Here is a 288,358-nt window from a genome sequence, read left to right on the forward strand (position 1 = left end):
TGTGTTGTTCCGTATGGGCGGATCTAAAATATTTTTGTAATATAACATAAAAAAAGGTGAAGAACCCCTGAACAAATGAAAACATATTTAGGTAGGAAAAAATATTCCTTGTGTACCTTGCGATCCCTGTGTACCTCGCGATCCCTGGGTACCTTGCGATGCATGTGCACCTTGCGATCCTTGTGTATGTCGCAATTCTTGTGTACCTTACGATCCTTGTATACCTTGTGATCTTTGTGTACCTTGCGATCCTTGTGTACCTTGCGATCCTTGTGTATGTTGCAATCCTTGTGTACCTTACAATCAATGTATACCTTGCGATATTTGTGTACATTGCGACCCTTGTGTACTTTGCGATCCTTGTGTATACCTTGAGATCTTGTGTATCTTGCGAACCTTGTGTACCTTGCGATCCTTGTGCACCTTGAAATCCTTGTATACTTTGTAATCCTTGTGTACCTTGCAATATTGGTGTACCTTGCGATTCTTATGTACTTTGCAATGCTTGTGTTACCTTGTGTACCTTGCGATCTTTGTGTCCTTGTGTGCCTTGCGATCCTTGTTTCCCTTGATCTCCTGGTGTATCTTGAGATCCTTATGTATCTTATGATCATTGTGTACCTGCGATCCTTGTGTAACTTGCGATCCTTGTTTATCTTGAGATCCGTATATACCTTGCGATCCTTGGGTAAACTGCGATCCTTCTGTAACTTGCGATCCTTCTGTAACTTGCGAGACTTATGTACCTTGCGATCCTTGTGTACCTTGTGTACCTTGCAATCCTTGTTATCCTGCGATCCTTGTGTACCTTACGATCCGCGTGTATCTTGCGAACCTTATGTAAGTTGCGATCCTTGTGTAATTTGCGAAACTTAAGTACCTTGCGATCCTTGGGGACTGTGCGATTCTTGTGTATCTTGCGATCATTGTGTACCTTGCGATCCTGTATATTTTGATTCACTCGGTTCGTACTATTCGCTGGAACTTGGGGTTGCATCCTGTTCTTGCAACTACTTTAACCTCAAGAATAGTTATAGATAGTTTGGTTTTAACGAATGTGATAGTTAAAAGAAGCTGTTGTCAGCAAGTCCTGCAGTGAAAGAACGGGACTCCAGCCATAAGACCGAGATAAGAACAACACCAACGTCAGAATAAAACACAATTCGGAATAAGGCTAAAATAGGACTAATACCTAATGGTATTAGTACCGTTTAAATCGGAATAAGTTCTGGATCCGTTGATAAGACCTAAAAGGTCAGAATCAGGCCTAACCAACACTTTAGCTAACCCCAAACCCCATCCCTAAGTACATCACTAACTCCCCTAATAATATCAACACTAAACCATTTTTTGACCCCACCCATTACCCACCAATAAACCCAAACAAGACCAAAAATCCGGTACCAAAACAGCGGCACCCTGACGACGCCGGTCAGACTCGGGAGTCCAAAAGTACGGTAGTCAACAAAACGGCCGATGCCAGACCGATAGCCCCCGATCGTCCCATACTCTCTACCACCAGGTTCGGGCGTTATTTTGGCCCTTTAGGCCTTCTTCGGACAAATTTAGGTCTTATTCCGATTAATTTAGGACTTATTTCGATAAATTTAGGCCTTATTCCGATGAATTTAGGACTTATTCCGACGAATTTAGGCGGTTTAGGCCTTATTCAGATGAATTTAGGACTAGTTCCGATGAATTTAGGCCTTATTCCGATGAATTTAGGCCTTAATTATTTCGACAGATTTAGGTCTTATTTAGACGATTTTGATCTTATATGCTGTCATGCTGTACTGGATATTACTACGTATTTGATTGTATTATGTCCTTGGTCTTAACACTATTGTATTCTGCTTTAGGTTTATTGTTGCTTTTTAGGTCTTGTTGTGTGTTCCCGAGGGAACGTGTTCCTACAAAAACTAATTTTTACCATTAGTTGTTAGGATCATTGCGCTATTGGATTACGTTTTTTACAGACAATCCTAAAATAAAAAGACGATGAAATATACTAAATTTGGCCGTTTCAGCCACCACATATTCCTGACAAATTTATGTAGGCCTACTCACTGTGTTTGTTTGTTTGTTTGTCACTGTATCTGTTTATCTTGGTGTTGCACTGCCTTCTATTTATCTTCGTAAAACGAAGTTCCGCCGTAGGCTATATGTAAAAAATAATCAGTTTATTTGCCGAAAACATCTAATCGATTTCGAACAATTTTAGGTTCCCTGCTTATGCCTTGCGCAAAGTAGCCGCTTACCTGATTTTTGGCCACAGGATGTTACACACTGGCTCGCATCAATCGAAGCCATTTTTGAAAACCATCTAACTTTTTGAGAACTTGAATGTTTCAATTTTACAACTTTTTTATTAAAACCGGCTCAAAAAACTAAAATCGGGCATGCGGTCTTGAATTGTTCATCAAAAAACACCCTTCATTTTACTTAAACAAGCTCTCCTAAAACAATATGAAGATATTAACATACACGTCCACTAGACAAACTTTTACATGAGACACAACTCGAAAGCTGATATCCTTTTGAATTAATGAATAAAATGAAGCAATTATTAGTTGATAGTGGCAAAGATAATTCAACAACAGAAAGACTAGAGCGCATGCCAGAAAATATTCGCATTGTCCTCGCTGCTGATTACGATCTTGATTTAGACGCCTTAGCTTAGCAGATAAAGCTGACAAAATTATGAAGTTCGGACGATCGGCATACGGATTTTAACCCAGCATTCAAACGCAAACAAGAATTCACAAACTTTAATAAACAACAATTTTCAGTTCCAATTAAGCAAGACAGCTAAAGACTATCTTGCTTAATTGCACCGAAAATTACCAACACGTTCACCATATTCGACTACACTAACAGGTTATCTTTCCTCGTTGATTCGGAAAGTTTTGGGAGTTTAATTCCCAAATAGATGGTAATCGAATATTACCATTCTAAGGCAGTTGTAAAAATGCACGTTTGGCAACAATTTTAAGTCTTATGGCGAAGTTTTTCTTAATCTTTGACGTTGGTTCGTTTAATTAAACGATAATTTTTAGTTTGTAATGAAGAGGATTGCATGCAATCAATTGCTTGTGTTACATAGTTCAAGCATTACTTGATAACCAACTAGGGTCGCATGGAAATGCTGATTTCAGTTTATTTGAATTGGGGTCTTTGTAATAAAGAGGTTGGAGACAACTGCTCTCAATATTCACATTTAATAGGCTGAAAAAAACATTCATTAAAGGGCAAAAATTACATTTGAATAGATTATGTTCGAGGTTCTCAAATTATGCGTCGCGACGCCCATAAGTGAAATAAATCTTATTGCTGGTTGTGTCGCCGCCAAAAGTCCATCAAGTATTCCAAAGGTATCGCAAGAAAAAGTTTTTATGTCTCCAATTTTGAATTAAAGGGTTTTATTTTAAACCTCAGTTTTTACAGATTTTCAAATAAACGGTTTATAGTTATACGATTAATTATTATACAACTTGTAGACATCTTCTCGAGGCTGTAGCGGTTTGGACTGTGATACTATGACCCCGTCAACTCTGTCTATTCGGTGAACAGCTTGCCGACTGAATCGCTTATGCAGTCATTTTAACTTCCCGCCGCGTGTTGTAATTTCGTTCGTCGAATGGCAAATTTACTAAGTCGTGTTATGTGTCATGTTTCCTGACGAATTAGTAATTACTAACATCAGGCCGATAAAGGCTATATAAGAAATATTTTAAATCGTTAAATCAACAGTCTCACTGTTCACTTCTGGAGTCACATCGCGTACGTTACGGAGGTATATTATTGTACGTATGTAAGTACCTTTATCGTTTGTTTATTTGCAATAAATATTATTTTATTGTGGTTCGCACCCACAAGACCAAGCAATATTATAAATTTTCTGGCATTTTAAAACACGTCTTTAGACGTTTTAAAGACCTCATGCTCAGCCCGAAGACGTCATTTCCTGTTGTACACCAAAATAATGTCCAAGTCTCTCACACGTTCCTTGTAGGTATCTGACTCCAACGAACAGGCCGCTAAAATACCGGTAGGCCTACCTGCCCTTAACTTATTGAACTCTAGACAGAGTCACTTCATGAATTGATATTGCTCGTTGAGTGTATATTCACAAATCTCAGTACAAACGATAACGTAGCAAGGTGATTCAAGCCGCTAGCCTATCAGACGTATACAGTAAAATCGCATAAAGTAGAATGAGTCGCGAAACGCCGATAAAGGTCTATTTGGGTCTTGGTCACACCTCTGTGGACACCGGTCACGTGCTTAGTGACGTCAAGTTAGGCAACATGAGACTGAAATAAGATAGAGAAATAACGGACTCCAGCCATAAGGCCGAGATAAGAACAACATGAACGTCGGAATAAAACACAGTTTGGAATAAGAGCGTAGTAGCGCTAACACCTAATAGTCGTAGTACCTTCTAAATCGGAATAAGACTAAATGGTCAGAATCAGGCCTAAACAACACTTTACCTAACCCCACCCCTGTACTTTACTAACACCCCCATTTTTCAACCCCAAACAGAGGACACATCCGGGCGCTGGTCTAGAATCCTACCACAGTTAGGCGCTGGTCTAGAATCCTACCACAACGTTGAAATGATTATTAAGCAATGCATAATATGTGGGTTAGGGTGTCGGTTAGTGTTTGGGTGTGGGTAGGTCAAGTAATATTGTTTAACACTATTACTGGACTCACCCAAACCCAAACGCTAACCGGCACCCTAACCCAAATAATGTTCGTTGTGGTAGGATTCTAGACGAGCGCCCACAGTTATCAAACCAACGCACAATATTTGGGTTAGGGTTTGAGTTAGCGTTTGGTTATTATATTTATTATTGAATAATATTGCATGACCCACCCTGACCCTAACCCAAATAATGTGCATTGTGGTAGGATTTTAGACCAGCGCCAATTTGTGTTAATTAAATAGGTAATTTAACCATATGAATTAAGCCAGAACTCCAGTCGGCATAAATGGGAACACCCAGCAAAGCTTATAGAAATACCATAGCATTGAGATCAACAACATATTGACGCCAAATGCAAATATGTACAGTGGAAAAAGTCAAAAAATCTTCAGAATAAGACCTAATTTCGTATCGGAATGAGTTCTAAATTCATCAAAATAAAACTTCTATATCACCTAAAATGGTCTGAAGAATGTATAGGATGCTAGGGACCATCGTCAGTCAGACATCAAGCTTTGTGGTATTGACATTTAGTCGCCCTAGTTTGAAAGGCACAACTGTTACAGCCATCAGTGAAGAGCGTTTTTTAACACCCCGGATTTCTTGCAGGGCGTCTAAACGCCCTAAAAACCAAGTAATATCGGTATAATCAAAAAAATCCGCGCTTATTTTGCTCGCTCCACCTGCATGTATGTTGTGACGGATAACAGGTTATGAAACACTGCTCAAAAGTATATTGGTGTTGACCTTTGCCCTTCGTCATTTTAATACCAGACCAAGCACCCATTACCTTTGAACACAATTTGATCCGACAAAATTACACGACAAATGCATTGTTTTAAAGCTGATATATAAAATTGCAAAATCATTTTGCGAGACCTGCTGTACATGTTTTGTTGGTAATAAATATACATTAGTTCAAAAAACGCACTGGGATTTTGAAAGTTCGGTGCCTATGTTTAGGCACCTGACTGTTTGCATCCTGTTTGGGGTAAGGGGTGGGCAATGTACAGAAAAAAAATTGGGTTAGGGTTGAATTTTTTTGGGAGTCCGTGATAAAGTTAGAGGTGGGTTTGTGATTGGTGATGAAGTAGAACTTTATAAGTGGGTTTGTCCTAATTCTGGGTGTTTATGTCAAATTTGGCCGATTTAAGTCATATTCTTATTTAGACCTATTTCCTAATATTATATATTGGTCCTATTTCAAACTGTGTTTTATTCCAGTTTTAACGTTATTTTAATTTGATCTTATTGCTGGAGTTTTTTCTCTAGGAAGAGAGAAATAAATCATGAGAAAAGTACAAACATTGGAATATTATATTTAATAACATAAATCCAGATATTATCTGATCTCAAACGTATGCCAATGGGATACAACTAACCTGTTATCTAATACAAATATTGCCCTGTATTTACAAAAATCTATATATGCTAAATAAAAACATGAAATCAGCAAAGCGCTATTTGGTTAAAGTTATTTCAAACCCAGTTTCAAACTTTGAAATTTGCACTACTTAACATGGATTTGCCAAATTATAATACGATTTATTGCTAAAGCCTTGGACAGTTTTATTTCTAAAGCCGTGGATATTTGTGTTTGTTGCTGGCCACATATAAAAGACTATAAAATCACCCAATGTTTTTACTAATTATTGGTGTATGTTTAAACACATTTGCTCTTTTGTTAGGTTTTGTCTACCAATGTGTTCCCAAACTTCTGAACTATCTTGCGTTTGATTTCAGTCTCTTCATAACGGAAAAGGTGCTTTTGCAAATATTGGTGCTTCCAAACATGTAAAAAAAAAATAAGTCCAGCAAAATCCTTTAAAATTTAAAAAATTATCTTCCTTGACAAGCTTCTAAAATAGTTGTTTCTCTCATTATTCTTGGATAAAAGAAAAGTATCTGATTTCAAATGCATAAATCAAACAGTTATTTGCTAAATATCATTTGAACTGCCAAAACAGAAAACTATACTGTTTCCCATCTTTAAGTAATATTTGATATCATGGAAAATGAGTACCTTCTTTGTAACTTGCCTATAAATAACTTCAGCTTCTAGCGAAAAGGTTTAACATGTCCAAAAAGTTGGTAAGTATTTTCATCTTTTTGTTGCATTTTGTTGTTCAAACCGTTCAGATGACTGGTAAAATCTGTTATAAATGCCAGTGATGCGTTGAGTTTTTAATTGCCGGAAATAATCTTAAATTTTCCATTTCCTGAAATTCTTCACGTAGCTAACACTTAACCACCAATGTTTGAGTAGAGTTTTTTTATTTGACTGAACCTGTAAACATACAAGGCCTTGTGTCTTTTTCTTGGTCCAACAAACACATGCTTTTCCTTCTATAGTGAGTTAAAAAATCTGTTTTGTTCAACTTTCTTTTGACTATTTTCATAAACTAGTGCAGAAATAGCAGTGTAATGCTGTGTATGATTTAAACCTAAGGTTCCCTACTGACAAAATAAGCACTATTGTATGTATCCAGGTTTAAAGCGTTTATGATGCAACACACACATTGTTAGCAATAGTAATCTAGTCAACCCAGTGCACTGCTCACCAAAATGGGGTTGGAGGCATCGCAAGGGGTAGTTTTATCAGCAAAAAATGTTCCACGAGCGATATCAGCCTTTGACCACAAGTTAGCGGTGACTTCTTATTATTAGTCGTGCAAAAGCCCTAAAGCAGTTTTGCTTCTTGATTACAAAACATTTACCAAAAATTATCTCGCTTACTCAGTTCCAGTGCAAAACAACTGAAAATGTCTAGCATCTATTGTTTGGAATACACTATGCTTGATTCTATTGGCATGTTAGTGATAAATTTATAATATTTTTTGTTAAAGCCTGAAGGTTGGCTACACCAAATTTGTGTGTTTTTTTCTTGTGAAACAGCAGAGCTGATTGAGTAAACTACAAGAAGATTAAATAGCCCCCAACAGAAGAACTTACACTAGGGATATATATTTGAAGTCACTTTTAAGCTGTGAATATTTTTTATTATCACCTTTTTTTCGATACTTGTGATTAAATTACAATACATGGGCAATGTGAGGTTACCATGTAACAAACCAAACCTTAAAAAAAAATCGAAGTTTTTTTAAATTGTTTATAATGCACAAAAACTAACCTGATTTTCCACATCAACGGCCAGCGCATCTAAAAAATATTTAGCAGAGAATGGTGTTATGTGTTCTAATTAATAAAATACCTTGACAGTTTTTTCAGCATGCTTTGATACTGATTTCACATCTACAAAACCAAATATTTCATTGGTTCAATTTTGCTTCTTTAATCAGTTCCTAGTTGGAGATACTTTACCTGGTGGTTAATATGTTGATTATACCAGACATTCCTTTTCCCTTGACTAAAGCAGGTGTATACCAGATCCATTGCTCATAAAATATGTTATGCTTTTAAAGGTAATAATGTAACCAAGCCTGTTTATTGTCAATAATGTGTTTCAATGTATAATGTCTATCAAAAAACCAACAATGATTGTTGGAAATGTGGGTCCAGAAAAAAGAACTAAAGAAGACTACTGCACTAACAGCATGGATGTAGGGTGAGAATTATTGTACCAGTAGTCTATTGTAGTTTTTTTAAACATTCTGTAAGTTTATTATAACAACAAATTAATAGTTAAACTACAATCAAAAATTGTTTCTTGCATGTTAAAAGCGAGCCACCTCTCATACTCCAAATTGGCAATTTTAGAAAAATAGTTTGTTCAAAAAAAACAGAAGAATGGGCTAAAAGTGACATGCTTGCAAAGTGTAGCACTCTATTTTGAAGTATTTATTAATTGATCAATTTGAAACACACAACAAAACATTTTTTTTTGTTAAAATGTTTTATTCGTTACAATAATCTTTTTTATATTTATTACACAAGACTTAAGTGTACGCTGACATGGTACGGCATATTATGCAATATATACTTTGGTATTAGGAGCCTTTAGCTTAATAGATTCTTGCATTTTGGTCAAGCCTGTGCCACGGTGTAATCTGTCTACTAATTAAAGTAACTGACACAAGTACTTTGACAGTTTTTGACTTTTTTAAATATTTTAAACTTTATTTAAACCTATCTTGGCCTACATTTAAGTGCAAAAGTTCTAATTTTGAAATATTATTTTAAAGCGAATTCAACTACCAGACATCATCCCATCCAAACAATGTAGCAGTGGTTAGCAACCTTTCAAAAAGGAATCACTAAGACATTATTCATGCCTTCTTTTTTCAGTTATGCGTACCAATTAGTCGAAGCGTTAAGCATCTACAATACACAAAATGTTTTGTTTTTCTTGAAGCCCTCCCCACATTCCCCTACTTTATTGGTTTGGTGATGGTGTGTTAGTAGCCACCACGGCTTCCTGTTTTCCATTTTTATAAAAATCCTGGCGCTCTCTTAACACTATAGTTACTGGTTAAACAGCAAATAATGACTAAATAATTGTACGACTTATAGTTGGTTGTATTAATTTTCCAAGGGCGTCCGCAATGGTTTCGATTCGTATCTAAACATACAATAATTGCGATATATAAATAATTTACCGGCAGTTATATTTTAAACTTTGGCTTGGTTGACCGCTGTAAACTTTAAGAGATCGCAACAATATACTTACATAGACTAATTGCTAATTCTCAGCTATAGTTTCGCAAGTAGACAGTATTTCAAAATACTCTAGTGTTCAGTTAGCCTTTTCGGTGCCTCTAAACATCGTAAAAAAACACTACTTACAAATATTATTAGAACTTTTGGTTACCAAAAACTGCAGCTATTGGTGATAATTTTTTTATACAAACAATTCAATAAATGCAGTAAAGTTAAATTCTTACTGCTGGATACACCACAAGTCCAATAAACTTTTCGAAAGGCGTCAACGATCGGGTTAAACATTTAAAAATTAACAACGTTTAAGTTAAACAATAAACCTCATAACTGTTTATAACTATTTACCAGTCGCCACTGCAGCAATGATGTCTTCGATTGTTTGACGATGAACGAATTTTTAAAACAGGACAAAGAGTCTTTATTACGAGCTTCGAACGTGACTTAGATTAACCTTTTATTTGTGTAGTGTTGAATGTGTTTGCATCTTAGTGTATAAGGAAATAACTGCTGCTAAGTGATATTTCGCTTAGTAGTGGTGCTTAACACATATTTTTTTACACAACTAATTAAATTCCCCGCCGAAGGGCACTCGCCAGTCGGGGAGTGGGTGTCAATCAGCACTTGCCCGGAGCGGTTTGCACTCGCATTGGCGAGCGGGCGAGTGCTTAAGCCCAACCCTGTGTCACAAACTGTGGTTTATGCAACTGACTATAAATCCATGCGAAAGGCAGAACATTTTGTACTAATTTGGTGTTAGGCGACTAAAACTTTTACCTTATAGAAGGAGACTTGACTGATTGGCTACATGAAACGATTAGCAATATTGACACCCCAACTTCATGGCTGCCCCGAACCACTGTAAAAAATCTCACTAAGCGCAAAATTATCTTTTTTATTTATCTTGCTTGAAAATAAGGTTGCACAGGTGCTGCAGTGGCCATGTTGTACAAACCTTATAAATTTGTGAAAACAGCTATCAACAGCATTAACTAGGCAATTTGACATAACTTGCACTTGTAGCGAGTTCACACAACGGCAGATGAGTCCAGACCCCTCCTTTTTGTAACTGAGATATGTTTTTGTGTTCGATTTTATAAGGGTTTAACTCACCGTCTGAAGCGGCAATGTTTTTAGGTGATGCGTCTTAAGCTAATGCGAAACTAAAATCAAACGCAAAACACCTTTTTTTTTCATCTCTTGTTTGGTCGACCGTAAACGTAGAAGATTTTTTTTCTTTGGCCTTTCGTTATTTGTTTAGGTTGGCTGTTTACAAGTCTGTATTTGGGCGCATTTAGTGTTACTCGCTGTTTGATGTCAACGGTAATATGTGATGTTTGTGTACCAACAGCACTTTTCGACTGAGGCAGATTCTCTGAAAAGGTGGTGTGAATGTGACTGCCGTGCACATTTTAAAGTTGTCATTTTTATGTAATGATAGTTACCGCAAAATTATTTTCTATAAGCATATTCGAAGACCACTTGTTTAGTGTGTAACTGACACAAATTTCTCAACCACAGCTTGTATTTTAGCTGACTTGGCACACTGCTCGGCGTAGATGTTGCGCTAATCGTGGCACAATATCACCCGGGAAAAACTATCTTTGCTTAGTATTGCAGGTGGTTCTGGATACGCCCCTGCCTGTAGCGGAGGCAAAACATTTACTGTGATTACTTAGAGTGTAACAAAGTAGTGCGGCGTCAGTATTTTGTCGGGCGACCAATTACTTCACGCCCCGCATTAACCTTCGCTGTATATTTAAGTGTCAATTGAGTGTTATTGGGTGAGCGACTAACATGTAATGTCATGTACAAAGCTTGCAATTTCCCTAATTGCCTTAACTTGCTTAAGTCACACCCATTATTTTAATGCACATCACATTTGTAGTGAAGTAAAACTGACACACAGCAATGTTTTATATAATGGGACTGAATTGCTGAAGAATTGTAAGATATTAAGTTTTGGCAACAACCTGGTATTTATTTTATCTTTTATTTTTGTTTTGTTTTTAATAAAGCTATAAGATATAGTTTCTGTATCTGCTTCAGATGGCAGTTGTTTAGAATGGTCATTTGGGTGAATATTTTTTATAACAATGTATAAAAACATGTTAGCAAATGATGTACGATTAATTGCAGTCACTGTAGGGTATAATACGACTAATCTCTCCCCAAAACAGAATGTTAAACAATAAATAAAAAATATACTAAGATTCGATATTCTGGATTTGTTGTTCTAGATTCAAAACCTAACATTGTAGAATCCCTTGGATTATACCTTAAACATCCCTAATGATTACCTTATTTAATTATACCAAGTCTTAGTAAAATTTATATTTTTTTAGAATCCCTCTGCCACTTCCTGAAGGTAGTCCTGACATTCATGTTTCATATTTACAACAAGGTATTTCTGCCTACCTGGATGCCATACAGGTAAATTGTCAATAACATTTCTTACTACTTACATGTGGCACTCCAACAAAACTGCACCTTAATGGTGAGAATAAGCTAAAAAGTGCTGCAATCTGTGATTTTGTAAACACATGAAAAAAGGAATCAATGACAGATCAATAAACCATAGACTGCTATACAAAGTGTTCCATAAATTAGTTTTACTGGAGCTACGTGCTATAAATGTGACCAAATTACTATATACATTATACAATCATTTTTGTGTGTAGGTAGTTTTATTGTCTCGACAATGTAAATTAACTACCGCTGCAATAAACGCAGTTATTTATCGACTTTACTGAAAAAATGTAATTAATTTTTTCGTCTTTGAAACTAAAATTCATTTAAAATTTTGCATTATATATTAAAAATCTTGTTGCGTAACATGATTAAACTATTTAATATATATCGATCAGGAATCACTAACAGATGTAAAACTTTGAAAATATGGTCCCTGTGGTAGCAGCAATTGTTCAACTTGTGTGATATTTAGTTAAACACATTAATGGGCCTTAGAGCTGAATAGATTTGCTTAGCACAGTAAAAAACATAGTAAAAACTCGTGAAAGTAGACAAAAAATATAGTTTAAGGCAAATTGCTCAGAGGGCCAAATGAGGACGTGTAAAATGCTTAAAGGCCGCAATTCACCATGAAATGTCAACTGACAAGAACACATAATAAGAACACAATAAAAGATAAACACAAGTAGGGTGTAGGCTGATGATTTATGCTAGTTATTTTTGTTCTGGCTACTTAACTGGCAGCGTTTTTCATGGACAAGGACCTTGATATTGTCCTTCAACTTGTCAGCCGAAACCAAAAAAATTTAAAAACACACTTATTACCTTTAAACGTACTTATTACCCTTTTAAAATGTAAAAATATGTTGGATTGGAATCACTGATTCTCAAAGTTTGTGTTATTTTCCTAACTAGTTTTTTGAGACCATAAATAGTTATTACAACATGATGGAAAATATGACTGCCCCTAATTTCTTTCAAATTCTTATTGATTTTGGTTCTGTTTTACATCCTGCTCTTTGGTTCTCTTCTACATTGCCAAATTTTGATTGATTGATTTATTTATTTATTTTTATAGTCCGTTTGCAAATATGGATCATGGATTTCTGAGGCAATTTTTATAATGCTGGATGGAACAAATTGTAAAGAAAGTGCCCAAAGCGTTCGAAAAAGGTTTAAAGAAATTTGCAAACAATCTGTTACCTTGCATTCCAATGTAAAGTATTTGGTATTATGTATCTTTTTTTTAATTAGAACCATGTTAAAGTATTAGTATACAATATTTAATGTATTTTTAAGATTTTGACTATGCTTTGTGCGCTCTTATCAACGTAGAATCAGTAAAGCGAAACATAATTAAGCAAAGAATTGTAAAGTGAGCATTGGTTATTGCCAAAATTTTATTCATATATATGTGAAATTTCCTATTAAATTACCTTGCATTCCAATGTAATGTATTAAGTATTATGTATCTTTTTTAATTATATGGGCCACGAAATTTATTTCCGGGTCAAATCTTGTTTTTCCTGAATTCTTTCATGGTTTGTTTTTTTGGGGGGTGGGGAGTTATTTAAGGCGTTTTTGTCCAGAGTTTTACAGTAAAACTTTAAATCAAACAGACTTCAAACATCCAAACACAAAGTAGATGTCAAAAATGTGACGTCATCTCAAAATTTATTTAAGCTTTGTTCTTCTATCTAGCGGTAACATCATCTCCTAAGAAGAAACTGGCTCAAATGACACCGATAATACAGGCTGTCTCGTGTTAATACATGACAAAGGGGCACTGTAAAAGGAATTATGAAAACTGCCAAATATGGTTTTATAAACCTTTAGATTTGTGTATTTTAATTTTTATTATTAATGTATTAGGCCAACCACAGTATAACCAATTATTTTAAATGTATCACGTCACTCTGAATCAGTGTTCGCGGTCTAATTTTATGTCAAAATTGACAAACACATACTACAGAAGCCAGTATGCCAACAAATACAGACAAAACTTAAATGTCTCGCTAGCCATCGGATGTTATATGTAATTATAAAAACTGTTTAAAATGTTTCCATAAGCCTTTAGATTTTGCAGTATATGTGCTTGATCTAATTTGAAGTCTGAATAAATAAACACGGAATATGTCAAGAAACAGTGTAATGAGTTCTAGACTCAAATCTCACAGTTTCAACAAGAAAATCTAGTAACATAAACTCCACAAAATATTTTGACAATTCTGGTGAAAGCAATCATCTATTTATACAACGAAGGTGATCAAATGATTTAATGATGATGATTATTATCACAAGTAAAAAAACAAAATCTGTGATGTAATACTATTTCCTATAGGGTTACCATAGTTTTTACATATTCTCTGACAAACAGGAATATGGTTTAATGGACATAAAAAGAGTTCAAAGACGTCATAACGTTTTTAAATTTTTAAGAAACTTGCTGTTGTCACGCGAAGCAGTGCACAAACAAGCAGCTTCAGTTAAGTGTTTTTGGGCAAAGCGCGAAAACTTTTTTTTAAATGTTTATACAATGTTCATTGTTTGTATTTACAAGATGGATTTTGTCAATTGTGCCTAAAAAAATATTTCACGAAAAATATTTGCATTAATGCATTTGGTGCTCATAAAGTTAAACTTTAAAACTTTGCCGCTTTTTTGTCAGGGGTTTTTGAAAACTGCCCAAAGCGGCAATGTTTTTAATGTAATTGAGTCACGCATCTAGGGATGCTCAAAGTAGAATATTGAATCCTTGGATTCGAATCCAGATGGGATTCGAATCCAATTCTGCCATTTATTTCGGGTAATTGGAACCGATATAATTTAATATTTTACCGCGGATTATTGCGCCTAATTGCACAAACGCGTGTGGTAAGTTGCCTGTCGCCGTGGCGACCAATTTATAGTGCTTGTTTTAAATGTAACCTCGTAGTGCAGTGTCAGCGTTTTTTGGGGCGACCAATTACCGCGTCTCGCGATTACGTTTGTCTAATAATTACGTGTCAATCAAGCGTTATTGGGCGAGCGGCTAACGTGTAATGTCTGGTGTGGAGTTCGCAATTTCCCTAAATGCATTAAGTTGCAAAAGTAACATAGCGTTGCAAAACGTGCTGGCTGTCCACAAAATGCGCTATGGGGTTACTTAAGGTCAACTTTAGGCCAATATTCAGGGAAGTTATGCAGTTATGCACAACGTAATTGTCAAGAATTCGTTATGCCAGTAATAACTTTGTATTCTTTGCAGTACATCATTTGACTGCATAACAGATCATGTTGGTCAAAAAAGAAGCAATAAGATTAACAATGCTTTCAAAATCAGGACCGAATTGCTCAAGACTTCTGTGTGCAGTGTTGCATTTTCTCACTATTGGCAAAAATATAAGTTTTGGACACAACCTGGACAGTTGACATATTACAGTTTACACAACTGCTTCAAATGACAGTTGTTAAGAATGTTAAACATATGAGAGAGTTTTTTTATTATAATGTAAACTACACATGTTAGAAAATTGTTTGGGCGATTTATTGCTGTGATTGTGGGCCCTGTAGGGTAGGTTAAGATTAATCACTTCCCCAAAGAAAATCGAGGATAAAAATATATACTAGGATTCGCTATTCTGGATTTGTTATTCTCGATTCGAAACCTATTATTCTAGAATACCTTGGGATTCTACTTTGAACATCCCTACATGCATCTTAAGCTAATGCGAAACCAAAACTTTTATGTGTATCAAAGATTGAATTGTGATAATGTTTAACCCTTTAAATTTTTTTAGCTTTTAAACTAACACCTATTATTCTGCTAGGCTAAAAGTGAATTTGCCAACATTTTAATGGACCTTACAATACCAAACCACAACAACAACAATCACACTCAAGTTTGTAAATGGAAGTACCAAAATGCAAAGGTAATTATGATATTTATGTACTTATCAGTACATATTTTTAAATTTTATACAAATTAGTTATGTATGGGTAAAAAATATTTATTTATTTAACTACACTACATCCTGTTGCTCATGAAATCTTACTCCGTTACCCTAAAGTTTGATAATTCCTGCATTTTTAAAGTAAAACAATGCTAATGTAAAAATAATTTTCGAATTGTTTTTTTCTGTGTAATCACCTAACATTTAAGAAAGTTTTAAAACTATGTAAAAAAGAAGTTTGAATTTGGTAAATGATATTTGGGGGAATTAAAAAGACAACAAAAAATGAACTACAAATTAGGTAATGTGGTGAAGTGTTGTCAAATAATTTAAAATTAATTTTTGGATGTTGGACAAAGGGGGGATTAAGGCTCTATTTTCAGCCAACAGCTTTTTTTTAGATAAAAATAACAAAATTCCCAAAGAAAATATAAATCTCTGCAAGATGAGTGTACTTTATGATTACATTGCGATTTGTCTAAATTGTTGAATATCGCTGCTTTAGGTTTTGGAGAAGTGCATTTTATTTTTGGAGAGTGTGCAGCAAACCATCTTCAAAACTTTTTTGTATGACAACAATCCAAATATTATGGAAACTGAAAAGGTATTTAAAATATATATTTGTAAAAGTTTTTCTGTATCTTTGTCTCTTTGTTAAAGTAAGGACCTATCAACCTAAGTTTCTTCCCTAGGGAGTAAATCTATCAGAGCATTGTTCTGAGATTATCTTGCGTGCTAGAACACATTAAAACTTCTTTCAGAAAGCTTTTAGACCAGGGGTGGGCAACGCGTGGCCCGCGTTTTTCATTTTTTGTGCGGCCCTTCACCTTCTTCCAGCTATTTTTCCCTAAATGCGGCTATTTCAATCTTCATTCATGAAGTTTACTTGTGTCACATTGTTATGATAAAGAATTGTTTTTTAAAACAGCAGCTGCCAAGTCCTTCATTACCAATGTGTTTTGATGGTAAAAGAGCTGCATTTTCTTTGTGGTTCATTCAACAGGCTGTTTTCTTCTTTTTGTTTAGGGATTTCCACTTTTCTTAGTGGTGGTCAAAGTCAAGCCCAAAAAGATGCTGTAATGGATATAACTGTATTTTTCAGATAAATCATGTTTTAAGAATTTTAATAAATAACAGTTTATTAGGGGCACCCCTAGGATTATTTTGCAATTAAAAGTAGGTCTGATTACTATTAAAAAAGGTGGTAAAGCGTTCCACTAAACAAAAAAATTAACACTAAAGATGAAGATAAAATCGCTAAAGTCAATGTAGTTTCAGCAATTGTAGGTCGCAATAAAAAAATTATGTTAAGAGTCTATATAGATGGCACAGGGGTAATGATTGGCAAGTGTGCTGGGTTCGTTGCAAAGCCAAAGGAACATATAAATTAATAAGAACTTAGACACATTGCATGATCCACAGGTTGATATTGTTCTTTGTGACGCTGTTAAAATAATCAACTTTATAAAAAGCAATGCTCTTAACACCTGATTGTTTTTAAATCTTTGCAATTATGATTATAATTATACAAGATTACTTATTATATGCGGAAATTATATCGCTACTAGTTGTGCATAGACTATACCCATCAAGGGGTCGCACATATTTTTTTTTTCTCAAAATGGACTCACAGAGCAAAAAGTTTAAAATGCCCTGCTTTTCGTTTAACTTCTACTTTTTTTGTGTGGGGGGGGGGGGGGGGTTATTCATAATATGGCCTCAGGGTCTACAGAAGGGGTTGCCAACGGGGCTACTCATTCCCCTTGGGGTTACGAGATTGAACATGAACATCAGTGTTGCCTTGCGTACAATCAAACCATCCTTTGAGAAAATTTTATCAATTCAGCAGTACAAATATCTCACTAAGAAGTGAGAAACAAAATAACTGACATTTAATTTCTTTCCAATTTTTGTATTATTTGGTAAAATACTGGTTTAGCTTTTAATAAGGCTATAAAAGCAATGTAATTTAGCACTATATATCTTAAAAAGTCCATCAGAATGTTTTTTGAGGTACGAAGAACGCTTTGACTTAACAAAAGGGCACCAGCAGCAAAAAAGGTTGGCAACCCCTGGTCTACAGTGACAGCAATAATCGCAAAACACGTTGTTTACATGTGTTTGTTTTAATATATATGTCATTTATGATATTGCAAACTCTGCACCTACATTGTGCATTTTTTTGCTCACCAAATAACCAACACCTAATTATTAGGCGAAGGACGCAAATAAACGCAAATTAATCAGTCGACGCTGCACTGCATAGCTTAATGTAAATAAGGCCTTTATCTGAACTTGCAACTAGGGTTGTTTAAAGTTAAAATATTGAATCCTTGGATTCGAATCCAAATGGGATCCGTATCCAATTCTTTTGTTTATTTTGGTTAATATCAACAAGAGAATTTCAATGTTTTACCGTCCATGGTGGACTGTGGCGACACATTTATAGTGTTTGCTTGAAATGTAGCCTTGTAGTGCAGTGTCAGCGTTTTTCATGCGAACAATTACCTCGCGTCTCGCGATAACCTTTGCCGAATAATTTAGTGTCAAATGAAGCGCATTGAGCGAGCAACTAACAGGTAATGCCAGGCACAGAGTTCGCAATTTCCTTGAGTACGTTGAATTGCAAAAAGGAACATTCCTTCATAAAACATGCGGGCCTTGGATAAAATGCCCTACCGGGTTACTTATGTTCAACTCATTATTTGACAGCATAACAAATTGTGTATTTAAAAAAAAAATGACAAACAACAATATTTTAAAAAACAGAACTGAATTGCTGAAAAGTTATTGTGAACTGTTGCATTGCACTCACTATATTGGCAAAATATAAGGTATTGAACATGTATTACAGATTTACAAAACTGCTTTAAATGACAGTCGTTAAAAATGTTAAACATTTGGAAAATTATTTTTTTATTAAAACATAGACATGTTAGCAAACTATTTGGCGATTGATTGCTGTGACTGTGGGCTCCGTAGGGTATATTTAGATTAATCCCTCCCCCAAACAAAATCAAGGTTGAATAACTTAAAAAAATATATACTAAGATTCGACTTTGAAACAACCCTACTTGCAACTCCTGTTTGTACAAATAGGCGCAGCTAAATGAAGAAATTATATCAGTTCAAATTACCCAAAATAAACCACAGAATTAAATACAAATCCAATTTAGATTTGAATGGATTTAATCTTCTACTTTGAACACCTCTAGTTTGGACTGAAGTAACAGTTGCAGAGAAATAGATTCAACAGAAAGTAAAATTAACTTCCCTTTTTTTTCTGATTTGCTTGGATTGTTTTTTTAAAGAAATTTCTAAATGTAATACCTTAAACATCATATATGAATCGTGCTAGATATTTCAATTAAAAAAATTGACATGCAAACAAAAAAAAACATCTTGCTTTTATGAAACTTACTATTTTTTATACCCAGGCATGATTTTTTTGTGACATCTTTATATTGCCAGTTGCCACAGTTAGTACATGCACCATAAGTTGCCTTCGCTAGGTTTTGTCATATCAATTTTTTGTGCTATTCTTAAAAAATTATATGCAATATCTGTAGTTGCAAATTGCTTCTTTTGTATTCCTGGGTCAATTTTGCACAACAGCCGAAAGACAAACGAAGTATTATGCGGAAGAATTTTTTTTGGGGTCTTCACTGTCTTTCAGTCTGCCTATGTAAAATCTGTCGATTCGCTTTAAAGTGATGTGACAGACCACGTAATCACTGCTTTCAATATAACATTTATTTTGTCTTTGCTTTTGAGGTGAGTATTAGTCATGAGTATTGTTGGAATTTACCTAACTTATAAATTTTATAAAAGTTTGGGAAACTTTGGTTTTATTAAATCTCTAATTTAATCTTTAAATATATTTGCCTTGGTTTGTCCGCCAGAGAGATTTTTTTTTTGGAAGTGACCTACAGAGCAATGTTAGTGGTAGAGCGCCCTTCTCAAGATAGCGGGGTTGGATACCGTATTTTACAGCCATAAAGTACACCCGATTATAAGGCCCACTGTCAATAAATTTCTTTGATTAGTTTTTTGTTAATACAAGGCGCACCGGGCTATAGAACGCAACGTATTATAAGAAGTATGGGTTACCGTATAAAGCTCATTAACATGTTCGCTGCAATTCCAAATTTTCGTTGTTTTCTTGCGTTGCGATTACCTTTAACTTTCTGTACCACTAGCTGCCGCCCGCCAAGTTTTGTTGACGTGTTTTCTTCTGTCTCGTCACTGTCAGAGTCTGCCTCATCGCTATTATCAGTATTTAATTGTTCAGTGATTATCCCAGCTTTCCTAAATGATGGCATGATAGTGGATATTGATATTTTTGCCCACGCATCTACGATCCATTGGCATATAATTGCAGAATTTGCTTGTTGTTGTCTCCCTGTCTTAGTACTGTGTGTTCGCCGTCTATCATCCAATGCTGCCATGCAACTCATAATTTACCCTTAAATGGTCTGTTGATACCAATATCTAGCGGCTGAAGTTCTTTGGTTAACCCACCCGGAATAACGGCAAGCTCTGAATTTGTTTTCTTAACTTTAGCTTTAACTGCATTGGTACATTAGGCGCACCGGATTATAAGGCGCGCAATCAATTTGTGAGGAAAAAATAGGATTTAAATTGCGCCTTATGGTCCATAAAATACGGTACTATAATCTTAATGACCACAATTGAGTATTTTTTTAAATAATAAACAATCTATTTGCCTGTAGCACTGCCACCTCCCCCACTAAACAATGTGCTTCACACTACCGTTTTTTTTTTAGAATGGCACAACAAAACCGATTCCCGCTAATTGTAGTGCAGAATTTTAAAAATATATGAGATTAAATACCACAAGGGTTTTTTTTGGAAAAGGATCTTTCCAAAAAATTTTTTTCTTTGTATTCGTTGCAAATTAAATACTTTCAAGCACCAATTGTTTTGTTTTTTTGGCTAATTCTTCGGCCAACATGGCATCAAGTTGGTAGCATTTGCAGTACTGTAGCTGTATATCAGGGGTGTCCAACAAGCGGCACGCATGCCAACTGCGGCACGCGACCTAATAAAAAATGGCACGCAGGCCCTCCCCCAAAAATACTAAAATTGTTATTTAGCCAATTGCCAAAATAGCTCAATTTGTTATTCAGCCAATTGTCAGAAAATACTGAGATTGTTATACAGCCAATTGCCATTGTTTGTTCACAATACAAAACAATCGCAGCAATCACGACAACCAACAATTACTTTTGATATAGTAACATTATACTGTGTGGAGGCTAGCATTCACATAATATTATATAGCTTGGTGAGAAGAAATTTCTACTAAATTTTTTTTTCAAGTTTAAATAAACATTCTTTTTTCTGGTAAAAAAGTGCTTTTATGATTAAAAAGAATTGGTTCGGTTACGAAACTTTGGCACGGGAGGAGATTATAAGATAAAAATTGGTACGCCGACATGTTTGAGTTGGACGCCCCTGCTGTATATTTAAAAAAAATAGGAGTGGTTTGTTCATTTTCATTTTAGCATTGATTAAAAGCAAAACTCATTCTTACATTCGCGGTCCCCATGAAACTGCTTGAGGGGCCCCAACCACTGATTTAGAACAACCTAATAATTTTATATTCAGAACATTTTAGAAACTCAGGCAAAGCACAACTTAAATATATTGGACCTAAAATGTAAACAAACGTCCATTACACAAAAAAAACTTACATTTCAACAATTCAAATCTTTCAGCATACTCTTCTAAAGTTTGAGCTTGTGTTACAATCATATTGGTTTATTTTTATGTTATCTAATATTAAACAACAGGACCACTCTCCCTGTGACATCTTTATTGTACTCTCTTTCATTGTTACATGTTGCACAGATATATAATACTTTTAAATCTGGATAAAATTGATGACAGTTTTGTACTAAGTTGCAGGTTTCTACATACATAAAAATAATAAAACATATCCTATTTTATATTAATTTTTACTTAATAGGTAACTTTGTCCAGAAGTGTTGAACTTTCCCCACATTGTAGGCATTGCTTGAAAGAATGGAATAGCTTATGTGATGTTAGGCAATGCTGTAGATCTTGGATCATTTCAAGACAGGTTTGTATTTTTGTTACAAAGGGAATATTTGATAACTTATGTTGGATTTTTTGTTTGCTAGAAAACTGAAAGTCTTCGAAAATCACCAGGTCTTACTGAATATGAAATACAGAATTTATTGAAAAGTTCGCCTGTTTCAGAAAGTTATTTAAAGAAGCTAAACATGAAGATATCATCATCTCTAAAGGTAATGTAGGTACCTTCATTTAATAAAAAAATGTAAATACCCGAGGATATTTTTACAGACTATGTTGTCATATTAGTATAGAGTTAGCATTTTTAATTTTACAAGTGTGCATGAAGTTTTTGATTGTTGTATCATAAGTGCACGATAAATTTTTATTGAGATTAAAAAGGTGTAATGCAACAAATGGAGACTTATGCCACTTTGGCATAAATATGGTCATTTTTGTTGAATTTAGAAACAATCAGTCTGGAAAGTTGAACGTTTTGCCAATTTAATGTCATTCTAATTAACTCTGGTTTGTATGTATATCATACTTGGATGGTTGTGTAAGTTAAAAAGGTGCGGAACCACTGCTTTCTAGTGACTTACAAACTGATACATAAGTAAATGCCTGAACATTCATTGCACAAACATTGAGTTTAAATGAAATGTAAACAGAAGAGTAAGTCCCATGACATCTTATTGGAAACACAGTAAACAAAATCTTAAACAGCCAGTTCTTGACAGTGGGGTGCCTTCAAAGCGACAAGCCTGTTTAACAATAAAATTTGGGACCCCTGAAAATGGTTGGGAAGCACTGGTTTAAGGGTTCTATGTTTTCCTATCTCTCCTGTGGTTTAGTTCTTGTGTTGGGCTTATGTGGTTTTAATCTTGCTTGGTCCTTCACGTTTTGTTTGTACTTCAAGCAGTAAGGGGCTCTAGCCTTTGTACTTTAGTTGCAGTTTCTTACAATGCTAATATTTTTATTGTTATGATATATACTTGTTTTGTATTAATTCAACCGAAGTTGCACATGTTACTGTGGTATAATGTAAATTTAGGGATGTTTAAAGTAGAATATTCAATCCTTTGATTGGAATACAAATGGGATTTGTATCCAATTCTGCCGTTTATTTTGAGTAATTAGAACCGATATAATTTAATGTTTTACTGTCAATTGTTGCGCCTATTTGTAGATACGCGAGTGGCAAATTTAGATCAAGGCCTGTCATTGCGGCGACACATTTGTGATGCTTGCTTTAAATACAGCATTGTTGTGAAATGTCAGCGTTCTTTCAGGCAACCATTTACTTTGCGTCTTGCGTTAACCTTAACCTAATAATTAAGCGTACATCAAGCGTTATTGGGCGAGCGATAAACGTGCAATGCCAGGGGCAGAGTTGGCAATTTTCTTAAATGCGTTGCAAAACTAACATTCCTCGTAAAACAGGCTGGCTTTGGGCAAAATGCGTTACAGGTAGGAATGTTCAAAGTAGAATACCAAGGTATTCTAGAATAATAGGTTTCGAATCTAGAATAACGAATTCAGAATAGCGAATCCTAGTATATTTTTATTAAATTATTTAACCTCGATTTTGTTTGAGGAATGGATTAATCTTTTTCTACCCTACAGGGCCCATATTCACAGCAATAAATCGCCCAAACAATTTGCTAACATGTGTACATTATAATAAAAAATGTTTTACATTCTTAACAACTGTCATTTGAAGCAGTTGGGTAAACTGTAATACATGTCCACTGTCCAGGTTGTTGCCACAACTTATATTTTTGCCAATAGTGAGTACATTGCTGTTACGTGCTTAATTAGCACTACAAAATTATCACCGGTTGCTAATTACGCCGACTGTAAATTCTAACATTCATTATTAATTTTGCGCCTTTCTTTTTAAATGTAGGGCTAGGAATTAGGTTTTCGCATTTCGAGACATGTATAATTGTATATTAACGTAATATTCTTGTGCGCTGTGGTGTTCGCCGTTAATTGAACTTTAGACATGTTTTTTTCCTGTCTCCAAACATTTCTGCAAATCTCACAATCATTTATCGCTTGTTTTCTGGCGCGGTTTAACTTCTCACTAAAAGGTCCGCCCAATGTGCACACAGAACTCTTTAGCAATTTGGTCCAGTTTTTGAAAGCATTGTTGGGTCTTAGTGCTTCTTTTTTGACTAACATGATCTGTTATGCAGTCAAATAATGTACTGCAACGAATACAAAGTTACTATTGACATAACGAATACTTGACAATTTATGCTGTGCATAACTGCATAACCTCGCTGAATATTGGCCTAAAGTTGACCTTAAGTAACCCTATAGCGCATTTTCTCGATGGCCAGCATGTGTTAATTTTGCAACTTAACGCACTTAGGGAAATTGCGAACTCCGCTCCTGACATTACACGTTAGTCGCTCGCCCAATAACGCTTGATTGACACTTAATTATTAGACGAACGTTATCGTCAGACGCGAAGTAATTGGTCGCCTGAAAAACGCTGACACCAGGTTACATTTAAAGCAAGCACTATAAATTGGTCGCCGCAGCGACATGCCAACTTACCGCACGCGTTTGTACAATAGGCGCAACAATCGGCGGTAAAACATTAAATTATATCGGTTCCAAATACCCGAAATAAACGACAGAATTGGGGGATTTGTCTACTTTGAACATCCCTAGTTACAGGGTTACCTAAGGTGGACGTTATACACAGCGTAATTGTCAAGTATTGGTTATGGTAATAGTACCATTGTATTCATTGCAGTACATCATTTGACTGCATAACAGATCATGTTAGTTACTTAAAAAATTCATGCTAATGATAATAATGCATGCTAATGATAATAATGCACAGGGTTTAATAAAGGGTTGTTTAACAGGTTATTTTGACACTTCTGAGTGCTTTTCAAAAGGTTATTTTGACACTTCTGGGTGCTAAGTCAAACATCAAACAAAACTAAAATTAAGGTAGTGAGCTCACTTAGATCTGCCAATCAATAGCTAAAATATTTTTCTTGATGTTATAATTTATACCTACATCCGACTGGCCAGGAGAGTTGCGATTAGCCCATTTGGCCATAGTTTGCCTACCTCTGATAAATTTTTGGCTTTCTACATCAGTTATAATCCTGGATTATCTTAATAATTACCATAAAATTTTAGAATTATGAAACTACAATTCGATCTCTTGTCATGCCAATCTTTGTTGTAAATGGTGCGTTTTACATTTCTCCAAATGAAGCAAAAGATGCTCTGCAAAATTGTTGCACTTCAATGGAAATTGAACAGGTTTGCTTCACTTTCTTTGAGCTTTGTTATTTATTTTGTTATTTATCTTTTCCAACTTTTTTTTCAGGGAATTCAACGTCTACCAGTTGCACAATTTTTGGATTGTGAATTGCCACTAATTAACTTCAAAATAAGCCAGAAAGAGTTTTCATCAGATTCGCAAAACTCTCTGGAAAACTCTAACCTTAAAAAAGTACAAGAAATATAACTGGTTTAAATGTGTTATTTTGTGTTGTTTTTTATTTTTTTATTTGTCCTAGAAAGCTGTTGCATATTTAGTTCATGAAACAAATCCAACCCTTAATGAAAGTGAGGCACATAGCTTATCTTGTGAAATTCTTGGAGAGATATGTCCTGCTAGATGGCGCTCTCATGTCAAGGCAACATTACAATTAATATTTGGTAATGCTGGATTGGTGAGTTCTTTGTACATATTTAAAGAAAAGTAATGGTTTAGATAAATTGGAATGCAGTTTTAAGCTTTAATAATGACTTTACAATTACATCATCTTGGGCCGTATTTTCTCTTATTAAAAAATGAATAATCTTGTTAGAAACTTATATAATGTCCAGTTGATTGTGATGTCATGGCTTACTTTGGTACAAAATATGCTGATTTATAATTATTTTTTAGGTTTTACTAGACACCATCAACAGTAATCTTAAAGAATCCCCTTCAATTATGAGGAAGTCAACTTTTCTTATTGTTTCTATTCCTTCAACCTGGTAAGAAAGTACAGTTTTCTAACTTTCAGTTATGAGTCTTTTTTATGTTTACTCTAAGATGCAAAGAAAGCGAGTGTGCATGGTTTTAGTCACTTTATTGCTTCAGGAGGCGATTTATGCCTGAGGAAAGCAAATGCCTCATGCTAATCTTGTTTGGCCTTAGTAGCATATAGGTTTAGGTTTGCTTTGATTTTTAAATGTGTTCGTGTTTTTTTATTGTGTTTTCGCTTTAAAGTTAAAATGTTTGTCTATTTAAACTAGCTTTTATTTTATTTATATGCGCGAAATTTGTGTCCCTTCATATAAATTCGCAAAATTAAAACACTGTTCTGTAACATTAAAATAGGCATTTTATGCTTTTTTGCATGTTTTGTTTTATTTGCATCATATTTTATATTTAAAAGATATTATCAATAAAAAGACTTGCCTATTTGGTAAATAAATATATCCTACCCCTCCAAACATATGCACCCTTGAACCCCCACCTAAAGCACCTCAGCCCCTGTCTAAAAAAGGTACAGCCTACTTATTAAAATTTTCTATCAAGGTCCTTAGTGGGACAGAGCCCAAAACCTGAAAAAACACCCTATACCTTGTCTTATAGTTTCTACGATTTATACTTTTCTACGATTTATTTCTATAAATCTCTTGGACGAAAAACAGTCTCAAACATAGCATACTATACCAAACCAACGAAAGAGGTTTTAGAAAAAACAGATACGTCCTGAAAATAAATTTTTGGCCCATATAATTCAACATAAGCAATATATGTCCTGCAAATAAATTTTGGGCGCATATAATAACTCGCAATTATCAGTTATCAGTGAAATAAGTAACAATAAAATTATCAGTGAATTAAGTAACAATAATTTTTGCAGTAAAAAGATACAAGACCGCTAAGTCACCTGCCACATGCCTTATTTTTCTTGCAATAGTTTCTCTTTTTTTGAATGCATTTTTGTTTGTATTTCAAAACAGGAGTTGGCAAATTTTCCTAGTCACAAGTCGGACCAAAACGTGGAAGGGCCTTGGCGGCCCGTACTAAACTTTAACGGCTACTTAAAAAATCAGTATATTTAGCCTACATTTAAAGAAAAACATGGTTTTGTTCGGTTTAATATTTGGATTAGCACAGCGTCATCCATGAATATATGAAAAGGTGTAATAAAAAAAATAAAAAAATGCGATAAGTTTAATCTTTCATCTAATTTACAATTACATTCATCCAGATTTGTTGACAGTTTAGGTTTTCGTATGGCGCCTTGCAGCTGAAAAGATTTTCTAAAAAGGCAAACATAACAGAGTGCTAAATACTATTTGTGTGAAGCATGAAACATTTTTACTTTACATAGCTAAAATAGACAAAAGATATGGGAATAATTAACATTCGTGAACTGGATCCGTCCCGCAGGTCGTAGGTTGCTGATCCTTTGAAATATAGACTGCTATTTTTTTTAAAGCCAGATTAATTTTGGAAAACCTAATATCTCAATTTAGTTGACAATGTAATTTGATTTTTGGATATGTAACAGTCTCCATTTCTAATTTATGTATTATTTTGTGTCTATTGTTTTTATAAGTTTTTTTGTTGTTAATAGGTGTGTCAAAGAAGATCCAGGTACTATGATCTTGCTCCATAGACTTGTGGACCCTGATAAAAGTATTACAGAGATTTCTGTGCGATATGTAGCTGTGTATAACATTCTACAAACTGCCAAGTAAATATTTTTTCTTTTTTTTTTCTGTTGTCTTATTTCGGAAAAATAAATTATAAATAGATTTTTAACATGGTAGAAAATGTTAAAAAATATTTTTCTTGAATATAAGTTTATAAACTTTCATTCGCATTAAGGAACTTAGGATATCCATGGCGTATGGCGAAATATATTTTTCTGTAAATTGTAAGAAATTAATTCATGCGCTTATATTTGTTTCTTTACTAAAAAAGTCTAATCATCATCAAACACAACTAAGAATAATGGAAGTATGGTAGAATTCTGGCTAGTTGGAACTATGTCAATCGAAAAATCTACTAGATAACCAAAGAAAACTATTTTATTTTTGTGTGTTTTCACACATAAAGATATTGGCATCTGGCAGGAATTGATTTTGTTGTGCCATTCTAAAAAAATTGTGAAATTAACATGTTGTTAATAGGTTGTTTAAAATTTTAAAAAGTCCTCAAATTCGGTCCTACATTTATTTTGTGTTTTCTGTTTTACATAGACTTGCAGCGCTTAAGTAGTTCTATATTGACTTAAAATTTAACAATTACAATTTTTCCTGTTTAATAGACAAGTATAACATCGGCATAGATAGTCCAAGAGTACTATGTTTTCCTTTTAAATATTTATAATATTAAGGTTTGAACCAGGAATATTTGTTGAAATTGGATTGAAAAATCAAACTGAGAAAAAAAAGAAGAATTTTACCTCTACTTCTTTCTGGTTAAATGAAGTGCCATTTCACAATGTCACTATTGACAAGTCGCCTAATAAATGTAAAAAAGGAAATGTTACAGTAGCACCTTCAAGTACTCTGAATGAAGGTACTTTTGTCTTTCAGTGTAATCTATTCTTTAGAAATTATAGTATTTATTGTTGATGAAAAAATTGTAACTTGTTGTTGTTAAGAAGTACCGTACCTGGAGGAAGGTGTTCAAGATGCTATAAAACTTTTATCTGGATCTGGTAAAGTTCGCAGCTCCAACAGCGAATTACCAAAAGTAAACAGTAGTTATAATAAATTCACATAGAATCTTACCATTTAGCCATATGCCATATTTAATTGAGTGTCCACCTCCATTGTTTAATCTTAATTTTTTACACCGTTATTCACTTAACAATGCCAAAACGTTTTTTAAACAATGACATGTTAAAATAGTTTAAGGTTATGTAATACTGCGGTATTAAAAGCTTGTAAAATTTGAATTGTTTTGCCAAAATGTGACCTGTCAGTTACATAAATGTTACAAATTCTCTCACTATGTTTCTTTTAGGCAGTTTGTTAACGCTAGCATAAATGCTTTTAAATTTAACTGGTGTATTGAACTGTCCATAAAATACAATCAATTAAAAACTTAACTAATTCTATACACATTTTATTGGAGGTTAACTTAAATACATCCATCCAGTGTATCATTTGTTGAAATAAGTATATTCTAATTTTAAAAAAGTCCTCATTTTACAGCAAGTTTTAAGTTTAATGATGTTTTAAAACTCATGAAAACAGTTGTTGCTTCAGCATTAATGTTTTTAATCTGCCTATAATAATCTCTATTTAGGCATTTTAGTTTATCTACCATAAAAGTCCCATAAATTTAGGATACATATTTATTGTGGCCATATTTGGATGACCACATGTTTTATTTATAAAGTTTGTCTTGAAAAAGCCTGATGTGAGTGTATTTTAGTAGACAGAAATCCCAAAGTATTTTAAATAAAACCTTAAAAATGGTTTTCGTTTAGTTTGAGTATTTTCTGGTGGTCAATTTTTGTATTTCATTTTTTTATTCATGCTATAGAACAGGGTCTGGGAACCTATGGCTCACGAGCCATTTATTGCTCTTTTGACAAAGTAATTTTCCTTGCACATAAATCCAAGCTATTATTTCTTATCATGACTTGAATAAAACTCCAGGTGGTCATGACCCCTTCCAAACTGTATATTTTTTTTAACAATTTTAATAGCAAAATTTTCCGTGTTTTTTTAGAATCCTGTTTGTCTTCTTGTAGCTGTTAGCCAATTTGATAAAACCTTTTTTGCATTAAAAAAGCCCTGTTCATACCATGAAACACCGTATTTAAAGTTTTTCAAACTTGGCCACAGAATTTTTTCGTGCTTACTCAAGAATTAAATGTTAAAAAATATAATATGGCTCTCATGGCTTTCTTAGCTGATCCCTTCTATAGAACAAGGTTAACCGCTAATAATTAGGTATTGATGTACAGGCTAAAACGTATTAATTTTAAAGTTGTCATATTCTCTAGTTATATACAATTCTAGTTTAAAATAGCAGTTATGTCAATAATTCTTTTATTGTAGTTCGATAGTTGTGAACAACAGCAAGTTTCTCCTAATGCAGAAATAAAAGATAGTTCTCCAGCAACTTCAGAAATACTTCAAGTAAGTGGTTATTTTTTTAGGTTATATTTGTTCAGGTTTTGCAATTTTGATTTTATAAGCTTTACAACTTGGTGAAGTAAGAAAACGGCCCAGAATATTTGAAACATACCTTTATCAAAATTGAACATAAGACTGACAAAAAAGAGGTAAATTACTGAGCAAAGATGTGTCCCGTATCAATTGTTGTTTCTTATATTCTCAGCTTTTTACTTGAAAAAAGGATGTGCTTTTTGCCTAAACTATAGATTTATGTGTTTATAAATAAAGTTTTTTTTAAGCCATTTTAACATGAACAAATTGTTAGGAAAAAAGTATGAAATTTTCCCTTATGAAAAATGTTTTTGAATGTTTCTGTTCTAAGTGTAATATTATTTTCTCACTTGAATATTTCAGAAAAAGGGTTACACCACCAACTTTTTTCTTTTCTTTATGGGTTGCCAAATTGATTTGTTTTGTTCGTCATTGAATTTGTCCTGAATGGCCAACACACCTCTATGTAGTAAAGGAGAAATGTATGTTCAGGACAAGTCTCTTTCCACAGCACCTTGAAGTCAAGTATTTAGAGCCGGCGTTTTCACAACAGTCACTATATTTAAAACTCAGTTTAAGGCAGCCAACAGACTCGGAGGGAGAAGTTGAAAGGCCAGAGTTCAAGTCTAGTGCACAACTGCAATATTTGGCAATAAATACAGCCTTCCATAAGCTTAAAATCTGGACTTGAGGCCAAGCTTAGCTGGAGCCCATATAAACTGTGCGTTTCACCAATTTTTTTACAAACCAGTTCAATCTGATTAAACAAATAGTTTTCATAGTTGAAAATATCCACTTTTGTTTTACCAGGTTCTAGGTAGCTCAGTAATTAACAGTAATTCATTATTTGCATTACCATGTTTATACACCGACAATTGAAGCTCACATGTCTGTTGATTTACCAAGTTGGTTTGTAAACCAAAACTTTGAAGCTCAGACTTCTACAGCGATTTACAGAGTACCCTCAACAACTTGACCACTGCCTCTCCCATGAAATACATAACAAAGATTTTTTCAGCTAGGATAATAGAGATCTGGCAATTATGTGCACATTTTCCAAACTGTTGTACATTTACGCCTTTATCAATTTGTTGACGCTCATTTTTTTCCTTCATGGCAATACACCACTTGAGAACACTAGGTGGCATAACCCTATTATAAGTCGTCTTTATGCAAACCTAACACTGTGTGAGGATCTCGCCTTTTTGATTAATTTTTATAAAGCTGTATTTTAAATATTCTGTGTAATATAAAATACGTTTTCTTCTACATGTTGCAAAGATGAAATAATTCTGTATTCATTAACACCTTTTGTAGACTAAAGATTGCCTTTATTGTCAAGTAATAACTAAATAATTAAAAAAATAAATAAAAGAGACAAATACATGATTGTTTGTAAAAGATTGCTACCTAACATACTTTTTCTCTTTGAACGGACCACTTGAGTAACTCAAAAGTAACCCTAATAAATGTCAAACAACAAACATTTTGATCCATGCATTAGTTTTTTTTATTCAAGCTATGCCTATATATAAATTACGGAAAGGTGCTCATGTAATCCCTGGAATGCCATTGCATGTTAATCTGACAAATATAGCAAGTTCAATATTCCCAATTCTTTTTTAAAGACTAATAAAAAATGATATGTTGGTATTCCACACGAACATTTCTAATTCAAGTATTGTTAAAAATTAGAAAAAACAGACATATTTTATTTAATATTTACTGCTTCCTAAAGATAGAATAGCGTGTTTTAAACCAACTCTCTATGTATAAAACTTTGTGGTTCTTTGTTGGATAAAATACATTACTCATACAATATTTTAGTTAACGTGCTATTATTCGTATGATGCAAATAAATTGTAAAACTAAATTGGGTTCAATTAACAATGTTTGGGGAGACAAGTAAAATTCATGCTTTTTTTTTCACATGGCCCGAACACAGATTCCAGTCAATCGTTTGTGAATAATTTCTTTGTTAAGCAATTTATCGCTTTAATTTGTTAACTAAATAATTAGTAGTAATTTCCTGTTTTGCAGGTAAGAAGTTGTACACCTTCCTCACATCTTGACTCACCTGGCAAAATTTACAAGCAACCATCGCTATCTAGTGTTAGGACTTCTAAATCCAATTCACTACCATGCCCTGGTAATTCTTACAACAATGGCCCTCTCGCAAGAAAATCATTTAATCAAATGTACCATGGTGGCAAATCTGCATCTTTTTCAGCCTTTGATAAAAGCATGCGGTTAAGAAACCAGAGACCTTTGCTTTTAATAAGAAATCCCCACCAAACAAACTCTAGGATGCCTGATAATACTTACTTTCAGGGTGTTTCTCCCAGAAATAATTCAACTACGGGTAAACTAATTGTCCCAAATTCTGTGCCAAGTATCCAGCCACAATACCTAACTGGATTACCGCTTGAGCAGACCATAATTCCACAGTCAATGTTTATTCCTCACTTGCAAAATTTGGGACCATGTCAGCTTCAGAGTCCGACATCACCGTTTACATATATGCACAATCCTCATCCATCTGTGATGAGCAGTGGAAACTTTCGAAAAACAAATTCCATGTCGCCCGTTCAAGGTTTTAAAAAACAAATGATTCCACACCAACAACTTTTGTCAAGTAATTGTAACCCAGAAATTTTGGGCAACAGTCAATTGTTTTGTATCACTTCCACAAACGTAAAGTTTACCCAAAACAATCCCCTACAATCCTTTGTACAGGGGCCATATAAACAAAATCCACCTTCCAATTGCAGTATGATTCGCAATGTGGATAACTTAGAAACAAATTCAACACATGACAATTTTACTACCTTGACGACAACATCCAAAGTTTTATTTGATGACCAGCATAACACTAAGATGTTGGATGATTCATCTTTAAATTCTCGCAATACAACTGATGGAATTACTGAAGTGATAAACAGTTCAATTGAATCGCTTGGTATGAAACCTTATAAAGTTATGTCAGAGTAAAACAGTTAATGGGATGATGTAAAACAGTTAAAAGTTATATTTGTTTATAATCTGTTAAAAAACTATAAATATAGTATGCAACGTTATTAAATATTTTTTATTAAACTTTATGAAAATTTAAGGTCCAATTGGAAGTCCTGTTACACCAAGAAGGGTTGCTTCATTGGAATCTAAGGGAAGCAATACATGGCCAAACACTTATACCACATCAAACAAACCACAAATGTTTGGTGAGAATTCTACAATTTATTGCAATATTGTTGCCATGTAAAAACAAAGCTGCTTAAACAAAAACAAAAAACAAATAAACATCATCCCTGGTAAGAGATGTCAACCGTGCAGCGTTTGCGGCCGCCTGCGTGGTTTAGTCAAATTACCGCGCAGCGCCGCGTAACTAAATCTAAACATTTTGCCTGACGTACCGCATACCGCGTGATGGATTGTAGAGCTTAATATTTAATTTTTTGCAAAATAGTAGGCTAAGATACGAAATTAACAACGGTAGTGTACTTTTTCTATTAAAAAGTGTTTTTTTGCTATAAAAATTCTTCTTTACTCTAACAAAACAATTTAATTTAACATACTTTGACATTTTATGAAATGCGGTAACGGGCAGTTCATAAGATTTTAAAAATTAATTTATTTTGTAACCCAAATTTAACTCGACTCAAACAAAAAGGTTAACTACTATGTTGCAGTGTAACATTTTAAGATGGATACCAAATCTATTGAAAATAAGCTTAAGGCAGGGCAGTTGTTTCTTTTGCCGAAGTGTGGCAAGTCGAACATATGGCAGAACACCAGGCAGTAGCCAAAACAAAGTCCCAAGGTGTTGTAAATAAATTACCGTTTGTTGCTTGTAAAAAAAATTGTTTTAAGTTTGAAAGAGCCATGTTACTGGTAAGAACCATTTAAGTTATAAAATTATATTTTTTATAACTTAAAAAAAAGGAATTATAAAATTCCTAACTCCAGGCCATAAGTGGTGCAATGAAATGGGATAATTATCCAACAATGCAAGGTGTGATTCTTTGGAAAAAAAGACTACTTGGTCATTGTATTTGTGACTACTCGGATTCACCTGTTATCAAAATATAAGTAAAAAATTGTACCACTAATTAATGAAAAATGGCCAGACTCAGATCTATACAAGATTGCTTTGTTTTTGTCTCTTAGTTTAAAAGTCTCTCTATATTGCCATCACCTGTGTCGCAGCAAGTGCACAATTCAGTGAGAAAAATGTTACAAGAACACAGGTTCAGTTATAGTACTGAACAACAAGTGTGTCGCCATGACTTAGCCCCCCAAAAGTTCTAATTCTGCTTATGCTTTAGAGTTTAATGAATATGCAGATTCTCAATACAGTGTAGAATTGGATTAAGTTAGTAAATATTTCTGTGCAAATTTTTCTGGTGACAGATGCAATGCAGAAGGCCATATTGGTAGTTTTGATATTATACAATTTTTGGAGTAACAAAAATCGCAATTTCCAAAGGTTTCCAAGCAATTGTGTTTCTTAATAGTTGTTTAAAGTGAATAAAGGTGTATAGTCCTTAAAATGTCAGCTGTTTGTTTACTGTTAATTTAAAACAATATTGTTTTTTCATTGAATGTTGTATTTATTTTAGGTAGATATATATTTTTTTTTGCAAAAAGTGCTGTTGCTATCTTTTATTAAAAGTGCTGTTTTTGAACACCAAGAGCTTCTCAAACTCATAAGCCCAACATAACGATTGGAGTAGCTGTTATCCATTTAGCAATATTGCTTTTCTATACTTGCGGTGCAGTGCAGCTTGCTTACAATGTTGTAAACTGCGGTGCAGGCAGCGAACACAAATTTTCTGCCCGCACCATCTCATTCTCCGGCCAAGTTGATTAAACATTGCCTGAACGGGGTTTATAAAATTTTTTGATTATACTGATTTTTTATTTTACTGCAGATGAACCGGAATATCTGCAGTATGTCACTGACATTCAAAACGCTTTTTCTCGCAAATCTTTGGATTTGCGTTCGTCTAATTCCAGTGAAGATGAAAGGTATGGCTAGGTTTCTGTTTTACTTTGGTGACTGCTAGCTTCCAATGTTTAGTTGTGATACAAAATAGGCTAAATATTGATTTTAAAACACTTTGGACAATTACCATTTTATGCTTAGCAATTTATTTATTTGCCTACATGTCTGCATAACGTCATCAGTGTAGGACAAAATGTTTACAAAATTTGTTATTAGATGATTACAAAGTATGGTAATGGTGCTCATTGCGTGTATCAGCATAAGTGCGTAATGCATATTTAGCTGTAAATCCTGCAAAAAATAATATTACGGCCTTGTTATGGTAAAACTGCGTTAATATGTGGCGTTCATTGGTAACATGAGTGTAGTTAAGTTTACTAAGCATCGGAATGTATATTAGAATTGACTTGTGTTGTTTCGTTGCACTACCACATTTGGCAATAAACACAGAAATCGCTTCATCTGTACATTGCACCAAACCAAAAAACGCAAAAAATGTATGTAATGTTATTTACATTGCATGTTACCAAGTTTCAAAAAATATACTGGGTATTTCACATCAATGATAAGCTGAATAGCTTTGAGGAAAATATGTATTTTTTTAATATTTTAACAGCGATTTAGCTGCTGACAGAAATACTTTCAAGATGTTTTGCACTCCTGATCTTGTTCAACATGTAATTCCAAGGTGCGTTTACTGAATAGTGAAGCAAACAATTTAAAACACCTGTTTATTAAAACTAATTACAATATTGAGTAAGGTGAATCCTGTTGGATGAGGCCAACACTATATTTTTTTTTGCTGACATTAGCTACGTAAATAATAAAATTTTCACTAAAAAAAAAAACTCACACGAAGTAAATTTGAACATTACTGCGAAATTTTGTAAAGCGTCCAGAAATGTGATCAATTTTCTATTTGAATATGGTTCTATTTGAATTTGTTGTGTGTTTCTTACACCAAAATTTGGGTATGGCGATTTTTTTTTGGAAACCGAAAAGGTGGTTGCGAGACCAAAAAAACATAAATATTTCGTTATGTGGTTTTTCTAATTATTTATTTTAATAAATAGTTTACGGCGACCTCCAGACAACCGCTTGCGACCCTCTAAAGCAGTGGTTCCCAATCTTTTTTAGTTGCGGCACCCCCAATTGCAAGCTTTCGGACCCAGTACTTTCCAATTCCTTGTACTTTTTCTATTGCCGTTTAGCTTTACAAACTTTAATTTATCATTCATCTGGTAATGTTAATGTTCAAATTCTAGTTTAAGTGTGTTCTGGTTACATTGCATTATTTCCATTCAGGAAACCACCGACAGAAAAGAGTGAAAGCGATGAAACGGTACGCTTTACATAAAAATTATACGTAAGTAACTGGCCCTTTGTAAAAAAAAATGACCAAAACTGAAGGGAGTCGTTCAATTCCAATCCTTGATGTACATCATAAAATGAGTAAACATTAGCACACGGGTTCCAAAAGTTAAAAGTGGTTATTTTAAAGTTTATTGACAGCCACAATGTATTTTTATTAATTCTCGTCAGTGATTGTATGTGTTTTTTTTATATTAGGATCTTTTCACGTTGCCGTACATGTAGGTCTTACCTGATAATCATTTTTTTGTTATGTCATGCTGAGCGTGCATTATACATTCATTTCCTATCCGCTGGCTGGGTGTGGTGAATTTAATTTTTTTACGTTGCAATAAGAGTGTTTGGAATATTGCATGATTCTACCGATCGATCTTAATGTATAAAATATATTTAACCATGACGAGATATTTTCGTGTGGATGTTTTCTATTGATTTATAACTTTTTGTCCTTTTATGGCCCAAATGTAGACTATTGTAAGTGAAAACGAAAAAGATGTATATACAATACATACATTTATTTAAATGCCATAAAAGATAAATATGATCCACATGTATTGTATATACCCGAGGAACTGAAGCCAAGGAAGAAGAGTTAGACTTACAATAAAGCAATCCAGACATCAGTTTTAATGAGTATCCCCATGTAAAATTTCCTTAATGTTGCGCGTCCAGTGGCTTTCAGTATTTAATGCATGCACCGCTAGTGGCACGCAAGCAGCTCGAGGGCCGATCGCAAGTAACCATGTTTTGGCCAGATGCACAGAAAATTCCGCTCAGCTACTTGTTGCGGATGATAATTTTTTTAACATCTTAATTTAAATCACAAAACTTTGGGAACCCAGGGTTGTTACTTACCCAGCTAGAGTTATACTTGATATTTTGTGTCGTGATGTTAAAGTGCACATTTGCGCGGGTGTTTGACCGACAACTGCAGGTTTTTTATGAAACGATGTCATGCTGTTATGTGCTTTTGTGATGCCGTATCGTAATAACCTGTGGGCAAAATCCAAGTCAAGTACCTTGGTTTAAAAAATCTCAAAAAATAAGGGAGCCCTAGATTATTATAAAGGAGGAAACTGATTTATGATTCAAGGAATTATATATTTATAATTAACTTAAGATGTGACCCAAACGCAGTCTTGTATCCATAAAACATTGACCGCATAAAGTAACATTGAGATGTTATTTCAATTCCGTTACACGCCTCGGATAAACGATTAGGCCAGGCGATGTGTACAAAAGCCGTAATAAGCCAAACGAGAATTAACGAAACTTGACTTAGCTTAACTAAACTGAACGCAACTGGACAATGGCTCCACGCACTCAAACTAAAATAATGTAACGGACAGAAGTTATTATGCTGGACTGTTAGTACTGTACATGGACCTGCTATTCCTGTAAGTTGATTGCCGTTCTGATTTTATTCAATAAAATCAGATACGTTTAGTACCTTGCTGTGGCTAAGCTGTTGGAACACGCAACCTTCGAACAACCTTCAACAAATCATAGCAGAAACCTGCATCGGCTCCAAACAAATTCAGTTTTAGCCTTATATGACCCCCGTGTAATATAAATTGAACAAAACAATAAAATTGTACTTCGTGCAGAGAGTTTTATCGAGTGTCGCAAAACAGACATTCGGTGGTGAAATGGCCACCGTTTCGATATATATTAGACTTTAGCTTTTGCAGGGCTAAACAAAGTTTGTTTAGGAACTTCAGGGGCCATGCTAGTTTACGCTAAGATTGAATCCGGCTTCATTTGTCAAGGTTGCGTGTTCCATTAGCTTAGCCACAACAATGTAATAAAAGTATTTGTTTATTTTATAACAACAGAACGGCAATCAACTTACAGGAATAGCGTAAAGGTCCAGTACTCACGGTTAGCATAATAACTTATGTCTGTTACATTACTTTCAGCTTTCTGCCAATCCTTTTGTACACATCGCTCGCCAAGGAATGGTTTAGCAAATGCCTGTCAACGGCTGGTAATTACAACCTTGTGTTAGTTTACGGCTACGCGGTCAATGTTTATGGTCATTGGGTTGCGTTTGTTTATTACTTTCGAATAATTACAAATAACAAAACGTCCAATACACCAGTGTTTCTTAATCAGGTGAATAGTTCACCCCAGGCCCAGGGTGAATAACATTTTTGTAGGGTGAACCGTCAAAAATGGATGATAGCTCTGCAGTAAATCGACTACTGAGCTGTTGTTTTTGGGTGTTTTTTTGCTTATTGTAATAGTGAAGCTGAGTGTATAAGTACTAAAATTTGGTGACTGTTTTGTGCTTTTGTAGCTTTATAATTCTGTACTCGAGAAATTGTAGATTTACAATGGTAAAACTTAGCTTAAGTTGATCTCAACAAACATCGAAACAACCTAGGTAATTTTGTGCTGTTATATAAAGACGAGATATAAAATGTGAAGATTGATGCTAGGGGTTAACAAAACTAAAAAAGTTTAAGAAGCACTGCAATACACTATGCTTCGGCCATTGTCTAAAAACAATAAAGGCGAGCGACGTCCTACACAAGACTGGCAGTTGTTTTTGATCATTGTACTGACTATTTTTGTTTAGCAAATAGTACACGGCGACCCAACACTAGAAACTTTAATGTCTTTCAGTTTCAATCTTTAGAACTTCCTGAAGTGTCAAGCATATCATTACCTGCACTTCAGATGTAATAGTTTTCACTAAACTCACATTCCTAAAAACGTTTAAACAAAGAAGTAGGTATAATGACTTGCAAAAGTATTGTCGAGACAATTTGCAGCAATTTTGAAATATTGTTTTTTTTTATAAACGTTATTTAAATTAGTGTTCCGCTTGAATGATTTCGTAAACTACGCTGCAAACAAAGAGTTTTTAATAAAAACTCTTTGCTGCAAACCAATGATATTATATAGTATCATTGTGCTAACGATGGATGATAATTTGAAATTGTCGTTTATTTAAAATTTTAACTAAAAAAAAGGTTTAGAGTTATATTCAACAACATTTTAACAGTACTGGTATTTATCGCATTAGGTTCAGTTCGAACTTCGTTTTTGCATTAGGCCTATATAGTTTTTATCAGGGAGTCGAACCGTTTGACTTTTCCGGTTCAGGATCGGTTCGGGTTCAAGAATTTTTTTCGGAATCCGGTTCAGTTTCGGTTCAGAGGAATTTAAAAGTTCCGGTTCAGCTCCGGTTCAACCACCGTTATTTCAAAACCGGTTCATAAAGTTCCGGTTCGGATGCAATATAAGTTGCGTTAAATCTAAAAATGTGGGTTACTAAATGTAGAGAGTAACTATTGAGCAGCATCTCGTATTTACTCTAAGTTTCGTGACGTATTAAAAAAACAGCAACTCATTATTGAAATATCTAAAAAATAAAAAATAAACGATTTTTTCATTCAATATTCATATTTTTTTCATAAAATTTCGAATATGGCGTAATTTGACTCTGTAAAATAGAAGTTGTGACGTCATGGTTCAGGTTCGGTTACGGTTCGACTCCCTGGTTTTTATCTCTGGAAAAATGTATTGTCCTTCTTTGATTGTGATTTGCAATTATCCTATTTCGATAACTAGGTTTTTGTTTATTTTCTGCGATTATTTTTGCGTTGTATTTCAACTGTTTATCCAACATTTTCTAAAATAACCAGCGTCTTGTTTTTCTTTGTCATTTTTTTATGTCTTTTTGAAATGACAAAAATATCAACTAAGCATTTTCATAACTAATTTGTGTTCGACAGGTAGTCAGTAAAACATCAAAAACGTGTGGTTGACGACGCCAAGCCACTAATGTAGTAGGCTACTTCAAACAACAATATTCTGTTTAAAACAATATGTTTGTAATAGGTCAAAAAATATTCGCCCTAATAATAATTATAAACATTGAGTCTTAAATGTATGACAAATGGGACAGTAAACATGCTTTGATGTTCGTTTATAACTTATTTGAACATGCCATTAAGTTACCTTTTTAAGCACAAAAGTCACCACGAAAAAGCCGAACTCCGTATAGCAAAAGTTGTTATTCGACAAATCCTGTTTAGCTGAAGCTATACGCAGGGTGAATCCTGCGTATAGCAACAAAAAAACAAAAACTATTTTTATCCTGGCGCTCTTCTGTTAAACTTTTGGGTTATATTTTTGTTTGTCAAATTTGCTTTATCAAATACGATACGGCGAACCCCTGTTGGGAAGACTGTATTTAATCAAAATAAATACGAACTTTTTCTCAGATAACCACTCTAGGCCAGGAATGGCGAACCTTTTCATCGCGCAGGTCACAAACACGACCTTAGTCCTTACAAGATGCACAAGTGTGTCATAGATTTTATTTTATGCGAAACTTTGCTGCTGCGTCATTTTTAGTGTTATTGTCAAGGTTTTTGGAGGTTTAATAAATTCGGATTCCCACGAATATTAATAACCTAAATATAGTTAACAAATGCTACTGCATTTTTTATGGGTTTACAGGTCAGTAAAAAGCTTTTCAGCATGGTTTAACCAGGGTTTTCAGAATTTTTAGTCTGCCAACTCCAAATTTCCGTTAAAGGTTGACATCCTTTTCGATTTATGGAGAAAAACGCTTTTCTGAAATCTTTTGTTGAAGAGCAGTTATTGTAGACCTACTCGTCACCCTAAATCACTTTTGCACGACCCACAGACGGGCTATCCCTTATTTAAACAGTAGGCCTATAGTGCTATCTAATGAAGAATGTTTTTTTTACATTATCTATTCCTGAAAATAGGGTAGTCGTTAACATTTTGCTATTTCTAATCTAGAGAGACAAGTGGGTCATTAAAAATCTGTGGTGGGTCACTAGTGGTTCGCCATCCCTGCTCTAGGCCTACTAAATTTTATCAGAATTTTGATAATCTGAAACCATGTGTTGTTATATGGGCTGATGATATAACATGGAATGGCCCTGAAGCAAGTTGTTAGCAGAGCTGATTACAAAATCTGAAGAGTACAGATGTTTTCGTAAGCTAGAAAAAACTTGACTGTGAAGTACAGTTCTTTATTAATACGTCACAATTCGCCGTGTGCTCTCCTGTTTACTGCCATGTTTTAATGAAAAAAAATTAACCTACAAAGTTTAATTTTTGTTAAATTAAACTATAAATACCGTTATTTTGTATAATATTTAAATCGCTTTATGTGCCCGATGCGTCAACAGGGTACGTAGCGTTTTTTTGCACAATGTGCGCAAAAATGTGCACTCCATGTGTAAAAAATGTGCGCACATTTTAAACTGCTTCTAAAATTGTGCTCACTTTTATTCATGATGTGCGCACATTTTGAACTGCGTGCGCACATTATGAAGTTAAAGTTAGAGTTAGGGTTAGAATTAGAGTTTTTCAGAATGTACGCACTATTTGAGATAGGTAATGCAGGGACGCCGGAGCGATTTCAGGGCAAGGGGGGCGACTTTTTTGGTAAGGGCAACATAGATAGCAGGCAAGCGTAGTGTGCCGAAATATTGGGGGGTCCGGGGGTACTCCTCCGGAAAAATTTTTGCGGCCACGCCCTCTAGATTGGCTTAAAATGGTACCAAAAATGTTTTAATGATTTCCGTCGCATAATATTTAACTTTATGATTTCCGTCGCATAATTTTTCACGTTGTGACAAGCAATATATCATTTTTCATGAAAAGGGCACTTTTGCCCCCGATATATTGCTGGTTTAAAATACATTAACTGAGGCAATTTTTGAATAGCTTGAACGTCCTTACAGCGATAAATTGTCATTTTGCAAAATGGCTTTCCTCGAAAATAATGACTGAACTCATTAACTGCGAGACACTTTGTAATATGATAATTTTAATTCAACATGACATTTGTTGTAAGGTTATTTATAGACAACATTTTTTTACACGACACAATTTACAAAAAGTTTCATTGCTTTACAAACTATTCTAAAACAGCAGTGCGTAACTCTAAAAATCACAGTCTTGTTTAAATTGATTAATAATATATATAGTAGTGTTTTTAATTTTCAATATATTATATAATTGAAATGTATATCAAACATTGCTTGCAAGAGAGGGATGTGATCGTTGCGGAACATATCACAGGGTTGTTTTTTCTTTGCAAGAGATGTGTTGATTTAGAATTCCAAGAATAAGTTCACCCTTTTCAAACATGAAATTAAAACGGCGATTCCTTTCTGGTTTAATGTTGTACGTAAATTAATGCATTACCTTATTCGTAAATAAGCTAAACGTCTTCGTATTATTGTGTTGCATGATAGTAAGCGTACATTGCATCATTGTTCCAGCGTTGACAAGTTCCACTGATGTTATATCTTTAATATCATATCTTAACACCACTTTCTAAGAAAACCAGCAAACAATTTTTTGTTTTAAAATGTTTAAAAAAATAAAAATTAGTTTACCAATACAATACATTTAAATTACTTACTTCATTGCTAGGATCAATAAAGTACAACACGTTGTGGTTAACAGCAAGAATAACATCGTTGGAGTTAGGGGGTTTCATTGCATCAGTCTGCAATAAACATATTTGAGTTTTCATCCAAATATAACATTAACCCAGTTCATCTTACATCGACTGTAAAAAATGTGGAGCCAAAAAACTTGTTTTTTTGTAGTCCAAGTAGAAATTCACACCGAGCCTTGTGAGATGTTAACGACTTTACTGCCGAAAAGTGTTCAAAAAAATCATCTCTCCAAGCAGTAGATGTCTGAAGCTTTTGAAATTTTTGTGGAATATAAAGTGAAATTTCATCCCTGTATAATTGTACAAATATAAATATAGTTTTGGTTGGCTAATTTTTAATTATTTATGATAATGATTATGCAGTCCAAACGTTGCTTAAAATTGTGTTAAGATCTTGTCTACCAATTTAGAAACAACTTTTAGGTAGTGCAAAAGTGTTTTGGTGATGAGTAGGCCTACATAGCTGCAGCCTACTTCAGTGAATGCGTGCATAAAAGCAGAACTGAAAGCGTTTTGTTTATCGCTGTAAAACGTAAAGGGTGGCGTTCCTTTACGGCAGTGGTTTTCAACCTGGGGTCGCAACCCCCCTGGTGGGTCGTTTGCCTTTTCTCTGGAGGTCGCGAAGACGACACTTAAATACCATCAATATTACGAGAATGCCATCTAATTTACATAAAAATAAACTGTAATGGTATTAGTGAATGGTGTTGAAAGTTGCGAGATAAATTAACAGTGTAGGCTTAATATTGAGTCCCGGTAACATAAAACAAGGTAGTCTACGGCAGGTCAACCTTTTTGGAACAGTACACACTTTTATGTTTACCAAAAAACCTGTACACGCCAGTTTCTATTTGTCAAACATTGTAAACCCAATCAAAATGGTACACCCTTTAACAATTCTGGTACACCCTTGGGTGTACAATACACCCGATTGGAAAGCACTGGTGTTCGGTAGCTAGCCTAGCCTGAAAAAATTTCAAAAGCGACTGTTAACAGCAAGCTAAGATTTGCTAGACATAAAAAATAAAACTTGATTTTTTATTGCTATTTTTCATAAAATAAGAACATTTTAATGGCTTAATTCATACAAAATCAAGTTTACCAAGGGATTAACAAGCAGTATTTTTTGCTTGGTTTTCAATGAGCAAGAAAATAATGCTCGTTTTACCAAAGTCAGTAAAGTAGTGAAAAATGGCCCGTGAAACGTTAGCGGGGACTGTGTAATGAACCTCCTGTTTAGCAGCTTTGGAATCGTTCGAAGGGGGTTGTTAACTATTTAGCTTCTTAATATTGGTGGGAATCCAAATTTAATACAGACAATAACATTTGAAACGATGCAGCAGCAAAGTTTAGCATATAATTAAATATATGACCCGCGCGATGAAAAGGTTAGCCATCCCTGTCCTAGTAAGTTTAGAAAAACACAATTTCTTTAGAAGTATAACGTATAATACCATGATGAAATTGTAAAAATATTGGGAGGTTTGCACAAAACGTGTCAAACAGCATTAGGTAGATTATTGCATTCGTAATATTGTGTTGGTAAATCACAACTACCTCACGGGTTAGGAATCATGGTTCATGACCCTAATTGACTTTCAAACTGGTGTCCATAAAGAGGTTAAAAGGGTTAACCCGAGGATGGGCAATTATTTTTTACCGCGAGTCGCATGAGAAACATAAAATATAACGTCATACTATGACGCTATAAAACAAGTAGGCTAAAGACCTATTATTACGTTGGGAGTTTGCGCAAACGTACAACTGAATCAAATGAAAGATATAGTATAAATGTGCTTGATATGTTGCCATTTTATCAAGTTGGAGGGCAAATACGACAGGCAAATACGTGAAAAATTTTGCACAGAAAAACTTACAATGTATTTTTTACTTGAGTTGCTCATGTGTTTCTTGTGATACCATGGACATATTGCAAAGACGATATAAATTGCGGAACACAACCATGGCATTAACTAAATTAGGTTGACGAAATGTTAATCGGGATGTTTTAAACATTGGAAAAGCGCAAAAAAATTATTTGACAATTTTTTGTTTGAAAGAATGCCACAATGAAGAGGGCAATTATGGCCTGTAAAGACGCTCAAAACACGGGGAACTTACGAAAAAGACTAGAGAGATTTGCGCATAACGCAAAGAAATTATCATATTGGTCTTTAAAACGGGCTAATAGAGTTTGGTGGAGACATAGAAGAAAGTCGCCCTGGCCGAGGGCCGAATTAAAATGCTTGGCGGGCCGTATTTTGCCCAGGTCTTGGTTAACGCATTGAGGCCATTGACAAATTATTTATATTTGCAGAAGCACATCCGTCTCAAGTTTAAATGGAAATGCATCCTTTAACAGCTTGTGTATAGTGACAGTTTGTCTTAGTAATGATTTTAGTGTTAGAGTGATTAATATACCAGCATTTGAATATACCCAAATAAATGATGTTTTTAAATTTATTATTTTGCAATCAATATATGTCTTACATGGTTGGGTTATGGGTTTGTCCAAATCCAACAAACTGCAGTGCGGCATTCCACACTATTTTCGAAGTATCCACATTCTCAGTGACAAGGTGCTCTGCTAGTTTTCCATCATTATAGTCCGGTGAAATCTATAATAAGAAGTGAAGACTTTTTTACCTAATTCTATTGCAAATCTGTTATGAAGCAAAAACTAATAAAATAACAAAATATTTTAAGTAAAAAAGGCTTTTTATTATAATAAAATATTCTTTAAAAAATAAAGCAAAAAATCGTTAGAAAATAAAATATACGCACCTGTTCGAACAATAAAGACACCAGTTTCACATTATCAAATTGAATTGGGATTTTCCAAACCACTCTTTGCACCATAAAGAAAAACATGTTCTGTTGCTTTTTCATTTCAGAATTTACATCCAAAATGTAGGTTGACAGATTTAAAGGCAGGACATTGCTTACTACAAAAAATATGTACCAAAACTAAATAATTGATCAAATGAAGATTATATGTTATCGAAAGAATTATCCACGAACAGGGTTGGGATTTTGCACTCGCCAATGCGATTGCTTATTGAGCCAGACTGGAGAGTGTCCTTAAACAAATTTTTTTGGTTAATTTAAAATCGCCTACGATACACTCTTGCGCAACTACAAGAAGAAACTATAGACGTATTTGCGGTGGTTATTATTATATGCTGTCAGGGGATATGTTTTGGCGTTTGTTAGTGTGTTATTGGACCGTTACAAATTACGTTATTTTAGGATTAATTTTTAATATTATGAATTTTACTTTGGTTTATGGTTGGTAAAGGCCAGGCAGAGGTGCTTAAACTGTGCGTCGCGACGCCCTGGTACGTTGTTTAAATTTTCCAAGGGCCTCGCTCAATTAATTCGATTTGTATTTATACCTAATTACTACCTTTTACAATCTAAATCAGTGGTTCTTAACTTTTTTTCAGCCGCGCCCCCTTTGGTAATTTTCCTAAGCCTTGCACCCTTCGAAAAGCAACGAAAAGCAATCTGGCATTTTCAATTAAATATCACTGAGAAAACTTGAAAATAGTAAAGTTGGATGTCGGTCGCGAAAAATAAGAGTTTAATTGGTTGAATTGGCACTAAACTACCAATTTAGGAGGCTTTGCGCATTGGGCACACAACAAATTGCTCGTGCTCGACACATTGATTTTTGTCGAGCTGATATGGACAAACGTACTGTCAGGACATTTACTCCACAGTTGTAAGGCTGTGATGTCGAGCGCCAATAAAAATGTCAAGCGCAAAAATTAAATATTGCGTTATCTAGTTTCAAAAGATGTGACCACACAATACAACGGTAATATTGAAAATCATTATAAATTCGCGCAAAAAAGTTTTGAGTTCCCCTATTTCTAGCCTGTTATCATATAAAATATGGATCAAAAATAGTTCGAACGGTGTATGACTTTATCGTTTAACTATAAGTTAGCAAAATTGAAATTAAATAGGGCCGTTATACCTTCGATGATATGAAAATATGCAATGGCACTCAAAGAGATTTGGGGCTGAAACGTAGTCAACAAAAGTGGAAAACACAAGATTCGCGCGGAGCGCAAACTTTTTTGGCAGTTTCAATGTTCAAGTTGGCAAAAACAGAGTTTGTACAGCGTAGGAGTGTACAACCCAAACTGTAGGAGTGTACAACCCAAACGATGACATCAGAATCATTGCAAAAAAATTAAATATTAACTTAGAGCTCGCGCGGCTTAAAGTGTTTATGGTATTACGACAACATTACAACTCATACTAAATCTTTATTAGTTGTACCGGACGTTTGTAATGACTATAAATCCATGAGTCGGTTCTTTGATCAAAAGTTCAAATTATCGTTTATTTAGTCAACTTAATAACTTGTGAGCGTGAGAATTTCCAAAAAACGTTAGTTAGTGTTGAGCGCATAGCTGCATTCTATTTAAACATTCGTGCGTAAAAATAAACACGCTAAGTTGCCCTTTAAGAACCGTACATTCGCAGACGGCGTGCCGGCATTTCTGGCAAGTGTTTTTTCTACTGACTGGCGAGTGCAAATTTTAATTTAATGCCAACCCCTGACGATTATACGTATTCTAAGGGGATTATAAGTTTAGAACATAAATTTTATTTTAGAATTGTATGTTTTTTTACAACAGGTTAAGATGTAGCAACTTAACATACACAACATGTAAATACAGGTCATATATCTTTCATAAAGATAATAAATTATTTAAACAAAACTAGGTCACCTACTGTATTTTACTAATAAGTTAAAACAATCACCTTTATCACTTTCCATCATTACCAAAAAAATTCCAAATTCATTACTGCCATTTTGTTCAAAAATTCCATATTCTCGACAAAAGCTTTCAAGTACATGACTAACTACCTGAAAAATAATTTTAGGTCACTGTAACCTTGTATAGTGCATACAAATTTTAACTACAGTTACTGTCCGTACACAAAATTATCTCCCATAAAAACTATCCCCGAAAAAATATTGGGTCGAAAATTTCCTAATGATACCATTCATATTTTAAGGGCTTCAAAATTTAATTAGTCACATATGGAAGAATATACAAAGGATAACAAAAAATCGATTGGAGTTTTGAATTCAAATCTAAGTACCCGATATTCAACTAATCCTGGGAAAATTAAATCTAAAAAATCCTACCCAGATACCCAATTAACGCAAATGCCAAGATTGCTGAATTGGTTGAGGAAACAGCCCTTTTGTTAAAAAATAAAATAGGCTTTACAAAGGAACGTCTCAAACATATTATGTAATTGCAAATTGGTGTATTTTTCTTGTTTTAATTTACTTCAACCCAATACCGAGCTTCACATTTCGGCCGAAAATTCCAAGTTCAGTGCACACATAAGCGGCCATTATCTACAACCATTACTTGCAACAACATGTCTACTAAAAAACCTAAATTTTGGATTGTTTAGAGGAAGAAAGGTTTGTTACAAATAACAAAATCCCTGAACATAAAGGCTTACAAACAGTTTCTAAGTAATAGCTTTAGCAAGTAAAAATATACTTACTGTTGCTGTTGTTACTTTAAATTGATAAGAGGCACCACCTGGAAGCATAAAACTTTGTACAAAACCACTCTTTCCATTCTATAAGGAAAAAGGCAAGTAAACAATTTTTTTGAAAAACAACTTACAGTATAATGACTAATAAGCAAATAACTATTTCTATTTATTTTTAGTTGATTGCAACATTGTAGAAAATAAATGTATTAATCTTGGTTGCACTTTTAAAAGTTTAATGTCTGGATTTAACAAACAAGTGGATTAGAGAATTTTGAAACTTACTGCGATAGCCCAAGTTTCAATGACAGTCGGTAATTTTTTTCTTCCACCATAAGTCGAAGTTTGTTGTAAATTTACTAGAACAACAGCTGTAGCATCTTCAAAAATCAGCAAATTATGTTAATATTGTGTAGCTAGCAATTTACGATTAGGGGAATTGTGAAAAAGTTAATATTTAAAGAGACATCTTGAGAACTTTAAGTTGTGCAACACTTTTAGATGGACTGATTTGCGCTTTCGAAAATAACCTATTTACCATGACATTCACCAATGTGGTACTCTATGTTTTGATTTTTAATTTAAAGGGTCATGTTTTGTTTTGAAATAGGAGACACAAACGATAACCTGAAACTACTAAATAGGTTTTAGAACAATCAACTTTTAGATCAAGTTTTAATGGCATATGGCTGTTTGGGAAGATTAAGAAATTCTTGCTATAAAAAAAAGGCCCTAAAAATATCATTTATGTCAACCTAACAAGATTTTACACTAAACCCCAAGCATTAGTGTGCAATTAAGGATAGCTTTGCATCAGTCTAGATCAGCGCTCTGCAAACTTTTTTCATTGGGGCACGTAAACAGGCGTAAAACAATCAAAAAATATCATGGACGACAATCAACAATATAAGCAAATACCCTAGGCAACCGAGATAAAATAAAAAAAAATATAAAGAAACATGCTGCATTTGACGAATTACATTCTTTTTTCTTTTGATTTTGCGGTTTTAGGGTATTCTGAAAATACCTGACAATTGTGCTTTGAATTTTTTTCCTAATTTATTTTCTGAACAGCAGCCAAGATTAATTAGAACAATTACAAAGTGCCAATAATACATTTACAATGATATTTCATAGGTATTAAGTGTATGGATAATATCCCCTTTAACATTGAAACCATTTATATTTATACTCATGGTAGTTAAGTTAGTTAAAAAAATTTTCTATAACTTCCGGCGATTGAACATAGAATAGGTTTTAAATGTTTTTTAAATATTAAGGAAAGTTCATAAAGTTGCATGCCTGAAGGACCATTTTAGTGTAAATTCTACTGAATAATTAAAAGTACTTTAACAAACTCAAGTAAAACACCTCCTGGAACATCGCAACACACCGGTTGCGGAGCACTGATCTAGAGAAGGATCACAAAACATGTTTCATAAAGGACCAGAAATTTTGGTCTGGCGATCACAGGCCTGATAATCGGAGATTGGGGCCGAAAAATTGTGTACATACTTTCTTGCAGCTAATTTATAAAATAAATGTTTATTAAATTGTCAGTTTGTTTAAAATAGCACCAGGATTTAACTTAGTATTAATAACCATATTTAGGTTCAATTGGGAAATATGCTCCAAGCCACAAGAAATAAAAACTCAGGCTGGATCTAGCCTGTAGTTTGGTGACATCTGGTCTAATACAGTGGTTCCTAATATTTTTTCTATCATGCCCCCTTTTGTAAATTTCCAGTGGGTTTGTGCAAAGGCGGAAAAGTTTGGGTTCCCAGGCACTAGCATGTTGTCACATACAACATATGTAAGTGAAATACTTAGGGAGACCGAGAATTTATTTGAATATGTCGATATACGTAAATGACTAAATGTATTAAAATGTCTGACAATTGTGTATTTTCAAAAAAACGATATCATGTGCACAAATACTTTATGCGAAAAACTATTATCAAAACAGGTAAAAAAATAAATAAATGATTTCATGCAAAGTGCAATAAATGTTTGTACATTGTCAAGGTTGGCTAAACAATATAGTCTGGGGAAGGCATTGTAGTGTGTTTTGTACATATATGTAGAACAAATTGGTGTAATGAAAAAAATGGTATTGAATAAGAGTTGTACTTACTTGATGTTGCTTGTTTAGCATTAGCATCACTTAGGTGTGCAAGTAAATGTGGAACAAGATGTTGTGAAGGCGTAAGATATGCTCCAATAAATGCAAGTAATCTCCAAGCACGAATTACAACCATCCTTAAAATAGGTTTTATCTTTATGCTATTATAATTAGCATTTAATCATTTTTATACCTGTGCTTGTTGTTAATGGTTTGCTTAAGTATTTGTATATAAATTTCATCAGACAACTTGTCTTCCTTTTGGCTAATATTAAGTATTTGTAGAACATGATTGTGTACATCTTCTGGTCTTGCTTTGAGATTATGACAGAATTTGAGAATGGCTGCACAATAATTATTATACTATTATATTGATAGTGTTTTATAAATATCTTACCTTGCAAAATAAACTCATTCCTAAATAAAGCCTACTTTCTAACAAATTAAGTAGTTTTAAAATAGTTTAGAATAATCTAGTTTTCAATTACCTTTCGAAATCCTGGTAGCATGTTGATTAACTCTATCGTTCTTGAATTTAATAATAGACTTGGTCAAATTTGTCTAAAAATAAACAATATTTTAACTTAACTAGCAAGGAAAATGTTATCCAAGAATCAATTACAATAATTTTCGAAAAAAGGCGCATTTAACTCCAGTTCATAGCTTAAAATTAAATCAAGTGTAAAAAAAAAATTAAAAAAAAAGTTTTATAAACATTCATAACAGAACTTTATTACTTTGGTGTATGACAGCATTTCTTCAACATTATTTGATTTCCTGAAGTATTTTTTGCCAAAAGTAAGTAGAGAATATTCAACTCCATCATCTGGTGGCTGTTGAACCTCATAGATTTTTTGAAAGGGTAAACTCTTTATAATTAAAAAATAAAATGATTTTAATTCACATTTTATAAAAGTTTAAAAAAAATTGGTATGGAAAGCCCAAAAAAGTTCTAAATTAAAATCTTTATACAGGAATATTTTTGCAAATATATGGTGTTGGAAAGGGTAATCAGGTGGCACTACATAAAAAAAAAATTGTATTGAATTCTTGACAAGCTTACACACAGCCGTGATTCATCAGGTCAAAGTAGAAATGAAAACAATTAATAGAATCACAAGGGTGAGTAAATGGCAATAAGAATGGTGAAGTCAAACATATCACAGGCAAATGCTCGTAAAGACGTGTGTGACTGATGCAAAAATAATAATATTCCGGTTATTATACTCTAAGAACAGGTTTATAACATCTAGAAGTTAAAAGAAGCAAGAGAGCTGTATAGCATAATGCTGGCGACTTAGTAACTATGTCGGCTGACAATTAGCCAAAAAAAGATTTTAATATTTTTTGGAAAGACCAATTTAATAAAAAGATTTGTGGTTGTTTCTACACATATTCAATTGAATATGTATGAACATTGTCACCTATATTGAGTTAAAAAAGCAATCATAAGAGTCACCAATCCTGTTTAATAGACCCGTAAGATATTTGCATGGGCATATCGAGGATGAGGATGTACCAGGCCATGCTTCTCCACCTACGCTTAAACTATATGTTTGGCTGTTTTAATTAGGTAGATGCAATTAAATTTGGCGTTTCACACAAAATTTGAACTTCTTTTGGTATGATTATATATCTTTGTTTTAGGCAAATCTATTCAGCCCATAGGCATTATGCATACTATGGCATGTTGCACTGTGTCACAACTGCATTCCATAATTTGTGGCCGCCAAAGATTCGCACCAATAATTTGTTTTGCCGAAATTTTGCATAAAATAATTATATATACTCTGCAAACAATTTTTATTAAATTGGATTAAAAATATCCTTATTTCAACCAATATACATTAAAATTTCTTTTACCCGAGAAAGTTTTTTTTTCAGGCTTTTCAATCTGGTTTTGAGCTGCATGTTTGCACACAAGTTCGCCCCAAAACAGCTTATCTATGTAACAGTGTTTTCCCAGGTTGTACATGCCCCTTCTGTATTCGTTAATGTCACAAAAATTTTTCTTACTAAATGTATTCGTTAATAGCCTTGTTTATCGCCGAAAAAACATGGCAAGGTTAATACATTCCTTGGGCAAACACAGCATTTAACTTTAGAGGATCAACTAAAAAACGAAGAATTTTTGCCAAAAATGCTTGTAACTAGAAGGCTGCCAAGATTCTGCCAGCCTGCAAGAGAGTACCTGACTTTTTGACAGCCATCTTACAATACAGTACATGCAGAGGTAGGTCAGTTGAAAGATTTTGGTCCAACTCAGTGACAAGATGGGTAAACTATAAGGGATTAAGGGCATCTGCATGAATGTAGTTAGTTATTTCCACCATAATGATTTAGATACAAGTTGCTTTCGGTTGATAATACAGAAATTTCGATATTTGGTTAGCTTTACACAGCACCTGTCATGGAGTGATCATGCGGTTCTACTGCGAGAGGTTGCGCGCAGCCCCTGAGCCGTGCGCTCTAGTCACATATTACTACTTACTTACCGTGTTGTGCGCTTATTGTATCGCTATGTAAATTATGCAACTACTTGACTTTAAATGGTTGTGCCCTTCTTGTGTTACCCCTTTCTTAAACCATTGGCTAACCTGGACTTAGTTATTATACTAGCAAGGCAAACAATGGGTAGAAACAGAACAGAGTTTTAGCGACGAGGATATTGGATTCAAGGTCTTCTGAATGAGGTATCAACGTAGTTGACTATTTGAATTACTTTTGTTTGTAAAATGGAAGACACATTGAAGTTCATGCAAGAACAACTACAGCAGCAAGCACAATGTCACGATAAACAAATTAATGTAATGGTGGCTCTGGTTGAAAAGGCAGGTTTTAATTCATTTATTTCTACATCTGAGCTGTTGAATGAGGTTTAGTACGTTCATTCAAGGTTTAGTACGTTCAACATAGCAGATGCGGTCCCGGACCAAAGAAAGGCTCAGGTTTTCTAACAAACCAAACTCCTACAACTTACAAGCTGTTATTTAACTTCAAAAAAAAAGTGTTAACCAGGCTGGCAGAATCTTGCCAGCCTTCTGATGACAAGCATTTTTTGCCTAAATTCTTCGGTTTTTGGTCGCGCCCCTAAACTTAAATGATGTGTTTGCCCAAGGAATGTATGAACCTTGCCATGTTTGGGCAATAAACAAGGCTATTAATAAGTAAATGGAATAAAAAAAGTTGCGCCGACGGCGCAAAATTTTTTTGTGACATTAAGTCATTAACAAATACATAAGGGACATGTGAAGGTACAATCTGGGGGTGCACATGTCTGCTCTTCTTACTCCTGTTACATAGATAAGCTGTTTTCCGGGAAACTTGCGTGAAAACATGCAGCTCAAAACCAGATTAAAAAGCAGGAAAAATATTCTTTGGATAAATTTCCAATTTATATTGCTCGAAATAATGATATTTATAATTAAATTGAATAGAAATTGTCACAGTCTTGAACAGAAATTTGTCACAGTGCAACATGGCGCATAGTATGCATATTACCTTTGGGATATATAGATTTGTTGAAAACCAAGACACATAGACCCAGCAAAACTAGGCTGAAGTTCGCGCTTGCGCGGAACTTTTTTGCGTTTGCGTAATTAAAACAACAAAATATACTTTAGGCCTTAGATGGAGAAGCATAGCCTGGTACATCCTCAATATGCCGATGCGAATGTTATACCTGTACATTTAACAGGAAGGGGGAATTTAACTCAATGTACAGGAATTCAACTCAAAATAGGAGTATCAAAGCAAAACTGCCAACACATAACAATTCTATGATCAAAATTGTGTACTTTTTAAAATAATAAACAATCTATATATGCCTTATACTGTTTTTTTCTTACTAAACAACGTGCTTCACACTACCGTGACTTTTTTCAAAATGGCATAATAAAATTAATTTTTGCCAATGGTAGTGTGAAATTTTTTATTACATATTACTGATTTTTTAAAAATAGACGTGGGTAAATATGTGTGGAAACAACCACAAGGTATTTTGTAAAATGAATCTTGGAAAAAAAAAATTCAAAAAATTGAAAATTTTTTAAATTTGTTTTTACTCAGAATTTTTTGCACCAATTTCTTTGGTTTTTTGGCTGATTCTTCGGCCGACATAGTCGCCAAGTCACCAGCTTTCTGCCATACTGGTGTTAACGATCTCTCTATTGAAGAAATTGAGCATTTTATGAAGAACCAGTTTGACCCAAAGCGATTCGTCATTCGGGAAGGTGGAGAAAATTAATGTTTACTGCTGTAGTTCCAGTACATGCTTTATCTGTCGAAAATAATCAACCTGATATTGAGTTGCAAAAGGATTGTCGAAAACTTTGCAGTCAATTTGCGGACCTTCTCAAAAAAAAATTAGGTTGTCTACAGTACTTTGATAATAGGTACAAATCCGCAGCAAAGCCTTTGTTTTGTAAAGCTCGCTCAGTTCCGTTTGCTCTTCAGCAAGACTTGAGTCAAGCTTATGATGTTGACATTGCCAAAGGAATCTGGACTCCAGCGACGTTCAAAGACCGCCACCCTTTGCCGCTTCCAGAAGATTTATTATGTAAGTTATAAGGTGGATATGGATTTATGAAAATCGACTTGGCCGATGCGTATCATTAGATACGCCTCAGACCAGAAAGCCAAAATAGGTTGGATCTTAGCACACAGCGTGGAGTTGTTCTGCAAAATGTTTTACCTTTCGGTATACACTCCGCTCCAGGATATTTTCAGGAAATAATGGATGACCTTCCAGGAGTTGCTGTTTACAGTTCTGTCTTTTAATGAAACAATATTAAGAAGTTATTCTTTGATCAAACAATCCTTTGACACAGAGCACACAAAGATTGCCATCTGTGGCTTACAGCTCAACTAATTTCAACTAAACTCAACAAAACAAACAGAAATCAAAAGTTGGGCTCTACTTTGCAGTATGCAGCCTAAAAAGTGAAACTCATTTAAAAATGTGTTGGAAATCACTAAACTTACTATATTTTAAATATTAAAACCGACTGGTATGGTGATAAAATGTTTGAAATTCATCGACTTTAAGGGGTACTTAAACTCTTTTCAACGCGACTCCTAAAATGTATTTTGCGCGGGACCACCGTAGCCAAGAAAATTAAACAAAAGTATGACATAAATTGACGTCAGAATACAAATAGACTTCATAAATCTGTTGATTTTTGACCAAAATATGTGAAAGTGAAATGGAATCTAAATACAGTCAGTGCAAAACCGTTTAATTTTGAATTGAACTGTTTTCTTTGAAAAATTGATTATATACTTCTTAATTATACACTAATATTTCAATAAGGCCTTCATGCACCCCCAGGGGGTTCATGGACCCCAGTTTAAAAAACCCTAATCTAATTTACTGAAGGTTAGACAAACGCTATGCTATTTACAATTCATATTTGTAAAACAAAATCCAATGCAAACACGTGGTTAGGGTCCTGATATTTAATTAGTAAAGATAGGTATTCTTTAAAGTAAAGAATAAATATGAGTGACAAAGTAAATGTGCAACTTTCCGAGGTTGACTTAACATTTTCTTTTAGCAATCCACAAAACCAGGTTTGTTTCCCACATAGCATTTAACAATAATTTTTAATTTCACCATTTTACATTTTTCAGCAACTTTTCTCTTATCAAATGCCTCAGCCATTTTATTCAGATATGCCTTCTTAATATAATTTACCTTCCTAAAATGCATTTCTCATTTTGAAATAACTAGTGCAACTTTATATTAGGCTGTAACCCTTGCTTTTGATCCTCACAAAGTTAGACATACACCAGCATGTTACTCCAGTTTGTTTGAAGATTCTGCAAAAAGTTATTTTGCTATTTTTAGAATTTTTAAAAATATATGTTGATGAAGATCCTTCTAAAGACGTTTTCTGACAATTAAACAGAGTTGTTCTCCATACTTTTTGAAAAACAGGTCCTTTCATGCCATTTAATTTTGTAATGATGATGATTAATAAGCAGCCTGCATCTTTTTTTCCAAAAGATAGAAAAACAAGTGTTCGTTCTTAATGTAACTTTTTATGTAGAATAAACTTCCAGAATGCAGCAGACATCACCACACATTAGAGCTTTGTGTCGTTAAACATTAGGTTAACAAAACTTTTAACAGTTACAACCAGTTATGGCAAATACAACAGCTACATACTAATTTGTGACAGTCCTAAGAAAATGGTAGCTGTGCCAAACAAAATTGAACAGCAAGCCAATAGTTAAACCATGCAGACATAAAAAAAATTGCAAATCAACTTGTTTGTTTAGGGCAGCGGTTCCCAAACTGGGGTCCGCGGACCAATTGGGGTCCGTGCAGCTGTTTCAGAGGGTCCGCAATGAGAATTGAATTAGTCTTCAAGTTTTTCAACATTAGTCTTTAGCGAATGTTCTCAAACATTAGTATTAGTCTATGTTTTAAACATTGTCCTTCACCAATCTTAGTCTTCGTTTATGCTTTATTATTCGATAATAAAGCGTGTTTTATTGTCTCTCGTGACATCATAAAGCATCTATTATGCTGTACTATCTGCTATCAGCGAATCGTTCGCATTAGTTAGAAAGTTGTGACTGCACTAGTGTACTACAAGAAACATGGCTCAACTGACCCTTGATTTTTATAAGGCTGCGAAATATCAATATAATCGCAAAGGGTCAATGTTTTTAGAAAAGTTTGGGAACCGCTGGTTTAGGGTAACAGTTAAAATAGTGCATCACACCGAAATATAAATACAGATTTCAGTTATGAATAAGAGAAAAAAATTAATGTTTAATTGTAGAAAATTGTGATTTTCCAGTATACCAACTTACTACTATTTCATCAATTGTGTAATCATTGGTGTCATCATCATCATCATCACCATTATCTTCATCATCATCATAATAATAAGGAGAAGGTGTATGTTTCTCCTCAACAGTATACTTGACATTTGTTTTTACACTATCTTTGAAGGCATTCAGTAGTTTCTTCAGGGAAGTCAGTTTTCTGTAGAAATAATGTTTTTGTAACTTCAAATTTAATCAAAGTATATATGACGGAAACTATAAATACCACATAGGCAACAATACATACACCACAGGGGCGTATCCAGAAAATCAAAAGGACTTAAACAATTCCCCCATTTTCCATCTGACGTTAATAAATAATGACGTAATAAATAGTGACAGGTATGAGGTCCTAAAAAATATTTAGACATAGCCTATTAATGTCCTACAAAAGCAATGCAAAGCAAACATGTGGGTTGAAATCGCTTAGTGTGCAATCAGTAATTTCGGGTGAAAAACTAAACCGCGAATCATAATTTTCAACGAAATTGTTTTTCCTGTGTGTTAATACACCACGATTATTGCAACATCTGCGCTGAGCTGTGTGCTAAGCAGCCAAAATACAAGCTGCAGTTGACAGAAAATAAGTTGTGTCAATTATACTCTAAACACGTGGTCTTGGATATGCTTTTAGAGAAAAATTTAGCGGTAACTATTCCTACATAAAAATGGCGACTTTAAAACGCGCATGACAGTCACAGTTGACCACCTTTCAAGAAAATGCTTCGGTGGCAGAAATTCCGTTGTTACACCAACATCGGATATTTTCGCAAACATTGAAAACTTAGCTGTGCTTAACTCGTTTTTAGCAAGAAAAAGAGGAAAAAGGTTTAATTTAGCTTGTCAATTGTCGCATAACTTAATTACATCAAAAACATTAACATTTTGGACAGTTTGTTACATCTTGACAAAACGAACAAAAAACGATAACACCACTTAATGACTTTACAAAAAAAAGCCCCCACCCCCCCTGATACAGCATCAAAAACAAATCAAATTATATTAACGAAACCTTAAAGTAACTTGAACTGATCCATCCTCTACACAAATTTCAAGTGTTGAGGAATTTATATCAATAACATCCAAAACTGCAGAGTGCAAGACTGTGATTAACCTTTGTTGAAGATCTGGAAAAATATTTTTATTTAATGTCATTGTGTTTTACTGCAAGACAAGAAATGTGATATTTATGGACAACAGTTCTAACCATTTGTTAACTGTAGAGTAAGACATGTACTGTTTAGAATAAAATAACACAAATTTTTTAGATATCACTTTGCATTTATTAAATAATGCCAACTGGTATAGCTATAACTAGATTATTTTTGATTAAAACAAAATTGTTATCATAAAAAATGGATCATGTTGAAAAAACAGAATTTAATTTTATATAAACCCATGTAGTACCTGAAGTATTCATAAAAACAATTCCCTGCAAACCAACACACAACATATCATAATCCCACAGGTTTTGATGAGTTGGTGAAGATAACTTAGAAACCTAATACAAAATGATAAAGTTAAAACAAATATAAATAGCAACAATATACAAAAAGCACCTTAACAGTAAATATCCGACAGAAATAGGTTTTGCAATGTTCAGCCACAAATTTAATAAATTGTTTTTTTCCAAAATTAGAACTGGTGTCATTGTGTTTAATGAAGTTTTCCATAAGCTGATAATCCTCACCATTAAGCATTGGTGTAGTACTGTTTTGAGAAAGTATAATCTAATAAAAAATGGCCAGGTTAGGTATTAAATGTATTTTATCATAATTCCATAATTATTTACAATAAAAACTTAGAATCTAGACTTGGCTTAGGAATTACTATTCAGATGGGTCTGAAAACCCAATTAAAGTCAATGTATTTTTACGCCTGAATAATTGTTGTCTTTATAAGCAATTTGGGGGTGTGCAACAATTTCAATAAGCAGCAAAGTTTGGGTATAAACGTTGACAAGCGCAACAATAATTTGAAAAATAACATATTTAGTACCGATGCTTTATAACTGTAGTAGCACAAAAAACAATTATGTAGTCGATTTAAGATTTTCTAAATGGGATGTGTTTATTAAAGTCAAACGAAATTTAAAAATAAAGAGTAGATTTTTTGTACAGTAATATAGAGCATTTTTTCTCAACCGAAGATTCATGATGGACATTTAAGTGTGGCCGCAGAAATGTAACATAAAATTCTTCATCAATTTTTTGAAACCTAATGAACTTAGTTAAGGTCTATAAAAATTTTTATATTTAAGTCTATGGAATTTGTTATATTGCATTAAGCCAAAAGTCAATGTCTGAACTTAGGATTAAATTATTGTTTTAAAATCACATGACTTAAGCATTATGGGGCAAATAAACTTGACATGAGTCATGACAACCAATGATGTGACAGTTATCATGTAATCATCCTGGTAGCACACTGCGTCCAATGTAAGAGTAGAATTTGTTTTACCAGGCAACTTAACAATAGAGAGCGATTTTTATCTATTGGTAAAAAAAATACCATTTGAAAATAAAAATTGTGTAATGTACAAAGGGCTGCAATGAACAGGTAGGATTGTTGTAATGATGTCCATGTAAGCTTCCTGATGCCTAATGAAAGTAATATGTTATGGATACAGCCTGTGCGTTATCTGCAGTGCTACGGAGTCGGACTCGGAACTCCAGTTAAGACCACTTAAAAACTACCAGAGGCCCGAGTCTGACATGCGCATGCACAGTACCAAATTTTAAAATGGTTATGGCCGCCAACTGGAATATGTAAAGATGGAATAGCATATGGTTTTGCGTGAATGAATTATACAACACCCCTGTAAGTGGATTGCTAAATATCCATGTTATTTTAGTTGTGTAAATTGGCAGAATACAGGATGTAGAGTCAGGGCGGACTCGGGACTCAACGAAATCGCACATTTATTCAGAGTTGGACTTGACACTAGGGTTTATTTTTTTGCCAAAAGAGGTGGTAATACAATGGCCTCCAATACATATTGCCCTTAAAGTTGCACTGCATGACAATAAATGTTTGGTAAAAAGTTCTTAACATAATACCAGATAGGTTTGCGAAATCCACGTTTTAAAGGCCAATTTGCGGCATTTAAATGTGACAAGATAATTTGCAAGCTCTGCAAAAATTTTGCATGGTTAAACATATGCAAATATGTAATCCCGAAAAAAGGCTTATTATATCTTAAAAACGGCTTTACTAGGACTTTTATTTTTATTTTTCAAATGAAAAATATTTCATTTTTAAAAGAAGTTCAACAATCATACTAATGACTTTCAAGGAAATACAATATTTTTATAGCATAGATGTTATCATTACCTATTTCCTATAACTAACATATTAGAGTACAAGGAAGAATAATGAGAAAAAAACAGCATTTCAGTTTGCAAACCTGTTTAAAAATAAAATCAACACACAGGGCATTATCCAATTCACCCATGGAAGGAAAATATTCTTTTTTAACTTTAAGTTTCCATGGTACATTTCTGTAAGTTATTACTGGGTGATTGTTAACACTAACTTCTGATGTCACTTTGGTTTCACGGTGTTGATCTATTTGGAAATATAAAGAGATTTGTCAATAAGTTCGGTAATAGATTAGTTAGAATTCAAATTGTTAAAAGAGGTGTCAATGTAATTATACAAAAAATATTATAGATTGTTTATTTCACTGTTTTAATTTATCAGCAAAATTAAGTGACCCCTTAGGGTATTCGTTATAGTTTTTATAGACTACATTTAGAGCAGCATTGTGTCCAGTGATCAATATGTAAAATAAATATGTTTGTAAGACTGCTGATAAAACTATGAAGTGTTTTCACCAGTTTTTTAGTGCTATCAGCACATTTGAATGTAGTGCAAATTACTTAAGCACAAAGTTACATACCCGATACAACAAAAGCATCTTGTACAGGTGCTTCATTGTCATACAATATTCCTCTGGTTTTAATATTAATAGGATGTATCACAACTGAAGTTCGCTTCTAAACAAGAAATAAAATTTTATCTTGGGTTTTCATACCAAAAACAAAAACACTACACACCTCTTTTTTTTGAACTCCATTGTTTTCTTTAACAAATTTTGTTGGGTTGGGTGATTCCTTTTGAAAAAAAAATTATTATAATAAGAAAAAAAAAATGAATAAGCAGAAATGCTTTGTTTTAATATAATAAAACTATGTGACCTCTAATTCCTTTTTCTTGTTTTTAGTTTAGTAATTTTACATGTGAAAGTTGAACGACCCTAATTAAGATTGCAAGAATGTCTTATTTCAGGTGTAACTCAAATTAAACAACCTACACAAGCACAAATTTATTAGTAATATGGGCTAAGTTGCAGCAATATTTCAAATTCAATTTTAGATGTAAATGGTCATTAAACAAATCTAAGCATAGATATAATTTTGTTCTAGTTAAATAGATAACTATCAGCAACAATTTATCTCAAGAAAGGTATACACTAACTTATAGTTTTAACTTAGTTAGCAATATCGTTAAAGAGCTAATAAAATGAAGCGCTAAAATAAAAAAATTTAAAAAGGTACTTTAACCCCGATTGGTTCAATCCAAAACTTTTTAACTACAAATATTCATTCAATTTATATTCATTCAATTTAAGCAATATTTTGCATAGCAAAAACCAAAAATGATACAAATGCTAAAAATTGTGGTAAATATCCCATTTTATTAAGAAAATCGCTTGCAATTCAAACACTTAGGATTCATGAATGACTTAGGTCCAAGTCAAGTCAAGTAATTTGATAACAATGATTTAAGTCAGTCATTACCTTAAGTCATTGCAACACTGGAGACCACTCTTCTGAATGATACAAGTGGCCGAATAAAATTTTTAAAAGAATTCCATGCAATCTCTCAATTAAAAGAGTTTCGTTGGTTCTAGCTAAATTTAATTAATAGGATCACACGTGACACACTTAGTAATAGTTAGATTTGTTTTTTTACTATTTTTGTGAAACAATGATACAATATAATTCATTGGTACAAACTGGAACTACTGCTACATTGGTAAAACAAAGTGGCATATCCAGGGGGGTTTGGACCCCTTCCCATTTTCGTAGCTAAAATTATTGTTTTTTGTTCGTTTTTGTCCGGGTTAAACTCACCGTCCAAAGCAGTAATGTTTTTTATGTAATTGGGTCACGCGTCTTAAGCTAATGGAAAACCAAAACTAAAATTAAACACAAAACGCCTTTTTCTCCGCTTGTTTGGTCGACGCTTCTCAAACACAAGATATTTTTCTGTTGCGTTTTCGACAATTCACAATGCTAAATCAAGCCTTCGTCCTTTTTTTGTTGCTAAAAACGTCAAGTTAGGCTAATGTTTTTCGCTGTTTGCGGTCTGTGCTTATATACGATGTTGGTGTAACAACAGAATTTCTTAAAAGGTGGCCTAACTGTGACTGTTCAAAGTTGCCCTTTTTATGTAATGATAGTTACTGCAAAATTATTCTCTTTAAGCATATCCTAAGACCATGTGTTCAGTATGTAATTAACACAACTTACGTTCTCTCAACCGCAGCTTGAATTTTAGTTGACTTGGCTCCCGCTCGGCGCAGATGTTACTCTAATCGTCGCATAATAACACCCGGGAAAACAATCCTAATTTAGTATTGCAGGTGGCGAAAGGCGTGCTTGTAATTTAGTGTAGTTCAGTACATAGAACTTATAAAACTGCGCTGCTAATAGTAAAAACACGGTTTTACCAAATTCAATCACATATTTCACAGTCTTATAATTTAAGCATGAAGTTAACGATTGCACACCAAGCGTTTTCCATGAACGTGTTCGCTTTGCGTCTTTAAGGTTCGCTTTTGCTGGACGTAAATTGGCTGAGTCTGAATATTTTTATATGACGTCATTACAATCACTATTTTACATCGTCATACTCGTCATAATTTATGGTGTCACTATTTATTACGTTAGATGGAAAATAGGGAACTTTGATTTTTTGGATAATCCCCTGGTAAAACAAAACAGGTGTGATTTGCTAAAAATAGCGTTAACAGCTTTTCTGAATTTAATCCTTGGAACTCAATATATGAAGTTTTTTTAAATTTAATGATGAGCTGAAAACAATTAAATTTAGTACATTAAAGATGACACATATTTTTCAAACCACAGAGTAGATTTACTTTATACTTTGGCTTATACCATACTGTTTGAGTGCCTAAATTTATAGGAAATTTATATATATCTTTAAATACTTTACAGTGATAAATGTTTCACTTGATTTGATCTAATGTAGTTCAGTTATTGTTTTTTTAAATTAAATCAACAATTAAAATTCACCCCAGGCCATGTAAATAAAACAACTACTCTTCATAAATGTAATTAAAAAAACTTACTGATTGTGCCTGTTTTTTAAAGTCAGGTGTTGAAGTGACCTCCTGATTCTTCACTAAAGGCTTTGCATTTTTGTTCATTAAGTTTTTTTTTGCATTTAAAGCCAATGCAAGTGTATCATCTTGTTGAGTCTTTAAATTCTTGTAATGATTAAATATATACATTGCTAAGATGCTAATCAACAAATCAAATTGTTAGGACAAAAAAGAAAAATGACATAAATATCTGCAATATTAGGATTATTCAAGATGTATGTGTTCGCTTTTTGACACATAATAACTATCTGAAATATACAGGTAAATAAAGGAATTTTCCCAAACATTAAGAGCTTTGAAATAAGCTATTGTTGCCAGGCATAATATATAATGGAGTGTTGCTCTTCCAGCAGTATATATAATAGATCGACGTTTCGACGTGCTATACAGAACGTCTTCATCAGGATACTGACGTATCATGTAAAACAAGATTCCTTATAAATCGACAAGTAACAATTCGTGCGATTACAAACTTGCACCAACGCTCATTGGTGCAAGAGCGCGCAATAGCTTATCGGCATTTAAACGTCAGTTTTTACGTTCATGGTGCTGGCGCGTGAATGGATGTTCCACGACTCAAGAAAACCTCGCTTGTGGTAAGCGGTTTCCTTTGTCAACACCTGAGCAGCAGAAAAGTTAATGCTGTGCTTGTGGGTAGTTGCATGGCTTGCCAACGCTAATTTCTTGGCATCCTTCTGGCCCACATCCCTTCTGTGCTCCTTCCGGCGCGTATTTAAACTTCTACCCGTCTCCCCGATGTTCAGATGCTTGACGACAGACCCTGTGATGCTTCAAACCGAATTGCGCAGGGTACATGATGCCCTGCGGTTAAAAGGCTACCCGGACTGGATTCTTCGTGACCCTAAAAAGGTTTCGCGGAAGCAGATCCAGTACAAAGAACATTCCTTCGTCACTTTACCTTACATACCAAAGTTAACTGATGTTATGCGTCGTATGTTGACCGATTTTAGTGTATCGGTTGGGGTAAAACCAATTAACACCCTACGTCAGATGCTGTCGCACCCAAAAGACCCGGTTGATGCAACTGCGACAAGGGGTGTGGTGTATGCTATACCGTGCGGTGAGTGTGACGAAATTTACATCAGGGAGACGGGTAGAAGTTTAATTACGCGCCGGAAGGAGCACGAAAGGGATGTGGGCAAGATGGATGGCAAGAAATCAGCGTTGGCAAGCCATGCAACTACCCACAAGCACAGCATTAACTTTTCTGCTGCTCAGGTGTTGACGAAGGAAACCGATTACCACAAGCAAGGTTTTCTTGAGTCGTGGAACATCCATTCACGCGCCAGCACCATGAACTTAAAAACTGACGTTCTAATGCCGATAAGCTATCGCGAGCTCTTACACCAATGAGCGTTGGTGCGAGTTTGTAATCGCACAAATTGTTACTTGTCGATTTATAAGGAATCTTGTTTTACATGATACGTCAGTATCCTGATGAAGACGTTCTGTATAGCACATCGAAACATCGATCTATTATATATACTGCTGGAAGAGCAACACTCCATTATATTAAGTACTTTTTTACCAGGGATTTAAATTTAATTAGAGATACATTTTATCTATGAAATGTGTACTGTGACAAAACTTTATGTGGTCAACCATCATTAAGAACCACCAACATTTTCTTGATTTTCTTACATTATGACTTTATCAGCAGATTTAAAAAAAAAATTGTATCCTGGTTTCATTTATTTAATAAAACATCCAAATATTAATTAAATTAAATTTTAAACTACACATGGATTCAATTTAAGAGAGCATGATAAAAATACAATGTACTCTAGACAAAAAATCTACCTTACGATCTGGAATATGTGTGTTCTGTGGTTTTTGTTGATTTGTTTCTGGGAGTTGTTTCAAAGTTGGCTCCGGCTGATCAGCACCAAATTCATGTTTGTTATATATTTTCTATCCAAAAAATAAGAATTTTATATTAGCTTAAATTTCCTATATTATAAAAAAATTACCTTCGGAATGCTTGTTGTTCTTTTTATTGGAGGCATAGTTTGTTCTTGATTTTGATCAAAAAATTTTCTTTTTTCATCAAACGTCATTTTTACAGAACCTTTTGTGTCTTCAGAAAACTCAGAAATGCTATTAAATAAGTTCTATTAGACATACAACATTTGGCAAGTTATATAGCATTTATTTACGAATTATTACAATATTTTAAAAGAAGAGTAATATAGGGACTAGCCTCACAGTTTACAATTAATGTTCCAATTTGAAAGGTTAGGTAAAACAAAAAAGCAAACCTATATCCAACCAAGTACAAGCATATAATATCACAATGGTTAAATTAGAATATTTTTGTAAATTAAAGTCCTCTGTATTAAAATTTTGTGCTTTCAAATATTTTCTTGTTAAACCTAAATTGCTTCATTTGTAGCTGAAATAACCTAAAGTAGTATTAAATCTGTTTAAAACCCAGCAAGCTAAGTATAAGATTTAGTCAAAAACAAAAGTATATTGTTACATGTTACATTCCATGCTTCAATTCCTATCACTGTCAGTCTTAATAGTATAGTAAAATGGAACTTACAATTTATTACTTTTCAAAGATATTGGAGGCAAAGAAGTAGAGGTTTGACCGTGCTGATTGGTATCAAAAGAAGATTTAGTAAATTCGTTAGTTTTTGGTAAGTGTTTGACAGAAGTTGGTAAGTGTGATTGTGTCAAAGTTTCCTTTAGTTTATTTTCTTGTTTAGCATTCTTTGAAGGTATAACCATCTGGCTTGATTTTAATACTAGTTCATCTAAAGCAGCTTGTTGCGCCTACATGAAAGTTGCCATATATAAAAACGAAATGTTACACAATATAAACAGTGCTAAAATGTTACAATATTTTACATTTAAATAATAACAATGCTCCTTATAATAACCAAATAATCAAGCGTCAAGAAAGTTTTTTTAAATTAATTTTAAGTAGTAATTTAAGTCAATTAATTTGCGAAAAATTAACCATAGACTTTTGAAGTAGAAATTGCATTTGTTGCTGCATAAGGAATTGTTGCTGTGTTATTGGGTTCATTCCATATGCCATCATACTAAGAGATGGTGATCCAATCGGGTTAAAATTTGCTGTGGGGGATATTGGAGGTTGTAAATTCATAGGTGATGCAATTGGATAAGGTGAATCTTTTGAAAAAAAAAATGATTAACAAAAAATAACCTCAAACAATAAGGTCGTACAACTTACTTATTCCTCGGAACATACTACCTCCACCCTTTATATGGTGCTTTATATGGCTATCATGTAGACGCTTTCCTTCTACTGAAGATTTTCTGTTTGTTGGTGTCTGGATTTAAATATGACATTTTATATCACTCTTATATGCAACACCTTTGCAAAACATTTACCTGCTTTTTTAAATTTGGCGAGCCGAAAGTAAAGTTGTCCATTGAACTATGGTCTAAACAAAAATTTACTTTATATCATATATTGCATGTTTAACTTGGATCTATATGAGGTGGTTAGCTTATGCAAAATAGTAGCAATAAAACTAAATTCCAAGAAGTATATAAACACTTTTATATTTTTCAAGTTGCATTTTTTAACACAATAATTATTATACAATAATCAATTCAAAGAACTGTTTTGGAACTTCTGTGGCAGCGTGAGAAACAAAATACGTATCGAGAAGGAGACAAAATGACATCCAAGGAGACTACAATGTATGGCGTCAATCGACCTATATGTTGTAATACTAAAATATTGTTGTTACTCATCACCTTAACAATAGCATTGTGATATACAAAATGAAAAGTATGCAGTTAGGTGCAGTAATTATAAGGACAAGAGATCACAATAAATAGTTTTGCTAGCTAACAACTATTCTGATCATGGAATAAATCAAGAGAGTACTAAGAATTATCTTAAAATGAACTTTACTCCCATTCAAGACAAGGTAAAACTACAATGTTTTTTGTGATATGCCGTGTTGTTGATTTATTAGCTTTGCTTGGGGTTAAACTATCTCTGCATTCTTGCGACAAACCTTTTGGAATTAATGAGTTTTCCTATTTTCTATTGGATTTAAACAGTAAGCACGATATTAAACAGGGATTATTTGTTTTTGTTGTCATTCAATACTAGAAGAAAATAATGCAGCGGGATGTCCGTCAATGTGATGCATCAAAATCAGCGTTATCCAGTCATGCAACCAGCCAAAGTCATAGCATGGACTTTAATTGTTCGTTTATTGTGGCTTGAGAGTTAGACTATCATCGCCTGGTCTTTCTGGAATCATGGGCAATACATGAGCATGCCAACACAATGAACATTAAGCTAAACACTTTTCTTGCACTTAGGTATCAATTTCTGTGCAGTAGCTGGTTTTAGAAAGCTTCAGCCTCGCTTTTTTGCATTGTCTGGTTATTGGGTGTTTATCTCATTTTTCTCGCCTCGTGGTTTAGAATGTACTCTATTGTGTTTCATTTGTTGCTTGTCTGGTATTAATATATATAGTTTTTGCCAATAGTTGCAATACTATTGCCCTGAAGAAGATTTCCAGAATAGGTGGTCGAAACGTTGGTACTTTAATAAAATTTTGCCGGAAAAACAATTTTACAAATGACACAATATTCATGCCTGAATAACAACTGATAAAAATTGTTCTCTGATATAAAAAATGATCATATTTTTGTAGTAGTATTAAATTATGTGTTTAATAACCTGACCCCAAGGCACCAATAAAAATAGTTTAGTGTGTAGATTGGAGAGCGCCTAAGCCTTAAGGTGACTGGTTACTGTAGGACCAGTATCATAGATAGTATTAACCCTGAATTTTTGTTAGGCAAGCATAAATTGTTAAACTAAATATACACTTAGTATGAGTATGTTATAAGTTCTCCAGTGGTATATCATCATAAAATCAAAACATGCAAACTTTTGACTGTCTTGGTTTGGTGTTAACATTTGTTAAAACTTAACAATAACAAACATTTTTTTTCTTTTTAAAAACGATGCACAAAATTTTACCCTAAAATAAAAATTTAGATAAAAAAGTGCAAAAACAAGTTTTAATACATAAATGTTAAGCAAAAATCTCGGCATCAGACAACTTTTTTATAATAATATTGATTTTACGTATTTACTTTTTCACTATTTTTCATTTTATGCATTGCTGGTCAAGAAATATAACAAAAGAGATGCCATTTGTCTATTATTAAGGGGTTTATAGTCATTGGTTTTAGCTCTATAGGCCAGGGGTGGGTAGCTGTTTTTGAATTAAGGCTGTTAATTAAATTGTACCGAGAAAGGCGTAATTGGAATTGCAGGAAAGTTATTTCCGAATCCACAAGTAGACAGCACTGACCAAACTGCCGTAGTTGCAGCTTAGTAGCTCATTATTTTTTCTTGTAAAAGTTGAAAAATAAATTAGTGTTTATTTGATGTGCGGCCCTCCTGTAAGCATTACATTTCCTAACTGGCCCTCGGGTTAAAACGGTTGCCCACCCCTGCTATAGGCAGTCATCAATACTGCTAAACAACATCCTTGTGATGAAGCAATTCATTTGAGCAATGACAGGCTTGCACATACAGAATACTTCTGCTAATGGAATATATGAATACAAACCAAAGAGCCACATAAAAAAATAGTAATTGTTTAAGTGAAAGCACAACACACGTCTCACAACAAAAAGCCTACTTTATGCCCTACACAGCCTAATTTCAAGAAGGGAAACTTTATTATTCTTGCCTTTGTCCCAAACACTTTATTTTAACTGTTGGCTTGTGCCTTCCTCCAAATTATCTGTTTCGTAACACAAATACCAACCACCAATATAAAATAACAATTTATATCAATAACTGTTCAATTTTGGTACATTGTATATACTTGAATTGGCAAAAGTCATATTTGTTTTAGTTGAATAAATTTTAATAGGCTTATTTTCAAGGGTCAACTAAAATAAAATATTTACTATTGCACAGATTGTAAAAGTATTTACCATTTGTAATACTTCATTGTTCAGCTTAAAACCTAGCATGAAAATAATAGGCAACTTAGCCCTTTGTCATGGACCAGGCGGGGAAAGCAATTCCTAATTTAATACTGCAATAATTTGCCAACTTATATATTAAATTTTTAATAAAATTAGATTAGGAAAACCAATCAGGAAGAGCTTATGACATGACTTTCTATCTAGGACTGATAAATAATTGTATAGGAAAATGATCAATGTTGTTTAAACAAATATAATTTTAAAGCAATCACCAGATCTGGAAGCATCATTGAAAAAGTTGTCTGATCTAAAAAACAAAGATATATTGACTTTTAAATATAAGCTACAAGCATCCAAAAGTTTAACATAAATTATATTAATAAGGCATTATGCAACAGACTTAGGATTTATCTCTTTGATAACAAACAATATAAATGGCCATGTTTTGACTAGTTTTTTGTAGGTATGAACTTACATTCACTTTGAACTAACAATATTCAACTTACTTTAGTTTCAGTCCTATAATTATCATGTTGCACATGCAACAGTATAAAACAGCAAAATGCTAAATGGTTTTAGAAATAGAATAATTTGAAAACAGATGAAAATATTTTACACTGATAAATTGTTTTTATACTAAATGAATAAAAATAATACTGATTTAACAAACATACCCCTTTATGGAATTTAACATTTGACACAAAGTATGAAAACTTTTAACACCAGCTTAAAGCAGTGTTTCACACAACTAATAAAAAAGAGACACTAATAAAAATAATAATTTTGTGCTACACCCGAGAAATGTCATCGCATATCTGTTATTAATTTGTTGTGTGACATGCATACTACCTTTCAAATAAACCAAATAATCTTAAAGCAAACTAAATAAGCTACAGTTTACCAGATAGATAACTTTCACAACCTATAATAGCACTAATAACAGGCATATTAAGGCTTATAATTTTCTAAAAATTCTATTTTTTATTAGAGTTCTCGTCGAGCTATCAGAGCAAATTAACTTAAAAAAATAAAACAAATTTAGAGTAAAGAATATACCACTGACAGCCTTAAGAATTATATTTGCACCTAATTTCATATTGAAGGGGAAAAGCAGTTTCTTCCATGCTAATGAGGTCTGGAAGAGTCTCATAAAACGATATAACATCAAGAATGTAGTCATCTCCAGAAGTCTCGGTTATATGCCCATCATCAAACTGCATTGTAACAGTCCAGCCTTCAACTCCCTCCAGGCCTCTTAAAAGGTTAATTTTCATATTAAGGGTACATTACAAACATAGACGCCGACTTTTGTTTTTTGAGAGGGTGCTAAAAAATTTCCACAAATTATGATGTCATTTAATTCCCGCAGAGAAGGTGATTTTTAGATGCGGAGTAAAATATATTTAAATTTTGTTACTTTATGTTCCATTCCCTAACAAATGTGACAAAAATATGACGTTTTTGCATCTAAGGAAATGCTCCATAATGATTTCAATCAGTTTGTTTAAAAAATAATGGTGTTTATAATATCACTGAGAACATTCATAAGTAGTTAATAAAACAACTTATATAAGTATTTTGCTTGTTTTCGCCAGGGCTGCGGAGTATGTTAAAAATAACCCGAGTCGGACTCCGGCCAACAAAATTAACCTTAGTCAAAGTCCCGAGTCCGTCCCCGACTCTACAGGCGGTATTCAGTCAATTTATGTAACTAAAATACTGTGGATATTCAGCAATCCACTTATAGGGGTGTCATATAATTCATTCACTCATAATACATGGTTGGAAAATATTACACCATATGCTATTCCACCTTTACAATTTCCAATTGGCGGCCATATCAATTTAAAAATTTGGTACTGCACATGTCGGACTGGGGACTCGGGGAGTTTTACGTGGTCTTACTCGAGTCCTGAGTCCAACTCCAGCAAAACAAACCGACTCCTCCAGCCCGACTCAGACTCCGTAGCCCTGGTTTTGGCCTACATGATTTTCAGGTTTGTTCAGATATTTGGTGGATTGTTATTTTTTAGAACAAATAAACAAGTAATCGTGGCGAATGGTTGATCTTTAGCTGTGAATATTATCGATAAGTGCTAAAAATTTTTTATGGGAGTTTTTGGGTGGGGCTGTTTGCATTTCACAAAGTGATAAATCTGACTGTTGTTGGTTGACCACCCGTGCCATATTATTTTTTGTAAAAAATTGTCATCGTTATAGGGGGGGAGTTTCTGTCAGTAGTATGTGAATCACTCCAAACTTCCAAACTCGGCCAAGATTAATTAAAAAGGGAAACTTTTACACAAATACCTACTTCAAATGCAAGGCTCTTTTTGCCAATTCTTCACTGGTTGTCCATGAGTGAATTCCCAAAACTAAAGTGGTGTCTGTGACAAACAGAAAAAAGTATTGTCATTCAGTTAATTTATCCATTTGCAATTTTCAGATAAAAATTGTTGGCATGACTGATTCTTACTTAAACTTAATTAACTTTTTTTTCTAATCGAGGAATTTTTTGATATAGTAATTAGTTGTTAAACAGGGTCTAGGTTATGTTTAGAGGCCTACGCAAAAAAGGTTTGGCAAAAACTTTTAGTTTACAACATCAACATTATTTTGTACTCCGGTTACAGCATGAACATCTTTTTGCTCAGCAGGACTGAACTGTCTGCACCAATTAATCTGTAAGGTGGTTACATAATTTTTCGCTTTTTAACAAAACTTTTTTATTTTTTTCCATACATGTTTCATTTGCCACACATACAAACAGAAAACATTTATTGACACATTGACACTACACAAACATATTTCCCAGAATATTATTGCAAAAATTTAGCATTTCTATTAATTACATTTGACAAGTCAGAATCTTTAGTCATTACAATATCACAAACCTGATTCGATCTATTTCCCAGTGAAACTAAATCAAATTAATAATTTTTGTTATCACATGGGGCATTACAACATTATTCGAGATTAGTGTTTCCGCTTTTCTCGCTTAGAAGTGTGCAGGCACAAAAGTAATATGTTATTTTTACAAGATTTGGATAGCAATCTCCTCCTGGTTTTTTAATTTTCCTATCATCAAGACCCGAATTAAAAGCATTACCAGTTTAATGTTAATTATATTCAGCGGTGTTGCCACATAAATAGATTACAGCAGTGTTCCTGCTAAATGCATTTTTTTGGAAATATTTTGGCACTTGAATAACTTTGTTTCATGGAAATGTACAAACAGAAACATAATTAAATTGGATTTTTTAGAATTGTCCTTAGTGCAGTCACTATTTTGCAAAGATATTCAAATAAAACAACTTCAGTTCAATTTTAATTGACCAAAATTTTATCCCAATTTATTTCTATTTAAGTCAAAGAAACTATCACTTGTGTAAAATCTAATGAAATAATTACAGGAAAACTAAGCCATGGAATAATTAAAATGGATTTCTGTCAATCAATTAATTATAGTGGAAAAGTAAATAAAATCATTCCGTTTTTGGTTGGATTATCTACCAGCATCAAATTCAACCTTGCTCTTTATAACAAAAACAACCAAATTTTACATCAAGGTTGCAAACGACTTTATTGTGTTTGTTAAAATGAATTTTTAAAAAGGTTTTAAGTTTGCAGTTATACATTAGCTGTATACATATAGCTATGAAATTAACTTAATATTTTTAAATGATTAACAGGACATATAGTTTCTTATCACAAACTAATTACCAGGGGCTCTTAAACTAGGGTCCGTAAACTAGTTTTAGGGGGTACATAAAAGCCAAATTGAAATATTAGTGTATATTTGAGAAGTAATACATTTTTTGAAGAAAACAGTTTAATTAAAAATAACACAGTTTTGCACTAAATGCATTAAGACTCCATTTTACTTTTACCTTTTTCTATCGAAATAAGCAGATTTATGAAGCCTATTTGTATATTGTGACAAAAATTTATGACGTCATTTTAGGGTTTTTCACCTACCATGGTCCATGCGAGGCAAAAAAATTTAGGGGTCCGCGGTAAAAAAAGTTTTAGAACCCCTGCCCTAGGGCCTGTTCAGTTTTCTACTATAATTTATAAGAGTTGCTGTTTTATGTAGGCATTTTAAATTTGCTGGTGTAAGGTGTATTAATATTTCCACTAAAGTAATTTACAACAAAAGGCTACTCCACAGAATGTTGCTTCTAAAATACCTGTGAATTGGAGAACCCAGAAAAGTATAACTAAGAGGTCTTGTCTATCCGGCATTCAATGATAAGTTACAGAATTAGTAATTTATATATATATCTAGCTAAGGTACCAAAACCACATTTCTATGAAATGTGTTTTTCATATCGTGGTCAAAGTTTGCAAAAATTAAAATAGGTATGGAATGTTAATCTATACTGTAAGGAGAAAAGTTTTGCAACCAGAGATACAACTTTTATTACTTTATAACACAAACCTCTGTTATATCAGCATTTATAACAGTTACTGCAACTCATTACCAGCTAAATAGTTACTTTTACAACTAAATGCCTCATGGCTTAAAACAAATAAGTTACCAGGTGGGCTTAATGGGTTTTGTGAATGATTGGTATTACAAAACATGCTTGCAGCATCCTATTTTAATTGACAGTAATTCATTATAGGCCCTGTGGATCGCCAATCGCAAATAGGCGACATCAGAAGAAATAAAAATAAAATATCTCCCAACTTTTCTACTGCATGCAGCTTAAAAACAAAATCTTTTTGAACTTACTAAAATATTTCTAACCTTTGCAAACAATTTAAGTAGATATGTTGAGTGTTTTATCTAGAGATCGACCGATTTCCATTTTTTGGACCGATACCGATTTTTTTATATACCTGGGAAATGTTCAAAACTTGAATAAATTGAAAATGAAATCCTAATAATGTTTTAGTTTATACACCTTTATCAATTATTAAACTATTATTTTGCATATTAACTTAGCGTGATGCTAAACCAAAATGTTTTTCATAAACAAATTGACAAGTTGTTTGTTGTACAGGAAAAATTATATCATATTTTTGTACTAAAATATCGGCAAAAGTATCGGCCTACATTTACCGATTCCGATATATCGGTAGAAGCCAAATATCGGCCGATATTATCGGTAAACCAATATATCGGTCTATCTCTAGTTTTATCTGTGGTGGACTTTTTGAGTTTATTATCTTTGCTAAACAGATAGAAAAGGGAACACACAAAAAACAACATGACTAGAATATACTAATTTAAAAACTTAAGGTTTAAGGGTTAATGTCGATTGCACAATTTAAGGTTTAATGTCGATTGCACAACTCTCACCAGAAAGGCTAAATCGACAACAGTTAAGCAAAGTAAATTAGATAATTTGTAATGTTAGGTTAAGATTTTTTTTAATTCCAAGAAAGCTAGAGGTTGCATTTAAAATATTGCAGTTATTGCAACAGTTCTAACTTTACCATTATGGGATAACAACAATAAGCTAAATTGCATTTTTATACTAAGTTTAAGACAACCTACAACTATGAGTGGTTAATACCCTATTAAATCTCGAATATACCGTTTATTTCATCTAGTATATGGGTTCTCAAACTGGGGGATGCAAGAAAAATTTTGCGGGGATGCAATAAGTTCATTTTACTGGAACTGTGGCAATTTTCGGTAACATTGATTTGTATAAATTGATTTTCATGTTTTTTATTGTTCATAAAATTATCAACCTGTATATGCTTATGACTTTCTTTAAGAAACAAACAAATTAATGGTATTTGAATGCATATTGTATAAGTAGCAAACTAATAACTCTTTTCACCATATTCAATGTTTCTATTTGACACAATTTTCTTGCCCTTAATAGTCATTATTGTCTGTTTCCTGAGCTTATTCAATATTTTCAATGTAAAATATTTACAATAAATCTAGCTGAGCAAAAGTATATGTTGACTAAGGCAGAAACAGGCCGATTTTTAGTTCTGACCATATGTGAGGTGTGGCTCTCTTTGAACCGGAAGAAATGCGGCTTTAGGTTTCTGACTCGCTGGCCACCCATGCTCTGCTACTTCTGGTTGTGCCTCTGTTTGTGACAATCTTTTTACAAACTCACAGTGTTGTAGCCCCCACAACACACCACCTTGTCTACCCGGGAAATGCGGGCATGGTAACAGTTCTCTACCTGTAATTCACTCCTAACACTTATTTCAAGTATGCAATTAAAAATGCGATTTAGAAGAAGCCGGTAATTTTACTGTCTGCAAAAAAACACTTGTCTCCGAGATGTACTGAATAAATAAGAAATGTTCTTGCGAGAGCGTTGTTTAATCGCTTGGCTATTTCAAATAAATTTTTACATGTGTTTTTGTGCCTTGCTATCTATAACCATTTTCCGATTTTATATATCAGTTAGAACAGTTAGAGTAGTGGTTGAGTGTTTTTAAATTTTGGTCTACGGTTTAGTGTTGATTTGTTTAAGGGCTTATCACACATTTATTTCGAAACAAATATGCATTCATTGATGCATTTTTATAACATTTTATTTCACATTTCAAATCAATATATATACTTTTAATTGGTATTTTACTTGTGGTTTTGACAGGTATTTATCAGTGGACATATAAAACTTCACTGCCAATAGAACTCATACAGTTGGGCCCTACTAAACATTTAGGGTTAACTAATACTTCCAACAAACAATTGCAGTCAAGGTGTAACAAATGGGTCAACATTTATTAGTATAGGTTTGCATTTAATTATAAACTGGCGAGACCCCTGATTTACTACATATGTTATTATTTGAGACAAAACATAATTTACAGGTTGGATAACCATATGGATTAAGTATGAGCATGTTTTTTGTGATACATATGTCAATTTTGAACTAACGATTAATATTAAGCATAAGGAAGGCCATTATAAGCTAATATTAGAAACTGTGTAAGGTCGACATTTTTCATATCAAGAATTTTACAAAAAATTAGTGGAAAATTTCGATTTCAACAATTAATAGTTTTGTTTTATAAAACCTTTGAACAAAATTGGTATGACATACCAAAACAAACCATCCCAAACCAAAAAAAGTTTCTTCTAAAACAAGATATGTTCCAAAAATAAATTGTTGACCCATATAATTAGGTATTGGCATAGAGCTAAAAAGAACTTATATTTTGACTTCATACTGTTTTATGATTTTTGCTCAAAGGCCCCTCGGGTGTCAAACTTCTAAACACCTCAAATCACATATAAATACCAATCTTTATCATGCCTAAATATTTAAAAAAAATTATGATTTATATATACCTTTTCCATAAAGCTTTGAAAAAAAAACAGTTTGAAACATACCAGACCAAAAAAAGAATAATGACAAAAACAAGATAAATCCCGAAAATAAATTTTTGACCAATACAATTAGTTTTTTTGAGTACAGTATGAGCAAAACTATGCCCAAATTATTTTTTTAAGCTAAGAATGAACAAATAAGTTACAATTTTTTGAGCTAATTACGAAGAAAAACATGTCCAAATTATTTTTTTAGGCAAAGTACAAAAATTACATTTTTTTCAATTATGTATGCACAAGTTTTATTCCAGTTTCTAAAGATAAAATATAAGTTAGGGTATAGGTTAAAAACACAATGAAAGCTCAGTATCAGCTTTAACATAATTTGTATTTCAGCTAGTTGGTCTTATCCCCTCATTGTACCTAATTTCCAATTATTTTATCATGCATGTGTTTTTACTTTGCATAAAATGTCATTTGCTAATTATTTTTTGCATCTGGAAACTTTTATAGAATTCCTCAGTTGGGTAAATTGCTATGATTTTTATAACATCCAAGGAAGGACAGATGTTATATCTAAACAGTTATTGAACATCTAAAAATATATATAAGACTAAGCCTACAATGGCATCTTCAGAATCTCACAAATGTAAAAGCTTACCATCAGGAAACATAATTTCAACAGCAATTCTATTTGCATTATTATTTGCTTCCCATTCCAAAACTGTTGGAGGCATTAACCTTACCAGCTTGGTATTCTGTGGCATATAGAGTAGCTTTTCTTGAAAATACCCTTTAAAGCAATCATCTGCAGAGTTGGATGTATAACTGAAACCAGGAGAACATTAAACAACTATTAATTTTTACAAATTAAAAAAATGCCTGTTGTGTTTTTACATTTGTATTTTATTTAGTGGTATGTCTACCTAAAAACTAAACTACCAAAAAAAAGTTTTGTTACTAAACAATACTTATGACTGGTCTCTGTCATACCGAGAGTTCAAAAACTTTTTGTGTCGCACCACCTTAACACAATTTATCCACCCCCCATCCTTTTTAAATAATATTAGTGGTAGCCACAATGGCAGTGTTTTTAGATTAACAAAAACATTGCATAAACAGTGCAAAGAGGCACCTAAATGTAAAATTGGAAAATTATGTGAAAGGTGTTTGATATATGTGGTTTTCTTTAGGTAAATGTTAGTTTGGCAAAGAAGTTGGGTAAATTAGCATCTATAGCACAATAATGTTGTAACAAATTCTGAATTTGTAACAATTCTGAATTGTATTAAGGTGAGTTGCAGGTTGCTCGGAAAATTCATGGTCATCACACAGTACAAAATATGCTATAGTATTGCACGGTGCCTTTGGGCTCAAAAGACTTCCATTAGCAAAAAAATAGTAAAATGCGAAAAGGGTTGTGCAAAAAAGGATTTTAGCTTAAAAAAATATTGTTTAAGGGTGTGTCACGCTGCAATGCCCTTAAAAAATTTTGAAAGTGTATAGTAAGTATACTACCACATCCAGGTGAATAAATAATCTGAATATAAGAAAAGGCAAAACAAGATCAATATAATTTTCAATAGATGTTGAAAATGAATAAAAAGTTATTCGAAACGTTCAAAATGATACCAATTCTGTATGGGCTTTGATATTTTTAATATATGCATTTTTTTTCTTTTTTTATACATCAAAAACTAAAATTACCCCTAAACAATCTTTAATGTACGACACTTTTTTTCATTTTATTCCCGGAAAGTTGAAAAAACTATTGGTTTGTCATGTAATTACAACAATATAGTTTAGCCCTCAATAAACCAAAGAGTTATAACATTCCACTATTAATTCTTATCTGAAATACATTTTTTCTGTATTGCATACTGCCATGGTCAGGTGAAAGTGGGTTATGAATAATAATCTTATCCATTTACCCAATTTCAAAAGTTCAAAAGCCCTATGGTAACAAAATAGTTAAGGAGCACTACTTGTTTTATTCTATACTAACAATGTTTGTCACCTATATACAAAACAATCTGATATATAAAATTGCCACGAAAATTCAAGTAATTTAAACACTTACTTTAAAATGTAAGAATACAAATTAGATGATGGTATCAGACAAGACAGACTGTGAAGAAGTAATCTCCAAATACGGTCATGATGAGGATCAAAGTCATTTTTCCAAGTTTGAGATAAAATTTGGCAAAGAAATTCATCAATATTTCCAAAAATTTTCTCAGCCTACAAGGGTATAGCACATACTAGATTAGGATGACTATCTAACATTGCTCAATATTAGGCATAAACTTAGATCCTTTTAGTATAAACTAAATTCCGATTCACAACATTATGAAATGATTCGTACTCAGAAATGGTTTTCAGAAAGGTTTGGTTGGTTATATACTATTTTTACATTATACAAGAGAGCTTAAAAAAAGTCCAGAATCAGCATCAAAAACTCTTTTTTCAGGTATTAGTCACAGTCACAAATTTTTATTCAATATCAACCCTGTTAAACAGTAATCTGTCCACGTTTGTTGATCCTTGAAAAAACTTACGCTTTGAGATAAAGTGGTCCAGAGGTATATACTTAACCTTTTTAGCCCACAGATTATTTTACCTGTTTAACTCAAACTGGTATACAAATAGTCAAAATGACATAAAATATATTTAAAAGGAATAACAATAATTATGTACATCACAACAATACTGACCTTGGTTATGCAAAAGTCAGCAAAGCATTTCAGCTTCTTTCCCTTAAGAGAATCATCAATCATATATTTTCGAACCTAGGTGTTAAAAATATTTTAACATTTTATAATGAAATTATGTCATTTATATAAAGCCATTGGAAAAAGGAATGAATTTTTGGTTGTCTTGTAAGACGTGGGTTCTGAGAAAGAAGTTTTAGCACTGCTGAAATCAATTTTGCTCCAATAAACAGACAGAAAGATAAAACATGCACAAAAAATATTTTGTGATTGATTGCAGTTTCGGGTAGTTTCAAGATTTCTCTTACCATTAATTTACATACAAAAATTCACTTTTCTGGATTCAAAAACTTTCTGATCTAGAGTATCATACATATTTCACATTAATGTGAAAGCCCTTAAACAGGTGACCGCTTTTGTGCTGTCACACATTATCACTAAAATAAACCTTTTTAATAATAAATTCTTTGAATTTTATTTATACCAGCACTTTAGGTCTAAAATTTTTAAATATTTGTGCGGCCTAATGTTAAATGCTTTGTTTGACCAAACCTTGACTGAACAATAAACAAGGGAATATTTAAGCCATAGTCAACCAGAGTTAATGTGTTTGAATCAAAGAGTTGTGGCAAAGATACAAATTTTCTTTGTGATATTAAAAAATAGAGAGGAGTTTTTGTAATATTAAAAATACAGAAGTGGTTTGAGAAAGAACAACAATTGGATGCAAATGTATGCTTTTTTTACTCTCACCTTGTTACATAGAAAGTATTCTCGAGTTAATTTGTGCGCAGATATGCCCGTCAATTGTATTACGAAATGTTCATACATATTTATGCTATCAAATTTTATATCAGATTGGCTATATGTAAAAACAACCACATTGATTTTTTCACATGTTTTACATAAGGTGTAAAATAGATCTTTCACCAATAAAATTAATTACATAATTTTTTTTAATATTTTTGGCACCGATTACATCAGTTTTATGGCTATTCTGTCATACTGGGAAAAGTAACGGAACAATTTAGTAAGTGTCTGCCATACAAAACCGTTTCTAAAAAATATAGGGCATGATATTTTTTAGATGGGAATTGCCAGACTGGATGCAGAATCAGAAGACTGCAAGAAAAAAGGAGAATTGTCCTAAAGATGCTCGAGCAGGTTTTGGCCTCTTGGACTTATATATAGAAGACAAAGACATGTAGGTATCAAAGCTAGACAGTTAATATTAAAAGCCAAATCTTTAAAAAAACAGAACCAAAGTTGTATTTAATTCAAGAATCACTGTTTCCTCTTACATTAAAATGAGAAACATTGCATTTGTTTTGCCTTACTCATGTTTAATCTTTGGATCACACACCTGTCTTAGACAAACCCTGTGGTAAACTTCACAAAAAAATCAATCTAAGTGGAATTATTCAATAAAGTTAACTCCAAGAGTCTTTTGACATGTTCAAGACCATTTACCAATAAGCTGTTTCCCGGTGAGGTTGACAATGGCATAAGTTCAAACTTTAATAGGTTTCAGCAAAGATGTTGTGGTTTAATGAAGGTTCAAGTTTCATGTAAACAAGACTAAATAAAATGATTCCTCCAATAAAAAAAGCTTTATATATGGTCTAAACCAGGGTTATCAACCAAATTTACTTAATCAGTTTTGTATGTAAGTAGCTGCATACCAAATCCAAATTCAAATATGATTTTTCTGTAAGCTTTGAAAACTTTAAAAGTAGCCCTTGATTGGTTGCTGTAGAGTATCCCCATTCATTGCTCTGAAAAATAAACAGCAAAGTTCATAATATTGTACAACGGAAAGCAAATTTGGATTTACATTTTTCTTTAATGTTACGGTTCAGAAATAGATTTCACCTAGAAAATTAGAAAAGAAATAATTAGAACTTTTTTTTAAAACACAAAACAACCTGATATTTGTACCATGTTTAATTCTTTTTTATGTAGTTCTGCAACAGGTTATGCAACTGCTTAAAATAGAAGATCAGAAAGTTAACCGCTTGTAAGTGTTTATTATAACAAGCGTGTGTTTTTAAGTTGTTTTGCGATTAATTGCTTTCACTAAAGCAGAGGTTGTCAACTTGGAGGAATTTGGAATTTGACCAAAACGAATATATTTTGTTGGGGGTAGATTCCACTTTAAGATATAAACATTGCAAATTCCCTAATTACGAAAACGTACTATTTGTTTTGCACTATATGGTTAGGAAAGAGCAGAATAACTCATTGTGTTAAGAAACAAATATATATCAGTCCCCTAATATTTTGGGTAATTTGCGCCAATATAATAAAACAATGTTTTATATCACAGACTGAATAACTGAAGACCTCATTGTGTTGCATTGTATTCAACATACGACTTCACTTTCTGTCAATCACTGATATCCTTAAAAGCGCATGAAGATGAGCATTTGTGACTCGTTTTTTTTACAAAATTTATTGATGAAAACAAGACTCATAAAGGTATGTAGAAGCGTTGCAAGTAAGGATCCTTCTAGCCTACCTGGTTATAACTGGTTACTGGATAGATTTCCAAGGTTACAAGTGATAACCAAAACACATTTGGATCTGCGATACAAATCTCATCTCCTTTAAGATTACACATTTCTACCTGCATTTTAGACATTAGCAATGTATATTTAGTGAAATTTGTGTTTTTCCAAACGTTCCATTAACATCAGCAACCCGTAGATGAGAGACTAACTCTACAAATGAAGTGATTTCATAAAATTCCTTGAACCTGTTACAGAACTTGGTGTCCAAATTTTCCAGAGATGGGACAAAGCATGGCGAATCATTATTACAGCTAATTTCTTGTAGAATCACTTTCAAGCATGGAAAGTGGAGCATGTACTTCGTTTGTGAATCAATTTTGCGCTTCTTTCTCAACATGTTGATAGTAGCTCTAATGGAGCAAACAAGGGAACAGAATGGCGCAGCCTCAAAAACTTTTTTCTGTTCAATGTTTATTTATACTAAAAGAATAGCCTACATATATTTTATGGTATTTTAAATTAAAAAAACACATAAAAATACTGTAAAAAGTTTTTTAAGACATTATTGGAAGATCCACACAAAACTTTGATCCGGAATCGAGATCCGCCATTTAAACACCACCAAACTGACAAAATACCTTGTGTTACAATGTTTTTTTACATGTCATTAAATATATAATATTATAAATATACAAGTCACAAAGCTATTGTAAAACATTTGTCGCTGGTCTAGATCCTATCATAGCATTGAAACAATTATTAAAGCAACACACAATATTTGGGTTAGGGGGGCTCCATCAATTTGGTACGTAGAAAGTAACGCAAAAAAACGTTCTAGAAATACCGCATACCGAAACGCTTTGTTAGAGAATCATACCACAGCGATAAAACAATTATTAAGGCAAGGCACATTATTTCGGTCAGGGTGTCGGTTAGTGTTTGGCTGAGTCAAGTAATACTATTCAATAATATTGCTTAACCTACCCAAACCCCAGGTTGGAAACTTTGGAATTTTGTGCGGGGGAGACGATTTTGCAGCTTGAAATTGCGTGGCTGAAATAACATTTTCGCCCAAATTTGCGCGGCTGTAATAACGTTATTTGTAAAATTTGCGCAGCTGATAATTGAGTACTATGCTAAAAACCGTTAGCGCGACGTAAGTTTTGCGCGTTTATGCGATTTTTCGCGGCTGATCGCATTTTACGTGGATTTTACATAAAATGCGCGGCTATGACCGCGGCTGAGCGGGAAACTGCGCGGGGGATTTATCCTTACTTTCCAACCTTGCCCAAACCCAAACGCTCACCCGCACCCTAAACAAAATAATGTTTGATGTTGTAGGATTCTAGACTAGCGCCATTTAATGCTTGACCCATCCAAACCCAAACGCTAGCCCGCACCCTAACCCGAATAATGTGCGTTGCGGTATGCAGAATTTAATTGTTTTTTGGCGTTACTTTCTACGTACCAAATCGATAGAGCGCCGGGTTAGGGTGCGGGTTATAGTGTTTGGGTGAGCGTAGGTCGAAGTATTATTATTTAATATTATTGCTTAACCTACCCAAACGCTAACTCCCACCATAACCCAAATGATGTTCGTTGTGGTAGGATTCTAGACCAGCTCCAAACATTTATTTATCAAAACACTAAATTTTCTTCATGAAAAAAAAATAAAAACCTAGATCAACTACAAAAAAGACCTAGGTGTAAAAGCCTAGCGCTGAGCCGCTGAAAACATTGTGGCGGACAGCTCATGCGTGGCAAAATAAGGTTCGACGTAATGCAGCTACTGAGGCGCGTCGTAACGGCGGGATACGGTGTTTAGCGCAAAGAGATTATAATAATATAATCTCTTTGGTTTAGCGTGACCACTGACCAGTGACCAGTTGTTTCGTGTATATTTAGCGTAACCACATGTTTCTTTTATAGTATAAAGAAATCTATAGACTTTGGTATGGACTATCGTCGACAGAACATTATTCGCTAGGAAATAAGTGTTCCATAGTCTTTATAACATAATAAAATTAAACATATTATATATATCTACGTAATATTGTTACACTCTTTTACTGGCAAGGAAAGCGGAGCATATATATAGTATTATAAATATTCGCTAAAATTTTTAAAAGATAACAAAAAATGAAAGAAAGAATTAATAACACTTGAGCCACCTGAACCCAAACGCTAACCCGAATCCTGACCCAAATAATGTGCGTTAATTTAATACTTATTTGAACGCTGGGAAAAAAGCCCAAATTGGGGTGGACATAAGATAGTTTCTCGTTCATGGTATATAGCATTTTTATGTCACAAATTGAGGTATTGGGACCTAAAGCGTTAGTGTAATTAATCAACGCACATTGTTTGGGTTAGAGTGCTGGTTAGCGTTTGTGTGGGTGAAGTATTATTAAACTTAATCTAATTATGCACCTTTGTTAAGTCAAATTAGTGCATTGTCCAAGACCTCAAAGTCTAAAAATCAGACTTTATTTAGCTAACTAATTATTTAGCTAACTATGAAACACCCGACGTTTCAAGGTTAAATAGGGTATTAGGCCTACTTGTAACAATTATATGCGGAGTTTTGCAATAAGCACGATATTTTATGTGCCGTACAATATCCAGATGATGCGTTGTTAAAAATCTTGAAGCAGTCAAGCTGTTGCCTGTTGATCATTGTATAATAATGTATACTATTTTTTTTTTGTTCTGACACATCGTTGTAATAATTTCACCACCCTCCTCCCCTACTGTTAAATTAATACATTTTATGCATGGTTGCGCATCGTCATAACCTTCATCATTTTGTTCCGTCATTTTGTAAGCTGTATCAGGGTTGCCAGTTAGGATTTTTTAAAGCCAAATTTGGCCTTTTTAGGCTTTTTTCGTTTTTTTTCAAAAATGTCATGAGTGTTATGTTAAGAAGATGAAGATATTAAACTAACGCAAAAAGAGAAAAAATTTCCAAAAAATTTACAAAAAAAGAAAAAAATTAAGAAAATTTGCCACAAAAAGAGAAATTCAATGTACCAGCATGATCATTTATTGCATTTTTTTATTTATTTAAGGAGAAACATAGGCTTGTTGGAGTTTGTAGTAGATTTGGCTTTTTTAGAGTAATTTTGGCTTTTTTTTTTTCTATCTGGCAACCCTGAGCTGTATCAGTTACTACACCGAAAGTCATCGCAGACTAATGATGCAAGCAGGGCAGGCTAGAAAAACAACTAGCCTGCAGTAAGGTTCTGACGCAGGCGGGTTTAATTCAAGTCTCATTACTCATTAGTGTCTTTGCCTCATGAATTAATTTCACATGTTCGAGGTAAAGTCTTATTCAAATTGAATTGTTCATCTTTTGCTTCGTATTAAGCCTTAGCTCAGTTAACAACAACTCGACCTTGCAGCAGCAACCATTCTGTTTATTAACTGGACAAGACTGGATTGGTTCAACAGCAGAACGACTTGTAATTTGATCCGGATAACTGGACATGTTTATTGGGTATGCAATCTGTTTTACACACAAAATTCAGAAGAGAAATTTCTGTACGAGAAGAAGATTATGACACAGCAAAATTGTTATAATATTTAATAATAATTACGTAATACGGGTGTTTGCTTTCTCGCCTTCTTTCTGAACATCTCTCCTACAAGGAAGCTAGAATTTTATCCATATAAGTACACAAAAACAGCTTTTTTAACTGTAAACAGAATTTTAAGTCATAGTTTTGAAATGTGACAAATGAACTATTTCGCAAGCGGGCGCATTCGAGGACAATTGAGGGCGGATGTATATGTCAATTTTGCGATTCGTCATCTTGTGAACAAGTGGCCGAACTATTTCACAAGGGATTTGCAATACCGGAAGTTTTCACTAAAAGTGTACACAGTTTACAATTCGTCTAGCATTACATTTTTGATAATAAACACAAAATGCTTTTTGATAAATGGTACATTATTATATTTTTGATAAATCGACAACAGAATGTTTTTGATAAAAATACATCATGACATTTTTGATAAATAGACAACAGAATAAAAGGATGCACGTTTTTACAATTCGTTGATCATTAAAAACGCTCAATAAAAACATCTTAAATGACCGCTATTGCTACAGTTCGAACTCACGAATTCCGGTTATACCGGGCCGTCACTATACCAACTGAGCTATACACGCTCGAAGCGGAACGAGTCGAGAAACAACCATGACGCAAATGCTTGTTACATTCTGTTAGTACAAGTAACTTCGCATTGGGGGGTGTCTTATCATGCCATTCAATAAAAGATACACAGACATACGTGTTCAACAACTGTGATTAAGCCTTTCTAACGTGGTTTTTGAGCAACCATAACGGCTTACGTATCATATAGTACATCGGAAGCCATCGCAGACTGACCGAATCTGTCGATTCATTTTGCTTGTATGATAGGCCCACCATATGCCCTCTTTTAGGAGGATTTGTCCTCTTTTCTCAAGAAAAGTGAATGGTCCCCCGAGGACGCTCAAAAATGCCCAAATGTCCTCTTTTTTGGCATTTCGAGTTAGTTGCTTATACTTTTAACAAGACTTTTAGGCGGGACGTTGTATTTATTTCCAAAAAATACTGTAGCCATGAAACATGCTAAATTGCTGGTTCAAAAAAGCGTTTCCGACAAATTGCCCTACCAGCCCTACTTTCTTGATTGCATGAAACTAATGCAACTGCATTTTCTGAAATGATGGCACATGAAAAATGGACAGAATATTTCCAGCATTCCAGAACCGAAGAAATGTTTAGTGAACTCTTAAAAATCGCGCAATTTTACTTTTGCATTATGGCTCATAAAAAACAAGGTTGAAATGGTGCAAAAAAGAGACAGCCAATTAGTTGGTTCAATTTCGAGCATCTTAACGGTTGTATATATTTCAATGATATGTCGTGTAAACAATTTCCCGATCCCGTTAAACATGATCATTCCTTTTTGGCAAAAGTTAAGGGAACCGCAAAGTAATCATGTGCTGAATCTGAAAAATAAATTTGATTTGCTGTTTTTGTGTCTGTTGTTGTAATTTTGCTTTGCTTTGTTTTTGTAACTTTTGCTTGCAACTACCAAGGAAATGTAAAACATCATCAACTTCAAACGTCAAAATTCTACTTTCGTTTTACTTGCCGGCAAAAAAATGTCCACTTTTTCAGTACTGAAAATATGGTAGCCCTATTGTATGAAGTCATACGAATGCCTGTCAATATTCTTACTTAGTTGATCCAAAATACCACTTCTTAACATTGAACTTGATCTCAGGAAAACTATACATCGGCACTTGATAAAAAGGTCCAACCCTTAAGTTCTGACAAATCAAGTTTCCCGGTATCTCTGAGGCGAGGCTACGAACAGGAGTCTTCAATGGGCCACAGATCCGTGAGCTGGTTAGAGACAAAGATTTTACTGCACACATGAGAGCATCATAAGTAAGAGCATGGACAGCATTTAGAGTAGTAATTTCAAACATCCTTGGAAATCATAGAATTCGTAATTACGAAGAACATGTTAAAGAGATGCTTAAAAGCTTTTAATGTCTTGGAGCCCGGATGTCTGTGAAAATGCACTTTTTGAGTGCATCTGGATTTACTTTCCTGACAACTGCGGGACTACATTAAAGAACAGGGAGAGAGATTCCACCAACCTTCACTAGGTGGAAGGAATACTGCGACGTAAACATGCTTGCAGATTATGTTGGTGCCTAAAAATAGATATTACAAATTCCACACATAGAAGAAAATCTTTGAAGCCCAATTTTTGTTAAGCATAAATCAAGTGTGTGTATTAATATCATCAGTATCGTCGCGTTAAGCGCCATTAAGCGAAAAATATGTTGAGTTAATTGTGAGTCTCTGCAGTATCTAAAATAGCTGTTTGAATTGAAAAATTTTCTTCTAATAAAAAAATTTGACAACGTGTACTATGACTAGTTAATTCCTTTGTGCATAGTTATGAACACAGTTAGAATATTAAACAGGCGATAAAAACAAAACTTGACCTGATTGCAATAAACTACTGGCATTTTTTAATTCAGCACAAAAACTTGATTTAGAAACAGTTAAAACATCTCTGACCTTTGAGAAAAAATTTTCTCAAAATTTTAAACGCATCACAGCGTTACCGAACCTGTTTAAATGCGAGCAACAAGAAAAGTTATATGCAGGAAATTTTTTTGGCACAACCTCTACTACCAAGTCGGCTCGCGGGCAAAGCAATGCATTTCTTGTCAGAGGACAAAAGTTCAGACACACCTACGAGCCTCGCTGGTAAGTGCGGAATTTGATCATGTCAACATTGATGTTGTCGATGCCTTTACGTCAGGCCTTCCTTCATGTTGGGATTATAGCCAGGGTTGTCATACCGTCCTTATTTTCAAGATTTATCCTTATTTAGAAGGGCCAGGTCTTAAAAAACCTAAATGTCCTTATTTCTATAAGAAATGTCCTTATTTTCGACTTGCGTCCCTATTTTGTTTGATTTCCAACAATTACAGAACTTTGATCGTTTTCCTCTAGTACGGGGTGTTGCATAATATTATAAAATTATGCTTTTGCGCCAAGATTTTAGGAGAGGATTTGACTCCTAAGTAATGGCAGTGGTACAGCAGTTTGGGCTGCAAGGATACAGCAGCTGACGACATTTTGGCAGTAGGCCTAAACAACGCTTCAGCAGAATAGGGTGCGCCAAAGGCAGCGTTTACTGCGAAGTGGTTGTTAATAGGAAAATGGATGCAGTGCAGTCAACACTTGGATTAAGCAGTAACGCTAAAAGAAGGGGTGGCAAACACGTCGATCGCGATCGACCCTACGATCGTCACATCTCACCTGGTCGATCGCGTTGATTATGTGTCGGATTTCTAAAATAGCGTTCTTCAAGCAACATTAATAGGAATAGAACGAAAAACAGACCATATACCTTAATAAATTGCTGGAGCAAATTTTTTCTGCTGGCAAAAAGTATGAAATGTGGTATGACACGGCGCAAATGTATGCCCAAAAATGTTTTTTTTTAAATGCTAATCTAATTTTTTGGTTGTCCTTATTTTGGGGTGCATGTGACGTCGATGGCAACCCTGGTTATAGCTATCAACTAACAATTGTTGATAGATTTACACGTTGACCGGAAGCTATACCAGACGATACGACCATTACCGGTATACGTGTTCATAAGAAACTAAGGGTAAGTCGCTTTGGTGTTCCCGCTGGCATTTCATCGGATTGTTGTGCCCAGTTTACTTCACAGTCATGGTTAAGTATCATTAACACGCTGTGTGAAAATTCATCGCACAACTTTTTTTTATCCTTTCCACCGTCATCTCAAGTCTGCGTTGATGGCTCGTCCAAACAGATCCAACTGGGTAGCCCAACTTCCATGGGTGCTACTGGGTGGGTCAACTTTTTCATGTGTGATGGGATAATATGCCTGACTTTCTAACGAGCATTTAGCATAGTGTTTACAACTTCTTTATTCTTAAAAGCCTACGTTTTTAGAGTCATGGATTTATTTTTCACAGAAAGCAAATTCCGAACGGTTTTAGAAGTCACAAAAAAGAAGAACAATAGTTTCAATAGAAGGCATTATTATTAAAATCTGCCTTCTTAGTTATGTTCGCGTTTTAAATGCTAATCCGAAGTACCGTATTTAAAGAAAACGATCAATAGACCCAATATTAGTTTTAAAGCAGGACATACCTTGACTGAACTTTTGATGAAGTTCAACAATGGAAAGTCATCAATATTAGTCGGCAGCTGTTTATTTTTCGGCCACGAAGGAACTCTTTGTGTAAGTTGTACGATGTGCTCTCTGGGTGTATGTGGGGTTTGAAACGCTTAAAACACATTTTTGGTAATTATGATTCACAAATGGCTGAATATGTAAATTATAATACCTTTAATTGTTAAAATATTAAAAACCAGGTGTTGTTTCAGCGATGTAAAGTAATTCCGTTGCAATAAGCGCACTTATTCACAAAATACACCGAATTTCGCGTGGACAAAAATGTAAAATCAATTGAGCTGTGTTGTCTTAATTACTATTACATATTACCGCATGCCCGAATATGTTTGCTAAAGCTTCGTGTAGCTGATTATTACAAAAAAAGGTTGTGACCAGTGTTCCCTCTAAGGTGCGCAACTGCGCAATTGCGCAGCCACACCAAGCAATTTGCGCAGTGAAATTTACTTTTGCGTACTTACATCATTCTCAAATTAAACCCAAAATTTCTTCACTTTTTTGCCATAACAGTTTGAGCTTTTCGCATTGCACTTTTTTTGTTGATATTTGTAGCTAAAAGCAAGTAAACAAATTAAATCCGCATTGACGATTGTGACGTAATACATTATATTGTCTAATCGGTTTTTACGAAGAATTAAATGTCTACTCAGGAAAACCAAGCTTAAAGAAAAAAAAAGAGTTAAGAACAGTGCCGAACACAACAGTGGAGTGTTTGACAATAATTCGGTATCATGAAACCGAAATGCATTTTTTAGGACGTAAATTTTTAACACAATTGCAGTTTTTTTTCACGATTTCTGTGCAGATACAGCCGTGGGGTTAATAATGGCCCTCACAAATTGACAAAATCATCTTGATAAATACAAATGAGCAAATAGTTTGTAATTCTTGATTGTGCGCTAAAGGCATCACTCATCCTATTTTAAAAAATTAGACATTTTGTCAATTTAACCGAAATATTTGAATATTTTTTCGCGCGACCGCTTTGTTGTCATATTTTTGAAAATATGCCTTAAAATATTCTTGCGCACTACAAAATATATTTGCTCAGTGGAAAATGTTCTTAGAGGGAACACTGGGTGTGACTATTTAGCATGTAACCAAAAAGCCAAAAAGTTATATTACGCATAGCGTAACATCTTCGTTAAATGGCTAAGTATAAAAATTGTTACATTTTTACTTATGCCTAAAGTTTAAATTAAAAATAATTGCTGTGTTTTGTGTACGAAATTGATCGGCCAAAAGAGGAGCTTGAATTTATGTCATCATATAAACAAAGATCCGCACGGTCCATATTTTAATCAAAGTCATCAAGTTGTGGCCTAACCAATCACTAATACAAGTAATACGTGTTGAACCATCACAGTGTTAGTTTGCTAAAGCCGCTTGTTATTACCAAATATTTTTTAAAAGCTGTATCAATTTAGCATGTAACCAAATTGTTGCCTGTTATTTATAAAACTTAACTGAACAGACGGCTATAGCGCGCTAACGCGTTTGAGGAGTGAAAATTGCTGTTAAAACCGTTACAATAAACGCGTAATTTTGCGAACTCTGTCTAAATTTTGCGTGGTTAAATATAGCATGACAATTCATTAGGCTTTAAAGGTCTAAATAACTATTTAATCGCGTTTTTCTCACTTTTAATTCGTAACTTTACTCAAGTAACTTTAAGGTAAAGCTAGTTTTTTTTGGTTGTGTATATGTTTGGCGCAATAGAAATTTACAATAGAGCTCACTGCTGATTCACTGCTGCAGTGACAGAAGTAGGCTATATTTCGAAAGAGGTGATCGTTTCGGTTTTTTCTAACTATGAACATAAAATATTTACGCCATATATAAATAACAATTTTTGGCTAACTTTAACTATACGACGTAGCTGCGACGTGCACAGCTGGGAAACCTACATTTCGGAAGCAGATACCAGCTAACTTTTTTTTCGGGTTAAAAAGCGAATTCGTTGATCCGCTTATATACTGTAGAAATAGTAAAACACTGTTAAAAAATAAAGCCATAGATCGCCGAAGTATATACAATAAGCTGTGGCGCGACATGGTTTATCCGGTACAAAACTTCACCAAGCTGGCCAACGTATTTCTGATTTTTTTACCCTGAAAACGTGTTAAGGTTGGCGGGTATCTGTTGCCGAAACGTAGGTTTTAACTTTATTTACACCAGAAGGCCGATTTCTATCTATTGTTATGTCGCCCTGGCCTAATGTTTACTTTTCAACATTTCATTATGCCGTCACACTAGATATTTTCCGCGGACTTTTTTCAGGTTAATTAGCTCTTTTTTGTCGTGAAACAATAAATATACCTTTTGTTGAAATTTGTTTTATTCTTTTCACCTTGTTAACTGGCCTAATAAGTTATTACTCCTATCGTGTATAAAAGTATTTAGTCATTTCAGGCACAAACCGCGGCAAATAGCATAGGCACGCCCTAACGACCTAGAATAACGTAGGCATACCTGATGTAATCCGTTATTTTTGGAACTTCCTAAAAAGTCAGACAGGAATCATACAATTACAAAAATAGCACCTTGTTTATATTCAATCGTACCTTCAATATTGTCCAACAATTCTCCCAAAAATGTTGAAACTGTAAAGTCATCCATCGCTTAGAACAAAGTTAAAACAGCCATCCAACTGTAAACAAGACAATACACTGGCTGAAAAGCTTGGCTGTTGGAAATATTTAGTTAAACATTATCTAAATGAGGAAAGTCAACAGAACACGAAATTGTTGATTAAAGAGGTCTGTGATGTGCATCACTTTAACGACATTTAAGCAATATTTAACTCGTACTTTCTGAGCTATACCGGTACTGGTCTCTTAATATAATTGACTAACTGTAGTGAGTTTCAGTCGGGTTGATTTAATGCTCAACAACAAAAAGTATGGCCTCCGCGAATATTAATCTACTCGACTGCCGTGACCTCCGAAACAATCAGCTGTTCCATCCCTTGGCATCAACGAAAATCGTAAAACACACATTGCTAGCTGATATGCCATACATATTTGTTTTCCAACTAGAAGTTATGACTATTCTTAATTGGAAATATATCTGATATCAAGGAAATGTAAACTGGTTGTACAGGAGGGCACGGTTCGTAATTAGATAAATATTCGCGAATAACCATCGTTTTTGTTGTTGAAAATTGAAACAAATCCACTAAAACACACAACAGTTTCGTCATTTTTTTGTATGGCTCAGAGAAGTGCAAGTTAAAGACTGGTAAAATTTATTTAAATGAACAAATATTACATACATCCTAATCAACAATGTTGTGTACTGTTGACTTTTCTTTTTTAGATAATATTTAACTATATATTTCCAACAGACTTTTAAGCCAATGTTAAGCCTAATGTTTTGTTTACAGTTGAATGATTGCTTTAGCTCAGGGGTCGGCAACCCCTGGCACGCGTGCCACCTGTGAGATGATATTGCATGGCACGCCAAATGATTTAACGCGCACGTTATATCACCTTAAGAAAGTGCAGCCATTACATCACTACCACATAATTATATGGGCCGAAAATTTATTTTCGGGACATATCTTGTTTTTGCCCGAAATGTTTCAGACCGATTTTTGTCCGGAGCTTTATAGAAAAAGTATACATCGTAGAACTTTCAAATTTTCAGACATGACGTAGAGTGGTATGTAGGTGCGATGTAGACTTTTATGAGTCTTCACCCCTAGGGGCCTCTGACTGGGGGGGCAAAAAACCTAAAATATCGTGACGTCATCGTTTTAGCTCTTTTTAGCTATCTACTGCTACCTAGCGGCAGAAAAACTCAATACAGAATTCGTTCATATCGCTTCCTTGGTTCAGCTCGCAAGTGGCTGCTGGCATCCTGCTGCGCTTCATTGTCCCGCGCGTGCAACATTCATTGTTCGAAGTGGCTACGTTAGTAAAACTGGGCGCGTGCGACTTGCATTTAAGAAAGAGGCTTTACTTAGTAAAATAACTTACCACTCTTACAAAACAACATATTTTACTGCCGCAAATATAAATGCGAAATCTGGTGGCAGTGTACACCTCTCTATTTGCATCTGTTGCGCATGTTACTCTAATCCAGGGGTCAGAACCCCTGGCACGCGTGCCAAAAGTGGCACGCGAGATGATTTTTTAGGGCACGCCAAAAGATTCGGATGTGTTCGTGTCACAAATTAGTGTCTTATACTGTTGTATTTAACATTATTTTTTGTGGGCGGTAAACTTGTTGTTTACGACTAACCGTTCACATTAGGTTACAATGCCCTAAAATTGGCGTGATGTTTACTGCCTTAAAGCAGGGCATTCTACATTAAAAGTAAGCACGTGTGATTTTGTGCGACTTAGAAACCAAGCTAAAAGCGAAACTGATAGTTAACACTTCTGGGTATCGGTGTTCGTGACCGTTCGTTTTTTTTTCAGCCGATACCTAGAGGTGTTAACTATCAGTTTCGCTTTCAGCTTAGATTCTCATTCGGGTATCTTTACAGAATTTAACATCTGAAATTAGGTTTAATAGCTACTTCCAAGATGCGCAGATAAGATGTCAGATAATGTGTAAAATCGATTTCAGTTCACAGCAGGGCTGCGGAGTCCGACTCGGTCTGTAAGACTTGATAAAACTACCAGGGTCCGACGAACGCGCATGCGCAGTACGAAATTTCGAAATTGATAAATCTGATAAAATAAGACCTGAACTGTAAACTGATAAATAAGACCTTAATTGTAAATCGTTAAGGTGGAATAGCATATGGTGGCATATTTTCCATGATGCCTATTAAATTAGTGGATTGCTAAATAGTGAATATACATCTTATTTTAGTTACGTAAATGGGTAAAATACAGGCTGTAGTGTCGAAACCTAACTCGGGACTCGATGAAATGCACATTTGTCCGGTGCGGACTCGGGTTGTTTTCAACCGACTCCGGAGGTTGCCAGTGCAACCCATACATAGAAAAAAGTCCGGCACGCGAGTTGTTAATTTTTTGTAATTATTTATAAACTGGCACATAGTATACAAAAGGTTACCGACCCTGCTCTAATCAAACATATCAACCCCAGGCCTAAACAAATTAAAATTGTAGGCTACAAGGGCCGCATCAGTTAAATACATTATTAGGGAGAACGTTACAAAGCTACGTTATAACATGGTGTCATACTAAAATAACTATTAAGAACACTGCGTTTATTAGATTTCAATTGGCAAAACTTTTAATTTAAACGGTGGCTTATCAGGCACAAAACTTGTTTTGCATATTTCTCGAAACACAGATTTAAAGGCTGTTTTAACAGTGATTGCTCGGACCAAGCCATGGTATAAATTTACCGAGTAAAAGTTGGCAAAAGTATAGCAAACCACAGACGTTGAACTATTCTAAGAGAATGATAATATTTGCTTTTTAAACATGTTAGCTGACAAAAATGTAATAACATGCTCGTACGCATTATCTACGTAAATTCTATTTATTAAATATATGTTTCGATCATTCCCCAAATACTACGCCATATTTGAACCCTATCGCATCAAAGCCAGAAGTTAAGTGGGGAAGTTTTCGGCCCATATCTGTTTTTGCTTGCAGAAACAAGTTAAAACCAAATATAAAATATGTAATATAAAATACAAAATGCAAAATAACAAATATCAAAAAAGAAAAAGAAAAAAAAAAAGTTTAAATTTAAAATGAAAACAAAACACAAAGCCCTGAAAATACACCCCCTGACAAAATATACAACAACCGCAACCCCGTCTAGTTTTTTTATGTTTTTTTTGGTTTGTTACAGACCGTTTTTGTCCAGAGTTTTACAGGAAAACTATAATTTGGAGAGACTTCAAATGTCCATACAAGATGGAGGCGTATATGTAGATGAGCCTTTAAGGGTTTAGAAGTCTATTTACCCAGGGGCCTTAAGCTGAGGGTACAAATTGCAAACAAAATATGACGTCATCGCAAAATTGTTTTTAGCTCTGTACTCCAACTTAGCGGTAGCAATATTTCCCAAAAAGAATATGGTTAAAACGAAACCGGCAGACTGTCTCGCGTTACGCGACAAAGGGGCACTGTTAAATCAGCGAAACAGATTCCGCCAAGGGAGTAGTTTTAAGAATGAAATGTAATTTTTTTGTCTATATTGGTAAAAGCAGTCATATATTTATTCAACGAAGATGATATAGTGATTTTATATTTAAAAGTAAACAAAACAAAATCTGTTGGGGAATACTATTTACTAGGGTTGCCATATTTTTACATAATCTCTGCTAAACAACATGATGGTTTAAGGGGCATAAAAAGGCCGGAAACGTCATAAGGTTTTTAAACTTTAAGAAACTTGCTGTTGTCACGCGAAACAGACCGCAAACAAGCAGCTTAAGTTAAGTGTTTTTGCGCAAAGCGCGAAAATGTTTTTTTTAATTGTTTTTACCATGTTCATTGTTCTTATTTAAAAACGGATTTTGTTAATTGTGCCTCAAAAGTTTTGAGGGTCTATAATCTGGTAATCATAAAGTTAACCTTTAAAACTAGACATATTCGGCTTTCATCTTTAAAATTTATGTTTATTATGTAATTTTGGTTTATAGGTTCAAAATTATGAGCGGGTCCTATTTTTTCGCAATAAAATAGTGTGACGTTAAGTTATTTGAAGCTCTCTACGCCTACTTAGCGACAGTAATATCTAGCAATATATTTCCTTTTTGTAGTGTTCGCCAATATTCTGTTTATGTAAATCAAATCGCTAATAAACCATAAAAAGGATACTACGAATCACTTGTTTGTTTTTCAGGCCTAAACAACCCAACAATCGGGTGCTTTTGTGGGAAATCAATACAAAAAGTTAATTTGAGTATAGATAAAAAAGATGATGAAGAAGGTTGTAGATTTTTGTGATTTTGGCCCAAGGGTTGGGGTAGCATTTTTTGAAGGGCGTTTGAAAAAAAAATTCAAGAATATTGTTTTGTTAATGAAATATTTACTCCCGGGTGGAGAATGTTAGTTTTGTTTATCGTTTATCTTTGGTTTCGGGGGAATCAAAAATATTTTTTTAATGGATTGCAGATTTTTTATTAATAGGGGGGCAATAAGTTTTATTTGGTTTGGGGGGAGGGGGTAAAATCGATAGGCATTTTTGTTTTGTAAAAATATTTGCATCTACGTCAGAAGTGAAGGCAGGACATTTTCGGCCCATATTTGTTTTTGCTTGCAGAAACAAGACAAGAGAAAGTAGGCTACAACTTAATGTAAAGCGTAAAACGAATAAACCAAAGTATAATACGTAATATCACAAAAACTAACCTGGTAGAACTCTATTTATAATGACCCAATTATTGAATCACCCATGAAAATAAGGCCCTGAAAAATACCCCATGACAAAATATACAACAACCGCAACCCCGTCTAGTTAGTGAGATGATATTGCATGACACGCCAAATGATTTAACGCGCACGTTATATCACCTTAAGAAATTGCAGCCATTACATCACTACCACATAATTATCATTATTATTACATCCCTAACACTAGCGTTAACTAGCTGGTTGCACAATGCACACATTGCCAGTTCGTGTCACAAATAAGTGTCCTCTGTTGTATCTAATCTTATTGTTGTATTTAATATTATTTTTTGTGGGCGTTATACTTGTTGTTTACCACTAACCGTTCCTATTACGTCACAACGCCCCAAATTTGGCGTAACGTTTACCGTGTTAAAACAGGGCATTTTCATCAGTGGTTCTCAACCGCCGGTCCGCGTCAACTTTCCTGCCAGTCCGCCAAATATATTACAAATTTTCTCAATTGCAAAAAGCAAGATGTTGAAGGCTGCTTGTCCATCAAATTTAGAACTTAGCCAGTTCCGTAGTTTGCTGCATTGTGTCGTAACATATAGTTAATGGTCTATTTTGGCCTTTATCGTACGTACAATGCTACAAGTGTTGTGTCCAACTGTTTAAAAGTAGGCTACAACTTGTTTAAGTTTTAAACTTTAAATGCAGTTGTACTTGAAAAACTTCAATAGAACCACGTATAACACGTATGATATCAAAAAGACAGCAGGAAATTTCTCATTACATTAAAGTTTTCGTGAAAAAAAAATTTTACCGGTCCGTAAGCTAAAAAGGTTGAGAACCACTTGTCTACATTAAAAGTAAGAACGTGTGTTTTTGTGCGACTGAGAAACCAACAAATAGCGAAACTGATAGTTAACAGGTATCGGCTTAAAAGCATCGAAGTATATTTCAAAAAAGATACGTAAACTAGATGTCAGATCACAGCAGGGCTGCTGAGTCGGACTCGGGACTCGAGTAAGACCAGGTAAAACTACCCGAGTCCGACGTGTGCGCATGCGCAGTACCAAATTTCGAAACTGATAAGGCAGCAAACTGTAAATTAAACTGTAAACAAACTGTAAAACCTCATATTCGGCCCGAGTCGGACTCGGGATGTTTTTAACCAATTCCGCAGCCCTGATTGCCAGAGAGAAACCAAACATAGAAAAATGTTTGACACGCGAGTTGTTAATATTTTGACATTATTCATAAACTGCACACTGCGTACGAAAGGTTGCCGACCCCTGCTCTAGATTTTTTTTCTGAACGGTAAAGTTGTTTTATTGCTGAACAACAAAAAGTTTGGCCTTTCGCAAAAATTATTCTACTGCAAGCCGTTTGTCCCCTGCAAACCTCTGTAAAATCCCTCGGTATTACATTTATTTATTTTTTACTAGCATATGTTTTTATTTTGTATTTAAAACAGGCGTAAATTCTAATTGGTAAACAATCATCATGAACCATGTCATATAAGTTGACAATGTATGTTTTACGCTTTTAATTATGCGGTACAAGTGCGGGGGGATTTTGTGAATATTTTACCAGTACAAACTAGTTTGCTTTTGTATTAAATCTAAAAGATCGATAAAAAAATGATTATTTGTTTAATCTCTTGCGCATCTGTTTTTATTTCAGTAGCAAGATTGAAAAACTGAAAAAAACAATATAAGTTTTTATTCGTTGATCATATAGTTACAGAATCTTTGCAAAGAGTTTACCTGGAAATAACCAGTTAGAACAAGTCAATTAACCAAAAAAATGGTGTCACTTACAAACTTGGTAAAGATGTTAAAATTGTAACTCGGCAAAGGCACACAGCAATATCTGACATGGAAGTAATCCAGTCCATTGTGTGTTCCAAACAAAAACATTCATAAATGACTTTATAGCAGAGGTAAAAGTCGAATAATTGTGTTACCCCATGAAATTTTTTCTTACCGCAACGCAGGAAAATTTTCAGAGTTGACGTAAGTTACGCCATAACGTTAGTTTAAAACATAAAACTTTAAAAATTACGAGGTTTGTTAGATGTAATTTAAAAATATTCAACTTCAATGTTAGTTTAAGTACATACAAGTAGATGATGGCATGGCCTGCCGGAACGTCGTTCCGGCAGCAGTTCTTAACGGGCGCTGTTCCGGCTTACTTTTATAGCAGCCACTTCGTTAATTGTTATTTTGCTACAGAGAATTTTTGTTTTCATTGCTATGTCGTAACGGAAAGTTTTCGGTTAAATTCCGTTGCCTAGATTTATTGCAACCGTATTTCAATGTTTGCGTTATTTTGCAGCGAATGTGCAAACGATAAACGGAAAGTTTTCGGTAAAATTCCGTTGCCTAGATTTATTGCAACCGTATTTTAATGTTTGCGTTATTTTGCAGCGAATGTGCAAACGATACATTTTGACACCTTTTTTTATGCGTCAAGGCATTTTCTATAACGTTCACATCCGTTTTTAGCATATGTTTTCAAAACGCCGATCCACGCCGCGGTGTAAACATAAATTAGTTTCCCCGGCCGTGTGATATTCAACTGTTATGATTTGACTGAAGTCAGAAGCCGTTTCGCAATCGCGTTTTGACGTAAAAATGGTATGTTTCGCGTCAGAAATAAGTGTGAAGAAGGCTTGAGTTATCGACCTTTTGTCACGTGATATTTTGTTAAGTATTGTAAGAATTAATGACGTAAATCCTTTTTTTGTTCACATAAATTTTGTTAACTGATTCTCGTCTATAAATAGCGTGTTCAATCAATATACAATGGCTTTTACTCAGACAGCAAACTCGAGTGTTTTTGTGACTGAACCAGATAGGGGATATTCAATTCGTAATTATGAAGATCAGTATCGAATAAAGTCTTGTCCAGTTATCAGGATCAAATTACAAGTTGTTCTGCTGTTGAACCAAACCGGTCAAGTATGAAGCAGAAGATGAACAATTCAATTTGAATGCAGTATCTACATTGTAGTCGTAAGATTGATACATCGAGGCACAAAAGGCAATTAAATGACTACTCATTATCAACTACTTCTACAAATTATACAATGGCTTTTACTCAGACAGCAAACTCGAGTGTTTTTGTGACTGAACCAGATAGGGGATATGTTCGGACCCCCCCCTTTTCGTGAGTGACAATATCGTTTTTTTGTTCGTTTTTGTCAACGTTTAAACTCACCGTCCGAAGCTGCGTGTTTTTTAATGTAATTGGGTCACGACTCACGCGTCTTAAGCCACCCCATCCGTCAGAAATCAGTGCAGTTCTAAGCAAAAAGGTCTACGACAATCAGTGCATTCAAAGGATCAAAAAGTCCGACTTTTAGACTTTGAGTTCTTGGACAATGCACTAATTTGCATTAACAAATGTGCATAAGAAGATTAAGTTTAACAATACTTGACCCAACCAAACCCAAACGCTAACCAGCGCCCTAACCCAAATAATGTGCGATAATTTAGTAATTATAACGCTTCAGGCCCCAATACCTCAATTTGTGACGTAATAATCTTAAATACAATGGACGAGAAACCATCTTATGCCCATCCGAGTTTGGGCTTTTTTCCCCAGCATTTAAAGAATTATTAAAATAACGCACATTATTTGGGTTAGGATTCGGGTTAGCGTTAGGGTTTAGGTGGGTCAAGTGTTATTAAACCTATCTCATACTTTTTGTTATCTTTTCTGAACTTTTAATGAATATTTTTAATTTATCTACGCCGGGAGTTTACCTAAAGGTCCAAATCAGTGCATTGCCAGGACCTCAAGGTCTAAAAGTCTAGACTTTTCTGCCATTGGATGCCCTGATTGTCGCAGACCTTTTTGCTTAGAAATGCACTGATTTCTAACGGATCGGGTGCTTAAGCTAATGCAAAAGAAGATCGAGCGCAAAACGCCGTTTTTCGTTTCTTGTTTGGTCGACCGTAAACGCGGGATATTTTTTCTCTCGCATTTCGTTATTTGTTCAGGTTGGCTGATTAGCAAGTGTGTGTTCGACAATTAACAACAATAAATCAAGCGGTCTCCGCCTTTTCTCGCTTATAACGTCCAGTTAGGCGGTGCTGATGTTTCTCGCAGTTTACCAATTCATATACTTTTCGACTATTTTAACTACGTAAGTGCGAAAAATTTTTCGCGCTTCGCGCGAATGACTTTTCTGCATCCCTTTTGTTTACATTTTAATGCTATCTTTTGAACTAGATCAGCGCTGCTTTACTGTTGCGCCGTGGAGGGCTGCCAAGTGCGTCGCGGGCAAACTTGCAATAAAATTAAAAGAAATGCCGTTATACCAAAAAAAATCGCGCTCGCTTCGCTCGTCAGGTGTGCCCTCACTTAAAAAGGTTAAAAACACTGATTTTAGAACTATTGAATTAGCGTTTTTATGTTATGCTAGTCGAATAACACCCGGGAAAACGATCTTCGTTTAGTATTGCAGGTGGCCAAAGACATGCTTGTAATTTAGGGTGGTCCCGTACATGGATCTACCAAAATCAATCACATATATTTCACGGTCTTGTTTTCGATTTACTCAAGAAGTTAACGATTGCACTAAGCGGTATTATTTATGACGTCATCACAATCGCTATTTTATGACGTCATTAACGTCAGACGGAAAAAAACGGGGAATTCCCCAAGTTGAAAATTCGGGACCCCCCCTTTTTAAATTTCTGGATACGCCCCTGCCTTCTACTTCAGGTTTATGCCCACAAAATGACAATTCTAGTTCAAATTCAAGTATAAATGACAGCCTTGGCATTGGTAGTTTAAGAAATTCGCTTCTAAAAATTCCGGCAGTTTGGTGTAATACTAAAATTAAATCATATTTCGTGTTTTTGGATAAGTTTTATGACACGAATGGAATTGCTACAGAAAGCACCCGTTTCGCTTTGCTCGCTGCGTCGTTTACGGCAGAGCAATCTAGTAAATACGCGACCCAGCTTGCGGAAGCAAGTCTTGCCGAAAATCCTTATACAACGCTAAAAAAGGCTATTTTAAGCCACATTTTCGGAACCAGCCCAACTGAATGGCTTCGTAGAGTAAACGCGCTGAGCGTAGAACTAAACGAGCGCCCCTCTACAATACTATGTAGATTAATTGATCTTTGCCCATTAGATTTCGAAAATGACGCAACGGCAAAAGCTATATTACACAGCAGATTTATAGACCTGTTGCCAGAAATAATCCGGCCTACTATCCAGGCACACAAAGGAAAAACATTGCGAGACTTGGGCAAATATGCGGATGAATTCCATGATATATCTAAGAAAAACAGCGCCTTGCCCAAAATGACCCCAGAACCAGATACAATTGCATCTTTAACCGCTAAGGTAAATGAGCTTATGACTGCTCATCGATCAACAACTGGAGATAGGTTTAACCGCGCGCCGCAGAACAATTATCGGCCGCCTTGGAGATCGAATTATCCGTTTAATGCGCGCAAATCAGAAAACGCGTCCTATCAAACCGCTAGGTGAGATTACCCAGCAGGTAATCAACGATTCGGCGATGCACGCCCCAACACTAGCTATTAACTTCACATTGAAAATCTATTATACTTTTAAAATATTAAAATATACATATATATAATAAGTAAAATACCGACCGAAAGGTCTGTAAATTATTTATGCGCCATTTTTTTTAAGCCATTTAAATGTGTCGAATTTTGCAAATCATGCATATATAAAAAAGAATTCATTTGTTGTGCGTGAAACAATTTTGTGTAATGTCCAAATTGTTTTAAACAATTCGCGCGTTTGAGTTTCAGCTCAGGAAACTCTGAGTCACATACGCGGCACGCGTTAATGCACGCGAGTCGGAAATACTTCGAAAAGTAGAGTGATTCATTCACGCGCAAACTTATGCTTCTATTCGTGTAAGTCTTTAAACACAACTTTAGGAATAAACCCTTCCCACGTTTTTAACGTGTTAAATATTTTATGTAAATAATTTCAATGCATCGCTCACCTAAGCGCTCCCCGAATGCAACCCCAAACAAAAGTCGTAAATCAAACGATTTCCTTAACGGCACTCTACATGGAAACTGAACTCGTTTCCAACCGCATTTTCCCTTCCTAAAACAAACAGCGTTTCTATAAACGGATCCGCAGATACTTATAAAACGCAAGCCAGTCAAAATGACTAATTTCAAGTGTACACTTCTATACGTATAATATATTAGATCTCATGAACCATTTTGTGAAACTCACTCGCAAAAGCTTACTATTTTAACAAGGATTGCCAGTACGCGTTAAGACACTTGACCCTACCTAAAAAGTAGCTTGTTCATCTGTAAACTTACGCCCAAGGCGTGCCTGGCTTACAAGGCTTAGTTGCCACTCGATCGCTTTTGAAAATGTCGGAAAGTCGACATCCGGCAAACCCCATTAGCGGTGTTTCAGTAAATCAGCGCTTTTCGACGCCAGTTCTAAATCCCTTCCAGCGAAATGTAAAGCAAAATTCTACGTTTCAAGATAAATTTCACTTATCTTTTCAAAAGAATACATAGCACGCGCATTAGTTCTCACCGAGTGCTATAAATGTATTCCGCAAGTTACCAATGATTTTCGGTAACGTCAAATATCCTATTGCTTGCTCAGTCACGAGTTTTCATCGCTAACGTGTTGTTGCTACGTTGACCCTAAATATATCATGGTGGTTAATTCTACCATTTCCACGATAAGAAAATCCTCTTATCCGTCTAGACCTATATGCGGTCGAAATTACGAAATAGTTGGATAAACTCTTCCAACGACGCCTGCCCTCATAACAGAAACCAAAAACCGTAGAGTTGCCACGCAAAAATCAAGTCATGATAAATCTCGACGAGCCAGTCGAAAGAAAATAAACGTTGCTGGAGCGCTGTCCCACAAATGTTCACTTGTTGTAAATTGTTATAACATTTAATCATTGTATGTATCGTCAATACAGTAAAATGTGTAACCGCTATGAATATATCGCTATATATGTAATTGTATTGAATCGCAAAAGATGTGTAACGTGAGTAAATATATATTCCAGTAATTAATTGTCTCAAACTTTAAATATAACCTAAAGCGCTTATATGTATAAATATATAAATATATGTATCTATAATCAAAATTAAATAACCTGAATTTAAAGTGTTGCAACAAAAATACTCCCGCCAGACATTTGAACACACATCTGCTGAAAAATATTTTGACTTTTTCAGAACACAACTCACGTTGGGCGAAAGGTCGCAGCAGAGCGCAGCGCACAATAGACGGCTTTCCGGTGACGTCAGAATTTCAACGCACCGAACAGGGAATTCCCCTGCTGCCGCACAGATTGCCTGAAAAGCTCAATCCACAGCAATGCAATGGTGTGTCAAGCACACAACAATTTCGAGCAACTCAGCGAACACTGACAACAAAGTCCTCGGTTGCCAGTTCAGGCACCAAAGAGAAAACTTTCTCGAGGAATCAGGAATCTGGCTAAAAACAATTGCGCAAATGCGTTATGTGATCGAACAATTTTCGCGTCCACGTGTCGACACACATTTCACAAAAACAAATAATCAGCTTTAAACATGCAAGCTGGTCCAAAATCTAGCATGGGAATATTTATAGCAGCCACTTCGTTAATTGTTGTTTTGCTACAGAGAATTTTTGTTTTCATCGCTATGTCGTAACGGAAAGTTTTCGGTTAAATTCCGTTGCCTATAGATTTATTGCAACCGTATTTCAATGTTTGCGTTATTTTGCAGCGAATGTGCAAACGATAAACGGAAAGTTTTCGGTAAAATTCCGTTGCCTACATTTATTGCAACCGTATTTCAATGTTTGCGTTATTTTGCAGCGAATGTGCAAACGATACATTTTGACACCAATTTTTATGCGTCAAGGCATTTTCTATAACGTTCACATCCGTTTTTAGCATATGTTTTCAAAACGCCGATCCACGCCGCGGTGTAAACATAAATTAGTTTCCCCGGCCGTGTGATATTCAACTGTTATGATTTGACTGAAGTCAGAAGCCGTTTCGCAAACGCGTTTTGACGTAAAAATGGTATGTTTCGCGTCAGAAATAAGGGTGAAGAAAGCTTGAATTAACGCCTTTTTGTCACGTGATATTTTGTTAAGTATTGTAAGAATTAATGACGTAAATCCTTTTTTGTTCACATAAATTTTGTTAACTGATTCTCGTCTATAAATAGCGTGTTCAATCAATATACAATGGCTTTTACTCAGACAGCAAACTCGAGTGTTTTTGTGACTGAACCAGATAGGGGATATTCAATTCGTAATTATGAAGATCAGTATCGAATAAAGTCTTGTCCAGTTATCAGGATCAAATTACAAGTTGTTCTGCTGTTGAACCAAACCAGTCAAGTATGAAGCAGAAGATGAACAATTCAATTTGAATGCAGTATCTACATTGTAGTCGTAAGATTGATACATCGAGGCACAAAAAGCAATTAAATGAGTACTCATTATCAACTACTTCTACACTTTCACAACTGCTGTTTAGGAAAAGGATGTGCAACGGCCCGCAATAATATTCAGATTTAGACAGGCGACACACTGACACTCTCTAAAGTAGTCATATGTTATTAAACTTTTAAACAGTATAGTTCAAGCAGTATTGGCAACCTTTTGCCGCAAATGAATGGATCGAGGTATGTTTAAACACCTGTGAAAATTTACAGCTTAAAATTGGCAATGACGTATAAGGGTGGAGCCTTTTTAAAAAGTCTGAAAGGTTAATTCTCTATCTAATACAGTGTTTTCCAACCTTTTTTACACTAGTGCCCCCTTGGGCTCCATATTATTTCACATCGCTCCCTCATCATGCTTTAGACAAAATTTTTATATTAATTGTTGTCTAACATTATACTTTCATTTCGATGAGCTGTCAGTCATGTTTTAGGTTGTCTAACATACATTCACTATAGGAATTTACGTGAGCATGTGTACAAATTGAACTAAATTAATGGCGTAGGTACATAACTTTAAAAATTAGGGCATGTAGGTAACGTAACAGGACGTGTAATTGACAATCAAAATAATTGCGAAGGTTTAAACACATTGATGTAAAATACCGTACTTTGCGCTATTGCAGTTAAAATGGCTGACCAGTTTTGTCGTTAGCTCAACATAAACGATTAATTCGTAATATACATACACTATTTCACAAGGTTCTAAGAATTGTGTTATTAAAATGTTAGAACAAGTTCTGTGAATCAGGCGGGCCTCGGATCTTTTTTTTCACTAAAAAACGTGTTTAAATACATTTAAGGAGGCAGTTAAGTGTTGGCGCAAAGCGCGAAAAAGGCGCTTGTTTGGTTTAAAATTTGTGTCCACACTTCGTCATTCGTACTACAAATGAAAAGTGCAATAAAACTACTTGGAGGAAACGCGATAACCTTAATAGTTAATATATATAGTTCAGTGTTTGTTAGTGTTTTTAAGTAAGGGCGCAACTGGCGAGCGAAGCGGGCTCGTTTTTTTTTTGGAATAACGGTATTTCTTTTAAATTTCTTGCAGTTTTTATTACTTTGCCGAAAATATAAAATAAAAAAATGTTAAAAAACATATGTCCAATATTTTTTAATACGTTTTCCGTTTGTCCGCGCACTTCCACGGCCCGACGATAAAGAAGCGCTGATCTATTTCAAAAGACAGTATCAAAACGTAAACAAACCGGACGTACAAAGATCATTCGCGCAAATAGTCAAAAGTATTTGAAATGGACTCGTGTCTAGTTTATGAAAGAGGTGGCGGGCCGGATGAATTACATTGGCGGATCCGGCCCGCGGGTCGTAGGCTGCCTATCCCTGCTTTAAATATACAAACATTTGGCCGCGTATGAAACGGTGAAACGCAACAACAACCAACAATCTTCCATTAGAAAGCCAATTATTACGCCAGAAACTACGACAAGTTCGCATTACTAAAGTTGCCATTTAAGCTTAACTGATACATATTACAGTGATGTTTGTACTATTTTTATGTAATAAAAAATGCGGAAATGGACTTTATGTAACAGCCCCTTATGTGCGCTCAGCGCCCCCTAAATGAGAAAGAGACCCAAAATGCCCCTTTTGTAACTCCCAACGCCCACGAGGGGGCGGTACCGGTCAGTACTAACCAATAAACACCTGGGTAATCAATGTTGGGTTGCCATTTAGAGTAACTGCTCATAATCGGACGACTTTACTAATTTTAATAGTTTAGCGTTTTTAGTTTAACCAGGACTTGACTTGCTGTATTTGTGACTTAACTGTGTCTTAATTGGGGCAACTGATCAATTGGACTGGAATTTGCTATTTATTTAAAAAGTCTTAATTTGGCTTAAATCGTTTAAAAATAAGTTGTTTAAATCACTGAATTTTCGCGCTTGTTCCAAATGCTTTTTGATTTTCTATTTGGTTTTAGCCATATTTAACGAAATATTTTCTCCCGAAGCCGTGGCGCATAGAAAGGCCTACCATGACATATCCCGTCTTTGACAATATAACTTTCTGATGCTCGTTTTTATGTGAAAACAGGCGAAAGGACCCATACTTTCTACAAAATTAACCTAGTTTCGCATGTGGGTTTTTAGCCCATATGTATTTTTAACATTTAAACAAAAACCGAGACGCTTGTTCCACTTTAAAAGAAGGAGTCGAACCAAGCCCGCACCGGAATTTAATGAACCGGTTTTGGACCATTTTTTCCAGACTGAACAGCATATTTTAAAAGAACCAGAACCTTAACCAAACCCGTCAAAAAAGCGGTTCATAGAATGACGCCACAACTTGCATTTTACAGAGTTAAGTTAGCCATGTTCCAAATTGTATAAAAAAATTAATAATTAAAACATTGCTTTTTATTAAAATTTTTTTTTTTTAATTAATAATTAAAACATTGCTTTATTGAAACTTGGATTATTCCAAGTTATAATTCAATAATTTTTCTCCGCTTTTATTGACCTACATTTTTACATCTAACGTAACTTATTTTGTAGGCCTATTCAAACCGGGACTTAACAATGGTCGAACCGGAACTTTTCAATTGCTTCCATACTGAGCTGAATCGTAAAATGAGTATGTGGCTGTATTAAAGTTTAACAAACGTCATTCCAGGAAGACAAAAATCCATAAATTAAACAAAACACAGCAAATAGTTGTTGCATTACCACGGGAGAGCCAGCCGGCATTGTTGTTTTAGAAGTAATTGTTGGTTGTGGTAATTTCCGCTGTTGTTTTATATTGTGAATAAACAAAGACAATTGGCTATATACAAATTTAGTATTTATTGACATTTGGCTGACTAACAAATTTAGTATTTTTAAGGGGCTTGCGTGCCATTTTTTATTAGATCGCGTGCTACACTTGGCACGCGCGTCGCGTGTTGGACACCCCTGTCCTATGGTATGTGCTTTTAGGCTATTAAGAGAGCGATTTCATAGGAGCCTTGATACGCCCTGGCCTGAGGGGCCATGCATTGTTACGTCACGAACGATGTAGTTAATATAACGTTTGCTATACAATAATGTAGTTTTACTACTTCATTCAGTTTTTGCTCTTTGAGTGGTTTTTGTGTATTACGTTAATACTCAAGTCAGTTGCTTCAATGACAAAAGCTAAACAAAAAATTCCAACTTTTTGGCCCACCCCAAAATTTGTTGGATTGGAGTAACATACGAAACAGGTGCAAATAGCAAATATTCTCCAAATCGTATTTTATTGTATTATCGCGGTAATACACAAAGAGGTAAGGCCGTGTATAAACTTTCACCCACTGTACAATTAACGCAGGGAAGCATTGCGAGTATGGATGTTCAAAGCAGAATATCGGCGACTCATTTTAATGCTTTCTTTAAATGCGGCGTCAGCGTTTTTTCAGGCGACCAATTACTTCGCGATAAGCTTCGCCTAATAATCAAGTGTCAATAGGGTGTATTTACCGCCGCAAATTTAAATGCGAAATCTTGAGGCAGTGTGCGCCTCTCTGTTAGCACCTGTTGTGCATGTTGCTCCAACCAACATATCAACATCAGGCCTAAACAACTAGCAAAATTTCGATTTAATAGTTTGCATATTAGGCACATAATAGTGTTTTTCGTATTGTTTGAAACTGCAGATTTAAAGCCTGTTTTAACAGTGATTGCTCGGACCAAGCAATGGTAAAAATTTACCGAGTAAATGTTTGCAAAAGTTAGCAAACCATAGGCGTTAAACCATTTTAAGTCTTTAAGAGAATGATACTATTTGCTTTTCAAACACGTAAGCTGGTCAAAATGTAATGAAATGGCCATACGCATTATCTACGTAAATTCTATTCATCAAATATATGTTTCGATCATTCCCCAAAATCTACGCCATATTTGAGCCCCTTTCGCATCAAAGGCATAAGTTAAGTGGGGAAATTTTCGGCCCATATCTGTTTTTGCTTGCAGAAACAAGTTAAGGAAAATAAAAAACAAAATATGAAATATATAATATAAAATACACATAACAAAATAAATCAAATAAAAAATGAAATTAAAAAATAAAAATTGAAAACTAAAAAAATTCAAAATCAATAAAAGGCGAAATGCCGCATCCCCATGTTGTTTAAAAAATTGTATTAATCGAAATCTTACTCGTTTGTGCCTTTTGAATAACATGTGCTTTACAATCAAATAATTCGTTTTACTGCACATAGCTCAGTTATTACTGTTAATGACGTTAAGTTCTTTATGTTTTACCTAGAAATTAAAATGAATATTAAGTAACTAAATTGTTAACACGCGGTAAAGTTTCACTAAAGCCACAAGTATTCGGTGAGTGTTTTCTCTTGTTGTTTACCGCCAGTGTTATTATTTATATAACCGTTTCTATTTTCTTTTAGAAAACGCATGTATGGTCTCATGTATGAACGTCGAATGTATCTTTTGTACCTGTGACTCCGAGTGCTGATTTCAATATATCACCTTGATGAAGCATACATGTTGTTGTCGATACTTATATAGCAATTGACTAGTTTTCGCCGCAAAGATGGTCAAATACTGTCACCCTCAATGCAACTGCTGAGAAGCTAATTACGGCAGTTACATCTAGTACGGTCAATGTAATAATTTCTCCACGCTCCCCTGCTGTTAAAATATTACATGGGACGCTTGGTTGCCCATCGTGATACTTTATCATTTTGTTCGCCATTTTTGTAAGCTGTTTCAGTTGAATTCGTTGTAAGTTATTCTGCTTGTTGTTGACTGGTAAATGTATACTTAAAGGTGTTTAAGTAAAAGTAAACCATCAAGATAAGTTTATTAAAGTAGCTGTATTTGTATACTGCAGATGTACAATAAGTAAATTGTGGCTGTAAATGCAACTGTTATGCCAAAAAACTATCGATACTCGGTAAGATACTTTGCATTTTTACTATTTCTTGGTTACAACATAAGTGACTTAGTTATACTGAATACATTATTTATTTCCAGTTTGAACTTTGAAGTATTGTTGACCAAACTCTTGGTACTTTTCGTTGTTTTCCTTCCACGTTTTTGGTGAGTTGATTTGTACATTGTGACGTCATAGCGTTGCGTTGTGCTAATGATAATTATGTTTTCACAGCTTGCTGCGCTGCCACTGTGGGCTATACGTCACGGTTTTTAAACTGTTGGTGGTTACTACACTGAAAATAAAGTAATTCGTTTGAGGTTTTACGTTTTCCGTGGAAACTTCGATCACGATCGGTATTAAACCTTGAAAGCAGAGGCAGCGTGTGACGTAGCTAGGAACCTAGCCACTTCCAAAACAGGCCGCGTTACATCGTTTAAAAACCTTGTACTAATCATGTCTGTCGACAAGACAGCAATTGTTGCCGCAATGAAGGCACTGCAAACCAGCTACTTGCGTGCCGAAACTTTGATGATTAAACCTGAGGGCGCTGTTCCACTCCGTGGTTTTCTTCCAAAGTTGGACTCGGAATTTGACGTTTTCATGGATCTATGCGATGCCATGTCGGAAACGGACACTTTGCCGGAGACGGTGTCCCACAAGGGTGACTGCCGTCGGGAAAAGCTAGAATTCGATCAAAGGGTAAAGCAATGGTTTGCCAGTTTTAAAAAGGCCCATTCTTTGCCACCTGCTCAAAACTTGTCTATACCTGAAGATCAGATATCTGTTCACTCAAGCCGAATTTCCACCTCGAGCTCAATAAAAAGTGAGATACGACGTAGTCGAGTAAAGTTAAAGCTTGCACGGCTGGCAAATGATCAGGAGACAGCAAACTTACGTCAAGCTGAGGACACAGTTGAAAGGTTGCGACGTGATGCAGCTGAAAGGGCCAAACATCTTAGAGCAAAGGCTCAACGCGCGACAGAAGAAGCTCAACGTGCCGCTGAGGAAGCAGCCGCGAAAGCTCAACGTGCTGCAGAAGAAGCTCAACGTGATGCGGAAGAAGAAGTTGCCAGACTGCAGCGCGAATCAGAAGAAGAAGTGCGACGTCTAAAAGAGGAGGCTTGTCGAAACGCCAATGAAAGGCAACGACAACTCGAGATGGCCGAGGCCGAAGCGGACGCCTGGGACGAGGAGTCTTCATATTGTACCCCACCGCCGCCAGTTGCCTGCCATGCTCACCGCGCGCAGATAAGGTTTCGGGAACCACAGGTCAGTAAACCGTTGATAGAACCCCTACCAGCAACTGTCACTAACACCACAGTGACCCCAGTTGTAAGTGGTTTAGATTCATACCCCCCCAAACTTTCTCCAACACATTCCAAACCTGTTGTCCAGACAAATGGAAACTTACTACCACGACCAACACAATACGACTTCCCGGATATAGGTGAACGCTTTCTGCCTAGACCTGTTGTAAAGAAATTCGACGGTGATCCGATGAACTACTGGTCGTTTGTTCGCCAGTTTGATTTATATATTGCTAAGAAGGCACAAAGCGATGACATGCGTTTGTTGTTTCTGCTTCAGCACTGCGAACCGCATATTTGCGAGAGGTTAGATCGCTTTAATGCCAAAGAACCTTCAGAGGGATACAAGCTCGCATGGCAAACTTTGCATGAACTTTATGGCCAACCACATGTAATAGCACAGCGTTGTGAACGACTATTAAAGGATACCCCAGCGATTGAGGCAAAGGACCCTGATGGTTTGATGCAACTATCGGTTCTTTTGGACAAGTGCTGCACCTCCTTGCACGATATAAAGTATGCGTCCTGTGTGGACTCAATGGATGTAATGCTAACCGTGGCAAGAAAGCTTCCTGTGTCGCTCCGCGAAAAATGGATAATCAGGGCAACCGAGATAGAAGAGAATTCAGGAAAAAGAGCAAATTTTGTGGCCTTAGCCGAATTTGTTGGACAATAAAGCAAACAGGCGAACTCAATATTTGGAAAGGCGCTTTTTCCGTCCAAAGAAGGTAGCAAGCTCACTAATCGCCGAGTCAAGGTGACGACTCACAACACAGTAACTTCTGTTTCTAGTTCCGCTAGATGCGCATTATGTTTGGATGCTCATGACCTTGAAAATTGCTCCGACTTTAGGAAAATGACCTACGTAGAGCGTCGTGGTCTAGTCAGAAACAGGGGCTTGTGCTTTAGGTGTCTCAAAGATGGTCACGTCGCCAATGAGTGCAATGCTGAAGGTAGCTGTAGCGTAAGAGACTGCTCAGCAACACTTCACCACTCTCTTTTACACAACCCAAACTACCGGCCAAGATTTACTGCTAATTCTGATGAAAGAAAGGCGTGCGCCGAGATACAGGAATATAGCGCGAGCATAAACGCCTCTAATGTCCTTCTGAATGTCGTTCCCGTCGTTGTGCGATATGGGGACACAGCAATCAACACCTACGCGTTTTTGGACCAAGGATCCACGACTACGTTTTGCGAACGTAAACTGGTGGACAAGCTTGGTGCATCCGGCAAGCCCAAACAGATCTTGTTGAATACCCTGACGACGCCACGTCAGTTGGACACCATTGCTATTTCTGTTTCAGTGGAACCGCTAAAGGGCGGAGAACCAATCAACCTCAATGAGGTCGTCGTTGTTGACAAAATCCCGGTGAAACCGAACGCGGTTCCTACTTCGCAGACGTTAAAGGCACATCGTTCACTACGAAATTTACAATTATCCAGCATTCCCGGAGGAACCGTCACCCTTCTAATAGGAGCTAATGTTCCAGTAGCTCACAGAGTGAAGTCTACTCGTCCCGGGAATGGATCCTGTCCGGATGCCGTGAAGACACCGCTCGGCTGGTCTTTACTCGGTAGCAACTTTGAGTCCACAGATTATCATGCCTGTATCAACTATATATCTGCCGTTGAAACCGCGAACGCTATGTTTCTAAGTGACGAGAGTGATCTGCTACCTACTGATGAGGAGGTTGAGAATCTTGGAATGGCACTCTCTACTGAAGACCGAAGAACGCATCGTTTGATGAAAGATTCTGTGGAATTTGTCGATGGGCACTATCAGTTGCCACTACCCTGGCGGCATGATCACCAAATCATGCCCGACAATCTGAAAATGGCAAAGAAGCGACTTGGCTGCCTCGAACGCCGTCTGACTAAAGATAATGCGATGAAAACAAAATACGTTGAGCAGATGCAAGCTGCCATCGACAAGGGTTATGCTGAAGAGGTGCCAGAAAAAGAATCGTCCGGAAATGGTCGCGTCTGGTACATTCCCCACCATGGCGTTCTGAATCAAAACAAACCAGGAAAATTACGTATCGTTTATGATTGCGCCGCTCAGTATCGCGGTGTGTCGCTAAATCAATCGTTGATGCAGGGCCCCGATCTAGTGAATAGCCTAGTCGGCGTGTTGCTCCGCTTTCGTAAGGAACCAATTGCCCTAGTGGCTGATGTTGAAGCAATGTTTTACCAAGTTGGTGTTGCTCCGCGCGATCGCAACTGCTTACGTTTTTTATGGTGGCCCGAAGGGGATTTGTCCCTTGAGCCAACTCCCCACAGAATGAAGGTACACCTCTTTGGTGCAACTTCTTCTCCCAGTTGTGCTGCGTTTTGTTTAAGGCAAGCTGCTAGTGACTTTGGTGGCGAATTTGAGCCAATCGTTACATCAACTGTTGAACGAAATTTTTACGTGGATGATTGCCTTACATCCGTTTCTGATGTTAAAGCTGGAGTGTCTCTTGTGGCAGGATTGCGGTCCTTACTAGCTAAAGCCGGATTTCGTTTAACCAAATGGTTATCCAATAACAAAGAAATATTGGACAGTTTGCCAGAGGAGGAACTGTCCAAGCCTCTAAGAACACACACTCTTGATGGAATGCAAGAGAGGATTTTGGGAGTACATTGGAACGTACACACTGACGAGTTCAAGTTCACGGTTTCTCTACCGATGAGACCACGCACCCGCCGCGGAATGCTCTCGACAATGAACTCACTGTTTGACCCACTCGGATTTGTTAGTCCGGTTGTGTTGGAAGCACGCTTGATTTACAGAAATCTGTGTCGACAAGAAATCGAATGGGACGAGGAGATGCCGGCTAAGGATCTACGAAAATGGGAAAAGTGGTTAGTTGGCCTGATAAACTTACATGACGTTTCTATTCCTCGTTCTTTTCACTTGCATGCTTACGACAACATACAGAGGAGCCAGCTTCACGTGTTCGCCGACGCATCAAAGGAAGCATACGGTGCTTTGTGTTACTTGCGTTCGGTCAGTGAGGATAACCAAGTAACGTGCAGCCTGGTAATGAGCAAATCGAGGTTGGTCCCGCAGGAAGAGATTTCTATACCCAGATTGGAACTAATGGCTGCCGTAGCAGCGGTAAAATTGGAGCAGACCGTAAGAAAGGAACTTGCCCTAGATCTGCGCCCATCAATATTTTGGACCGATTCATCGGTTATTTTACAAAGCATACAAAACGACAGGCGGCGATTTCCACTATTTGTGTCGCGCCGCCTTGCCTTCATCGAAAAATGCACATGTACACGCAACTGGAAGCATGTACCAACCAAACTAAATCCCGCTGACTTGGCGTCGCGAGGCGCAACCGCCGACGTACTCGCTCATTCTGATTCGTGGTTCTCTGCACCAGCATTTCTAAAAGAAGGGCCTGATAATTGGCCGAAATTGTTTGAAATCAGCCATGCAGGTGTTGACGTAGCCGTATTTGAAAAGAAACCTACTGGGGTATTTACTGTCGTGGTGGATTCCCCAACAAATCTGCTGTTGGAAAGATTTTCGGTCCTGTATAAGTTAAAGTGCGCAGTGTCGTGGATGCTACGTTACAAGTCTTATCTATTGGCAAGGGTCCGGAAAATTGCTTACAGCGCGCCGTGTTCATCATTGACGGTCGATGAGTTAAAAAACGCGGAAATGGAGTTGGTTAAGTATGAGCAACGGAGTCATTTCGCTCAATTGATGATCGGAATTTCCGGACAAGATAAACTCACAAGAATACCAAGGTCGTCACCGATGTTCCGACTGGATCCAATTATGGCGAATGGGGTTCTCCGTGTCGGGGGCCGCCTAGAGAAGGCACCAATTGCATACGAAGCACGTCATCCGGCCATACTACCTCATAATTCGTTACTGACGGATATGATCATCGTTCACTTCCACGAAAGATCGGGTCACTCCGGATTGAATCACACGCTCAACTTGCTAAATCAGCGTTTTTGGATTGTGAAGGGCACTGTCGCGATTCGTCGCGTCCTTACTAAATGTTTGAAGTGTCGCCGCCGTCATGCTAAGCCTGCAGGTCAAATCATGTCCGACTTGCCTCCTGCTCGTCTACAGATCAATTTGCACCCTTTCGCATACACTGGAGTGGACTATTTTGGACCGCTGCTTGTCAAAAGAGGACGCAGCGAAGTAAAAAGGTACGGATGCTTGTTTACATGCCTTACGACACGCGCAGTTCACCTCGAGGTTGCATTTGATTTAAGTACTAACGCCTTCATAAATGCGTTTCGCCGCTTCGTTGCTCGGCGTGGTGCTGTGTTGCACATGTACTCGGACAACGGAACCAACTTGGTGGGAGCTGAGCGAGAACTTCGACAAGGCATTCGCGATTGGAACCAGAGGCATATCGAACAATACCTGAAGCAGAAGGAAATTCAATGGACATTTAATCCTCCTTGCGCCAGCCACATGGGGGGAGCATGGGAAAGAATGATTCGTTCTGCCAGGTGCATTCTCTCCTCCCTGACTAACGAACGGATCCTGACCGATGATCAACTTCAGACGTTGCTTTTGGAGGTGGAGTCGATTTTGAATTCTCGTCCATTGACGCCAGTCACGCTGGATGTCGATGATGAGACACCGCTAACTCCGAATCATTTGCTGAGAGTAAGCCCTGATGCTGGCTTACCACCCACCGCCACAAACGACCGGGACTGCTATGCACGTCGAGGTTGGCGACACGTTCAATACCTTTCAGATCAGTTCTGGAAGCGTTGGGCGCGCGAATATTTGCGCACCATCATTGCCCGTCAAAAATGGCATCATGAGAAGAGGAACATAAGAGTTGACGATATCGTCCTCTTGGTCGACAACACAACTCCGAGGTCGTCATGGTCGCTTGGAAGAGTCGTCGCCGTCCATCCCGATGAGCATGGTGTTGTACGAAACGTCCTAGTTCGATCAAAGGGGAACGAATTACGGAGGCCAATTCATAAATTGTGCCTCGTCGTTCCCGCTGAACCCGGGGCGCCTGATGACCCTGTGGCACCTGCACTGCAGGCAAACGAGCAAAAATGAACTCAGTCGCGTAAACTGGTGCATTTGGCGAGCGAGTCAAAATTTGTGTATTGAAAATTGAAAGTGAACCCGTGCGACTTGTCAATTTTGGGGGGAGTGTAATAATTTCTCCACGCTCCCCTGCTGTTAAAATATTACATGGGACGCTTGGTTGCCCATCGTGATACTTTATCATTTTGTTCGCCATTTTTGTAAGCTGTTTCAGTTGAATTCGTTGTAAGTTATTCTGCTTGTTGTTGACTGGTAAATGTATACTTAAAGGTGTTTAAGTAAAAGTAAACCATCAAGATAAGTTTATTAAAGTAGCTGTATTTGTATACTGCAGATGTACAATAAGTAAATTGTGGCTGTAAATGCAACTGTTATGCCAAAAAACTATCGATACTCGGTAAGATACTTTGCATTTTTACTATTTCTTGGTTACAACATAAGTGACTTAGTTATACTGAATACATTATTTATTTCCAGTTTGAACTTTGAAGTATTGTTGACCAAACTCTTGGTACTTTTCGTTGTTTTCCTTCCACGTTTTTGGTGAGTTGATTTGTACATTGTGACGTCATAGCGTTGCGTTGTGCTAATGATAATTATGTTTTCACAGCTTGCTGCGCTGCCACTGTGGGCTATACGTCACGGTTTTTAAACTGTTGGTGGTTACTACACTGAAAATAAAGTAATTCGTTTGAGGTTTTACGTTTTCCGTGGAAACTTCGATCACGATCGGTATTAAACCTTGAAAGCAGAGGCAGCGTGTGACGTAGCTAGGAACCTAGCCACTTCCAAAACAGGCCGCGTTACAGTCAAGGTGTAACAGACTTTTGTCACGCTTATTGACTGAGATGTTATGTTTAACAGCTGGTTTTGAATTAAGGCTGTTAATTAAATTATACTCAGCCGATCCGTACGTGAAAGGCGTTATTGGAATTATAGGAAAATTTATTTCCGAATTCATAAGAAGACAGCACTGACAAAACTGCCGTAGTTGCAACCTAGTAGCTTTAGTTTTTCTAGTAAAAAGCTGAAAATAGTAATTAGTGTTTATTTGATGTGCGACCCTCGTGTAAGCATTCCATTTCCTAACTGGCCCTTGTGTTGAAAAGGTTGCCCACCCCTGAATTAAGGTAATCTGATCCATTTTTCGGGTTGGTGGTTTTTTTTCCATTGAGAATAATGGTGAATCCCAGATTTACTAACTTTCCCAAACAACACTTAGATGCCCCCGACCGACAAGAATTGACAAAAAGATCTCTTTAAACTAAAAATTTATTATAAAAAGAAACAATATCATTCACATTTTTCCATAACAGATGGAAAGTTAACAACACGGAGTTCACGACCCAACGCGCACACAACAGATAAATGCGTTATTGACTGAACATAGGATACGGTCGGACGATGTAACGACCCGGAATGAAGATCGATGCGCTGCAACAGTTCGCCTTTCCTGTACAATAAAAGTAGCAAAATACTGAAAAAAATTGTTACACTCAAAAAAATATGAAGTGTAAACTTGGCCAATTTCAGTTTTTTTGACGACCTACCAGATATCCAGGGCGTCCAAAAACGCACTGCATATCCACGTTTGGACACTATATAATAATATATGTATATTAAAAAGAGTTGTAACTCTACGCCAGTGGTTCCAAACCGGGCTGGCGTTCGTTTTTACGCTCAATAGTGGCAAGATATATTTATAAATCTTTGGTTCGAGATTTTTGCTTAATTTTATGCATAGCGTTCAAAATGGCTAATGCATTATTTCGTACATTTTTTAGTTTTTGTTAAGGTCGAATCAGGACTTTTGTCGTGCACAGAAAGGTAATTGCCCCATTTTGTTAGAAAATATTTCCAAAAAAAATACTATTTTACAAACATTTTCCTTTTGTTTCACTGCTGTGTACCACTACTAGAAATAGCTAGCGTTGGACGGGTTTTAATTGACGAGAGCTTGCCTTAATCTTGCGACAATAATAATTTCTAAAGTCAGCACTTCGCCAGGAAGGTAAAGAATAATGACGAATTTTGTGGGTTTTTAATACATTTTTAAACAAAATTATGACTAATAAAGTATTTTTTGAGAAAACAAAAGTTTGGTTGTAAATAACGTTTCAAACTGCTGACATTGAAGTTTTAAGCGAACGTATGAAAAGTACACTTTAGCTAAGGTTGATAAAGATGAAAACTAAATGGTGCAGATAACCTATAGTTAAGTTGTCGTCCGGCATTATTCAAAGATGAAGCAAGCCCAGAGGTATTTCAGCGTGTTGTCTTCACACATTATATACAGCGATATTCATTTGCTATGTACTATTTGAAACATGTCTACTTTCTATTCCATCTCTTCTAATCGTAACGATTTAATAAACTTCATTAAACCTTACAAAATCCGTATACTAACCTTATGTCCCACAACAGAATATCTCCTTGACCTCCTGTGACACACATTTTCTTCCCCAGCATGGTCATTGTAGCTGATATAGAAGAATCCTACGTAAAAGTTAATTAAAATAAACGAACCGACAAACTAAAACTTGTTTGAAAATAATATTTTACCTCAAACAAATAGATGTACCAGTTCCTGAACAACTTTTCATATGAATTAATATAAATGAAAGATGCCAACAAATGTGACAAACAAAGACAAGCAAAATGTCCCGCAAGATTAAAAAAAACATGAATTTAAACATAAGACAAACGTTAAACAGACTTAGGTCTTATGGTCACTTTATTTTGCAAATTGGTATGTGAGAATGAAATAAGGGAAGTAGTAATAGCACAGGTAGTATACCGAAAAATGTTTGGAAGCACCTGAACCTGAAATTTTAAGATAAAATAGCAGTTACTCTTAAATTAATACTGTCTATTCTTAGAAATCGGTATAACAAAACATATAAGACATACGTTTATAGCATTTTCCAAGCAAAATAGTAAGCCCGTTTATATGCACATTTCGCGGGCAGATTAAATTAATGTTCAATCCGGATTGAAAATTAATCCGTTGCAGCGTCGTAATTACATGGCGCGAAAATCAAGCCAGATTAAGTGTACAAGCTGCACTATGCATATGTTTCTTTGTTGCAAATTTTTTTCTAAAAATGTTCTAACCAATCTCTTTTATAACTTTGGTTCTCGAGACTCTCTTCCCATTGCAGATATTATTGTTTATTTCTTCCCACCTTGCCAATGATTTTAGATATTTAAAAGCAGCATAGTTTCTTCATTTGACCAACTAATTTTTGGCGAATTTTAAAGCTCATTTTGGCGCTGGTCTTGAATCCTACCACAGCGTTGAGACACTTATTAAAGCAATGCACAATATTTGTGTGAGGGTGGGTCAAGTATTACTATTTAATAATATTGCTTAACCTACCCAAACCTGCATCCTAACCTAATCAATGTTCGTTGTGGTAGGATTCTAGACCAGCGCCTTCATTTTTCCTTACTATAAAAATAAGACTAACAACCATGCTAGATATAGTTTAGCAGCCTAACAAGTGCAAAATTTGCTGTTCTCACTTTGTAAACACTAGCAAATACGTTTGACTTCGAAAATACTATACTTCACACTTTGCTGTCGTAACCGTTAAACATAATTAAACTTCGACGATCGATTTTTGCGGTCAGACAAAGAACCACGCTATCAGCAGCAAACGGATTGAAAATCACTCCTTTTGACGGACTAAGAAACGAAAGAACTTAATCTATCCCAGCGACAAAACGAGAGAGAATAAATTAACAAAATGGATTTAAATCCGGCTAAAACGTGAATATAAACGGGAAAGCCTTAATCCGTTTAAATGGCTAAAGAAATCTCAACTTTAAGAAAGAGGTAATCCCTTAAGACTTGATACATGCAAAAAACTAAAATCAGGCTTGTATTTTTAAGAGTGTAAATAGCAAGTAAGTATTGTATTGTGTAATACTAATTGTAGGTATATAGCACAAAATGAGTACATTTTAGTGATAGTCAAATAACCTCTATTTTGCTTTCATTTGAAATATAACAGTCAATAGAACAGATGTATGTACCAATTTAATTATCTGTAGCAAAAATCCAGATCTGCGAGACCAAATGCACATTTTGGCATCTTGAGCGGTGGAAACTATGTGAAGCGATGTACATTCAACTGCAGAAATTGGTTCTATTAAAACAGAAAATATTTAGTTTAACCATTAACAAAAAAACAACAACATTGGACTGTACCTTTATGCTCTTCCAACTTATGTAGGCAACAACCAGTTAGTAAGTCCCATAGCCTAACAGTTCCATCAGCTGATCCACTGACTGCTCCAGCTGGTGTACCCTAAGTTGTCATTATTTTTATTTCTAAAATAACCCAAAAAATACAGAAAATGATTTCACCTTGTCCATAAAAATACATGACACCGGTCCAGTGTGACCAAACATGGTGTATTGACATCGAGCATCTTGTATTGTAAATAGTTTTAATGTATGATCACAGCTTCCTGTCAAAATGCGACCCATAGCAACCTAAAAATAAAGACAACTTAACAATAGTTTTATAGCTTAAGAACGTTTCGTTTGTCAGGTAAGTATATAAGAGAAGGCAAAATGTACAACTGCCATTCTCAACTGACTTACACAAAAAAAAAACATAGGGAAGGGGTGTAAATGTAATGCTTTGCTTGCAAAATACACAATATTTGAAAAAAAAAACATTAATTGTTGCAGAAAAACTACTAGATTTAAACAAGTGTTTTTCTGTCTCAATATCACATTGAAATAATGTTTTATATAAAGTTTTAAATTGAAAATGTTTGTTTAAAATTAGCATATAAGTTGAATGTTAACATTAAGCCTTTCATTTGAAGTGTTTTACACCTGATTTAATTGTGTAAGCATTCTATTGGCTGTCACTGAGTAAATGTTGCTTTGCCATTCAACTTCCTCTTCTCCTTGTTAGTACCTCAAAATGACAGGAGCTAACGTTGTTGGCATTGTAATTGTATGGCAACAATGTTACTACTACTTCACCTATGCTATTCTATAACATAAATGTGTTTTAAACTGCTTTGCACATTATTTCAAGCACAACATTTACTAAGTTTGTTAAATAACTACTGTGAAGCCTGAAATATCGGTTAGTCATGGAGTTTAACAAACACATATTGTGCACCCTGTTATCCTCTTGCTTTTTCCTCAAGCAAGTGGTTTTGAAACATTTTTACCTGGTCAATCCCTTTAAAAAAACATAATAATGGAGGACATCATAAATTAACAAAAATACAAAATTAAAGAAACACAGTTTATTAATTACTCTAACATTCCAATCAGTACCATCTAAACTACTTACACTACATGGCAATTTAGGAATGGCCATTGGGAAACGTTTTGTTTTCCATAACCCCTTTTTACTTCTAATATAGATGTGCCTCATGAACTTTTAGCAGTTTTTGTCTTTTAAAATGGGCCTACACAAGCTCAGGGCAACGGGCCTTTAATACAAACATTCTAAATTTTTATCATTTAACTCAGCGGTATCTCTTATTCGACTATAGCATACAATGTTTTTACGGACGTCAGTAAGTAACGCATAGCTAAAGCTAAATGCTATGGTCGCCTAATTAATGTATAACCTTGACATGTTTAGGCAAAAAACAAGGGAACAATCAAGACATAATAAAGAGTAAAACTAAAGGGTTGTTATTTTGCACTTGCACAGTGGTGTGCAAGTTCTGATTAAACCCCACTCTTCCCAAGCAAAAATTAGTTGTAGTTAAGAAACCTACTGAAGTTCTTAATTTATTTATGCTTATCACAAATATGCAGATTAAATTCAGATTATTAGCAAAAAACATTATTTGGTTAAAATAAATAGCATTATTTGGTTAAATTGGCAAACATTTTAAGCTTAAAAGGAGACTGAAACTTTAGGCGCATAACAGAGATTCACAAGAAGCACGAAAAAAGACAACCAGGAGTGTTTTTTTTATTTTATCATATAAATTGCCTTACCTTAAATGCAGATATTGGTTGTTGATGAGCACTTTTTATTGTATAAATCAATTGCAATGATACTATGTCCTTGTCTAAATTGGTTTGATTGCGAGATGATCCTGGCATAAGTAACAACAAGAAAAAATATTTAAGAACACTAACATACCAAAGCAAAAATAAAATAAAGCAAAAACCTCTATATTGAACAGTCGGACTACTTAAATTTGATCCCTCAATGTGGTAAAAGTCTAAAGAGCCATTAATTCTGGCAGCAACAAGTCTAGGGAATTCAACAGCAATTCCAATGACACCACTTTTACCAGAATCATGGCCACATCGAAATTGAGATAAAGAATAATCCCAAACCTAATGTTTTAACAAAGAAATTTAAAAATGTTAAAAAGAAAAACTCAAAACTCCTAACATTTTTTAGTAAACCAAAGAAAATGAGTAAAGGTATATATTTAAATAGGGATGTTCAAAGTAGAATATCCAATCCAATTTTGCTGTTTATATCGGGTAATTGGAACCGATATAAATTTCATTACAAAGTGCGCTTTTCAGAAGGCCGTGTGTGACGTATTTGGGCTGACCGCGCGGTTGGACTCACGGTCAGTGTTCCCGCTAATTTTTTACCATGTGCGCAGGTGCCCAAAATTTTGCGCATAAGCCGACAATAGGTGCGCAAAGTGCCCAAAATTTTCAACAAAAAAGTGCCCAAATTGGATACGCGGGAGACCTTTTTTTTGGTCTTCACTATTATCAGTCTGTTAATATTGCCAATTTACAAGTCCTTAATAATATAGTCTGTAATTATTTTTTGCTTGCTTTGTCGGACGGATGCTTTCGTTGCAATTGAGAGGAGCAATATGCGCGGGAGAGCACGAGAGGCGTCGCAATAATCTTATTTAATTTCTCCCAGACATAAAAATGAGTCTCTTTATTTGGAGAATTGCGCTCGCTTGCTAGTTTGTGTGGCGGACTTGGTCAAGCGTAGCGCTGTCTAACCACCTAACGGTCGAGGTCAATGTCGCGCGTAGTGCAGCGGTTTTAGCAGTAAGCATTTTTAACTTTTACACGGGTTACGCATTTTTCGAAGTAATTACTTTAATTAGAAACAAATTGGCCTTCACGTCTTTCCTGTTCATATTGACATAAATTTAACCTACTACTTTAGTTGACCCAACACGCAACTTTGCTTTTTCGGGGTATATTGTAATTTGCATTGTACACTGTTTTACCAAAAAAATGAGCCACAGCATGGAAAAGTTCTTTTTTTGCAAATAAAAGCATATCGCAGGTAATTGTTATAATTTTGTTTAAAAAGTTTAAAGCGATTACGACACGAGGTTTTTTTTTATATAAAGCAAGTACTTTCCTATAACACAAAACATACAGTGCAAAACACAGATACCTTGAGCTAAAAATATCTCCAAATTAGGAATAAAATAAAGTTGTAAAACGAAAGATTCGCGCGTATCGCAAAAAAATTCCAGTTACTGAGTAAGAAAGATAAGAAGATTAAATTTAATAATACCTGTCAGCCGCCGAGCCCAAACGCTAACAAGCACCCTAACCCAAATAATGTGCGTTGATTTAATAATTATATAAACGCTTTCGGTCCCAATACGAAAATTATTTTTTTATCTTACGCCCAACCGAGTTTGGGCTTTTTCCCAGCGTTTAAATAATTATTAAATTAACGCACTTTATTTGAGTTAGGAAACTGGTTATCGTTTGGGTTCGGGTGGGTCAAGTATTATTAAATCTATCTCATAGTTTTTTGTGGGTTTTTAGCAAATATTTTTTATTTATATCTGCCGGAAGTTTACCTAAAGATCCAATTAGTGCAAATTGCCGCTACCTCAAGGTCTAAAATAAGTCGACTCTTTCTGCCCCTTTTCTTTCTGCCTTTTTTTGCCCTAATTGTTGTAGACCTTTTTGCATAAAACTGCACTAATTTCTGACAGATCGGCTGAAACTACACATGCGTGTAATTTCAAAGTAAAGCATAAGACACCGAATATAGGCAGAAATCACACCAGGCGTAACATGTAACCATAAAAATTACTGCACAAAATATAAAATATTTATATCAGAACTTGCGACGTCCTGAGAATTTGACGGCGCTCTATTTGGGGGTGAGCGCCTTCCCAAGTTAAGAACCACTTTTGTCGCACGTATATCTTAAAGCAAACTAATTAGGACACTTTTTTGGTCGTACGTAGCTCAAATAAAACTAATTTGGGCACTTTTTTTGTCCATACGTAGCTAGGATAAAACTAATTTGGGCACATTTTGTTCCATACGTAGCTCGAATAAAACTAATTTGGGCACTTTTTTTGTCCACACGTAGCTTAAATAAAACTTATTTGGGCACTTTTTGTTCCGTACGTAGCTTAAATAAAACTGATTTGGGCACTTTTTGTTCCGTACGTAGCTCGAATAAAACTAATTTGGGCACTTTTTTGGTCGTACATAGAAAATTTGGGCACTTTTTGTTCTGTACGCAGCTCGAATAAAACTAATTTGGGCACTTTTTTGGTCGTACGTAGCTCGAATAAAACTTACTTGGGCACTTTTTGTTCCGTACGTAGGTTAAATAAAACTGATTTGGGCACATTTTGTTCCGTACGCAGCTCGAATAAAACTAATTTGGGCACTTTTTTGGTCGTACGTAGCTCGAATAAAACTTATTTGGGCACTTTTCGTTCCGTACGTAGGTTAAATAAAACTTATTTGGGCACTTTTTGTTCCGTACGTAGCTCGAATAAAACTAATTTGGGCACTTTTTTGGTCGTGCGTAGCTCGAATAAAACTTATTTGGGCACTTTTTGTTCCGTACGTAGGTTAAATAAAACTGATTTGGGCACATTTTGTTCCGTACGCATCTCGAATAAAACTAATTTGGGCACTTTTTTGGTCGTACGTAGCTCGAATAAAACTTATTTGGGCACTTTTTGTTCCGTACGTAGGTTAAATAAAACTGATTTGGGCACATTTTGTTCCGTACGCAGCTCGAATAAAACTAATTTGGGCACTTTTTTGGTCGCACGTAGCTCGAATAAAACTTATTTGGGCACTTTTTGTTCCGTAAGTAGGTTAAATAAAACTGATTTGGGCACATTTTGTTCCGTACGTAGCTCGAATAAAACTAATTTGGGCACTTTTTTGGTCGTATATAGAAAATTTGGAAACTTTTTGTTCTGTACGCAGCTCGAATAAAATTAATTTGGGCACTTTTTTGGTCGTATATAGAAAATTTGGAAACTTTTTGTTCTGTACGCAGCTCGAATAAAATTAATTTGGGCACTTTTTTGTTCCGTACGTAGCTCGAATAAAACTTATTTGGGCACTTTTTTGTTCCGTACGTAGCTCGAATAAAACTAATTTGGGCACTTTTTTGGTCGTACGTAGCTCGAATAAAACTAATTTGGGCACTTTTTTTGTCCATACGTAGCACAAATAAAATAAATTTGAGCACTTTTTTGTCCATACGTAGCTCGGAAAAAACTAATTTGGGCACTTTTCTGTCCGTACGTAGCTTAAATAAAACTGATTTGGGCACTTTTTATTCCGTACGTAGCTCGGATAAAACTAATTTGGGCACTTTTTCGAAACTTTCGTGAAGCAAAAATGGGGTACATAAGGTATTATATGTAATAATCTTTGCAAAATAGTGATAATGTGGGCTTGAGGAGACGACTGGAGGTCAAATTTAAGTAAAAACACAACTTTAAATTTTTTTTTTGCTTGCGCACTTCTGTGATAAAAAGTTCTGTGATAAAAAAGGCAAATGCGCAAAAAAATGCGCTTAGCGGGAACACTGCTCACGGTAGTCGTAAAATATGCTGACTTTGCGTTTTAACGTTTTGCTCCGCATTGGTGCTGCATAAATTTAATTCCAAAGCGCGATTTTCAGAAGGCCGTGTGTGACGTATTTGGACTGACCGCGCGGTTGGACTTTGGACTCGCGGTAGTGGTAAAAAACGCTGACTTTGCATGTAAACGTTTCGCCTTTGTGCTAAGGAATTTTGTATCGGCATCGTTGTCATCGCGGTTGAGACATAGTTTTGACCAAGGAGAAAGAAATGCCACGTGCAAGGTCTTCAGGTGTTTGGGAACATTTGACTGCGCCGGACCAACAAAATAATGTCACATGCAAAAATTTTAATTTTGCTCGCAATAGCACTGGCAGTTTATTGAAGCTCTAAAATAACATCCACTGTTTTCTTCATTTAGCATATTACTATTCTAGAATACCTTGGGATTCTACTTTGAACATCCCTATATTAAACTTTATCCTTTGAACAGTAAATATTTGTCTTAAAATAATTAATTTAGTTTTTTAGACGTTAAAAATATGGCACAATAAAAACAACTCTGAAATTTACCCCTTAATAGAAACCAATACTTATGAGTGGCTGGCAACAATCTGGTGAATTTAAAACACATTTTGTAAGAATTTACATAAAAATGTGTACTTCTTTTTATGTAATTTATCAAACCAACAAAACTTTTTTAGTTGTTTGCAAACATAAAACAATTAAGAAAGAATACTTCTACCAATGGTGGAGGACTTTTTTTTCATAGATATTTATTTGGTCATTAAATAAACATCTACTAGATGTATTAACCATTAACAATGCAATTTGGCAAAAGTTGAAATATGTAGATAAAAGTTAAGTATGTGGCACAACACAGTTCACAAACACTTTCTCCCAGTGATTTAGCAGCCCACATATAAGGATTTATTTGTTCTGTTTCTAAAACGGCCCATCCTTGCTACTTTCTTGTGTAAACGTCCCTTCTTGTTTCTGACTAAAAGTTAGTACCTTTTAACTATTATGGAGTAATTCTCTTGCAATGCGAACAGACCAATAGGCTGTCAGGTTATTTAAAGCACAGTATTTACCTCTATGCAGCCATTATCACATCCAACAATAAGTAATTGCTTGTAACTTGTTAAACTCCAAATACATGAACCAAACGTAGAATGATGGTCTGGAAGGATAACCAATTGTATGAAAAAATTGAGCCAATCAAATTTATTCAGTATAATTATAAGTGATAGGAACTATGACTTGTGAATTATTAAATACTTTTTTATGGGCTTAGTTTCATGTGTGATATACCAATATCAGAAACCTCAATCTTCCATTATTATCTAGTAACATGGGACATAGTTTAGTGACAACCAAACCGATGAAGATTAATTGAAAAGAATCGAAAGAGTACAGATAAAATAAAATACAAAGTTCTGACACTTTGAGGTTAATAAAATAAATTGTGGTTAATAAAATTTGATGTTTTAAAAAAGTTTTTATTTTATGAAACGTATCATGCAACTAACCATATACCACATTTTAGACTTATTTAAACATAAAAGTGTGTGGAGAAAAAAGTTTATATTAGTATTTCAGTGTAATCAATAATTTCAATTACCTTTCATTTTATCGTGTAAGATGTCTTTTTCATATTCATCCATTGAATTATTTTTTCTATAAATAAAAAAACATGTTTAATATTGATAAAGAAATGATCAAAATTATTACATAGAAACCAGCACAGAAAGACTTGAGAAATATGTGTAAATTTTAACACAGTGGATTCCAAACTTAGTCTTCTTGCGACCCCCTTTTACAGTTTTCGAAAACTTATGCAACCCCTAATTTTGGTGTATTTCACATAAATTACACACAAAACAATCAATTAGAATCAAATTCAAATTAGAAAAATGCACAGTCCAAGACAAAATGTTTACTTCTTGATCCCAAATGAAGAAACTGTCTTGTGCGCTTATGACGCAACAATAAAAAATTAAATTTACATAAACTCCTAAGGTAACTTTAACTAAACAATAGGGATTGATTCACTTTAGATTTCTACTTAGAAGTCTAAAACTATAGTGATCGTAAAATCGATTAGAAAGAATATATATATTTAATTTATGTATATGTTTTATGTCGATATAGAGAACTCATTGTGTGCAAATGTTTTTCTGTTAAGTATCGCTTAACAAGAGATTATGGAAATTGAAAATGGCAATTGTTTTTATTTGCCCACTAAGCCAGTGCTCCGCAACCTGTTTTCACTTGTGGCACACCAACAAACCTAAAACAATTCGGCCGGACACCTACAAAATATACGACTAACGGCAAGACAAAAAAGCTAATATCCTACACTGCCCCAAGAGAAGCCAGGAAATTTGACTTTTTACATTATTTTATAACATGATTTTGCAGTTTTACAGTCTTCCTAAAATAGGGTTGCCATATTTTGAAACGCGAAATCCTGGACAAATTTACTGCGGTTGCCATGACCAACTCCAGATCAGAGGACGTCACAAGTAATGTTGAAAGTTACAAAACATGAAGTATTTTTTTATATTAAAAAGATGGAAAATACTTGTATCATGTGTGCAGCGTGGAAAATGTCTTTGTATAGTTTAAGTTTGACCAACATTTTTTGAGGGCGCGATGAGACACGGCACTGCGCATTTGGGCTAATCTATTTTCAACAAATCGGGCTAAAACATAATTAGTTCCGAACACCTTTTATTTAAAGCATGTTGTTTCAACGATAGGTTAGCCGTACATCCAATTAGTGTTTATAAGCAGTTCCATATTTGGTAAAAAACTATATAACCTTGCTTGTTAAGGTTTTGCCATTATTTAACTTGCAGTAAAAAATAATTAAAAACATACTACTGTTTAAACATTTCTAACTAAAACTGACTAAAATACAACGAAATACAAAAATATCTTTTCTAAAGTAAAAACAAAATGATTAAAAGTTATTAAACATGATCATGTGTAAAGTAACAATGATTCAATAAATAGTATTACACGCATGAGTTACATCCTGTCTCCTGTAAATACAAAGCTATTTACTAAACAGAACCAAAAATTCATAGTTTTTTATCGTTTTTAGCATTTTTGATATTGTAATTAACGTTTTCGATATTGTGAATGTTTTGGCGAAATACTTCATACAATATGGTCAAATCCTGAACATTTATGCAGATTGTGCCATTTCTTCCTAAAGCAGATTTTAACATTAAATTCCCTGACATGTCAGTGAAATCCTGAAGTATGGCAACCCTTTCCTAAATTATCTGAAGATGACCAAAGGGTCTTCAGTCATAAGACCCAGATTATTATACATTAACGTCGGAATAAAACACAGTTCGGTTTAAGACCAAAATAAGGCAAATACCAAAATAGTTGTAATAACCTCTAAATCGAAATAAGTCTGAAACCCTCAATAGGACCTAAGGCCTATATAACCTTTTACCTAAATTTATGACTAACTCCCCTAATATTCCGACCCTAACTTAATTTCTAACCCCACACATTACCGAACATTAAATCCAAACAGGGGCAATCAACTGAAAGCCAAAACAGCCGCGCCCTAACGGCATTCAAGTTAAGAGCGCTAAAAGGTTGACACCAAAACATCAATTTTAGGCATTATTTTGCCCATTTAGGCTGTGTTCCGGTGAATTCAAGACTTATTCCGTCGGGTTTATGTCTTTTTGAGAAGATTTAGATGTTATTCTGTCGCTAATAACTGCATATTTGGCTCTATGATGTTGTTGGTCTTGATACTATGGCACTGTAGATTATTCTGCTTTAGATATTATTGCTTTGGAGGTCTTATCATGTGTTCCTAGCCAAAGTCCTGTAAATTGCACACCTTGTAATCCCGGACAGAGAAAAGGGCTTTTACTGCTCAATAAATGATTTGACAACCGTGCTTTGTACCCTTTTGCCTAATTTTTTGTTCTGAGCAGCCAAAATTACTTTGGAACACAATACGCAGGGTTGGCAGGAGTGTTAACGACACATGTGGCATGTGTTCGCTTGAGTCTCAAGGTTCGCTTTTGCTAGACGTTAGTTGACTGTTTTTTTGTTTTTTTTTATGACGTCATACCTGTTTCTATTTTATAATGTCAATATTCATTAACGTCATGCAGAAAATATGGAATTCCATAAGTTGAAATTTGGGACCCCCACACCGGTTGTGGAGCAAGCACTGCTCTAAACCAGTGGTTCTCAACCTTTCAAGCTTACGGACCGGTAAAATTTAAAAACAAATTCTGCAGACCAGTGAACCTTAAAAAATCAAAATTAAACCAAAATGTAATTATGACAAAAGTATGTAAGTGAAAGTCTTCTAGCTTTTACATACCACTGCTCTTAAATTTTAAGATTTAAAGGGCCTGTAGCCCACTTTTAAACAGTTGGCCAAAACACTTGTAGCACTGTGACGACCCTATGATAACCCTATAGTTTATTTTTTTCAAAAATTTAGCCTAAATCAGAATTTTCAAATTGACGTAGCACAGTCAATACTGAACCAAACATGCTCAGATTTGGTTTGTGGGGTTTTTAGACGCAACCTAACAATTCCAAGGGGACTTAAATTTGACAAAAAAATGTTTTTTTGAACGGGTTTTCTAAACATACTTTGATTAAACATCAAAAAACGTACACCGATATCGTACAGCACACCTTTCCAGCGATTGAGGAGAAAGCCTAATAGCTTCTTACAATGTTTTTGACCATGCAACATTTCAGCAGAGTACGCAAAATTTTGAGTTTATTGCAGCAGTTTATCAGTAAGCGATTTTTATTTTCAAAGGGATTTTTTTCACACTTGATGCAGTTTAGCACGGGGATTACCTTTCTGCTTAAATATCATTCCCATGTCACAGGTTTTAGTTACTTAAACATCTATTTCAGATACCAAACACAAAACTGATTTTTAGGTTATATGTTAACTTTTCACTTTTAACCTGTTTTAACCAAATGGCAAAAATTATACTGTAATGGTGGGGAAGCATTAGATAATTAGGTTAACCGATTTCAGACAAAATTAGCATCAAACAGAATACGGACGACACGATTCTTTGCTTTTTACAGTGTGGGCCGAAAGCCATGGTGGGGTTCGGACCCCCGCTTTTCGTAAGTGACATTATCTTTTTTTGTTCATTTTTGTCAGAGTTTTACTCACCGTCCGAAGCTGCGTGTTTTTAAATGTAATTGGGTCACGCGGCTTACGCTAATGAGAAACCAAAATCAAACGCAATACGCCGTTCGTCTTCTATTTGGTCGACCGTAAATGCTAGATAGTTTTTCTCTTTCGCCTTTCGTTATTCGTTCGGGTTGGCTAATCAGAAACTGTGTGTTCGACAATTAATAATATAAATCAAGCGGTTTCCGCTTTTTTCTCTCTGAAAACTTCAAGTTAGACGGTGCTGATGTTTCTCGCTGTTTGTTGTCTGCGTGTTGGTGTAAGACTGGGGTTGGCAACCTACTGTAATTCATCGGGTCCGTCGCCTCTTTGACAAACTATACACGAGTTCATTTCAAATACTTTTTGACTATTTTAACTACGTGAGTGCAAAAAATGTTCTCGCTTCGTGCGAATGATCTTACTACGTCCGGTTTGTTAACGTTTTGATGCAGTATTTTAAACTAGATCAGCGCCTCTTTACCGTTGCGCCGTGGAAAGATGCCAAGCGCGTCGCGGACAAACCGAAAACGTATTCAAAAATATTTGACATATATTTTTTAACACTTTTCATTTTAGGCAATGTAAGAAAAACTTAAAGAAATTTAAAAGAAATGCCGTTAAACCCAAAAAAAATCGCGCTCGCTTCGCTCGACCAAACCTGAAATGGTTATCAAACCCTGAACTAGATAAATAAAGTTATACCGTTTCTTCGAAATAGTTTTGTATGTCGTGCTAATCGAAAAATGATCTCCGTTTAGTATTGCAGGTTGCGAAAGACATGCTTGTAATTTAGCCTAGTCCCGTACATGGATCTACCCAATTCAATCACACATATTTCACGGTTTTGGTTTAGTTGTTCGCCTGAAGTTAACGATTGCACACTAAGCGGTTTCGCAGCTGGCGCCTGGCAGGATTGTCGATAACGCACATGTTCGCTTTGCTTCTAAATGTTCGCTTTTGCTGGATGTTAATTGGCTCAGAGCTGCCAAATCAGACGAAAAAACAACAGGGAATTCCCTAAGTTGAAAATTCGGAAGCCCCCCGTTTTAATTTCTGGATACGACCCTCGTTGTGCCTGAACAGTATCCACTAGTTTTTGCTCACGCAGTCTTTGGATAAGCACAACCGCACTTCATGCTTTTATAAACAGAATATATATATATTTTAATAACTTAATTATATAAAGTGGGGTATGTTGATTGTATTACATTGATTTGGCAGCTCTGAAGAGCTGAAAACAACAATTTTATGTAGAAGAAACGAAAGCTTGTCTCGCCTATGCACTCATTCAATGATTAGTGTGACGTCATCATAAAGAAAACGGAAATACATGATTCGTACTAAATCAGCAGAAATATGGTGAGTTATGGAGACCCCACAAAAGTTTTAGGCAAGCCCACTCGGGGTCGCGACCCACAGGCTGGAGACTACTGATCTAACATATGTGGTTACTTTATGTCATGCCAAATTTGTGTCATTTAAAGCAATTTCTTTGTTGAAGACGCCAATGAATTTAGTAGCCAATAAGGTATAAGGAATATGTCATTATGACATTTTTTTGGGGGGGTGTCAATTTGCTTGATTGTTTGCACCTTGTTTACTGTCCGACTAGTGCTAAATTTTTAGTTTAGATTGTTGTTTCTTATAAAGTTTTAAATAAGACACCTTCACTGACAGCCCTTATTTGCGATCCACAGGTTGGAAACCATAAAAAAAATAATTTTAGTACTTAAAATATAAATAGGTTTAAACCAACCTGTCGAAAGTAGAAATTAATTCTCCTGTTTGAAAATCCCATGTCTTTAAAACCCCAGATATGTCAGTAGAAGCCACAATGTTTTCATTAGCGTGGACAAACTCAATAATCTGATAACATAAAAAAAAAAGTTCTACATAAGAGAAGTCAGGGTACATTTTAAGCAAATATATATATATATATATAAAATATAATTACAATAAACTTGATCTTTGCAAACACTATTTTTAAGCTGTTTAACAAACTGTAGGCCACCAAGCTGTTAACTCTACTTAATTATTACATATTATATTGTTCCCATAAGTTTGCTGAAGCATGTTTTCTTTAGTGGTTGGCATTCATGCAGCTTGTCTTAGTTCATGTTAGTTTCAAGTGTATTTTATTTATTTATTTTACATTTATTATTTTAAATATTTTTTACTATGTGTTTGCATAGATAAACTGATGCTGTCATTTAATTGGCGAACTGCATATTATATAATATAAGTACTAAGACCTTGCTGGCTGATATTTGTTCAAAACGGTGAGTTTTTAAGCTATTAAAACCTATTAGTATTTTGTGTGTATAAGGTCGAGACACAGGTTGAGTGAGTACAAGGTGACCAGTTCTAGTTTTTATTATTTTAGTAAAATTATTTTTTTTTAATTAAAAGCACCTGGTTGTGGTCAGAGAGTGATAAAGGAAGAGATTCTCCAACAGAACTGATGTGAGATCCTGGCTCCAATGAACTTTTTTCAGGCCGGTGTAACCTCCAATTAGCATAGTTACGTGAACAAACACATCTATACATAATGTTAAGTACAAACACCATCAGCATTCCTGTAAAAAAGCGGATATACAAAGTTAAACACTATCAAAGTTAAATACAAAATTAGTGTGGTGGTTTCATATAATTGCATATTAAATAGGCATGGTTATCATACGATACTTATCTAATGCTAACCAACAATAAAAATATAAAAGCCATAATATTTGATAAAAGCGACATTTCGCAATTTACAGACGTTTCAGCAATAACTGATGCCATCATCAGTGTAAAAATCAAGTGAAGATAAAAGCGATAAAATGTAAAAAAGAAAGGAAAAAAAGGACAAAAATAGCAGCGAAAAAAGGATTTTATTGAAGTTACTAAAAAAACCTGTGTACTGTGTTCCAAAGTTTATTGCTAACCAACAATTTTTGAAAAAACATTCTAAACAATAGCAGAAAATTGGAAACTAGCTGTTTTCCACAAAGTTCAAGGTTATTAGGCTATTGGTCTTTATTATCACACAAAAAATGTAAAGTGTTTTTACATGAAAATAAAATATAGCAAGTGGAGCTTAAAAACATTCATTTCTACAACAGATCAGATTATGTTAAACTTTTCTCAATTGCATTACCTGAAATTGCACCAAGGAGAAGTGTTAAGTAGTAGTCCAAGCCAGTCATTTGATATTCTCCAGTGTATGAAAGTTGTTTTGATTTAGTGTTAACATGATGTGATACTGCAACAGCGATCAGTTTAACAGGTAACAGATTATTTTGTAAATAAAAATAATTTTACCAATAAAATAGACAAAGTTTAATAAGGAAAAATTAGAAATACAGACATTAATTACATGAAAAGTCATGTTCATTATATGAGCCAAAAATTTTTTTTGAGGACATATCTTTTTTTTTGTATAATTATTTTTCCGAAATTTATTTTTAGTACATATCTTGAAAACATCGAAATAATGTGCGTTAAAAATGTATTTCATCGGCTACATATTGCTTTTTCGAAATTATGTGGATCAAAAATTTATTTTCAGACTACATTTTGGGTTGTGGGTGCATTTTCAAAGTGGAGAGGGAGCGGTAAATCCCCTTTGCATCTGTAGAGTCATGTACGAAGGTGGAAAATTTTGGCCTATGCCTATTTTTGCCATGCAAGTAAAGGGAAAGTAGAACAAGCAATATGTAGCCTAAACCAAAGTGAAAGATATAATATTTAAAAAATTATATAACAAATATTTAAAACGGTAGATCAATGTTTTAGCAAATGCAAAAATAACCCTGAACAAAATATACAAGAACCTATTTTAGGCCGCTCTTTAATCTTGTTTTAATCAATTACTTTACTTAAAGGAGAGTCATATTTCCCAGTGTAGCTTACCAACTGCAAATGATGATTCATTGCCATTTGTATGCTTCAAATCAGACATATATTGAGGAAAATTATTTGTAGAGTTTCGGTTATGTTTTAAATCGATTGGTAGAAACAATACTGGAAGAATGCTTACAAATCTTAAAAATAATAGTTTTTGATTAGGTTCATTTACACAATCATTTCATGATTTATATATATATTTTAACATATACTGAAGAAACTGTTTTTCAAAGGCTTTAAAAATCTACCCTGCAATGAGGCTCGCACTTATAACCTTGACCATACTGCAAAAATCTCACAACTTTGACTAATCTGCCAAAGAAAGAAATAATAGCAAAATGTTAGAGGTTGTTAAACCTTACTGCAGGCTAGGTTTTTCAATCTTGAAGAGATTGACTGGTTAACAAATAGGTTTAGTATTTAGTTTACCCTTATACATATTTAATTTGAACTTGAGCTATCATACCGATCAGCCAATGTAACATTGTAATATGCAAAAAGTGTAGGCCAATGGCGAAACCTCAAATTCTGAAAGGAAAATAAATCTTCGGTTGTCCATTTAATGCTTTCTGTATAGAATAGTTGATTTTCAGATTCCTGCAAAAACGTAATCATGTTGAATTAATGATGTAAAACAATACAAGTTAAAAGTGAAGTAAAAACTAAAAAGCTAACCTGTGAAATTGAAGTTTTTTGCAAATTCTTGGTCGCATAGAAGTCCACTTTTCTTTTTGTACTATCAAGGGAAAATGTGCCATAACCCATTGGGTCACTGTAAACTAAGCAGGCAACCCAAATCACCATCAATACCTTTTGAATACAAACAAACTACTAAACAGGTTGAAGTTGTTTTATATTCTCCTAGGGGCTTAGCACAATCCCCTCTTATATTCTACAAGAGAAACTATTTGTGAGGTTTTTACATTTTTTCCTATAGTGGTTTATAAGAGAGTGTAGGTTTACTATATTGCGCTTGATTGTGTTGGTCAAAAAAGATTTTGTAATATGCTTAACATTATCTTTATAATAATATGCTTAAAATTAGGAATTTTAAATTTATTTTTATCCAGGTTGCTGTAAAGATAGCCTCACTAGTCCTACTCTTGAAAGTTTTCTGTTAACTAAAATATTAAAGTGCTTCCTGATTCCTCATAAAAGTTTAGAAGTCAGGTAGGATAAAATACATGTCAAAACATAGTTACAAGACATGCCCTACAAGGGTATATTCCTAAAACATTTGCATTGGATAAAAAATAATATTAGAAAAAAATTTAACTGGGGACACTCCTTTTTGTGTGTTAACTTTTAAACCCTCGGGTTTTATCTTTTATTAATTTTACAATAACAAACCCAAACAATATTGTTATAGTGATTAAGGCAAAAGTCTAATGGCTTCTTACAATGTGTTTAACAATGCAATACTTAGTTCGAAAAAAAAGTTGATTGCAGCAGTTCTAAAGTGAGAATTTTTTTGTTTTCAATGGGGATTTTCTCATGTTTGATGCAGTTTAGAACTTGGATTATGGGTTTGCTTAAATATCACGCATCAATCAAGTCTAAACAATTGCTGCTACAACCAAAATTAGATCTTTAGAGCCATGCCGATAAGTCACATAATTAAACACGCCATTCCATTAATGCTGCTTTCACATAGGGTGTGGGGTGTTACATTGTGTGGGCATTAGGTTAACCGATTTTAGACACACAATATGACATAATTTAAAACACATCACATAATATGAAATTTATTTATAGTGACACGGACTGCAAACGTTTAGGCATAAGTAAAATGTTATGCCATATAAAATATGTTTGCATTATTTATGTCTTTTACAAAGATCTTGCACTATCCGTAACATTACTTTTTGGTTTTATGCTGATTACCACATTTATCTTCCAAAATCATGGGCTATAACATGAGGATAGCAGTTTAACATGTTACAACATAATGTGCAGTAGTGATAAAGAGCCCACAGTATGATGGATTGTTTTATTTTGTTTAACCATAGGTGTAATTAATTTTTAACCAATTAGAATAACTGGTAAATATTCTATTTAACCTGGGCAACATCGGGTAATTCGTCTAGTACAAAAATAAAAATAACCATTTAAATGCATTTATGTAGAAATAGTAATTTATACAACAGTTATACAGTTCTATGTTAATGACTGATTCACCATTAAACCACGCTGTATCATCCGTGTGTCAGCAAAGAAAAAAACAACCCTTAAACGCTTGGGTATTTTTAAAATTGTTATTTGCTTTCCACCAGTTTCCAAAGAATGTGCTTCATCTGTTGTTGACATCTTCCTAACAAAATACATATCAAATAAAAAATGAACAAATTTGATTTTCTGATGTGCAGTCTTGTTTTGTCTGAATTATTATGTGGCCCCATTTTTATTGTCTGAAATTAATTATATTTGACATTTTATTGTTTAAAGCGGCCTAAAAAATAAAAGAAAAATGTAAAATATTTTTAAATACAATACATTGGTTTGCTTAAAAAATGTGCAGTCTTGTTTTGTCTGAATTATTATGTGGCCCCATTTTTATTGTCTGAAATTAATTATATTTGACATTTTATTGTTTAAAGCGGCCTAAAAAATAAAAGAAAAATGTAAAATATTTTTAAATAAATACATTGGTTTGCTTAAAAAATGTGCAGTCTTGTTTTGTCTGAATTATTATGTGGCCCCATTTTTATTGTCTGAAATTAATTATCTTTGACATTTTATTGTTTACAGTGGCCTAAAAAATGAAACAAAAATGTAAAATATTTTTAAATTTAAAAAATACATTGGTTTGCTTAAAAAACAAATTTTGACCTTTAACCCAAAGGAATTATGCTAGGGCAGGGGTGTCCAACACGTGGCATGCATGCCAAATGTGGCAAGAGACCTAATAAAAAAAACACACAACCACTCCACAAAAATACTAAATTTTTATTAAGCCTATTGAACTAACAATTACTTTTGATATTATTACTAGGGTAATTAGAATTTTTTGACAAAATTTACAGGTTACACTGGTTACAGGGTTGTTCCTAAGCAAAAATTTACACTCGCCAGGCAGGCGAGCAGCTATCAATCAGCACTTGCCCAGGCGAAATAACACTCGCCAAATTTGTTGGCACGCCGCCTGCAAAATTTTGTCCTAGCGGGGTCATTTCTTGGGTTATCGTTAACCTGTCTTGTGATTTCTATTAAAGGACGCTTCACCGCAGGTTGGTTCACGCCACAAACAAAACGCCACATTTCGCCTAACACTATAGTTACTGGTTAAACATCAAATAATGACAAATAATTGTAAATTCACAACTAAACCATTCATTCGGGCAATGGTTTTTTTCGATTCGTATCTAAACATAATTGCTATATAAAACATTTACAGACAGTTAATTTTTAAGCCAGGGGCGTGAAACTGTTTATCGCAACGGGCTATAATGTATAGTTATGATGGTGCTGCGGGCCAGACAATCGAACAACATATACATTTTTGGAACAATTTTTTTATTAAAACAACGTGAAATATTAATATATATTGAAAACACTGCACCCACAAAGTAAGATCACGACCATGTTACTGAATCATTACCAGCAGAACAAACAGTTTTATTACAATGCACACTATGACGCAATAATATATGTTTGGTCAGTGTGACATAATACAAGTTGAAAAATGCCAATAACTCCGTTACAAATAACTTTTCAAACAGTGAAAAGTATTTAAAATTAATGGGCTACCTGACGGAGCATGTGCGGGCCACGTAAATAGGTACAGCGAGCCGTGCTGTGGCCCGCGGGCCGTATGTTGCACGCCTCTGTTTTAAGCTTTGGCTTGGTTGACCGCTATGACCTTTAAGAAATCACAATAACATACTTCCGTAGACTAATGGCTAAAACTCAGCTGTACACAAGTTTGCGACATTTTTTTAAAAAACATTGCAAATCTGATAAACTTTTTCAAAGGTGTCAATGACCGGGTTAAACATTTAAAAATAAACAACGTTTAAGTTAAAGAATAACCTTATAACTACTTACCACTGCAGCAATGACGTCTTTGATTGTTTACCGGTAAACTAGTTTTTAAAACTGGACAAAGAGTCCTATTACGATCATTGCTTTGAAAGTGACCTTCGATTTACCTTATTATTTGTGTAGTGTTGAATGTATTTGCGCCTTAGTGTTTAAGGAAATACCTGGAAGTTGTCCTACATCAACTAATTAAATTTGTCGCCAAAGCTTTTAAGATTAAAAAGAATTAATTACGAAACTTTGGCATGGAAAGAAGTTATAAGATAAAACATTTTCAGACATGGCATAGAGTGGTATGTAGGTGTGTATTTGAGGTTCAGGAGTCCGCACCCCTAGTCACTTCTAATTGGGGGACAAAAAATAATAATGTCATCGTTTTAGTCCTGTACAGCTATCTACTCCTATCTAGCGACAGAAAAACTTATACAATACAGAATGCGTTCATAACACTTGCTTTATTCAGCTTGTGAAGCGATGGCGGCTGGCATCATGCTGTGCTTTATTGTCCCGCGTGTACAACGTTTATTGTGCAAAGGGGCTGTTTTAGTAACAGTGGGCGCGTGCGACTTACTTTTTAGAAAGAGGCTTCTCTCAGTGAATAACTTATTGTTCTTACTAAACAGCATATTTTACTGTCTCAAATTTAAATGCGAAACCTTAGGGCAGTGTACACCTCTCTGTTTGCACCTGTTTCATATCTTACTCCAATCAAACATATCAACACCAGGCCTACATGACTTAAAATTGTACAAGGGTGCAGTGAGCAAAATACTCCAGTTTAATGCATTTTTAGCAACGATGTTACACAGCCACGTCATAACATGGGGCCATACAAAAGTAAGTCTTAAGAACACTGCGGTTAATTGGTCTAAATTGGCAAAATGTTCGAATTAAAGTATGTTTAAACGGTGATTGTTTGGACCAAGCCATGGTAGAAATTTAACAAGTAAAAGTTGGCAAATGTATTTGAAACCATAGGCGTTAAACCAGGGGTCGGCAACCTACGGCCCACGGGCCGGATCCGTAGATTTTGGGAAATGATCGAAACATATATTTGACCAATTTAAATCTGTAGGTTTGAGCAATATGCAAACACGTTTATGTGCCTAATAAGTCACCTTTTATGTTGAAAGTTTTGCCAATTTAAATCCAATAAACGCAATATTTATTTATTTATGACGCTATGTTATGACATAGCTTTGTAACGTCGTCGCTAAGAATGCGTTAAACTTAAGCTTTTTGTTGTTGCGGCCCTTGTATAATTATATTTGTTTAGGCCTGGTGTTGATATGTTTGAATGGTGCAACAATTACAACAGGTCCTAACAGAGAGGTGTACACTGCCTCCAGGATTTGAATTTAAATTTGCGGTGGTAAAATATTTTGTGTTGTAAGAGCAATAGTTTTTTTTTACTTAGAGAGGCCTCTTTATGAAAGGCAAGTCGCATGCCCCTAGTTTTACTAGGAAAGTCACTTCGAACAAAAACGTTGCACGCGCAGGACAATAATGCACAGCAGGGATGCCAGCAGCCGCCTCGTCGCGACGCGAGCTGAATAAAGCAAGTGATATGAAAGCATTCTGTATTGAAGTTTTTCTGCCGCTAGATAGGAGTAGATAGCTGTTATGAACTAAAACGATGAACGTAACTTTTATTTTTTGTCCCCCAATTGGAGGTGCCTAGGGGTGCAGCCTCATATACCTCTACATAGCACCTTCATACCACTCTACGCCATGTCTGAAAATTTGAAAGTTCTACGATGTACACTTTTTCTATAATGCTCTGGACAAAAATCAGCCTGAAACATGCCATAGCAAACCATATGAAACCAAAAAAGAATAGCGGCAAAAACAAGATATGTCCCGAAAATAAATTTTCGGCCCATATAATAACGGCAAAAGCAAGATAAGTCCCGAAAATAAATTGTCGGCCCATATAATATGGTTTTAGCTGGGTACTTTCATTTGCATAAAGTTTATGCTATTTTTTTTATAAGCATATCAACATATATGTCCAGTGTTTTAATGAACCAGAAGTCCATTTAAGATATTCTTTTTAAATTACATAACTTGACTTAAACCTATGGGGCAAAAAATCTTAGTCGATTTTGAATATTTTTAAAATGGCTTATTTTGGATTCAAGTCATTTAAAAGTTACCACAATACTGGTTGTAATAGGGTGTATTCGTATAAATTATTCTTGATTGAAAATACATTCCTGAAAAAAAAATATGAAAAAAATAGGCGAAAATATTTCATTGAACATTACCTAGACTTTTTTACTTGCTGCAAAGCACTAAAATCATCTCCAAAAAGTTCACCATCGGGAGTTGATACTGGGTAACTATACATGTCTTCTGCTACATCAAGTCTTCTAATGTCAATTGACAAGACGGTCACAAAGAACATCATATGCATCAAAAAGTCTGACAAAACTCCGACCACAGCGAATGCACAAAATTCCTGAAAAAATATCATAAACATTTATATTAGACAGCACTTTTTAACTTATCTATTTTAAATTATTCACTTATAACAAATATTTAAAGTCAAAACATCTGGTGCCTTTATTTTGTAACCGTGATTAATCTTTATGAAACACTAAAATATTTGTTTATTATAAAACCATCAAAACCAAGGTTTTTCCAGGTTTGTAAGGTTTTCGTTTTACAGGAACAGTATGTTTTACCTGAATTTCTGGAATGAAAGTAAAGTAGCCAAGGCCGATTAAAACAAACTCCATTACAATGTTTTTAGTAATTGAACAACCCTCTCTTTTAAGACCAAGTGCAATCCGCTTTTCAACTTCCATATGGATAGGTGTTGCAACAACAGATTTGGTGATTACTAAAATGTTCTCCAGACCAATGATACACACCAAGTATGGAAAAATTTCTCTAAAAGAATAATATAGAGTTTAGTGAAAACAAAAAGCTTTTCACAAACAACACTATCTTACCCTCCATTTTGTATAGGTGCAAGGCCTGTCAATGAACAAAGACCAACAGCCATCATCAGCGATGCCATTACACTAACAACTGCACTAAAAGCCATTCCAATCTTGCTTTTGACAAAATTGATTTTTCCTGTAAATACAAGTTAACACCGTTTACCTTAGTTATCAAGCTCACAACACTACAGAAAAAAAACACACCACCATATTTAGATTAGGATGGATTTTTAGCAGACCTCTTTAATGATGAATCATGAATTATCAAAAGAAAAAAAATATAAACATCGGAACCATACGTAAAAAAAGGTTTTAACTATTTTGAATTAAATTTGGCAATAGTGACAAAACAAGGCGAGAACAAATTTATACTACATTATCTTTTGACAAACAATTTAAAAAAATACTAACTGATGCACTGCTTGGAACATAAGGTAACTAGACATATTTCATATTGTAAGGCTGCAACAGCAAATACAAAGTGTCCCCTATTCTCTCTTGAATGTTCATTGAATTATTTTAGTGTGTCTAGCTTACAAAATGTTTCAGAAGGATTGCAGTTAACTTTGTTATAGGTGCCTCTTTAACTTGAATATATTTTACACTTGGCAAAAAATGCATTTTGGTTAAAACAAATTTAAATGAACAAAATGCAGCAGGCAACGGTGCTATAGTCAATTCACAACTAGCTCTCACTGAGCCTGCGTATCTTAGTTTATTGAGTTTGACATCGATGCAGCCCAGCTGGTTTTCTAGCCTGACCTTGCTTGCATGAAAATCCTGACTGGGCCGACTAATTTCAGTAAGCCCTTCCAGAGGCATCATGTGTACTATATTACAGGTGCTGTTATCGTTCATCAGCAGGACTCCGGGACTTGATCACAGATTACACAAATTGTGCATTATAAACCCTGGATATTTCATTTGAGCTGACAGTCCAGGTTAGGTTGTATTTTGATATATGCAGTTGGTGAAACATCAATTGCTAATAGTCACAGCGCCTTTAAAAGGAATGTTTAGACTTTTTAATTTTTTTTAACAAATTGAATTGAATCACATTTGAGGGTTCTACAGACCCTCAACAATTTTTTTCAAAATGAACTGGAAATTTAAACTTTCTTTTAGGTGCAGATCACAAAAGAAATTGGCAGAAGGTAGACAGATTATGCGTCATGTGAAATTGCCTTCATTGCACAATGCATCACTCAGTCCAACTAGCGGATTGAAGAATATACGACAAGAGCAGATAAGCTGCTGCAATTGGTTTGCGCCGCACTGGCTTGCTCACCTGGACTGCCTGAAATAATAGTTTGACGTTGGCCTGAGGACATATTCCAAACGATTGAAGGATAAATGTGAGAATCAATTGTTTGCCATTAACCCCTCGGCAACAGTCACAAGATAAAGGTAAGGAAACAACAAAAGGATTTGGTCATTAACATATTGTGATACACGCCCACTGACGCAGAACTCAGGGTACATCAAGTTGGTTTAAATTTTGCATCAGCACTGAGAAGAGTTCCTACCCAATAACTGGTAGCAGCAGTTGAATCAGGTATATTCCGCAACCTACACATGTAAGTAAGTTGTCAACTGTACCTGGCGTCATCAGAACATACCTAACAGTCTTGACAAGCATGCACAATTGGCAATAAGATCTCTGTGTGCAAATAAACCTGTCATGATTTTAAGAGCTGACAAAGAGAATAACACTGTTATATGGGATACAGACATTTATGAACAAATAATAAAACCTTTACTTGAGGACACCAAGACATACTGCAAGATATAACTCAACCCCATGCATAACTTAAACACACACTCAATAAATTTGTTCATATTGTTCATAAGAAAAGGCAATGCCCATCCGATGACATTTTCTCTTTTTTACAGCACAGACGGCACTGCACCTCGAATATACGGGTTACCAAAAATACCACTACGACCTATTGTGTCATTCGTTGACAGCCCAACAGACCATCTGGCCAAATACATTTATTTCACATTCTTGACTTTTGTATGTAAGGTAGTCAGAAGTCTGGATAAGGCAAATGCCTGTCACTTTGTGACACATTTATAGTGCTTGCTTAAGTAGACATGTAGTGCATAAGCAGAGTTTTTTGGGGCAACTGTTTACTTCTTACACTTGCACAGCGTAATTGTCAGGTATTGGTTACAAATTATAGGCAGTAGTAACTTTATATTCTTTTCAGCACATTATATTATGACTGCATACAAATCACATTTGTAGTGAAAGTAGAACTGACACACAACAATGTTTTATAAAAGGACATCCGAACGCCCTGGAGTTTGACCAAGTTGATGTGCTAAATCCACTCCTAAGAAAAGTATTAATAAGTAAACGCATGTATGCCATCGGCATTACATTTAGTTTACTTTCAGTTAAGGATGTTCAAAGTAGAATCCCAAGGTATTCTAGAATAATAGGTTTCGAATCTAGAATAACGAATCCAGAATAGCGAATCCTAGTATATTTTTTTAATTATCTAACCTTGGTTTTGTTTGGGGAAGGGATTAATCTTAATCTACCCCACAGGGCCTACAATCACAGCAATAAATCGCCCAAACAATTTGCTAACATGTGTACATTATAATAAAAAAATCTCCCATATGTTTAACATTATTAACAACTGTCATTTGAAGCAGTTCTGTAAACTGTATTAAGTCAACTGTCCAGGTTGTTGCCAAAACTTATATTTTTGCCAATAGTGAGTACAATGAAACACTGCACAAAGTCTTAAGCAATTTGGTCCTGTTTTTAAAGCATTGTTGGGTTTTAGTGCTTCTTTTTTTACTAACATGATCTGTTATGCAGTTAAATAATGGACTGCAAAGAATACAAAGTTACTATTGACATAATGAATTCTTGGCAATTACGCTGTGCATAACTGCATAACCTTGCTGAATATTGGCCTAAAGTTGACCTTAAGTAACCCTATAGCACATTTTGTAGACGGCCAGCATGTTTTACAATGTAATATTACTTTTGCAACTTAACGCATTTAGGGCAATTGCGAACTCCACACCATACATTACACGTTAGTCACTCGCCCAATAATGCTTGATTGACACTTAATTATTAGACCAACGTTATCGCGAGACGCGGTAATTGGTCGCCCGAAAAAAACGCTGACACTACACTACGAGGCTACGTTTAAAGCAAGCACTATAAATTGGTCACCGCAGCGACAGGCCAACTTACCACACGCGTTTGTACAATTAGGCGCAACAATCGGCGGTAAAACATTAAATTATATTGGTTCCAACTACCCGAAATAAACGGCAGAATTGGATTCGAATCCAGATGGGATTTCAATATTCTACTTTGAACATCCCTACTTTCAGTGTTTCTAAAGTTTGCTGAATAAGCCATAAAGTGACATCCAGGAAAAATGTGAAGTCATTCGTAACTGCAGATATATAAACTGAAGCTTTAAAATCACAATATATGAATTGATGTTAATGTAGGTTAAGCTTTTTTTCTGCATTTGGAACATCAAGCTATCAACTAAGCCTAAAATAAACAATACTCTCAACCTGGTTTCATAATTTTGTTATGTCTTATAACTAGGGCCCGCAAAAGTCAATAAAGTTAAAATTTTTTAAGGACCTCGTCTGTCCACGAAACAAAGAATAAAGTTGTTTTCAGCACCTAGGGGACTGTTTCTAAGAAGTTTATAGATTAAAATAAAGTTAAAATTTACAATAAAGTTTAAATTTTGTAATAAAGTTAAAATTTGTCAAATTATGGCATTTGACAAAGTTTTTGTGTTTCTTGAGAGTATTTTTTTATAAAAATCGTTGTGGAAGCATTGTAAATCGGGAACTGCGACACAATTGAACCATATTAACCCATCAAAGCAGGAAATATGTCACAATGCCCACTAGGATCAGCAGTAACTTTTATCGCAAATTGTCCATTGTTTATTCATTGTTACGTATTTAAATAATTCTTATAAAACAATTCCTCTTCATAAACGTGGTCTTTTCGAAGATTAACAGTTTGGATTTTAGAAATAGCCTACCAACATTGTGTAATACAAAAATGCCTAAGCAAGCTAAATCGTCTTCAGCAAAAGTTAGACAGATGTGTAGAGATTTTCCTGATGAATTTAATGCAACTCCCGGAGGTGATTTAAGGTGCAATTTTTGCGAGGTCATAGTGAAGTGCGATAAAAAACATTTTGTTGAAAGCCACAGGAATAGTAAACGCCATAAAGCTGGATTGGAGCAAAAACAAGCATAGCAATCAAGGCAAACTTTTATTGAACAAGCCCCAACAAAAAAATTTACTGACAAGGTAGTTTCTGCATTTTTATCCGTTGACATTCCTCTACATAAGCTTAATCATCCAGCTTTAAAATCCTTGTTTACAACTGCAGGAAAGAATTTGCCTTCTGAGACTGCTGCTCGAGCTAGCGTTGCCACGCTAGCAAGGCAAAAAGAAAATGAAATCCGTGATTTGGTATATGATAAAAAATGTTCATGGTCGTAGATGAGGCGGATGTGGCTGGGCAAAAGTACATCAACGTGCTTGTAGGAAGTTTGAAAACTCCTACTCAAACCTTCTTGATTGATTGTCTTGCTTGTGATGGTAGCATTAACAGCAGAAGCATTATTCACACTGTGGACGATGTCTTACGACAACTCGGTACTAAGTGTGAACATTTTGCTTTGCTTTCGACGGATGCTGCGAGATACATGATTCTTGCCGGCAGGACACTCAAAAGAATTTTATCCCTATCTACTTCACGTCACTTGCTTAGCACACTTACTGCACAACTGCGCAATGCGAGTGCGTGCTTACTTCAAAAACATAGACGCAGTCGTAGCAGCAGTAAAGGCGGCAACAGTTAAAAACAAAGACCGGTCCAAAGATTTTCGTGATGCCGGCTTACAGCCGTCTCCGTTACCTGTGGTTACGAGATGGGCAACCTGGTTTAGAGCTGCTTTTTACTACAGTGAGCACCTTCCTGCTGTTCGTGCCATTGTAAACAACTGGGTAAGCGGCGGAATTTTGGTGACCAGGGCAATGGAGGCTATAAACGAAAATCAGCTGGCATCAGACCTTGTCCTTCTTTCAAACTATCTGTCGCTTACAAACAACGTCGAACTCTTGGAAGCTAGTGACTGCAGCATGGAAGAAGCGTTCAAGGTAAGAAAAAACATGCAGTTTCACGAGGATCCCTATTCAATTCGAGATTACATCGAGCAACGGTTACCCAATTCAGATGTGGAAACAATAATGTGCTGTTCAAACTCCAGCATTCCACCAGCCACTTATGCGTTACTGCAAAAAGCTCAGCCAACATCAGCTACAGTTGAACGCTCATTTTCTATGCTGAAAAAGCTATTGAGAAAAGACAAATTTCAAGCCTGAAAATGTTAAAAATTACATGATACTGTATTACAATAAATAAGTTGAAACACTTTTCTGTAGTGATTTCTTTAAAGTCGCGTGAAGGGGGTTACACTACTTCATCCCTGTTTAATTTGCTGTTTATTAGAATTTACCATGTGGAGAAAATCGAAGCAAAGTGCCCTTTCCACAAGGACAAAATACCACAAGCTACCTAAATCTATCGCCAATAAACACAACCCACTTTTTATAATCCATATAACCCATTGACTTTTCGACATAATATTACGCTTGGGTCTGAAATCGACGTAATCATATGTTTGGGTAACTGGTATCAATTCAAGGAAGAACTGTGGCCTCTTCAAACAAGCAATTTCTTTAGGTTAAAATAAAGTTAAAAATTTTTTTTTTTAGGTTAAAATAAAAATGGCCCTACTTATAAACACACTGCTTTGTGTGACATAACAATTCCTCAATTATTAATTAAACTTTCTGTTACTCAATACCAGTAGGAAAACCTAATAATTCAAAATAAGTACTTTTATGCCAACACTGAGTGCAAGGAAAGTTATAATTGGATATATTCCACTCTAATCCTACACAAAAAGATGAAAGGTTGAGCAAAAATCAGATACTTGAATATTGCCAAATAATTATGTCGCGGCACCCTTGAGGATTAGAAATGGCACACTAGGGTCCACGGTGGAGAATCACTGCCCTTTAAACTAATGGAAGAAAGTATCAGAAGTATCGATTTTGATGCTTAAAGAGTTTTTTTAAAGCTACCCATTTAAGGGGACTAAAATTTTTGATTTTGTTTTTTTAGGACACAAAGATGTCTTAATAATCATATTATAACATTGGGTTCCCTTTTGAAAAAAAGATATTGCTGTATTTTCTTGTTGCAAATATGAAACAGACTGTAAATTTAATATGGCACACACATTCAGATAAAGGTCATTGATATCTTTATAAATTTTTGTTGTCAAAAATATTGGTTTAAAATTTTGGTAGTTCACATGAGATTAAGCAGTTCAGCTTGTAAAGCAATGGGCATGTGATTGGTAAGATTATGAGCTGAAATCGTACAACAGGCTTGCTTTTAAAGAGGTCAGACCCTTGCTTGCAAACACATTCATATCAGCTGACTGGTAAATGGTTAAGGTGACTAACAAAGTAAGCAGCGGTCCAAACAATGCAAAGCCATATTCTTTATGAAGTAGATTGTACACACTTGTGTATATTGGATTCAAGTATTACATCAATTACCAGTTACTTCAATGTCTAGCCTAAATTTGGTTTAATGTAATCATATTTAGAGAAGAAAATGTCAATAAAATGTACTTACTAACAGAAAAGTAGATGTAACATCCCAAAATAAAGTATGTTGATACAAGGGGAATCAAATCTTTGAAACGAATTTGAGGTTTGTAATAAACATGAGTAATTCCTGGGCTATGTTTGCAAAGTGTTTCCTTGTATTGAGTGGCATTATCACAATCAAGTTTTTCTGCCATTGATGATTTAGAGAATACTTGTAAAAGGTGCTGGTGAACATCACTAATATATCTACAAAGTATGGTATGGATTTGTGTAACAAAGTAAATCAATGTCGTTCTATATCACATATAAATTTCAAATAGAGGCAGTGTATATTAACAAATGGATAAGCTTAACAAATTACTTTAAATAAGCTTAACAAATGAATTTAATCCTAAACTGCCATAAAATTTCAAATATTCAAGTTAATCACATTAAGCAAGGATTTACATTTTTATTCTAATTATTTTTCGCTTTAGAATTGCCAAAGCATCAGGTTTGGCAAGGTGACCCATTTGCCAAGTCACTTTTATTTAACCCGGAATAACATGACATTATAGATTAATAATCCAAGCATAGTACATGATGTACTTACTAACAAATTAGTATCCCGAAATCCATTAAATTTGATCATTCCGATTATAAAAATTTGACAAGCCTATTTAGCATTCCAAAAAAAAATAGTCCTAGAAAAAGTTCTTAAAGTTTTTAAAACACAAAAGTAAAATGGAACATTGTTTTACTTGGAGTTATATTTTTCCAAAACAAGGGTTACTGCAAATGAATAATAGACATCTTTATGTTGGACACATTGAGACAGGCCAATCAGTTTTTCAGGAATTCCAAAATAAATATCTGTGCAAGAAAAATACTTTAAGTAGGAAGGTTCACAATCAAAATTATAAAAATAATATTGTTATTAGGGCGATTATTTTTTACCTGTAAAATCAGAAGTTTTGACCTGAAAATTTAAAATTTTGATCTATTAAGAATACATTGATTTAAACATATTGTTGTTTAAAGTACTGTATTAGTGTCTTGGCGTCGTCAACCACACGTTTTAGATTTTTGCTGACTATGGCTGGTTCACAAATCAAATATTTTTCTGGGATTAAGCGGAACTCTCAAAAGCTTATTTATTATTTTTGGCATATTAAAAAAACAAACAACTATAAAAATGCCCTCCAAAAAATAAGACACTGGTTATTTTAGAAAATGTTGCGTAAACAGTTGAAATATGGGATAATTGCAAATCGCAAGCGAAAAAAATCAGCAACTCGTTAATACATTTGTCCTAATCAGAGATACAAAACTATGTAGAGCAAAAACGAAGTTCGAGCTCAGCCTCATGCGATAAACTAGGCCTGGGTGGTTAATCTGGCAGCTCAATATATCATATATAGCTCTAATAAAAATATAATACAGTTAAAATTTTGTTAAATATAACTTAAAACTCTTTTTTTTCAAATTCAACTGAACGACAATTTCAAAAATATGACTAAGTTTTTCTAATTTTGTAAACGGTTTATGTGCATTTTAATTGATTTTAACTTAAAACAATTTTGACAAATTTTAACTTAACATGTAAATTTTAACAAAATTTTTACTTTTTTTGACAAGTCAAAAAAAAATCGCCCTAATTATTATTAATATGAAAAATAATGATTTAAAAAAAAATTAAACACATTTTAGAATTTGTCATTATTACCCCGAATGGACTTCAATTCTTCAGAAACATTTTCATCATATTGTCTAATAGTTTCAACTATATTGTTATCCTTGAGGAAAACATTTTTGTTGTTGTTCCAAAATAAAGCAGGGGAAGTAACAAGGCAGCCAAGTTCAGGAAATAATTTAGACTGCCCATGTTTTAATTTTTTTTTTGCTGTAATATCAAAGCATCTGAAACATATAACAACATATTTTACATATTCTGAATAATATATAAAATTTACACAAACAAGGCTTGAAAAGCAATACCCTAATATCTAAAGCAGAAAAATCTATAAAACTATAGTATTAAGACCAACGACACGATTGTTACGTGTTTATCAACACGTTAAACACCCAAATTAATTAATTGCCATAAGCCAAATCTTAGAGTTCATTAAGTGATTTTACGATGTGATAAATAGGGTTTTAGATTACGCGTTTCAGCTTTCGTTTGCCAAATATATTCTTCAGTTACATAATATCACATTTGATGATGCAAAGTTTTCTGTATTGTTGTGTGTAAAATTCCTGAGTTTTCCTGCTTCAGTTCGCCTCGTTTCAAACTTGACATGTAACCTTTAATCTCGTAATCTATAACTGTCAGTCTTGCGGGCGGTGTTCTCACGTTCTGCAAAACAAGCCACTTGTTTGGCTGGTATCTGACTCCCGCTGCAAATTGGCCTTAGAATGGCCGCTGTAATGCCTAGCCATGTTTTCAGAGTGCCGGCCAAATATGACGTAACATTCATGTTCTTTTTCTTTCTACGTATTGGCTATATACATGTCGTTTCTTAGCGATTTTCTTTTTCTAGAAGTCTTTTGCGAAGTCGTAGCCGACAGTCGCTGCAATAGGCGGTGGCTGTCTGTCTCACATTAACTTGAAAATAACGTTCACTAATGCTATTTGATAACGTTTTAATTCATTGTAACAATATACTTTTGATTGGAATTTTAGTTGTGGTTATGACAGGTAGCATATCTGACCAGAAACCTTTGCAAACAAAAAGAACTTACGCGGTTGCGATCCGCCGGGCAACTGTATGGGGTCAGGGGCCAGGCCCCAGTGCGCAGGTCGCGGCGCGGCGTAACAACGATAAAGTCAAATAGTCAGTAATATCCACAACAGAATAAAAACTTAATTGTTCGAATAAGACTTAATTGGAAAAAGTCATAAACTCATCAGAATTAGGCCTAAATGGTCAAACTAATGCCTGGACACCACCTTTTCAAAAGTGAAATTTTTTTTTTTGTCAGCAAAAACGCTGAGTTAGGCAAATGTCATGGGCTGATATCCGATATTATTGTAACAACGGACTTTTTGTAACTGAAGCAAATTCTCTTAAAAGGTGGCCTAACTGTGAATGTTCAAAGTCATCTTTTTATGTAATGATATTGTAAGTTTTTTCCCTTTCGCTATAGTTTTCGGTCTTGTGCACGCGTAAGGCGCGGCACATTCATAAGCACAATCTTTTAATTAGGCGCGGTAGTGCGCGCCTTCCACGTAAAGAATATAATTAACCTCTAGACTTTGGGGCCAATTTAGTTCCTATATAAAGCTCTTGTTCGCTACGCGCAAACCTTACCCTTCTTTTGCTATAAAAAGTTTTCTGCATATCTCTTCAGCCCATATTGTCACAAATCATACTATGGCATGTTGTACTTGACTGTGTGACTCTAACCTCGGCAAACAATTTATATTAAATTTGATGGTAAATATCATTCTTTCCAGCAATTATATTAAAAATTTCTCTCAATTTAACCAAAAATTTTTGTTTTTGTTTTTCAATCTGATTTTGTGCTGCGTTTGCACACAAGTTTACCCCAAAACCGCTTATTTATGTAACAATGTTAGAGTAAAAAGAACAGAAAAGTGCACCCCCAGGCCCCAGTTTGTACTTAAGCATGCTTCTTATCTTATGTTTTAGTGTATGTCACGAAAAAACAAAGAGTTTAGGCCAAAAATGCTTGTCACCAGAAGGCTGGCAAGATTCTGCCAGCCTGGTGTGCAGTTTATGCAACTTATTTTACCTTAACCGCAGCTTGTATTTTAGGTTACTTGGCACCCTGCTTGGTCAGATGTCGCTAATCGTGGCATAACAATACCCGGGAAAAACAAACTTTGTTTCGTATTGCAGGTGGCGAAAGACGTGCTTGAAATCCAGCATACTCCAATACATGGAGCTTAAGAAACTGCGCTACTGAAAGTTGAAACATGATTCTACCAAAATCAATCACACATATTTCACTGTCTTGGTTTAATTTACGCCTGAAGGTAACGATAACACACTAAGCGTTTTTGACGCACGTGTTTGCTTTGCATCTTAAGTTTTGCTTTTGCTGGATGTAAATTGGCTGTCTGATTATTTGCCGTCATACCCATCACCATTTTATGACATCATTATTTATTTATGTCAGACAGAAAATAGGGAAATTCCCTCAGTTGCAAGTTCGAAACCCCACATTTTTGATTTTCTGGATATGCTGTATTGGCCTGATTATGACCATTTAGGTTTTGGACTTATTTCGATTGACATGTTATTGCAACTATTAGGTATTAGTTGTATTTTGGTCTTATTTCGACGTTAAAGTTGTTCTTATTTCGGTCTTATGGCTGGAGTCCGTGTATAGTTAGTTATATATAAATATGGGAGAAAAAGTAAACTAAGGCAGTAAAATATGTAAAAAAAGGGAAGAAGGTTTTGGTTAGCGTTATCACTTGTCCTAAAACACACACTTGCTAATCAATTGACCTGAATAAATAAAAAAGAGAAAAAAACCTTGTGCAAACCGAATATAAAATGAGTTAAACCTTGACAAAAACAACAAAAAACAATAATTTCAGTTATTAAAAAAAGGCGTCGAACCCGCGTATACACCCAGGATTTGTTGTAAGTTTAACGCTCTGCTTTACATGACCTAATTTGGAAAATATGGCTAACTTCTTTTTTGATCAATTGATCTAATTTCTTAAACTGATAATGGTATGAGCTGCTGAAACAATGAAATTTGTTGATTTTATTGAATAATATGGCTTTGCCTTTTTTAATTATAGAGGAAGTGTGTTATATTATAAAAATGAATCCTAGGTTAGGGAAACCTAATATAACTTAAAGAAAGTTTTTTGCAAATTTTACCCACAAGGTAAGCCTGAACACCATGTTTTAAAGAAAGTGGAATTATTTTTCCTGCTTGTAAATAAAAAGCATCAAAACTTTGATTGTACAAATAGTGTTCAAGATTTTAAATATATAAGCTAGCACAAATAAGAAGTAAAAACCTTGTCATGTTCGGTTTTGATGATAATATTTTAATGGCATCAAAAGACAGTGAGATAAAATCCTTAAAAACATCATCATTCACTTTCCCTGCTTTGCATGGAATAGATGTTCGAAACAAAAACTGCTGAATGTATGCAACTTGACCATCAGAAGAGAACTGCAACAAAACAAAAACCTATTTATCTTTAAAAAAATATTCATTTTAACTAACAAGGCAGTGAATTTGCAAAATTAATTGGCTTAGCTTCAACACAATTTTTTCATAAATTTATTCTAAACAATAAAATCTATGTTACTTTTTTTATCATTTTAATGCGACCTTTAAGACTCATTTTTGTCTAACGTTGCCAAGGTTGGCATAAAGTTTTTATAAATAACTTCAAAAAGTGATGTCATTAAACAAGTGGACTTAAAAAAACTGCTGTTTTCATTCCAACCAATGTGATAGTAAAATGGAGTATATACATTTTTTTAATTACATACAAATATTCTAAAAAGGCTTTCATGGACTCCCCTAAAGTAAACCACATAACACCAAGGGGACTCTGGACCACAGTTCACCCCTGGTCTAGGGGGGCTGGTGGTGTGGTGCAAACAACCCTATCGGTTTTGTGGGATGCCAAATCATATCATGAGTTGGCAGAAGTTTTTAAATCATAACTCTATTCCTTATTCACATAATTGGTGTTACCAGGGTCTAAACTCTCATGCTAGGATGAAAATTCAGTGCGTTGTTTTGTCTACAAAAGATGTGGATTATGTGAGTTTGGAGACAAAAATTATGAAGTGGATGGCTGTCAAAGTGCCTCATTTACCAACAACATTTCAGGAATGTTAGGCTCATTTTAAATAACTGTTTTTTCCAAACTTGCACAAACGGATTTCAGGAAGTAATTTACTGTTTATCTGTGATTTTGCTGACAAATGTTTCACATTGCAGATTTTAATGACATTTTCTCTCACAAATTCGCTGGCCAAGCGTTCCCTTTGATTAAGGCTAGTTTTGCTGTGAAGAGCACTTGACGCTAATGACTGCACAAAAGGAACTATTCCTTAAAGAAATTATAGTTTAATTTTGGGTACACAATGTACGGATCTGTAATGTAGCTTGATAAAAAAATACAAAGCCAAAAAGGTCGACAAGATCAACATCATCCACATTAACTGAACATGATACAACCTCATATCAAAAGGTCTTAATAAATAAAGATGATGCTAGAGTTGTCTGGAATTGTACTTTAAACATCCCTAACTGGCAATTGCAATTTAAATCCTGCAGTTCCTTTTTTGTTATAATAGGGAAGTGGAAAAGGGTATTATGACACAATGGCCATAGCACGAAGATGTTCACACTAAGACTACAATTTGTCACAAATTGCATTATTGAACAAAAATTTGGTCTACACTATGTCATCCATAATTACAATGAAAAATTTAATAAATTAAACTGGAAAAATGCAATAGGTGACCTATTTTCCCGTGCTTTTAGCTAAAAATTTATTGTTTGCTAATACTATAGACTGCACTGGTATTCCATAAAGTCAGTAACATTTATCTAAAGCAGTGCTCCTGTAGCGTACTTATGTTGCTACAAACCGTAATTATGACTTTGCCAAAATGTTTATTTGAGCTCGAGCCAATACTAGGAATTATTTGCGAATTTATTAAATTAGGTTTAGCAGGGCGAAAGCATTTTTGCATTTCGAAATTAATGTAGTTATTATCTGTTCCTTTCTATCTTTTTCGTGTACATTACCAAGACTTTATTTCGGTCATTTAGAGCGTGCGAGCAAAATTCGCTGCCCGGAGCAATGGTCACTCGGGCGAGATAATTGGGCGCCCAGTTCCGTGTTCTGTTTATTTAGCAATTTCCTGCTGGCCTCGTGTCCTTAAGTGACTGCTGGACTATTGCGTTTCAAAATTACCAACTTGGCCAGAAATAGAATTGAGCGTGATGACTTTGCTGAATTGTGTTGCTTTTTGTGCTATATATTTGAGAACGATTCGGTTCTAATTTGCCAGTTTTGATTCGTGGTTATTGCAGTAACATGTTATGATTTGACAATAATATTGTAAGTAGATTTAACCCACTATATACTAAAGAGGTACATTTGTGGTGTTTGAGTATTCCTAAGGACAGAATAGAATTTATAATTACCCGGATAGGACTCACTCAGCAACTTTAGGTTTTGTTACTTATTAAACAAAAATAGGATACTACCATAAGTTTCTCAACATAACTAAAAAGTCGCTACAGCTCCGCAACCTTTTTTGATCAGCTGCACACCGTCGGATTTTACAAATTTGGTGGCACATCTATTGACTAAAATAATATTTAAAAAAAGTCCCATTTGCAATGCCAATTAAACAATGATTTTGTACCATTTAAGATTTTATTCAGTGTGATATTTGTGCTAGTTTTGAAGAGCACAGCCGGGGTATATTTGGATCAATGTTTGAAAGAGTAACTGTAGATTGCTGTCCACATCTTTTGAGCACTATCTTTTGTCGTTTTTATTCAACACTAACGAAAAACTTTATTTACATAAACACGAGTGCAAAATTAGAAATTTCAACTCAAAAGTCCATTGCAAATTGCCATTACTACAAAATTCAACATAAATAAATGAATAATATTAAAAATGGTGCTTAATGTAAAGCCCTTGGTTGCTGAATAGAAGTTAGGCTGCAAGTTTTTGGTTTAACAATTTTATCATTTCACACTGCTATGTGTTTGCGGTATTGTCAATCTGTTGTTGTGTACGTGACCCAAAGCACCTGGCTTGCAAACCCAGAGCGTAAAGCAGTTAAAAAAAAACGAGTCCGACTCCGGCCCAAAAAATAAACCTGAGTCCGACTCCGGCCAAATGTGAGATTTTGATGAGTCCCGAGTCCAGCTCTGACTCTACATTAGGCCTACCATATGTCCTCTTTTCTCAAGAAAACTGAATGATCCTCCGAGGACGCTCAAAAATGTCCAAATGTCCGCTTTTTTCGCATTTTGAGTTAGTTGCTCAAACTTTTTTTGCGCTAGCTCTAAGTTAATATTTAATTTTTGCAATGATTCCAATGGTTTCGCTGTGTTGTACACCACTCCTACAGCGCTGTACAAACTCTGTTTTTGCCAACTTTAACAATAAAACGGCAAAAAATTTTCTACTTAGATAGCAACTTTTTTTAGCACAAAGTCTCTTTGAGTGCCATTGCATGTTTTCATATCATTGAAGGTATAACGGCCCTATTTAAAATTTTGCTAACTTATAGATAACCAAACTATTTTTTTTATTATTTTTTTTTTTTTTTTATGTTTTATTTAATTGGATAACAGGCTAGCAACAGGGGACTCAAACTTTTTTGCGCGAATCGATAATGTTATTGCAATATTGCTGCTGTTGTTGTGTGTTATCACATCTTTTGAAATGCGATAACGCAAAGTTTAATTTTTGCGGTTACATATTTATTTGCGCTAACATCGCAGCCTTACAACTGTGGAGTGAATGCCCTCACGACACGTTTGTCAAAATCATCTTGTGCACGAGCAATTTATAGTGTGCGTCCAATGCTAAAAACCTCCTGAATTTACAGTTTAGCGCAAATTAAACCCAATTTTTTGACTTCACTATTTTCAAGTTGTCTTAGTTATATTTAATTAAAAATGCCGAAGTGCTTTCCGTAGAGAGGGGGGCGCAAGGCATGGGAAAATTACCAAGGGGGACACAGCTGAAAAAGATTAAGAACCACTTGTCTATGGCATCAGGTGGTTCTCAGCAGACGCTTTCTTTAAATTTAGACAACAATAAAGCAAAATATAAGCTATACATTATAATGCTGCAAAGGAAAACTCTGTTTTCTGATGAACTACTCCAGAAGTATCCGTGTTTCAGAAAAGGACGTGTTAATTTCGAAGCTGAATGCAATACTTGGATATGGCACGTTTTTCTCAAACGTAACAATTCTACTTTCGTTTTACTTGCAGGCAAGAAAATGTCCTCTTCTAAGGTGCTGAAAATATGGTAGCCCTACTCTACAGCCTGTATTTTACCCATTTACGCAACTAAATTAAGGTGGATTTTTTGCAATCCACTCATATTGATGTCATAATTGATCCACCCGCATTACATGGTTAAAAAATATTTCACCATTTGCTATTACACTTTTACAACTTACATTTTGCCGCCTTAACAGTTTAAAAATTTGATACTGCGCATGCGCACGTCGGACTCGGGACTCTGGTAGTTTTACGTGGTCTTACCCGAGTCCCGACTCCGGCGAGTCCCGAGACCTAAGTCCGACTACGCAGCCCTGGCGTAAAGTCCTCAGCTGTGCACATCTTAAATTGATGTACTTTTCGATTTCGGCGATATAAAGCAGATACCATGTATTAAATACTACACAAGCTTTGCTAAACAGCAATATTTTCTTCTTTGTTGAAAACCCAAATCCTGTCTGGTGGAACATCGCTATGTTTTAATCTCAGGGTCCTTTCATTGCTCCGTTCAAAAAAATTTTCTCGAATTTGTAGTGACAATCCTTTGGTTAAAGCTTCAGCGTTTTTTGCAGAAAGATTTCGGATCCAAATCCGCCATAATATATGCCAGTTTAGTAATCCATATATTATCTTTAAGATTTTTAAATTGCATGCTTATTTTGTTTTTTTTAAATTAGGCTATTTAGCAAAAAATTTAAAACAATTTTGCCAAGACTTTAACCCGCGACGTACAGCAGTATAAAATAAAAGCGATTGGTGGTCTGATCCCATTTCTTCACAGAGTATTGTAAATAATCAAGAATTTAAAGCTCTAGCTTTGATAAAGTTTATGATGTGTATGAAATTATTCATTATGTCCAACAGTTCCTTTGGTAACATCTTAATCATCAGCACTTTCCCTGTGTATGCCACAGTGAATTATTTGTATTGCTGGATTTTCACATTTTAAATTTCACCTTTTAAGAAAATCCTTTATCTTGGCCTAACATTGCTAAAGCACCATAGCTGCAAACACTGATGCAGTTACTCCAAAGAAGGGAATAGGTTGTAAAAGAATCGTTACTTATTCCAAAAATTTATTGTCCTGTTGTACGCTCTGGAAGTTCTTTGCAAAATAAAAACTTTTCTGTTATGGAGTCAATATCTACAAAACGAACTATACTTAACGGTTGTGCTTGTTTATTAATATCTGTGGTTTCATATATCTGAAGTGAAAAGGTCTGGCATAATTTAAAAGAAGTATGTCAATACGTCTTTTAATGGTATCGGCAGACAAAGCAACTTTATTTACCTCGGTAACTTCGTTCGGTCCAAGCATTATTCGGTCAACTTTCAAAAAAGCCAGTTTTAAGTGTTTCACCAATAGTAAGCCTTTTTTTTCTGGTAGGCAACTAAAATGAGACTGTGCAAGACGACTTCATCATTTCCTTTTGCTTTGTATTTTGACTACAAATTCTCTGAAATATTTAAGTTTGCAGACAAGACTGGCATGTTTAGTCTTTAGGTGCTGTTCGCTACCAATCACACATAATGGTTTGGGTTCCTTTTCATTACCAAATTTTAAAAATCCATATCGGATATAATCTTCACAATATTATCTTACAATAATATTCGGGTTTTTTTACAACGCTGCTTGTGCTGGACACATTCTCACTGTCTTTGTTATCAAATAAGCGTGCAATCAACTTTCATTATGAAGCAATGCCACCACAAGCAACCTGGAACATCAACTATAAAAGTATTTGATTGTATTAGATTTAGTAAGTAATAGCATATTTCACAGCGTATGATCTGTAGTTAGCCTCCTTGGCCAAATATATCTAATACTAGACCCACCGGTGTACAAACAATTAAACTGTCTGAAAGAACTCCTGAAAGCGAAAAAAACAAATATGTCAACAAATTTGGCGGGAAAGCTCTGGCGGCAGCTAGCTGTACAAAAAGGTAAAGGTAATCGCAACACAAGAAAACAATGAAAATTGGGGATCGCAGCGAAAATGTTAAAATGGAATTTAATTTTAAGAAGCCCATCTATTTTACAACTAGGTTTTACACAGTTGTTGAGGCATCTTTACAAAAAAAAAGTACTCTGGATACTATATGACAGTGGTTTCTAATCTCTCTTTACTGGCAAGAAGCGGACCCAGGATTTCGGTTTGGGGGGCTTGGAAATTTTAGAGATGACTAGGGATGTTCAAAGTAGAATCCCAAGGTATTCTAGATTAATAGGTTTAGAATCCAGAATAGCGAATCCTAGTATATTTTTATTGAATTAGTTAACCTCGATTTTGTTTGGGGAAGGGATTAATCTTAATCTACCCTATAGGGTCCACAATTACAGCAATAAATCTCCCAAACAATTTGCTAACATGTGTACCTTATAATAAAAAAAAATCTACTATATGTTTAACATTCTTAACAACTGTCATTTTGAAGCAGTTCTGTATACTGTAACATGTCAACTGTCCAGTTTGTTGCCAAAACTTATATTTTTGCTATTTAGTGAGTACAATGCAACACTGCACACAGAAGTCTTAAGCAATTCGGTCCTGTTTTTAAAGCATTGTTGGGTTTTAGTGCTTCTTTTTTGACTAACATGATCTGTTATGCAGTAAAATAATGTACTGCAAAGAATACGAAGTTACTATTGACAATTACGCTGTGCTTAACTGCATAACCTCGCTGAATATTGGCCTAAAGTTGACCTTAAGTAACCCTATAGCGCATTTTGTAGACGGCCAGCACGTTTTACAACGTAATATTACTTTTGCAACTTAACGCATTTAGGGCAATTGCGAACTCCACACCAGACATTACACGTTAGTCGCTCGCATTATTAGACGAGCGTTATCGCGAGACGCGGTAATTGGTCGCCCGAAAAAACGCTGACACTGCACTACCAGGTTACATTTAAAGCAAGCACTATAAATTGGTCGCCGCAGCGACAGGCCAACTTACCACACGCGTTTGTACAATTAGGCGCAACAATCGGCGGTAAAACATAAAATTATATCGGTTCCAATTACCCGAAATAAACGACAGAATTGGATTCGAATCCCATCTGGATTCGAATCCAAGGATTCGATATTCTACTTTGAACATCCCTACTTCTTATGTAGGCATTTTTCCGGTATAGAATTTTTTTTTGTTCTTCTGTCGATGACTTGTTAATAGCAAAACCACACTGCACATTCAAATGTTTGGGAGGTATCAGGACAAAAGAAACTGTTTTTGCTGTTAAATCATTTACATCATGACAAAAAAGTATTTCGCTTTGATCACCAGTGAACTAGTGATGCATTATAACCAAGTTTTTGGTAACTAGCATAAAGAGGGAAAATAGTTTTCTTCAGGTTCTCAGTTTTTATAAAGCAGTGCTTGTAACCGCTCAGGTCAAAGGTTCTTCAACTACCAAGTCTTACTCTCAGTTGAAGGTAGGGATGTTCAAATAAAATCCCAGGGGATTCTAGAATATTAGGTTTTGAATTTAGAACAACAAAGAGTATGAATAATTAGGCACAACCATTCGCAGCCAAACAAAATAAATTTTGTTTGTTTCAATTACCCCAAATAAACGACACCATACAAATCCAATTTGGATTTCAATCTAAGGATTCAATATTCTACTTTCAACAGCCCCAGTTGTTGGGTCATATCAATTACATCTGATTCTAACAGTTAGAAACCACTTGGTCACACTTCCTTTAACTGTGACAACAACAAAGCTTGATAGATTGTTACAAAGTCTGCTGCTGGTAGTCGAATATTTTGTTTACATTGTTTGCTGTTTTTTTAATAAAGGCCCATGAAGGTGTAAATTTATGGAAATGATCTAATTGCTAAAGAATGGGTTTTTCTACAAAACCTAGGCTTTGATCTGGTGCTGGCGTTTTTCTAGTTGGTTGTGCAGGGCCATCTGTAAGTCGAAAAACTACTTATTTTGACGAATAGAACAACTATGCAGTATAATCTGTTTTTGAAAGAAGCTTACTCATCAATGTTCAACAAACAAAACATATTGCAAGACAGAAGTTAAGTAATAGTATTTTAGAAGATGGCAAGTATAAAAACAATAACAAACATTGAAACTGAAAAAAGGCATTCTTGTTTCCAAAATTTTATGTGCTTTGTTTGGCCTCTTGTGTTTAAACGACACCCACAGACACGTTTTGTTAATGAGATTGGTGATCATGTGACATCTCCCTTTCAGAATGTCACACTACATGGCAGATTAAGTTCATTTAAAGTAGTTTGTACTTAATGTTACAGCTTGTTAATAATCAACTATAAATTTCAAAAAAATAAATCTAAACATCACTACCTTTGTCAATGACTGGATTAATCAAATATAGGACAAAAAACATTTTTACTTAATGTTTTAAGTTAATTATTATTTAAAACTTTACCCATGATGGATTCACAGTTGATTTATATGCACTTGACTTTTCAACAACGTTGTCATCCCTTGGTAAAGAGAAAAGCACAGGTTCTCGGCCAGGAAGAGGAAGATTTAAAAGTGGATAGCTAAACAAAAATTGTTTAAACTAGTAGTGCAAATAGTTTAAAATATAATACTGTTTTTTACTCATGAATGTTGGTACCTTATTTTTAAACCTGATAGTGGTTAAAAAACATAATTGTAATCATTTTTAGAAATAAACATTAGGTTTCAAGTTTATTCGTGCTTTTTGAACCAAATTATAAAAACATGCCATTGTTCAATTGGTTTGATTTTCAAGACATTTTTCAGATTACCGCACAATTTATGATGTAGCTATCTAGATGGTATTATCAAGTATATACTAGCAGAAATGCCCGTCGTTGTCCAGGTTAAATAGAGTATTTGCCAGTTTGATTGGTGAGGGACTGGCATTGTCCTGGCAATGTAAGCGCATTCATTTGCAAACTCTTGCTGAATTTTGCATGATTAAACAAAATGTAAAAATCCTTAAACTCTATTCATCACTATTGCATACTATGTTGCGTCATGTAGTAAATTTGCTAGTCTCTTGTTATCGCCGATGATTTTAAAAATTAATGTGACCCATATTATGTAACCAGAACAGCATAAAATCTTCTTTAAAAGGCTAAATAATGTGAAAATACTGTTAATAATGGAAACAATTCATATACATAAATTATCGCAATTATATGTATGAATATAAGGATCAAATGGCAAAATGTTTAAAAAAACCTCTGGCATAACAGTGTAAAACTTTTTAAAAAAAAATGATTGCAATTATTTGTTTAACCATAACTTTTTTATAAAAAAAAAAAAAAAATTTTGAACATTTTTTAATCCTGAAAGTTGAAACTTTCGCAACCTTTTAAGCCTATGCTGCCTTGATATTGCAAAAATAATACCTAAAAAGCAATGTTGTGTTTTGTGGCTAAAGGCGCTGAACATTGGGCGTGCAGAGGATTTTTAGACGCTCTGGATTTTTGGTTTGACCTAGTTACACTTGCAATTATTGTGCAAATTTTAAACTTGTGAAAAATTATACTAATTATATACCCCGCGAGTTACACAGTTGAGGTTTACTAATACATGCAAAACTTACAGTGGGGGAAGTGTCTGTTTGCAGATATAAACCTAAGTGCTTACAAAATAAGGCCCTTCAATGGATTTTTTCGCCTTTACAAATATCTTGTTTACCTCTCTGGCAAATACCATTTTGAAGGATTTTTTAACCCTAAATGTGCCATAAATACCCTAAAACTATACCCTTTAAAGTTTCGCCTACTTACCGCCTTCTTCTTAATTTAAACAAAAAAATTGCAGTTGACAATACTACACTGCTGGTATTAGTTCATTACTGCATACAAATTAAAACAGCTAAAAGTTAGCATTTTATTATCTTAAACAAGATAAGTGTCATAAACGTGCGAAACGTCAAATTAAAGTTAACTAAAACACAACATGGTAAATTACCCAATCTGAAAGTTTTAAAAGTTGAGAGTTTTCGCAATTTTATACGTATGCTGAAGTTTGTCGCGTACCACCTGAAAGACTCTCGCGTAGCACTGGTGGTACGCGCAGGTTTTTTTCAAGGTTTGGTTTGGGTGACCACTAAGTAGTTTTAAGAGACCGCAAGTGTTTCATTTAAATACCAAAAAGTTGCAAGTCCAAAATTTGGAAAACCGCTGGAGAAATTTGGGGGGCCGTTTCGGTCCCCCAAAACACCTTAAAAAAAAACACTGGGTATGTGTACCATAGTTTGGGAACCACTGCTTTTGTCCGTATGTATGTTAAATAAAACCAATTTGGTAACTTTTTGTCAGTACGTAGCCTGAATAAAACTAATTTGGGCATTTTTTGATCCGTACTCAGCTTGATTAAAACTAATTCAGACACTTTTTTTGAAACTTTCGTGAAGTAAAAATGTGGTAACCCAGGTGCTATATTTAAAAACAAAATATTGATAATTTGGGCTGAAGGAGATGACCAGAGGTCGAATTTTAATAAAAAAACAACTTTTAATTTTAATACGAGTGTTGACCAGGTTAGTGAGTATATATATTTAACAGTTTAATTACAACTGGTAAAAGACTACTGTAGGGATGTTCAAAGTATAATATTGAATCCTTAGATTCGTATTCAAGTTGCTTTTTATTTTGGATAACTGGAACTGATATAATTTCTTGTTTTACTGCGGATGGTTGCGCCTAATTGTAGATTTACATGAGTGACAAGTTTAGAAGAAGGGCAAGCAATTACTTCTTTTTTGGCAATCAATAACTTCACGTCTCACAATAAACTTTGATTAATCATTGAGTGTCAAAAAAGGTCTTTAGTGGGCTGGAATAACTTTTACCGGAAACTTGTGTTTTTAAACTATGTAGTTTTTATTAATTTTATCATCACAAATGTTAAGCATATCATTTTTTGCCATTGAAAAGGGGTCTAATTATATGGCAGGTAGATGTTCAAAGTAGAATCCCAAGGTATTCTAGAATAATAGGTTTCGAATCTAGAATAACGAATCCAGAATAGCGAATCCTAGTATATTTTTATTAAATCATTCAACCTCGATTTTGTTTGGGAAAGGGTTTAATCTTAATCTACCCTACAGGGCCCACAATTACAGCAATAAATTGCCCAAACAATTTTCTAACATGTGTACATTACAATAAAAAAATCTCCCATATGTTTAACATTCTTAACAACTGTCTTTTGAGGCAGTGTAAACTGTAATATGTCAACTGTCCAGGTTGTTGCCAAAACTTATATTTTTGCCAATAGTGAGTACAATGCAACACTCACAGAAGTCTTAAGCAATTTGGTCCTGTTTTTTCAAGCATTGTTGGGTCTTAGGGCGTATTTTGTTACTAACGTGATATGTTATGCAGTCAAATAATGTACTGCAAAGAATACAAAGTTACTATTGACATAACGAATTCTTGACAATTACACTGCGCATAACTGCATAACCTCGCTGAATATTGGCCTAAAGTTGACCTTAAGTAACCCTATAGCGCATTTTGTGGACGGCCAGCACGTTTTACAACGTAATTACTTTTGCAACTTCACGCATTTAGGGAAATTGCGAACTCCACACCACACATTACACGTTGATCGCTCGCCCGCTTGATTGACACTTAATTATTAGACGAACGTTATTAGACGAACGAGACACGGTAATTGGTCGCCCGAAAAAAATGCTGACACTGCACTACCATGTTACATTTAAAGCAAGCACTGTAAATTGGTCGCCGCAGCGACAGGCCAACTTACCACACGCGTTTGTGCAATTAGGTGCAACAATCCGCGGTAAAACATTAAATTATATCGGTTCCAATTACCCGAAATAAACGGCAGAATTGGATTTAATATTCTACTTTGAACATCCCTAATGGCAGGTAAACCGTTGATGTGTAAGCGTCGCGCAATAAAGTGCATTCAGATATTTTAAGTTGGAGAAATTTCTATTGTCAATAGTTTCACGAAAGGGGCAACGCCTTGGGCAAAAAAATTCCCTTAAAACACAAACCCACTTAAAAAGCCAAAAAAACAGGCAATCGTCTCATTAAATTGGTAAAAGAGGTAGCAGGCTTTGGAGGGCAGCGGGCCGTGTATTGTTAAAGGCTGAGAGCAGTAAGTCAAACAAAGTTAATTTTATTGGAATAGATAAAAAGTGAATATAACCTAATTTTTATGAAGTTGTAAATCTGTTCTTTTTGATGGCAGTAATAAGCTTAAAAAATAATAACAATAGTAAATCAAGAAATAGAACACAGTGTATTAGGAAATACCCACCAACAAGAAAATACCATAATTGCTGAAAACAATATCATTGACACAGGATGGCGAGAAGCAAATAATCCAAAGCAGTAAAACGCATGTTCAATTTCTTTTGCAGAGAATCTAGTCATACCAATTATCCAGAAATAAGAGTACTTCTTAACATCCTTAAAACAACCTTTTTTAACAAGAAATAATATCACAAATTAGAAAAAAGCAGAAGTAAGATATATATGGGTTGATAATACAACTGATGCTTTGTCGAGGTTAAGAAGAGTTTTAACCGTTGTAATACATATATATATATATATATATAGTTTTTTTTAAATGTTATTCTTGCATAAACTTTACCATGACACAGTGTTATGGCATTGTTACAACAATCTAAGGTACTTCTGTTGTTCATTGTATGTATTTTTTTAGTAATAGGAAGCATTATAGAAGCTTTTGTTGTATAGTACTAAATAAAAAAACATTAACGTGGTGCCTCAGCAGTGGCACTTAGCAAAGAGCAAAATCAAATTATGCAAAAGGTGATTGATTCAATTATATGCAAGTAGCTTACCTGAGCAAGGCTTTCATTAATACTTGCACGAACCAAAACACTTCAAAGCCATACTCAGTTGGTGTGCCCTGGTGCCATCAAAACTTGAGCACATGAATAAATAACAATGACATAAATAAATGCCATTATTCTTGCAACAGATTTATCTGCGGTCCAATGGAAATGGTACTTTCAGGGTTGACTACAAGTTTTAAAGTTCCACAAACTTTACTATAAAGTTCTGACATGATAATTAATTTGTAGCGTTAACGGAAATAGTTTATAAAAACATTTAAATGTTTAGATCAGTTTATAATCTTACACTTGAATTCTTTCTAGACAAAATGTTTGCCTTAATGTTTCAAGGGTTAATGAAACTGGCTGTTCAACAGTACCGTTGAAAAGTAGTGCACTGATCGCATAGCACTGCATTACATGTTAGCCGGCTTTCAAAATCTTGCCAGCTCTTTCCACCAAAAAAAACCTTGGAAGACTTTTTTTCTTACACATATTCAATCTCATATATTTTTGAAAGCACAAATATGTAGGTAAATTCCGCACTACAATTGGCGGAAATTGATTTTGTTATGGCATTTTTAAAAAAAGTTATAAGTAAGCACCATCCACTGTGTTTAGTGGGAAAAAAGGCAGTGCTAGGCAAATAGTTTGGCCACACTTAAAGAACTATTAACTTAAAAAAGCAATCACTAAAGTTCTAATTCCAGTTAAAAAGACTAGTATGACATTTGCAGAGTCCAGAGGCTATAAAAAGCCACTGGCTCCTTACTCTAAACTATATTTCTGTCGGTTTAAAATACATGAATTTTTTTTGGATTCAAAACTTTCAATATAGTTTTGCACTGTGACTCATCACCTAGGCAAACAACTATTAAATTGCACTATAAATGTTGTTATTTTGAGTATTATAGAAATCTTAGTTATGTGCCTAATATGTCACACATTCTTTTAAATTGATATTTTTTACCAATCAAGCCAAATAAGGGCTATTTTTTGCTTCTTGCAATAAAACTGATTTTGAGCTGCATGTCTGCATCTGCACACAAGCTCGCTAAAAAAACATTGCATCATATAACACTGTAAGAGTAGGAAAAGCAGACATGTGCAATTGTGCATCCCCCTAGTGTATTTGTTGATGTCCTAATTTCCTTGGTAATTGCCTTGCTTGTGGCCTAAACATGGAAAACTCTATATTTTCAAAAAAATTGATAATTTGGACTAAAAATGGTTCGGTGCTGATCACAGCTCATATAATTTAGGCCTCTGTGTCGCTATTAGCGCTGTCAGACACCAATATCTTGGTGTGTTAGAATGGGGTATGGTGGGGTGAGGGTCTTGGGTTAGAGGAAAGAAGGTATAGAAATGTGTCTTCTAGAAAATATGCATAGTCGAACGCTCCCTGAAATATTGTCTATTCAAGGATCTTCATAGTTAGTAGGCTGCCTCACATAGCTTGAGAATTCTTTAGTATGTTAATGTAAAGAAACCATTGATATTGCAGAAGGACCTCCACATGTCTTGTCACCAAACAGTATGTTTGTATGGCAATGGTAGATGCGGGTTCACAAAGAGTGGGGTGAAAATGTGAAGGGTCAAGTTTGTGCGGTGCTGCCGAGATTCAAACTTGGTTGGCGAACAATAAGTCAACTGTATAACTACAGCTCATTATGTGATCCCAGTCCCACAGCGCACAATGTTATATCAGCGTGAAAACAGGAATAACTTAGTGGTGCGACGGCGAGCATTTAAAAATTAACTGTGTTAAACGTAAAAACGGGACGATTTGTTGCATTCCTTTAGCATTTGCGATGTAATTTACACGTTTAAAACATTGTCTTTATGGCGTTAACCGACAACGAACATGTGCGTCATTAACACTCCTACCGGGTGCCAGCAGCAAAAACGCTTAGTGTGTGTGCAATCGTTCATTAGACCACCTTTGAAGAATCTATTTCGATCAGAAAAAATAGAGTGGCTACACCATCATCAGACAATGAACAACGAGGAACATTATTTGCGCCTAACTCGACAATTTAAACGAGAAAACAGAAATAATGCTTTACTTAGAAGTGTCAATTGTTGAATATAAACTTGCTAATGAGATGTGCTTACGTTCAAATGAGATTGCGTTTACGTTAAACCCTTACAAACAAGAAGCAATAAAAGCGTTTTCAGTTTGATTTTGGTTTGCCATTAGCGATGCATGCCTCAATTACATTAAAAACATTGCCGCGAATTTTCTTCTGTCATATTAGAGATACTAGTTTGTATGCATAATTGAAATTTGCTTCAAGCCGCAGTGTTAGTTTCTTCGATACTTTCCAAAGAACAAGGTTGTCTTCAAATTAGCGATTAGGAGATGTAGTTACAGATAAGTAGGCGCTGGCTCTCAAGGCAAGTCTTTTACACATTCCGTGTAGAAATATGACTACAAAGGGCAGGCCGCTAAAATACCTGACCTTAACTCTAGACAGAGTCACTTCACTCAGTTGATGGTGCTCATTGAGTATATATTCATTCACAAATTTGAGAACATGGTTGATTCAAGCCGCTAGCAGAAATGCTGTAAATAGTAGAATCGTATCAAGTACAATGAATTGCGAAATGTCAAAAACACTTGGTTCAATGCTGGTCACAACTTAGTGGATACCGATTAGGGGTATAGTGACGTTCAATTGAGTAATAATTAGGGTGATTATATTTTGACATGTTAGGTCAAAATTATTTTAAATCAAAATTGATTAAAATTGCACATAAATCGCTTACAAAATTAAAATAACAATAGTCAGCGTTTTTAAATTGTTGTTCAGTTAAAATTTTATCAAAAAAATTTAGTTTTGAATTATATTCAACAACATTTTAACTGTATTGTATCGAGATTAGAGCAATAAACAGTATACACAAGCCAGCATATTTAATCACCCGGGCCTAGTCTATGATATTAGGTTCAGCTCAAACTTCGTTTTTGCTTTACATAGTTTTTATCTCTGACCAAATGTGAACAGTATTTGCAATAACAACAAATCAAATTACCATTTTCATGAGTTTTGCTTGAACCTGAAAAAATAAAAAAACATCTCAAAATCTCAAATGTGTGGTTGACGACTCCAAGACACTACTAATGTAGTACTTCAAACAACAATATGTTGCTTAAACAATGTTTTTCTTCTAGGTTAAAATTTTGTCAAAAGACTATATTTTAGATCAAAATTCCCATTTTTTATGTCAAAAAATAATTGCCTGTTGCCTAATGCTACACAAACATAACTTATTTCACAATGGCACGACAAAACTAATTCTCTCAAACTGTAGCTTGTCAAATGTTTCATATTCAATCATTCTGAAAAATAGATGAGATAAGCTATGTGTAAAAACAACCAACATTTTTTAACTTGTCTTGCATATTAGATGTAAAATCAATCCTTCAAAAAAAATAGTACTATTTGTTTTTTTTAAATGAAATAGTGCTTTGCACCAATTTCTTAGGCGAAAGTAGTCCCACTGGTTAGCCGCTTGCCCTTTAACATTTCACACACTTATTTATGATTGGACCAAGGGCACATGGGCATAGTAGTTAATTGGTCAACTCAAAAAAGGATAGTAACTAGTGTCAGGCAAGAATTATAAATGTTGCAGGACAACAATTAACACTTCCAAAATTGCCAGTTGTGTATATGCAAACCACAGTCATCAACCTCAATCAGCATTCAGAAAGTTGTTTGTTAAAACAAAGCGTTTTTAAATAAAGTTTACCATTTTCAATTATCTGATATAAACTTCTGACTTGAACTGGAATACCTCAGGATTCAAATTTTGAGAACCTGCAATACTATGCACAGGGTTGCCACATATTTCTAAGAATCAAATTCAAAGACTTTCGAAGACTCAAAGACTTTGTGACAACCCTGTATGCATCGCTGGCGACATGTAGTCCAAGACATTCAACTATTAGATCAAGAAGTCATTGACATAGAAATAAAACATTAAACTGTTAAAATTAGTAACTCTTTTACTTTTTTTTAAACAAGAATGTAAGTGTTTTATCTTTAGATTTTTTGTGGTTTTGAATATACCTCTAGTTTTTGTCTGGCAAATCACATTTTTTAGATATCGTCAAATTTAAATTTTTCCTAAAATCCTTGGTGACACCATTTCAAAGCCTAAAATGTCGTTTTCGTTCGTCACTATCTCAACCAAAGTTTTCTGGGAAGTAGTTCAAGTAAAAGTGCAGAAAATGCATTTTGAGTGACATGCATATTCCATAAACATGAAAACCCAAGTAGATCACCAACTCCTTCAGGAAAAGAAGACAATTTACATTTTCCAAAAAGTCTGTACCAGCAGATTTCCTCTGGAAGCACCGCACAATCATGCTTCATAATTATACAATATAATAGTGCGTCAAAGGCTTTTTCACGTTCTCTTACAAAACAAACAAATTTTGTCATTTCTACTCAAATATCCCACTTTATATTTGGAGGGTAGAAAGCCAACAAAATTACCTTTCATTTAAGCTAATTTGCAGAAAAATCGAAATAGAGAATTTTTTTCGCTATAAGCGAATAAAGTTTTGCCATGCATGATGACTGATCAGAAATAGTCATATGTGAAACTAGCCACTTGGTGGCCTGTAGTGATACAAAATCAAACAACAATATATCTTTTCAGAATCTCCATGCATTAGAATTTTAAAGTTACCATTTAAAACACCTTCATAATTAGTCAAACAAAATTTGCAGTTAATTTTTTACGTATGAGCGATCACGAAAAAGCCTAAAAAGGGTGAAAGCCTAAAGTTTCAATCGCTGATATCTCAAAAAGTACTTGACTGATTTCGGTGGAATTGACACCACTTTTCTTAGAATTGCACAGAAATTCTACATATGAAATTTAAAAAAATATACGACATATGGTGCCACCACTGTACCAGTAGCTATGGAATGACCCTAATGCGACATGCTTCGCGACACCAAAAGCTAGTCTGCAAATAATTTCTGGCAGATTATTTCAACGTCGAAATAAACTTATTTACGTATAATTTTTTTGAAAAAAAATAAAACATTCGACCACAATAGGCACAAATAATTTTCATCCAATCATAAAACCAAACACATTGCAATTTTCATCCAACCATAAAACCAAACACATTGCATAAACATTGATCTTTATGGTTGGATGAAAGTTATTTGTGCCTATTGTGGTCGGATGTTTTTGGGGTGAAAAATCGCGATATCGGGACTATTAATAGATCAATATAAAATTTTTAAAGCTTTAAAATTTTTAATTTTTTTTTGTTCTTTGACAAACTACGCCTTTGAAAATGAACGTGTGAAAGTTTCGTTCGATTGTGATTTTTAATGAGGGTACTAGAGACTCAAAAATTATCGCGATATGTCATGAATATTAATATCGGTTTTTGCCGAATTAAACCCTTACTCCCCAACAAAATTTATAACAAGCGAGGCATCATTGGAAAGGTTTACTCCTGCGCAACTCAAAAAAATGAGTTTCAACCTGGGATGAAATTTTTAATTTATTTTTTATAGCGAATATTAATATTGAATATTAATATTTTTTCGAATATTAATTTTTTTCTGACTAGCTTTTGGTCTTCGCGACCCACCTTAAATAGCTGCGATTTGACCAACGAATACGGCTTTCGTATAATTAGTTCACCGAAAGCAATAGCAGACTTCTCGAATCTGTCGATCAATGATGCAAGCAGAAGCAGGTAGGCTAGAAAAACTGCAGTGAGGTTCGAACTCACGACCTCTGGTCTTACTTTCCAATCTGACACACAGTTTCTTGGCGAATATCCATATCTCTCAAGTTACTTCATTAATACGTCATTTACTGTTTGAATAAATGAGGTTCTTCGGCAGTCACGACATAGATTATAATTCACCATATTCGTAATGTTTTAGTACGATTTATGAATTTAGTTTTCTTTACAATGAGGTCCCACTAATAAACGTGACTGAGTGCATCTTCTACATAAAAATTGCTGTTTTTAGCTCTTAAGAGCTGCTATATCAGTTAACGTACATTTGACAAAATTTGTGTTTTTTGATTTAGCGCAGCAAATGTCGCACTTTTTCTAAAACCACACCAAGTTACATCTACAAGTGTGTCAAACGTAGACAGTAGACGATGATGTTTAAAATCGTCCCTCATTTGTAACTTCATAACAAATGCTGTTGATTTTGAGTAAAACATCCGCGTTTTCTGAGGTGCATTCTACAGGCCAAATTAGAAATCATATCCACTTAGAAACACAAACAGGCGAAGAGGCTTATCGCTAAAAACCTTTTTTACTTGTCATTATGAATACATTCCCCGGCGAAGTAGGTGCCCGTTCTGCTGCATTCTAGCACTTGTTTTAACATTGCCTATAATTATATGGGCCGAAAATTCATTTTCGGGACATATCTTGTTTTTGCCGTTATTATATGGGCCGAAAATTTATTTTCGGGACATATCTTGTTTTTGCCGTTATCATATGGGCCGAAAATTTAAATGCGAAATCTTAAGGCAGTGTACGCCTCTCGGTTAGCACCTGTTGTGCATGTTGCTCCAACCAACATACCAATATCAGGCCTAAACAAACTAGCAAAACTTTCGATTTAATAGTTTGCGTATTAGGCACATAATAGTGTGTTTCATATTGTTTGAAACTACAGATTTAAAGTCTGTTTTAACAGTGATTGCTCGGACAAAGCCATGGCAAAAATTTACCGAGTAAAAGTTTGCAAAAGTATTGCAAACCATAGGCGTTAAACCATTTTAAGTCTTTAGGAGAATGATAATATTTGCTTTTCAAACACGTAAGCTGGCCAAAATGCCATAAAATGGCCATAGACATTATCTACGTAAATTCTATTTATCAAATATATGTTTCGATCATTCCCCAAATACTACGCCACATTTGAACCCCTTTCGCATCAAAGTGGGGAAGTTTTCGGCCCATATCTGTTTTTGCTTGCAGAAACAAGTTAAGGAAAATGAAAAACAAAATATGAAATATATAATATAAAATACACAATACAAAATACAAAAATATTAAGAAATAAAAAGTATAAAATATAAAATAAAAAATGAATATGAAAAAAAAAATTTAAAAATAAAAAATAAAATAAAAATAAACAGCAAGCCCTGAAAATATACCCCCTGACAAAATATATAACAACCGCACCCCCGTCTAGTCTTTTTTGGTTTCCTATGGTTTCCTATGGCATGTTTCAGACCGATTTTTGTCCGAAGCTTTATAGAAAAAGTATACATCGTAGAACCTTTTCAGACATGGCGTAGAGTGGTATGTAGGTGCTTTGTAGAAGTTTATGAGGCTGCACCCCCAGGGGCCTTTGCTTGGGGGGCAAAAACCTGAAATATTGCGTTTTAGCACTTTGTAGCTAACGACTGCCATCTAGCAGCAGAAAAACTTTTATACAGAATTCGTTCATATTCGCTTGCTTTGTCCAGCTTGTGAAGTGACGAAGCGACTGAACGCCGCTGCGCTTCATTGTCCCGCGCGTGAGACTTTCATTGTGCGAAGTGACTCGTCCAAAACTGGGCTCGCGCGACTTCCATTTTAAAAAGAGGCTTCTCTTTAGTAAAATTACTTAATGCTCTTAAGAAACAGCTTATTTTACCGCCACAGATTTAAATGCGAAATCTGGTGGCAACTCCAATCCAACATATCAACACCAGGCCTACACAACTTAAAATTGTGTGTTGATATGTTGGATTGGAGTAACATACCATATACAGGTGCAAATAGCAAATATTCTCCAAATACGTTTTTTTCAAATATTCTCTAAATCGTATTTCATCGTATTGTCGCGGTAATACAAAAAGAGGTAATATATGTTTCGATCATTTCCCAAAATCCACGCCATATTTGAACCCCTTTCGCATCAAAGGCATAAGTTAAGTGGGGAATTTTTCAGCCCATATCTGTTTTTTCTTGCAGAAACAAGTTAAGGAAAATGAAAAACAAAATATGTAATATAAAATACACAATACAAATTACAAAATATTGAAAAATAAAAAATATAGACAAAAAAAAAAAAATGAAAAAAAAAATAAAAATAAAACATAAAAAATAAAAAATAAAATAAAAAAAAATAAATCAAAAAAAAATAAAAATAAAAATATTAAAAAATAAAAATATTGAAAAAAAAAAATAAAAAAAAAAATAAATAAAATAAAAAAGAAATAACACTAAACCTTGAAGTATACCCCCTGACAAAATAAACAACAACCGTACCCCCGTCTATAGTTGTATTCAAAATGAGGTCGCAATGTAAATTCTGATTACATCTTATTTAAATTGGGGTCGCTTATTTAAAAGATTGGAGACCACTGGATTAAGGTAACGTGTCTGCGAGCAGTTTTGAAAGTTCCGATACACTTTTTGAAATTTCAGTGCTGGCTATACATGTGATTGCCTAATTTTGTCACTGGGTACGGCTTAACTGGCCAAGTTAGTTTATTGTTCATCTTTTTAGTCCAATGATTAAAGCTTTAAACAACTCATGGACTGATTATTACTGAAATGAAAAAAATAAACCAAACTGGAATGTTTTGACAACAACTCGTTGCCAAAAGCAAGGGAACCCGTCGCTATGATTATACCTGATGTAATTTGTTACTTTTCTTTTTCTAATAGATGAGAACTATTTTATATAATGGGGGGGGTAAATCTGATATTCATCTTTGTTAAAGGTGTAAAACATACAAAAAAGGTTAAGAACCCCTGTTCTACAAGAAGTGGTACGCGTGACACTACAGAGCGTCCAAGTGGTACGAGATCGTAAAAAGGTTGGGAATCCCTTGGTTAGGTTTAGATTCTTTCAAAATATTCGGTTCCGTTTCGGTTCGGTTCCTTAAAAACTTACGAAAAACGTTTTTTGGTTCGGTTACGGTTCGGGAAAAAATCGCCCAAAACCGGTTCATAAACTTCCGTTTCGGGTTCGGTTCGACTCCGTGGGTAAGATCGATGTTAGGACTATTTATAAAAACTGATAAAACATAAAATAGTTTCCTAAAATTTTACAGAAATATGTATTTCGCCTGTAAGCAGGGAGTCGAACCGAAACCGAACCGGAACTTTATGAACCGGTTTGGAGTCTATTTTTTCCAAACCGTAACCGAACCTGAACCGTTTTTTGTAAGATTTCAAGGACCTGAACCGGAATTAAACCGAATAATTCGATGAAAGAACATGAACCTTAACCGAACCCGAACCTGTAAACAAAAGCGGTTCACTCCAACATGACGTCATAACTTGTATTTTACAGAGTCAAGTTACTCCATGTTCGAAATTTTATGGAAAAGTATAAATATTCACGTAACTCTACATTTATTGACCCATTAAATTACTTACAACCGAACCTGAACCGGGAAAGTCGAACGGTTCGATTCCTTGCCTATAAGGTATCATCAGTTTCTGTACAAAAAGCAAACATGTAAAAATGCCAATAATATTAGTTAAAAAGTAAAATCGAAAATTTAAAAATATAAAATTGCGTATAAAATCATGAAATACCTGCAGATATCAGATACAAAAACAACAACTTATCCAATGGCAACAATTAAGCGACAATAGCGTGAAAAAAACGGAAAGAAAGAAAAGGAACACGCAACTGATAAGCATGTTAGACAACGGTGTCACAGAGCAAATACTGTTGGAAAAAAATAAAGAGGAACAAAACCATGCCCTGAGCAAAAAAACTTACCTCACGCGTGGTAGTATCATTTTTTGGATATTTATTTCGGCTTCGATTTTATTAAGCCAATTATCTTCAAAAATATCCAAAAGATTGACTGGCGGCATTTGTACGAATGCAACAATAAAACATTGGTGAAAGTGCGGCTTTCTTTTATGCTGATCTGCATAGTGCCGTAAGAGCGCAGCTCGGTCGTTGTTGCTTGTTGGCCTAATAGTCAAACGTCTTTGAAGTTGCTCGATGAGCATTCCAACGTGTGGAAAACTTGGTTTTGACCGACATACCTACTGCTTGCCTCACTTCTTGCAGGTGGCCGCATAAATGCCGTAATGGCTACACGTCAAATTTTGACGTAGCCGCACACTACCTATAGGTGTAATTAAAACAGTAGTGTGTGGCACCATGGTTTGCTGTTTGCTAAAATTGCCACAAAGAGAACATTTGCCGAATGGACTTAAAGAACCAATTTTATTGCCAGTCTACATCCTCGACATTTCAATAAAATTGGTGAGAAAATGTACCAATGTGGGGTCTTTATATGCGATGCAGGCAAAGGGCTCCATCGCTTTATCCTTTTGGATTAACGAAATGCGCGATGGAAAAGCTGTAGCCCAAATAATGCGATTTTGAGGCTTTGTTTTAACTTTTGACCCAAAACGTTCTTTCCAAACCTCTGCGATGTGTAGTACGTTCTCCGTCACTCCCCAATGAAAACCAGAACTTAACATATTTGCTTTAACCTATTAAGGCTGTTTTTGTAATCCACACCCAATTCGTTTAAGCGGCGCATGCGAATCGCTTCGCCAAAAACAATAGATTTAAAAACTGATGGTGGGTGATGTGACGAACCATTAAGAAAATGGCGACCGCTCGTTTAGAATAATCTCTTGTAATACCTTTTGGTGAGAGTTTTGTCATAATGTGATTAACAACGAGAAATTCCATAGCCTTTTCTTCTTCTGCAGTTGATACCTTTCGAAACGTAAGAGATAGGCCGTTATGTTTAAATCCTATTTGAAGAGAACTTCTGTCTATATTGCAGTGGTTCTCAACCTTTTTAGCTTACGGACCGGTAAAATTTCAAAACCAATTTTGTGGACCGGTGGACCTTCAAAAATCAAACCAAAATGTAATTACAACAAAAGTATGCAACTAAAAGTCTTCTTAGCTTTTACAAATAACTGGTCTTAAATTTTAAGACTTAAACGAGCTGAAGCCCACTCTTAAATATTTGGGCACAACACTTGCAGAATTGTGACGTATGATAAAGTCTAAAATAGACCATCAACTCTATGCGTGTTATGTCACAATGCTGCAAATTACGGAACTGGCGAAGTTCTAAATTTGATAAACAATCTTGCATTTTGCAACTGAGATATAAAATTGTAATCTATTTGGCGGATCGGCAGTAAAGTTGACGCGGACCGGCACCGGTCCGCGGACCGGCGGTTGAGAACCATGCACTGGTCTATAGTGTTGTCTGTTCATGAAGATATCCACGTCGTCTATTTACCTTTTGTAAAAAACTGGACAGGGGTGATCACATCCTCAAGAGATTGAATGATATAATGGGCGGATATATTGGAAACTGAAACGGAATGATTGTCGCCTGTTACAAGTCTGTTTATTTGCTTGTAGTAAGAGCCATTGTACTCCGTATGTACGCTTGGCAAACAGAATACAACGAGTTGAGTAAGTAAAATTCTTCCTTTAACACCGAAATTAGTATGTTGCTTAGGGCCGCGGATAACGCTTGCTTAACCAATTCACATATAAGCCTGTTATTTGACCTGCTGCTTGTAAAAATCGATTTGGAATATTAATTGCTTCGATTGTATGTAGTTGTTCTTCCAATAGCTTATGTGTCTTAAATAATGGGTATGTATAAGCTGTGTTAGAAACAGAAAAATATTTAGCGGACGGCCCAGGTACATGTCTGTAAATACCATTTTTAAATTCAGTATGCAAAAGGAATTCTTCATTTATTTACTCCAGCAGCAGCAGCATGCAGCTTTTGTTATAATACACTCATATTTTAACCTTATTTCGTTCAATGTTGTTTAGCAGAACCTTGAGGGATGCCCATCTTTTCAAATAACAAAAACTAGTTGCTTACGTATTAACAATAGTCTACAAATGAATAAAGCATTTTTGCATTAATGGATCTAAGATGTTTCTTTTGTTGTACTGACGATTTACACAAATGCCAAGATTTCTCATCTTAGCCATTACTCCTTCCTAGATAAGATCGAAAACACTTTCCTCCTCGACAAGTTTTTTTTCAAATCTTCACATCAAACATTTTACTATCACAATAACTTTTCCGAAGACTAATTTAGGGCGAAAACAAAGTCAAAATCGATCACGGCAGCGAAACAGTAGAAAAGTTTTAAAACACTTTAGACTGTAAAACTCACCTACATTTTTTTTAAATTATAGAGATCAGTGATCTGCATGCTGCAAAATAAAGTTAAACTCACGTATTAATCTTTTGAAATGAATAAAACAAGTTTAATAAGAAAAACTGTTTAATCGACATAATTAAGCAAAGTAGATAAGTAAATAGGCTATAATAGAAATAAAAAATAAACGCGATCTTGAGCGCACTTTGAATCGTGACTTTTTTGTGTAGCTTATCACTGTAGCGACTCTAAACCTTTGTCTAGAATAGAAGTTACTTTGAACTTCTCATATGAAATAAAAGAAACAAGCTAACAGTACAATTAGTAGTCGGCAACAATATATAAGATGCACTACTGTGGTGTCCATGACGTAATCTGAACAAGCCAAAGAGATTATATAACACTTTGGAAAAACCAAAACGCACCTGGAAAACATCAATGTAACTCCTTCACAAGATAACTTTGTAGTCTACAAAAAGCTTGTATATTTGTGGAGTCAAGATCACAAAGAAATACTTCGAAGAATTAATACAAAATTCAAAAGTTTCGCCCCCAATTACAAGTCCCAAAACACCATTTACATAGCACCCTACGACCCTACGTCATATATGAAATTATTTATATCTTTTCTATAGGGCCAAAAACTAAAAAATAAGTCTGAAATACACCCAAAACAACCCGTCCTGTTTAGAAGATGTTGCACCCGCCATATAGAAGTGTAGAACTAAAAGCTAAAAGCACTTTTATGATTTCTTCCCCTAGTTTAAGGTCTTGAGGGGTTGTCGTCCACATAAACCACAAAGACCATCTATACAACCAGCCTACGGTATGTCTGATAATAATATCGAGCCACAAAATTACGACAAAAAAGACAATACCGATTTTTTTTAAATCATTGTTATTTACCAGGGTTAATTTGCAAACCGATATAGGCCTGTGAAACTTTGGTTAGTTGGTTACTTTAGGTTACCGGTATATTTTACAAATTTAATTATTGCAGCCCTTTTATGTAACTATTGAGCGATGCGTTTGGCCACGGGAACCGGAATTGTGTTTGTGACACTATAACGTGTGCAAATTTTCCTTGACTTATTTTTGCAAGCAAAAATATGTTTGGGCCGGAAATTGTACTCTAATACCTGTGAAACTTTCGAGCTAACCTTCAGCTGATGATGCAATCTGGTGACACGGTTCTCGAACCCCATACAAATGAAGCTTATCACAATGTTACGGTATTTCTGTATGTTATACTATTTGTGAACGTCGGTTGAACTGTATGATTTCTTTATTAAATATAAACACCCCTAACCGCTGCAACTACCCCTTACTGCCGCGGCCAATCTCCACAGGGAGGAGCGAGTGCCAGTCTCTTGGGTGCTTGGCAATTTACAATTTACGGCTAAAGAAAGCCCACTAAAGCGGACCAATGTTTTGTTTTTTGTTTTATTAATAAAATAAATAGCGAAAAACGAACAAGAAAAACAAATCAAAATAGTAGAGCTCTCAAGCAGCTAACGACCATTTACTTTTGTGTTTTGTCATACTTCCTCTTTTTAAAGCCGAAGATCGCTCGCAAGTTCGCACAGAAGATAACATCATAAGAAAGCGTAACATAGTCGGGACAGCTTCGGCATATTTACATTGATAAATAACGTATCGCGCGCATAAAAGGACACAATTCACAAATGTTTTGCATGGTTCATTTTTGCACTCCAAAGAGCAATTGCTCGCGGGAAAAAACACACGATATTCATAGTTTAGTACTTAACCACGCACTCATGTTTTCCTAGTATATAGACACGTAACAGGACACAAATAAAACAAGTGGTACAGGGTTGCAGTGGCCTTTCAGCAAAAAGTACATTGGTTAGATTAGGTTTTACCAAACGAATAAAGGGAGTCATTTGTAACAATTGCGCCTAAGTTAAAACTTTTTCTTAAAGCTCCTTAGTTTGTTTTCTATTGTTGAATTGTAGAGGTTGCGGTAATTTTTTTCACATGGCAGACGAGAACTCCCGCAACTTAAGGTCCGGTGCCATTCTAATTCAGCTTTTGGAAGAAAGAGGATTGTTGTTTATATTTTTTCGTAAACCGATTTGGTGAAGTTATACTGCTGGATAAATACTTTTAATGTTTGGGTTCTATAGATCGGGACGTTGTTGCGCTACCCGAATCCCAGTCTTCTGGGAGACTCGATAATAATTTTATAAATTGGACAAAATCTGTGTTGTTAGGAGTAAAGTTAAATTTATTTACCAATGCGTCATATTGTAGGTATTGGCCGTTTATATTCAATAAATCCTGGTGGAAAATTATATTGAAATCTATAAGTGATGGCATGAAAAAAACATTTGAGTGGTACTTTACTTTTTTGTTTAGCCAAAGCGGACGGCTGTTTGACTTTGTATCTATGATTTCCAGGAGTTGCTTGCACGCCGTTATTGCGCAACGTAATGTTCGCATGGAGAGTATATGCCTTGTAATTGCATTGTTTGTTCCTATGTTATCATTAAGAAGCGCTTCCAATCTGTTACCTTGGATAAAGGGGCCTTCGATTTGTTTCCAATCAGCTTCCGCGTTTTCGTCAAGTAGTTTAGAGATCCATTTCGTATGTAAGGGTAACAAGTAATTATCTATATTGATCATTCCTGACCCCCCATTTGCAATACTCGCACTCAAAGTCTCTCTTTTCACCCTCTCCCATTTGGACCCCCATAAGAATGTAAAGAGGATTCGTTTAACTTTTGAGATAAGCATTTGGGTATATTAACCGGGACAACACTCATTTAAAAGGTTAAGATTGGTATCATGAGGGTCTTGATAACTGTTATTTTTCCGAGAAGAGAGAGACCCCTCGCGGACCAAATATTTGATACTATTTTAATTTTTTTCAGAAGTGGTGTGAAGTTTTTTTCAATTAGATCGGCGTCGTTACTCGAGCTAGTGGGAATTTCAACGCCTAAGTATTTAATAGTGCCTGATGGCCATAGAAGACCACTTTGTTTCATGGGTTTGTGACAGTTTTCACGATTTGTTCCGATAAAAAAGGCGTTTGATTTGGACATGTTGACCTTGCAGCCTGACATTTCGCCGAAGTCGTCAATAATCCGAAAGACTTCTGTAAAATCCTGATCACTACCCGATAGAAATATTGTATTGTCGTCAGCAAATAGGGACACTTTAAATTCTTTGCCATTTATTGTGATGCCGTTTTGGCGGCCCTGTTTTAACGCAGCGGCAAGGCATTCAATGCACAGGACAAATAAAGTTGGAGAGAGAGGGTCTCCCTGGCGTACGCCACGTTCAACGTTAAACGATTTTGATAAAAAGTTGTTGTTAACAATTACGCACGAAGGATTTAGGTAAAAACATTCGATCAATTTAATAATCTTGTCCCCGAACCCGAAAGCAGCTAAGGCTGTATATATGAAGTCCGAGTTTACCGTGTCAAAGGCCTTGAACGTGTCTAAAGACAGTATCGCGCCAGGTATATCGTAATAGTCGGCGCAGTCAATGATATCGAACAAAAGACGAATATTAGTTCCTATGTATCGTTTTGGAATAAAACCATTTTGCGCAGGCGAGATAATGTCGTTTAGTACCCCTCGGATCCTGGTGTTAACTACTTTTGAAGCAATTTTGTAGTCTACATTCAAAAGCGTTATCGGTCTAAAATTTCCCGGTTGAAGATGATCTTTATAAGCTTTGGGAAGTAGAGTTACCACTGCTTCTGACTGAGAAGCTGATAGCCTACCTGTATTTACTGTATGTCGCCAAGCTGCCATATAGATGCATTTGATATTGTCCCAAAAGGTGATATAAAACTCTGCTGGAAAACCGTCTAGCCCAGGGGATTTATTTTTACCCATGTTGCAGAGAGCAGTGAAGAATTCCGCTTCTGTTGTTTCCGCTTCTAATAGTTTTGATTGTTCTGCCTTAATTTTTGGGAGATTTAGTGTTTATAATTTTGAGGCGATTAAGGTTTTGTTCAATAGATCTCCGTTTTGTTTGTAGAGTTGCTTGTCAAAGTCAACTAGACCGTCCAAAATGTTGTTTTGGTCAGTTATTATTTTATCATCTACAAAAAGTCTGTTAATACCCTTTTTTTCGCAATGTCTTTTTTCCAAATTTAAAACGTATTTTGTATTTTTCTCGCCCTCCTCTGCCCAGCGAGCCCTACTTCGCATTATGGCGCTTTTAGTTTGGCGCAGCATTAGTTGGTCGAGTTCCGATTTAAGTTTGGACAATTTTTCGTGCAAGGGGCCTAACTCTGTTTCAGAGTTCTTTAAAATAGCGTCTTGCGTCTCGCCAATCAGTTTTTCCAAATCGATTTGCTTAATATTTAGCCTTCGTTTTAGTTCGGCCGCATATCTAATAGTTTCTCCCCGAACAACTGCTTTCAAAGCGTCCCATCTTACATATGGGTCGGTTTCGCCTATATGGTTTTCTGCTTTATAATAAGTGATTACCTTTCTTATTTTATCCTTGTAACGCTGGTCATTTAATAGTGATGTATTAAATTTCCAGTAGCCTTTACCGCGTGGTGCTGGGTTAATGTCAGCCCCTAGAGTTGCTATATTATGGTCGGACATTATACCGGGGACTTTGTCTACATTTTTAAAGTTTTCGACGAGAGATCCGTCAATTAAAAAGAAATCTAAACGCGATGATGCCGCTGGTAGTTTCTGAAGCCTTAAGAACTTTTTAACGGTTGGAAATTTGTGGCGAAAAATATCTGTTAGTTTGTAATGTGTCATATATTGCAAAAGACTTTCTCTTGCTTTTCGGTTCCGATGTTTTTTACTTCCATTTTGTTCTAGGACATTGTCCAGAACTAGATTAAAGTCCCCTCCCATGATTATTGGGGCATCGGAAAAGCTGTCAAGTACGGCGAATAAATTAATGAAAAATTCTGGATCGTCCTTATTCGGCGCGTAAACATTAACAATTACAATTGGGGTTGCATTTATCGTAATATCAACCATTAAGTATCGACCTTCTTGGTCTGCCCTTGTGCCTGAGACGGAATAGGATAAGATTTTGTCGATTAGTATTGCCACCCCTCCACTGCTTGAGGTGCCGTGCGCCCAAGACGCTTCCCCTCTCCATTCCATACTCCATAACTTTTCGTGCTTAGCACTACCATGGGTTTCCTGCAAAAGGGCAACGTGACACTTTTTACGACGTAAAAAATTAAAAATCGATTTTCTTTTCATAGCAATGTTTAAACCTTGAACATTGTGTGAAATCATATTTAAAGACATAAAAATAGTATTTAAACGCGTTCGACACCAATATCAATGTCCCACTCGTACTCCATGCCACAATCACATCTAAACGCTTTATTGGGGCCCATAAGAGAGTAATGCTTTTTCCCGCAACTACAGTTGACTGTCTTATACTTGCAATGGGTATTACTACACGCTTTACACATGGTAACCTTAGGTAGCGAGTTAACAGTAAAACAATTACAGACAACAGAGTACCTTTCGCACTGTATGCACTCAAGCACATCTTCCTTCGTCTTGTATTCTGGCTGGAGCTCATCGCAGCACGGCATACGTCTCAATGTCCCTTCGCATGAAGGACATTGACATGTTTCTTTACCCTCTTCGACCAGAAATAACTCGTCCGTGCAGCACTTCATTGCTACGGAATACTTGTTGGAACAACTCCAGCAAACGAAAGTTTTCGACTGAGCCGAAACCACAGCTTCAGCTTGGCAGCCAGGGCATGTCAGCGAAATTCTGGTCGCACATAGGCTAATAGATTTGCTGTTAGGAAGCTCGTCTGGGCTTCGTTGCAGCCTTTTCCTTGACCAGTTGTTGGTAAGCTTCGGTGTGCTTGACTTGATGTTGGCGTTGTTTTCAGAGTTGAAGTCCGGAGAGTTCTTATCAGCATCGTTTAGAATGCTGCTTACGGCTGTTGTAGAGTGTGGATTGTTATCAGCGTTGTTGACGCCAGCGCTAGATTGGGGGGCATCTGCGTTATCGTTTGTCTCTCCGTGTGCTTTGGCTTGCTTATGCTCTTCTTGTCTTTTTACTAGCCGAGGAAAATCTTTTTGACGTTTGGGAAAGTTTGCTTGTTTGTGACCTTTCTCGTCACAATACTTGCAAGTGAACACTTGCCCATGATATGTTACGTAAAAGTCCGCCATCCTAATATAACTTGGTAAAGGGTTTTCTTCCACGTCCGTTGAATTCATTGTCAAGATTCTCATTCCGGTTAGCAACCCAACCTTGTCCTTCCTGTGTGTCACCTTTTCAACTTTTCCATATTTTGCCGATATTTCCTCGGCTATGAGTTCACTGGGGAAAGGGATAGGCACCCAGCCAACTGCGATGTTAATCTTGTCATTTTCGTGGAGTTTAACAAATTTTACTGATTCTGCTGCGCATAGCTTTGTGTAAAGTTCCAAAACATTTTGTCTATTGGTGCAAGTTATGTCGACGTTTTGGCCTCGCATTTCTGCAATCCCAACTAATTTCTTCAGCGGATAATCGATACTTTTTATAAGATTCAGAATTTCGTCTCTTTTCAATAAATTAACTGTCGTCATACTTAAGCAATTCGGCCTCTTAAAGCTGGCCGCATTTTTATTCACTGCCTGAGCGTAACTTGCTCTGCTTGCCATTTTTCGCTCCGCACTCTACGAGCGCCAGATTGGTAATGGTGAAGCGGACCAAGCGAAATTTTTTAAGGAATACTGATAAGTTGGCCTAGGGTTGGAAGAACGATTTAAATATTACTGCCGCTAAGTTGGGTTAAAAAGTTAGAAACCCGGTAGGGGGCTGACCCCTAAACCCCTAAAACTCCTACATGCTACCCTAAGTCTTGTCTGAAATAATTGAAGTTTCTGCGGGTTATTGTTTTATTATAAAAACTCGGGACAAAAGTGTGGTTTTATTTTGTGCAGGCCTGCTCCAACAAAACACGAAATCAAACTAAACAAGAATCGCCAGTTTTTTCGCTGACCGCCTTGTGCCATCCTTCTCGAAATGATTAAACGTACTGTGAACAAGGAAACATCACGGCGGTATTTAAATCTAATAGGGTTTTCAAAAGTCGTGTATTGTTTGATCGACTGTTTGATTGAACATTGACCCGCAAACCAATTGCTATCTTGCTGTTTTGAAAGCGCTAACCTTTTTTTCTATTTTCCGAATTTGAAATCAAAATATAAACTTAACGCTTTTTCAAAACTCTAATACTGTATCTTTTCATGACGCATTGAATGAGTATAACCTATATAAATATATACCCAGGTGCGCCAGCAGAAAATTTTCCAGAGTGGGAGGGCAATCAGGGGCGTAGCCATAAAATCAAAAAGGGGGGACTTGAATTTTCAACTTAGGGAACTATTTTTCGTCTGACGTCAATGAATAATGACGCCATAAAACAATGAAAGTATAACGCCATACTATTGTGATTGCAAGAACTAATCAGAAACAGCCAAATACGTTCAACAAAAGCGAGCACGTGCGTCGTCTACAATCATGTCAGGCGCCAGCTTGCGAAATCACGGTGTGCAATCGTTAACTTCAGGCAAAAAAGCAAACCAAGACCGTGAAATATGTATGTTTAATTGTGGTAAATTCACACATAATTCGACCAGGCATCAGCAGCGCAGTTTTCAAATTTACAAGCACGTCTGTCATCACCTGCAATACTAAACGAAGATCGTTTCTTTCGGGTGGTATTATGCCACGATTAGCGCAACATCTGCGCCGAGCTGTGTGCCAAGTCAGCTAAATTACAAGCTGCGGTTGAGGGAAAATAAGTTGTGTCCATTGCACACTTAGCACATGGTCTAAGAGTACGGTATGCTTAAAGAGCATAAACATTACTTGAAAATGGAGACTTTGAAACGCGCACGACAGTCACCATTATACCTCCTTTTAAGAATCGGCTTCAGTTAAACAAATGTCGATGTCACACCAACATCGGATATTAGCGCAGAGACCGAACAGCGAGGAACATACTGCAGGAACATACTGCGAACTCGCCGTTTTTTAGCGAAAAAAAAGAAAGAAGGTTTGACTTAGCGTTGTCAATTGTCGAATACACACTTGCTAATCAGTCAACCTAAACCAGGGGTTCTTAAACTTTTTTTTACCACGGATCCATAATTCTTTTTTTGCCTCGCGTGGACCACGGTAGGCAAAAAAAATCGAAATGAGGTTATAAATTGACGTCATAGTACAAATAGACATCTTAATCTTCTGATTTTCAAGTGCCCCCTTGCGGGCGCCCATGTTTTACATATATAGTTTAATGGTGATTACAACAAAAAGAGAAAAAGTCGACATTAAAGGTTGTTAAAAGGTAAATCGACATCTTCGTAAATTGTAACCTAACGTGCGGATGCGGGCCAGGTCTACTACCAATTTAGAAATTTTAAGTAAACTAAGATTATTTAGCAGTACTAGTGCCTGTAGCTGTAGTTGAACAGAAAAATATCTTTAAACAGTCGTAGATCAATTTTTAATAATCGAGTCGGTGTTATAACAGCACGATATCATTGGTGTAATAAAATTGAATTTAAATTATTGTATATGACGTAACAATATTTATAGATACGGTCTACTGACTTTGTTGTTAAGAACAGGAAGAGAAGCTATTTGGTCGTTAGAGCCCGTTCTAATGGCAGCATTCAAATTTGAACGCAGCAAAAAATATATAAATCCAGACATTTTTGCTTATTATTGGACTACGTAACTAACTGAAATAGTTAATGTTTTGGCGCTGGTCTAGAATCCTACCGCAACACAAATCATTTGTTTTAGGATGCGGGTTAGCGTTGGGGTTTTTTCGTTTGGGATTAGTTTTTGGATGCCAAAATTATTTATTTATTTAAATTTTAAATAATCACGAGATAATGAACTGGTGTTGGTAACAACAAAATTAATATTGAAAAATGTCTAATTTTGAATTGTAAACTAAACCTTTGCTAATCTCCTTTAGTGATATAAAGTGGCCACTCATTGGTTAAGCAGTCAGGATGTTTGGTGATAATCCAACAGCAGACATGTAACTTAATATATTCCTATTGTTATAATGTTCTAACACTATTAAACCAAGCAATAGGCTACAACCGTTGCAAAATACACAAGTTCCAGTTTTACAAAAGTATATCTGAGCAAACCTTTGTGAAGCAATTGAAGCTTCATTAAAATCTAGTAAAATCTCACAAATAGTAATGCAGCATTTATTACGAAGAAAGATTTATAAAAATATAACGAAAAAATCTTTGTTCTTTTTTTAAAAAAATTCGGGTGTAATTATTTCTAAATTTAATATAATTTGTTTTTGTTAAGCATAAATATTTTTATAGATCAAGCCCGATTTTTCATTAACGTATATCATATGTTATATTTAAATGTTCCGTTATTGAAAACTGTTCTAGTAAAAAAGTTAAAAAAAAACATTATTAAAAAAAAGTAAAATTACAAACCTTTAAATATTTTTAGTACATACTTTTTGTTGTAGGTATTATAATGCAGGATATTAAAAATGAAACTTTCTCAGATTGGGGTACTGTAATATCAGGTGTCAATGAAAAGCTGCCAAGTGTGGAATCAGATTCTGAGGTAAAGATAGTGCAAATAATTTTATAATTTCATTTTTGGCATATATCAGCCGTATTTAACTACCTTTCTTAGTTCAAAGTTAATGTATTTGAATTACATTGTAAGCTCGAATTTGCTTACACCTTGCTACCATAGCAAGAAAGCATAGTGTTTTTCAAAAAGTGTATTCATAATATTAATAACTTAAAAAAAGGGTATTTGAAACAATTGTTTAGGGATGACCCCAGGAACATATCCTTGGAATGTTCAAAGTAAAATATTGAATTCTTGGATTTGAATCCAAGTGCTGTGATTTATTTTGGGTAGTTGGAACGGAAATAATTTGATGTTTTACCACCAATGGTTGTACCTAATTGTGCATAAGCAAGTGACAAGTTAAGATAAAGACCTGTTGCTGCAGTGACACATTTAAACTGCTTGCTTTAAATTTAGCCTTGTAATGCAGTGTCAGCGTTTTTTTGGGCAACCAATTGCTTTGGGTCTCGCATAACCTTTACTTAATAATTTAGTGTCAATCAAGCCTTAATTGGGCGAGCGACTAACATGTAATGCCAGGTGCAGAGCAATTTCATTAACTGTGTTAAGTAGCAAAAGTAACATTTCCTTGTATAACATTATGGCTTTGGACAAAATGCCCTTAAGGTCAACTTTAGGCCAATATTCAGCGAGGTACACAAAGCATAATTTGTTAAGTATTGGTTAACAGATCACGTTAGTAAAAAAAAGTAGAACTGATGCACAACAATGTTTTAAGAAAGCAGGACCGATCTGACAAGAGTTTATTGTGTAGTGTTGCATTAAAAATATTAGGTTTTTGCAACAACCTGGACATGTATTACAGTTAACACAACTGCTTTAAATGATAGTTGTTAAGAATCTTAAACATTTGGTAGATTTTATTATAATTTACACATGTGAACAAATTGTTTGGTTATTTATTTTGCTGTGACTGTGAGCCCTGTAGGGTATATTAAGATTAATCCCTAGCCCAAACAAAATCAAGGTTGAATAATTTCACTCAGTTGTCCTAGGAGTTTATATTCTGGATTCAGTATCTAGATATATATTCTGGATTCAGTATCTTTGTTTGCCAAAATGAACATCTATGCCTATATCTTCCTATTGTATGGTGTTAATGTACATAACTCCCCCTCTCTAAACTAATAATAAACATAATAGTAGCAAGTTAAATTATTCTAGGTTTGTTTTTTATAATCCTACTACTTTAAAAAAACCTTGGTGTTTCTTCATAAAAAATAAAAATTTTGAAGGTTTATCAGATGATAATAGATGTAACTACTATGATGATATTTTATTAAATCAGTTATTTGTAGCAAACGAAAAAAATTGTTTTTCTATTATGCATATTAACATAAGAAGTATAAAAAAAAATGTTTCATCTTGAGCAGCTTTTGGAGATGATGGATGCCCCCCTGATATCATTGCCATTAGTGAAACGAAAATTTTGCTAAATAAGGAAATTATGTATAACATAGACATAGCTAATTACACTTTCATTCATTCTGATGCTGCAACCAATGCTGGATGTGTAGGGTTATACATAAATAATAACATTTGGTTCCATGTTAGATCTGATATTAGTATGAATCTTAACGATTGCGAATGTTTATGGGTTGAAATTAAAATTAATAATAAATTATATATTTTAGGTGTAATATACAAACATCCTAGATGCAATATTAGACAATTTGAAAAATATTTTTTTTAAATCTTACACTTTCTTAACAGTGGCAAATACACATATTATCTTTTAGGAGATTATAATATAGATCTTTTACAGAACAAGGAAAAAAATGTCCAAAATTATTTTGATATTCTACATAGCTATGGTTGTAACTGCCTAATGAGTAAGCCAACAAGAATCACTACAAACAGTGCCACACTACCAGACCATATCTATAGTAATGACTTAACCAATGGAATAATCCCCAGTATAGCCCTAAAAGATATTTCTGATCACCTTCCTACATTTATTATTATAAAATATTTAACTAAGCACTACAAACCCACATAAGAAAATTTTCTGCTGACAATTTTCTAGTGGACCTCCTAAATAATTTACCCAAATGTGACAGTGGTGATATTAATGATTAGTTTAATAAATTTATTGCAACTTTTAGTTTTATATGGCTCCGGCCCGCGATAGGATTTTGAGCGTCCCGTAGACAGTTTCGGGTTTTACATAATAATGTGGCCCGCGGCCCATATTGTGTGTTTAGATTTAGAGTAAACATCAATATTATTCCTTGGATTTTGCCGTGAAACGTAAAGTTTAACAAAGATTGGATGCCAAAGTACTTTTTTAAGTCAGCAATAAAATATCAGTTGTTTACAGGGCAATGAAAGTGTTGCCCTGTTCAAAGAGTAGAACATTAGCCGCCATTATGCGACAAAACATGTAGGCCATGGCAGTCCAATTTATATATCGATCAGGAATCCGGCCCGCCAAGTACTTCAGTTTCCCATATCAGGCCCGCCGACTGGAGAAGTTGCCCGCCCCAGCTCCAGAGTGAAATATCACAAGAAAACAAGTTAAATTAAAGAAAAAACATGAATAAGCAAAGGCATTTTAGTTTCAATTAAGAAAAAAAAAAAAAATGTTTACCATAGCTAAGAAGTATCAAAATAATATTATTTACAGTACAAACGATATAGAAACAAACTTAATCACATAATTAAATCAGCTAAAGAATTCATTATAAAAATTTAATTAGGAAACATAAACACAATTCAGCACATACTTGGGAGATAATTAATGATATTTTAAAAAATAAATCTAATAAACAAACAACACCATCTCGGATTCATATAGATTCCAATAATACAACAGACAATCCTCAAATAATTTGTGAAACTTTTAATAAATTATTTTCCAACATAGGGCGTAAAATGGCTTCACACCCCCATCTACACCTCCAGCATTGCCACAGGCAGCATCGTCATCTTTTTTTCCTATTCCTATTGTTTCGGAGGAAGTGGAAGAAATTATTTCCTCAATTCCTTATAAAAAAGCTTCACCTGTTCATGATATTCCCATCAAATTTATAAAAATAGCAAAATCTTTGCTTAGTGATCTATACAACCAATGCATTCTTCAAGGGGTGTACCCAGACTCTCTAAAGGTTGCTCAAGTTACACCTATATTTAAAATGGGGGACAAAGAAAACTGCACAAACTATAGACCAATTTCTTTATTGCCCAACTTTACAAGATTTTTTGAAAAATTACTGCACAGAAGGTTGGTAAATTATTTTAAGAAATTTCACCTTGTCTCTGATCATCAATATGTATTTAGAAGCGATTATTCAACCAATTTGGCAATATATGATATTTATGAAGATCTTTTAGGTAAAATAGATAGGCCTTGTTACATGTGCTGTGTTTCTAAGATTTATCAAAAGCATTTGATACAGTTGATCACTAGGGATGTTCAAAGTAGAATACCAAGGTATTCTAGAATAATAGGTTTCGAATCTAGAATAACGAAACCAGAATATTGAATCCTAGCATAATTTTATTAAATTATTTAACCTCGATTTTTTGCTAACATGTGTACATTATAATAAAAAAAATCTCCCATATGTTTAACAATTCTTGAAACTGTCATTTGAAGCAGTTGAGTAAACTGTAATATGTCCACTGTTCAGGTTGTTGCCAAAACTTATATTTTTGCCAATAGTGAGTACAATGCAACACCGAACACAGAACTCTTTAGCAATTCGGCCCTGTTTTTAAAGCATTGTTGGGTTTTTGTGCTTCTTTTTTTGACTAAAATGATCTGTTGTTATGCAGTCAAATAATAATGTACTGCAAAGAATAAGTTACTATTGACATAACGAATACTTGACAATTACGCTGTGCATTACTGTATAACCTCGCTGAATATTGGCCTAAAGTTGACCTTAAGTAACCCTATAGCGCATTTGGTTACATCCAGCACCTCTTACAACGTAATGTTACGTTTGCAACTTAACGCATTTAGGGAAATTGGAACTCCCCACCTGAAATTGCACGTTAGTCGCTCGCCCAATAATGCTTGATTGACACCTAATTATTAGACGAACTAATTGGTCGCTTGGTCGCCCGAAAAAAGCTGACGCTACACTAACTGGTTACATTTAAAGCAATCTCTATAAATTGGTCGCCGCAGCGACAGGCCAACTTACCACACGCGTTTGTACAATTAGGCGCGACGGTCGGCGGTAAAACGTTAAATTATATCGGTTCCAATTACCCGAAATAAACGGGATTCGATATTCTACTTTGAACATCCCTATTGATCACTCAATACTTCTAATAAGATTAGAGCATTGCTGTGGAATCCATGGCTTGCTTTTTCTTTAAAAGTTATATTTATACCTGTAAACAATTTACTGTTGTTAATGGAGTTAAATCTACATGTACTTCAATAAAATGTGGAGTGCCTCAGGGTTCCACATTAGGTCCCTTACTTTTTACGCTTTACATAAATGTTCTCCCTCTAGCATCAACACTAAATACTAAATTATTTGCTGATGACACATACCTTTCTTTTTCTGATGAGGATTTACAAAGTCTACAATGTAAAATTAATTTGGAACTAGCTAAGATAGATGTTCGGATGAAGCATAATAAATTAGCCCTAAATTATTGTAAAACATCGTATTTGTTGATGACCTGACAAAACATAGTAACAAAGCATACTTTTAGAATAAAGATAAACAATACTGAAATTAAAAGGTTAAATTCTGCTAAATATTTAGGAGTTGAAATTGATGATAAACTAAAATGGAAAGAACATTTAAAACAACTTGAAACAAAACTAGCTAGGGCTTCAGGAATAATATGTAAACTGCGACACTATGTAGATACAGAAACATTAAGACTAGTATATTTTAGCTTTGTTCATTCCCATTTGCAGTATGACATTTTAACATGGGGTGGAGCCACCCAAGTAACACTTCATGCAGTCAATGTTCTTCATAATAATATAATTAGATTAATAACTTTGAGCAAATAGGATAGCCACATCACACCACTTTTTAGAGAATTGCATTTACTTAAAATTTCAGAAATATATGAATTAGAATTTGGGAAATTTATGCACAAATTCCACAGCAATGCTCTACCTCCCACATGTAGCCTTTACTTTACTAAAATTTCTGATATACACAATCATTTTACTAGGTTAAAGGATACTAGAAAATTATTTTTACCACGCACAAACATCACTAGGGCAGAGATCACTTGGATATCAACGACCAGTGGTATGGGGAAATATTGATATCAATTTAAAATTATTATCATTGCACCAATTTAAAATTAAATACAAAGCTGCATTGCTCCAATTATTTTAACTTGCTATTTCACTACTCCAATAATATTTGTTTTTCTTTGGCGTTATTATTTGATATAGGTTATTTCCTGGTATATGTGCATTTGTTGTTTTCAACTGCTTCATTTATTGGTGTCCGGATGATCTTTTCAGAGTCTTACTAATAAATAATTAAAAAACTTATAATAATTTAAATAATTAGTATAAATACGTTTAAATAACTCTTGTGTCTGCTAATATATATTGTGAAAGGGGCACCTTGACTGGTAAACCTGTTGGTTGTATCGGTGCCTCCTGGCATATTAAATAATCGTATTGCTTTTGCTGTTTTATCAACGTTATGTGCCAAAATAATAAAAATTGAATTGAAATTGAATTGAATTGAATTCTACTTTATATATCATTAACCATCATACACTTTAATTATATGATCTAGATCGCCAAAATTATCAATTTCAGGACATTTTAATCTTTTTCTGCCTTTTAATATAAACATACGATTAAAAACATACCTATTGTATTAAATTTCATTTTTGTCTGGTTGCTTTAGACCAGTTCTTCCCAACCTTTTTCAGTTCGTGACTCACTTTTAATGCAACCCACAATGGGATATGATCAAACAAATAAAAACAAATTAATGAAAAGAAACAATGTATCCACATGCAATTTTCTATTAATGCGAAACTTAAGCCTGCCTGTTGCATATTTTCAAATTATGTTGAGGCTTCATTGAAGACAACATACTGAAAACGTTATTTTGGAAACAACACATTTAATTGAACACAGATTTGTTATATTGTTGCATAAAGTTAGCTCCCCAACCTTTCTATTAAGTTGCATGTATTGCAATACCCATTGAAAAATTGCAAATAAAAACACAAAACACATTTTCAACCCACTAGTGGGTGCAGAATTTATAAATAAAAAAACTGGCTTACACTGTTATAATAATTATCAGCTTGCCCGTAGATAAACTAAAATTGCCAGCACAGATAATTCATTATCACTTTTTGGACCTATACCAATAACAAATTTTATGTTTATGACAGGCAATACCCAATAGTGATTTTTTATATACTTTAGATATGGTAATAATTTAAACTAATTGAAAGTAAATTAAATACAAATAGCACTCGATTTATCTACGTTTTTAATAATATAACATTTATTACTGTGCATAAAGTTTTCAGTCGCAAAACAATTAATAGCAATTTTGCCATACATTGATTAAAATTATTGGTCTATGTATTGGCTTCTAGTGTGCATTGCTGTACCAGCAGATTTCTATAAGTTTTTTTGACTTCCTGGAAGCACCAGACAATCACATTTCATAATTATACATTATAATAGTGCGTCATAGAGCTTTTTCGCAATCTATTACAAAGCAATCAAATCTTGTCATTTCTACTCAAATATCCCACTTCATATTTGGAAGCTAGAAAGCCAAGAAAATTACCTTTCATTTAAGCTAAGTTGCAGAAAAATCGAAGTAGAGTATTTTTCGCTATAACCGATCAAAGTTTCATCATGCATGACGGATCACAAATAGTCATGTGTGAAACTAGCCACTTGGTGGCCTGTAGTGATACAAAAACAAACAACAATATATCTTTTTAGAATCTGCTTACTTTGAAGAACTGATATGCATTGGAATGTTTTAGTTACCATTTAAAACACCTTCATAATAGGTCAAACAAAATTTGCAATTAAATTTTACCCATGAGCAATCACGAAAAAGCTTAAAAAGGGCAAATTTTCAGTCGCTGTTATCTAAAAAAGTACTTGACCAATTTCGGTAAAATTGGTATCACTTTTCATAGAATTGCAGGGAGATTCTACATATAAAATTTAAAAAATCTATGACATATGGTGCCACCACTGTACCAGTAGCAATGGAATGACCCATCTTGAAGATATTACAAAATAAGGACCAACTATTAAATGTTAGTGATAACAACAATTTAATCCACTAGTATTGGGGAAATTTTATTGTGCTTGACAGGCTTTTTGTTGAATTTATTTCAATTTTGAAACATATATATGTAAAAAAACTATTTTAAAAACAATCCACTTTGTATTTTGCATTGACCAATGAAAATGGCTCTGTTTCATTAGAACACAACTTTTAGAACACAGCCCGACTAATTAGTGTGTGTTGAAAATCATGTAGACTCATAAAACTCTTAATTTTGTTTAGCTAGATTAGTTTTGGTATGTTAACAAATATAATGTTTTTTTTTTTTGTTTTTTTTAATATTTGAAACATGTCCTGTTATGTAGGTATAACACTTTAAACAAAATATCCAGGCTGCATAGAATACAAATACAACTGGAGCCACTTATAGTATGTGTGAAGACACTGTTTATATTCAGCAATTTACCAACTTTTTTTAAAGTTATGAAAAGTGCTTGTTTATTTTTAGGACTTTAAAACAAACTTCAAAATGATGAACTCCCATAATTTAGTTTAAGATTAAATTAATTATACAAATAGTAAAAAAACAGACATTGTAGTACCTAAATACCCTCTTGTAAACTAGCCCCTAACATGCAACCCATTTAAAAGCAACAAATTGTTAAAATTCAACAAACGTTTATAACATTGTTAACTTTATTACTGTTTTTATGTGACATACGAAAAACGAAAGAATAATAAAGTGCATGTTTGCACAAAATTCATTGGTTCTGCATAAAATGTTATTGAGTAAAAAAGTAATGTAGGTTTAACATCCAGCAAATAACAAAACAGAAATGAAGTATAAATACAGGTTTAAAATATTAGCAGATTGCAGTCTATTTTAGATTTTTTTAGGAATGTTAAACAAAACAAAAACCTTACCTACCTATTTCTGGTACCTGATGCAGACATTAGCTGTATATTTGCTAATATAACCAATGTATTAATCCTATGTAGGAACACTAAACACGGATCTGTTCATTATCTTCAGTAGAAGGAGAGTGGCCCAAATAATAGATAAAAGATTCATTCTTTTATTAGCAAACGTTTCGGTAATTTCTTTTGCCATCATCAGTGCAGTAAGTGAGGCTAAGATAAAAACGAGTCACTATATAGACGCACGGACATTTGACATTTACTCCAACAGAAGGAGGCGGAGGTCGCTAACGCCTCCTTCTGTTGGAGTCGCTGCTTACACAGCAGCACAAGCCCGCTCTCAATGTTGACACGGTCTCAGTCCCCCTGTATTTGTTTAATACATAAATGGTATATTCGCGCAATTCCCTCGTCGAGTTCATATTTTATTTTATTTTATTACTAATTCCCTCTTACGTGTATCTGTTGCTTCCCATTGACCTCATTGTTTTATCTTTGCCCTACTTTCGCCTTACGGGTGTACTTTTTCGTTGCAGTTCTTATCTCCGTTATTTTGCGACTTCCTTTTTTTGTTTATATAACGTTCTAAAATGTCCGATCGTCTATACAGTGACTCGTTTTTATCTTAGCCTCACTTACTGCACTGATGTTGGCAAAAGAAATTGCCGAAACGTTTGCTAATAAAAGAATGAATCTTTTATCTATTATTTGGGCCACTCTCTTTCTACTGAAGTTAATCCTATGTATTATTGCTATGTATCTATTCATATTATGGCAGTCTTTACCTTTAAGGCCAGTACTTTAACTGATGACAGTGAATCAGAACATTACATTTTTCAACGAAGCATTTATGATCAACCAACTTCAAACAAGCAAGATAACTGTTTTACCAACTTGGAAAAATGTAATTCTTTAAAAGGTTAGTGCAACTTAATGGGGGCTTGCTGTAAAAAAAAAAATTGATTTAACATTTTAACTTCAATATAGGATTATCTAATATGCCTAAAGTAATTTGCATTGATTGACTGATCAGGCTATAAAACTAATAAATATATTTTTAAATCTATTAAACATTTTTGCCAATTTTGGATCATTGTCAAGGTGTCATATGTTTTTGTGCTTTTTATTATTTTTGTACCCTGATTATAGTGTATTTAAATCAATAATTTAATTTTTCCGTCAAAAGAAAAGTGGTAAATTACTAACACACATTTTATTAATGAAAGTTGATACATAGGAATGTTTAAAGTGGAGTATAGTATCCCAAAGATTTAAACTATATGGTATTGAAACCCAAATTTGCCATTTATTTCGGGAATTAGAACCGCTATTAAGGTTCTTTAAACACTGATCCATTTTTTTTTTGCTTTCAATTCTTTGCTAATTAGGATTTCTTTTGTCAAATAAGTGTTCAACGTGAATCAAATCTATTCATAGGCAGCCAAACATACTGACAGCTGTACAGCTGCACAGTTGTTGTGTATTTCAAATCCTGCAAAAATGTTCAAAAGTTAGTTTAGAGCAGTGCTCCACAACCGGTGTGCCACAAAACCATGCGCAGCATGCCACGGTGTAAAATAATATATTATTACTTCCCCTTTTTTCTTAAGGCACTTTTTAAAATTCAGTAATAATAATATTATTGGTATTTACCAAAAATGTACAGCTTAGGCTGAAATTCTGATTGCATACAGTAGTTTTGGTAAACTAACTCTTACTATATTTAACACTTTTCTAAAACCTAAGTTACATTTAGTCATGAAAAGTTGTAAATTAGAAAGACATTTAAATCAAACTTAAATTTATCAAATTTATTTAGGTTGGTGTTCTAAAAGACTATTCAAACATTGAAGTTTAAATTACAATGTTTTAGTGAGTTTCATTTTCCTAATGCTATTTAGAAGCATTTAATATTATTTTGATCATCCATCATGAGGAGTACGCAATGCATTGTACCTGGGTGGTTAGGACTACCAGGTGCTTGGGCTACTATGTTATTTGCATTTTCTTTGCAAACCTAACAGTATAGGTTTAAACTCCCATGTTATTGTTCGTTTAATATTCATTTAGTTTGTTACGGATTAAAACAGTAATCCTTAAAAAAAAACTATCTTAAGCTAACTTGTGCGCAAATATTCAACTGATGTTGTCTATATCAGGTAATCAGCAACATAAAACATTATGAATTCGCGCAAATGATAAATTTTGCTTAAAAGATGCATTTGACTGAAACTACAGTTTATAAATAGCCCACACAGTGCTAGTCTGTGGTCAAACAAAAAGGTGTAAAAAAATGCTTTACAGAAACAGGATAATCTTTATGGTTTATCTAACTTAAGTTGGCCAAAAATATTTGCACAAAAGCTAGTCTGAGTGCAAAAATCCCAACCCTGGTTTACATAGTTAAGTTAGACTATGGTCTAGTACCCCCCACATTTAACACATTCACAACTCTTTTTCTGATGGAAAATGTACATTGTGCCCTGACCTAAAACACTTTCAAGCTTATTAACTGCTACATATATACCGGTGTTATTTTAAATAAGATCTTTTATATTATTAGAACAACATCCATTGGAGCCCAGATCTCTTTTGTTTCAACGCCTTAAATGTAAAGCACCACTACGATCAGGTAAACATATTCTTTTGAATTTCTAATATATTTAAAAAATTATTGCCGGCTGGCAATATAGGCACAATATATGGACATTTTGTTTTTGTTATGTTTAATCTCCTGAAGTATTGTGTAATGATCAAAATATTATGAAGTCTGTCAAGCGTATTGCTTTGAAAACTTCCATTGCTAAATCAATAAAATATAAACAGCAATTAATTAAATATCATAAAATTTAGAACACACTGATTATTGTGGCCAACGTTTATCTAAGAAATTGCTATAATTGGGTACTGAACATTACACAACAGCAGGGTCGCTTGAATACTTTATTACGCTTCTGGTTGTTATAAAATGTTTTTTGTTTAAGAACTGATTTATAGAAGGACCACATTTTTTTTTAAATTAGGAAGAAAATAAATATGCTGTTATACTGCAATAAATCTTAAACTTTCATATCAGGAGTTTCAATAAATCTTAAACTTTCATATCAGGAGTTTCAATAAATCTTAAACTTTCATCAGTTATAGCTATAGCTTGACATTACAGAGATTATGCTGGCTTCTATAGAAAATTACAATTGATTACAATCTAATTAAACAAGCTTATTCTCTTTGTAGACCTAATGAGATTCCTCTTATATAAGTAAAAACAAGTTTAATTTTTTATCAAATTAGACTTCAAGTGATTGTGTTGAGCAATATGCGAGTCTTGTTAGTAGCTAGATTGCATTGTGTAATTATATTTTTTTTCCAATTTAAACCAAATAAACTCAATTTTTTTCTGATTAGACTTTTCAGTTGCAATTAAGCACTGCATTTTTTTAAGATTAATTATTTTTAAAGTTTTGAGGTGTCATCCCAAAAATTTCTATGGACTCCTCAAACAAAAGCTAGGTCAAAATCTAAGCTGTTGGATAAATACCCAACATCTTGTTTTTAAAAAAGGTTAAAATTTTTTCGTATTGTCTTCATTTAATAAAAGTTTTTATATTTTAAACCAAATAGTCGCAATTATTTTTGTGTGATCTTTTGTCACCTTCTTTTTAAACTCTTTTTTTTAAAGAGTTCAGTTTCACAAAACTTTAACTACCAACTGTCTTTTATGGCATTGACCCTTTTTGTAAAAACTCCTAGATCGAAATGGTTCATGACATAAAAAAGGTTGAAAACCACCACCCTAACTCTTACTAGCCTTTAAAACAAGCCATCTACAACTTTAAAAAAAAAGAACTCATATTTTGTGTATTTCAGACTCATTTTTGGACTGGCCCTCCACAATATTTTCTGTTTTACATGCGGCACCCTCTACCCTAAAAAAATTCCCTACCTGCTTTAGAAAATGCCAATGTAAAATCAATTTTAAAACTATTTGTATGATGTTTTAAAATTATATTAAAAATAGAGATGTCCGATATATCGCTTTTCGGACCGTTAACCTATTTTTTTTATGTTTACCGATACCCAAAGCCGATTGTTTTATATACCTTTTTCATATAATTTTTTTTTTATAGAATTGTGTGGCAACAATTACATTACTTTTATACACAATTGAAATATTTTGTTAAGATGCTACACTTTCGGATGATGAGTTTCCACTCTATGAAGAGAATGGTGAAGGAATAGCAGAAAATACTGAAATTGAGGAAGCTTCTACTGAAACTAGATTTACAGCTACGGAAAAATTCTGCTTGTCTGAAGAAGATAATGATATTGTTCCTGTATTATCATTGAAGGTTGAGTTTGTAAGCAATATGTTTAATTGCAAGCCAGGCCCACATAACGAGTATGGTACTTGTTATGTATATATTTAGTTGGAATATATTCTACAAACCTTAAACATTTACACTACATGGAACACATTTCAAAGCCCACAAAAAATGTGGGTTTGTTTATGTTTTTTTATTTGTAAATATAAAATTCTTATTGGTTGTGGACACATCATAGGCCTTAAACTTTTAAAATTCCAAAGCTTTTTTAAAATTAGTACAAAATGCATACTTATCAGTAGGGTGATTATTTTTTGACCTGGCAAAAAACGTCTAAATTTTGGTAAAATTTGCATGTTAGGTCAAAATCAATTACAAAATGTACACAAATATGGTTTACAAATTTGACATAAAGCTTTTTGAAATTGTTATTTAGTTAAAATTTGACGTTTAGTTTTGAATAACATCCAACAACATGTTACTGGTATTTCATCTTCAATAGAGCAATATATGGTAAAAGCAAGCTGGCAGAATTAACCATGCAGGGCTAGATTATCACATTAAGATCAGCTCGAACTTCGTTTTTGCTTCATATAGTTGGTATCTCTTATTTGGACAGTATTATTGAACATTGTTTGTTTTGTCCTTTTTGGTGGCGATTTTCAATTATACTATTAAAGCCAAATCCATCTAGCCAGCCTAATTCCTTGGTCTGTAGCATATTTCCCAAATGATCCTAACATAGGGTTATTAATACTTAATTAGGCGGAATGTTTGTAAGCTACAAAATTTAGCTTAATTTGTTAAAATTCCAAGTTAGATAAAAATTTTACATAGCTTAGTATAAATTGAGATATTTGTTTATCTTTGGAAGTATTTGTTTATCTTTGGTTCATTTTGTTATAATAAGACAAATAAGGGTAGATAAATGTATTATCCCACTGGCAAATCTTTACAGTTGTCTGGCTGGTGACTGCCAGTCTTTGCAGTAATCCAACCCTATATGAAAAAGTTTGGTGACCCCTGCTCTTAAATGATGAAGGCCAACATATAGTGACAATCTACTCAAACAAATCATCAAAACACTGTCTGTCTGTGAGCGTGTTTTATGATTTAGGAATTGTTATACCACATAAAGCAGTGTGTTATATGGCATATCAAAGTTTACAAAACAGGTTAACAGTTATGTCTATTTTAGGCTTAGTTGATGGGTTGATGCACATTTTACCAGAAGAGGTACCCAAAACACAGAATTCTTATTAGCCTATAAGCTTGACCAGCATCAAGGTTTAACATCCTTTTTTAAACATGTGTTGAAGCCAAATCCAAGCGTTTGGGCCGGCCTGTAATAAATTTTAACTGACAATTATTTTTTGAATTAAAAATGTGCCTAATTAAAGTACGAAGAAAGCGGGTAAATTAAGCTATACATTAGGATGTACAAAATTGGCCAAATGTTGCTTAGGTTTGTATGGCGCCTTTAGGGTGATAAATTCCCTCAAAACCCTGCATACATAAGATTCGTGCAACAAACCAAAAAATAGATTTTACCTAGTTAAAATATCTCAAAACATGGGGCAGGGCCTTATACCCAGACAGTTCCCAATGGTAAAAATGTTTTGCACAATATTTCAGTAAACTGTGCACCTAGCGACATATCTTAATTCTATTTTTTTTGGAATGCGGAACATTTATTGTGAGTGTAACTTTTTTTTTACCGTAATTATTTTATTCGCCTTACATTTCAAACATTTTATTTTTTAGCCTAATATAGTTTTTCTCTTTAGGACCTGGAAAGCTATGATTTAGATGATGTGCTTGATAAATTTTCGGATCAAAATGGGAACACCTTCTTGGAAAATCATTGTACTGGTAAAGAAGTTTTGTGTTTACTACAATCTATCTGATCTCTTTTATTTTCCCCTATTTGAAATACAAAATCCTCTAAACTGGTCTGGTAAGATATTTCTACAAACAGTTTGTTGCAGATTATAAAGCTTATCTGAATTAACTTTAATCAATGGCAAAACTTAAGACCAGAAATAATTAATATTTTTCTTAAAACCAAAAAAGTGAAGAAAAAAAAACGATTTATAGCCATATACTGCTATGAGGATTAAACCCTGCCAAATGTAATAATTTTGTTTTCTTGAATTACCGTTTACTAACAGCATAAACTGCCTTATTATTTGTATTTAAAATAGTTGTAAAGTTACTTTAAATTGATTTAAAGTTTTTTTTCATTTACAAACTCTTCTCAAAGTCACTGTAACAATGTTGTAAGTCAACAATTCTTACCAAAAACTAGTTTAACAACCACCACCACCACTGTAAACATGTAATATTTCCTAAATACAGAATTCGTTATACTTATAAGTGTTTGGGTTCTTGTGAGGTTAACCAGTAGTGGAAAATTAGGTGGTTTGGCAAAATATTCACTATTTGACGAAATTACATAAATTTTGTGGGCAGGTTAAAAAACTTTTCTATCTTATGTAAGTCAAATGTTTATATATAATATAAAAAAAAAACCTAATGCTGATTTCGTATTTTATTCCCAAAGAGTATAAATATCCATTGTTTTTCTTTTACATGTTTTATTGTTAATTTTTTAGGCAAATTGGGCTCTGATCTTTACACTAATCCACTTATGGATCAATTAATATGCCTAAGTGGTTTGCAAGGTACCTTTTCACATCGGAAGGAAGCTACAGTGGTGATAAAATCTAAAGAATCAACTCTTGTAAAACAAGAAGATAAAATTTTAAGTGATGTTACTTCCAGCCTGAAAGGTAAACCAATTAAATTTAACAAATAATGGTATGGTTTATGTTATTAAGCACATTATTAAGTACAGCTACATTTTGCTGAACTGATAAACACTATATTCCAAACAAAGCAATATTGTATCTAAAAAATCCAACTTTGTTTAGAGCTATGGTGAACAAACCAGTTTGTACGGGGAACACCCATTCTGCTATTGAGGCCTTCCATTATATTACAGAACAGAAACTTGTTCTCTTTACAACTAATTGCTAAGCACTTTTCATGTGGGACAACAAATTCAAGATTTTAGCCGTTTTTTGTATAGCTAAATCTCTCTATATATGAGTGGATAGCTTTACCTTGTTCTTAAATTTTTTTATTTTACATGTCATTATCAGTACTATAATTACTGAGGTGACTACTTGACATGCCTTTCTCACCCCAATCTGGTAAACCAGGGCTAATTCGAAAAATACTTTTAGGCATACTGGAGTAAGGAGCACTGAAATATCTTAAAATGACTCTCAAGTTTTGTGCCCAAAAAATCAAGTTTCCTTTTGTTATCATTAGTTCTAAAATATGATAACTAAACTCAAGAATGCTCTGAAAATTGAGTATTTATAACTATATTAAATATTTATAGGCCGTTTGAAAAATTGTTGTGACAACCTTATTTTTAGTAATCCTGGGCATGTTACAAAAAAAACCCATAAGTAAAAGAGTAGTTCAATTGGACATGAAAGGACTCAGGCGGACCGTGGATTATTTGGGGGAGTGGCATTAAATTGTTTTTAGATATAATATTGCAAAGTTACATCTAAGAGTGTTGTCATAAAGATCAAAGCTTAAGAACAATTTATTAAAGGTTAATGTTTTAAAGGTTTTACTTACAAGAAAAAAGATACATTACAAGGATGTTATCCTGATCATGCCCTTCTGAACGTTAAAGAGATTCGTATACATCATAATATAATGACATTTATTAGTGTCCAAAATTGTTATTCTGACCAACCTTTTAGCAGAATTTTTTCCCCTAGAAACCTCTAGGTACGTTAAAAGTTATGTCAAATCGTGACATCATAAAAAAACTTAACTTATAAAAACCCACTCTTTGAGAGTGAACTTGTTCTCAAATATGCAAATAAAAATTGGCCCTAAAAATTGAGTTTACATGCTATATCATGCCATGATACAACATTCGGGCTGATATATTTCCTTAAAACAATCCGTAAAACACACATTTAGAAAAACACAGATTTTGCTTAACAATGATTGGTGCACAAGTGTTTGATGGATGTTGAAATGCGACATTCAACTTGATTATAGTTTTAGAAAAAATGTAAGATGAATATAAAAAACAGTAATACAAGAATCATATCACTGAGGAGAATATATTATGTTATTTGCATAAAATATTGTGTCTAGGGATGTTCAAAGTAGAATATCGGATCCTTTCCACTTTGGATTTGAATCCAATTTTGCTGTTTATATCGGGTAATTGGAACCGATATAAGTTTCATTCCACAGTGCGATTTTCATGAGGCCGTGTGTGACGTATTTGGACTGACCGCGCTATTGGACTTTGGACTCGTGGTAGTAGTAAAACACGCTGACTTTGTTTGGATGTTAACGTTTGCGTTGGTGCTAAGGCATGTATCACCATTTGTTGTCATTGCGTTTAAAAAGCACAGACAGAGTTTTGATTAAGTAGAAAGAAATGCCACATGCAAGGTCTTCAGGTGTTTGCGAACATTTTACTGCGCCGGACCAACAAAATGATGTTACATTTTTTTTAATAATGTCACAAATTCCTATTGCAAAGGCACTGGCAGTTAATTGAAGCACTTTTAAAAACATACGCTGTTAATTTTGTGTAAGAAAAATTATTTAAGTGTAAGAAAATTATTGTTCTGACTTCAAAGGTCAAAGCAATCAATTCAAACAACAAGCAGACAAAACAGATTTACCCCATATGTTCGCCCCAAAGTCACCCCTAATCAAAACTAATAACAAATGTGATTGTTGGAGCTTTACGACTAGTAAAGCTTGTAGCAGGGGACATTTTAAAATTTTGATAAAAGAGATGGCTCCTGGTTTTGAGTTGCCCAGTAGAGCTATCTTTGCCAGAAGGATAACTGATTTGTTTTTGTTTTTTCTTTTCTCTTTTTTTTTTTCTCTTTTTTTTAATAATATTCACTTATTTTAAATTAAATGTTGTCCTTTAAATTGTTGTGTTGTCATACAGATTCCAAATATTTATAAATAGTTAAAATTCCTTAACATATTACATAAGGATTTGATATTCTGTATTCGTTATTCTAGATTCGAAACATACTATTCTAGAATACCTTGGGATTCTACTTTGAACATCCCAAATTGTGTCACTCACAGTAAAAAGTAATATACTTTCATGTTCTGAAAATCCCAGGGATGCGCTCCCCCAGTTTTAGAACCCCTAATCTACAGCTTTCTGCCTCTTTGGGTTTACCACCAGCATTAACATTTAATTCTCTTTGTGTAGATTCTAGCACAATAACTTTGAATGCAAATAATAGAATTATTACACAGTGAATGTTGGACCTTGCTGGTAGTCTATTAAGCTTGCTATTGTTTATATTGGGATCGTTGCCTGTTCTAACACTATAAGTTGTTACCTTTTTTCCATATCGTAAGATAATAAAACAAACCACAGGTTTAAAAGGATCTAACACTTATGCCCAAAACAGTATATTTTAGGTCTTTTTTAGCCATGGTCATTTGTTTTTAATTTTGTGTAAATGTTTATAATGTTAAACTGCCTATATTATACTGCAATTTAAAATCCCAACATGTAGTCACGTCATATTTCAGCTAACATAGAAACATTTAAACTTCATATTCTACAATATACAATATTGGTGTCCTTATTTTAGAAAAATGTTGTTTTGTTGGGGGTCATTGTAATGTATCTGAAGCCCCGGTCTATCATTTTGCTCATAAAATACTTTTTAGTTATTTTAAATAACATTTTTATAAGTTATATAATTTTGTTCATATAATTAATCGGTCAACAAAGAGGGTTTTTTAAACATATAAAAAAGTATATAAAAAATTGTTTTTTTATTAATTTTTTCAAGATTTTCTACTGTAATATATTTTTCCAGAGTTGTCTTATTCAGAACCAACCACAGTTTTCCTTGATTTGCGATCAAGTTCAAGCGATGCTATGTCTAATGTAAGTGTACTTTGTTGTGTAAAAGTGATTGAGGACTTTATTAATTGTGTTATCATATTTTTATATTTATACTATATACACAATCCATGAGAATTTTACCTAATGTACCCAGATTGAATTAAACTATTCAAAAAATAATGGGATGGCCAATTTTCAGCCATAATAATTATGAGGTTGTGATAAACAATAACTCTTATAACAAAAATAAAAAAGGTAGTCATAAGTTACCAACTAAATTGTAACTACAAACCATCACTGGGAAAATTATTAAAAATGTCTATATATTTAGAATTTTTTAAATCTTTTGTTGTCAAAACTTATTCAGCTTTTTTTAAGTACTACACAAATTATATTCCTATAGATCTACAAGTTACATTTTTTACCTAACTTTACTGTCCCAAATTGTACCTTTTAGAATCCAATGCTGCTAAGTAGTGTGCAAGGAAAATTAGTTGTAAATGTTTTACAATTTAATAGCACCAGGTTATGTTTAAATGATTTTTTTATTTAAATTTTCATTATCTTTTCTAAGCAGTGTTTTAGCAATCATATATTTGTTTCAAAATTTGGTGTTTTGTTTTTAGCACAATAATACCAAGTTTGACTATTAACCACATGTCATGTTTTTTTTCCTTGCTGCATTTAAATTAACCCTGGGATATAAATGAGCAGCAATACATTTTAGGTTTTCATAATTGCAAACAACATAAGTGAGCAATCATGATAAAATACATTGTACAGGGCCACATGTTCAGACAACCATGGCTTATAAGCCACGTGCAGCTTTATATGTATAGTAGTCACTTTTCACTGCACAGTACATCTTGGCACTGCCCAGTTGGAAAACACTTCTTTAGTGATTTCAAAATTTTTTTTTGTAATTCATGCACAAAATTACACAATAGGAAATATATTAATAGTTTTGCATTAATAAAGAGTTTTACTTTTAAGATTTCTTAAAAAGCAATGTAAAAACTTTTATAGTCTGAATATTTATCCACCTTTGAATTTTATTGTTAACTTTTGGGCAGAATTTATTTCACTTAAAATTTAATTTTTAGTAACAATCTTTCCCCTAAAAGAAACGCTTAAGTAAGGAAATAATTTTACAACAAAGGGTGTGGAATCCCATAGTTAACTTTTATTCATACCCTTGTCCCAAAGCAGGATTCTTAGGTATATATTTCCTCAAATTTGAGCAGATCAATTTCAAATAGTTGTTGAAACTATCAAAGCTTTATAGAAAGTGTATACATCGTAAAATCTGTAGTTATTGCCTCCTATCTAGTGGTAGAAAAACTTCAATACAGAATTCATTCATATTCGCTTGCTTTGATCAGCTCGCTAAGCAAGAAGTGGCTGATATCATGCTGCATGCTGTATTCTCACTTGGGAGACAAGCCGAGCGTGTGACGTTCGTTGTGCTAAGTGTCTCCTCTTAGTAAAACATCTTATTGGCCTTACAATATAACATCTTTCAATGCGAAATCTGGTGATTGTGTAGACCTCTCTGTTAGCAACTGTTTTGCATGTTGTTCCTGCTAAACACATCAACTAAATGTTGGTAAATCTAAGGCCTTGTGAAACCCTTATTGTTGCTTTACGTAACAATGGTTACAGTCACAATTCGGTGGTAAACACGTAATACTGGATTTGGACTCCAGCCATAAGATCGAGAAAAGAAAAATATCTACTTTGGAATAAATCATAGTTCAAGGAATAAGACTAATACCTAATAGTCGTAGTACCGCCTAAATCGTAATAAGTCCTAAACAAGTCGGAATAAGACCAAAATGGTCAGAATCAGGCCTAAACAACACTTTACCTAACCCGACCCCCCCCCCCCCTCCCCCCAAAAAATACACCACTAACTTCCCTAATAATTTCAACCCTAACCCATTTTCAAACTAGGGCATCCAAACGTTGACACCAAAACGGCTGATGACAGACCCATGCCCCTCGATCATTTCATACCCTTTACCTACATTTCCAGGCATTATTTTGGCTAGTTAGACCTTATTCCGATGAATTTAGGACATATTTCCGGTGAATTTAGGACCTGCAGTGAGGTTTGAACTCACAACCTCCGGTCAATTCGCTCTACCAACTGAGCTACTCAGGTCAGAGAGGAGCGAGTCGACAAACAACCATATGCCAATGCTTGCTACATTCTGTTAGTACAAGCAACTTCATATTGAAGGGGTTCAAACCTCACTGCAGGCTAGTTGTTTTTCTAACCTGCCCTGCTTGCATCATAGATTGACAGATTCGGTAAGTCTGCAATGGCTTTCGGTGTACTAACAATACGTAAGCCGTAATCGTTGGTCAAAGAGCAACTTCAGAAGGGCTAGATCACAGTCTACATGTGTTCACACTAAGACAGGCCTATATTTCATTATTTAAAACAGGGGTTTCCAACCTTTTTTACACTGTGGCCCTATTTTAAAATTTTGAAAAATCAATTGCCCCTCTTTCTTTTAACCGTTAAAAAACAATTAAGAAACATCATTTTAATTAAAAAATGGTGTATACAGTTCCTGGTAGTTCGAATGATAAAATGATGTAAATACAACACAAACAATAAACATGATAGTACATTAATTAGTTATTAAATATTCAGTTATTTTTTTATATGGCCCCCTTTCAAAAAGGCCATGGCCACCAGGTTGGAAACCCCTGATTTAAAAAAAATTAAACTTAAAAAATATTAATATTGAAATATAATATTCAAAAAACTTTTATTTCATATTTGCACTACATGAAGTTACAGACATTGCTGTTAATCAAAGTAGCAGCATAATGACAACAGACAAAAAGTACTAAGCAGTTTAAATTTAAGTGAATATCATTCAAAAAGAAGGGAATATCATTACTATTTGGGCCACTGAAGAAGCTGTTTTACCCTTCATATTTTATTAGCTGTATGACCATGCTTTAATGGCATGTCCAGTAAAGCGAATAACCAGTGTTGTACACAAGTCATTTTAAAATTAATAAATCTCAGTCAAGTCATTTGTAAAAAAAACTGAAGTGCAATTCAATTCATTTTAAAAAGAACTTAAGTCAAAGTAAAGTCTTTTTGAATAAATAAAAACTCAAGTCCTTGTCATTTAAGTTAAACGCTTAACTATTAAAATTGGTAAACTCATCAGATTGTGAGCAATAGCTTAATAAAAAATAACACACAATAAAACATATAGCAAGAAAATTGTTTGATGTGCAACACTTAAGATAAATAACCCAGTTTTATAAAAACAATCGTAACGAAAACACTTTAAGTCATTTGTGCAAATGATTTAAGTCAATTTAATTGATTTTACCCAACAGCCTTAAGTCAAGTCAAGTCATTTGAAAACTGTGAGATAAGTGCACCTAAGTCAAGTTATTGATTTAAGTCATTACAACACTGCAAATATCTATGGTGCCTAAATTGACACATCACTTCAGGCTGACCTTAAATTCAATTATAAAGAAATAGGAATTATCTGATGTTTTACGCACTTTCTGGCTAATGTGTAGATTCAAGCTGATTTGGTTCAGTTATTCCTCTATAATTTTTTTATTTTATTAGACACCATTATCTTGGTTGTACATAATCCGACTACTTTGTATCAGGGCTGCCGAGTCGGTTAAAAATGACCTGAGTATTGGACTCGCGAGTCCCGAATTGAACTCCAAATGTGACATTTTGTTGAGTCCCGAGTCCAGCTCTGACTCTACAGAGTGTATTTCACCAATTAAGTAACTAAAATAAGGTGGATACTTAGGACATAAGTTAGAATTTCAAAGTTGGATGCACATTAAAATATTTTTAAGAAGGTAAAGTGATTTGTTTTAAACATTGAATTTTGCATTCCCCCTATAAAATGTGATTTTCTATTTTCTACATTAACAGTCAGGTGGATTTTTTGCCCTGCATTCGTAAAATTTTAAATCATCGTATGTTTTTTGGGGTTGGGTTTGTGGTTGCTGTTAGAGTTTGGGTTCTTGTGGTTTGTGATTAGTATATGTAAATAAAATTATTGTGGTTTAGAATTGGAATTTAGATTTATGCATTTATCCATAGCTGTGTGCCATACAAATTCTATGAGTGTAGGTTTTAAAACAACAGCTATCTACTGCTCAGCTTGGAAGGGCTAAGAGAGAAGATTTTAGCAAGCTTGAAGCTATCCAAATTTGCAGCATACGTTGTTGATTGTATGCCTTTTTGTCTGAGTGACACGTCTTTACATTAACCTATACCAGTATTAAGTGAGACAGTCACACTACTGCTGCCTGGCTTTGCTAATATAGTTTTAATTAACTTTCAGTAATATAGAACATGTTAATGTTTCTCAACTAAAAGACCAACCCTGCTAAAAAACCTTCTCATAATACAAATATGTATAATAAAACAAAATAATATTCAAAAAAAATTGTGACAAGTGGTTTGTATTTCAGAAGGCACAAGTACCAACTACATCAAGCCGGGGAATTTCAACAGATAAAAGTAATGCAAGTTCATTCAGGTTGGTTTTGATGAAATGTTTATGTTGATCTAAAAGTAGTCATTCTACTGAGAATTACAATCAAGTTTTATGTTTACCAGTGGTTTCTAATATTTTTGGTATACAATACCATACATAAAGTATGGTATAAAGTAAGACTTATTTTTTCTTTATGTGCTGATGCAATAAAACAATATCTCTTACTCAATAAAAGAAAATCTCTTACGAAAAATTTAAATGATATTGAACTTTTTTATAAATGCTTTTTGTGAAAGGCTATATTACTCAAAACAATATTTTATGCCACGGTTTTAGACTAATTTGAGCTCACTTATTCAAAAAAACTAGCATCTGTTTTTCTTAACACATCTACTTTTTAAATTATTAGGGTTTTCATTTTATTATTGTCGGAACTAGGGATGCTCTGTCAGTTCAACTTTACTATAAACCTGATCTGTTATGCACTCAAATATTGTGCTGCAAAGAATACTGGCTTTACACGTTAGATACTTGTCCAATAACACTTGATGGACACTTAATGCTTAGGCAAGGGTTATATCTGCAAGGTTATTGGTCGCCCCAAAATAGCTGCTGCTCTACTACATGGCTACATTTAAAGCAAGCACTATAAATGTGTCGCCACTGCTCCAGGCCTGCAATAATGCACACGAATCCGCACTAAAACAAATAAATTGTATTTCGGTTTCAGTTACTCAATATAAACATCAAAATTAGATACGATCCAATTTGGATTAGAATCTGATGATTCAATATTCCACTTTAAACGTCCCTAGTCAAAACAACCACTCTGGTCACACAAAATTAAATTATGAAGTTTTAAACTTAAGCAAAACGTAATACTCTTGTTTGTACAACAGTCAATCATATAGCCAAATAGATAACTAAGGTAATACTCCAATCAATGCATTATACCTATTTTAAATATCTAGTTCAAGGGTTACCAAACTACGCCCACGGGCCAAATGTTATGTTGGAAGAACTAAGTTGAAGATTCCAACAGTAGAACAACATGCTTTCGTTCAATTAACCTTGATATCTTTCATGCATAACCCTTATATTTTGATGGAATCTCTCCCTTTGTTCTTCCAAAAATTTGCCTAAATTTGGACGGAAATTTATCAAAATGGCTGTGGAAATAATGCACTTTTATGCTAATATTTTGTCCCTTCTTTTAGTAAGCCTTGAGCTTATTTTCCACAAGCTTTGCACAGTTTTCTGCTTTGTGATTTTCCAAAAGTTTTTTTAAAACCGTTTTAAAAAATGACCTAGCTTTAAATTTCACTCCGTTCATGCTCGTTCAAAATTTGAATCTTTTATTAATTTACAATTTGGAGGCCTATTAAAAATGTCAGCTAATATTTCAGTTGACAGTCCTGGAAAAAAGCTACAAATATATTTAAAACAATCACCTTCTTATTGAATGCCCAAATTGTTTCATTAACCCAAGCTTAATATGAAGGGGCTGAAGAATGATCTTTTTTCTTCGAACGTTTTTTTGACCATGTTAGGTTTGTCTTTTTTTACCCAATGCTGTCCACAATCACATAAAGCAAAGATGTTTAATGTACCCAATATATGCTGTCTAAACTAAAGCAGCATCTGTAGGTCAATTCCAATGGACCACCGGGGATCAGCATATCTGATCTTTTGTAAAACCAATTGGGCATTTTGATACTTGATTGGCAGAGATGCATAGTGGTTTATACAGAAGAACACATTTAAACTTCTGTTACAGCTTTTATAAACAATCACTAGCTTTCAGGTTTGCAGTCTGGGACTTTCAGTTTGAGGAAAAGTCCAGGTATACCATAACAATATACATGGTCCACACCTTGACTAAAAAAGAAAGTGGTTTCTCTTCTCTAGTCCGGTTTATTACCTTTGCATCTAGCTTTAAGCAGTTTTTCTTCTTTTGCCTTGAAGCTAAACCTCAAATGCTTATTTTGACAAATTAAGATCTTTGATATGATCATTAGGCTCATTTGGTGTACTTTTCGGGAGTAAAAACCCTTTCTTCATAGCTAGTAAAACTGTCCCCACATACTTCACAATGCTGTGTTGACAGTTGTTCTTCAACATCTGTTTCTTGATATTCACCCTGGGCCGTTTATGGATTAATATATGGCCTAAAGGCAGTCCCAATTTTACAGAATAGAGTTAAATGTTTTGTTTACCCTGCATTTTGATGGCTAGTGTTACATTTTAGTTGTTGAAGGTGATACTATATATATTGTTTAGCCTAGGCGACTAGTCTGGGTTTAATAGAGTTTGTGGAATATTCTGTCTAATGGTGACGTTATTTGTACATATGTTTATGTAGTTTTTAGGAAGCTCAGTTTACCTATGGTCAGGTTACATTTTTTAATGAAATCAAGTATACTTTTATATTGTGAACCAGGAATAGTGTTGTGTGCTGGGCTATTTATTAACATTGTGCATTTTAGAGAGTTTTAGTCCTAGGTTAAATTCAATTAGTTTCTGTGTCTGTTTGCTGGTCGGTCACTCTATGTATTATGTTTTTTAAATTGTGTCAAGGGATATAAAGCTAGTAAAAAGAATGTGGGATTAAGGGGTCTGTTTGCTTTCACATTTTCTGCATGTCTATTTGCCATTTTACTAGGTTTTTACTGAAGACTGTAGTCAATATCACCCTATTGTTTGAATGTATGCTATTTATTTAGGTATACTGTGTTTTTTTACTTTTAGGTCTACATTCTTGTGTAAACATCATAATGAGAGTGATGATTCAGAAGATGAATTTGAGCAGTGGAAAGAACTTCGTAAAAGGTTTTCATCATATTGATGTGTATATATTTTTTACCGCATTAAAATACATTTATACTAAAAACCATTACATTTTTGACACACAGACCATACATAAATGTTGAAAAGCGACTATTTAGCACTTGTTGTTCAAAAAAATAGTCATTGTAAAAAACTTAGTTAAAGTCTATAGTGTGAAGCTACACTTTATAATCTGACTAAAACAGTAATATGATGTATTGAAGATATCTCTAATACCTCTACAGTATTTGTGTGATATTATGTATTTCTAAACAGTGTAGTATTTCCAAAAGTAGAACTTTTAAAAAGATTGAATTATGCATAATATTAAACAATTGGCAAGGATTGCTTTACACGGAAACACACAATAAGACCTAAAAAGCAACAATACCTAAAGCAAAAAAATCTATAAAACCATAGTATTAAGACCAACAACAAAATACATCCAAATACGTCGTAATATACGGCACGACATAAGATTAAAATCGTCTGAATAAGACCTAAATCTTTCGGAATAGGAGAATGAGGCCTAAATTGATCGGAATAAGGTCTAAATTCATCAGAATAGTTCCTAAATTCGTCGGAATAAGGTACAAATTTATCGGAATTAGTCCTAAATTCATCAGAATAAGGCCTAAATACATCGGAATAAGGCCTAAATTCTTCGGAATAAGTCCTAAATGGCCACAATAACGCCCGAACCTGTGGGTAAAGTGTATGAGACGATCGGAGCCATGGGTTTGTGTCGGCCGTTTTGGTGACTACCTTTGGACGCCCTAGTCTTACCGACGCTGTCAGGGCGCCACTGTGGCACCTGATATTTAGTCCTGTTTGGGGTTATTGGTGGGTAATGGGGTTAGAAAATGGGTTAGTGTTAAAATTATTAGGGGAATTAGTGATGTACTTAGGGTTGGGGTTTGGGATTAGGTAAAGTGTTGTTTAGGCCTGATTCTGACCTTCAAGATCTTATTCCGACGGATTTAGGACTTATTCCAAATTAGACAGTCCTAATACCTGCATTAGGTATTAGTTCTATTTTGGCTTTATTCCGAATTGTGTTTTATTCTGATGTTGGTGTTGTTTTTATCTCGGTATTATGGCTGGAGTCTCTTTTCACACTATTAAACCTAAATGGATTTGTGTTTAAACATGTTTTTGCCCTCAATGTAGTATTTTATTAATGATATTTTTAACAGTATAAAATATTTTTTGATGTTCACAAAGATACCAATCTTTACTCATTGTGGTGTGGTAAACCATTTATAGGTTAAACTACTTTAAATGTTTTTGTTTAAAATTGATTTTACTTACTTGAAATTTATTTTCTTCAGCTGAAATATGTTTTAAAAAGGTGTAACCTAAATGCATGAGAACCAGGTGTAAGCTTGAAAACAAATATTTTTTTCTTTTTTTTTACAATGATAACGCAATTACCAAACAAATATGTTACTTTGATAATAGTTAATTGTTTGTTTTGCTTAATCAAAGTATTGCACACCCAAACCAAACAACCTTTTGCACATATAATCCTTATTTAAAACTATAAACAAACACATATACTGACTTAGAAGTTGAAAATCGTCCTAAACATGTGGGTATTTATTGTTTAATCTAAGAGATGACAAAATGTTACTTTATCTTACAAATTTACCCAGTTGAATGTTACAAACACTTTACAGTTAACGATCTAAATTTGTAGACAAAGTCTCATGCATATTTGCAAAGTTTTAAAAATTCTCAATCAAAAGATTTATTTCACTACCATGGCTACCAAGAGCAGTTATTTTCACAATATGAATGAAAATCTACAGTTACTTTGACCTGTTTACTGCTAAATGTAAATCTAGCACCTGGATTTTGATGTATACATACAAATGAATGCAAATAACAATAGTTTGGGGTATATTTTTGAACTTTTATTCTATAAAAAAATGGAATTAATATTAGTGACCACATTATTAAAAAACTTATTTTTACCAATGTTTTGCTTGGTGTTCTATATTGGTTGAATGCAAAGTATTGTCAAACCATCTAAGGAATAAAATTAAAACATTATATAATTAAATATAAAAACATAGCCTAATATTACACCTTATACTTACTTTTTTGTACCTCGCTATGTATAAGCTTTTTGTAAAGTTATAATAATACTGTTTTAAGTAGTTATTAGCCTGATAATGTAAAACTCTATTTACAATTAGTGTAAAAAAATATTCAAAACACATGTTTAAATAAATAGTACCTTTTTAATATTTTGCTTTTTGTTAAAGACAGATTATAATATAAATTATTAAATTATCATTAACAAAATTTAATTTGGTCTATATTTGATTTTTTGTATTCTTTTTAGATTTAAGACAAATTTTCTGCATCATAACGAAATATTATCCGGCAAGGAGGATTCTCCATCCATCAATCGAACACAAGCTAGAAAAAAAGGATTGTCATGTAAAAGTGCGAAGTTCAATGTCAACAATGATGAAGAACATAATTTAGATAAAGATTTATTGAAGAATAAAATTGTTGACAAAGTGCACACTTTAAAGTCGAAGCACTTTTGTAATCAGCCGACTCAGAAGGAAACATTTAAAAATAGTTTTAAAAACCCTAAATTTAATAATGAACCAAGATTTATGTCAACAAATGGTGACATAAACAAAACCGGAATCTATGCCAGTCAAAGGTTAAAGCAAGAAAAAACACCCGTCAGCAAAGAAATGCAGTGCCTAACTCCACCAACAGGAAGAAATTTAGACGTTAAAGAATCTGGCAAGACAACAGTTCTTTTTGCAGAAGAGCCACAAAAAAGTAAATTATTATCTGTTTAGAAAAGTATTCATAATAAAATGTTTATAAATGTTTTTCATGGATGAAGCGTATTTCTCTTGGTGCTTTTAAATGCCTGGATACTTATTTGTTTTCGTGAACTGTTTTTTTATGACTTTTTGTCACAATCCTCTTAAAAACATTTTATACAATTTTTCTGATTTTAAATATTTTGTACCGTTGTCTTGGCAAAAATGTTTACACATGAACTAAAACAGAATAGCAGTAAACCAGTCATTACTTGATAAAATAAAAATGTTTTTCCCCTGTAATAATATTATAAATTAGTAATACGTTAAACTTTTTGTTGTTTTAGGTATTGAAGACAGTACTCATATTTACAGAAACAAACAATTATTAAAGCTAGAGAGCACTGAAGCTACTTCAATGGCTATTCAAACTGATGAATCATTTTCTACAAGGTATACTGACTTTAATGGACTGTTGTTTTGCTTCAATTTAAAACATTGGCTCACTGTTTAGCTTTGACCGGAAAGATATCGCACAATATGTCAACACAATGTTATCATGTTCAACCAAAGATCTCACTGTCGCTGCCAAAAAAGTTGCAGAAGAAAAGAAACAAAACTTGGGTTTGTAATATATTAAGGGTATTCCCACAAAAATACATGATACAGTCCAAGTTATAATACAAAGATATTCTATAAAAATAAGTTTTAGATGTAGATCATGGGTGGACAACCTTCGGCCTGCCAATGTAAATCATCTTATTTGTAAACTTGTCACTATGCAATTTCTCTATTTTTTGGCTATATTAAGTAAAGAAGTAAGAAAATTTTTGCTTTTCTCACAAATCTTGTTTATGCACCCTGTGTGTTGGGTTTGTGTGATTTTTTTTTGTGTGATGCAGCCTAAATTTGTGTGATGCAGCCTAAAGACGACATGCCTACCCAGGATTGGAACTTACAATATAAGTTTCATTAACTTACTATATTTGACTCCATTTCACACTAATCCATTGTGTACTTTCCATATGAACATTAAACCGAGAGTTGAACGTCCCTACTCATATTACACCCTAAAACTAGATTTATGCGATAACATTTATCGCGATTCTTTTAAGTATTTTCATTACACATTTTATTGTGATCATATATAAAGCCTTGTGGACTAAAATTTTACACCAAATAAACCCATTTTTGCAGAAACACTTTACCAACCTCTTATTAGACTCTTTTTCAAATGCATAAAAATACTAGTGTGATGAATATGTGACGATTGAAGCGAGCGAGAATTTTTATATAGGCCTAGTAATTTGTACTTTTTTAAAGTTAGTAGTTATAAGTACTGCATGTTCAATGAGATAGGTTCAAATTCAATTTATTTTTGTGCATCTTTGCAAACATTGAAAAACAAAATATAATAAAGAATAACAAAAAGACAGCAAAAGGACCTTTAGGTCATCAAGTCGAGCTGCCCACATACATGAAATACAGAAGCAAGGTAAATAAATCATTGCCAAGCATAACAATATGAATATGGATGTCATAAAGAGTTGCGGGATAAATATGTGATCTTTGGTTACAGAAAGTTTTTTCATACTTTCTGGCCTTTTATTAGTCTAGTCATCTGGCAATAGATTCTCGTAGATTGGAGCCCTAGGGTTAGTCTACTAGTCTTTATTTGGCCTTTTAGCTATTTTAATTTTAAGATCCTGCTCCTATTGTGTTATTCTACTTTTCCACACTTGCCAGGGCTGCGGAGTTAGTTAAAAATAACCAGATTCTGACTCCGCCAAATAAATAAACCTGAGTCTGACTCCGGCCAAATATGCTATTTTGTCAAGTCCAGAGTTCGGCTCTGATTCTACAGCCAAAAAAAAAAAAATCACCCATTTGCTTAACCAAAATAAGCTGGATATGCACTCACAATACATGGGTTGGAAAATATTCACCACATGATATTCCGCTTTTACATTTTACAGTTGATGGTCAGATCGGACTCAGGTAGGTTTACATGGTCTTAATCGAGTCCCGAGTCCGACTCCTCAGCCCTGCTTCTTACACATAACGGCCTATTGCAGGAATGAATACCAGTAAAATAATTTTATGTGTACATAGGTTTAACCGTCCTGGATTAGTTTAACTTTTTTATAAATTGATTGATAAAATAAAAATAAATTTGTATTGTTATATTAAGAACATGAAAATAAAATTGAAAACCTTACTTCGATGAATGGGGCAAAAGATACCACCTTCTCCATTTTAAGAAATCAGCGCAATCAGGTTATTTGTTGGCTACTGCTTTAAAGGGATTTTGAATTATTTACTAATCTATCTTTTCATCAGCCTCCAATGACCAAAATGGATGATTTAATTATGAATAAAACCACTGACATCAAAATACCTTTTAAAAGGCGTCATGAGGTTTCAAAACTGTTGAACAAAGTTTTTCAAGATACAACCTCACCTGTTGAAAAACGAATGTTTCCATATTTGTATGATAGCGTACGTCCCTTCATTGATATCCTACTTTATGCATTTGTGATTTTTGTAATTTGTATAAAACTTTTTTTAACTTCAGGAAGCAACATTTTCATCACATATTAATTCAGTTCCTTTCAATGTTGAGAAAAAATGTCCTCAGAAACTACTTTTACTAAGTTTTCAAATGACTTCCCCAGGATCAATTATTTATACACGGTTAAATGCGAGGCATCGCTTTAACCCGATTGATAGTGGAACCAGCTTGTCTTTAACATATCCGCTGCTATTGTCTTGGCTGTTTGCTTTGGTAAATATGTTTTTGTGTGTGTTCAATTTTTACTAATTTTTGAACAACCATATCTTGATGAAGTCCAAACACTACCGTGAATATTTATAATATTAGATTTAAACAAATTCATTATTTTTTTTGTCTATTTTAACAACACCTAATTTGTTATATTCCCCAACAGCACTGACTGTTATGGTGATATTTTGGTTATAAATACTCTAGTAACACGTTCAAAAACAGTGGAGAAAATAGGAATTTCTCCTTATTGGACTCTGTTCTATGACCCTAAATTAATGAGATTTTTTAGATCCCAGATAAAGTAGAAAAGCCACATGATCCTCCACGTGAAGACATATTCACTTTTGACTGTGACAATGATCAAGAGCCAGATAATGATATGAAACATGGTAAAAAGCTTTTTTCTCTGTTTTTGTTATTTATATGGCTTAGTTTGTTAAACTTTTCAGCACACTGTGATGGGGACATTTCAAGATTAGTTGAAGTCCCCTTTAATGTTGTTTCCATGCACCAAGTATGGCAGGAGGAAACCCAAACTATTGCCACCAACATTGTTGTTGTTCCTAATTTCTTTTACAAGCCAGATAATAATGGACGACGTAAAAAGCCAAAGGTAGCGCAATTGTGATATACAAAGTTTTGTGGCTATAATGCTTTCCCCAAGCTTTTAACAGATTAACATAGAAAATTCTGAAACCATGCAGTATAAGTTACACTTAATTAAATTGTTTACTGTTGTTTCGATTTGGGTTTTAAAATTCAATTGTTAGTATTTATAATTTACATTATTTGTTACACTTGTTTTATTTTTAGAAAGAAAACGCATTTTATCAAGTAGTTTGGAATTTTTTGCAATCTAATCGAATTCAAGATGTTTGTCCATGGCATGCCCGTCCAGAATCACCAATTTACACTCTTAATGAGGTTTCTCTTTCATGTTGCACTAAACCTCTTTCAACTTTTATGACTGTATCAAATGATCCCAAGGTACACTGTTTTATTACATTTTAAATAAAAGCATCTTATCACAAGTAAAACTTAGTGCAAGAAATTAGTTTGTTTATATGTTAAGATAAATGTTTGGATGTTAATAGAGCATCATCAGTATCAAATAATTATTCTATAGTTACTTCACAAAGCACTTAACAGAAAATGTGGGTTTTTCTGGAAACTTGTATCACCAGACGAACAAAACGTTTTCATGGCTTCTCTTGAGAACTCTCAACTTGAGGTTGGATTTTAGATCAAGATAATAGATCGTTTATTCATTTATATTAGAAATCAGTGTGTTATTTATAACATTTATTTTAGAACACCATCTGTCTTTTGCAAAAAGAAAGTTTCACGTACCCTCTTTGCCTAATGGATCTTGTCATGCGTCTCCAATTGTCCTGTTTAGATGTTGTTGGTTTAAGACTTACTTATGTTACACGGAGATTTGTTCAAAACAATGCTTGTAAGTAAATGTTTTTGAGAAAGTCACTAAATTATACCACACGCTATGAACATTTCTGATACCAATACCTCATGTTGATATCTATACCTGATGTACTAAAAGCATCACAATCTAATTTAATAGAAATGATGTCGTAATTATGCATAAATAAGTTTAAATGTTTAAAGGTTATTGCTTTAGGTTATTAGGCCAAAATTTGCTTTAGAATTAAAAAAATAGTTACTTCCGATTGTTAACCTATTATCTCTTGAGAAATTTAACTTTTAAAGTACAAATCACTTTTCCTATTATTGTGGTATCCAATTGGCACCTATACCCCAGTAAAGGATGAGTACCATTACTACCACTTCGCATCAGGTATCGGCTCTGATCCGTTATTATCGGACATCCATGATTACCAGGTAGTTATTTAATAGCCACATTTAAAAGGTAGGTCACATACTGTACGGATTCTTATTTGGTATTACGAAAACAATCTAAAATATGTATTGATTTTTGTTTTTTAGTGTCAAACTATGGGTGTGATCTTGATGAAACAGTTCCCTGTGTTGCACTTGTTGTCAGAGGAAAATCCGCTATTAAAAAAATGTTACATATTATTGGACCACGAGATCCTGTTTTGGCTAGAATTACTGACCAGGGTTCTTTAAATGCGGTTTATGGGGACCAACTATTAAAAAGGAAAAGAAAAAAAGAAACTCATGGTGGTACTTTCTAGTATTTTTATTTTTTTCTACATAAATATGTTTCATTGTTTGCAGAACTCAATGCATTTAATTGTCCAAGAAGTCAAGATAGGGTTCAACAGCAATTGGCAGTTTGGTTTGGGGGAAGAATTGATGTGACAGATGATATGTTGCTTTCTGCGTTAAGTACTAACAATGAAAATCATTCAAGATCCATGCGGAATCAAAGTTGCGGCAAATACAATATGCAAAATGCTCATTTATGTAATTAGAAAACTTTTAGTTCTTCACATTTCTATTTACTAAAGTAATAACATGCACTATTTGTTTCAGACTCTAAAAATGAGACTAATCCCATGTCTGGAATTTCCTCAAGTAGTTATCTTACAACCTTTTACCCAAGTTGTGTTTGCTTAGTTATATCTTCTCGATTTCCTCCACAATTTTTGGGTGATATTTTAACCATTGCTGCTGAACAAGGCTTCAGTATAGAAGGTGTAAAAAGAATGCACTTGAATGAAAGAAAAGTTGTTGGGCTTGGTATTTCAAGCAGGTTTAAATAATATTATTTTTAATGTTGCCAAATATTACTATTTCTGATGTTTTCCCATAACCTGTTTTTTTATAGGTATGTTGTTTACTTTCATCCCAATGGTACTATCCAACAATCCTTGGAAGAAGAATATTACGAAATTGATAATTGGTGGCAAAGGCCAGCCACAATAATGTTACTTTCAAGAGAAAATGCTCATATACACCAAGCTGGATTAATTTCTTGTAATAAAATAGTATAAATTTTTGTGATGTTGAGTGCAGCATAAACCTCTATATTTCCATTTTTGTCATTATACTCAACCTTAAACTTAACGTGTTAGTAGTATTTCTCTGATACTGATTTATTATAAAAATGATACTGATTTACAATATTCTAGGTTCAATTTAGTTGAGAAATAGTAATTCAAATTTGGTCAGAGCTAAAAAATATTTTAGAATTTTGTTTTAATTAATATAATTTGTTTCTCTTTACAATACATTTGGTTGTGAAAAAGTCAAAACAATAAATTTCACAATATATATTTGAAATATTCTACTGTATAATATTTCAGGTATACAATCTGAACTAATTTTCCGCTTGGTTTCGAGTCAAGAAAGAGGTCACTTAACCTCTGTTACCAGTCAATGCTTTCATATCTGCATGTTCCAAGATACTGTTCACCACTTATTAGGACCAATATGCAAGGTCTGTAGTGCAAGGTTTAGTAAATATATAGCGTTTATTTAACTAAAAACTTAACAAATTATATGCCAGAATTAACTCCCCCTTTTAGTTTCCAGATGCTGAGTTTGGTAGAATACTTTCTCCACAGTCTTTCTTTGTTGACCCTGAATTTGAGCAGATTGTTGTTCTAACTCTATTGGGGAAAGGCATTATCAGAGAAAGTGGTTGCATACTACAAAGTAACAACACCTGTTTTCTGTATATTTTAATAAACATTTAATTAGTATACCAGGATACTATTTTCATGTAACTATAACAGCTATTCACTACAAAAGTTTATTTGTATTTTAAAATATAACTTTACCTCTTTTACACCCTACATTAAATAATATCCTCTTTAAACTAAGTATTGGACTAGCTCAATTTGGTGTCTGTAACACTACCAATACAATATAAGTAGGTTATATAAGGAGCTTCTTGGATTTCTGTGTAAGCTAACTAGTTAGTTATTTATACTTGTTATTTTAAGCCATTCATAAAATGTATAGTGTTATTATTTTTGTTTAATGATTTGACATTGTTCAACTGCGTTGGTATTGATAGTGCTAAACACTTGCATTAGGTGACCTAGAGAAAATTCTATAAACCGAAAACTATAAAGTAGTGTGTACTGGACACATCCCACTGTTTTACCATTACAAATCTTTGTCCTTAATCATTACTCTAATTTTGTTGTCTTGTGTGCTATTTTTGTGAAAAAAAATCTGTATGTTTTTCCTGAGCTATTTTAATATGCTACCACTCAATTTCAGAAGAAAATGAGAAGCAAACTGTCAAAATACAATACCAAAATCAATATTTTTAAGTCCTGATAATAATTAATTTATTACTGTAGTGTTTAATGCTATTTTGTAGCAGCCTTTAATGATATTTTATTGTCTTAACAACATGACCGTTATACCGTAAGTAATACCTTCATCTAAGATTAATTTAAACAAGACAAATGCATTGTTTTGCTTCACGCTAACTCTGGGCACAATTAACCTCAGAATTTTTTTAAATTATCATGATGTTACTTTATCGAGCAATGCACACATATTTTTGTGAGCCCAATGAGTCACGCTTTAAAAATAGATTGTTATGCACACAACTTTACTTTTTTAGGCCCACTTGTCATTTTTCTTTTAATAATAATTTAACATCGTGATTACTACATCAGTTTAACTCAATTATGATTATCTGCAGATTAAATAAGAAATGATAAACTGTGTACAGTAACAGTGAAATATAATTTAGGTTAGCACTCTTCAAATGAGTCATAGTAGTCTTGTCTTTTTTTTTAAACGTATGTAATGCAATCAGATTTTAGTAGATTTTTTTAATATATAAACATGTATAGCTATTAACTTTAACATTGACTTGTTTATTTTAATCCAGCCTTGCTTCATGGAGAATTTACCTTACAACCTGGAGAAAATCTCAACTGTGTCACTACTGATGACCAGGAAGAAGAATATTCTTCTGAATTCCGTGGCTTTGAAATGCTTGGAATTAAATATATTCCATGTTTATCTTTTAACTATGCTAAAGTAATTATATTTTATATATTAATTGACAGGCATTTTTGTGAAATTGCTTTTTTTTTTGGTGTTGTAGGAATTAACTCCTTTTGAGATTGGAACAGATTTATGGAGCAAGAGCTTGACTCATTTGAAAGATAATCCTGTCCTTTTATGTGTTTTACGACGTGTTAATGCATTTCAGGTATGTCAAAATGCATATAAAATCCACAACAAATTAAAAGACCACGTGTGCCATTTGCGGTCATCTGCTTGATTTATTTTCGACCCTATAAAATTTAGTTTGTCCAAAAGGTACACTTAAGTAAGATATTTTGGTTAACTGAGGTAAGAAGGCAAGCTTCACAGAGGTAAAGGTATTTGAGGGTGGTCGAAATTTCAATAAAACCAGTATGAAACATGCTGCATTAAACCATGTTTCACACACTGTGTCTACAAAAGCAATAAACTTATTTGCAGTTATGGCATATCTAAATCATTAAGAATTTTGTATTTCAGATTTTTAACGTTATATGTAAAATGTACGTATATTTACTAATTATGCTCTGTATCTTTGGTAATAGTAAGCAACCATGATTTCAGATTATTTCATCAGTTTTAAAAATGGATAATCATCAACAACATAGTCAACAATATCTTGAAAACTGTGATCGGTTGTTGTCAAAAACTCCGGAAATGGCTTACAGACAGGTATAGTCTATAACAGGGTTTCCCAAACTTTTTAGGACCACTATTTGTGAATGTGTTATTTCGCGGACCGCAATACAAAGCAAAAAATAACACAAAAAACTGACAGCATCAATGGGACGGATGCGATTGCTTCTTTCTGCATAAATCATCAATTCCTTATTTGTGTTATATGTGAAACACCTGTATTTTTCGAATGGCGATAAGCATATATTATTACGTCATAGACGAGGAATACGAGAATTTTTCGTTAACAAACTACAACAAAGGCGCAACAAGTATGATTTACGATACTGGATAGCAAACGCGTTTGAAATCATTATGTTGTGAATAACTGTGGCAATTATCTTTGACTGGGTACGTACTGTAAAACGTATATGTTTGACTTTTTAATTTCTTTTCATACCGCCACAGACCACCTGAGCAGTCGTTGAGCACCACTAGTGGTCCGCGGACCACAGTTTGAGCAACCCTGGTCTAGCAGATACTTTTTATCTGTTGTTTTTTGTTTGTTATTTTTATACTGGTGATGCCGTTGCATGCAATTATACAGTATATACCTGGGCCTTGGCGTAAGTTTTTCGGCCTTTGCTAGCTTACATGAAAATGATTGATCAACCAATCTTGATTAGCGCCTATAGCACCCAGTACTATTATAAGTATGCGGTTATGTTGGAAAAAAAGATGATCTCACAATAGCTGGATTACAGTTAGAGTAATCAGGTGGCACTGTATAATGACAAATTGTATTGAATTCTCGACAAGCTTTTGCACAACCGTCAACCCTGCTTCATCAAGGTCAAAGTATAAATGAAAACAATTAAAATTCACGTAAAAGCACAAGCGCGAATAAAACACGATAAAAAAGGTGGCTAACAAATCCACAGGCACATACACGCAAAGACGTGTGTGACTGACAAAAAAAGTTTGTTTACCCTGTTTACGCTTTGTGAAGGTTAAGATGTTCTTTAACGATAAAGAGCTTTTTGCTGACAATCGCTGCAGGCCTTTGCTTAAATACCTCCCACCTCCATTCGGATTATACCAATGCACTAATAGTGAAATCGTTAAAAGTGAAGAAGAAGATGGTGGCGGTGACCAAACTTATTTGTCCAACATTGTTTCCAAACCAAAAAAGATGAAAAAAAAGAGTAAGCTTTGGGCATATATGTAACTTTTTAAATATTGTTTATCCTATCCTTTTTGTATACTTAGTTAGTACGTATTTTTACACTTAAGAACCACCAGTCCAACTTGTTCAATTCAAAAGTCACTTATAAAAAAACTAAAACTTAAGTAAGTCGCAAAATAATAGTGTTGATACATATACAGTGAATTAATTTTGCAATTCAGCCAAACGACAAAAAATATCATGTCAGCCAATGACGTGCTTCTCGTTAGCCACAGTTTGCCCACCTCTGAGCTATAACTTAATATAAAAAAAATTGCTTTGCATTTTCAGTGTGCCCATAGAATCTGTTTCCCAGTGTCATGTTTTAGTTAGCAATAGTTAGGTAATTGTTCTCACAAAATGTGGATTTACAAATATAGCTTTTTAGAAATTTGGATTTCTTTTTTTCCGTTAGTTTTAACTATGGTGCTTACTGCGTAGAGCGGCAAAAAGAAAAAGTTTGTTTAGTACATCAAGCTGAGGGTTGTATATTTGACACCATGTTGGACCATCCGCAGCCCTTGACATCTGTTCTCATTATCAAACCTGATGCCTTTCCTCGTCATGTGGTAAAGGTAAATTTATAAACAAATTACCGAACTATACAATCCTAAAAACAGGCGTCTTTTACTCTTTGTGTAAAAAGTTACCGTAGCGATATGTAATTTAAAAAATTACAATTAAAAAATGTTCACTGAGAGAAATACCTACAATATCTATAACACTTTGTCATCTACTCTAAAAACACAGAGTAGCAATGATTGCACACCTTTGAAATGTGGAAACGGTCAGGTTCTCTGCAATATTTTGCCAGTTTCATATCTTTAACAACTCCCTGTTAAAATGTAAAGCAATATTTTGTTTAGATATTGCGATGTGCTTACCAAGAAGGTTTTGTAGTTGTTGCTGCTCACATGACAATCTTATCAGAAGACCAAGCTTCTCACATCATGCCTTCAAAATACAATAAAGTACTTCATAGAATTAGTCGTTGTTCTTTTCACTCTACATACAATTTAAATTTAATAACCTACATTCTTTAATTACCTAACATGTAAAACTTTTGTACTACGTATATTAACTAAGTACAAACTTTAGATGCTAGGTGAACGGAATATCTTCATTAGTCACATGACCTCAGCTGCTTCATTAGTTCTTTGTGTGCTAAGAAGAAATGCCATTCGGAGATTGCTTGATGTTGCAGGCCCAGATGTTCCCTACAAAACACATACTTACATTTCTGGCCAAAATGCTAATTGGAGGGCAGAATTTGGCATTGATGAGTTTTCTAATGCAATTCATGGTAGTTACATAAAATTGTATTGGTAAGTAATGTACGGTGTTATTACTTATGTAAATATATTGCCTAGTTTCAGAAAGTTATGTATCATCATGTGAGGAACAAAAATTATTCTTCCCGAATGGTTTATGTTGCACGCAAACAGTTCAACTTAAGATGGAACAAATACCAACTCCGGCACAGGATTCTGTTATGTCCGAAGGTAACAATAGAATCTTAGCAACGACAAAATATTTCCTATTGGATGCTATCCATGTAAACATCCACCATAAAACAACTTGCTAGACTATTTAGTTGTTGTTATTTTACAAGTGCATCGCAATGTGCTGTACAGTTAGAATAGTTTTCAAATGGTATTGAATTTGTGAATATGGAAGGACAGGAAAAACAAAGTATGTTTTTACTGCCTGATTTTTGTTCGAAGCGATGCGCTTGTTAGGCTAACAGGAAAAACTTTGTCATTAATTTTGAGTTACAATTTATAAGTGTGTGTTTTGCTTTTTGAACTTTTAAATATTGTTGTATACTATTTTTGTTTGGAAATTTATTGTGTCCTATTTTAAAATATTTTTTTCAGAAAATATGAAAGGAAGGGAAGTACGAGTTTGTACAGATCCAACAGTTGGTATGAAGTTTGTTTCTTAAAATATTACACAATACATATCTCTAATTCTTATTTTATACGTTATATTGCATTGTTTTTAAACTTTTTAAAACAAGTGTTTGTTGATTATTTTTGGTAAATTGTCTAGCAAGCAGAAAAATATTGTGTTACCTGTTATAACTTATAAGCAAATATTTTGCCACAGCAACTTCAAAGTGCTTTTAGATTTGAGACTTGTCTCGTATTAAAACTACATAACGTTTACAAAAGAATACAATTTAGAATTTTGGTTAGGGATGAAATCATTGGTGGAGGTAATCATTGACCTTACGGAGTTATTCGGCAAGAATTAAAACAATCTATTAAACAATCTATTATAAATGTTCTAAGAATATATTGACGGATGGTTACCACAGTCTAAACTGTAGCTTAAAGCGTGCTAGCTTGCTTCTTTTAGTCTAGTAAAATGTTCAGAAGAACGTCTAAGACCCGGGTCGCAGGGTATGCGTTGTATGTTTGTGTTTTCAAATATTCATGTAATGGCTGACTGTCGACTTCAGACGTTAAAAAATGCGGGTAACTCATACATCACCGCAGATCAGATAGTAACGCTGTATAGTGTACTGTATATAGACAATACAACATATGACATCTTTATGCCGTCAACATTTAATTAATAGTGATAAGTGGTCTGCGGTTGCCTCGGCATCATAATAACAAATCAATCGTGCTTTTGAAGAAATAAAACAAGAAAATAAATATATTGTTGAAACATAATCGCGGAAAAAATGGGCCAACGCATTGGATTTTGTCATACCAAATAAACTCAATGTTGTAGCTTATATATCTATACGTATATGTATAAAAAATATAGTCAACTTTTTTAACTGTGCCGCAAGCTAAAAAAGTTTTAGAACCAATGACGTACATTATTATGAATCAGCACCTTTTTGACCTTGTGTGTTGTAATTTTTTGAACGTTTTGAAAAATCATTTTAAACAAATTGGGTTGTAAATATCGTAAAATTCTAGCTATTATGAGGCAACTTATACTAATTAACCAATATTTCACATCCAAATAATTTTAAGATTAGGGTACCATGTGTCTGTAAAATACCATTTTATGTGACGTGGCTTATTTTCAGATCTTTTTGGCGCATCTGGTATGGATATTCAATCTGTTTGCGTCATAATAACATCAACATTAATTTTGAAACCCAGTAAGCTCTCAACAGTAACCCCGAAACCTCCGCATTTCGTTGAAATTCTTGATCAACTACTCACTCAAGGTTACGAATTGTGTGCCTGGCGAATGTCATACTTGCAACAAAGTCAAGCACAAAAAGTTTCTCAAATGATGGGAGAAAAAAGTCCAACTAAACTCAAAAGCATGGTCAGTAATTCATGGTTTATTAACAATAGTAAAATATTATTAAAAAACTACCTTTATTTTTCTTTGCTACTGTAAATTAATAACCACTAACATATTTTTAGATAAAATTGCTGACGCAGGAACCATGCTTTGTGTTACTGATGCAGCGTGAAAATGGCCTTATTCTGTTCGATTCCATTTTGGGAAGGTGCGGTTTCTTATTTAGATACTGCGTTTCCATGACCGCCAGAGCAATTACAATCGCGAATTTAGTATTATATTAGTGATTTCCCATTCTTAAAACTTATTTAACAGAAAAAAAAAGTTTGCCTTTTGGTTGATTTTGTTTTAGTACTAGTAGTTCGTACTGGACTAGTTTTGATATTTTATGCCCAATTCGTTAGTCGTAAATTCTAAAATTAGTAGCCAATTATTATTTAAGCGTAATTCAAGACAGCCAAAGGGAGGGGGCGGTTATTAGTACAGACTGCCAAATGGGCCGGTCCACTGAGGATCCATTAACTTTTCTTGGTTGCCCGCCAACTAAAAAATGTTGGCGAAATTAGTGAAAAAAATATGTTTTTGGCAAAGGGTCGCAATTAAGCGGGTATTATCATATTTAGTTATTGTTATTTTAAGTTAGCTAGTTTGTTTTTCGCTATTTTGCTAATTCTTTTTTGGCGGCATTTTCAAGTTACAAAACATCCCATACCGTAACTATTTATTTCACAATTTTTTTCCTTTGTTCAGCAACGTTAGACTTGACTGCATTATTTTGAATAATCACTTGACTTGGATATTTTTTAGTGTTTTTAGTTTAATACATTTTTTGTAATATTTCGATTTGTACCTCAGTTATTACGCGTAAATAAGTTTACCAACTATGTATGCTGTTTCACGTCTGTGGTAAATACGGCTCAAATTGGAAAAAAAGTATCAATTTATTATTAATGTTACAGAGTAAGGATTAGGGGAGTCCTTGTTGATACATCATTTTTAGTTGGTATCGTATCGTGAGTTTAAATATACAGATTAAAAAAAAAATAATTCTAAATATGGCACGTTGTTAATCACGCCAGAATCAATTTACGTCGCTACCTTTAATGAGTTGGTGGTCATGAGCTTATTGTAAACAGCGGCAGTGGAAACGCAGTAAGATTTTTCACATTGTAAATTAGGCAAGTTACTTTTTAACTTATAAAGCTATTGGCTACGAAACTTTTTTAGAATGTTGGTAAGGGTAGTATGATAGCTTTATATAATTAACTACTTTAATGGCACCAAGTATAAAAGGGCATTATATTGTTAAAACGAATATTTTATACTAATGAAGAAACTTTTTAGGTAAATCAGTAATTAACATAAAGTTGTCTGTGTTTACAGCAAGTCTTACAAATCGAGTAATGTACAAGATTTCAATCCAATTCTAAGAACACAAACTGTTTCGCAAACTAAAATGTGCATACAATACTTGTTCAATCGAGTTGAAAACCGAAGATCGGTGATAACTATTGGTCATAAAAGAGCTTTGGAGTGGAAGGGCCATAATGGCACATAACAACCATATAGTATCTAAAAACCATTCTCAATAATAATACGTTTTATTATATGATTTGACTATTAATTAACTCATATGTTGGGAAAAAAATATTAATCTGTAATAAAATAAGACAAATATTAAGTGTTTATCACTGTGAATTGTGCTTTGTTGTAATATTTGAAAAATATTGGGTTTTTAAACATGATATCAATGAAATAACATTTATAAAATGTAATGACCACATTAAACTAAAGTACATATATAAATGTAAAAATACACGTTTACTGCAAAATGTCTTTAAATTGTACAACCGATTATATGTTTTCTGTGTTTTTTTTAATCTTTGTATTTTGTTGGACGTGATTTTTGGGTAACGTTTAAATCTTTAACCTCTATCTTTATATATATATATATATTTTTTTTTTTTTTCTATACCAAATTATTTTATTGAATTCTTTGTGGTGTAAACATTTACTGTTTTTGCTTTTTTATACTAATTTATATTAAATATGATACCGTTTATTATAAAACAGCTTTTCCTTGTTTTGAATTTATATTTGAGCCTAGAATTTGAAATGACAGACTTTTTTCGGACAAGAATATAGGCTACTAAACATGCTTCAACCCGCTAAGATTGTCTTTCGTGCCAAAAAATAACGAAAGGTGTCTGAATGTTTTCACCCTCTCTTCACTAATCTGGCAATACAATTTGTTATGCTAAAAGTGGGGTTATTTTAACGAAACAAGTTGGAAGCCCAAAACAATAATCAAGTTAAGTTGAATTAAAACAAACTTTATTGTGTTATATTTCGTTTTGTTGATATTAACTTGATAATTGTCATTCACGACTGGGCCTACGTAAATAGTAGTTCAGTGAATCAAAGTAGATCAGTAAAAAAAGTTGAAAAAAGGTTTTTGTTAACTTGCTATAACGCTTGCTTTGTTCAGCTCGCGAAGCAACAAAGCGACTGACATCATGCTGAGCGTTTTATTCTCTCTTTAGGGAGATAAGCCGCCCATGGGACTTGCCTTTTAGAAAGTGGCTCATCTTAGTAAAATTACTTTTTACTCATTACAAAACAACATGTTTTACGGCCGCAAATTTGCGAAACATGGTGGCAGTGTACATCTTTCTGTTAACACCTGTTTCGCATTTTGTTTTTACCTCGCGGTAAATAAGCAGTGCCATGTAGGCTACTAAAGTTCACTTTGGGGGGGGGGGGAAGGGGGCAAAAGAGAGGGGGAAAGAAATTGTGCCGCGAAGCGCGAAGCGCGAAGCGGCGCAGTAAGGCCGGGGGGAAATGAAGCAGATAAAATGCATTCAAATATTCACAAAATAACGCCATTTATAGTCTAACTCTAATCTAACAGGCATTTGACTTAGTTGGGTTTATAAGTCAGACGACGCAACACGCCAAAGTAAGCATAGTGCTTATGGGCTGAATAGATTTAATTAAAACTAAAAAACGTTCGTGTGAAAACACTGTGAAACTTGGCTAAACGTACAGTTATTGGCCTGGTGGGCGGTGGCCCTATGATGCAAATAAAAACTCTTAGCTACACCATTTTAAAACATAGTAGATTGACTGTACTGTAGGGCTATCACGCGGCCCACTACTACCTAATAAAAGTGAAGTGATAAACAGAAGCTCGCCGGCCGCGGCCCACAGATTACTGACCACTCACGTAACAGCAAAAACTGTGTGCCAAAACGATAAAAGTTTTGACGTCATTTATAAAAAAAGCTATGTAGAAACGCCACTTTTGCAATAGGCACGTAGTATTGGACACAATGTCGAAAATAAGGAGCACCACATTTATTTGGCAACTTGATGATATAATGCATGACGTCAAATGTTTTAATTATTGAGATAAAACTAAAATATCATTCAGGCTTTTCAATATAGGCTAAAATTGTAGGCCTATATTAACCATAGAGACTTGGGAATGGTGTCGAATCAAATATAAAATTTTGTTGGCCGAAAATTAACGTTGGCAAAACTACTGCATCAAAAATATTGACACCAATTAAAATAAATTACCTTAAATGACTCACAAAAACGTAAATTTTGAAGAACAAAGTGTGTTAATGTGAAACTATAAACCACATGTGAAATGTAGTAAGCCTCTTGTATTAGGGTCTTAAAAGATAAATTAACCAAGAGGTATTAGTTTCATTGAAATCATCCCAGGTTATATAATCCAACAATCGGAGGGTTTCACAGAGTTACGTCGTTCCAAGGTTACGTTGAAATGTGACGTCATAAAAAGTACCACACGGTTCGTTTACTTTACTTGGTTAAAGTTTTAGATTGGACTGGTGTTACTTTCAATATAAAAGCTATATGTAATCGATTCGCGCAAAGCGCAAGACGTCTGGAGTTATTTATATCATTTCAGTTTCTCAAACTTTTATTTTTAGTGTTGCGATAGGACGAACGACGCCTTTGGGCTAAAACAATTCGATAAAAATGTGGGTGAAAATGTTTTCTCCGCGCAAAAATGTTTTTGACTTTATGTAGTTAAAATAAGCCAAAAATACAGTTTTTTGGGGTAGGCAAGCTTTCACTCACATATTAACACATATATTAGCACTCAGATATTAACAAGCTATCACAACAAAATCTGTTGGTTATTTGTCGTTTATATCACCAAGGCAACATGAAAATTCCAAATTAATCTTTCATCTGTTTATATGTCGTCGACATGTGCCATTAATAATGTTAAAGTTGTTATGGCGTCACAAAAAGGTTTTCGTCGTCACAAAAAGTTTTTTTCGGTTTTCGTCTTACGTTACAAAGTACCAGTGCGCGGCAAAATATGATTATCTTAAATCAGCGCTGCGGAGTCGGAGTCGGACTCGGAACTCGGGACTCGAGTAAGACCACGTAAAACTACCCGAGTCCCGAGTCCGGCATGCGCATTACCAAATTTTAAACCTGATATGGACGCTAACTGGTTGTAAAGGTGGAATAGCATTTGGTGGAATATTTTCCAACCATGTATTGTTAGTGAATGAATTATTTGACACCCCTATAAAGGGAAAAATCTACGTTATTTTAGTTACGTAAATTGGCGGAATACAGGCTGTAAAGTCAGGGCCGGACTCGGGACTCGACAAAATCCCATATTTGTCCGGAGTCGGACGCGGGTTTAGAGATTTGCCGGAGTCGGACTCGGGTTAATTTTAACCGACTCCGCAGCCCTGTCTTAAATGACACCTAAACAATTCTTTTGTTCTTTTTTTGCGTTTGGTTACTTTTTACGTGGATTCTGTGGAACCCTACAACAGCACAGAAGACATTGGCCCTAATCTTTTTTTCCCAAAATCATCGTGATGTTGTTGTTTCGTGTAATCCACGATTTTGCAATATTCCGGGCTAGATTTCGGGGCAGATGTTGGCCAGACAGCCAATGACGTGATATATAGTTTGTTCTTCGGTGCCGCCGTCACAGTCTGCTGACGGGGCCAGACTCCATTTGTACATTGATGTACATTGATCATCGTGATAAACATCATTGTATCGAGCAATGCGCTTTATCATGTGGTCAAAACATAGTGAAGCGGATTTATTAGGTTTAAATATGTCGTCACGTTATGACCTAACAAATAAAACAAGTACTAGCGTACTGTGACTTGCGCGTCTTGCAATTTAGCAAACTGCACAACGACAAGAACTGGAGCAGCAGCACAAAAAGGTAGAGAGGCGCCGCGCTGAAGAAGAAAGGCGTCGCGTTGAAGAAGAAAGGCGTCGGGCTGAAGACGAGCAGAAGCGACAAAGGGACGCGATGGAGATGTTGGAACTACAACATCAACTACAGGCAGCTGAGGTGGAGGAGAAAGTCTGGGACGAGGTGTCAGGAAATACAGAGTACATGACGGTGAAGGAAGGTTCTGAAGGAACGCCTACGTCATTACGAGAGCAGCCGCTCGAGGAGCAGCGTCGCGTCATGTTCACGTCACCACCTGTCACGTCCAGGAGAAGCCCCTCGGATCAACGGTATGTGGTTGACAGTGTAGCTTTATCTGATCCCCCGTCGCGATATTTCCCTAACGCAACGCCCTCCTTTGACGATCGAGATTACCTAACATCAGAAACCCCAAAAGCTTTACCCGTTTGTGAAAATAGAACGGTCAAGCAACAAACCACGCATGAAAGTGAACTCGCCTCGCTCGTGAAGCATATAAACAGACCCAAGCCCGAGGTAATTATATTCGATGGTAACCCAATGGACTATTGGAGATTTATTCGCAATTTCGATTCTCGTATCGACGACAAGGTCGATGACGAAGGAGCCAAATTATCGTATTTGGTCCAGCACTGTGAGGGCAAGGCCCGAAGGTTGATCGAATATTGCTACAGACTGAGGGACAATGGTTATCGACAAGCAAGACAACTGCTATATGACCAATACGGCAAGTCGCATATTATTGCGCATGCATGCGTAAGGTGCGTAGTTGATGGTCCGGAGTTACGTCCGAATGATGTCGCTGGACTAAGCGAATTAGCGCAATCGCTGCGCGACTGTTTACTCACTCTTTCAGACATTGATGAGCACTCAGAAATGAACAACTATCCAACACTGATTGCTGTTGCAAGCCGCCTCCCGTTTAAGATGCAGGAAGCTTGGAAGCGTCGGGTTGACGAGATTGTCAAAAAAACTGGTCGTGAGCCTCTGTTCCAGCATCTCGTTGACTTTGTGGAAACTGAAGACCGAATCGCGAACTCACTCTTTAGTCGGATGCTGGACGAGCATCGGAGTGAAGCCAAAAAGGTCAAAGCTAAAGGTAATAATGTAAGGGCCTCAAGTCACGCTATTTGGACGGAGGGAGAGCCCGAAGCCCAGGCTCGCCCTGGATCCTCCAAACTTCCCACGAACCGACTGTGCCCCTGCTGCTCAGAAAATCGTAGTCTCACAGAGTGCAAAGAATTCAAAGCCCGGTCGTACAGTGACCGCGTGCGCGTTGTCCAACGCAGCAGGTTGTGCGACAACTGCTTTCGATACGGACATTTCGCTGTAAGGTGTTATAGCCCAAAGGCATGTTCCGTGAAGGACTGTAATGGAGCTCATCACGACCTGATGCACCCTCCGGAGAAGAAAGAAGAGGACCTCTCCCCTACCAAAGGTCCAGCTCCGGAACGTACAGTATGCTCGGTCGTGTCGGCGAGAGAGGAAGATTGTCATGCTTCATCTGGTCGCCAGGCCGTAAATTTGATGATGGTTGCGGTGCGGGTCAGTGTCAATGGCAAAGCTGTGAACACATATGCCCTTTTGGATACTGGCTCTGGTGTCACTTTGTGTGACAAGAAGCTGACGGATAAGCTCGGATTACAAGGAGAACCTAGCAGTGTGACGATTAAGACGGAGACAGCCGCCGGAGAGACGGCAAAATTGTGAGTTTTTCCGTAGCCTCGCTTGACGGTGCTGCGACGGTGGAACTTCCCGAAGTGATTGCTGTTGACTGTCTGCCAATCACGGCTAACAGATTTCCAAGAAGAGCAGAGTTGGACAGACTGCCACACATCAAGGATTTGTCATTCCCACGTGTTGACTGCAGTGAAGCTCTACTGCTTATTGGACTGGATGTTCCAGAGGCCTTTATCGTGGAAGACGTACGGAAGGGCAAACCAAAGCAACCCATTGCGTTCAAGGTTCCCCTGGGATGGGCATTGGCAGGACCTATCGGAACACGATCTAATGATTCGTTCTCTGTTAACTTTACTCGTGTGGCTGACGACTCGCTGCAGGAGAAGTTGGAACGACTCTGGAAGACCGACTTCCATGACACCAATTGCACCGAGATGCCGATGTCACGGGAGGATCGCTATGTTTTGGATCAAATGAAGAGAGAAGTAAAGTTCGAACAAGGACATTACGTGCTGCCGTTGCCGTGGCGCCCAAATGAACAGCCGTTGCGTAACAACCGTGTCATGGCTCTTAATCGTTTGAGCTCGTTGGAACGCCGCTTTGTTCGTGATGACGTGCTGCGCCGCGCTTACACCGATACCGTTGAGGGCTACATAGCTAAAGGCTATGCCGAGGCGATCCCTGAAGAGGAACCCGATGAAGACGTGGTGTGGTACTTACCGCATCACCCTGTTACAAATCCACACAAGCCTGGTAAAATACGTGTGGTATTCGACTGTGCCGCCAAGTATCGTGGACAGTCGCTGAACGAAGCTTTACTCCAAGGACCTGACCTAACTAACTCGTTAGTTGGTGTTCTTTCTAGATTCTGGATGGAACGGATTGCTCTTGTGGCAGACGTTGAGGCTATGTTCCATCAGATACGCGTGAAACCGACAGATTGCGACGCACTTCGGTTTTTATGGTGGCCGGGGGGTGACGTTTCGAAGAAGCCTACTGCTCACAGGATGGAAGTACACTTGTTTGGGGCTGCTTCCTCACCCTCGTGCGCGAGCTTTTGCTTGAAGCAAGCCGCCGAGGACCTGCAAAATGAATTTCCGAAAGAAACTGTCGAAACAGTAAAGAAGAATTTCTATGTCGACGACTGTCTAAAGTCCGTGCCAACAGAAGCGGAGGCTGTTCTGCTGGTCCAAAGCATCCGCACACTTCTCGAGAAGAAGGGTTTTCGATTGACGAAATGGCTAAGTAACAGCCGGCAAGTACTCGCGTCCATCGATGAAAGTGAACGAGCAAAATCCGCAAAGGAGCTAAACCTGGATGGTTCGTGCGAAAGAGTCCTCGGAGTCCGTTGGAACGTTAGCTCCGACGAGTTCGGTTTCAATGTCGATGTGAAGCAACCGAAGTCGTTCACTCGAAGAGCAATCCTTTCTGTGGTAAGTTCGTTGTATGACCCTCTTGGCTTTGCAGCTCCCGTGCTTGTGGTGGCAAAGATCATGCAGAGGGATCTATGCAGGTAACAGCTTGGATGGGACGACGTGCTTTCCAAAGAAGACACCGAAATGTGGAAGAGGTGGCTGGATCAATTGCCGCGCCTGGAAGGTGTCACTCTTCCTAGATGTGTGCTGCCACGCGTTTTCGGCAAGGTGCGAAACACAGAATTGCACCACTTTGCAGATGCATCATCTGCGGCCTACGGTGCGGTGACATATCTGAGGCTGGAAGAAGACCGAGGACTAATTCACTGTTCGTTTGTGATGGGTAAAGCACGTGTTGCTCCCCTAAAGACATGTTCGATTCCGCGCTTGGAGTTAACTGCAGCCGTTCTCGCGGTCAAATTGGACCAACTTGTGAGGAGGGAATTGGATTTGGGCGAGTGCCGATCGGTATTCTGGACGGATTCGACGGCGGTTTTGCATTCGCAACTGCAAGAAGCGATTTCCTGTGTTCGTGGCCAATCGCCTGGCCAAAATTGAAGATGTTTCTAGTCCAAGTCAATGGAGGCACGTAAACACGAACGTAAATCCAGCCGACGAGGCATCACGTGGATTAAACGTCAAAAAATACCTGAAATCAAGTCGATGGCTCACTGGCCCAAAATTTCTTTGGGAAAGCGAGGATACCTGGGCCTCCCCACCGGACTTGTCCCCGTTGCCATTCCAGTTTTTGAATGAAAGGAAGGAGGATCAAACGGTTTGTTTGATTGCCAATGAGTCTTCCACTGATCGCTTAATCGCTAAATACTCCTCCTGGAATCGCCTGAAGAGGGCTGCTGGCTGGTTACTTCGATACAAGTTTATGTTGCTGTCAAAGCTGTTCCCGTCAAAATATCAAGCTGCGACGGGCCGCCTGACTGTTGTCGAACTCAGAGCTGCTGAGCGCGAAATAGTGAAATACGTGCAGCAAACCAGTTTCGGCGAAGAAATCGCTGCGGTGTCTAAGACAAAGGACAAAGCTGTTTGCCTACAAAGGAAGACTGGGCCCCTAAGAAAGCTAAGTCCAATTTTGGTGGACGGAATTTTGAGAGTTGGAGGAAGACTCGAACGAGCGATGATCGACTTTGATGTAAAGCATCCAATCATCCTTCCATATAACCACCGAGTTACGGACCTGGTGATCATGCAACAGCATAATGAAGTCGGACATGCTGGGATGGGGCACACGTGGTCGTCCCTCAGGCAACGCTACTGGATCATTAAAGGTGGTGTAGCGGTACGACGTGTTCTGGGCAAGTGTGTCTCCTGTCGACGACGAAACGGTTCCTTGGGAAAGCAGATGATGGCGGACCTCCCTGCTGCGAGGCTACAGGCCAAAGGACCACCGTTCTCAGCGGTTGGTGTCGACTACTTCGGACCCTTTCTTGTAAAACAAGGGCGCAGCGAGGTAAAGAGGTACGGGTGTATCTTTACTTGTTTTTCCACCAGGGCTGTTCACATCAAAATATCACATTCCTTATCGACGGACTCGTTCATTGGAGCTCTACGACGTTTCATCGGTCGTCGTGGACGTCCGGACGAAATCTTCAGTGACAACGGCACCAACTTCGTTGGTGGTGAACGCATACTGCGCGAAGAGCTAAAGAAGTGGAATCAACATCAGATTTACACATATTTACAGCAACGTGAAATTGCGTGGAACTTCAACCCCCCCACTGCCAGCCACATGGGTGGCGTTTGGGAGCGCATGATACGCTCCGTGCGCAAAATTGTTAATGCAATTCTTGCGGAGCAGATCTTAACAGATGAAAGGCTGAACACTCTGATGGTGGAGGTCGAGGCGATCCTGAACTCTCGTCCCTTGGTCCCTGTGACGTTCGATCCCAGGGATGAAGGGCCCCTAACACCTAACCACCTACTGCTACAACGTGCAGCGCCGAACATGCCCCCCGGGCTGTTTACGGAAAAGGACTGTTACCATCGCAATCGCTGGCGGCAGGTGCAATACCTAGCTGACCAGTTTTGGAGGCGATGGTCTCGGGAGTACCTGCCGACGCTCATGACCAGATCCAAATGGACGAAAGGACATACTAATTTCGAAGCCGGCGACGTCGTGCTGGTGGCAGATGACAACCAGCCTAGGAGCAAATGGCTTCTGGGTCGCGTGATCGATGTACTTCCTGATCGAAAGGGAATCGTGCGTCAAGTGATCGTCAAGACTCGTGCTGGTGAATTGAGACGCCCGATCGCGAAATTGTGTTGGTTACTTCGTGATGACACGAAGCGTGATTAATCGTATATGCTGTATTCGCAATTACTGTCCGATGTTTGTGTTTGTTATGAATGTACTCCTCGGATTCGTACATTGTTGGGGGGTATGTTACATCGTATTTGCCAGTAATTACCGATTTCTATGAGACATTGGTGCTGTACCGTTGTGAGCTTACTTTCCGATACATGCGGTTTTTCTTTTTCGCCTGACTGTCGTGGTGAAAGTTGTTTTGCTGCTGTTTTGTGTAAAATGAAGTATTTGTTACTCGAAAGATTATTCTTGGTGAGTTGCGTTGTGTATAATGTGGTTTTGCAACCCTGGTAATATGTCAATATGTAAAGTAACATTTGCTAAATTTACTATACCACAAGTAGCCAGTTCGCCTAGAAATATGACTTCGTGTATATGATAACGTCATTAATGTAGTATTTACACTGCTCTTGTTTTGCAGTGCCTTTTCTTGTGAACTTTATCAGAGTGAAATCTCACTCTTTCTTGACTACAAAAATTAGCTTTAAGTCTTGGTAAGTTTATGTTTATGTCTGTGACGTCATAATGAGGCCTTGTTCGCTAAATTGCTTGTTTTATTTAGGCGTTTGATAAGTTAGTGACGCTGATTGCTTCGAATTCTCCCGGTTGCCCAAATAGTTGGTGAGCATAATATTTGAAATTGTACTACGAGTTAATTGGTTTTGACACGTTGCCTTTGTGTAGAAACCGTCTCCTTCCCGTATTGTGCCAGCTTCGTTGATTCTTTCTTCAGTTCAACAACAAGTTTCAAATTCAAACTGTGTGTGGTTGTTTAAGAGGCTGAAATAGGAGACGCGTTTCCCTACAAGAATTTAGCCTCATATAGCGTTCTGCGCATAGACCGGGGCGCATATAACGAACGTTATACTAGAAACACAACTAAGATTCGCAAAGCGTGAAACTAATTTATAGTAAAAATAGGCACAAATTTCAATTTATTCTCTTGATCCGCCCCTGCCCTCTGGACAAATCGAATTATCAAAATTACAAATCCGATGATTTTAAAGCGCTTGATACCATCGACTTATTCCATGTCCAGTCACAACTGATCAACATGTCAAAACTTGGCGACCACAAGCCCGTCGCTCTAAACTACCATGGCATGCTAAGTTTGTTATTTTTTTGTTTTTTGGATAGGTAGGTTTATAGCATTTGCCGACCACAAACCTTTAACCTTCACGTTAGCTGATCATATAGGATAACAACGACATCGTTCTGCAATTGCTGAGACCACTACGGATGTACACTTTGTACAGCTTATCACTCGTAAAAACAACTATGTGGCCTAGGCACAGTCTTGTTTGTCGTCCATAAATCTTTGTCAAAATAATTTACTTGATATCGATTACGCATCGATCGTTAGGAGTGGCACATCAATGTCCGGAGGTTAAAACTTAAAAACAATTGCTTCTGGCTTATATATTGGACAGACTTCTCTCTGAACGGCAACGTATGCAGATCCAGGTAGGCGTATTGGTCATGCGAACTTCGTTATTCAGGCATGATCAACATAGAATAATTACTTGTAAGCCTTACATACAAAATGAATCTACACACTACTGGACGAAAATGCGGAGGCTGATTGGAAACAAATCGAAGGCCCTTTTCTCCAAAATAACACACTAGAAGCGTTCCTTAATGGGAACATAGGTAGTTGCAAGGCCTGCGTAGGCTATATACGAACGTTACGTTGCGCAATAACGGCATTCAAACAACTCTTGGAAATCATAGATCCAAAGGCAAACAACCGTCCGCTCTGTCTAAACTAAAAAATAACCATGGTTATCCAAATGTAATCCAATATTATTTTTTTACCGGGACTTATTGAATATAAACGGCGAGTACCTACAACAGTGCTCTTCAACCTTTTTTGGTTTGGTGAACCCTTAAAGTTGTTGTGACGAACTCATGCACCCTGTTTACTTAAACGGTAAACTGAGGTAATATGAAAAGAAGCGATATGAAAAATCATTATGCATATATCAATATCATAATGTTAATTAAACCGAGCGGAGCTGCCGAGTTTTACACACTTTCGGTGAGAGTTTGATTTTGGCTGCAGGCTGCTTGCGAGTACTATTGCATGTCATACAACAGTATTCAACGTCAAATATTAATGATTCAATAAAAGTGTTTGATGCACCCTTGTATACCTTTTAGTAATGGTGCTCCCCAAGCATATTTTTCAAAGAAAAAGTGGGTCAGGAGCTGTAACTAATTCAGTGTGGGAGCACTATAATTCTCTCACCTTTTTACTGGACCACCTTCGACACAAAATGTAAGACGACATGACTAATTTATTAATTAAATCTAGGAAATATTTAGTAAATAAGTAACTTTTTGTAGAACTATTGGAAATGTCAGTTCCGCTGAAGAGCTATTTAATCCTACACAGGAACTAGATTTTACAAACACAAGTGGATTGACAGATGAAGGTGCTGTTGTATGTTTGTCAAAACGGCCGTCGAATGAAGATGAATTTGATAGCTTTGGAAAGCTTGTCGCATTTAAACTACGAAGCATGAGTCTTGCCAAAGCAAATGAGTCCATGACTAGTATTTTACAATTCTTATGTTCTCAATCTACAAGTGAAGAGCCTCAAGTGATTTCAAGCTAACAATCAAACTGTTTTTTATTTTATTTTTCATTCCATGCATTTTCAAGTTGTTCTTTTTTCAATACACAAAAAGTGAAATACTGGTCTGCTAGTATAAAGTGAAGGAAAAGAGAAATACCATAAGTAATTAGGTAAGAACATTACAAACGGTTAACCACTGCATTTTGCCATGACAATTTTCCAAAGTCTGAGATAAAAAAATCTTTAAAATTTTCACGAATAACATAAGCATCTTTTGAATACATATTGGAGCCGCAGCGTCCAAGCGAATGCAAATTGGTATGCTGTTGCAAGTTTGCACGCCACTCTCCCATAGTGATGTTACCCAGTCTATCCTCTTTATCAACATAAGATGGTGAACAAACATTCTTTCCTGGGGTAGCTGAAGTTTGTTTTTAATTTGGAGGTAATTATGTAAACAGCAAGCTGCTTTTGTAATTAAAACAGCTTTATTTGGTTCTGCAATTATTGGTCTTCTAAAAATGCGCCACCGGCTCGCTAGAATACCAAAGGTATTCTCAATGACCCGTCTTGCGCGAGACAGCCTGTAATTAAATATATTTTTGTCTTCTGACAATCTCCTTCCAGGGTATGGCCTCATTAAATTTTTTTTAAGTGGAAATGCTGCATCCCCAACAATACAGTAGGGTACCATGGTGTCAGTGTGTGGCAAGCATTCTTCAGGGGGGATATTTAGATTATTTTCCATAAACCTTTTACCGAACTCTGAGTTAGCAAAGACTCCGCCATCACTGTGACGCCCTGAATCCCCTATGTCAATCATGGTAAAACAATATTGAGCGTCACATAATGCCATAAGAACAATACTATGTGAACCTTTATAATTAAAGAATTCAGAACCTGCATTACTAGGGGCTTGTATGACAATATGCTTGCCATCAATTGCACCCACACATAGAGGAAAGTCCCAAAGTTCATAAAATTCATGAGAAATTTTTTTCCATTCAGTTTCAGAAGATGGAGGTTTTAGGCACTCTGGCTGCAACACTTTCCAAATGGCTTCACATGTTTCCATAATTATTTGGCCCACTGTAGTATAACCCACCCTGTAGCTTAGAGCAATAGTTGTTTGTGAATCACCAGAAGCTAAATATCTATAAAGATAAACAAAACAGAAATTTACTCATTTTAATTAAATATAGAAAATCTAATATTACAGTCACTATAAAACATGTACCTTAATGTAATAGCAAATCTTTCAGCTGGTGAAATAGCCTTTCTCCAATGTGTATCTTTTTTATGAATGTATGGTTCAACTTTCAACAACTCATCAAAGATGTCTGCATCCATTCGAAAATATTTGTGAAAACTTTCTGGGTCCGTCCGCATGTTTTTGACTAAATTAAATTCACCCAGATTCACTCTTTCCAAAAGTATTCCACGAACCCATTCTCTGATGCAAAATAAAGCTGTTTAGATGAGTTAAAATATGCCAATGGTTTCTTAATTGACAAACACATAATAAAAATGTTAATAGTATAAATGGTGAGCATATCAGGTCAATCTACATTTCATGGCACTACATGCTGAAACCTGGGGTGTGCAGCACTAAACTTTGAAGTGTGCAACCACGTTTTATTTGCACACCTGAGGTGGGAAATCCTTATTTTGAAAACCTAAGTTTTAAACATACTAAATCAGGTCGAAACACAATTAAAAAAACAACAGAATGCAGACTGGCTACATATTTATATCCAGGCTTACCTTTCAGGTAATACAGTGGCAAGAGCCAATAGTAGTTGCTGCTGTTGTAATAACAGCCAAATCATATCCGCATCGTTATCATCCATGGCAAGAAAAAAAAAAATATTTAACTGATAAATTTGCCAGTTTTTTGCGAATTGACGCTGTCTGCTGACAACAAACCGGGAACGTCGCCTGACGCGTTTTGTGTGCTATGTAAAACGCGCCACGCCAAACGCAGCCGAACGGTTGAAGCGTCGTTACGCACTGCTTGACGCGACGCTTAAAGCGAAACGCAGTATGTGTGCAGAGCCCTAAAAACAAAAACACCCAAGGCAGAAAAATCTTCAAAACTATAGTATTAAGACCAACGAATTTAGTTTATGCATTGTTTTTCATCTGCGAGAAAATGCTGTTATCGTGAGTAAGACTTCTCGCAGTTACATCTAATCTAAAACCAATACACTGCGCTTAGCGCATACCTTCTGTTGTTCTCTGTAGCATATGCAGCTTTCAAATGCCCCTTATAACTTGTTTGGTTATAGGGATAAACTTTAGAATAGTCCATGTGGGCGACCAATTGGTTGGGTCTGCGTTAAAAATGTAAAAGTAGGTAGACCTATACATTTCAGTTGACCTCGATGCAATGTTGCCTAACGTAACTACGGAAAGTTGATTCCTAAGTTACTGTGTTGCAGTTTTTCAGCTAATACTTTAAGATTTTGGACAAGAATATTAATGCTATTGGAATGACGTCGATCTGATTGGCATAGCATACCATGAAAGGACAAGGAAATGTGAAGCGGAAATTGCGTACGCGGAATGACGCCTGCGTGCATGACCAACGCATGCCTAAACTGTTGTGCAGCGTTTTCTCGTGTGATTCATGGTTGTTATTAGGTCGAGCCTTTCTTAGCTTTTATGATTGAAATAGGAAAGTGATACGCTGCAACGCATTACTTCCTTCTACTGTGTAGTCTCTGTTCTGATCACCATTTGACATAGGTTGTATGTACCTAATATCCATGAAATAGGCTAAGCTGTAACTGCCACAAGAGACTGCTAGACATTTTTAAAGCTTCAGTTATCTCCTTAGGGAATTATTTTAGCAGAGTGAACGTTAGAGAACGTCAGACATTTTAGGTTTTAGCATGCAAGTATTTTTTTCATCAAAACTTTAAAAGTTTTGCGTTTAATCATCAATATTTATTTTTCGTGGATATTATGTTAAAACGATGAACAGAAGGGCTATTGTATAATTATTTTTCTTGTGTTTTTCTTTTTTATAAGGTAGCGTATTAGGTTTGGTGAAAGTTGAAAATTTTATTATACTTTGAATAAGTAGAGCAAATGGGATACTGGTTAAATTATACCGTTCTTACAGCTTAGGCTTCATATCAACGAAACCACATTGTACACCGGTGATAGGCCGTAAGTTATTTTTTAAATCATATATGTAAAGCAAACGGAAGTTAATAAACTTCAGAATGTTCTGACATGTAATCAAATACGCCAGTTTATAAGATTGTACAGAGAACTAAATTTCGCCCATAAACATCAGTAGGAATACAGAAGCCATTGTGCTTATTTGAAAGAGTAATTCTGAAAAGTATGTTTGCATTTTTAGCAATAGACTATTTTTAAATTGCGTTCTCGATAACTTTACAATGAAGATGAAGACAGCCGTCATCTCATTTATGGTATTGATGTTTTGTTCCACAAAGACGATCAACACTCAATTCGCCCCAGACAATGGTAGGCTACATTCTACCCTGCTAAGAAACTTTTGACTAAATCAAGTTTTTTATACGATTTATAAATAAATCGGCCTGTAAAAACCTAAAAAGTTAAAAAAAAAAATAATTTCACCTTTTTAAGGTTTTTATTGCTTTTGTTTTAACATTTAAAAAGCCTGTTTGACGAAAAAAGAAAGTTACCAATTCTGGTAGACCAACTGTATAGGCTTCAGATATAGCCTACGGCTCTGGGGGAATTTGTACAAAACACCACTTCCGCTATCGTAAAAAATACAGTATTTCTATGCAAACCGTTTAAATATTGTGTCTGCTAAACCACACAGAAAGTGAAATGTTACGTTTGGTAGTTGCAGGCCTGCCACAAGGGATAACAGGCGTTTATGCAAAGTCTTTGTCAAACATTAAAATTAGGTAGAATCAAAAGGGCTTTGACGCCTATAAATATTCCAATATTACTCTAAATATTGGCATTTATCAAGATGATTTAGTTGGAGCAGTGGTCGGAAACTTTTTTTGTCGTGGCCCAAAATACTCTTTCCAGAGCTATTGAAGGCCCACTACATCACTACGAAAACAGTGGCGGATTCAGGATATTTGTTTTTAAGGTGAAGTGTTACACGGCGCCTTGATGACCAAAACACTGCCACGCCATAATGTAAAACATACTAAAAAAGGAAAAATATACGCGCGAAGCGTGAAAAAAGTTTTGTTTACATATAGTTCAAGTTAAAAAAATATAGTTCGACAGGTAGGCTGCTCAGGACCATATTTAGCACGTGGTTCTGAACCACGCTGAGACAATATAAAAATTCTAAGCCACATGTATTTTTAAAACAATTAGTGCAATAAATTTACGGCTATCACGCGACCCACAACTACATAATAACACAAAACTATTTAAAAGTAACTCGCGGGCCACTAAAAATGGCTCTGCGGCCCACATTTGGGCCGTGGCCCACAGTTCGCCGACCACTGCTTAGTTAGAGAATTAACTTCACGAGATACTAGCTGGCTATCGTCACATAGAAAATGTGCAACAAAAATAATTTCTGAAACTGTCTTTTATTGTTAATTTTACCCTATCGTTGATCTAGTTTAAGCTGCCGAAACTGCTAAACTCTAAAACATACTCATATTTTGTCAACCTATTTTGGGTAATACCATATTAGTGTTTCTCCCAATTTATACGGTCTTTGCAACATGTCAGTTGTACCCAAGTAAAATGGCAACTTAAAGCCTCAAAAGCTCAATGCGACACGCCCCCTATAGGTCTAAATTTAAGTTTGCATTTTAAAACAAATATAGTCGCATTTTTTTCTTTATTTAAATTCAACTTAAAATGTCTATTTGCGCACAACTCCAAACGTACACTAAATAACAAATTCATTAGCATCTTTGTTTTATAGTAGTGTTCCGCAACCTTTTTTCACCTACGGCACACCAACAGAGCTAAAAAAAATTTGGCGGCACACCTACGAAATATATGAAGATCAACAATACACAAAAAGGCAAACATACTAGGCAACCCATAGATAAAGGAGCGATTGATGATTGAACGCGCCGGAAATTATTTTTTTATGTTTTGATTTTGCTATTTTACGGTCTTCCTAAAACAGGGGTCGGGAACCTTTTTAGCCAAGGGAGCCATAAAAGCCAACAATTCTTGGTTGTACTTCCATGAGAGCCATATAATATTTTTTAACGTCTAGCAAAAAATAGCAAACTGAGCAGGGCCGTTTATTTTGTTTTCATTTAAAGGACAGAACATGATGCAACAAAATGGAATTAGCTAAGTTTGTACAACTTTGATTACAAAGTTTCGTTGTAAAAATAGGGACTTTTGGATATTAAGAGACACCTTCAAACGGGATAACAGTCTCTAAAAACAAATAGAATTCGCCCGAAGCGCCGAAAATTTGCTACTATGTGCAAAAAGGGTAATATAAGGTTAGGAAAGCCGCCGTGGCCGCATCCAGTTTTAGTTGAGATCATGCTAAGAAATAATGGCTTAGATTTTTCTGCAAGCAAAATTTATTCATCAAAAGAGCCATATGGCGTCACAAAAAGAGCCATATATGGCTCGCGAGCCATAGGTTCCCGACCCCTCTCCTAAATATCTTAATAAGGCCAATAAGGGACTCCAGCCATAAAACGAAAGTAAAACAACACTACCTCGAGGTAAAACACAGTTCGCAATAAGACCAAAATAATATCTAATTGTCGTAATAACGTCTAAATCGGAAAGTCCCGTGGGAATAAGACCTAAATAGCTAGAATAAGGCCTATACAATATTTTACCTGACCTAAAACCCCACCCCTAATTCTATCACTAACTTCACCTATCTCCAACCATACCTTAATTTCTAACCCAATCCATAACCCACCAATAACACCAAACAGGGGCAACAAGCCAATGCATATTCAAACTAAAGGAGTCTAAGCGTCAAAACCAAATCATCCGATGCCAGACCAATGGTCCCCGGTCGTCTAATACACTCTCACTACAGTTCAAGCGTTATTTTTTTCATTTAGGCCGTATTCCCATGAACTTAGGACTTATTCGACTGGTTATAATTATTGAAGAGTGTCCTTAAAAACGCAAGTAACACACCTCCAGGAACATCGCGGCACACCTGGCATGGTCTCGCGGCACAGCACGGCACACCGGTTGCGGAGCACTGTTTTATAGCGTCAAAGTATGACGTCATATTACGTGTATTTCTGATTCTATTTTTAACCCGGTCCGCCACATCATTTTAAGTTTTTTATGCGGCCCGCGGTTAAAAATAATTGCCCACCCCTGTGATAGAATCACAACGATCGCTTTAATCAATCGCGAGGATCGCGAGGATCAATAACAACAGTGGTTTTCAACCTGGGGGTCGTTAGTCTTTTCTCTGGGGGTCGCGAGGACGACAATTAAATACCAATCACTAGAATGTCATATAATTACTACAAACAATTAACTGTAATAATATTAGTAAATGTTCAAACAGTGAGCAGCCAGGAAGCAAGTTTCCTGATAAGACTATTTTTAAAAGGTATAGGCTTACTATTGATTTCTCCTGGTATCAATAATAAGTAGACTACGGCAATGCTTGTCAATCTTTTTTGGAACAGTGCACACTTTTACGTTTACTAAGGCAGTGGCGTAGCCAGCAAAAATTTTCCAGAAAATGGTCCCTGTACGCTTCAAAGTGCTACACCCTCGGGTGTACAGTACAACTGGTTGAAAGGCACAATCTTGTAGCCAGGATGCACCACCAGCCTACAACTGGTTCAAAAGAACAGGCTTGTCACCAAGATGCAGCCATCTGTGCCTTGTGCATAAATTCATACAAACACAATGCATTATCAGCCATTTAATGCGAGCGTTGCTGTTGAATTTCATTAAAGACAGGGTCATTCCATGTCAATTCACCAGAAAAATCAAAAAATGTAACCCACCATTTCAGATTTCGATGAAACTTACAGGCAATGTATAATGACTCTTCATTAACTCAAAACTGAAAATAAATCCAAAGTTTGTCAAGTACTTTTTGAGATGATCATTTAACTGAGGGTATTTTTGGTGGTTTTTTGTTGCAAAAATTATAGCAAAAACAGTGCTTCTTTGTAGTATCACTTCTATTGTGTTTTAAAGGGAGTTTTAAGTTACTCACAAAGATTTCTAACAATAGAAATCCTTTCTTTTTTGTTTGACCCATTTTTAATCACCCAATTGAAGAAATCATTCATGCGGAACGCAAATTTTAAACGTATTTTTCTCTAAAACCTTAATTTTGATTTTGCCTTAAAGTATCTCATTTGAAAGATACAGTTTCGCTAAACATTATATGCAAAAATAAAAATGTACTTTTTTGTCTATTTTTTTTAACTAAGGAATTAAAAATCATACCCATTTTTCGTTTATATGTTGCTAAGTTTTGGTTCATTTATTTACAAAATCAAGCCATACATGTTTTACTACATAGTTACTATTGATCTGTACACTTTTATTGTAATAAGTAAAGAAAAGAAATAAAACTAACAAACTCAAAGCAAAACATTTTTACACTATAGTTTTATATAAATGTAGTGTTACAACATTGAATATTCAACAGATGACCTTTTTTATAATTAAAACTTTAATTTGTTTATTTAGTTTGTATTTTTTAGGGTCACTGAATAAAAACCTTTATACTCTGGCCAATAAAAATATTCTCTTTGGCCTTTTGGGTGCATAAAATCCACTAACACATCTTCTTGATCCAAGCTAAACTCTAGTATGGTAGCCAAATACCATAAATTGTAATAAATAATGGCTACCTAGAAACCAGGGTGTATGTTTATAAGATCTTTTTTTGCCAAAACACTGACCGCCATCTTCGTTGGTCAGCTTGGTCGTAAGGTTCAGAAAACCGTTGTTTTAAATGTTCCCTTGCTTGAATATTTCATTAGATTTTAGAAATATAAACTTGATTCCAGCAACATTTCCTCTGGAGTTGTAATTTGGTTGTTTACAGGTCTTTGCAAACTGGATTTGGATGTCAATCCTATTACTATACCCCCAATTCCATCACATGCTCCCTTTTACTTACTTGTTACAAAAAAGACCATTGAGCATAGATGCCAAAATCATCTTTGTTTGCACAAATAGTAAAAGCTTTTACAATTTTTGTACTGTGCAGCACAGCACAACCATTAGTAATACACTCTACAGTGGTAATATTTGGCAGTATTTCCTTTTTAGAGCTATGCAATTTTTTTGAATTACATATACCATGGAAACATCATGTAGCATATCATAACTACTGGACGAATTGTACAAGAGTGGTATGTCCAATGGCATCCTTGTGCTTCATCTTGGATATAAAAACTGAAATGCGTCATTATTAGTGATTTGTTTTTTAGATTGAGATATTTTGATTGTGGTTGAAATGTATGACTGAGGAATAGATACGATTAGTTTGCTGATCAATAACTCAATAAATTCTGCAACTAAAAGTGACTGTGGTATTAATACTGTTGTATAAACTAAAAGTTACTATTTGCACTTAATTGCAAGGTTTTTAATGTATAAACAAGTTTGAACAAATAAAAAATTGAAACTTTTTACTAGATCATATATTTATCCCTGTTTCACAGCACACTACAAAATCTTCTTGATAAAAAAAACATCTTAAAATGTCTATACTTGCACTTTAGATGCAAAAGTTTTTACAAAATTCAAACACCCCTAAAAATGTTTAAACACTAAAGTACACTCCAAATTTTTTCTGATATATAAAATGTGCAAATATCTTTCAAACAAGATAATTTGCAGAAAAATCTAAATTAAGGGTTTCCAAAAAAAGCTAACTAAAGTATAGTTCCGCTTCAATGATTTCGTGAACTACGCTGTAAACAATAGACAATAAACAATGAAAACAGTTGGATAAACAAGAAATTTTGCAGTAACTTCAAAGTGGCATGTATGATGGTTCTTTACAACTTATTTGAACCTTCTACAAAGTTCCATCACTGAGAAAATGCAAGAAACCAACACGCCTTCACATTTTAGGTTTTCAGTTACGCTTTAATGAACACAAAAGTGACCTTACAAAAAAGGCCATATCTCCCGATATAGAAATAATCTGAGTGAAATAAGTAGATCATTTTTCTTAGGAAGGAATGCTCTACCAAGTTCAATAAAAAATTAAAGAATCTGAAACCATGGGTTACATGGCCTGGTGAATTGACATGGTATGGCCCGACAGAAAGCATAAGCTACATATCTTACAAGCAATACACCAAGTTAACACTGAATTACCGGTGCTGCCATTTTGAGCGTTTTTGATTTTCAATTGTTTATTATCTCCGCTTAGGTAACTGTTAGAAAATTGAAACTTCCTGACTTTTTCGACGTCTATGCCACCTTTTAGTATGTAAATTTTTAGTTTATATAAATAACCACAGTATGAGATATGAATCCATTTACCTTAAATTAACACCAACAGTCATTTTGACAGTAAATTAAATTCTAATTCCTCCACAAATAAAATTGACGTAAATGATAGCTATGTGTAGTGCTATTATTTTAAAACAACCATGATGCAATTGCTGCAGTAGCTGGTAACAGTTAGTCACATGCAAGTTCATAATTTTGACTCAACAATTCTTATCCAAATTTGATGGTTGACGGAAGCAGAAAGCGAAAGTAATTCCAAACTGATGTGGACTGTCAACAAAATAAAATGCAAAAATATGTGTTGTGGTTGCTGTAAATTAGGTTGTGGAAAGTGTACAAGTTGTGTGAAACTTGAATGTGTGGATTGAACTAAGCGTTAATTTTTAATTTTTTTTGGTTCTTGTATACCTTTGGAAAGCTATTTGTGGTCCATGTCACAAACAGCATAATAAAATCCAAGTTTGATGTTTTAAGCTTATTTAAAAACTAATTGTTTTTCAATCAATTTCAATGTTGATGTTAGTTGTAAAGAAAACAAATTCTCCTTACGCAGTTAAAAAGTAGGTTTTGTCCAAAAGCGTGATGTATGTGGTGTGTATGGTATGTGTATGCTGTGTGTATGGTAATGGAAATTTGGTTGCATATTTAAACACTAGTTGGCCTGATAACTGCAGGTTTTGTTACCATTACTACTTGTTAAGATGCAAACTTCGGGACATTATCTCACAAAACAGTCATGTCCCCCCAAATAAAAATTCTCAACCCATCCCTGGACCTTTTTTTATTCCAGTTGAGCGTCCAGAACTACTAAAACCAGATTTATCACAGTAATTGCTTTGGGACCTGGGGACTTAGTTGTTGTTAAGATTTTATAAAACAGTGAAAATAAGGTAGAATTATTTTTACGAATCAACTCAAAACTATAAATTTTAGTGGTGCTATGTTGCTTGTCGGACTTCAAACATTAGAGGCTTATTCCACATATTGGACTTCAAATATGTTTCATCTAATGTTTTATTTCAATTTTGCACATTTATTCTTCTTCTTAATATATGAATACACTGCTTAGTGGTTCCGAAACATAATATTTGGAAGGGTGATAAATTGTGTCAAAAAAGGGCGCGGCCTGAAAGAACTCTCTCAAGAACCCCTGATTTAGACATTAATTGCCCGCCCGTCACCATGCCCCACAGTCATTGGTATATGTCTTCTAAAATACTCTATAGCCAAGCTTTTTGTTTAAAGGGAGCTGACAAAAGTCAATGCTGGACACAACTGATATAAATAACACAACTATCATAATGTAATTGACAAAGGTTATTATGGTGTTCGTTGAGAACAATTTAAAACAAACTTTTCAACACAAAGATCACATATCTTGCACTTACCAGCCACCAACGAAAGTTGAAAAGTATATCACAAAAAAAATTCTGTGGCTTTAAATTGTTCAGGGCGTATTGTGAGTTGCGACCACAGATTTAGTACCCTTTAACCAAACAGCATTAAATATAATTGTCAGACCAAAATATTTATTGTTTGTATTTGTTGACAAAAATAAATAAAAATAGTTTAATCCTATTTCATCCAATTTTTTTTACTTTATGGTTTTAATGAAAAATAGGATTTTATTTCCTAACATCCTCTTTATCAAAATATTTAAAAATGAGTATGGCATCAACTTTATTTAAATATTTTATAAAATAGTGTTCCAATAAAAATTTAAATAAAAAAATTCGCTCTTCCAAATAGCAAACTATAATTAGGGCTATAAATTTAAAAAAAAAACAACAAGAGTTGTTGTTATTCCATCAAATTTATGCTAATTTCTGTAAATAACAAATTGCGTTGTTTTTTTTTACCTATTTTTCAACAATGACATAATCGAAACAAGAAACATTGTCCCCTCTTAAAATCAATGCAAAAGTTTAATTGTCTATTTAATCAACAAGCGCATTCATGTACTATTTTATGTTAAATGTTTGCTTCTGTATAATATATGTTTTGCATTGATTTAAAGTAGAAAAAACTCCACAGTTGCTTAAGTAGACTGGTATTTTAACAATTTGGCATACAACTGACAATTATAGTATAAAATAGCTGCATAAAAAAATGTTATTTTAGAAGCTTCATATATTAAACATGAGAACCTTCTTTACCTCCCTCTTCCACAAATTTTCAAAGTTTTTTACAAATGTACACATCTTTGCATTTTAAAGTAAAAACAAAAAAGTCATATTTAATGAAAGCAATATCTCAAGTGGCAGTTGGTTAGTACAGCATGGTATTTTGTTTCAATTATATCGCAAAACAAAATTCAGATAAAAATGTAGATTTACACAAATAATTTGAACCAAAACAGGAATGGAATTGGCACATTGTTTTCAATATTGCAATATTTTGTACCAACAACTTTCACGAAATCATGCACCAGCCTTGAAGAACATGTCAGCTTCTAATGCCAACATTCCCATTTTCAATACACCACTATCCAATTAAAATACTTCATTTAGTTGTTGAGAAATAGTAGATGTGTTTATATCAGGGCCCCAGGGGTATGATACTGCATTCAACTATTTTTTCTGTCTTTCGAATCACTAAACGATTGTCAAAATTTTGGAGCATAATGGTTGGAGGTTGTAGTAAGACGTAATAAGAATATCAAAGCCCATACAGAAGTAGGTATCATTTTGCTATGTTGAAAATGAATAAAGAGTTATTCGAAACGTCCAAAATGATACCTACTTCTGTATGGGCTTTGATATTCTTATTACGATTGTCAAAATCTTTAGCAGCATTTTTTCAGCTGCATTCATTTTAGTAACCTCTTGAAGTTTGGAAAAAGTAAAATTAATTTTTCTTGTTCGGAGATCAATACAGGATTTGCATGTGGTACCATATAGCAGTGATGAATTAACCGATTGGTTTGCTTTATCCTTGTAGCTACAAATTTATCCAAACTAAATTATCTAACTTTGCATAACCATAACTACTATTTTGAAGAAAAAACTTTGATTTTTCTCAGTAGATCCCGAAATCTTTAAAGAAATTTGCTATTTATTACCTCTTTTTTGTTTAACCATTTGCCACAACAAAACTTTTTGATGGATTATGCAATGGTATTTCATGAAATTAGAAAAATCATCATCTTATGACACAAGGTTTGTCATTCCTACCAACGGTTTTGCTCCATCTGTTGTAATTTACATCAATTTCCACAGAGGCAACTTTATTTCAAAACAGTATGTTTTAAATGCATAAAAAAATCTTCTTGTGCTCTCTTTTAAGTTTTTATGCCAGGCAATTCTTGTTTATTGCTCCAATCATGAAAAAGCATTTAAATAAAGACAATACCTTAATCTATTGACTCATCAAATTGCAATGAAAAAACATACACTTATGAAAATCTTTATAAATATTCGCACTCATTATTTTTCTATTCTTTTCATTACAGTGTTTCCATATAACTGGTGGTCTTTAATAGCAATTTTCTGAGAAAGGCCATCTGAAATTTCTAAAATACATTTTTTTACCATTTCCCCTTAAAATGCTTTTTCTTTCCTGTTAAGAAACAACCCTTTTCTTTGTTTGAATAAAGCTAGTAGTTTTCTTTATTAAAAACCTGTGTTGTTTAGTTTGCTGCCCATAAAAACTGAATTTTAAACGGTAAGCTTGCATCTTCCTAGCTTCACTTTCAAGAGGACAATCATTGTTATATTTGGCCTGACGTGTCATAAAATATCTTTCAAGGTTTCCTTTCATAGGCAAAGCTAGAGAAAAATTGCAGATAAGATCAGTGGTGGGATTCAGTCGGTTCGCACCGGTTCTATAGAACCGTCTCGCGGAAGTTTGTGAGATCAGCGAACCAGTTAGGATTACTGGTTACTGTCAATGGTTTTTTGCATTTAACCCGATACACAGATATTTAAGATCCAAGTTGTTCGCGTGATTCATTTTAATATGTGCGTCATAAGTACAAGTCATGAGACGACTGCTGCGGTTTAATGTGGCTGTTAGCAGTGATAGGATCCAACCGGAACCTGGGATTGCATCCTGTTCTTGCAAATACTTTAATTATTTGCTGAAAAATATGGCTTTTGTTAACAGAACCGGCTGAAAAATCTGACTTTTGTAATAGAACCGGCTGACGAAAATTTTGAATCCCACCATTGGATAAGATAGGTAAAGTTTTTGATTATCATAAGACAGAAGTTTTCATGCTCTTATTGTTTATCGTCGAAATACGCTTTCTTCCTATTTAAAGCACACAGTATATAATTTAGGCCATGCTTAGGCTGTAATACATGTAAGGGTAAACTGCACCAAAACTATCTAAGCTTAAAGTCCCAGGCAAAAAAGAAAAACGGCAGCAGTCAAAACTAGAAAGGCATAACAACTGCTGTTAGTCTACATTCAAAGCCAGAGATGAAGTTTATTCACCACGCATGCCCAAACACAACAATTGTTAAGTTTAATTTTCCAGATGTATGTGACATTTACTGTCGGTCCATGACCAATATTTTTCCACATTAAACAGTTAGACAACTGGTATGATAAAACATAATGATACAAGCTGGTAGCCTATGAACCAACACCTACTATACCTACACCAGTGGTTTTCAACCAGAATTCCGCTGAACCTTGGGGTTTCGCTTGTACAGTCCAGGGGTTCCGCAATTTCTAAATTCTTTAGCTAATTGAGGTGTTTTTATTACACTGGGGTTCCTCGAGCCAGTGGAATGTTTCCATAGGGTCCACTCCAGCAGAAAGGTTAAAAAGCACTGACCTAAACTATATGTGTTACTTGAGTTTATTTAAGTTTGAGGACTGTTTTTTGTTGTATCCATATGAACATTGCTTAGAGAATGCAATCAACCTGAGATGTGGAAATCAACCGATGGCTTGAAATTATTGTGTTTTGTGACCCCTGCTATAAATGATGTTTAAGTTTGAAAACAAAATTTGTATTAAGATATAAATTACTGTTATGTCATACAATTACTTTGTAAAGGCTGTCAAGCTTTCATTATGCCAAACTCCATACTTTTTCCTGTCAAACATTCATGTAAAACTGGAAGGCCACCAAGAAAATGGTTTATTCTGTTTTTGACACAAATGATCTTTAATCTAAAACTTTTTTAGCTTTGTTAGAAAGTGTGATTCATTTTGGCTTTTTCATACACAGTATAACATATTTTTTGTACCAGCAGTACCAATCGAAACAGCAAGCAAGTTGTGTGAGGAATCAACTATTACAACATGTGACCAGTGTATTAGAAAGCATCCAGATTGTGCTTGGTGTGCATCCTCGCATAAAGTGGTTGGGGGAAAGCGGTGTCAACACAAAAGGTATATCTGCTGTTTACTTTTACTAAATCTAAATAGTTTAAATAAGGACATAGGAAATACTTCTGATCTGTAAAAAGATTAGAATATAAATGGAAATGTTTTTTTGCCTTAGTTTGGTCAGTTATGTAAAATGCAAGTTTTTATCTCATGACATCAACATTATGAAAGTGCAGTTTATTTCTTGAAAAGGTTAAAGCATAACTTCCGTTCAAAAACAGTAAATCAGTGACATAAGGTTAATTGGTATAAGTTGGTATTACAATTTTATGTACTTTGAAAGTGTGGTATCCTCTAAAACAGACCTGGACAACATACGGCCCGTGGGCCGGATCCGGCCCGCCAAGCAGTTTAAACCGGCCCGCGGCTTATTTTCAATAAAATACATAGGCTAAGCGAAAACCAGGGCAAGTTGACAGATCTTGTCAAGATCCCGCCAAATTCGATTTTTAGCTTGTTCTAAATGCTAAAACGGAAACGCTTGGCGCGATTCTCTTATGTCTTTCTCGTATGTTTCACGCGATTGTTTTGCATCTTTACAAACAAATAGCATCCTCTGCTCAGTGGCACTCTCTCCAACGAAAGTTTAACAAACTTAGCCTACAAATATTAGGCTAAGTTTGTTAAACTTTGTAACACATCGGTAACTTAAAGTTTAAAAAAAAACAACATATAGGTAAGTTTTTCGTTACAAATTTTCCCGTATTTTAATCTTAAGTTTTGGGTCAACGCACCCCACAACTTAATTAACGCTAATATATCAAGCAATATACATTTTTAGTCGGTGCTCAATGCTTCACGTACCATCTAAATCTAAATTAAAGTTTGCGTTTTCAAACAAACATAGTCGCAAATTTTTCGCGCTTTGCGCGACGTTTTGTCACCTTCTTTAAATTCGACTTAAATTGCACATTTTCGCACTCCAAAATGTAATAACAAATTGGTTGATTATTTGTTTTACACCGTCAGAGTATGACGTCATATTGTATGTATTTTAGATCCTATATTTGACCCGGCCTGCCACAATATTTTAGGTTTCTCATGCGGCCTGCGCCCGCGGCTAAAAATAATTGCCCACCCCCGCTCTAAAAAGAAGTTTTAAATATATATACATATTGGAAGACAATGTATTTTTTTCTTGTAGCAAGCTTGAGTGTTTGGCTAATCCAGAAAATCCAGTGGGAACAATTAATAGATATAACAATACTCCATTATCCCTGCCAAATACTAATCTAAGTATTTCAGGAGCTGTGCAGTTGCAACCCCAAGCCTTGCGTATTAAACTTCGAAAAGGTTTGTTCTACCACTACTTATTGTTTTAAATCGTTTTATTGTAATTATTGTGCAATATTCTAGGAGAAAGCAAAAAGTTTAACATTACATTTCGCAAAGTGGAAGATTACCCAGTCGATCTTTATTACCTAATGGATCTTTCACATTCAATGGACGATGATTTGTTAACTTTGCAAAATTTGGGTGAAAAATTAGCCCAAGATATTAAAAGTAATGTCACCAGCAATATTAAGGTATATACCAATTTAACATATATTTTTTAATAGTTTATATCCAACCAAATTATTAAGTAATGGTCCAACATTGCGTAACAATTTTTTATACCCACAACTGCTTAAGAGGACTCAACAAAAAGAGCTTTAATAATAATAAACAATTTTTTTCAGCTAAAATCACACAGAGGCAACCCTTACATGTGAACTGACGGCCCATTGTAAGTTATTAGTCAGTCTCTTACCCCTAGGCCACAATAAGTAAACTATACAAGCTAAAAGGTGGAAAAAAAGATTTGCTCGGCAGATATTCTTACCGCTTTGTACACGTGTACAGTCTTGAATTAAAATCCTATTCTTTGGCAAGGTTGTCTGTTTTGCATTACATTTGCTAAATAATGCCTTTTATAACAGCTGGAAATTCGAACACCTATAGTATTTTTGAATTCGAAAAATTGTGCACACATGAAAAAAGAAGGAAAGACACTGTCATAAAGCAGGGACCAAGTCTTTCTGTCCTGCATTTTTAAAATATATTCGGCCTTTAATATTCAATATTTACAGTCATCCAGTTCTTTATAAAACTAAACTTGTGCACCCCTGTCCCCATTACCCGGTTTAAGTATGTTAGCTATGTGAAGAGAGTTAGTGATATGACAATATGGCCTTACATATTATATTAACCTGTCAGCTTTACCTCAGCGTTTTTCACATATGTAGTTGTTTCGTATTACAAACTTTCTTATTTTGGAAGACTTATATCACTCAGCCATTTTAACACATGTGATTTTTACAAGAAGGTAATAAAATGAGCCTGTGGGAAGTTTTAAATTCTTGACTAATTGAAATGGCCGATTTGCCAGTTAGTAATGACAAGGGTTATTGTTTTTGCAAGCTGGGAACAAGTCATAGAAACAATGGCTTCTGCATCCTGTTTGTATGTAAATAAAATAAAATTTGTCCTAGAGAATAATTTAGGCATACTTCCAAAATACTTCCAAATCTCCATTATATATATGCGTGTCAAAACATGGTTTATAAATTTTGTTCTTGATATTTTTAGATGGGATTTGGAACATTTGTTGACAAAGTTATGATGCCATTTGCAAGTACTGTACCAGAGCAGTAAGCTTCTATGCACAATGCTTATCTATTTTTACCAATAAACATCCTTCTACAAAATATTGCAGAATATACCTACATAAACTATGTTAAATCTTTTAAGTTTAAATGGATTCAAATGATTTCCAATATGTATAAATACTATACCTAACACAATTTCAGGGGTGCTTCCACATCAATATATTGTTGGGCGTGGGCCGAAAATTTATTTTCAGGACATATCTTGTTTTTGCTCTTACTTTGGTTTTTATGGTTTGCTTGGTATGTTTCAGACCGATTTTTGTCCGAAGCATTATAGAAAAAGTATACATCGTAGAACTTTCAAATTTTCAGACATGGCGTAGAGTGGTATGAAGGTGCGATGTCGAGGATTATAAGGCTGAACCCCTAGGTGCCTTTGATTGGGGGACAAAAAAACTAAAATATTGTGACGTCATCGTTTTAGCTCTTTCTTTGTAGCTATCTACTCCTACCTAGCGGCGGATAAACTCAATACAGAATTCGTTCATATCGCTTCCTTGGTTCAGCTCGCGAAGCAATTAAGTGGCTGCTGGCATCATGCTGCGCTTCATTGTCTCGCGCGTGCAACGTTTATTGTTCAAAGTGACTGCGTTATTAAAACTGGGCGTGTGCGACTTGCATTTAAGAAAGAGGCTTCACTTAGTAAAATAACCTACTACTCTTACAAAATAGCATATTTTACTGCCGCAAATATAAAGGCGAAATCTGGTGGCAGTGTACGCCTCTCTATTTGCACCTGTTGCGCATGTTACTCCAATCAAACATATCAACACCAGGCCTAAACAGATTAAAATTGTACAAAGGCGCAGCAAGCAAAACATTAAGCTGAATGCATTATTAGGGAGGACGTTACAAAGCTACGCTATAACATGGCGTCATACTAAAATAAATATTAAGAACACTGCGTTTATTGGATTTCAATTGGCAAAACTTTCAATTTAAAAGGTGGTTTATTTATTAATAAAAAAAACACCAACCCATGAAAATATAAATATGCAAAAACCGCACCCCGCCTAGTTATTATCTTTTATTTCTCGTCGCAAATAAACTAGACTTTATACATGAAACATAAGGTTCCATTGAGAGACCTGATAAAAACAGTTTCATAAAAAATTTTAAGGGATCTGTGACTGCTTTGAGCAAACAAAAAGGGTTACCTCAAGACTAAAAGGTTGAAAACCACTGATTTAAATTAGCATGCATAACATCTCTAAAGTTAAAATTAATTTATTTGCTCTATATCAGCCAAGTCCTAATGTTTTAATATTAATTATTCCCTGGACATATTTCTGGAACCCAAATCTTGTTTAATCAATCCAACTCATTTCTAATGGTGACTAATGCTAATGTTTTCATTCTATACCAGGCTAGACAATCCATGTGCGAAAAACCAACAAAGCCCAGTATGTGCTCCCCCATTTGGATTCAAACACCAGCAAAATATATCCGGCAATCTAACAAATTTTAGAACAAGTGTAAAAGACACCATAATCAGTGGTAACATTGATTCACCAGAAGGGGGATTTGATGCTTTAATGCAAATTGCAGTTTGTACAGTAAGTATTTTATATGTTTGTTGTGTCAGCTAATTTATTTCATCATTTTAAAGAAAATCGGCCTGCAAACAAATTAGTGAGGATTGTATTTTTATTTTGTCTAAATGAATTGGTACATATAAAAAAAAATTTTAGCACTTTTGTATATCTACATTATTAAGTGACAATTGAAATGCAGGCTAGTTTCTTTAATTAGCATAACTTTTTAAGACAAGATTGCGACAGCCAAGCCCAAACCACTTGTCGAGGTTGACTTCATCTCTGAGTATGGTATCATTCTTAAATGCAGAATATTTTACAAATGTCCACATATACTGCAAAATGCTCTTAGTGAAGTAGACTCAACTCAATAACCAACTGTGAGTTGCTGGTAATGTTTCCCAAAACATTTGCAATGGCCAAAATAGGTTTTGCACCCAGGAAGTTAGTCATATTATGTAATATTGCATAGCATTGAGCATTCCAAGGATATTCCTTTACATTATATATATGAAAATTTTTCAAAAATAGAACTTTGCCTATAATCGCTACCATACCCTTACAACTTCCTAGAAACCCTTTATGGTAAAAATAAAGTACCTTGACCATATATTTTTGACCAATATACCCTGACTGAGTAATACAACTTCTTTTTTTTTAATATTTTGCAGAAAGAAATCGGCTGGAGGCCAGAAGCTACACATTTGGTGGTTGTTACTACGGATGCCTCTTTCCATATGGCACTTGATGGAAAATTGGCTGCTATTTTGGAAGCAAATGACATGAAATGTCATTTGGAAAAAGTATTGTTTTCCTTTATCCTAAAAGATTTGCCAATTTGATTACAATTATTTGAAAAAAATGTTATAGAAAGCTGTTCTGGCATTTAAGTTTTTTCCAGCCAGACCCATCAATTGGAAGTCAAATGTAGAGAAAGTGTCTGGTATAGTAATGTGTTTGTTGGGAGGAAGACAGTTTGTAATCAATTAAAAGTTATTTTAGTTCAAAGTCAGGATTGGTGTTCTTTCATATTAGCTATTTTTAATTCTCCTTGTTTGATATTTTTATCTAACTATGATAACAGCCTCCAAAACTGGGTAAAATCTTGAGGTAATTGAAAAAAGGAAAAAAGTACATTAAAAATGACTTATGCAATTCAAATTAGGCCACCACTTTTTTCAAATTTGTAATTTTGGTTTATTGCAAGAGCTAACAAAAAAAGTTTGCAAGGGCCGACATTGGGTTTTATTGCATAATGAGTTTTATAGGATAATCACCTGCCTTGTTTTTTTCAGCCAAGTTGTTTGTCAGGGGCATTACTATGTAATACTTTTTTTGTTAGATGACTTGAAAGTTGTAATTCTATCAATTTTAAAAGTTTGTCTTTTTGTTTTAGGGAGCAAACAGCCGACTGAAAAATGACATTGTTTACTCCAAAAGCAAAGAGCTTGACTATCCTTCAATTGGGCAGTTGCGCTCAGCATTTCAAAACTATAAAATCCAACCAATATTTGCAGTAACAAAGGAAGTTCGGTCATTGTATGATGTAAGTAATTTGGGCATTTAAATTGACGATAGAAATTAAAAAAGACAATAAAAAAAATCATCTGTTTCAATAATTGTTAAACTTTATTTATGTACACACTTTTACCAAAAAATGTGCATAGCTGAATAATAATAATCCCTTTGTGTAGTGTTTAAAACAGATGCATGCAACATATGGCCCTCGGGCCACAGCATGGCCCACGGTACCAATTTACCTGGCCTCCAAAGACTCCATCAAGCAGCCCATTATTTTTAAATTATTTTCATTGTTGCATCATAGTAAGGTATTTCTAAGGCATCATCATTGGCATTTTTGACTGTGTATTACCTCACACTGATTAAATTTGGTCCAATGTGATGACTGACAAACACTGTTTTTTTCATCAATGGTGTGCATTGTAAAAAAAACTGCCTTGTTCTTCTGGCAATGATTCAGCGTAAGAATAATAAACCTATCTATATATTAGGATACCTCATAATAGGCTTATTGTAATGCGGTATCTTGTACAGCAAGTACACCCCATCAATGTGACACACCCTTTAACAATTTTGGTACACCCTTGGGTGTACAATACACCCGATTGAAAAAAGCACTGCATTATGGTTTCAAACCTTGTGATGTTTCAGAACAAAATTTAAGCCAGGATTTTGTTGATTGTGCCAAAAATGTAAAAAGCAATTCTTGCAGCCCTAGTCTTCTGCACAAATCTAACAAACCGAAATTAGGTCTCACCTATCAATACCTATATCCCACCAATATGTTGTCTCATTTATTTTAGTAAACATCACTTTGCAAATCATGCCTTTGCTTTAAATTTCCTCACAATGTGTTTTGTTGCAAATATATGTATATATATTGGTAAATAAAAAGGTTTTCATTTACTTTCAGGGTCTCATTGAGTTGATTCCCAATTCTTATGTTGGTGAACTTAACACTGACTCAAGCAACATTATATCTATCATCAATACAGCCTACAATGTAATAATTTTATTATGTTTATCTTATATGTTTAACAATAGTCTAACATAATACGAAATATCAACTATATTTTAATATTATCAAGCAAATTAACTATATTTTAATTGCATACTAGGTATAAATTATAGCTTTTATTAGTAAATGACTAATACCATGTTAAAACCCAAATATTATATTAAATGTCATTTAATTTTTGTTCCAGCAACTCAAAGAGAAGTTGGAGATGACTTTGGGTGATTATAAGCCATCAGAGGTTGATATTAGCTATAGAGTTCTTTGTCCATCAACTAAAAAGTGGCAAGCTAATAATCTTACTTGTAATCAGATCAAGATTGGAAGCGAGGTAATTAATATAATATTCCAATATCAGTGTCTCTCAAACCAGAGTCCCCGGAATCATTTAAGTCTGTTTAAGCTATGCGAGTCATCAATCACATTAAATTTTGCTCTCTACAAAGTACATATTATGTACATTTCTGATTGTTAGAATTGTACCGGTATATCTGTTAACTTCCACACATCCCAGAGGTACTAAACTGAATTTTTCCGCCTGTTGCATATTACTGAATTCGGCAATATTCTGCATTAATGTACCCAAAAAAACCTACAAGCTTTCTAATTTAGCTATTTTGAAATATTTATCAAGTTTATTTAATATATAATATGGAAAAACAAACCGGGTGTTAGATTTACTTTGGTTGCAAGGTGAATGGTAAAGTAAGGCCAGAGTGCGTTTTGTACTAAAAGGCTCCTTTATGAAGTTGCTTGTATTAACAGAATGTAGCAAGCATTGGCTTCATGATTGTTTCTCGATCTGAGTCTATGTAGCTTAATTGGTACAGCGACGGTGCTGGTATGACCGGAGTTTGTGAGCTTGAACATCACTGCAGGCTAATTTTGTTTCTAGCCTGCCTTGTGTGCATCATTGATCGACATGGCTAGATCACATTTGTTAAACACATATGTGTGTGTATCTTTTGACTTGCTCCCCTCTGTGCATGTGTAGTTCAGTTCATAGAGCGGCAGTCTCGGTTTTCCCAAGGTTGTGAGTTTCATTTTAAGGCGGGCCCGATTTTATAACCTTCCTTGCATGAAAATCTTTAGTTGATTAGCTGATTCAGTTAGTCGAAGGCTCCCAGTGTTTTTCATGAGTATCTATAATTTTAACTATTATTATTTAATTACAAATTTCAGTATGGAAATACAGTATGTAGCTAATAAAATATTCCAAACCTTAAAATACCTTAATTTAAAAGGTTTAGATTTATGTTTTGCTCTTGTGATATTCATGCAAAAATTTGGGTTATAGTTTAAAAATAATAATAAATAATAAATAAAAATTATGACTATTTGTTTCTTTGAGCAAAATAGCTTTATATAGTAATACAAGTATTGCACAACTGTTGTTTTTGTACATTAGGTGGTGTATGAATTCACTGTCACAGCCACCAGCTGTCCAAACTCAGATATAAGTAACAACCCAGTTATTTTTACTTCAAATTCTTTAAGAGAAGATGTCAAGATATTCTTTGGTATGATACCTAATTTATCCAATTAATTAATATGTTTTTTTTTAAGTATTTATATATACATTCAATTAATTAAAATCTCTGGTTTTCCATAATTATAGTAACAGCTACAAAATATTATGAACATTTGTTATTTTATTTATTATCCTGTTTTTTTGTCAGTTTTGGGTAACACAGATTTTTTCTAAATTTAAAAGAACTTAACTGATAAGCATTTAATATAAGTTGTATTTAAATTACAAGATATTTTGTGCACCTGTGACTGTTCCAAAAACAACATCCCAAAAAGTGCCAACTGCAGCACCAACGGAACCTTAATTTGTGGTGTGTGTGACTGTGGTAATACACACGAAGGAGCTCAATGCCAATGTTTAAAAGAAAAGGCTAATGAATCAGTGTTAGACAAATGTAAAAAAAGTAAAACAACGTCAAGTGATACATGCGAGTGAGTTTCACTAGTTTGACTGTTAAAATTTTAAGTTGGTTTTAAATAAGTTTTCAAAACTAAATTAATAATTTTTTTGAGAAGTCCAATATTATGTTGTATAAATTTCAAAATTATGAAAATAGTCCTTATATAGTATATTGTGTAATCTAATTAGGTAGTCTTTGTGTTTTTTATTATTAGTTATGATTCTTTTTGATCGACAAATTTACATGAATAATGTCTTTTCTCATATGGTTTCTGAAATTTTCGGTCATTTTTTTAACAATAGTTTCAAAAAATACAACGTATGCTAAGGCAAACAAATAAACTTTTAAGTCTTATTTATGGGTAATAATTGTATATTTATTGACCCCAATACATAGTGACCGGGATCTTAATAAATACTTTTCAAGTTTAAAACTGGTCAAAGGTAAAATTAAAGATTTCTGATTTCATTTATTGGTGACATTTTTAGGGGCCATGGCAATTGTGAATGTGGTGTTTGTAATTGCAATGACGGATATTTTGGAAAACATTGTGAATGTAGTAACAAAGGTTGTCCTTCTAGCCAAGACAAGATATGTGGTGGTATGTAACACAGAGTTTATATTTATATATATTATTATAATTTTATTTTCGACAAAGCACTTAGTACTTTCTTTAATAAAATTGATGGAAAATGGATTTTTGTTTTTTCTTAGGTATACTGCAGGGAGTTTGTCATAATTGTAATAACAACCCTACTTGCAACTGCACTAATGGCTGGACGAAATCTGCTATTGGAACATGTTCTTGCAATGACAAGAAATGCAAAGCTAATGAAACTGATATTCTTCTCTGTAGTGGAAATGGAAAGTGTGAATGTGATGAATGCATCTGTAACTCGGTTTGTTCTAGTATTAAAACAGTAAGATCTCGATTGATTGTTATGTTACCTAAAATGTTGTTTAGACCTATACAGGCAAGTACTGTGACTCTTGCATTGATCCAAAGTGCAAACCACCACAAAAACTTTGTGACCCCAAAATAGGCGATTGTGCTTCTTGTGTTTTTGATCAAAAAATTAAGGTAGGTTTTTTTTTGTTTTTTCATTTTATTTTAAATATTTAGTATAAATGTTTTGTAGAATTGCAGCTCCAAGTGTAATGGTATAAACTATGAAACTCTTCAAACCATACCTAAATGCACAAATTGTCCAACTGATTGTCATTCAAAATGCAGTGAAATTAATAGGTAAGCCAATTGTTTTGAATATTGTTGTGTTTAAATATCTATTAAAGTTTATGTTTATTAGGGAGAAGATAAAGTCACAACCATGCACTTTGCGTCAGATTGATTCACCTTGTAACATTTATTTTGAAGTAGTTTGGAGTGAAATCAGAAATGACTATTTGCTCCTTGTCCAGGAATTCAACAAAGATAGAGGTGGGGAAGTATAAGTGATAAATCAACAGTTGACTTGGGTACACTATGCACGGATCTGTAATGTAGCTTGATAATAAATTGCGAATCGAAAAAGGTCGAGCAAATCGACAGCATCTTGATTAAGACGTTTTGACACAAGCATCGAAACGTCTTACTCAAGATGCTGTCGATTTACTCAACCTTTTTGGCTTTGCAATTTATTATCAAGCAACAGTTGACTTTTTGTGAATCGACCTGAAATTACTGGGGCACAGCATTTCTATAAAAAAAAAATAAATCTAAATTACTGTACACAGTAAACCAGAGGTGGACACATCTTTACATCTTTGCCCAATTTTGTGCAGCTTTATGTTCTTGTTGTTTTAGTGTTTTTTTAATGTGCAGTGGATATTCAGTTGACATCATATCAGTTCATTACTTTATATATAGTGGAGGTATTACATCAGGGTTGATATGAAGTTAAAATTTGCTCGCAAGTTGGGCAAAGTGTCCCTTAATCCGCATGTGTAAAATCTCAACCCTTGTATACCATTTTTTAGACCTCTTTTTCAATAAAGTTACATTTTCAGTAATAATACAAACACACCAGTTTGTTTGTCATTTGGCAAAGTTACAATAGTCCTGACATCAAATAGTTAGTTGAAGTTTATTGGAAGTACTAATGGTAGAAATGTCATATGCAGTGTATATTTTTCGATTCTTTATTTATACTAGCCTAAATGGCTTTTTACCTAATATCATTCACTATTTTATTTATTATTGAAATTTGTTGCATTTATTGATAAAACTTGACATAATCACAGTGTATAACAGTGGTTCTCAAACTGCAAGCTGTAGCAAATGAGTGTGTCAAGTTTGCCACCAAACTTTTGGTAATTTTTTAAAATAGTTATTCAGTGGTGGCACAAATGTGAGACCTGAATGCACACTGTCCATTGAATAACTATAATTGAATGAGCTGAAACAAGTAAGGATCTCCCACGGACAATAAAATGTAAAGAAAAATTCTTGTCTTCGTATCCAAAGATCTTAAGACTGTTTATTTATTAAAACAGATAAAACATAAAATCATTTCTTAAAATCTTACAGAAATATATATATTACGCCTATAAGGCATCATCAGTTTCTGTACAAAAAACAAACATGTGAAAATGCCAATATGGGTGGTTAAAAAGTAAAATATATAAAATTAAAAATAGTAGAATAGCGTATAGGTCTAAAATCATAAAACACCTGCAGATGTCAGATGCAAAAGCAACAACTAGCGAATGGCATCAAACGACAACGTGACAAAACGGATAATTGAATGGTATTTACTGTTGCCTGTAGTGGTTGTAAACAACAACTTTTTGTAGAAAGAGTCCTGCAAACTTTTATTTTTCCCTAAACAGCGAGCTGAAAAACGTTTAGGGGCACTGCAACCGGTGTGGGAGTTTCAAGGCCATAAAAAACAAATCGCCGAACGTTTGTGTGCAGGTAGTTTTTAGACACCCTAAATGCCCTGCAATTTGACCGAGTTACACGCGTAATTAGTTTGAAAATTTTCACTTAAACTAGGAAGTAACCTATTCTGTTTAAATACTATTGATTTAAAATCTATGGTGTACTACTTTACAGATTGCCCGCCGCCGCCAAATGTATTGCTGATTGTTCTTCCAATTGTTATTGGAATAGTTGTTGTTGGAGTGATTGCATTGATTGCATGGAAAGTTTATCAAACTATTAGAGACAAAAGAGAGTGGGTAAATTTTGAAAATGAAATGAAGAAATCAAAATGGACAAAGGTATTTCATGTTTTGTTTCATTTCTTGGATTTAGTATGATTATTTTTATTTATCAAGTGATAGCTGTTAAAACAAATGATGCTTTAAACTGAACTCAATCATTATTAATTTTCATTTTATCTTATTATCTATTAAAAAAAAAATATTGAATCCTTTGATCCAAATCCAAATGAGAGTCGTATCCAATTCTGCCGTTTATTTTGGGTAATCGGAAAATAATTTGATTTTTTACTGTCGATGGTTGCGCCTAATAAAACACGAGTAACAAGTTTAGATAAAGGCTTGTTGCTGTGGCGACACATTTCTAGTGAGGAACTTTAAATGTTGCCTTGTAGCACAGTTTTTTGCGTTTTTGGGGCGACAAAATGACTTCCGCGTCTTGTGATAACCTTCGCCTAATACTTGTGTCAATCAAGTATTATTGGGTGAGCGACCAACATGTAATGCCTGGTACATAGTCACAATTTGCTTAACTGCATTAAGTTGTGTAAATACAGGGTTACTTAAGGTTAACTTTAGGCCAATTTATGCACAGCGTAATTGTCAAATATTGGTTATAGCAACAGTAACGTTGTATTCTTTTGACTAAATTATTTAACTGCATAACAGATCAAGTTGGTCAAAAAAGTAGAACTGACACAGAACAATGTTTTAAAAAACAGCCTGACCATATTTCTTAAGAGCTGAAAAGAGTTTATTTGTAGAGTTGCATTGTACTCACTATATTGGCAAAATATTACGTTTTGGCAAAAACCTGGACATACTGTATATTACAGTTTACACAACTGCTTTAAATGACGGTTGTTAGGAATGTTAGACATTAGGGAGATTATTGTTTTTTTATTAAAACATACACATGTTAGCAAATTGTTTTGCAATTTATAACTGTGACTGTGGGTCCTGTAAGGTAGGGTATATTAAGATAAATCCCTCCCCCAAACAAAATGGAGATTAATTTAATAAAAAAATTCTAGTACTACATATTCTGGATTTGTTATTCTAGATTGAATACTAATGTTCTAGTATCCCCTGGGATTCTACTTTGAACATCCCTAGTTGCTAGTTACTTTAACATATATTTAGATTATTATATGGGCTGAAAATTTATTTTCTGGACATATCTTGTTTTTGCTGCTATTCTTTTTTGGTTACATTTAAATTGGTATTTAGAAAAATAAGGTATTTTAGATATTAAAAAAACTTAGGACTATTAGTTTGTTGCATGCATTTTATGAGTTGTACTGCTGCCTTATATTTGTAAACGGCTGTATTGATTTCTACAAACTAAATTATATTTTCCTTAGGAAAACAGTAGGTTTAGTATTACAGCTGGAATGTTGCATTAGCAATCCAGACATTTTTGTTAAAAAGCAATTATTGTGATACCAACTGCATGCAACTGATTTTTTTATTGAAGGGCCAAAATCCGATATTTGAAAAACCTTTCACTAGATTTGAAAACCCAACCTTTCATGGAAACTAGTATTATTGCCAGGTAAGAAATATGTTATTAAAATAGATGTCATATGCTAATAAATTTTCGATAAAATGTGTTTGTCATTAGAAAATAAAGCCTAATTATTTTCTGAATAATGTATATACAAAATCAAATCAAAGGGAAAACTGTTGTTACAATATATGATGGTATTTCTAATGGAGCTTACTTTGTTATCCACAGTCAACTAAAGATTGTATATTAATTGTAACTGCATATGCCAGTTAACATTAATTTCTAATATGGACACCTATTTTTTTAGGCCTTTATTTAAACAAGCAAATCATGAGTTTAGTATCGTGCTTTTAGCTCCCTTAACATATCGGCCAAAACACATCATTATTTCTGCATATATAGGTATACTCATCAGTGCATTTTTACAACTATTATTCATAAAATTATAGCAAACACATTTTATTATATACTAGACGAAATACCCTGCGTTGCCTAGGTTAAAACCTTTTACAATAAGCGCGATATATTAGGTACATTCCGGCAATGCCCCGATTTTGTGTGGTTAAAAATGTATGAAGCCATATTATTGTATACCATTTCCTTGTAAGTGTAAATGAACGTGTAATTTGAATTGCAACCGAAAGTAAATTGGAAACATTAAAATGTATTTTAATTAGGGCAATATGCTTAATTTGATTTTGATTTCCACGCCAGTAAATGCGCTTGAAGTTTTTTGTATGCAACGAAGTATGTAACCAAAAAGCAATTTTTAAACAAACAAATTTAATTATTCGCCTTGTGAGATTAAATTTTTAAACAGTTAAAACATAAAACCTTAAAGCAAATACGTAATCCCGGTACCATATTGAGTCCAATGTAAGTAAAAATGTTTAATTAAAACCGCCGCATTAAACGGGAAAAAATTGCGAACTCTATACCTAAATTTTGCACGGATGTAGGATATGTCGCGCGCAGACATCTAACTTGAGCGCTCGGTGTGACGCCGCCGTTCCTTTTGTTGGGCGACGATGACATGGTCTGTCCGCCATGCCAGCGACCGAGCGGCGAACATGAGTTGTCGGTCGACCAAACGGTCGACAAACTTTCTCATTTATATATATAGATATTTATTATTTTGCACAACACTTTCAATGGATTATTATTCGTGTTATTAAGGTATTTTATTATGTTCCACTGGTTCCAAAAAAACAATACACTTTAAACACTCATTAATTGACTTAGAAAATCACAACGACACGCTTGACACCTAATCTTTTACACAAGCTGGTGCAATTGACATAATAAACTAAATGTTGATATTTGCTATTTTGGGGATTCATATCAAAGATGTGTCAAATCATTATATATGTTGTGACCAACAATTCGAGTTTTTAATCACTTAAGCGACAAAACAGTAGTTTCCCCTCCCATTGGCCCGGGTGAGACATTTTCAAAAACTGGGTGATCCATTGTTAAACTGCTATTTTGTGGTGTTAAATAGTTCTCGTTTTTAATATAATAAAATGTCGTACTTGTAATCAAAAAGCCTTTTTATTTTTATTTGCCAGAACTCAGAACAAAGCAATAAAGACAAAGTTTAAGCTGACTTTTTTTTTTGCCTTATGTTGCTTAGCAATTATACTTCGTAAGTCCACGTTTTTAAGGCAGTCGCCCTTTTCACATAACAGATAATTTTTTTGATTTTGACTAATTGTGATTTGTTTTCTTTTTTTCAAAGGATATAAATCCTGTTTTTCAAAAGCCTACTTCGCGATTTGAAAATCCATCCTATGGTGGGGATGAACAATGATGATGTGGAATTTTAATTTAACCAATAACTGCTTATTCAGATGGCTTGTCTTTCAGTAAATTTTATATAACTTTTTTCGTTTTCTATTTTGAACAGTTTATAAACCAGGAAACATGAAAGATAAAATCTAGTGCTTATGACTAGCAATGTAAAATCCAATTTGTCTGATATATTGGAAATACATGTTGCACATTTTCCAGCATATCTTCATGTAAACTGGTTTAGTTTAAAATGTGTTAGATATAGTGAACGTTTTTTGTTTACCGATTATTATTAAACGTAGTTTATGTTTTGTAAGATATTTCGTTAGGTTTCGTCCTATTCAAGTCGTGAAATAAAGTCCCAGTTTTTGTAAAGTTAGCACCTTATCAATGGGAATTTTAAGTCAAAATCGTGTTTTTTTTAGCCTGGCTTAAACAGAACAAAAACTGTGTATAAACACGTTTGTTATTTGAAGCTAAATAATTCCTTATGTTTTAAATCAGGGGTCGGCAACCTTTTCCTAGTAGCGGACCAGATCCAAACCAAGAAAGGTCTCGGCGGGCCGAAATAAATTTTAACCGACAGCATTAAAACGTGTAGTTTTTAACATTTTTATTAATAATTTTATGTTATCAATTGTACCTACTGTTGCTAAGTCGCGTCCATATAATTTTTATTACAACTGAAAATAGGTCTAATTAAATTTTATAAAATGCGTAAAGAGAAAAACAAAATGCGTTTGGTATATAATTTCGAATGAAAAGGTGTAATAAAAATTTTGTTTTTGTTATAAAGAGGGAAACGCGATAAACTTAATGGTTAATTTAATTTATTCTGTAATATGAATATGGCCGTCAAACTCAATGTTCATGTTTAAAAAATGCATCCGATATACTAATTAAAAAAAACTTCCATTGTACATAGTTCCAAAGGTATGTATGACGCCTTAAGGGTGAAAAGATTACCCCAAAACGCTAACATTTTAGCTGTATAAATATTTTTTACATTGGGTAACAGCCTCGTACCATGTAAAAGATCTGGTGGGCCGTAGGTTGCCGACCCCTGATCTTAATAAATCTTCTATGTATTTGTAAAAGTTCTTTTTTGTCTACTCGTTTGTCCGTTGAATTGTCTTGTCAACATAATATAGCTTCTCTTTGGAAATGCTATGCTCAACACATAATGGCCCCCCGATGAAGTCTTGCAGAACTTTGTCATGTATTGCACTTTACTTTAACGTTATTACATCATTACGTTACTGCTGTAGGCTACTGTTTACATTGATATATCCACCTTCACACAACGTAAGTATTAAGTTGATGCAAGCCTGCTTGCTTAGCGTAATTACCGTAAATTTACATGCGTGCGACTATAGCGCCTTCGAAATTCATAATCTACAAATTTTGGGTGCTGATGACTGTGGAAAAATAATGATTAATGAAATAAATCCCTTTTAAGTTTGAATTCTAAGTTAATGTAAGAACGCTTTCTAATCAGGCAGTTCTTAAACTGAGTGTTAAACACACTTGTTGATCTAATAATTAATTTAGTGTTGAAAAAAAAAATCTTTGACATAATTTAAAACAGTGATCCCCAAACTGTGTGCCGCGGCGCACTATTGTGCCTCGAGAGATTGTCAAGTGTGGGGCGAAACTTTTTGTAAATTTTAAAATAGTTTTTTTTTTGTATTACCATAATAAGCATAGCCTACATGCAAGTATTTTAGACTCAATACGCACTTATAAGGGCGATTGTAAAACGACTTAATTGTTATTCTGTTAAAAGTGTGCCGCGAGCCAAAAAATGATTTAAAACCATGAAATGCCCTGAGTGTACAACGCCAAAATACTTTGTTACTAATCGTTATTATGTTTCGTTACTAATCGTTATTAGCCTGGGCAACGCCTATAGTTTCTTTATTATTTTTATACTATTTGCAGATTATTATTTGCATTATATGTATACGTACCGAGAACTTTTGTTACCAATAAAAATATTGCAGTATTTACGCTTTTCGTATTACATAATTTTACATTTATTTAGCATTATCGGCTAATATTGTGTGGGGTCACAAAATAACACTTTCCTATAGTTTTAAGCCTTACAACGTTTCCGTGTTATATTTTCGGTTCCTCAAATGTGCAAAATTTTGAGGAACGAAGACTATTTCTAAATACGGTTCAATTCCGGTTTCGGTCGGAGCAATTCAAAAGTTCCGGTTCAGATCCGGTTTAACCACTGTTATTTCAAAATCGGTTCATAAAGTTCCGATTCGAACACAATTTAAGTTGCGTTAAATCCAAAAATGTGGAGAATAATTATTGAATTGTAACTTATGTCAAATATAAGTTTCGTGGGGTATTAAAAAGCAACCAGTTAATTATTAAAATTTAATATCTAAAAAATAAAAAAGCAACGTATAAAAAAAAAAAGAAAAAGAAAAAAGCAACGTATTTAAAAAATATTTATTTTTGTCATACAAGTTCGAACATGGTATGACTTGACTCTGTAAAATACAAGTTGTGACTTCATCCTGGAGTGAAATGATTTTTTTATAGGGGTTTGGTTCAGATTCTTTCAAACTATTTGGTTCAGTTCCTGTTCGGTTCTTTAAAATCATACAAAAAACGGTTCAGGTTCGGAGAAAAAGGGCCCAACTTCGGTTCATAAAGTTCCGGTTCGTGTTCGGTTCGAATCCCTGGTCAAAAGCGATACTGAAAGCAGAGCATTTACTAATCCTTTCCTTTCTTGATATTTTACAAAAAAATATTATCCTTACGGCGATTCTCGGGAAAAAACAAGACAGACTTGTTTGCCCCACTAACTATTTTCACAGAAAAACGAAAAGTGAAAAAAAATTATTGCTGTGTCGTTCATTTCTAAGCATCATTAAAAACTTTCGCTGGTGTAATTCCCTAGGATTATTTAAATGTAAACCGAAGACATTGTTCTTTGGCTTAAAAGCTACAATGTCATTTGTCGTAGGCTACTCATCGTTTATCAGTATCACCGGTTGATGTCAGGCTTGCCGATTTGTTCTCAGTATTTCCCAACTTTTTTATACTAGCACCCCTTTGGCTCGACAGATTACTACGCCCCCCATGTTACAACAAACCCTTGGATGAATTTAAGATGCTTAATCGGGAGGCGGCATAACAAATTTAAAATATGACGTTGGAAAACACGTCATCAAACAAGTAACTTAAATTGAATTTTAATATATTCAGCGAATATATGTCGAGGTCTTAACTTATTTTGCGCATAGAAGAAAATAAAAGCTATAGTTTAAATAGACAAAATTTTAACTCTCTAGGGAAACACGCAACATAAACGCCTAATAAGATTAGCACATATGGCGAAAGTTAATTCAGATTTAGCCTAAATCAGAAAAATTGATTTTTTTAGGAGCATAGCCTGTAATAGTGTTAATAATGATTATGTTTTTTTAAATATATTTGACACACCAAGGTAATAAATAGAGGCAAATAAAGACAAACACTATAACAATTACAAGTAAACCTTGGTGGTATAATTTTACCTGAACTTAATGTATTTTTGGTTATTTGAAGTTGTTGAAATGGAAAAATTATAACAAACGCTTAAGTAAAAGATCATGAGCCACCTTCGTATGATCAAGACTTAGGCTATATCACTTGTATATAGGCTATTGGTATGATGTTGTATTCAATGTATTGTATATGTATTGGTATGATGTTGTTTTTAAAATCATTATACAGTTTGACATTATTTGAAATTTACACATTCGTTCGTTTTATGTGCAATACGTTGCTCATTATTTTATCTTCTTTTACCTTATGATATAAATATACTGCAGTAAGCAATTTTACGCGTTCATAAAGCGATATTTTGTACTTAGACACAAAATAAGAGCAAGACCTAAAGAGCCAACAATACTTAAAGCAGAAAACTCTATCTATGATATCATAGTTTAACATTAACACCAACGACATAATGAAGCCAAATACATAGTAATAACCACGACAGAATACGATCTAATTATCGCTTGAATAAGACATAAACCATCCGGCATAAGCAGGCGCGGATCTAGGATTTCAGTTTGAGGAGGGCCATGAATTTTTTTCAGATATAACGTCACAAATTTTTCAGATATGACGTCACAAAAGTAGTGACGTCATAATTCAGGTAAAAATAACATCGGCTGGCCGAATAAACTAACTCCTGCAAAATAACGCGAAAAATATACCTTTTGAAAGCACGAAAAAGTAATAAGGTTAGCCTCTACAGTGGGCCGGTTTCCTAGTTTGACCCGGTATGAAGAATATCGCTGAAAGACGCTACCATGTCTATTGTCTACACATCTTGCTTTTTCCCAAAAAGGCGAGAGCAACCGCACATGCCACCAAAAAATCGCCGAGGCCACGTCGCAATTAAACCATAGCGTTGTCTGCTGCGGTCAGCTGTGGTTCTTCCATGACACTTCTCTCAATTTTTAAGTTACTGTAGTTGGTATTTGCAAAACAAGGTTGCTGAAATGAGCAAAACTCTATATGCAGAGTTAATCCTAACATTGGATAAGTTATTCAAATCCGTACACAAGGGTCGGCAACCTTTGTGTAGTAGTCGCGGGCCAAAACCAAACTCAGAAAGGTCTCTGTTATTACAACTTTATCACAATTGTGAATCAGGTGGGCCTCGGATTTTTTTGCACTTTAAAAACGTGTTTATAATTACTTTTAAGGAGGCAGTAAAGTCTTGGCGCAAATTCGCTAAAAAAACCGTATACTTGGTTTAAAATTCGAGTCCACACGTCATCATCCCCCAACTACTATAAAAAAGTGTAATAAAACTACTTTGGGAAAACGTAATACATTTGATAGTTAATCTATTTTAGTGTTTGTTAACTATTTGGGGCACACCTGGCGAGCGAAGCGAGTGCGATTTTTTTAGTATACCGGTATTTCTTTTAATTTCTTGTTTTTGTTACATTTAAAAAAATGGTTAAAAAATATTTGTCGATTATGTTTAAATACGTTTTCCGTTTTTCCGCGACGCACACTTTTATTTTGGCAGCTTTCCAGGGCGGAACGGTAAAGAAGCGCTGATCTAGTTCAAAAAGAGCATCAAAACGTAAACACACTGGATGCATAAAGATCATTAGCGCGAAGCGCAAAAATTTTTCGCATTTACATACATAAAATAGTCAAAACGTATTTAAAATGGACTCGTGTCTAATTTGTCAAAGAGGCGGCGGGCCGGATGAAGTATATTGGCAGGCTGGTTCTGATACAGATGTGCATTAACAACAAAAAAACTTTTAATTGTACTTGGATTTAAGTTAGTTATTATATAGTCGAGGTCAGCGTACGGTCACTTAAGCCGTCTCCGTCGCTTTGCGCGAGTGCGCGAAACGAATTTTACCATTTTTTTGAAATATTCATTATATGGCGCTATAAGCTCGTACACCACTACAAAGCTTAATTATGATCAGGCCGGACCGATGAGCCCCCCCCCCAATAACTTTAATATTTTAACACTTTAGCGCCACCAACTTAGTTAGCTCTTTCGAGCATGTTATAATGGCTTCCTAACAACGAAATCAGCAGGATTGGTCGTATGTTGTAAAATTTAGGTAGAAAAATGCATTTTGTCAGGTTGACACTAAATTGGGCCTAAAGGGTAAAGGGTTAAAATCAAGTTGCTTTTAAAATGTCACAATGCAGGTAAGAAAATGTAAAAAATAGCACAATAAGGACTTAAAGTTTATTATTAATGTGGAATTTTTGTTCTACATGGCTTTTGGAATGAATTTAGCTGTTTAATTTGTTTATTGGTCTAATCATTGAGTTTTTACCCATTATTTTCTTTTTGAGCTGTTGATAGTTTTGGTTTTGTCAAATAACTATATTTAATACATTTTACAGGCATTTACAAACATTGATATAAAATCTCTTGCAAATAACAACTATTTGCACCATAAGATGTTTCCAAATGTCTAATTGCCAAGTTGGATTTCAAGAGCCTGATTTTTAGTTTACTAAAAAAAATGCCCCTCTTCAGATGAAAAAGATGTGTTTAAAGGCTTTATTTATCTACTACTATGCCTGTTGGAACCACAAGTCTGATACAAAAAAGATTGCAGCAAAAACGTAAAGTTATTAAGGATAATAACAGTTTCTTCAAGTGCAAAAATTAATAGTTATGTTGTTGTGTATAAGTATAAAGATAATAAAAGCTTGCATTAGGTGATTTGTTAATGATAAAGATGGTGATTTTAAAGTATATTTTTAGGTAAACGTAAGGATAATAAAAGCGGATTTGTTGAGTCCTCAATGAAAGATATTCTGTGCCACTTTCTGAGTACCAATGCTGCTTCCAAATGAAAACTTGTATTGTTATTTAAAATGTTGTTTTTCGTCTATTAAATATACCATTTTAAAGCAATGTGCTGTTTGACCATAGAGCACTAATACTAGAGGCGACACTCGTAAATATCGGCAGATCGGTCCCGCTTGGATGAACCGGGTAAGATTCGACCTTTTCCAATATCGCTTGATACAGCAGTGGATAAAAAAGTGAACATGACACACTGTTGCATTCCGGGGTGCAATTATACAAACCGATCAAAGTTTGTTAGGTCTTTGTTTGCCATAGGAAGACCAGATTTGGCAAAAAATGAAGAGGAAAAAGCGCACAGGACAAGCTTGCGTCATTTTATTTTGCAGTTTAGAGATCCTTGCCAAAATGACAAAATTAAACACATGTTACATAAGGAAACGTAGGTTGCTGTTTTTCTGTATATAAGTGCTCGTTTTAAGAAAATGATAATATATTCAGGGCGGCGATTTGTGAAGCCCATTTTGAAAAAGAGAAAATTATTGCACATGGAACAAGAAAACGATTAGCGATTGGGGCACTTCCAACATTGCTCCTGCCTACAAAATCTTATTGCAATAAAGAAAAGGTAAGTTTTATAACGAAATATATTTTGTAAGTGCATCTGAATGTTGTAGTCTATAACTTTTATTTTTTTATTAATCTTAGTCAGCCAGAAAACCACCAACAGACAGACAGCCTCCTTCAGCTAAGATTAGGCACTCAAATTTAAATGACTTAGATTTATCAAGCAAAAAAAATTGGAAAAGCATTTAGAGGTAGGTAAATTTAAACCTCCCAAATATATAAGTTTATTTGCAGTATTATTTTACAACACGACAGGAATGTTTTTTTATTGAACTTCATGAAAAAACTTACATTCATCCCAGTGTTAGGTTTGTGAGGTCCACTGAATTTGTAATTGTATATTACTTCACCGCATACTTAATTTATTTTAATGATTTTGTTCAGTGTCTGTATATCACCATCAATTGAAGTAAATTGGATTGCATATCATGGGTGAAGATTGGTTTCTCCCAAGCTGGACATTAAATATTCCACCCTAAATTCTTTCCTGGGTAGGTATACATGACATTTAACAGCGTATTATCTTAAAATAACTAAAGTTTTGAATGACCCTTATTTGCAAACAACAACGTTACAACTTGTACAGTTAAGCTTGAAGAAATGAGCATATGCAAAGGTGTAAATCAAGCAACAAAAAATACATCTAAACAAGTACTTCAATGGTGGGAAGAAAACCACTTGGCATCAGAAAAGATTATTAGATCTCCAAACTGTGATGTTTACGGTAAAGCATTTGTTGTGTTCTTCTTACACTGTAAATATTTTTAGCATGTATTTATGTAGTAAAATTCGGGGAAAACTGCTTTAACTGTATGAGGTATGATGTAAAGACAGCATATAACCGGAAATATGCAACAAAAACAGATGTGCCAGATGAAAGTTACGAGAATGGTGTAGTAGTGACTGAAGATCTTCATGCTGATATAGGGGTAAAACACTTCTGTGTTTCCTAAAATGATCTGTATCATTAAGATTTATAAAAGCATGAAATCAAACCTTAAGTGATTTGTAGGACTTAATTAAAAAAGAAGTGGGAGAAATGAATGCATGGCAAAAAATGTTTTTTGTAAATCCAACACAACAATGCAAACCGAACAATAAATGGTCATCGATATCACCCTGATGTTATCAGATGGGCAATTGAACTTTATGCTCGATCTCCAGCTGCGTACAGACATCTATCAACGACTGAAGTACTTGTACTTCCATCAGCAAAGACTTTACGCCATTATAGGTATTTTTTCAAAAATTAAACTGTATAGTAGATACCATAATTGGTTTATTATTTTAGGATCTCTGGAACGGGTTCAGCTGGTATAAACAAACAAATATTTTTGGAACTAGCAAAGCTAACTATACCTGTTGATGCATTCATTACCATTGATGAAATGAAAAGTACTTTTCTAAGTTTTGTGTTTTTTAAATCTTAAAAAGCTAATTTTTACTCATTTTGACATGCAGTAAAGGAAAATTTGGTTTACCAGTATGGAAAATTGGTTGGATTTACAGATTATGGTCACAGAGCTTGTGAAGAAACTATAGCATCACATATCTGCAGTAAATCACTACTTATGGTAAACTCAATGCTTGGACATCAGTATGTGATGAACCTCTTCCCAAACACAAAAAATAAAATATTGCTGCATTTATTATACTCGAGTTACAAACACATAAAACGTACAATGTTGAAACAAATGCTTTATTTTTTGGGAACTTTAAGGTCCCCTCTTAAGCCACGTGTAAGTTTTGCTGACTGTTTCGTGTACTTTTGAAGTAAGTGTTTAGCAAAATTATGTCCAAGGACTTTAATAAAATGATGCATTATATATCTTACAACTTCCTCTGTTTTTGTTTGACAAGTGTCGAATTTGGTACTTTGTGTTTCAACAAATCGATTGTAAAATGGGTCACTGTTCAGTTGTTTATAAATGTTAAAAAAATTAATATCTTTCACTTTATTAGCTATTTCTCTATTGTGCAAGTAGTAGACTCTATTAGTGCTCTATGGTTTGACTTGTTTTTTGAAGAAGAATTAATCTTTAAATAGCGTGTCTCAAGGGTCCCTTCATCGTGGTTCAACGGACCCGACTATGAGGGTCCCTTGAGCCATTTTAAAGACCCCGACGTTTCAGTTTCTCAATTAATGGGTTTGAACGTAAACCATTTAAAACTTCAACACAGTCAATCTGAAGCTCTAAAGCACCATTTGTCCAATTATTAGCCATAATGGGTTAGAAACGCAAAAGTTACAGGCGAAAGTTCAAAAAGTGGCTCACAGGTCCCGGTTCCCCCCCCCCCCCCCCTAGATCCGACCCTGGGCATAAGTCCTAAATTTATTGGAATAAGGCCTAAATAGCTTAAAATGAAACTGTAGGGAAAGGATGTGGGACGATCATGGGTGCTGAAACTATTAAGGGAGCTGAAAACTATTAAGGAAGTAATGTAGGCCTACTTAAGGGTGGGGTTTAGGACTTATCCGATGTAGACGTTGTTATTTGTACTATATTTTGGTCTTACTCCGAACTGTGTTTTATTCCGACGTTGATGTTGTTCTTGTTTCGATCTTAAGGCTGGGTCCCTTAGCTTACAACCGTGGGTCGCCAGCCACATGCTTTTAATTATGTAGGCCTAGTGGTCATCTGCACAGTACAACTTGCCTAAGAGGTCGCCAATTTGGTATGTGTGACTCTTGGCGGTTAGCAAAGTACTTAAGGAAGCAATAATACACTTGCTTTCTTTCTAGTTAACTGGCTATCCACATACAAGCTTAAGCAGTATATTTTACAATATATTTGTAGGCTCACAGGAATTTGTTTAAACAAAAATTAGTAGCTATAGCGTATTTTACAAGGTATAGTTCGTGTACGATTAAATGTTATCAACGCCCTCATGTGGATTTGTATTCAGTTGATATCTTTTATTGGTGAAAACGCGATACAAAGTAAGGCGGAAAAACAAAAACAAATAAACAGGCGGGAAAAAAAAGAACGATATCACATAAGTTTACGCCATTTTTTGGTATGCTTCTCCAAGCATTTACTTCGTTTACATACGACATACTCTGACATTTTACGTACATAACAACTCGCAGTTGATAAGTTAGGTTTCTGAACGAGAACAAGTAACTCAGTTGATAAAAATGTAACATTTATGCGTAGTCTTGCGCCAAAGTTCAATTGTTCCAAAACAAGTAAATAATTGGGCACAAAGTTTCCTTCTGCTGATTCTTTCCCAATTTGTTTAAAATAGCGTTTAAAAGTAGCCGCAGATTATCGCCGATATAACGGCCCTCGATAAAACCATATTGATCTGGATGGATTAATTTTGGAAGGTTGGTTTGCGACTTGTGATCACCTTAGCAAAAATTGTATAGTTAAGCAGGGCGGTAATTACTTACACGAAAGGAATCTTTGTATAGCGTCTCCGCGGCCGCGGCTGCGCCCAGGCCTGCGCAGAAGCCCAATCGGGTAATTCAGGTGAAACTATTCAAATCCTCGCTCTTCTACACAGTTTTCTTCCCCAAAACTTCACAAAGGAATCCAACCAAAGTTTATTTACTCTTTTCATTAGTAGTATGGATAAAAAAAATCCGAGGCCCGCCTGATTCACAGTTGTTCTAACATTTTTCTTAGTTAACATTTTGCGTGGCCCACAGAGACATTTATGAGTTTGGTTGCGGCCCGCGACTAGAAAAGGATTTAAAGTCTTGGTGCAGAAAGATATGAATTTTTCCTGGTAATGACATAACCTGGGGAAATAATGTATGTATAAATTCCAATAGTGAATGTATGTTAGGCAACCTAAAATATCACTGACAGCTTATCGAAACGAAAGTGAAGACAATATGATGTTAGACAACGATTAATATAATACTTTACTGTAAAGCAAGATGAGGGGGGCGATATGAAATAATACTGAGCCCAGGGGGGCACTAGTGTAAAAAAGGTTGGGAAACACTGCATTAAACAATAAAGCATTAGCAACTCAAAAACTTAGCAAAACAAACAGCTACGTTTTCAACAAAAATGAGACGGCTTCGTTTCCTGACCGCATAAGGCGGTGTTTTTAACCATTTAAATTATACGAAAGGGGAACTATTCACAAAAATGTAGATTTGCAATGTAACACTTTGTTTGCCTTAGGTTTAAGGGTGATCACTCCCTGTCGCTGGGCTTCACTTGCTTTCCTATTTACATGGTGAAATTAATTGTGTCCATCAACATTTATTTAAGGTCCCTCCAAAAACATTTGTAAAATTCGGTAGGAAATCCATCCAGACCCTGGGCATTGTTTGTCATATTACTTAAGGCGACATTTGGCAGTCGTTTTCATCAACAAATGGGTCTGTCACACTTGCGCATTTCCTCGTCTGTTTCAATACGTTCACACATTTAGGTTCAATATCGCGCAAGTAACCTCGAATAGGAAAATAATTTTTGTACAAAATTTTATAGTTGTCAACAAAGGTGTCTATGATTGTTGCCTGATCTTGTTCTACTGTGCAACATTGTAGCCGACAGGTTGACTTTTTTTTATGTCGTTCTAGATGTAAGATATTAAACTTCCAGTAACCCTGTCCGAGAGGTACCGACGACATTTTTTAGTTCTAGAGTGACAATTTTGTGGTCCGATTTATTACCATGCTTTTTTTTTTCTAAGTCTTAATATCATCGCGCTAGTCAACGGGCAATCAACAAGGAAAAAATATTTTCTCGTCGACGTTTTTGATTTATTTTGTCGCGTAAAAATCCATAATGGTAAACTTTGGACCATACACATGAAATATGGCACTATACTTCTTTACGGTGGCTGCTGTCGTTCGCCATCCTACTATAGGCCTACCATAATTTAAGTCACCTTTTCGAAGAATTTGTCCCCTTTTCTCAAAAAAAGTGAATGGTCCTTCGAGGACGCTTAAAAATGCCCAAATGTCCTCTTTTTTCGCATTTCGAGTGAGTTGCTTATACTTTTAACAAGACTTTTAGGCGAGACGTTGTATTTATTTCCAAAAAATTACTGTAGCCATGAAACATGTTTTATTGCAGGGTTAAAAAAGGTTTTCCAACAATTTGTCGTACCAGCTCTACCTTCTTGATTGGTATTGCAAACATTGCGCCAGAAAAATTCCAACAGAACCTCACATCCAAAAAGACCCATTAGTAAAGCAAAGGTGTGAGTTTTGTAGGCCTTGCCTGCTATCAGTGTTACCGTATGTTACGCTATGCTCGTATTGCGTACAAAAGCTTGCCAATAGTTAGTCTATAGCAGGGGTCGGCAACCTTTTTCTAGTCGCGGGCCAAAACCAAACTAGAAAGGTCTCTTAGTGCCGCACAAAATGTTAACTGAGAATTGTGTTTTTAAAATGTTGGAACAACTGTAAATCAGGCGGGCTTGGTATCATTTTTGCACTTAAAAAGTGTTTAATTACATTTAAGGCGGCAGTAAAGTGTTGGCGCAAATAGCGAAAAAAGCGTTTGTTTGGTTTAAAATTCAAGTCCACACGTCGTCATCCAAACTACTAATGAAAAGTGTAATAAAACAACTTTGAGGAAACACCATAACCTTTAATAGTTAATATCTAGTTCAGTGTTTCGTTAACGAAGCGATAGAGTGCGATTTTGTTTTGGTATAACAACATTTTTTTTTAATTTCTTGCAAGTTTATATTACATTGCCGAACAAAATAAAAAAAAGTAAAAAATATACTTTCAATATTTGTGAATACGTTTTCTGTTTGTCCGCGACACACTTGGCAACCTTCCGCGGCGTAACGGTAAAGAAGAGCTGATCTAGTTTAAAAGACAGCATCCTAAAGTAAACAAGCCGGATGTGGAAAATCATTCGCGCGAAGAGGGAAAATTTTTCGCACTTAAGCAGTTAACACACCGAAAAGCCATTGCAGACTCACCGAATCTGTCGATCAATGATGCAAGCAGAGTAGACTAGAAAAACAACTAGCCTGCAGTGAGGTTCGAATGTTATATAGTTAACATATTTAAAAAGTAATTGAAATGGACTCGTGTCTAGTTTGTCAAAGAGGCTGCGGGCCGCATGAATTAGCCTACATTGGCGGGCCGGATCCCGCGATCCGTAGGTTGCCGACCACTGGTCTATATGCATAGCATACAGGTAGTTCTCAGCAGATGATTTCATTTTTCTTTATTATCCTTTAAATTTAGACAACCATAAAGCAAAATAAGCTATAATTAAAAATAAATTTGATTTGCTGATTTTGTGATGTTTTTGTAACTTTTACTTTGCTTTGGTTTTGTAACTTTTGCCTGCAACTACCAAGGAACTGTAAAACATCATCAAACGTAACAATTTTACTTTCGTTTTACTTGCCGTCAAAAATGTCTACATTCCATAATTTGCCCTTGTCGATGTTCCTGCCATCAAGGCTTCTTCCTTATTACCTCTTACAAATCGTGCAGCTTACTGGGCTGTCCTTTTTCGGAACTGAGAAAAGTGTTTCCGAGCCGCAGGCTTGAGGTCAAGCTTGCAGCTTCAGCAGAAATATAGGGGGTATCTTGGGGTGAACGATCCTTTCGCATCGCAGTTGGGGCATCGTACGTGTAGTGGATCCCCGCATAGGCTAATAGACTTGCTGCTATAGGTAATTCCGGCTATCCCAGGTCCGTTTTCTTCCCTCGGGTTATTTGTGTATTGGAGTGCTGTGCGACGACACTTAGGCTGTATCAGCTTATTTGGTTGTGAAGAGTGTAAGACTGCGGCCTAATTCTTATCTGGTGCAGCTGCAGCGTTACTTCCGCTTGCTGTATAGCGTTGCTAGCTAATTTTTTTGAAAGAGTTTGTTGTCTGCGCTGATATTAGGGCAATGGAAAATCCTTTATATTACTTTCGCCATTTACCTGCTTGTGGCCCTTTTCCCCCGCAGTATTTGCAAGGTATAATATAACTTGGCGATGATAAGTTCCATAGTTCATTGCCATCAATCGTAACATAAATTAGGATTAGGTTTGCTCCCAGATCGGCTTTTGGAACCGTTAAAATTCTCAAACCGGAATATAGCCCCATTTTATTCTTTCTGTGCAAAATTCGTTGAACTGTCATGTCGAATTGCTCTTCGATGAGTCTTGCGATATCTTTATTTACTAACGGGTAAACCCAACTGATTGCAATGGTAGTATCTGCAGTTTCGTATAGTATGAGGCTGTACAAAGTTAGATTTCTGTCAGTAACTTCCAATATTCGTCTCTTCTTAATGCCGTTTCTGGAAAGTTAAGGCAGTTATAGGCTATGCATTTTTTAGTAGATGAAGTTTTTTTGCGTTCGCTTAGCCCAGTCACTTAGATATTTTTTCGTTCACACCCTATGCAAGTGTCAGACGAAAAATGACTCTTATGTGGTTTTGAAAGCCCCTAAATCCAAAAAAAGACTCGCAACGCCCCTTGTAACTTCTTAACGCACTTTAGTGGTAAAAGTAAGCCGGTACGGTCCGAAACGGCGAACTGTATATTCTTCTATTAAAAATGTAATTATGTTTATTTGTTTATTGTTTTGTTCTTGCTGTGGTTTTGTTCATTTATAGTAAAACTGAACAGATCTCAAACCAATTAATCTAGTAATACAGTTGTGTCTTGTTTTTTAAATTTAAGAAACAAAAGTTAGAATGTGTTAGCCAGCTTATATAGCCTTCTATCTTCTATCTATTCTTTGTTATTGTCAAGTTTACAACAAAGGATTTCCGTTTAAAACAAAATTGCTGTAAGTAATTTGCCACAGTCTCAAAAACACAATTGTTGTATCACCATTTTTGCAACAAAAAAACACACAAAACATACCCTCAATTAAATGATCATTATTTAAAAAGTACCTGACAAATTTTGGATTTTTTAGTTTTGAGTAATCTAGACTAGAGTACCGTATACTTATAAAAAATCTGAAAGGTTGGGTTAAATATTTGATTTTTTTAAT

General features: G+C 34.7%; 9 protein-coding genes, 2 long non-coding RNA genes and 1 pseudogene across 13 annotated transcripts; 8 read left to right on the plus strand and 4 right to left on the minus strand.

The window, feature by feature from the left end:
• Positions 1-8,134: 8,134 nt before the first annotated feature.
• LOC146168122 (uncharacterized) lies at positions 8,135-36,746 on the plus strand. Of its 2 annotated transcripts, none has more exons than XM_083383120.1 (20): positions 8,135-8,277; positions 11,672-11,759; positions 12,877-13,014; positions 15,608-15,709; positions 16,236-16,334; positions 21,723-21,836; positions 21,898-22,023; positions 24,959-25,084; positions 25,152-25,277; positions 25,345-25,500; positions 25,719-25,810; positions 27,409-27,528; positions 28,174-28,358; positions 28,444-28,535; positions 29,855-29,935; positions 32,006-32,924; positions 33,079-33,186; positions 34,897-34,993; positions 35,587-35,658; positions 36,276-36,746. In XM_083383120.1, the coding sequence occupies exons 1-20, from the start codon at positions 8,186-8,188 to the stop codon at positions 36,325-36,327; spliced, it is 2,985 nt and encodes a 994-aa protein (XP_083239246.1). In that variant the 5' UTR covers positions 8,135-8,185; the 3' UTR covers positions 36,328-36,746. The 2 variants fall into 2 exon arrangements, with proteins under 2 accessions (XP_083239246.1, XP_083239252.1); XM_083383126.1 differs by having other exon boundaries at positions 28,447-28,535.
• An 8,541-nt stretch (positions 36,747-45,287) lies between these two features.
• On the minus strand, positions 45,288-61,285 carry LOC146168123 (uncharacterized). Its single transcript, XM_083386215.1, has 12 exons — positions 61,197-61,285; positions 60,702-60,862; positions 58,855-59,025; positions 58,703-58,796; positions 58,308-58,422; positions 57,281-57,455; positions 51,196-51,327; positions 50,947-51,019; positions 50,652-50,802; positions 50,471-50,595; positions 45,586-45,746; positions 45,288-45,419 (listed from the first exon to the last, which is right to left on the minus strand). Exons 2-12 carry the CDS (start codon positions 60,747-60,749, stop codon positions 45,288-45,290), a joined length of 1,377 nt encoding a protein of 458 aa, XP_083242341.1. The 5' UTR covers positions 60,750-60,862; positions 61,197-61,285.
• A 3,178-nt stretch (positions 61,286-64,463) lies between these two features.
• On the plus strand, positions 64,464-65,081 carry LOC146168124 (uncharacterized). Its single transcript, XM_083386216.1, has one exon. The coding sequence runs from the start codon at positions 64,464-64,466 to the stop codon at positions 65,079-65,081; it is 618 nt and encodes a 205-aa protein (XP_083242342.1).
• A 45,302-nt stretch (positions 65,082-110,383) lies between these two features.
• Positions 110,384-110,966, plus strand: LOC146168125 (uncharacterized). The gene is made up of 3 exons (XR_014495209.1): positions 110,384-110,566; positions 110,647-110,712; positions 110,780-110,966. It is a non-coding gene; the product is annotated as an uncharacterized LOC146168125 (long non-coding RNA).
• Positions 110,967-111,001: 35 nt separating this feature from the next.
• LOC146168126 (uncharacterized) lies at positions 111,002-116,896 on the plus strand. Its single transcript, XM_083386217.1, is given in 2 exon segments — positions 111,002-111,575; positions 111,642-116,896. Coding segments are annotated over 2 exon segments (5,829 nt in total).
• Positions 116,897-117,101: 205 nt separating this feature from the next.
• On the plus strand, positions 117,102-117,690 carry LOC146168127 (uncharacterized). Its single transcript, XR_014495207.1, has 3 exons — positions 117,102-117,284; positions 117,365-117,430; positions 117,498-117,690. It is a non-coding gene; the product is annotated as an uncharacterized LOC146168127 (long non-coding RNA).
• Positions 117,691-118,151: 461 nt separating this feature from the next.
• LOC146168128 (sterol regulatory element-binding protein cleavage-activating protein-like) lies at positions 118,152-166,844 on the minus strand. The gene is made up of 24 exons (XM_083388944.1): positions 166,687-166,844; positions 162,836-162,953; positions 154,441-154,598; positions 151,159-151,352; positions 150,194-150,305; positions 149,479-149,699; positions 142,760-142,886; positions 142,490-142,697; positions 142,070-142,263; positions 137,943-138,075; positions 136,440-136,574; positions 136,231-136,361; positions 135,771-135,901; positions 135,016-135,120; positions 134,289-134,452; positions 133,633-133,742; positions 128,301-128,356; positions 127,771-127,859; positions 122,874-123,221; positions 121,260-121,388; positions 121,101-121,200; positions 120,926-121,038; positions 119,295-119,383; positions 118,152-118,340 (listed from the first exon to the last, which is right to left on the minus strand). The coding sequence occupies exons 1-24, from the start codon at positions 166,800-166,802 to the stop codon at positions 118,181-118,183; spliced, it is 3,441 nt and encodes a 1,146-aa protein (XP_083245070.1). The 5' UTR covers positions 166,803-166,844; the 3' UTR covers positions 118,152-118,180.
• A 10,122-nt stretch (positions 166,845-176,966) lies between these two features.
• Positions 176,967-184,477, minus strand: LOC146168129 (uncharacterized; annotated as a pseudogene).
• A 161-nt stretch (positions 184,478-184,638) lies between these two features.
• LOC146168130 (uncharacterized) lies at positions 184,639-185,997 on the minus strand. The gene has a single exon (XM_083386218.1). It carries the CDS (start codon positions 185,995-185,997, stop codon positions 184,639-184,641), a length of 1,359 nt encoding a protein of 452 aa, XP_083242344.1.
• Positions 185,998-188,856: 2,859 nt separating this feature from the next.
• Positions 188,857-232,298, plus strand: LOC146168131 (dynein axonemal assembly factor 8-like). The gene is made up of 38 exons (XM_083388943.1): positions 188,857-188,953; positions 197,914-198,040; positions 199,685-199,753; positions 201,304-201,479; positions 203,231-203,315; positions 204,059-204,235; positions 207,353-207,423; positions 211,864-211,931; positions 214,638-214,718; positions 217,066-217,523; positions 217,858-217,963; positions 218,025-218,134; positions 219,702-219,787; positions 219,851-220,009; positions 220,086-220,295; positions 220,585-220,684; positions 220,745-220,908; positions 221,109-221,282; positions 221,422-221,526; positions 221,607-221,751; positions 222,258-222,455; positions 222,513-222,701; positions 222,771-222,990; positions 223,066-223,214; positions 223,544-223,677; positions 223,766-223,895; positions 225,094-225,245; positions 225,313-225,420; positions 225,819-225,926; positions 226,879-227,074; positions 227,536-227,669; positions 227,961-228,065; positions 228,193-228,397; positions 228,465-228,596; positions 228,972-229,019; positions 230,144-230,391; positions 230,493-230,578; positions 231,754-232,298. The coding sequence occupies exons 1-38, from the start codon at positions 188,861-188,863 to the stop codon at positions 231,926-231,928; spliced, it is 5,481 nt and encodes a 1,826-aa protein (XP_083245069.1). The 5' UTR covers positions 188,857-188,860; the 3' UTR covers positions 231,929-232,298.
• Positions 232,299-235,552: 3,254 nt separating this feature from the next.
• On the plus strand, positions 235,553-241,286 carry LOC146168132 (uncharacterized; the record flags this gene model as incomplete). The annotated part of the gene is given in 4 exon segments (XM_083386219.1): positions 235,553-237,306; positions 237,399-238,793; positions 238,896-239,038; positions 239,136-241,286. Coding segments are annotated over 4 exon segments (5,163 nt in total), but the record flags the coding sequence as incomplete, so codon positions are not given.
• A 5,320-nt stretch (positions 241,287-246,606) lies between these two features.
• On the plus strand, positions 246,607-275,502 carry LOC146168133 (integrin beta-2-like). Of its 2 annotated transcripts, none has more exons than XM_083390488.1 (20): positions 246,607-247,091; positions 258,227-258,368; positions 259,510-259,658; positions 259,722-259,891; positions 260,934-260,995; positions 262,380-262,569; positions 263,220-263,351; positions 263,945-264,094; positions 264,983-265,072; positions 265,275-265,415; positions 266,493-266,604; positions 266,845-267,046; positions 267,504-267,616; positions 267,730-267,914; positions 267,980-268,096; positions 268,155-268,261; positions 268,323-268,453; positions 270,071-270,237; positions 271,655-271,732; positions 273,426-275,502. In XM_083390488.1, the coding sequence occupies exons 1-19, from the start codon at positions 247,004-247,006 to the stop codon at positions 271,718-271,720; spliced, it is 2,514 nt and encodes an 837-aa protein (XP_083246614.1). In that variant the 5' UTR covers positions 246,607-247,003; the 3' UTR covers positions 271,721-271,732; positions 273,426-275,502. The 2 variants fall into 2 exon arrangements, with proteins under 2 accessions (XP_083246614.1, XP_083246621.1); XM_083390495.1 differs by having other exon boundaries at positions 258,230-258,368.
• Positions 275,503-288,358: the final 12,856 nt, after the last annotated feature.

Source organism: Ascidiella aspersa, chromosome 1, assembly GCF_963924565.1.
Source record: "Ascidiella aspersa chromosome 1, kaAscAspe10.2, whole genome shotgun sequence".
Classification (NCBI taxonomy): Eukaryota; Metazoa; Chordata; class Ascidiacea; order Phlebobranchia; family Ascidiidae; genus Ascidiella; species Ascidiella aspersa.

What these genes read in the sequence shown, in the direction of transcription:
- LOC146168122 (XM_083383120.1), top strand. Translation starts at nt 8,186, where the DNA reads ATGTCTATCAAAAAACCAACAATGATTGTTGGAAATGTGGGTCCAGAA. An exon ending in TATTTGGTAATGCTGGATTG is followed by an intron (nt 25,501 to 25,718) that starts GTGAGTTCTTTG and finishes ATTATTTTTTAG; the next exon opens with GTTTTACTAGACACCATCAA. An exon ending in GTTTCTATTCCTTCAACCTG is followed by an intron (nt 25,811 to 27,408) that starts GTAAGAAAGTAC and finishes TGTTGTTAATAG; the next exon opens with GTGTGTCAAAGAAGATCCAG.
- LOC146168123 (XM_083386215.1), bottom strand. Translation starts at nt 60,749, where the DNA reads ATGGGTGAATTGGATAATGCCCTGTGTGTTGATTTTATTTTTAAACAG. An exon ending in TCAGTTCAAGTTACTTTAAG is followed by an intron (nt 57,456 to 58,307) that starts GTTTCGTTAATA and finishes TTATTTCTACAG; the next exon opens with AAAACTGACTTCCCTGAAGA. An exon ending in TGTCTTTATTGTTCGAACAG is followed by an intron (nt 45,420 to 45,585) that starts GTGCGTATATTT and finishes TTCTTATTATAG; the next exon opens with ATTTCACCGGACTATAATGA.
- LOC146168124 (XM_083386216.1), top strand. Translation starts at nt 64,464, where the DNA reads ATGTTCAGATGCTTGACGACAGACCCTGTGATGCTTCAAACCGAATTG.
- LOC146168128 (XM_083388944.1), bottom strand. Translation starts at nt 166,802, where the DNA reads ATGACTAGATTCTCTGCAAAAGAAATTGAACATGCGTTTTACTGCTTT. An exon ending in CTTACACGATAAAATGAAAG is followed by an intron (nt 127,860 to 128,300) that starts GTAATTGAAATT and finishes TTATCCTTCCAG; the next exon opens with ACCATCATTCTACGTTTGGT. An exon ending in TAAGTTGGAAGAGCATAAAG is followed by an intron (nt 121,039 to 121,100) that starts GTACAGTCCAAT and finishes CTGTTTTAATAG; the next exon opens with AACCAATTTCTGCAGTTGAA.
- LOC146168130 (XM_083386218.1), bottom strand. Translation starts at nt 185,997, where the DNA reads ATGGCAAGCAGAGCAAGTTACGCTCAGGCAGTGAATAAAAATGCGGCC.
- LOC146168131 (XM_083388943.1), top strand. Translation starts at nt 188,861, where the DNA reads ATGCAGGATATTAAAAATGAAACTTTCTCAGATTGGGGTACTGTAATA. An exon ending in AAGAAAAAAAGAAACTCATG is followed by an intron (nt 222,456 to 222,512) that starts GTGGTACTTTCT and finishes CATTGTTTGCAG; the next exon opens with AACTCAATGCATTTAATTGT. An exon ending in TATCTTTTAACTATGCTAAA is followed by an intron (nt 225,246 to 225,312) that starts GTAATTATATTT and finishes TTGGTGTTGTAG; the next exon opens with GAATTAACTCCTTTTGAGAT.
- LOC146168133 (XM_083390488.1), top strand. Translation starts at nt 247,004, where the DNA reads ATGAAGATGAAGACAGCCGTCATCTCATTTATGGTATTGATGTTTTGT. An exon ending in GCAAGTACTGTACCAGAGCA is followed by an intron (nt 260,996 to 262,379) that starts GTAAGCTTCTAT and finishes ATTCTATACCAG; the next exon opens with GCTAGACAATCCATGTGCGA. An exon ending in ATGAATGCATCTGTAACTCG is followed by an intron (nt 267,915 to 267,979) that starts GTTTGTTCTAGT and finishes AATGTTGTTTAG; the next exon opens with ACCTATACAGGCAAGTACTG.